At 44.6% G+C, this 273,618-nt stretch overlaps 4 protein-coding genes across 11 annotated transcripts in view; all 4 read left to right on the plus strand.

The window, feature by feature from the left end:
* The window catches only part of znf609b (zinc finger protein 609b), a 196,536-nt gene extending 151,391 nt beyond the window's left edge, over positions 1-45,145 (plus strand). For 4 of the 6 annotated variants that reach the window (XM_078430043.1, XM_078430045.1, XM_078430046.1 and 1 more), the window contains exons 4-11: positions 9,627-9,714; positions 12,546-15,000; positions 22,150-22,293; positions 27,405-27,786; positions 28,363-28,538; positions 32,806-32,965; positions 34,108-34,189; positions 40,405-45,145. In XM_078430043.1, the coding sequence (XP_078286169.1) occupies positions 9,627-9,714; positions 12,546-15,000; positions 22,150-22,293; positions 27,405-27,786; positions 28,363-28,538; positions 32,806-32,965; positions 34,108-34,189; positions 40,405-40,411 (3,494 nt within the window). In that variant the 3' untranslated portion in view covers positions 40,412-45,145. Of the gene's footprint in view, positions 1-9,626; positions 9,715-12,545; positions 15,001-22,149; positions 22,294-27,404; positions 27,787-28,362; positions 28,539-32,805; positions 32,966-34,107; positions 34,199-40,404 lie in introns of all 6 variants that reach the window. The other 2 variants (XM_078430048.1, XM_078430049.1) reach the window with 2 other exon arrangements.
* A 33,550-nt stretch (positions 45,146-78,695) lies between these two features.
* LOC144610932 (GRAM domain-containing protein 2A-like) lies at positions 78,696-151,842 on the plus strand. Of its 2 annotated transcripts, XM_078429946.1 has the most exons (12): positions 103,988-104,126; positions 112,246-112,362; positions 121,205-121,265; positions 124,160-124,250; positions 127,060-127,163; positions 129,549-129,647; positions 130,929-131,000; positions 142,296-142,358; positions 143,310-143,469; positions 143,588-143,681; positions 147,612-147,719; positions 150,710-151,842. In XM_078429946.1, the coding sequence occupies exons 2-12, from the start codon at positions 112,265-112,267 to the stop codon at positions 150,711-150,713; spliced, it is 954 nt and encodes a 317-aa protein (XP_078286072.1). In that variant the 5' UTR covers positions 103,988-104,126; positions 112,246-112,264; the 3' UTR covers positions 150,714-151,842. The 2 variants fall into 2 exon arrangements, with proteins under 2 accessions (XP_078286071.1, XP_078286072.1); XM_078429945.1 differs by lacking the exons at positions 103,988-104,126; positions 150,710-151,842 and adding an exon at positions 78,696-78,877 and having other exon boundaries at positions 124,160-124,232; positions 147,612-147,723.
* A 15,494-nt stretch (positions 151,843-167,336) lies between these two features.
* Positions 167,337-185,018, plus strand: ctxn2 (cortexin 2). The gene is made up of 2 exons (XM_078429948.1): positions 167,337-167,798; positions 183,685-185,018. Exons 1-2 carry the CDS (start codon positions 167,705-167,707, stop codon positions 183,978-183,980), a joined length of 390 nt encoding a protein of 129 aa, XP_078286074.1. The 5' UTR covers positions 167,337-167,704; the 3' UTR covers positions 183,981-185,018.
* A 25,997-nt stretch (positions 185,019-211,015) lies between these two features.
* On the plus strand, positions 211,016-267,725 carry slc12a1 (solute carrier family 12 member 1). 2 transcript variants are annotated; one of them, XM_078429924.1, is made up of 26 exons: positions 211,016-211,426; positions 214,917-215,042; positions 215,940-216,015; positions 217,060-217,155; positions 222,890-223,029; positions 223,157-223,267; positions 223,409-223,520; positions 223,622-223,749; positions 223,843-223,927; positions 225,321-225,472; positions 227,173-227,280; positions 227,891-228,014; positions 229,678-229,779; positions 230,001-230,156; positions 231,796-231,895; positions 233,463-233,574; positions 238,672-238,812; positions 242,503-242,609; positions 245,189-245,271; positions 249,794-249,949; positions 253,394-253,516; positions 254,705-254,816; positions 263,959-264,045; positions 266,788-266,923; positions 267,029-267,096; positions 267,411-267,725. In XM_078429924.1, exons 1-26 carry the CDS (start codon positions 211,016-211,018, stop codon positions 267,544-267,546), a joined length of 3,288 nt encoding a protein of 1,095 aa, XP_078286050.1. In that variant the 3' UTR covers positions 267,547-267,725. The 2 variants fall into 2 exon arrangements, with proteins under 2 accessions (XP_078286050.1, XP_078286051.1); XM_078429925.1 differs by lacking the exon at positions 217,060-217,155 and adding an exon at positions 217,640-217,735.
* The last annotated feature ends 5,893 nt before the right edge of the window (positions 267,726-273,618 follow it).

Below are 273,618 nucleotides of genomic sequence, written 5' to 3' on the forward strand. Positions count from 1 at the left end.
CCTGTTCGGTGGAAAGGAAAGAATAATAATTTGAAAGAGCCGTGGTTTTCCAGGGAAATTGGACACTTGGTTCGGAAAAAGAGGGAGATATACAATAAATATAAGCGGCAGGGAGTAAATAAGGTTCTTGAGGAATATAAAGAATGTAAAAGGAATCTTAAGAAGGAAATTAGAAAAGCAAAAAAAAGATATGAGGCTGCTTTGGCAAGTAATGTAAAAGTAAACTCCAAGGGGTTCTACAGATATGTCAATAGCAAAAGGATAGTGAGGGATAAAATTGGTCCATTAGAGAGTCAGAGTGGACAGCTATGTGCTGAGCCGGATGAAATGGGGGAGATATTAAACAATTTCTTTTCTTCGGTATTCACCGAGGAGAAGGATATTGAATTATGTGAGGTAAGCGAAACAAGTAGAGTAGTGATGGAAATTATGAGGATTAAAGAAGAGGAGGTACGGACACTTTTGAAAAATATAAAAGTGGATAAGTCTCCAGGTCCTGATAGGACATTCCCTAGGACATTGAGGGAAGTTAGTGCAGAAATAGCAGGGACTATGACGGAAATATTTCAAACGTCATTAGAAACGGGGATGGTGCCAGAAGATTGGCGCATTGCGCATGTTGTGCCTTTGTTTAAAAAAGGTTCTAAAAGTAAACCTAGCAATTATAGACCTATTAGTTTGACGTCTGTGGTGGGAAAATTTATGGAAAAGATACTTAGGGACAATATATATAATTATTTGGACAAACAAGGCCTGATTAGAAACAGTCAACATGGATTGTGCCTGGAAGGTCATGTTTGACTAATCTTCTTGAATTTTCTGAAGAGGTTACCAGGGAAATTGATAAGGGCAAGGCTGTGGATGTTGTCTATATGGACTTCAGTAAGGCATTTGACAAGGTTCCACATGGAAGGTTGATTAAGAAGGTTAAATCGTTGGGTATTAATAGTGAGGTTGCAAGATGGATTCAACAATGGCTGAATGGGAGATACCAGAGGGTAATGGTTGACAATTGTATGTCAGGTTGGAGGCCAGTGTCTAGTGGAGTGCCCCAGGGATCTGTGTTGGGTCCACTGTTGTTTGTCATTTACATTAATGATCTGGATGATGGTGTGGCAAATTGGATTAGTAAATATGCAGATGATACTAAGATAGGTGGTGTAGTTAGTAATGAAGTAGAGTTTCAAAGTCTACAGAGAGACTTGGGCCTTTTGGAAGGGTGGGCTGAAAGATGGCAGATGGAGTTTAATGCTGATAAGTGTGAGGTGCTGCATTTTGGTAGGACAAATCAAAATAGGACGTACAGGGTAAATGGTAGGGAATTGAGGAATGCAGTGGAACAGAAGGATCTGGGAATATCTGTGCATTGTTCCCTGAAGGTGGAATCTCATGTGGATAGGGTGGTGAAGAAGGCATTTGGTATGCTTGCCTTTATAAATCAGAGCATCGAGTATAAAAGTTGGGATGTAATGTTAAAATTGTACAGGGCATTGGTGAGGCCGAATCTGGAGTATGGTGTGCAGTTCTGGTCGCCAAATTATAGGAAAGATGTCGACAAAATGGAGAGGGTACAGAGGAGATTTACTAGAATGTTGCCTGGGTTTCAGCACTTAAGCTACAGAGAGAGGTTGAACAGGTTGGGTCTTTATTCTTTGGAGCGTAGAAGGTTGAGGGGGGACTTGATAGAGGTTTTTAACATTTTGAGAGGGACGGACAGAGTTGACGTGGGTAGGCTTTTCCCTTTGAGAGTGGGGAAGATTCCAACAAGGGGACATAGCTTCAGAATTGAGGGACAAAAGTTTAGGGGTAATATGAGGGGTAACTTCTTTACTCAGAGGGTGGTGGCTGTATGGAATGGGCTTCCGGTGGAAATGGTGGAGGCTGGCTCGATTTTATTATTTAAGAGTAAATTGGATAGGTATATGGATAAGAGGGGATTAGAGGGTTATGGTCTGAGTGCAGGTAGATGAGACTAGGTCAGGGAGAGTGGTCGGCGTGGATTGGAAGGGCCGAACGGGCCTGTTTCCGTGCTGTAGTTGTTATATGGTTATATGGTTATTAAGAAGAAAGAGTGCACTGGTGAGCTTACTAATCGCAGAGGGACTGGCAGGCCAAGGAAGACCTCCACAGCTGATGACAGAAGAATTCTCTCTATAATAAAGAAAAATCCCCAAACACCTGTCCGCCAGATCAGAAACACTCTTCAGGAGTCAGGTGTGGATTTGTCAATGACCACTGTCCGCAGAAGACTTCATGAACAAAAATACAGAGGCTACACTGCAAGATGCAAACCACTGGTTAGCTGCAAAAATAGGATGGCCAGGTTACAGTTTGCCAAGAAGTACTTAAAAAAGCAACCACAGTTCTGGGAAAAGGTCTTGTGGACTGATGAGACGAAGATTAATTTGTATCAGAGTGATGGCAAGAGCAAAGTATGGTGGAGAGAAGGAACTGCCCACGATCTAAAGCAAACCACCTCATCTGTGAAACACGGTGGTGGGGGTGTTACGGCCTGGGCATGTATGGCTGCTGAAGGTACTGGCTCACTTATCTTCATTGATGATACAACTGCTGATGGTAGTAACATAATGAATTCTGAAGTGCATAGACACATCCTATCTGCTCAAGTTCAAACAAATGCCTCAAAACTCATTGGCCGGCTCAATGATTCTACAGCAAGTCAATGATCCCAAACATAAAGCAACAAAGGAGTTTTTCAAAGCAAAAAATGGTCAATTCTTGAGTGGCCAAGTCAATCACCCAATCTGAACCCAATTGAGCATGCCTTTTATACGCTGAAGAGAAAACTGAGGGGACAAGCCCCCAAAACAAGCATAAGCTAAAGATGGCTGCAATACTGGCCTGTGAGAGCATCACCAGAGAAGACACCCAGCAACTGGTGATGTCCATGAATCACAGACTTCAAGCAGTCATTGCATGCAAAGGATATGCAACAAAATACTAAACATGACTACTTTCATTTACATGACATTGCTGTGTCCCAAACATTATGGTGCCCTGAAATGGGGGGACTATGTATAAACACTGCTGTAAATCCTACATGGTGAAACCAAAATATGTAAAAATACCCTTTATTAAAATCTGACAATGTGCACTTTAACTACATGTGATTTTGTTCTATCACAAATCTCAAATTGTGGAGTACAGAGGCAAATAAATACACGATGGGTCTTTGTCCCAAACATTATGGAGGGCACTGTATTGAAGCTTTGTTAACTAGATCATACCAGGCCTGGATCTAAAACTGTACCCTCTCCATGACTGGATGTGTCCAAAGTGAATAGTTAGTGAAGGCAAACTGCAGTCTGTGCCTTTGGAAGCTTTCAAACATTATACAGCTGTGTAAGATTTTGCTGCTATTTGTAATGATATTGTTGACTTTCATTTTCTGTATATTTTGCTTGTACTTTCTTTGACACCACCCATCCTCATCTTCCAACTCACCGCTTAGTTTGGAAAATTTATGCTTCAATTTGCTGTATGTTAAATGAGAGGATTCTATCCGAGCCATTGTGGCCTTAAGAGAAAATAATGTGCGTGGAATACTCCTCCAGGGAGGGAATGTTGACCAGTGTTCCTCTCGTTCCCACCCACCTTCCCTCCCCCTTTGTTGCTATTGTGTGCATGTACATGTGGGATGGAGGGTGAGGACAGGTTTGCGTTTGTACGAATAGTCGGATAACTGGCTGAATGAACATGAAGAACAGCTACTGCTGAAGTACCAGGGTGAGGGCCTTTCGAAGGAGTCCACACTTTTGCAAAATCTCGATGGGGTTGGCCAGAGCTGAGGAGAGCAGCTGGTAGAAAAATAAACAGTAGAAATATTATTGTTCTTTCAACGGAACTGAATCTTTTGCAAAACCATTAAAAGGGTAATTTGAAGCAGCATATTTCAAAATGTCAACAGTTTTATCCAGAGAATAAAAAATTGTCTGGGAATCCCTTGGATCGCACTGATGCTGAAATTGACACCATTTGCTCAAGTCAATCTTGATCACAGGAGAATATGATATAGAAGACTGTGACAGAATATAATTTCCTAACTTGGAGAATTGGTGTGCAAATGCAGAAGGAGGCATCTGGATCACATGCAGGCTGATGACATTAGTTAATCTTGGCATCATGTTCGGCACAGGCATTGTGGGCCAAAGGACTTATTCCTGTCCTGTACTTTTCTGTGTTCTATGTTCAATTATTTCTCCATTTTGGTACTAGGAATATGCCACATCTTCTTGGAAAATAATGATCAAATATATTTTTTGGTTACCCTGGAAATGAAAGTAGTTTCACAGCAACAAAACACATGCCTTTGGCCACGATTAATCTCCCCAACAACTTCCACTGCCAGCATAATCAAGGAAGTTAGATAATTATTTAAAAGAAGTATGTGGCTTCCTTATTCATCTTCATTCTGATTATTTTTTGCTAATTGTCTTAGTTTGATACGTCCACTACCGATTTTCCAGCACCATTGGTTCCAGAGCCTTGTCGTATTATTTATCCATTTTGTCAGACCAACAGAGGTCACGTAATAATGATATAATACAGCTCTGATCCACTAATTATACCCCTCCTGTCTCTAAAACACCATGGACTGCTAGAAACTTGCATAAACAAATATTGAATGTAAATTACTTTTGCAGTGAGACTTGCGTGTCTTGCTCGGGCAGCCCGGTACCAGTTAACCAGTTTCCCTCAGATGTCCTAATGAGGGTCAGATTGGCGACTTATGTCCGAGGCACCACTTTCCAGGCAGGACTACCGACCGGGCCGACACACGCCCACCTGAGATTTGCCAAATTCGCTGAAAATGTGGAAGGGCGGGCGTACCCACCGTCTGACGCAGGCCTTTGAGCAGAGTCCAACGGTTCCGGAACACAAAGGCCGCCAGGGGGCTGAGGTATCGCCCCGCACAGTCGGCTATGGGAATGGATCCGCCTGCTCCGGCTAGGCCGGAGTTCCAGAGCCCTGGCTGCAGGGGGCAAATTCGACCCGCTGATTGGCCGCGGAAGTCCCAATGAGGTCGAGATTGGCACCATTTCCAGGGGGATTTCTGGGGGGGGGATTCAAGTACGCTCTTGTAATTTTGTCCGGATTAAAGGAGGCACAGGACCATTTGCTGGTAAATCGGTGGTGGACCTGTACTACCATTGTAATAGGCTCATCACATTCTCAAGCTTGACTTTATTCTCATTTTTCATGCAAGTGTAGATGTGTCTTTTGTTGCCTGCCACAAAAGGTTGTTTTGCATTTTGCTGCACACTGGAGTGAAATAAAAGTGTGTCAGGTCCTCTGAGAAATGCGGTAACTGCTGGAGTAGATTTGTTGTCTGGGTGAGTGTTACTTTCCCAAGGTTTGTTCATCTGGATCCAGTCCAGATCAACAGCCAGTTTCAGTGATGTAATCTAGCATAAATGGCACCAATTAATTGTCTGTTCCGAAGGAGTGCAGATGTCATGTAGAAGATTCCCAAAGCAACAGCTTGAGGTGCCGGCTGTGCCTGACCATCACACTGGGCACATTGGTGCTCGGCCCTGCTTCCTGGAGTGCTGACAGTTTCGTAGGCGACTATTGAAGTCTGTCACACAGAGATGCAAAGGCTGGCAAGGTGGCGAGTCTTACAGCGCCAGAGACTCTGGTTCGATCCTGACTACAGGTGCATGTCTGTATGGAGTTTGTACGTTCTCACCGTGACCTGCGTGGGTTTTCTCCAAGATCTTCAGTTTCCTCCCATACTCCAAAGACGTACAGGCTTGTAGTTTAATTTGCTTGGTATCAATATAAAATTGTCCCTAGTGTGCTTAGGGTAGTGTTAATGTGTGGGATCACTGGTCGGTGTGGGCTCAAGGGGCTATTTTGGCACCTTATCTCTAAATAAAACATGGATTCAGACCCTTTGGCCCACTGGGTCAACCCTCCAGCAGCTAATTTGATACCAAGCCTCCCCAAAGCCATTTTTATTCTGCAAACATTTCCACCAAACTCACAGCCCGTTCCCAGACTTTACACTCATTTACACACTAGTGGGAACTCACAATTAACACACTTGACCACTGGTTTCTTCTAATTTGATAGAGAGATCTGTTCTGCTCTGTAAATGGCTGAAGTCCTCCAGGCACGCAGGCAGACATGGTGTATTTCGTGTCAGCCTTCTTTTCCTGACAAAACAATAACAAGGCCTTTGTGCTCTGAAGAAGAGCCCTGACCTGAAACGCCATCTGTCCATTCCTTCCACAGATGCTGCCTGACTCACTGAGTTCTTCCAGCATTTAGCATTTTGCTTAACTAGGTTATAATGAAAACCATGGCGCAGAGAGATACCACGCTGTCTAAAGATGTGGGAGTTTATGGTGGGATTTCAGCCTCTGCAAAAGTTCCAGTTTGGAACTTGTAGAGATATGGATCTTAAATCCACGCTGATTCAGCTGCCTTCATTGACAAAGTTAAGCATTTTTATTTTGTGTATTATAGTCAGGGGTTTGTCAAGGATTGTGCATGACAACCAGAGATTGAGACTGTGTATTGAGAGGGGAGATGGGAATTCCGAGTGACTTTGGCTGGGGGAAGGGGTCCTTGCACAAGGCTTTTAAACTGTCCATGTTGGCAGGGAGTAGGAAGAGACAAGATGTGTCCTATTTTGGCTTTTGTCACTGAGGAAAAGAGCAGGCTGGATTATTCATCTGATCGTGTTACTTTGACCAGACTTTGTATGCCCCCTGCAGCCTCGTTGAAGTACTGAGGATGCTAGCTGAGACATTGGCATTTCCTGTTGGCTTGGAATGGGTCTGCAGTACCTTTTTATGAGCCTTGCAAGATGTCTAACCTGGTTTGCTGATTATCATATAAACCAACTGTTTATAAGTTACAGTGAACTCTATAACCATTCACATAGACAACGTCCCTGCTGCTGATTCACCTCTGTGAACAGTCTCCAGAGCAATCAGAAACCTCTGCAATCATCAAGAATATGTTATATCTGAGTGGTGTGTACTACTCGCCAATGAATGGAAAACAATCACTTGGCATCTTAATTCATGTGTTTCTCAAGGGCGTGAGCAACAGGCGTGTCATTGTGTGCCACACAGATATAAAATATATTATATTGGTGTAGATTTACTTGTGGGGGCACTTGGTCTGAGGTTGACTAGGGCCTCATCGCTTAGTGATTGATGAAGGGAAAGGTTCATGCTTAGACCTATTTGGCCCTTCACTAGAAGATGAATGGATCTCAGACCTTTGGATTCAAAGACCATTTGTGATAACTTCCAACCCAGCAGTATGAATGTTGATTCCTCTCATTTCAAGTATCTCTGCATTCCCTCTCTCCTCCCCCCCCCCCCCCCCCTCAGCCTAGTCATCCTACTAGTTCTACCGTTCGCATCCTTGTATCTCTTTGTTATCACCTCTTCCCCAGCCAACAATGGGCCGTTATTGGCTCCACACTTCCTCAGTCATCTGTTCCCAGCCCTGCTTTGTTCTGGCCCTTTCTTACCTCCAGTTCCCTCCCCTCGACTTTCAGTCTGAAGGAGGGACCCGACCTGAAATGTCACCCATCTGCTTTCTCCAGAGAAGCTGCCTGACCCGTTGAATTACTCCAGCATTTTGTGTCTATCTTTGGAAGTGTACATAAACCTGAAATGGACAATTTTGCAGGGATATGGGACAAATTTGGTCACAGCATATTTATAAAGACACAGCATAGTCACCTCTACTATAGGATCTGCTGTGCTCCAGAGTAGAATGAGTTGAGCCTTCGGGTGACCTGACCAAATCCCAGCACAAGGTACAGTGTGTTTAATTACCGTATCTATATCCTGCTCTGCAAGAGTCAGGTGGAGATTATTGCAATAACAATGCAACTACTCAGAGATATTCTGCCCATTGCTTTATTAGTTGGACAGCTGCCACGTTTCAAGAGCTTGTGTGCAAGGGCTGGCACCTCTGCAGGTGAGGCTTGCACCTGTTCCATGTGAAGCTGCTGACACTGCATGGTTCAGTTACAGTGCAGCTCAACTTCCATGCGTTTCACATTTAGAAACAGAAATTTGACATGTCCTCTTGTTAAAAGGGTTTCACAAAGGAACTCGATATAACATTGTGCCACTGTTCAACAGTTGATGCCTCCTTTGTTTACCCACATTGGCAGTGAGTCCAGTCTGTCCATGGAGAGTTGCTACTCTTGATAACATGGGCATCTATGGCTTCAGACTTGTGTTCAGTAAGTGACCTCTTTAACCAGTTCCTCTGACTATGGCAATCTACAAGAGTCCGTGCGCTCTCCTTTTGTTTTGTATCAGCTGTTTCCCTGTTAAATATTTAACCTAGTGATCAAAGGTATTTATTCACAAAATGCTGGAGTAACTCAGCAGGTCAGGCAGCATCTCAGGAGAGAAGGAATGGGTGACGTTTCGGGTCAAGACCCTTCTTCTGACCTAGTGATCAGCTGCGCTGTTCTCTGGTTAACTGTACTTGCTGATAGTGAGGTACTCTCAAGATGCAAAACAATACGATATGATGGAACTTTATTTATCCCAGGAGGGAACTTGATCTGCCAACAGTCATAAAAACACAAAATACATGAAACATGGAATTAAAGTGACGAGTGGAAAGGCTTGGGGAATGTGCAAGATTGGGGGGGGGAGGGAGGGGAGTCAGTCTCAGTCTACCCCATGACAAAAGGGGGAAGAGTTGTAACGTTTGATAGCCACAGGGAAGAAGGATCTCCTGTGGCGTTCTGTGCTGCATCTTGGTGGAACCAGTCTGTTGCTGAAGGTGACCAGTGTATCATGGAGGGGGTGAGCTGTATTGTCCAGGATGCTCCGCAGTTTGAGGAGCATCCTCCCTTCCAAGTCCCCCTCCCATGAATCCAACTCTGCGGCACGGTGGCGCAGCGGTAGAGTTGCTGCCTTACAGCGAATGCAGCGCCGGAGACTCAGGTTCGATCCTGACTACGGGCGCCGTCTGTACGGAGTTTGTATGTTCTCCCCGTGACCTGCGTGGGTTTTCTCCGAGATCTTCGGTTTCCTCCCACACTCCAAAGACGCACAGGTATGTAGGTTAATTGACTGGGTAAAATGTAAAAATTGTCCCTAGTGTGTGTAGGATAGTGTTAATGTGCGGGGATCGCTGGGCGGCGCGGACTCGGTGGGCCGAAAGGGCCTGTTTCCGCGCTGTATCTCTAAATCTAAAAAAAAAATCTCCCGGGACGGAGCCAGCTTCCTGATGAGTTTGTTGATCCTATTGCATCCGCAGCCTTTGCCCTGCTGCCCCAGCAGCTTGGTGGGATGCATTTGCCAGGCGTTCAGGTCACTGGGTTCTTCAACACTGTAGCTTGCAGGATTTGGTGTTGGAGCATTTGCAATGAAATCATTCAACTGCTTGATTCACCTTTATTTTGGATCTTACAGGATTAATAATAATAATAATAATGCATTACATTTATATAGCGCTTTTCATACACTCAAAGACGGATGAAATGAAACTCGGATGAAATGCGGTGTGCCCACGTTATCACAGGATTTGCTTGGGGTAGCTTATGGATTAATGCAGAGGTTGTTCAATGGTTTAATATTTCAATGTCTACTTATTTCTCCCTCCTCTGCCAGGTGTCCTGGTGGTTAATGTGACCTGGCGGAACAAGACTTACGTGGGAACCCTTTTGGACTGCACAAGACATGACTGGGCACCACCAAGGTGAGCAAAGGAGATCTGTATTGCAGTGCTATCATTCAATGTACACAACAGGCACCAGTCACGTTTCCCTGTACCCATTTATACCTATTCAAATAGCAGGATAGATATGGATTAAAAAACCTGTTCTAGTTTAATGATCATGAAGTCTTCTCCCCATCACATCCAAATGTTCCTTGTCACTAGTTTGCCTTCATTATCCTGCCCACTGTAGGAATTGGTCACTTTGTGAAGGTGGCTGTTAAGCACTTGAACCTCTACTTTCATTCAACAAGATGAAGGCTGATCTAGGACATAACAATAAGCATTCACCTTTACAGACAGTCCCCAGGTTACCACAGGGTTCCGCTCCTGAGAACTGCTTAGTTCAAACCAACGCCCAATTGTTGAACATGTTGATGGGATCAGGGGTGGTGGAGAGAGAGAAGACACATGGAACTGCCCCAATCCCAGCCAGCAGAGGGTGCCAGAAGCCCCACAGCACTTGGCAAATGCACTCCACCAACTCCCAAACATTCATTCGTGTAAGTGGGGCATTCATAACCTGGACAGCACCTGTATTTTCTCTGGTAACTTCAGTTAGTAAGATTTTGTCATTTTAATGTTTTCAAATAACAATTGCCCTAACATCAATTTTGGTTTTGCAGAAGCAAAGAACAAAGTTCTACCACTCTTACAAATGTTTCCGAATAATCTGGCACTAATTGCTTGTTATATTCTCTGGTCCTAGATCCCCAATGAATGGCTAAATTGATCAGCTTCCATCCACCCAGCTGCCCCCCCCCCCCCCCCACTAGTTTAGTTTAGTGTAGAGATACAGTGCGGAAACAGGTCCTTCAATCCACTAAGTCTGTGCCGGCCAGCGATTCCCGTACACTAACACTATCCTACACACTAGGGAACACGTTACAATTTTTAACAGAAGCCAAATTAAGCCTACAAACCTGCACGTTTTTGGAATGTAGGAGGAAACTGGAGCACCCAGGGAACCCCACGCGATCACGTACAAACTCCATACAGGCAGCAGCCATAATCAGGATGGAAGCCGGGTCTCTGTCTGTAAGGCAGCAACTCTATCACTGCTGGGAACTCTCTGCCTAAATCTAGCATCTGGTGCCCTAGTTTCTCCCCTTCCTGGTAATGTCACCTCTGACATTGAATTATACTTCCCTTCATAATATGTGGTGCACAAAACTGAATCTAGTACTCCAGACTTTGGCTTCAGAGGATTTTGTTTTGCTGAAGCATAATTTAAACGTCATCCCACAGAAGTCTAGATATGACTATTGGACTATTAATTATTATGACATTGGACTATTCATTATTTTTGGTGCCTGCCCTATTCATGACTGCGTAACCAACTTGATCACTGCACAACACTGACCACAGCAACTATGAACTTCCGACTGAAGAAGGGTCCTGACCCGAAACATCACCTGTCCAGTTTTTCCAGAGATGCTGCCTGATCTGCTGAATTACTCCAGCACTTTGTCTCTTTTTTTTGTAAGCCAGCACCTGTAGTTCCTTGATTCTCAATGAACTCGCATGGACTGTCTTTGGGTGCATAAAGGACTTTCGGGGGGGGGGGGGGGTCTGCACTAGAATTATAGTTATTAATTGAATATTACAAAAAATATTATATATTGTCTGTATTTTGTATTTATAGGGCCTGCTGAAAATAAGAATGTTGTTCCTTTGTCAGTACATATAAACACTCTTGACTCTCTCTGTAATTTTGACATTCTGATGATCTGTATATACAGCCCACCAATCTCACTGCGTTTAGGACTGGCGTTTTACTGAGCTATCCACTAGTTTGAATTAAACAACACAAATCAGACCCCAAAAATCATGCCTGAAATAAGGCAAAATGGAGAAGCAAAGAACTGCAGATGCCGGTTTATACCAAAGATAGACACAAAGCGCTGGAGTAACTCAGCAGGTCGGGCAGCATCTCGGGAGAACATGGAGAGGTGACGTTTCAGATTGGGACCTGAAAGAGGTCACTTCTTCAGGTCCCGACCCAAAACGTCACCAGTTCCATGTTCTCCAGAGATGTTGCCTGACCCACTGAGTTACTCTAGAACTTTGTGTCTATCCTTGAAATAAGGCATTTTAATTTAATAGTAGACAGTGAATAAATAGTTTCCCCAAACATTATGTCATGGTGGGAAACCAGACTACTGCAATGAAGGGCAGGAGCGAAGAATGTTAATATGCTTGATCTTTTAAGAAGCTTATTTCAATCTTCAATTATTATAGTTCTCTTTTAAGCTTGTGTAGCAGTTAGTTTCAGCCATTGTGGGGGCAGTGAACTTTGAAACTATTTTGACATTGAAGAGTTTAAGTTAGCACAAAAACATGACACCAGTGCACAATAGCAGAGAGGGACAGGACATGAGGCAGCTTCAATGGCCTCAAGTTGACCTGCACAATTGGTGAATGGGTGGAAGTATCAGTTTATCAATGAGAGAATTCTTCAAGTACAACAAGTATGTGTTGTTCTATTCCTCAGTGTTACAACTTGGCAAGTGCTCAGTGGGTCATGCCTGACATCTGTAAGGTACATTGGGAATAGCAACTGCTTATCATGTCTATCCACTCCCCATAACTGTACAGTGCATACCAGTCCCCATGTCCTGAATATTCAGGGATCTCTTTTGGACGTGCAATATCTTCTTTGCTGTGTGCCTTGGATTTCATGGATGGTGTCCTATTCCAGGTACTCGATTATCTGTTAAATTTGGGTGGAAATATCCTCTCAATGGTAAACCGCGTGGAGTACTGCCTTGTTCAAGTCGGCGCAGTCGATGACTTTTGTTTGCGTTTTCCAGGTTTTGTGAATCGCCAACAAGTGACCTTGAGATGAGAGGGAACAATCGCGGGCGGGGGAAGCGAGTGCGGCCTAGTACAAGCGCTCCAGTGATTGAGGCTGTCGTGGTTCCAGACGCCAAGGTCATTAACAAGACTCGGGCGTGTTCCAGCAGCAAGGGGCGTCGGGGCAGCCAGAACTCTTCAGACAGTCGCACCCCCACAAACCCAGTGGAAGACGTCAAGGCAAGTCCTTCAGCGGGCAACAAGCGGAAGAACAAGCCTGCTCCCGATTTGGACTTAACCTCGAGTTCCGAGGACTCGAAGGGAGGGAAAAGGATGCGTTCAAACTCGCGCGGGGCAGCAACGCCGACCCCCATCATGGTAGTGAAGCCCGAGGCGTCCGTGCCTGAGCATAACTGCCCATCCCCCATCCTCATTGACTGTCCCCACCCCAACTGCAACAAGAAATACAAACACATCAATGGCCTGCGCTACCACCAGGCCCACGCACACACAGACAGTGACGGTAAGATTGAAGGTGACATTGACAGCGAGGAGAAGAACTCCGATGGTGAGGACTGCGCCCAGCATCCGTTACTGAGCCAGGATTCCAGCAGCTGCAATGGTTCCTCCAGCTCCCACACGTTCTGTCAGTCGAAGGGCTACATGTCCCCAGCACGATCTGTCACGCCAAAGGGCAGGAGGGAAGGCAGCATGGAGGCCCACAGCCCTTCCTCTGCCGTGAAGCTTGGGACTGGGAAGAACTCCAGTAAAAAGAAACCCACTTCAGAGGCCGATGTGGAGTCTGGTGGGTTGTATAATGTCGACTGTTCAGAGGAAGGGCTTCCGGTTGCCAGCCCGAGTGACGACACGGGAAACGATGGCGACGACTCCACGGAAAAGAAATCTGCCTTGGAAAAAGACAAAGCCAAGAAGTCGAGTGGTTCAAAAGCAGATAAGCTCCCACTCAAAACAAAGTCTGCCAGGCCCATTGTCCCTGCCATGACGCCAGCACAAATGTACAGTTACTCCCCTGCCGCGTTCACTGCCTCGGGCCCGGGCTCCGCCCCTGGTTTGGCTACCACCGTTGTTCAAGCAATGTCCAAGAGCCCGCCGCTCAAACCCATTCAGCCCAAGCCCACCATCATGGGCGAACCGTCGACGGTGAACCCAGCACTCACGCCCTTGAAGGAGAAGAAGAAAAAGGAGAGGAAGAAGAAGGATGCCAAAGAGGCTGCGAGCCCCAAACCTCTGGGCAAAGTGGGGGCAAAGCCGGAAGATGGCAAGAGCCCTTTCCGAGATCCCGCGGCAGACTCTATGGCTAAAGGCGAGGGGCTCCTAAACGGGTCATCCGAGTCGCACGAAAGTCGCCTGGCCAGTATCAAGGCCGAAGCGGACAAAATCTACAGCTTCACCGACAACGCACCCAGTCCGTCCATCGGTACGGCCAGCAGGCTGGAAGGCACGGGGCTGGTCACGCCTATTACACCCTTGCACGTGGTGACACAGAATGGAGCTGACAGCTCCTCGGTGAAGACCAACAGTCCAGCGTACTCTGACATCTCAGATGCAGGGGAGGACGGAGAGGGGAAGGGAGACGGCAGTAAGGTCAAAACCTCCTCCCCGGAGCAGATGGCCAAGGAAAGTGCCAAGAAAGCTTTATTTTCCTCATCATCCTCCTCCTCCTCCTCTTCCTCGTCCTCACGAACTCAACCACCTATAAATAAAGAAACCCACTCCCCGTACTACCAAGGTTACGACACGTACTATTCTCCGAACTACGCCCACTCGAGTCCCGGAGGTGCCAGCGGAGGCTCGGCGGCAGTGGGACACTCGGTGAAGATCAAGAAGGAGGTGGACGAGGAGGGTGTGGAGGTGAGGGTCAAAGTGGAAAGCACAGACGAGAAGAAAACAGAAATGAGCAGTGCGGGCCACCATCCTTCAGTGATACAGCAGCGCTCCCAGATGTACATGCAGCCTCTGTATTACGGTCAGTACGCCTACGTGCCCCAGTACGGCTACAGTGATCAGGGCTATCACAGTCACATGATGAGCACAAACCCAGGCTACAGGCAGCAGTACGAGAAAATGTGTGAGGAGCAGCACAAACAGAGGCACGAGCAGAACCGCGGGAAGCACAGCAGCAACGATCACGACAAGAAACAAGAGCACGCCATCAAGGAGCGGGAGGAGTGGAAGCAGAAGGCTCCTGCCTCTGCCACCCTCTCTAAAGCACCGAGCTTGACAGACCTTGCAAAACCTGTGCCTAACAAGCCCAAGGACTCGGCGGACTCCATAAAGTATGGCATAATGGCAAAAGCAGATGATGCGTCCAAGATGCAGTCACAGCAGGCAGAAGGATTAAAGATGAAATTAACTGAGGGGAGTCACCTTGGGAGGGAGTTGTGTGAAACAAAACCAGGTCTGGAGTCAAGCAAGCACTCTGGAATGGATCCAGGACTGTGGTACAGACAGGTAAGATCCAAAATTAATCCTTGGAGTCATTTCAGGTTTTCTGCATTACCTGGCTGCATCTTTTACCTAATAGCTTTGCATTGCCCTGTCTGATTGTAGTGTAGTGGACAATCACTCAGAGAACATCACTCCATACCTGCCTGAAGGGCAGTGCATCACAAAATGCTGGAAACAGTACAATATTAACACAGACTAAACTGACACGCATGTAAGAAACCAATCTGCCAGTATTTTTCACATTTCAAGATGGCCCATGGTATTTTGTAAGCAGAGAATAATTTTGTAAAATGCAGTCACTGTTAGGCAAACCTAACAATCAATTTGCACACAGGAAGATTTTGATGCTGCTGATGTAGACTGGGAATTCAATGTTGACCAAGACGTGGAGAACTTCTCTGCTTTATAAGGATGCATTTGTTTTTTATACATTTACCTGGGGTAGTTTACTCTCTCGTTTGGAAAAACACCATGTTTAACGATGTGGCATTCCTTTAATTGCGCACTACAGTGTTAAGCCCGAGGCCACAGCCAACAACTCAGGAAAAAGAGCTCTTCAATAACATAACAATTCACTTGTTCCATTTAACAGTTAAGGATTGCAAAGAGGGAGAAGAGCTATCTACTACGTAAGTAGTTGCGATCCAATAGTTCTTTATCATAACGATGAATAATCAGCCTCTAATCTGAAAACCCTTGCCCATGGACACTCATAGTTATTGGTCAGGATACAGACATGAGTGTGAATTGTAAAAATCACTCTCATTTTGTTTGGCTTGTTTGAAAAGTGAAGTCCCTACACATTTTTGGATGCTGAACACCATGTGTGTCATGTTTTGAAGAAAATGTTCTAAAATCAAAAATCCCATTAAAATAACTAATTTGTAAGCCTGGGCTGACATTGAGACTCGAGATCAACTTTATATGGAGTTTTGTCCTTTGTTGAAGAAGTTGATCAAGGTTCAAACAGCCAACCCTACTCTTCGAGTCAGAGTTGCACAGTTTTGAATGGCTCTCATTCCAACACTCCACCTGTGGAGTGCACTGGCATCATTGAAGCCACTGGATCAGAGGTTAGCAGTGAAAGATGCACTCTTTTTCACTGACATACATTTCCATTCAGTTAATGACATGCCAGGACTGATTTTACAACACTGAGCTGCTTCCAAGCAATTTATTTTTAATTAACTCTCTTAATGCTTCAGCTTAATGTCTTTAAGTTTTGAAAGAGCACACAGCTTCTGGTTGCCTAACCTTTCAATGGAGAGAGTATATGCCACCAGATGTTGCACACTCCCTCGTGCCAAAGTAACCATCCAGTTTTTTAGTTGTGATGTACTTTGGCCAACTCCTCCAAATGCCTTTGACAATTGTTTGAACAACACATAGGCGTCTATACCGACTCTGGAGTTTAAAAAAACGTGTGCAATATTTTAACTAGTTATCTGGTGACATTATTCATTATGCATTGCAAGTAAAGTTCACCTGTTGGCCTCATTCCAATTCTAATATTAAAATGTGACCAAAATGTGTTACAATTGGACATAATGTTCGTATCCTGGTGTTTTCATATCTGACTGAGCGCCTCAAGGGGCTTGACAAATCAGAAAACCTTATTTTTTAAAGGACATTTTGTGATTTGATACAGACTAATTGCTCATTTCACTGATATTGCATGTGGGAGGATGCAGCCCACTTTATTGGAAGGAGAGGGGAAAAAAATCAGTCCGTATTCACTTATCAGCCAGTGACGTCCGTCCCAAGTTAGTGAGTGTGGGGATCGGGTGAGACAGGGTTCACTGCTGCTTTGTGGTTCCGTTATATCACCCATGAGTGCCAGGTCCTCACCATAACTGGCGCTCAGGTAAATAAAATGATGCGGTGAGATGACACTGGGTAATCTTCCCATCACATCAAGGTGTGAAGCATCTTTGGATGCAGGACAACGACAAAGTTGCAAAAGCAAAAATAAATTTTCACCGCAATCTTAGACTACCAGAATTTTTATTTCACAGTTACTTATATATTACCTTATTTAAGCTTTTTTTGCTTGTTTTTTTTAACCTGTAACTTGTTTGAATTTGTGTTTGAGTGTTATTTTATGCTCTTTATACTTACATGGTAAAATTTATTTATACGATATCTTTATTGTTTAAGAAACATTTAGACAGGTACATGGATAGGATATGGTAGGTTTAGAGGGATATGGGCCAAATGCAGGCAGGTGGGAGTAGTGTAGATGGGGCATGTTGGCCGGTGTGGGCAAATTGGACCGAAGGGCCTGTTTCCACCCTGTAAGACTCTATGACGTTATGATGTTGCAATTCATGGGATTTCCAGTCTGTCCCAGGCTTCATTCACTTGTCGCCATAACTAACAACCGATAAAGAGAAACACAGATGCTAAACAGAAACTGCAGTGTCAAGGATGGCTTGTCAGCAAATTCTTCTGTCTGCCTCTTTCCCATTTTCATTAACATTGTCTAAAATGCATTGTTTTGTAGTAAAAATAATTACTTGAGGAGGGAAAGCACATAAGCCGTTCATGTGGCCATACAGTTATAATGGGACGACCAACCTTTTCAATGATTACGATTACTAATTGGCTAAAATGTTGATTTTTACATTGGATTAAATCAAAGAGACAAACAGTGAAATGCAGTCGGTTGCCATTAAAGGCAAATTGTTTTATTTTCTATGATAAATTGCTCTGTTCTGCCAAAGTGCTGAACTATTCCAAACCGATAAATAAAGTTTCCTGGCAAAAGTTCTCAGCCACTACAGATTTAAGCAAAAAATGGATATCTGTAATATATTGTCATGTTGAAGGCGTAACGGGAGTGATTGAAGTAGAGACCAGTGATTATAGAGTCATACAGTACAGAAACAAGCCCTTCATCCCAACTTGCCCATGCTGAGCAGGATGGCCCATCTATACTGGACCCATCTGCCCACATTTGGCCCATATCCCTCTAAACATTTCCTATCCATGTACCTGTTCAACTGTCTTTGAAATGTTCTTATAGAACCTGCCTCAATTATCTCCTCAGGCAGCTCTTTGCATATACCCACTATGCTCTGAAAACGTTGCCCCTCATGTTCCTATTAAATCTTTCCCCGCTGGCCTTAAACCCACGTCCTCCGGTTCTCGGTTCCCCTACTCTTTATAGCATGGTGACCAAAACTGGACACAATACTCCAAATGTGGTCTCACCAACATCTGTCACATAACATCACAACTTCTATACGTAAAACACTGAGTAATGAAGGTCAGTGTACACAAAGCCTTCTTGACCATCTTATATACCTGTAATGCCACTTTCAAAGAACTATGTACCAGCAGTCCTAGATCCTTTTGCTCTACAACACTCTCCAAGGCCCTGCCATTCACTGTGAAGTTCCTGTCCTGGTTTGACTTCCCAAAATGCAACACCTCTCACTTATCTACATTAAAATCCATGAACTGTTCCTCAGCCCACTTGTCAAACTGATCAAGATCCTGCTGTAATTTGTGTTAACCATCTTCGTCAGATACGATACAATAGGCTTTAGTGTCTGCAAACTTACTAATCATGCCATCTACATTCTCATCCATATCATTGAGGTAAACCACAAACAGCAATGGGCCCAGTACCGATCCCTGAGGCACACCTTTAGTCAAAGGTCTCCAGTATGAAAAATAATCTTCATTACACCACCACCCTCTGCTTCTCTATCCAGTTAGTTAGCTCTACCTCGATCCCTTGCGATCTAACCTTCCAGAGCAGCCTACCGTGCGGAAGCTTATCAAATGCCTTACTGAAGTCCATTCAGACGTCTAAGGCTTTGCCCTCATCAACTTTTTTGGTTACTTCTTCACAAAACTCAATCAGATTCATAAGACACAATGTCCCACATACAAAACCAGACTGACTATATCCCTATTTAGCCCCTCTATCCAAATGCAGACATATCTTATCCCTCAGAATCCTCTCCAGCAACTTGCCTGACTCACTGGTGTAGAGTTCAGAAGTCTTTTCCATGCAGCCCATCTTAAATAAAGGCACAACGTTAGCCACCCTCCAGTGTTCCGGCACCTCACCCATGTCTAATGATGTCTCGTATATCTCAGCCAGGGTGCCTGCAATTACTTTTCTGGCCTCCCCAGTATCCTCTGATCATCTGATCAGGCCCAGGAGATTATCTACCTTCATACACCTTAGGACATTCAGCACTTCCTCAACTGTAATACTGACTGTCCTCAAGACACTTCCATTAACTGTCTCAAGTTCCCCAGTCTTCATGTCTTTATCCATAATAAAAAGAGGAGAAATACTCAGAGTCCCATATCCTGCAGCTCCACACAGAGATGATCCACTTTGGTTTCTGAGGGGCCCTATTCTCTCTCTAATCACCGTCTTTCCCTTAATATACTTATACAATCTATTTGGATTTTCCATGCTATTACCTGCCAGTGCTATCTCCTGCCCCCTTGTTGCCTTCCTCATTTCCTTAAGTATGCTCCTCCATTCCTGAAACTCCTTCAGGATTAAATGCCAGCTGCTTGTACCTGTCCCTTACCTCCAGCTGTTTCCTGACCAGAGCCTCAATTTCTCTCATCATCCAAGCTTCCTCACTTCCACCTGCCTTGCCCTCCACTCTAACAGCATGCCCTGAACTATTGTCATCATGCTTTTAATAGCATCCCATCTTCCAAACGTTTATGTATTCTGAATGATTATATTTTCTGGGTGATACAATATAATATATCTTTATTGTCATTGTACAGGGGTACAACGAGATTGGGAATGCGACTTCCATACGATGCAATAGATTAATTAGCTAATCAGTATCATTTAGACAACCCAATTAAACAAAATTAGAAACGGTTTTAAAACAGAATAAAGTGCAAGTAGGTCTGTGCCGGTTCGCTGTGCGATGTGACCATCCGACTCAGCAGGATTGATTATGTATTTGAAAAGTTATAGAGGGCAGGGAATGATACCAGAACAGGTTGAACCTGCCCTGAGCAGAGAAATGGCTCATTCTACAGTATTAAAGTGATTCTATAATCTCAAATGAAGACCACCTATTTTGGACTAAATTATCCATTGCAACATATAACATATAACATATAACAACTACAGCATGGAAACAGGCCTGTCCGGCCCTACCAGTCCACGCCGACCATTCTCCCTGACCGAGTCTCATCTACCTGCACTCAGACCATAACCCTCCAATCCCCTCCTATCCATATACCTATCCAATTTACTCTTAAATAATAAAATCGAGCCAGCCTCCACCACTTCCACCGGAAGCCCATTCCATACAGCCACAACCCTCTGAGTAAAGAAGTTCCCCCTCATGTTACCCCTAAACCTTTGTCCCTCAATTCTGAAGCTATGTCCCCTTGTTGGAATCTTCCCCACTCTCAAAGGGAAAAACCTGAAGAACAATAACATAGGGAATACAGGGAAGTAATAGGACATTAGACTAGATAACAGAGAACAGTACAGCATAGGAACGGGCCCTTCAGCCAACAATATCCGTGCCGAACATGAAACCAAGATAAACTCTTCTCCTCTCCCTGCACGTGATCCATATCCCTCCATTCCCTGCATATCCATATGCCCATTGTGACTTTTTTAAACTCCATATCCTAATATGCTTGCCCAAGGTGGGTAAATAGAACTGAAATATTGATCAGCCATGATTTAGTTAGCAGATCAAACAAGATAGAAGAACTGAATGTTATTCTCATGCTCCTATGTTTCTACATTGTTTAAGGTGCTAAATTTAAAGACATTTTTTCTGGCAATCTACTGGTGCAAAGATTCAGTTCGGATTGTGAATTTCCTTTTTGCTCCCAGTTCACTCTTGCATCCTGTTCTGCCTTATGAGAGATATAAATAAAGATGTCTTGGATATCTAACTTCCTCTCTTTTAAAGCTGGGAAATATTGCATTGTGGTTTCTATCGCAGCCTCAAGGTACCTCAAGTCACTTTCCAGCCAATGATCTATGAGGTGTAGTCACTGTTGTAATATTGGAAATGGTCATTATTGGCCTGCACCAATTGTTCACAAAACAGTCCTATGATAAAAGTCTCTGAGAGACTTTGATTAAAGGTTAAATACCAGCAAGGATATTGAGGGAGAACTACTTTGTTCAAACTAGTGAATGTGGAAGTTGATGTACTTACCCAAGAGTATTATATAAAGCATCTGACCTGGATGATGACACTCCATTAGTCATAGCTTTCCTTCAGTTGTGAACTGGGGCATCAGCCTACACTAAAGATGCTGTAGTGTGGATCCCGAATGCACAGGCTTGTGATAGAGCTCACCGTGTTGCCACTGAACTGTGTTCAAATGCAGTTCATTATGTCAGGTCCTGAGACACAAACATAATTCTTTGAATCTCTAATTGAATTGTCGGTTTGTTCCTTAACTGATGGGAAGAGTTTAGTGGCGAGGAAGAAAATGGAATAATCCGTGTTCGAGCTGCAGATGGAACGATTTGACTGTGGTCACGGATAACTAATGCTTTGGCTGTTTTATCCCCCACAAGTTGGTCTTGGTGACTAACGTGTGTGTTTTAGCTGGCCATTGAGCTTGCTTGCTTTAAGCAGTTGTTGTGCCAAACGTACTTTTGGCACATCAAATGCATGCGTATATTACTGCAAGGTTGTTATACTTTCACCACGGTTGTTAAATTAAATGTTAAGTTGAAGTTACTTGTAGTATTTGATAAGCAATGTTCCTGTAAACATCATGTGATCATAATTAAGTTGCAGCTTGTTGTCCACAAATTGGATGGTCCGATTCCTATATTGCAGCCGTAATTGGATCCAAAAAAACAAAAGACTTAACTGTCTGTAAAACACTTTTACATTGGCCCATCATATAAGATGCTGCGTTAAAAAAAGGTTTTCCCCCTAGACCAACCTTTGAGGGAAAATATCCTTGATCATATCTGTAGAAAGTAAGAGTTTTGGTGTGTATGTAATGGAGAGGAAAATGTGGTGTTGGTGCACTCTGACATGGAAATGCCCTCAATGTCAAGACTTCAATGAAGATTAAGGATGGCCCATATTGTATACAGATGATCTTGGTTTGCACAGTCCTGCCTGCTGCACCTGTGGCGTGTAATCTTATCTTTTTTTGTATTTATAGCAAACTGCAGAGATAGAACCCGATCCTAGCTCACTTACTCAGTACTGCAATTCATTACACCTTGTGCCGAGGCATGGCACTGACTTTAATTCTTCATCACTAAGGGGATTATCAAGATGCCAGCTAATTCATTCCTGGAGAGAGGTGAGAGGCCGCTCTCTGCAGCCCATCCGAGAAATCCTATAGCATTTTGTGTTAGTTGCATATAATGCTCTGTGCGGTGAACAGCGCCCTTGTCAGCTCACCCGCAGAGCCATGTGTATCTTGGTGTTGGGTTTCCTGGTGCATTGGGAATTCTACATCATTGAACTTTCACTTTATTCTTGTCTTCATTGTGACATAGAAGTGTTTGTACAAAAGAAGCATTAATTTCAGGGCAGTCACTGACAAACTGCAGTAAAATCAAATATTTGCTTTCTGTGTATTAAAAACTGCACTGCAGGAGTCTGTGAAACAACTCCCAACAATACCACTGACACCTGGAAACACTCAAAGGCAGGGACCATACAGAAACCAAAAGCATTTTATACATATTTATGTAATGGGGTAATGGGATTTATTCCATCAGGAAGAATTTGGGAATTTAGTTCTGCATTTTCTGGCCCTGTCTTAAACTGAAGCAACATTGACAATTACCTTGCATAAAGAATGCAGAGATGATGGCACTCTTAATCATTACTGGAAATCCAGGTTCGTTTTGATGACACACTTCAGTCGATGACACACTTCAGTCGATGCAATCACTTCAGTCGATGACACACAATGAAACTGATCCTACATCTTCCAATTCCAATCCTGTTCTGCGTGGAATCCAGGTTTGATTTAACACACAGTTAATGATTCATGTAATCAATAGAGCAATATTATTCCCAGTAATTGACATATTTACCTGGAGTCATAATGAATAGAGCATGTTTAATTCCAATAATTGTGCACCGTTCCTGCTTCAAATTTAATTATTTGTCACACAACAAATGGATGGATAATTTCAAATAAATGGTTTCTGAGGCACGAGATAGGTACTGTATATTACTAAAAATGTGCTTTTAACTGTATTTCTTTTAAAAAATATAACTTTTGAGAATGATTTATCTTGCTTTAAAAAATAGTTTTGGAAAACATTCTTTTATTCAATTATGTGTTGCAGTGGGAGTTAAACTGATCCTTGTAGAACAGGTTGGTCACAGATTGAACTCCAGACTATGCTGTCTACAGCTGGGATATTGGGACGCATTGCTACTAAGTGCTACTAAGTACTAAGTGGTTTAGTGCTCCTAAGATCTCATTATAAATAATATCTCGGGCATGAAATCTGTTACATCGGGTGCCCAGTTGGTGTGAAGTCAGGTTCTTCAGACCATAAAACAGTGCAGAACAGGAACTGTTTACCATGTCCATGCCAAACATGATGCCTAATTTCAGCCTGCAAGTCATCCATAAATCTCCATCCCCTTCATATCCATGTGCCTATCTAAAAGCTTCTCAAATGCCATTATTCAATCTGTTTTCACGAGCAGCATGTTCCGGGTATCACCATTCTGTGTGTTTAAAAAAAAATAGTCCCGCACATTTCTGTTAAACTTTCCACCTCTCACCTTAAAGCTCGCAAGCGGAGGGGCAGTGTGGTGATGCAGCAGTAACTGTTGAGGGATTCTGGTGGCATGTAAACAAGAAAGTAGGTCGCAGGGTTACAGGAAAGTAAGGAGAGAGGGTATGAGACTGGGAATCAACATGCACTTGACAGGCCAACAGGTACGTGGGTGCTCAGAGAGAGGAAAGCAATATCCACTCATGTCACGCATCCTGAGCAAAGTGTAGTCAAAGTCGGGGAACTGGCTGTCATTCTGATTCCACAGTGGGAGTGGATAATTTAAAGCAGTATAGATTTTACAAGGCATTGGAGTATTTGTGTTCAATTTTGGCCACCCTGCTATAAAAAGGATGCCGTTAAGCTGGAAAGAGTGCAGAGAAGATTTACGATGATATTGCCAGGACTCTAGGGCCTGAGCTCTAGAGAGAGGTTGGGCAGGCTAGGACTTTATTCCTTGGAGCGCGGGAGACTGAGGGGGTGATCTTGTAGAGGTGTATAAGATCATGAGGGGAATAGATCGGGTGAATGGATAGTCTTCGACCCTGAGTAAGGGAATCAAGAAACAGAGGACATAGGTTTAACGTGAGAGAGGAAAGATTTAGTTGGAACCCGAGGGGCAAGGGGTGATAGGTATATGGAACGAGCTGCTAGAGGAGGTAGTTGAGGCAGGTACTATAACAACATTTAAAAGATATTTGAACTAGTACATGGGTAGAGTTAGGGTTGGAGGGATATGGAACAAATGCAGGCTTGTGGGACTAGTGTAGATGGGGCATCTTGGTTAGGATGGGCAAGTGGGGCCAAAAGGCCTGTTTACGTGCTGTATGACTCTGACAGATATATATATTGAGGAGAGGCAATAACCATTCGATGGAAACTTGAACGTTTGTTTGGAAATAGGCATAATCCTTTAATTCTGTGCCAGGATTAAGAATCAGATATCACTGACAACATAATGACTAGTATCAGGTTCATTACAATCTCCTGAATAGCCCTCAAGAGTAGAATTAACAGTTGAGCTGCATTCAGAAATAATATAATATGTATCGATCCCATAAAACAGTCAGTCAGCTCACTGGTTTGTGTATTACACGACAATTTCCTTTTCCTCTCATGTTACGGATAACTGGTGAGAGTGGTTTAGCTTCCTGCAAGGTTACAGTGCCCCAGCCTCACAGGCTGGGAATACCAGAGATATTCTGCAGTGAGCTGTCATTACATTCTCTCAAGAACATGTCTCCCCACCATCAGTGAGTCAGTCGCCCTCGGGATGCATCTCAGCCCCTGCCCGGGATGGCTGCCAGTCCTGTACAGGAAGCAGCTGTGGAGCCAGTGAACTCCAACAGTTTATTACAGTGCTGCCGTAATGCCCAGGCCTCACTTGCTGTGGATGGCAGAAGGGAACAGGTGAGGGCAGCTGTTCCCCGTCACGCTCAATGACAGCAGCCTCTGCACCCGCTCGCTCCCAGCATGGACCAAACTACCTTGTGGAGTGATTACACCACAGAACACCATCCCCTCAATCCTTTTCCAGTGAAATTGGACCTGTATATAGTTTCCTGAAATTTCCGAATGTTTCCGAATTTCAACCTGACTTTACATCCCTGGCAACTTACCTAACCTACCCACAGGGCCATCAGAATAGTTCATTCCTCCTCTCCCGCCCCACTCCCTCACCTCCCTGCTGCCTGCTGTACAGTTATCAGTGAGAAGGGATGCATGGCTTCCTGGAGGAAATAACTACAGGGAATCAATAAAGCTTTAATAACATTGAAGTAATTTAGTTAGAAAGTTCACCAAAAATTTTTTAAATGATTAAATAAATGTACTCAAGCACACAACTTACCCTAGGAATTCCAGCTACCTAGAAGGAGTAGTCCAAAATGATAGGAGACGAATATGGATATTTTACCAAGCGTGAACTTTCATTGAGACATACAGCACATAACCAGGCCATTCGGCCCACCACATCCATAGTGACCGCATTGCCCTCAATACTTATCCCTGGCTTTGTAGGATATGTAAGAAAAGTCAATACCTGATGCCTTGCTATTCAACTGCCTGTCTAAAAACCTCTTAAACATAGTGATTGTACCCAACTCCACCAACTCTTCTGGTAGCCGTCCCAATGTCATCAATTCTCTATAAAGGTTTGAAGCATCTCGTCAGATCCCCTTTAAAACTCCTTCCTTTCACTTTAAACCTGTGCCCTCATAGGTAAATGATACTGTCTATTCTACCTATGACTCTTATAAGTGTTATATGCCTCTCTCAGGTCACTGCTACTCTCCTTCACTCCATGGGAAACACATCCAGCCTGTCCACTCTCTCCCCATACTGTAGTTTCCAATCCAGGCAACATCATGGTGATCTCCTCTGCACACACTCCAGTGCATTCACATCCATCTCAATTGTGGCAATCAGTACTGCACACAATTCTCCAAGCATGTTTAACTATTGTGTTGTAAAGTTGTAACACAAGCTCCCAGCATTTGTATTCCATGCCCCAACTTGTGAAGCAAGCATATCAGGTGCCTTTGTCACCACCCACTTTGCCTGTGTTGGCACTTCCAGGGAATTCCGAAGGAACTACAAGATCCTTCCTTTCATCAACAGATCTTTGTCCTCTCCCATTTACTGCAAATATCCTATTCCTAATTGACTTACCAAAATGCATCTCCTCTCACTTGTGCATCCAGATAAGTTGGGAACCAATGCTCAGAGGAAGATATTCCCATGTTTCCTGCATTAAAACAGTAACTGCACTTCAAAGAATCAAAGTTCATTGACTACAACGCTCTTTGGATAAGTTGGTTTACCCAGCCTTTCTCCATACCATTTTGCCACTCAACAAGTCCGTCAGAGAAATTCTGGCATAAGAATTTCATGCCCACTGCTCACCACCCCTAACCCCACTTGTCACATGTCCCCTACAGCCTTCCTTTGTTCAGGGGGTTACTATGCAATGTTATTCAGGGCACTCACTTTGAAGAGGATTACTGAGGTGAGCTTGACATTGATGTACTGATGAAGCTCAGCAAAGTGAACTATTCCCTTTTCCAAACAGTCGAATCTTTATTAATTTTACAAGTTTCATCTGACTAGGCTGAACTAAACAAAATTGTCCAATTATAATGTCATCCTGAAAAGATCAATGGACGGGTTACAATAGACAATAGGTGCAGGAATAGGCCATTCGGCCCTTCAAGCCAGAACCGCCATTCACTGTGATCTTGGCTGATCATCCACAATCAGTACCCCGTTCCTGCCTTCTCCCTATATCCCTTGACTCTGCTATCTTTCAGACTCGATCTAACTCTCTCTGGAAAGCATCCAGAGAATTGGCCTCCACTGCCTTCTGAGGCAGAGAATCCCACAGATTGGCAATTCTCTGGGTGAAAATGTTTTTCCTCTGTTAACACTTCAGCAGTTCTGTTTAAACTGTCCTATATAATAGTGGATGTCATCAAGTTGCATTTTCTAAGAGGATGTTTTTATAGATTCCCCTAGTGCCAATATTTGCTACAAATGCCAATATACTTTAGAAATCCCAGGGTTGTTTGAGTTTCCTTCTCTTGTTATAATTTGGTTCTGGATAGTAAGCTCATTTCTGTTTGCAGTTTTTGGTTTACTGAAGTGAGTGACCCAGGATTGTATTTTACAGGAATCTGAAAGCAGGTTGTGGTCTTATGTGTATCCTAACAAATACTCTGAGCAGCAAAAGGCAGAAGAGGAGCGGTGGAAAGAAGCAGAGCGAGATCGGAAATTTAAAGACGAGGGGCCATCGCGAATGAGAAGCAAAGAGATAGCAGTTAAAGAGGAAAACAAGGACAACATGTGCTTGGAGTCCCGCTCAACGTCACTGGAAGAATGTCGATCAGTTGGAAAAGATCCCAGATCAGGACTTCACATCCCTGTGTCCTCCTCGATGGTCCAGCACCCATCTTTCATGCCGTACGTTCATGGCTACCCTTACGGAAAGCCTTACGAAGCCCCCCATCCAGGATTCCGAGGGGTGGCGCCAGTGATGATGCAGAATTATCCAGGTACGCACTTGGGCTCATTTATCACGTCGTGTATTGGGCAGAACCATCACATCGCAACAGATCATTAAAATCGAGAATAAGAGATCGCTCTATCATCACATCCAAATAGTAGCGCGGTTTGTAGTTTTATTTGACAATGTTCAAGTCAATGGGCGATGAAAGCTATTTCATGAGTAAATGATTTAATGAGATTGAATGAGAAAAGATTTAGAAAATAAGCCTCATGGTCGGCTGTGTCTGTGCATTGTTTCTTTGTCCATGCAGTTCCTCATCGCAGGATCAATGCAGGATACGCCATTGACATGACAATGCAGGATACGCCATTGACATGACAAGACTTAAATGCAGCCAGTTGTATTTCTAAAAGATGAATTAGGAAACTCAGTCAAAATATTTAAATGAAACTCCCTTCCTTGAAGGGAAAGTGCAATAGTTAGTGTGAGTAAATGGTACTGCTGGTCTACCGTGAACAGTGAATCTGCCCACATTGACCATTGTGAACTTTAAAGCTCTGCTCATTTACTTTCAAAACTGTGCTTTGTTTACGATTGATTTGGGCCAACATTTGTTCTTCAGGATCATACCTGTCATCAGGATTCTCTTTCTCACCTTATGCAAATAAGGTTCCGGGACATGATGACAATGAACGCGCGCATGGGAGTCCTGGTGTAGGCAGCAAGTCAAGCTCTGAATCCATGGCCCTAGATATCTTGCAACAACATGCCAGTCAGTACAAGAGCAGATCACCCACGGTAAGTGTGCCAGGTCTGTGGGGAATATAATACTCGTCACACATCCATCATTCAGTTCCATGCTCTACGCTGGATGAGGTGACACCCTACTAAGCTTTGACAGGAAATGGCGATGTGCACTTCTGCAGAAGTTAGCAGGATTACATACAAGTATAATTGATGGCTCATCACAGAATCCTTTTCGAAGGTAGGTACAAAATGCTGGAGTAACTCAGCGGGACAGGCAGCATCTCTGAAGTGAAGGAATGGGTGAAGTTTTGGGTCGAGACCCTTCAGTTTCAAGAAGAGTCTCGACCCGAAAAGTCACCCATTCCTTCTTTCCAGAGATGCTGCCTGTCCCGCTGAGTTACTCCAGCATTTTGTAACTACCTTCGATTTAAACCAGCATCTGTAGTTCTTTCCTACACAGAATCCTTTTCCGTTAACTCTGTTGCTTGAGTATAATCAATAACCTTAAGTCATGCGATCTGATCAACTCCACTGCTGTCGATTCCACTAACATTCATCAAGCACTTTCATTGCTTTCATCGTGGCTGGCTCACGGCATTATGTTCCCTCAGCTCCTCTCAGCTCTTGATGATGATTTCTTTATTTATCACTGTCTGTCTGTCTGTCTGTCATCTCTTACCCTTGAACACCCCAACATTAGTCTTTGTTCACCTTTCACAGCTCCTCCATTTTTAAAACTGCTTCCAAAAAAGATTAGCATCTTCTGATGCTGCCCACTTTACCATTCAGCAACCTTCATCCTCTCCGAAGCAGCACAAGATTGATTTAGACTTTACAGATACAGTGTGGAAACAGGGCCTCCTTCACCCACCGAGTCCACACGAACTAGCGATCAACCCATACATTAACACTATCCTACACACTAGGAACAATTTACAGAAGGCAATTAACCTACTAACCTGTTCGAGTGTGGGAAGAAACCGGAGCACCCGGAGAAAACACGAGAGGTCACAAGGAGAACGTGCAAACTCCGTACAGACACCGCCCATAGTCAGGATCGAACCCAGTGGTTTTGAAGGACAGAAGTTTAAAATGGGGAATAGTGGGGCGGCACAGTGGAGCAGCGGTAGAGTTGCTGCCTTACAGCACTTGCAGCGCTGGAGACCCGGGTTCCATCCTGACTATGGGCGCCGTCTGTACGGAGTTTGTACGTTCTCCCCGTGAACTGCGTGGGTTTTCTCCGAGACATTCGGTTTCCTCCCACACTCCAAAGATGTACAGGTTTGTAGGTTAATCGGCTTGGTATAAGTGTAAAATAGTCCCCGGTGCGTGTAGGATAGTGCTAATATGCGGGGATCGCTGGTCATCGCGGACTCGGTGGGCCGAAGGGCCTGTTTCCCCTCTGTATCTCTAAACTAAAAGCTAAATATCTTTCAGCACGATCTTTAGACAATACCGCACACTCCTCTGCCAGCTAAAATGATTCAAGGGGAATGTGTTTGGTTTGTGTCAGCCTGTTCTGTAAATGTTCATGAAACCACTTATTAGCTGCTTGGAAATAAGATCATATAGCTAAATGCTAAATACCGTTTGCTTTTATAATAAAAACAGAAATGTGCAGCAGGTCAGGTAATGTTTGAGGAGGAAGAAACAGTAATCATATCAGGTTGATGATTTTCCATCAAACTTTGCAAAGGTCGTCATCGTGAAACATAAACTCTGCTTTCCGCTCCCTAAGTGCTGTCGAACCTGCTGATTATTTGCAACACTTTATTTCAGGCTCCCAGTATCTGAGGTAATTTTGCCTTTGATAGTTAATCGTCGACTATTAAAATGGTTCTCAACTCCCCCAATAAATGGAGCCAATACATTTCTTGCTCTAATGAGGCTGAGGTGAAAGTAGCTTTTGTAGCATATCTGGTCATACTACAGCAAAGCTGGGAGGGTACTGATAAAATAATCTGTAAAATATACTTCTAAATACAAATTAGAAGAGCTATTTGATGCTCTGTAACTGTATGGTGTGTTGAACGCTCCAAGCTGCCCTTCCATATATAGAGCTGATGGCTGTGGACCTCACTTGGAGAGCAGTCTGTAGGCAGTTGGTAAGATCCACACACTTATTACCATGCAGAGTAGGAAATACGTGACTTCAGTGCCTGACCATGTCCTTCAATTAGCTTCCCAACTAATTAATTGTGAAGTGTGCTCAGTGTTCACATGTTGGCAAGTGCGGTTGCTTATTTGAAAACAGCAGGAATTTAAAGGCAGCAGCTGAGATGATTGACACGTCAGCCAGTTTATTCAGCAGGATGCACAGCGAACCTCCTGCTCTACTTCCAAACAGCTTCGAAAAATCTTTTGTGCCTTCGTTGACAGGTAGCTGGACCCCAGTGAATCTTCAGAATGGCAGGCAGTGACTAGTGGGGTGCCGCAAGGCTCGGTGCTGGGACCCCAGTTATGTACAATATATATTAACGATTTAGACGAGGGAATTAAATGACATCTCCAAGTTTGCGGATGACACAAAGCTGGGTGGCAGTGTGAGCTCAGATGAGGATGATATGAGGCTGCAGGGTGACTTGGATAGGTTGGCTGAGTGGGCAGATGCATGGCAGATGCCATGTAATGTGCATAAATGTGAGGTTATCCACTTTGGTGGCAAGAACAGGAAGGCAGATTATTATCTGAATGGTGTCAGATTTGGAGAAGGGGAGGTGCAACGAGACCTGGGTGTGCTTGTACATCAGTCACTGAAAGTAAGCATGCAGGTACAGCAGACAGTGAAGAAAGCTAATGGCATGTTGGCCTTCATAACAAGAGGAGTTGAGTATAGGAGCAAAGAGGTCCTTCTGCAGTTGTACAGGGCCCTAGTGAGACCGCACCTGGAGTACTGTGTGCAGTTTTGGTCTATAAATTTGAGGAAGGATATTCTTGCTATTGAGGGCGTGCAGCGTAGGTTTACTAGGTTAATTCCCGGAATGGCGGGACTATCATATGTTGGAAGACTGGAGCGACTAGGCTTGTATACACTGGAATTTAGAAGGATGAGAGGAGATCTTATCGAAACGTGTAAGATTATTAAGGGGTTGGACACGTTAGAGGCAGGAAACATGTTCCCAATGTTGGGGGAGTCCAGAACAAGGGGCCACAGTTTAAGAATAAGGGGTAGGCCATTTAGAACTGAGATGAGGAAAAACTTTTTCAGTCAGAGAGTTGTGAATCTGTGGAATTCTCTGCCTCAGAAGGCAGTGGAGGCCAATTCTCTGAATGCATTCAAGAGAGAGCTGGATAGAGCTCTTAAGGATAGCGGAGTCAGGGTGTATGGGGAGAAGGCAGGAACGGGGTACTGATTGAGAATGATCAGCCATGATCACATTAAATGGCGGTGCTGGCTCGAAGGGCCGAATGGCCTCCTCCTGCACCTATTGTCTATTGTCTATTGGATCTTATAGAATAGAAACATATAAAATTCTTAAAGCATTGGACAGGCAGGAAACATGTTCCCGATGTTGGGGGAGTCCAGAACCAGGGGTCACAGTTTAAGAATAAGGGGCAGGCCATTTAGGACTGAGATGAGGAAAAAATCTTTCACCCAGAGAGTTGCAAATCTATGGAATTCTCTGCCACAGAAGACAGTGGAGGCCAATTCACTGGATGTATTCAAGAGGGAGTTACATTTAGCTCTTAGGGCTAAAGGAATCAAGGGATATGGGGAAAAAGCAGGAAAGGGGCACTGATTTTAGATGATCATCCATGATCATATTGAATGGCGGTGCTGGCTCGAAGGGCCAAATGGCCTACTCCTGCACCTATTTTTCTATGTTTCGCTTCACCAGGGAGGAGGTGAAGTAGCAGGACGCGCCTCCTACAGTTGCAGGCGAAAGTGTCAGGAGACAGGGAGTGGGGCCAGGGTGGGGAGAGACAAGTAGACTCGGGAATCACGGAGGAAGTGGTCTGGGCGGAAGGCAAAGGGGTGGGGAGGGGACGGTGTGGCTACAGGTACAATCCCAATGCAGCCAGAAGAAATGATGATGGATCTGCATAGCAAAGGTTTAAGGGAATTGGGGCCTAATGAGGGCAAATGGGAAGAGCTTCGATGGGCATTTCGGTCTGCAAGGAAAGGTTGGGCCAAAGGACCTGTTTCCATATTGTATTCCTCTATGACTCTACAAAAGGCAATACCTGATGGTGCAGCATTGCACTGGATTGACGAATCTCCAGCTTAATGCCAGACGGGTCAATTTGAGGCATCGGTGCTGAACCTTGGCCAATTTGTGTGTGATAGTAAGGAGTACTGTTTCTCTTTCAATTACAGACGAGTGAGAAGCCGCCTCATGAAAGGGAGCGAAGGGATCGAGACATCGATAAGGAACGGCCCCGTTCTTCCCCATCCCAGCGACAGATCGCCTCGCATCATCATCTTGGAATGGGGTACCCAATGCATCCAGGCCAATATGACCTCCCTTATGCAACAGGTATGTCGAGGAGGAGACACATTTGCATTTACAATAACATTGTTCAATTTCAGTAGTTGTCGGGTGTGCGTACATGTGGGGCGCTGCATCTGAAGCAGGGCTGTGGAGTGAGCAACTTCCCACTTTGTGTACATGGTGTAAATCCTTGAGCTGCACTCCCTGAAGGAACGATGGTGTAATTATGCCAAATTACAGCACAATTGCATAACTACATATCTCATTATACTTTGCTGTAATGGTCTGTGGAATATTTTTCCCTTTGTGATTTTTTTACAATTTAAAAGATGTTGAATTATTAAAAATGTTCTTACATATGTCACTAGTTGTGCATTTACAATAATTTATTATCCCAGCCTTTTGCAAGTAGGTGAAACCCCTAAATAACGCAGTATTATAATCCATGGCAGATGAAGTGTAGTGTTATTTTAATCCATTATCCAGTCCATGTTCCAGTCTCCGGATGCCCAGGCAGAGTGTCTCGAGGGACAATCACTTCAGGAGGGAGGTGATGGCAGGGCCTATCTATACATCTGCTGCCTTCCAAGCTTCATCTGTGCAACAATGTCCTGACACATTGTCATTGAGTGCATTGTGTAACATATTTCACAAGATCCTTCCTAACACCTAGTGGCACAGCAGTGCAGTTGCTGCCTTACAGCACCGGAGACCCGGGTTCAATCCTGACTACGGGTGCTGTCTGATTGGAGTTTGTACATTCTGTGACCCAAGGGTTTTCTCTGGGTGCTCCGGTTTCTCCCCACACTCCAAAGATGTACTGGTTTGTAGGTTACTTGGCTTTGGCTGTCCCTAGTGTGTAGGATAGTGCTAGTGCATGGGATGATCGCTGGTCGGCGCGGACTTGGTGGGCCGAAGGGCCTGTTTCGCGCTACATCTCTAAAGTCTAAAGTAAAAGACTTGGTCCTTGCAATGCCCTGAACAAGATATTGCACGATCATCGGAGACAAATCCATCACAGTATTTTTCTTGTTTTGTTAGATCTATTTATTTTTCTCTTGCTGGCTGAGCGGTGGAAGTGGAGGGTTGGTTGCTAGATCGCACATGTGTAGGGAGTAAGGTGCCTGCCCACCGCACTGTGCATTATTCTCTCTCCTAATCCCAGGACTGTCTGCCTTCACTTACAGGCCTCTCCTCCCCAGCCATTGTTGCGAGCCAACAGGCTGCAGCACAAGCCTCCGTGTCCAACCTCTTCCCTCCAACCAGAAGGTGAGAATGGTAAGAGAAATCAAAGACTATTTTTCCTCTTTCATGTTGTATGTTTACTGAAGGCATGCAGGGAAACACACAGGGTGGTGAATGAGGTTGGTAAACTGCAGGGACAAATATCTCAGTACGATATGATGTAGGGGTGGGATTTGAGGCACATCTTAAGAGAAAAGCTCTGGGAGTGGGAACTCAGTGTCACACATCAGAGAGCCACTGCCTCACAGCTCCAGCAACAGCACCAGGTTCCATCTTCACCTCTAGTGCACTCTGTGTGGAGTGTACACGTTCTCCCTATGACTCCGTCTGTTCCCACATCCCAAATATGTATTGGTTGGAAGGTTAGTGGGCCGCTGGTGCAGGTGAGTGGTAAAATCTGGGAGAACTTGATGCGAATGTGGAGAGAATAAAAATAATCAGTGTAAAACGGTTGGTTGATAGTCGGTGCAGACTCGGTGGTAAAAGGGCCTGTTTCCATGCTGTATCTCTCTAACTTTGAATGTTAAGGTGTTCAGAAGTGGAAGACAAAATTCAGAATCATGATTGGACCTGATACACCACTAAAGAGGGTATTCTAAAGATCACGAGGTGGAATAATGATGGTAATTTCACTTCAGATAGGTTACTCTGAGATGTGAAAGAACTTGATTGTTGAGATTGGGGAGCTTTGTTTGTCTGTGGAAATTATGCTGTGATAGATTTTAGTGTTTAGGTAAAGATGGGGTGACATTTTTGAAATGTGTGCAGGCAGTTTTCCTTCATCAGTGCGGTTTGTGCTTGAGAGTAAAGAAGCATTGCTGTTTATGGTTCTGGGAATGAGGGTGCCAACTGGTCTTTTGAAGTGGGGCAAACTTCAATGGAATGCGAGCAGGTTATCTGAATAGAGAGGAATCAGCTAAAGATTAACTGGTGAAATTGCACCCACGATTTTGACTTGTATGCATGTTGTTGTTGTATGCATGTAGTATGCACGGGAAAGAGGCAAAGCTCAGCCACAATTCCACGCCTGACTGGGGATGGAGAATATGGTGAACGAGGAGGAAATGGTGCATATCATTCATTCATATGGTGTATTTTAAAGGAATAACCAGTGAAACATGCTGAGTACAGGGATCTAAGAGGAGGAAGTAAAGATAAGAAAGGCAAAGAGGATATGAAAATGGAGGAGAATCGTGAGGGGAATAGCGTTGGGGAAACAGGACTAGAGGACGTAGGTTTCAGGTAAGAGGGAAAGATTTAATAAGAACCCAAGAGGCAGCTTTTTCACACAGAAGATGGTGGGTATATGAAAGGACTGCCAGAGGAAGTAGTTGAGGCAGTTACAATAACAACATTTAAAAGGCATTTGGACAGTTACATAGATAGGAAAGGCAAACAAATGATAAATGGACAACTTGGGCCAAAAGGGCTGTTTCCATGCTGTGTCACTCTGAGGAAACCGGTCAGTATTATTTAGGGATGTAACTAGCTGGTGGTAAGAAAAGAGATGCGGCCAAGGATTTGTCTGGAGTATCGTGATTACTATTAAAGGCATTTACCAAGGAAGAGGATGCTACCAAAGTCTAAAGAAGGGGGAGGCGGTGGAGATGATGCGTGGGGGTGGATGCTATTGTGGAGCTATCAGAGAGCTGCACTTAAAACAAATGTTGGCTTAAAACAAAATAGAGGGGAAGGGCCTAGGCCTGACTGCTGGGGATGGTGCTAGAGGTTGTGGATGGACTTGCCACAACTACCACTCCTTTGTTATGAAGGAGAAGCCAGAAGTAATTGGCAAGTGTAACCCTCACAGCCACATGGGCTGATCAGATAAAGCTTGATCGCAGGGAAAATTAAAAAAAATTACAGTCAAGGAAAAGATTTATGGGCATGTGGAGGTGGAGTTAGTTGAGACAAGCCAGTGCAGATTTGTTGAAGTTAAGTTGTCTTTAAATTTCTCAATGAAGTAGCAGGAAGGTTGATGAAGACATGTTTGGCATATTCCCAAACAAAAGGTTGAATACAAAATTCCTGTGGAATATAAGTAATGGAGGCAAGGATATCAGCAAAGGCAGCAGTGACAGCTTGAACATAACATAGGGAAATGGGAACAGGAGTGGACTGATGTGGTAAGCCGAAGGGCATGTTTCAGTTCTGTACAGCTCCATGACTCTGAGTCGATCACTTGGCTGCTCAAGCCGGCTCTGCCATTCATTATTACCATCGACAGTTGTGGTTAACACTTCTGTCTCTGACAAGATGATGGTAGTCAGTGTAGTTACTCAGGGTTCATGCAGGGACTACTGATTCTAATATACTGTGGATATGGCCATGTAAACGTATGTCTCACTAGACCAAGTTGGGTCCAAACCTCTCCTGCATTGGTGCAGCACCCTCCCCCTCCCCCTCCCACTCCCCCCCTCCCCCTATGCCCTTCCCCATCCCCTTGATCTATCACCCTCTCCCCCTCCCCCCTCCCCTCACTCCCTCCCCCTCCCCTCTCCCCCTCCCCCCTCCCCTCTCCCCCTCCCCCCTCCCCCTCCCCTCACTCCCTCCCCCTCCCCCCTCCCCTCTCCCCCTCCCCCCTCCCCTCTCCCCTCTCCCCCCTCCCCTCACTCCCTCCCCCTCCCCTCTCCCCCTCCCCTCTCCCCTCTCCCCTCTCCCCCTCCCCTCTCCCCCTCCCCCCTCCCCCCTCCCCTCACTCCCTCCCCCTCCCCCCTCCCCTCTCCCCCTCCCCACTCCCCCCTCCCCTCACTCCCTCCCCCTCCCCTCTCCCCCTCCCCCCTCCCCTCACTCCCTCCCCCTCCCCTCTCCCCCCTCCCCTCTCCCCTCTCCCCCTCCCCTCTCCCCTCTCCCCCCTCCCCCTCTCCCCTCTCCCCTCTCCCCCTCCCCTCTCCACACTCCCCTCTCCCCCTCCCCTCTCCCCCTCCCTTCTCCCTCTCCCCCCTCCCCTCTCCCCCCTCTCCTCTCCCCACTCCCCTCTCCCCTGCCGGCCTGGCGTGGAGCCGAAGCCTTCCTGTGGGGAGCGGCAGGGACAGCCATCTTGTGGATCCTCTGGCGCAGCCTCTGTCTCGCGCTGCACCACGGGAGGAAGGTCAGGCGCGGGGCACGCCGGGACGGGCGGAGGTCCTCCTGCTGGTCCTCCGGTGGGGAGGGGAGGGCGCATTTATTAAAGTTTATAAGGTAAATTATGTTTTTAAAGTAACAAAAGTGGTTTTATTGAGACCACGGGGAATGGTGAGTAAGGTAGGCCGAAAATTGTGGTGCTATCGTGTACCATTTTGGCTGTGTCAAGCCCCAAACCATATAATGCACAAACAAACAGAGTTTTAGTAATGTGATATATATATATAAATAGATAGATGATTTGCAGCTGACGCCAAAAGTATCGTAAACAGTGAGGATAAAGAAGGGCTGAAGAAGACATAAATAGCTTTTCAGAAGGGCAGCAAACAACAGATGGGATTTCTGCTTTGGCAGGAGGAGGGGGCGAGGCAGTATTTACACAGTTGCACAGTTCTAGTGTGTGTGGGGGCCGAGAGAGCGAAATGTGTGTGTGCACAAGCCTGAAAGTGGCAGTCTGTTGATAGAGTGAAGTAAATGGGCTTGGGTACAAATATCAAGGTGTCGAGTACACAACCAGGAAGGTTGCATAGGACCAATATTTAAACAAAAACTGTCTGATTTACAACTGGGGAAGTGTGTCTAATTTTGGTGGCCGCTAAAGAAATGAAGTCAAGCTCCGAGAGAGGGTGCAGAAGAGTGGTCCAAGGGCAAGGGATTTCAGCTGTAATAGACTGGGGAAACCTTACCTTGGAGCAAAGTTGAGAGAGCATTTAATAGAGGTGTACAGGTTAATGTTTCTATGGGTTGCAGCCTTAGTGGTGTTGTAACAATGAACCCAAATGCAATGTCATCTGGAGATCAATGCCTATGGTAGGGTTACGTACACGGTGAAGTCAAAGGGAAGGTTATCAGACAGATTGTGTTACAACTTTTAATAACTCAGCAGTGATGGAGGCAGATGAAGAGTCCCCAGTTCTTCAGAGCTTCAGCAGAGGAGGCTGCTACGGACATACCCTTGTATAGCTTACGTTAGATTTGGATTCATCGTCCACCAGATCCCGAGGTTACTGGTGTGCAGTGACTGTGCTGAAAGAACTCGCATGCAGCTCCTTCCAAACTGCCATCCACTCCACCACAACAGAGATGGAGCAATGGGGTCGGGTGCTCTGTCTCTGATCATTGGGAGTCTTCAGTCACAAACGCACACATGCGGCCCTCATACAATGGTCACCTTGCACTGCGGAGTGAGGATGGATGTGAAATAGGACAGTGCAGGTGGGTCTGAGATTCCTCCTTGGGATGTCATCTGCTCAAAGAAACATGATAAAGTGTCCCGCTCATCCCAGCTGGATATCGGTCTGGATAAACCAGATTACTCCCAAAATACAACATCACCTTCACAGCGTGCAACCTTGGAGCTGTTATGAACAATGCAAGCAGTGAGGGAAGGCTGCCAGTAGGTGCATAAGAACTTGCTCGTCAGAGGAGCAGCATTGCAGCACCTAGAGACAGGGTGTGCTGGGAGAGATGACTGATAGGGCAGCAGCCACACCGACTGGATAGAATCTGCACATGAGAAGCACACAGACAGCGTTGAATTTGCCGTCAAGAACACTCTCCGCAGAGAGAGATTTATAAAGCCTTATGACTCTGAACCATCTGCAATGGACCCAGTGCACGTTGGTTGGTGCAACTTTTGATTCAGAGGAAGAACAAAAAGAACAGTTTTATGTCAGTCACGATGAAGAGCTAATTTCCATCCCTGAGGAAGAGAAGAATCATTTTACTTAGCGATGACTATGCAAGAGTCGGGAAGGGCAGACTCTGGACCAGCACTGCTGGCAAAGAGGGAGATGCCAATTCCAGTGCCTTTCTCCCTTCTCAGCAGAAGTGCTGAATATGATCTTGTGATTTACACAAAGTATTTAGTTCACATGACAAATAAACAACCGCATAAAGACTCGGGTGCAAACTGCTAGCAGTACATCATGTGGGGATGAAATCTGAAGAACCTTTACCTCACCAGAGGTACAAGGAATGTTGCCCACTTCCCCACTGACTGACCAATGGCTGATCCATCTTGCAGGTTCGAACAATGCATGAAATCAAAAATCAAGGGTAGTGAATCTGTGGAATTCTTTGCCACAGATGGCTGTGAAGACCAAGTCAATAGATTAAGGCAGAGATAGATAGATTCTTAATTAGTATGGGTGTCGGGTTATGGGGAGAAAGCAGGAGAATGGGGTTAGGAGGGAAAGATAGATCAGCCATGATTGAATGGCAGAGTAGACTTGATGGGCCGAATGGCCTAATTCTGCTTCTATCACTTATGACCTGATGCCTTTGGAGGAGTCTGCTGCTGCAGAGTCCCAGGAAATGCACAGAATCAGAAGAAAGCACAGCCAAAGAAAGCACCCTCCCCCTGACCAATAACGGACAAGACTAACACAGCAAGGCCCTGAAAACTGCCATCTGGAGTCCTGAACCTTTAACTCTAAACATCGTCAGGTTTGGGTTGACAGAAGAAAAATGCAGCTCAAGTACTTGCTCTGAACAAAAAAGGAAAGCCCACTGTGATTGCAAAGACAAGTATGATAATCGAGAAAAATACCAAGCCCTCCAACAAATCAAAGCACGAACATAATGGACTTGAGAAAATGCATGCAATTGGTGAGGGAAAGCTGCCAACTTGTGGACAGCCATAATATGCAGATACTCTTCATTGCATAGTTTCCTAACCACAGGAGGCTATTGAGCCCATCAAGTCTTTGCCAGCTCACCGAACCATTCCATTCCCATCAATTCCTGTCGGTCTCTACCAACACTAGGGGAAGCTTAAGTGATCAGTTAGTCGGCCGACCCATGCATATTTGGGTATGGGAGGAAACTGGAGCTCCCAGGGGAACCCACATGGCCACAGGGAGAATGCAAATGTTCCACATGGACAGCACCTGAGGTTAGAATCGAACCTGCTGGTGAGAGGCAGCGGCTCTGCTATTTGTGTCACTCTGCCACCCATCTATTGTAAGATACATTGCACATTATTTCTGTAAATTGCAGCTTCACACATGGGGATTGCTGAAAGCTTTGCTGGTTCGAAGGGCCAAATGGCCACCCCCTGCACCTATTTTCTATGTTTTTTCTAAGTTTCTAACGCTGTACATTTTCTGTTTCAGGGTGTGAGAGGGAGTGATTACTTTGTTCAAAGTCATGTGACTGGATCACATGAGGACGCTCAGCATTTTTTTAGACATCAGTTCAATGGTGTTCCTGGTTCCTGCTGTGAAGTCGGGCAGACTATTGTAATGTTTCTCCTGCGGACTCGGACGTTTGTGTTGGAGACCTGATGCCTATTATGTATGTGTCTCAGAGGCTATGAGCAAATGCAGCCTGCCTTTCTCGCAGTGTAAATATCTTGTAGAATATGCCCCCCCTTCCCCCCTCAATGAAAGAAGTTTCCAATATTGGCTGTACATTGCTATTTGTTAAGTTCACTGCATCATACGGATCGAGGGGCACTGTAAAACTGGTCCCTGCTGTAATTCTGACGTCCCTTGCATGCTGTCCCCTGGCCCAGCCACACCTGGATGAGACATGGTGAACTCCTGTGACTCTGTCATTGTTGACGTCCTGAACCAAGTGAGCACGTTGTTTATAAGTGACTGGATGAAGGTGTGTGGGCAATGTTGGTGCTTTTAACGTGTCTTCTCACCCCCAGTTTCTTTTCATCGCAAACCCTGTCCAAGAGCCACCATCATGTCAAAAGTTTTTATTGCCACTTGTATAAAGCAGCTGGCTCATCTTGGAGGGCGAGAGACCCATCATGTTAGTTTGGGCCAGTCCACTGTAGGTTTGACAGGGGTGGACAGGCCTTTTTGTTCCCAGTGGGCAATGTTAGTGTCTGCCCAGAATTGATTTAAATACATAGGTGGTGCAGACAAAGCTGGCTCCTCAGACTGAAGGATGTCAGTACTGGCCCCTTCAGTTACCTGCTGTTAGCACCAAGCACTTCTGGCTCATCTGTACCATGTCAAGGCCAATGGAGCAGAGTAGCTCCCTCTCCACCACAGCGATATCTTCTCCATAGCTCACACCGGCATTCCACAGCCCTTACCCTTCCCAGCAACGCATCAACCTCTGGGCCAGTCCGCTGACGCCACAGAGGGGATGTTGCCGGTCGTCAGTGTGGGCTGAGTTTGCATCCAGATCCTAGAAGGACCAGTGAAACACAGCACACCAGCCAGTTCCACTCTCAATATTTATTAGTCGAGTATAGGAGGAGCGCATAGCTCTGCCTCACCTCACACGTGAAGGACTTGTAGACGAGCGGGGTTGCAGGAGAGCAGTTGTATACACAAGTAGCCGTGCTATGAAGGAAGAAAAAATGGTTCCAATTATACCGTTCTCCAACCTCGCCCAATGTACGTGCACACACTCCACGCACATGCACACAATCGGAGCTGGGAAGAGCACGGATCATTCTGACACGAGCTCCAAGCACAATGGATGATCCGAGCACTCTGGTCGTTCTGATCACCTCTGGCTCCAAGTGAAGGCACTTAAAGATATAGTTTGTTACTTTGGAAACTTTTTCTGAGTTAGTGCAGTGGCACACAGATCTTGCCTCCCTATTAGTCAGCACCAGATCTATCATAACCATCGGAGCCATTGACTCCCTTGTAAACATGTTGCATATGAAGGACATGCCTGACTGGCTAAAGAGAGGCAGAATCAGTATCCCAAGGCCGTGAGAATTGTAAATAGGATATTTTATAAGTTGAGAGCAGGACCAGAAGATGACATCAAGACTTTTCTTCTGCATTTAGGAATAAGATCAATAGCTGTAAACCACTTCATTTCCCTCTGCTATTTCTACCAAACCTGTCAACTAGACAAATCAGGCAACACCCTGCTAATATGCAGGATACTGAACCATCCTTGTCACTGAATCTCTATACCATTCTTGGACAGTTAGAAATCCTGACATGTTTGGTCTTTTTGAACTGGTTGTCTTGTTAAGATCTCGTTTTGATGAGAATGTGAGGAGATTCTGAGCCCTGCTGGCTGGCCAGGAGCGAGGGAATGGTTTTCAGTACGATGTACGATTCCATCACAAATTGTCATACCTTTAGCAAGTGAACTGAGCTGCGTTCTGTGCAGAGCATGCTGGGGATGCCCAGGGTCAGCTGACCATTACTGCAGTATTTTCTCCACTTCAAACATCTTTTATCCAATTTGGAAATATTGGACACTGGTATCTAAATGGGACACTTTCCAAATTCTCAAGAGTAATTAACTGAGCTTTTAGAGTGGGTGACTTTAAAACTTGTTGACTCAAAATGCTGATCCCTTCACGAGAGCAACCGGGACAAATCATTCTTCCTCCTACACAATTCTAAGAGTAGGGCTGATGGATGGGCCTGGGTGTGACCCCAGCAATGAGTTACTCGTGTGGCTGCACGACATTGAATCACTCTGCCCCCTTCCAAACAGCAACCTCCAGTCAGTGCTGCATTTGCATGGCAGCCTGCACCCTCCACCTGCAACAGTCCACACTTCACCCAGGTTGTATCCAGCTTGGTGGGGACTAACTTTGGCCATAGATTTGCAACGGACGTTAAGTTTGGGGGAAGGGGAAAGTGGAGGTGAAGTTTGCTGAAACGCTGTTGGCATTTGAGGTTGGTCATCAAGCTTTTCCCCAGAGTGGTGAAATGTGAGCTTGAGATCCAGTTTAGGCATGGCCATGAGAATGAGTCAGGGCCTGGGTGTGTTACATTGCACGTACAAGGAACGTTGCAACTCAGTCTGTGTCATCAGGTTGTCAAAGAGTGAAGTGTTCAACAAAGGCTCACAAACGGCATCACAGTTCATTTTACAACCTGTTTTCACTGTTTACAGGGTGGGTTTTTGGTGTTTTGCCCCGCGACACCTCACTGTGATCGTCTGGGCAATTCTTGGGGTTTTTTTGCTGCCTTTATTTCCCAACACCAGCCCAGCTCTCTCTCGCTCTCTCCCTCTCCTTGCCCTTCCCCCTCCACCAATACGTATTGTCCCCACCTCATGTGCAGAGCCTGTTCACTGTTGCCAGGTGCTGTTTGCTGTAAATATTGTACAGAGAAACTATTGTAAAATGTTTAATTTTTTTTAAATGAAAATTGTCCAAGATTCTGGTTTCTAGAATTTTTTGTTTGTGGGTGAATTTGTTTCCAAAATCCTAATTATGTGATATTTACCTTTCTTGAACATTGCTGTTAGGTACTGGTGAATCCAACAGCATCCCTGGGTTCTCCTTCGGAATGACTAGATTCAGTGCGGAGGTAGGATTAAAAACCCGGTGATTCTGGAGTGCACGCCTCTTGTACAAAACACCCCACCTGTCATACTCCCTCAGTCCAGAGTTAAATTCCTGATCATTCCAAGGAGAACAGTCTATTGTATCAACTCACTTCCTGGGCTATTTCTGGAACTCTGAGCACCACAAACCTGTCTTGTTTTCTGACCCAGTCTCACACTCACTCCCATGGTCACACAGAGATGTGTGGTTACATCCCTCCACCGCGACCCTTAAATGAGTAAACAATGGGAGGAACACAGAGTGCTGCCTTAGGTTTGTTCCTCCTGATCAGTACATTTGTCTCCTTAAACCCGTACCATCTTAAAGCCCTCATTTAACTGAAGCAAGAACAGAGGCGGTTCCAGGAGTTGTGTCTCAGCACTGCGGATTGGCACGGACCTCTGCCCAGCTGATGGACGCTGCCAGAGTCTGTGCCATCCTCTGACTAATTGGCACTGGTGCTGCCCTTGCATATCGGCCGGGTGCTCAGACGTGTTGCATGGCATGCTTCACATTTGGAATGTGTGCTACATGGGTTGAAGAGGGACTATGACCTGAACACTGCTCTGGCGTACGACACACACACTCTGACCCAGCTTGGTCAGTCCAGGATAGTTTGGATGGTGCACTTCTTGGCACCATGTCAGCAGTCCAGGGTCAGAGAGTTCCTCTTTCCATCGGCTCTGCCGAAGCTCCAGTCCCTGTGAGTCACAGGTCAATATCCAGCCCAGCTGGGACCATCCGTTCCAGCGCAGAACATGGCAAACCCTCGGTTCTGCCGTTTACTGAGGGTTTCAATATAAAAGGGAACACTGAAGGGCAGAAACAAACTCTTGCTCCTTATGTCATCTGAGCATTTGGAAATAGCAACCACATTCTTTGAAAGCTCAGATACAAAATCCCAGTCACCACACCGCACAGGCTTGCAATCCCACCCATAAATAGTCCACCCCTGGCATCTGGTGTCCAACGTGGAACTGTGCCAGGCTGTCTCCTCTCCATCCCGTGGGCATTAGGAACTGATTCCGCAGGAGGTTATCAAACCTGACCTGTGGGTGACTTGTTGGTGTCAGTAACCAGACTGGTCTCTAGCTGACTTTAACAACACGACCGCTTGTGGGGATGATCCATGATAATGTTGAGAGTCCATTGGTAGTTCCACCAGTCTCTGCTGCCGGGACATTCTCTCTCTGGGGTGTACATCTCCCAGAGCTCCGGGTCTCGGCCATCACAGTAGCTCTGCCCCCATCCTTCGCAGATCACAAGGGTGCACTGACCCCTCCTCCCCAGCCAGAGGGGAAGGCTGGCCATTCTTTCTCTCACTTGTATAGTTTCCTGAACCCACTCCCCTCCCCACCCCGTGAATGTAGCTGTGCGTCAGACTGACGGAGCCTCACGGTACTTGAAGTGTAGACGTTTACAACCTATTATTTTTGTTGCTGCGTTGGATTTGGTTTCTTTAAGTGAAATGGAAGCTCTTACTGGTGTATCACATGTAAAGTGTATATTAAGGAGTTCTTTTTTTATACAGTACTGTACCTTGCCTTGTGCATTTAGGCAAAAAAAGTAATAAATCTTTTTATGAGACAATCACAATCCTTGTTTGGTCTCTTTCCTCGGGAGTTAGTTTGAGGATTAGTGAATGCTTACAGAGTATGTGTGGTGAGGGTGGATTTTAGAGGACAGGGAGCAATGCTGGAATCTAGAGCAAAAAATGGAGAGCTGAGGGAAGAACTCAGTGGGTCAGGCAGCATCTGTGGAGGGAAACTGTTGGTCTCAGCCCGAAATGTCAACTGTCTATTTCTCTCCACACATGCTGCCCAACCCGCTGAGTTCCTCCTGTGGCTCAGGATTTGGGCGGGATCTGCCTGCCTCGCACTGCCCAACAAAGGTGTGAGGGGCATTCACTGACCTTTTGGTGATGGTTATTGCACTACCTCACCCCTGCCACCTTGATTCAGTTATTGGGCTCCAAGACATTGAGCACTGCAAGGTTAAGTGGAGCACCCTCACCAAATGAAGCCTAAAGTGTGCCTGTGGAAACTCCCACACTTGGAAGTGAACAGGGATGTATTGACAGGGAATAAGCAATCACTGCAGGTCATTGAAATCGCATGAAAGCAAATATCTCATTATCCAGTACAGTAATTGATTACCTTTTCAATGTTAGAGTGCCAGGCTGTTTTCAAATAAATCGGGAAGATGGGATTAATACCACCAGTTAGCAAGGACTTGGGGTGGGGGGGGAGGCGGGGAAAATGGCTTGTTTCAATGGTGTATGGCTAATTCCTTATTAACAATCATTCCTTCATTGGAAAGATTTCTCTTTCTGAAATTCATTTGAAGGAATTCAAAGTCAAAACATAGGATAGGATTGCAATTTCTGAATAGTGAATGTTCCAAAATAAACGGTGACTAAATTACGGACTCGGCAGAGGGTTTGTCTGACTGCTGGTGGTGACGGACTCAATTCCCCTGACTGTTCAGCACTTGGCAACAACGAGCCTGACATCTGCAAATCTCAGGCCCGAATTAAATGGCATGAAAGGCCATCCACTCTCTGAGAGAATAACACAATCCATTGTACCCATGCAGAACTCACTGACTTCATACACTTCACTTCCAATTTCCATCCTGCCCTTAAATATACCTGGACTATCTCCGGCATCTCCCTCCCGTTTCTGGACCTCACCATCTCCATCACAGGAGACAGACTAGTGACTGATATCTACTATAAACCCACTGACTCGCACAGCTATCTGGACTACACTTCTTCCCACCCGGTCTCCTGCAAAAAGTCTATCCCCTATTCCCAATTCGTCCGTCTACGCCACATCTGCGCCCAGGATGAGGTGTTTCACACTAGGGCATCAGAGATGTCCTCATTCTTCAGGAAACGGGGCTTCCCCACTTCCATTATAGATGAGGCTCTCACTAGGGTCTCTTCTACGTCCCGCAGCTCCGCTCTTGCTCCCCCTCCACCCACTCGTAACAAGGACAGAATCCCCCTCGTTCTCACCTTCCACCCCACCAGCCAGCGGATCCAACAAATCAACCGCCAACATTTCCGTCACCTACAACGGGACCCCACCACAGGCCATATCTTCCCATCCCCTCCCCTTTCTGCGTTCCGCAGAGACCGTTCCCTCCGTAACTCCCTGGTCCACTCGTCGCTTCCTACCCAAACCACCCCATCCCCGGGCACTTTCCCCTGCAACCGCAGGAAATGCAACACCTGTCCCTTTACCTCCCCCCTCAACTCCATCCAAGGACCCAAACAGTCTTTCCAGGTGAGACAGAGGTTCACCTGCACCTCCTCCAACCTCATCTATTGCATTCGCTGCTCCATATGTCAACTTATTTACATCGGCAAAACCAAACGCAGGCTCGGAGATCGCTTGGCTCAACACCTGCGCTCGGTCCGCGTTAACCTTTCTGATCTCCCGGTGGCCGAGCACTTTAACTCCCCCTCCCATTCCCAGTCTGACCTTTCTGTCATGGGCCTCCTCCAGTGCCATAGTGAGGCCCACCGGAAATTGGAGGAGCAGCACCTCATATTTCGCCTGGGCAGCTTGCAGCCCAGTGGTATGAACATCGACTTCTCCAACTTTAGATTGTTCCTCTGTCCCTCTCTTTCCCTCCCCCTTCCCAGTTCTCCCTCTATCTTCCTGTCTCCACCTATATCCTTCCTTTGTCCCGCCCCCCTGACATCAGTCTGAAGAAGGGTCTCGACCCGAAACGTCACCCATTCCTTCTCTCCTGAGATGCTGCCTGACCCGCTGAGTTACTCCAGCATTTTGAGAATAAATACAATCCATTGCTCTTCCATGCTCTGGATAAGCTTTTATCTGGTTGTTTTTTGAATCTTGTTATTGGACCTGCATGTCTTCAGACAGTGCAGCCACAATCACAATGACTTGTGAACACGATTCTCATTTCCCTGATGAAAGCTTTTTCCAGTGAGTGGTTACTGCAGGTGAAAATCCGGAAAATTAAGACCTAATTCATTAATCTAAAATGCTTGGTTTCAAACCAAGACGGTGAACAAAAATCTATTGCAATTGTTTAGGAGGGAACTGCAGGCGCTGGTTTACACTGAAGATAGACACAAAAAGCTGGAGTAACTCAGTGGGACAGGCAATATCTCTGAATAGAAGGAATGGGTGCAGTTTCAGGTTCAATAACAAGTTACTTCAGAAAGCTGAAGTAACTCAACAGGACTTGCAACATCTCTGGATAGAAGGAATGGGTGACATTTCGGGTTGAGACCCTTCAGACTGATTTCAATTTTTATGTATTTTTGTTCATTATTTACATTGTTTCTAAGTCTTTAAATATCTGAATATCAGAGGCAATTAAAAAATTATAAAAAGGCTGTCAGGCTGTGAGAGCAGGCACAGAGTGGCCCAGCTCCTCACACCTCAGAGGCTGTGAGGGGCAAGGCTTGCAGCCCATCACTGAGACCACACCGTGGTGTCAGCAACATCACCCCTCCACACGTGGCCCTGGTTTGTGCAGGGGCTGGGCACCGTCGTGATGGACCGAGTTCACCCCGTAAGTCAAGTCAAGTCAAGTTTATTTGTCACATACATATACAAGATGTGCAGTGAAATGAAAGTGGCAACGCCTGCGGATTGTGCTAAACTGCAAAACAGAATAGAAAGAAGAAAAAAAAAAAAAAAAAATTTTAACACAAAAATAAACTAATACAATAAATTAAATTAGTCCCTGGTGATATGAGAGTTAACAGTCCTGATGGCCTGTGGGAAGAAACTCCATCTCATCCTCTCTGTTTTCACAGCGTGACAGCGGAGGCGTTTGCCTGACCGTAGCAGCTGGAACAGTCCGTTGCTGGGGTGGTAGGGGTCCCCCATAATGTTGCTGGCTCTGGATCTGCACCTCCTGATGTATAGGTCCTGCAGGGGGGCGAGTGTAGTTCCCATGGTGCGTTCAGCCGAACGCACTACTCTCCGCAGAGCCTTCCTGTCCTGGGCAGAGCTGTTCCCAAACCAGATTGTGATGTTCCTGGACAAGATGCTTTCTGCAGACCCAGAGTAGAAGCACTGAAGGATCCTCAGAGACACTCTGAATTTCCTCAACTGTCTGAGGTGGTAAAGGTGCTGCCTTGCCTTAATCTCCAGTACGGCAATGTGTGTTGTCCATGTCAGATCCTCTGTGATGTGGACTCCCAGGTATTTAAAGCTGCTCACCCTATCCACAGTAATCCCATTTAACTTCTCCACAGAAGCTGCCTGATCGGCTGAGTATTTCCAGCATGTCCTCCATTTGTTTCTGATTTCCATCATCTGCAGTACTTTGCTCTTGCTGCTTGAATGTGTCACCAGTTCACATTTACAGAGTCAGGGTGCTGACTGGAATAAGAGTAAAGTGAAGCAGATTTCATTGACTGTCACACTGAACAACGCCCTCGCCTTTCGAGGCGCGCTGGCCCCATCTGGTGGTGGGTGGCTGTTTCAGCGACACAGTTGGACATCGCCACATGAGGGTGACACAACTCTACACCATTTCATTGGATGGAAGTTTTGGATACATATTTATAACATTCTGGATATAAGAAATGGTCAAACTGGAAAGGGTAATGTTCAATGCTGAATTATGAATACTTTTTTCCTTTTAGAAATGAGGAGAAATGTTCATGACACTTACTAAACGCAGTATCCAAAATCTCATGTTCTATACCCATAGGTGTAATATAAAGTCACAGCATTAATAATAAATCTACAGTTATTATTGGCAGCCTGCAGCTGTAATGTAAATCAAAAAAACACAAATGCTGGATATCTGAAATAAAAAGGCGGGATGTTGGAAATAGATCTCAGACAGCATCTGTGGAGATGGTGGACAGATGGTGTTCCAGGTCAGGACCCATCTTCAGACATGTATAGGAGGGAGGAAGAGGCTCGAAAAGAGAAGACGGGCAAAGTCTGGTGATAGGCAGATACAGGTGATGGGGTGATTAGTAGATGGGTGGAGTAAGTGACAAAGGCTGATGGTAAAAAGCCAACAAAAAGGTGCAAGATAAGGAAAGAAGATGCAATGTGAAATCTAATGTTGGAGGGAGAGATATGGGTGGAATTAGTCAAGTGAGGGAAAGGGGATAAAAGGAAAATATGGGACTCGGGGATGGGAGATGAGCAAACTGAGGAGGGGTAAGATGCAAGGAGACAAAAGTGGTGGTAGATGGAGGGAGAAATCTGTGTGCACTGGAGTAGGAGCAGGGGAAGAGAAAGGGTGAGAGGGGGAGATGACGAGAATTCAATGTTCATATCATTGGGTTGTAAGCTACCCAAGTGGAAGATGAGGTGCTGTTCCTCCTGTTTGCTTGTGGCCTTACTCTGGTAATAGAGGAGGCCAAGGACTGAAAAGTTGGTATAGGAATGGGAAGAAGAGTTAACAACCAGGAGATCTGTCAGGCCTTGGTGAGCAGAGAGCAATGGTTTGGCGAAATGGTCATCTCGGTCCTGCCGATGTTAAAAAGGTCACTTCGGGAGCACTAGATGCAATAGACAGGTTGGAAGAAGTGCACATGAACTTGGAAGAACTGCTGGGGTCCCTGGAGAAGGTGTGGGGACAGATGTTACATCTGCGGTTTCAAGAAAATGTACCTGGGGAGGGGCGGGGTGGATAGGAAGATGAGCAAATGAAGTTGTGGAGTGAGCGGTGTCTACGTAAAGGGGTGAGGACGGAAGATGTGCCTGACAGTGGGTCACATTGAAGATGGCGCAAATTTCAGAGAAGGATGTGTTGGATGCGGAGGCTGATGGGGTTAAAGGAGAGGACCACAGGAATTCTATCCTAGTTCCATTTGGGGGGAGGGAGAGCAGAACTGTGGAACACAGAGGAGACGTGGGTAAAGGCTCCATCCACAGCAGCAGGGGGAAAGCCACGTTTTACTGAAGGAAGAACATCTTTCACGTATAGCCTTTCCACTGACTGGATAGGAAGCAACAAAAAAGCTTTTCATTGTACCTCTGCACACATGACAATAAACTAAACTAATCTAATCTCAGATGCCCTGGAGTGAAAACCTCATCTTGGAAGGTATGGGAGAAATTGAAAATAAGGGATGCTGTCCTTGCAAGAGGCATGGTGGGGGGAGGTGTAATCAATGTAGCTGTGGGAGTTGGTAGATTTGTAGTAGATGTCAGTTGATAGTCTGATCCTTTCACCCATATCTCTCCCACTGGCTTTATATTTCACACCGCTTCTCCTTACCTATTGCCTCCTTTTCACTTACATCCATCAGCCAATTACCTCCCTCCGCACTTTTGTATCCATCTATCACTTGTCCTGAACCCACCTCTCCTTTCCAGCTTTCTACCACTATTCAAGTCAGTCTCAAGAAGAGTCCTGACCCAAAACATCATCTGTCCATGTCCTCCACAGATACAGTCAGACCTGCTGAGTTCCTCCAGCAGTTTGTTTTTGCTCAAGACGCCAGCATCTGCAGTTTCTTATGACTCCATGTACCAGTCTAATTTATTGGAAAGATTGGCATTGGAATCACCTTTCCAGCTTCCTTCGACAGCTTGTTCCATGTACGCACCAGCCTCTGGGTGAAGAAATTGCTACTCGGGTCTCTTTTAAATCTTTCCTCTCTCACCTTAAACCCATGCCTTCTAGTTCTGGGCACTACCCTGGGAAAAATAACATCTATGCTTCTCATGATTTTGTACATACAAATAATTCTCTACATTGAATATTATTTATATTAAACATGCCATAACACAAAAGTTTTGTTCCGAAGAAACCCTGTGCCATAGAAAATTGAGTTATAAAAACAATTGAGGAAAAAGTGGTTTGAAGCTCAAGTTTTAGTTTCGCAATAACAGTTACTTTTTTCCCCCACAGGATTTTCAAAATTAAAGGTCTTTTGTGGTTTATCTTTGATACTGCAAACTGAAAATACTAAAAGCTGTATGTTACATTGTTTAATAATCATTGCACAAGTATCGATAGAAGCAGTTGCTAGTCAATTTCAATGATAATCCGTGGTGAAACGGACTAAAAACCTGTGTTCTTAAGAGACAATGGTGTCCGATTACTGCAGGAATGTTAGTGTTTTTCCTACACTTTTTTTCCACAAGCAGCTTTTTCCCTACTTGCCAATTTTCAAAGTAACTTTTTTTAAAGTAGTTCTCTAGTTTCCAATCAAAATTACATTATAACCAATTTGGCACACGTGTTGCCCTATTCACCAACTGTGTTGTATTCAATTCACAGTGTGCAAACGCCCTTTATAGCAGAACCACCTCTACCTCCAGAAGATCACCGCTCAGCCTCCTACGCTCCAGGGAAGAAAATCCCAGACTAAGCAGCCTCTCCTTATAATTCAAGTGCTGGCAAGTGCTGGTGAATCTTTTCTACATGCATTCCAGCTTGATGACATCCTTTCTCCAACAGGGCAACCAAAGGGTGTATGAATCTCAGGGTGCAAGGAATCTACCAGGGTTTAGGAATCTCTCAGGGTGCAGGGATCTTGGAATTCAAGGACATCGAGGTGCAAGTATCTCGGGGTGTGGTGATCTTTGGGTATGTGTACATGGGGTGCCAGTAATCTAGATCTCTCCCTTAAGCCAGTGTAGATAAGAGACCAGTTCACTCTCTAGAATCCCACTACTCTTCTGTCAGGAGCATGGAATCCTAATGATCACAGGTCGTGTCAGGGATACGTATGACTGTGTGCAGCACACATGTTTAATGTGCCCTTCCCAAAGTGGTCTGATTGAATTTCACTCCAGTAGGGGGAAGAGTTTCTCGGAGACACCCAAACCCTGTTCAGCACTCCAGTATTAAACTTTTAAGCTCAAATGCATTTCTCCATCTCTGGAAATCTTCAAATCCTGAGTAAATGATGCAGATTACAACTTGTTATTGAAGCTCAGCATTCCTGTCACACATCATTAACTGTGGCAGAATAAATCCACAGAGAAGTGTTTTTATATTTGGAACTGATAAACAATAGTTCTGTAGCAAGTGAGGCTCACGGTTCAAAGTCACAAACTGGCTGCTCTCTTCCCACCAGTGTGTCAAAGCCAAGTCTGTTGACAGTCCACACTACAGTTATCTATTGGCATTACAGTTTTGCAATGTATTTTTGATCAGATTTGAAGATCATGGGAACTGAACTTTCCTTGTGATGTGCTTGCGATTGGAATGAGGGAGCCAGTAGCTTCATGTGCGTCAGCATTGCTTTATTTTGGATCTTGGCCACGTTGTGTTTGAAGCGCTCACATGACCAAGAGCTCAGCCCTGTTGTTAACAGGCAAAGAGCAGACTGAGTCAGCGATGCAGAAACCAAGACTGGGCTTGTGATCAGGCAACATAAAGGCTTTGGTTTGGAAACAGATGAAATAGGTTGGGTTTCTGACCAAAACTGGGAGAGAAATCCAGCAGGAGCCATTTTCAGACCAACGATGAGGATGACAGTGTCAACACAAGTGGATAGGGTGGCAAAGAAGGTATATGGCATCGGTGCCTTACCTTGGTGGAAGCCTTGAGTTGGGAAGGCATGTTGCAGCTGTATGAAACACTGGATTATCATGTGCAGTTCTGATCACTGCACCACAGAGAGGATGTGGAGGCTTTGGAGAGGGTGCAGATAAATTGCCTGGATCAGCGAGTATCAGCTATAAGGAGAGACTGGGCAAACATAGATTGTCTTCTCTGGAGTCTCTGAGGTTGAGGGGTTATAGACAATAGACAATAGGTGCAGGAGTAGGCGATTCGGCCCTTCGAGCCAGCACCGCCATTCAATGTGATCATGGCTGATCATTCTCAATCAGTACCCCGTTCCTGTTTTCTCCCTATACCCCCTGACTCCGCTATCCTTAAGAGCTCTATCTAGCTCTCTCTTGAATGTATTCAGAGAATTGGCCTCCACTGCCCTCTGAGGCAGGGAATTCCACAGATTCACAACTCTCTGACTAAAGAAGTTTTTCCTCATCTCTGTTCTAAATGGCCTACCCCTTATTCTTAAACTGTGGCCCCTGGTTCTGGACTCCCCCAACATTGGGAACATGTTTCCTGCCTCTAACATGTCCAACCCCTTAATAATCTTATACGTTTCGATAAGATCCCCTCTCATCCTTCTAAATCCCAGTGTATACAAACCTAGTCGCTCCAGTCTTTCAACATATGACAGTCCCGCCATTCCGGGAATTAACCTAGTAAACCTAAGCTGCACGCCCTCAATAGCAAGATAGGGTTATCTGATAGAAGTTTATAAAATTATGGGAGGCATGGACAGAGTCAATAGGCAGATTTTTTCCCCAGATTTTTTGCTCTGGGAACTCACATTCTCAACCTCCTTATCTTGGGTGAACAGCTTATCAACACAACCCCCACCATTAGGCACTGCACTGAGGCAGACAGGGTGCAGAGCTGGAGTGGGTGGAATGAGGCCACACTGAAGAGCAGGAGATGAAGGATGGGGGGGGTGGAAAGAGGGGGGGGGTGAAGTGAAGAAACACGGCAGGTACAAACCTGTGAGCCATTGTGTTGGATGAGGGATGAGAAAGGTGGTGTAGGAGAATGTGTGAAAGTCTGAGGAGAGGTTGAAAGTTTTGAGGAGGGGTAACAGAAGTTGACCCTGAGAAATCCAACTCAGGAAAAGGTCATTTCCAGTTCTGTGCAAAGAATGGGTATCCAACCATGGAGAATCAACAGGGAGGAGTGGAAGATGCGATGAAGGACAGGCATGGCACACCCTGGCTCACTGGGTCAGTCCATGTCTCACCATCTACACCCCACCACGTTTTGTGCTCCTTAGTTTGCATTTCCACTCATTAACTGCCCTCAGTAACCAGATCATGACAACGTATCTCGAAAGCTCACCCTATCGTTCATTTATCAATCCTCTCCCACCCTTTCTGAGTTGTTTTCTACCTTTTCCCATTCAGAGGAAAAGCCTTAGCTCTGGTTCTCTCTGCAGCTACTGCCTGATTAGCGGAGTGATTCCAGCCTTGTCTGCTTTATTTAATTTGACCGGGGGCTTTGTTGATGCCAGGCTTCATGGAGAGCCAACTATCTCGACTACACTTCTTCCCACCCTGCTTCCTGCCAAGACTTTATCCCCTACTCCCAATTCCTCCGTCTACGCCGCATCTGCGCCCAAGATGAGGTGTTCCATACCAGAACATCCGCGATGTCCTCATTCTTTAGGGAACGGGGGTTCCCCTCTCCCATCATAGATGAGGCCCTCACTCGTGCCTCCTCGGTACCCCGCAGCTCCGCCCTTGCTCCATCTCCCCCTAGTCACAACAGAGACAGATTCCCCCTAGTCCTCACCTTCCACCCTATCAGCCGTCGCATAATCCTCCGAAATTTCCACCACCTCCAACGGGATCCCACCACGAGCCACATTTTCCCATCACCACCCCTTTCCACCTTCCGCAGAGACTATTCCCTCCGCAACTCCCTGGTTAACTCATCCCTTCCCACCCAAACCACCCCCTCACCAGGTACCTTCCCCTGCAACCACAGAAGATGCAACACCTATCGCTATAAACTCTGTCCCCGACAGACCTTTCAGGTTAGGCAGAGGTTCACTTGCACCTCCTCCAACCTCCAACCTCATCTACTGTATCCGTTCTTCAAGATGTGGACTCTTATACATCGGCGAGACCAGACACAGACTGGGCGATCGTTTCGCGGAACACTTTCATTCAGCCCGCCGGAACCAACCTGATCTCCCGGTTGCTGGACACTTTAATTCTCCTTCCCATTCCTACACGGATCTTTCTGTCCTCGGCCTCCTCCATTATCAGAGTGAGGCTAAATGCAAATTGGAGGAACAGCATCTCATATTTCGCTTGGGCAGCTTACAGCCCAGTGGTATGAATATTGATTTCTCTCACTTCAGGTAGCCCCTTCATTCCCTCTTTCTCTATCCCTCCCCCACCCAAGTCGCAGTAGCTTCTCATTTTCACCCTACAGACAGCTTACAATGGCCTGTTTCCTTTATCATTGTTACTTTTTTACATATCTTTCATTGTTCTTTATCTCTCCACATCGCCGTCTATATCTCTCGTTTCCCTTATCCCTAACCAGTCTGAAGAAGGGTGTTGACCCGAAACATCACCCATTTCTTCTCTCCAGAGATGCTACCTGTCCCGCTGAGTTCCTCCAGCATTTTGTGTCTATCTTCGGTTCAATGGGATCTGGCTTCAGAATCAGGTCTATGGGAATCCCTCCCTTTCTCCCTTTGCCTGGTCCCATTGACCAGAAGATGTGTTCCACAGAGATGGCACTGGGATAACAAGGCTGATGAGTGATAGGCTCCAGCTGGAACCCTGGAAACACCTCAGCAAACAACCTGTAAACAGACAATCGGAAATGTTGTTGCTCCATTCCTCTTCTCCTTTATTAGGACCCATGGGCAATTCTTTGTAGAACAATTGGGCGGCAGGAAATTATACAACAAAGAGCCAAGGGACAAATCAACCAACACCTCATCATCAACACTCAGTATTCATTTATCTCTTTCCATCAACGTCACAGAAACATAGCCATTATCCTTTCAAAACATATCTTTCCCTCTCAAGATGCAGCACTTACGGCTGCCTCCAATCATCCTCAAGAAAATGGTGCCAACTTTTATGAACAGCTTACATGACAGAAGTGTCACAAAGATTCCTACAGAGCCTAAAGCACATTGTCATAGAGTCACACAGCATGGAAACGGGTCCTTTGGCCCACCAAGTCCTATGCCTAAGATTGAGCACACTACAAACTACCTGTCTGAAGAAGGGTCTCGACCTGAAACGTCACCCATTCCTTCTCTCCTGAGTTGCTGCCTGACCTGCTGAGTTACTCCAGCATTTTGTGAATAAATACCTTCGATTTGTACCAGCATCTGCAGTTATTTTCTTACATTACTGTGCCTATTGATAGGTGATCTCACACCACAGCTAAGCCCCAGATGGTTTCATTGTTCCTAATACAGAGAATGGAGGCAGAGAGGAAAATGTTGTACATTCTCCCTCAAATAAAGCAGCTCGGTGGGTAATTTAAAACCTGATTATTGGATAATTGTTGTCAGAGAGGATAAAAAGAAATGGAATTAAAGCAGGTGAACATACTTGAGAAAGACATCGGCCCTGAACTTACCAAATTGTAAACAGGAATGAGGAACAAATTTCCCTGCTTCCTAATAGCTGATTTGTGTGGCATTTGAATTTACACTGTGTGTAAGTACTCTTTTGTGTATGAATGCAAATGCAAGGTGTAGTCAAATGTCTGTGCCAGTGGATTCACCCCTGTCATGTTTCAGAGTGGACCAGTATCAAGTGAGATTGCCCTATGCTTAATGTTAATCTTTCTCGATGCGATGGTGCTCTGCATCTCCAACAAACATCCTGATGGAGCGGAGCTAATCCACAGGGTAAGTAGGAAATTGTTCAACTGTAGCAGCTCCCCTCGAGAATCCCGATCAGCCCAACCTCACTGTATGGATGGAGAGTGGCTGAAGGACCAGCTCCGAGACATCGTGGGTCCTTCACTGAAGCACGTGAGAGAATGAGTTGCACTTTTAACATCCACAAAACAAAGATCCTCTGTGCAAAACTGCCCTCGAACAATAAAGGTTCCCGATGGGACCGTGGAAAACAAAGACCCTTCCCATATTTTGTAGCTACCTCTGGGCAAAAGTATTACTGGTCAGAGATTGGGTGGTTTGCAAGATCCAGGATCCCAGGTTGGGGCAGGGGTGCAGTTTGAGACAGAAGCTACTCCAGGAAAGTGCACTCAGACATGCAGAACTGTGGAACTCTGCAAAGCCAGGTTGGAAATGTTGCTGGTACGTGCTGTAAGGCAAGTGGCAGAATGGGCCACAGGCAATGAAGCCTGAATGTAATCCGTATTTGGATAGCAGTGTTAAGACTTGAGAAAGAAATGCCCCATGTTGGAAAGTTTGGTTTGATGTGAATTGAAAGATCTTACCTACAAACAGTGAAGGAGGTATCAAAAAGTCCACAGAGAGGCTGAGCTGAGCTGAGCTGAGCTGTGTGGGACAGTTAGCATAAGAAAATAACTGCAGATGCTCGACACATCGAAGGTATTTATTCACAAAATGCTGGAGTAACTCAGCAGGTCAGGCAGCATCTCAGGAGAGAAGGAATGGGTTTTGACCCCAAAACGTCACCCATTCCTTCTCTCCTGTGTGAGACAGTTAGCAGAACATGACTTGAAGACAATGTACCTGGTACCTGGTACCAATCAAGGTTGACTTTTAGAAAGGAACACGTACTAACTGTATTTTCCACAACTAGTGACATTCCAACCTGATCCAGGAGTAACTCGCTAGAAACCAGTGATCCATGTGTTATGAATACACTGAGAGAGGGTGGGAGATGGTCTGTAAAAGTGGAGAACATCAGGCTTCAAGGCGGGCAAGGGTATGGATTTCATTGCTGGGACCACCACACATCACACCCACATTTGTCAATTGACATCATGATCAGATCACCAAGGTTGCTTCAACCCAAGTAATGACCAACCCATCCAGCTCAAAGATGAATGTCCATATTGTTTATGGAACAAGAAGCAGGATTGCAGGAGAAGCTGGAATCAGCTGAAGGAAGACAGGCACGCCATTGTCCAAGGTTAGGCACTGTCAAATGTTGGAGACAATATGACATTGAAGCCCAATTCCAACCAGTGATGGCAGTGAGAAAAGGTGGCGGTAATGTGACACCAAAATGAGTCCAATCTGCTTCCTCGAGGGTAAATCTTGGAAAGCAGCTGGCCCAGTTGGAGTCCCTCTATAGGTTCTGAAATCATGCACCAATCAACTGGCCACAGTCTTCGCTGCATCTTCAACCTCTCATTTCAACAGTCTACTGCCCCAATCGAAGGTATTTATTCACAAAATGCTGGAGTAACTCAGCAGGTCAGGCAGCATCTCAGGAGAGAAGGAATGGGTGATGTTTCGGGTCGAGACCCTTCTTCAGACTACTGTCCCAATCCACTTAAAAGAAACCACCATCATTCCAGTCACCAAGAAAAGTAAAGTGATCTGTTTCAATGACTACCACCTAGTATCTCTAATATTGACCACGATGAAGTGCTTTGAAAAATCAGTACTGGCCCACATCTGCAAAAGCCTCCTGGATAATCTGGACAACTTGCAATTTGGGCACAGGAAAAATAGGTCAATGGAATACGTCATTTCCCTTGCACTACATTGAGCTCTGGATCGCCTTGTTAATGCAAAAACCTATGTCAGGATGCTCTTCATTGAATGTAGCTGAGCCTTCACAGCATAATACTGAATAAACACATGCCTAGACTTCTGGACCTTAGCCTTGGACATCCATCTGCATCTGGCTTCTTGACTTCCTGACTGACAAGATCTCAGTTTGTTAGAATTGGTCATAACATTTTCTCCACTCTGACCTTCACCACGTCTGCACCTCAGTGTCGTGTGCTCACTCCCCTGCTCACCCATGACTGCATGGCCAGGTACAGCACCACCACCATCTTTAAGTTTGCCAATGTTGTCAGCCAGATCAGCATCAATAATAAAACGGAGGACAGGAAAGAGATCGAAAACCTTGTATCATGGTGTCAGAACAATGACCTGATCACTAACGTCAGCAAGTTAAAAGATTAGGTTGTTGACCAAAGAGAGTGAGGAGGTGAACACAATCCTGTCATCATCAACAGAGCTGCTATAGGATTATCAACCGCTTCATGTTTCTAGGCATCTATATCACCAGCAACCCAATCCCATTCCCTCACACTAATGCAGTGATAAAGAAAATGCATCAGCACATTTACTTTCTTAGACATCTGAAAAGAATTGGCATATTCACGAGGATTCTCTCGAACTTCTACTGATGCGCAATAGAATCTGTTTTGATAGGATGCGTCTCAGCATGGTGTGGCAACTGCTCCACTCTTGAACCCCCTGAAACTACAGAAAGTGGTGAACACAGCCCAGTCCATCACAAGCTCAGCACTTCCTGCCTTCCAGACACTGCCTTCACATTGCATTGCAAGAGGAAGGCTGGATGTATCATCAAGGATATCTGCCACCCTGGCCATTCCCCTTTTGTCCATCTTCTACCTTCTGGGAGAAGATACAGGTAGTCCAGAACAAGGGGCCACAGTTTAAGAATAAGGGGTAGGCCATTTAGAACGGAGATGAGGAAAAACTTTTTCAGTCAGAGAGTTGTGAATCTGTGGAATTCTCTGCCTCAGAAGGCAGTGGAGGCCAATTCTCTGAATGCATTCAAGAGAGAGCTAGATAGAGCTCTTAAGGAAAGCGGAGTCAGGGGGTATGGGGAGAAGGCAGGAACGGGGTACTGATTGAGAATGATCAGCCATGATCACATTGAATGGCGGTGCTGGCTCGAAGGGCTGATTGGCCTCCTCCTGCACCTATTGTCTATTGTCTGGTTAGTTTAGTTTGGAGACGCAACATGGAAGCAGGCCCTTCGGCCCATTGAGTCCATGCTGGCCAATGATTGCCCATATACTAGTTTTACCCTACACACTAGGGACAATTTACAAAAGCCAATTAGAAGAATCTCGACCCGAAACGTCACCTATTCCTTTTCTCCAGCATTTTGTGTCTATCTTCAGTTTAAATCAGCATCTGCAGTTCCTCTCTACACATTTAACCTACAAACCTGCTCGTCTTTGGAATGTGGGAAGAAGCCAGAGCACCCGGAGAAAACCCACGCAGTCACTAGGAGAACATACAAATTCCGTACAGACAGCACCCGTAGTCCGGATTGAACCTGGGTCTCTGGTGCTGTGAGGAGGCAACTCTACTGCTGCGCTACTTTTAGTTTAGTTTAGGGATAGAAGGCGGAAACAGACTATTTGCCCCACTGAGTCCGCACCGACCAGTGATCCCCGGACATTAAAACTATCCTGCACACACTAGGGACAATTTACACGTACACCAAGCCAATTAACCTACATACCTGTTTCTTCCCACAGGCCAACAGGACTGTTAACTAGGGACACCAGGGACTAATTTAATTTACTGTATTAATTTATTTTTTGTGTTACATTTTTTTTCTTCTATTGTGTTTTGTAGTTTAGCACAATCCGCAGGCGTTGCCACTTTCATTTCACTGCACACCTTGTATATGTATGTGACAAATAAACTTGACTTGACTTGTACGTCTTTGGAGTGGGCGAGGAAACCTAAGATCTCAGAGAAAACCCATGCATGGTGAGAATGTACAAACACCGTACAGACAGCGCCCGTATTCGAGATCAAACCCGAGTCTCGGGCACTGCAGCACTGTAAGACAGCAATTCTACAGCTGTCCCACCTTTGGCGGCCCTTTTGCATTCATCCCATTTATTGTTGTATTTGTCGTTACTCTTGTATGCCATTTACTCTATGAGCTGTGTGCGAACAAGAAATTTCAATGCTTTCTGGTGTACATGATAATAAACTAATCTGAACCTGAATCATACAATGTCACAATGCAGGAATGTGATTCATACTGGAAGACCCCGTGAGGAATATTGGGATTAATGTAGGATTAAAGTCAAGACTTGGCACAACAGTCTTGGTGGGCTGAAGGGCATACTGCTGTACGGTGAGACTCCATGACCTTTATGACAATACAATTGTGCGAGTATCTGAATGAATCTGTGCCGAAATGAAGAATAGAGCTATAAATAGAAAAGGTCAGGAAAAACTTGGCAGGTCTGACAACAACTGTGCAAATAGCAACAAAGTTAAGGTTTCAGATCAATGAAAAGAAAAAAGAAAAGTCATCACTCAATCATCTTTTCAAGTGCAGGGAGGCGTGGAAGGAATGTGTGTGATAGGGTGGAGACCAAGAGACACTGAAAGATGGTGCGAGCTGAGATGGCAGATGTTAATCAGCTCTTTCTACTTACCTGGGCAGATCACCTGTGATTTATCTTTCCGATTATTAAAGGCGGAATTTGACATATAATATAATTGTACCACTTTAAGAATTACAGCAAGCAACCAACTGCTCTCAGTGCAAATATTGCAAGAATATTGAGGCAGAAGATTCTGGAAAGTCTGCCTGTAGAGAAAGTTCCTGTCTGCCTGGGTTTGGCACGCACCTACTAATAAATTACTGCTTGTCTTGGTAAGTTATTTTGTTTAATAGAGCACTTTGCTAGTTTAAATTTTTGGTGATCTTCTGAGGAAGGGTCTCGACCCGAAATATTACCCATTCCTTCTATCCAGAGATGCAGCCTGTCCCGCTGAGTTACTCCAGCAATTTGTGTCTATCTTCCCCTACTCGAGCTTGGCTTGATTGTATTTTAGTACATATTATTTGATTTGATTGGATAACATGGAAAACAAAGTGTTTCACTGTACCTCAGCACACGAGAATAATGTACCTAAACCTAAACGTTTTCACCTCGCATTCTGCTTTGATAGCTCACAACCCAAAGTTATGAACAGAGAATTCTCCAATTTCAGGTAATACCTTGTAGTGAGTCCACAACGAGCGTCTTTGTTCAAAGTCTTTATTCGAAGGTATTTGCAAACAGACTGCAGCTTTTGGACACACACTACTTAACTAGGTATTATATTCTAATCTCATCTTTCCAGCTGGTCGCCAGACACAACTATACCTCGCGCTCCCGCATCTCGTGACTCGTTAGCCCAACCGAGGGTTCGAGACCACCCCGCTAATCTGTATGTCCCTACATGACCCCCCCCAGAACCCTCGAGACCGTACCTCACGGGTGCCCGGACCTCCCTCCCGGAACGCGTACGGAGGGGGGAACCCGATACCGCCAATGTGACGGGAGGCGGGGAGGCCGCCACCGCCGGAGGCGATGGAGGGGCCATGGAAGTGGAGGGCGTAGGCGACGGAGAGCGCTTGATCGGGAACGGGGGCCCGGGCCCAACCATAGGCGGCGAGGGGCTGAGGGGTGGCAAACAAGGCGCCGCTGGCGGCACCAGGGAGACGGCCATAGGCCGGCTCCTGCGCGGCGGCTGGGCCACCGACACAGGGAGGTCCTGGTCCAAATGGGCCGGCTTGAGCCGGGATACGGAAACGAGTTCCTGGCGATTACCCACCTGTAAGGTAAAAGTGACAGCCCCTCTCTTAAGTACCTGAAACGGGCCCTGATAAACCGGCTGAAGAGGGGGGCGGTGGGAATCTTTCCGCAGGAACACGAAATCACAGTCCCGCAAGTCCGACGGGGCGTGGACTGCCGCGCTTCCGTGCCAGGAGGTCGGGACTGGAGCCAGAGAACCTACCCGTGCCCGGAGGGAACCCAACACCGACATAACGGGTGGTGGCAAAGCGGGGGCGGAAGGGAGGATGTCACCTGGTACCCGCAGGGGCGAACCGTAGACGAGTTCGGCCGAGGATGTGCCTAGCTCAGCCTTCGGGGCCGTACGAATGCCGAGGAGGACCCAAGGCAGCTGGTCAGCCCAATCGTGGCCGGTCAGTCGGGCACAGAGGGACGCCTTAAGCTGCCGATGGAAGCGCTCAACCATCCCGTTGGATTGGGGATGGTAGGCGGTGGTCTGCTGTAAGCGAGACCCATACAACTGTGCCAGCGCGGCCCAGAGGGAGGAGGTGAACTGGGCTCCCCGATCTGTGGTGATGATAGCCAGTACGCCGAAACGGGCCACCCAATGCAACGCCAGGGCCCGTGCACAGGAGGCCGCCGAGGTGTCCGACAATAGGAGCGCCTCCGGCCAACGTGTAAACCGATCCACCACCGTCAGGAGATGAGTATAACCCCGGGAATAAGGCAATGGACCCACCAAATCCACGTGGATGTGGAAAAAACGGACGGGGGGATCCTCGAAACTCTGGTATGGGGGCTGGACATGGCGATGAACTTTGGAGGTTTGGCACGGAATACAGGCCCGTGCCCAGGCTGCCACCTGCTTCCTCAGGCCATGTCAGACAAACCGGGCGGCCACCATGGCCGAAGTCGCCATGATGGACGGATGTGCAAGGCCGTGAATGGCCTCAAAAACATTACGCCGCAGGGCGGCAGGCACCACCGGGCGAGGGCGTGAAAGGGAAACGTCACACCACAACTTGGTACCTGTGGGGCCATACGCCACCTGCTCCAAACGCAGTCCCGAGGCTGTGGAGCCGTACACCTCGACCGTTTTTTCCAGGCGCTGAGCCTCCGCTAGCTCCTGGAAATCCACCTGTCCGCCTACCACGGCAACGGAGGGAATGGCCGGCCGGGACAGGGCATCAGCAACAGTATTAAGCCTACCCGCAATATGACGGACATCGGTGGTAAACTCCGAAATTAGGGTGAGGTGCCGCTGCTGGCGAGCTGACCACGGATCAGAAACCTTAGCAAAAGCGAATGTCAGAGGTTTGTGATCCGTGTAGGCCACAAAAGAACGGCCTTCCAAAAAATAGCGGAAGTGGCGGACTGTTAAATAGAGGGCCAGGAGCTCCCTATCAAACGCACTATATTTGAGCTCGGCTCGCGAGAGCTGCCGGCTGAAAAACGCCAGGGGCTGCCATTGACCTTCGACCTGCTGCTCCAAAACCCCACCCACCGCCACGTCTGAGGCGTCCACCGTCAGCGCCGTGGGGGGGGAGGAGCGCGGGTGCACCAGCATGGTGGCGTTGGCGAGGGCCTGTTTGACCACGACAAAAGCCGTCTCTGCAGATGCGGACCATACTACCTCTGCGGGGTTACCCGCGAGGCATAGAAAATGGGGGCGCATGACCCGAGCTGCTGCAGGCACGAACCGGTGATAAAAGTTCACCATGCCTACGAATTCCTGCAATCCCTTGATGGTAGTAGGACGTGGAAAAGAGCGGACTGCCTCCACCTTAGCTGGCAAAGGGGTGGTTCCGGCCGATGTAACCCGGTGACCCAAAAAATCTACCACCGACAGGCCGAATTGGCATTTGTCCGGGTGCAGAATCAGGCCGTGGTCCTGCAGCCTCTGGAATATAGTGCGGAGGTGGACTAAGTGCTCCTGGACCGAACGGCTGGCAATCAAAATGTCATCGAGATAAATAAACATGAACGGCAAACCTCGACCCACACGGTCCATGAGACGCTGAACTGCCTGAGCTGCGTTTTTAAGGCCGAAAGGCATGCGCAACCACTCAAACAATCCGAACGGAGTAATGGTAGCCGTCTTTGGGATGTCCGGCGGATGGACCGGGACCTGATGATACCCCCGCACCAGATCGATCTTTGAAAAAATTGTAGCCCCCTCCAGGCTGGCAGACTGCGAAATAGCGGCCGAGCCGTCGCTCTCCCGGCCGCTCCCCCGACTGCCGCTGGGCCTCGAGACACGATTGACCGAGTCGTCCCGGGTGTGCCGCTCCCTGACGAGCACGTCGGCTTTCTCGGCGAACGTCTCCGGGTCGTCGAACGAGACGTCGGCCAACACCAGCCTGACGTCCTGGGGCAGCTTCTCTCGAAATGCCGCCTCGAACATCATGCACGGCTGATGGTCGCCCACCAAGGTCAGCATTTCCGTCATCAACTCGGACGGCAGCCGCTGCCCCAGCGCTGGTAGATGGAGCAGCCTCAGAGCCCGCTGGTTCTGGCTCCAGCCGAATTTCTTCAGTAGGAGCCTCTTGAGCCCCATGTACTGCTCCGTTTGGGGTGGACTGGTCAGATACTGACTGACCCTCGCCGCCACCTCCGCCTGCAGACAGCTCACGAGGTGGTGGAACTTCTCCAGTTCGTTACCCACCTTTTTAATGTGGAACTGTGATTCCGCCTGTACAAACCACAGGTGCGGCTGATGGGCCCAGAACGGCGGTAGGTGCACCTCGCCCGCGCTCGCTCCCACCTGCGACATGCTGCGTGTTTTCTTCGCGTTCGGGTCACCAATGTAGTGAGTCCACAACGAGCGTCTTTGTTCAAAGTCTTTATTCAAAGGTATTTGCAAACAGACTGCAGCTTTTGGACACACACTACTTAACTAGGTATTATAATCTAATCTCATCTTTCCAGCTGGTCGCCAGACACAACTATATCCCGTGCTCCCGCATCTCGTGACTCGTTAGCCCAACCGAGGGTTCGAGACCCCCCCGCTAATCCGTATGTCCCTACAACCTCCCTATTCCATCTTTCTTTCCTTGCCCCCCTCACCCCAGTCAGCACCCATTTCTCCCACTGTCTCCAACCTCTGCAGGCACCCTGTTTCTTTCTCCTTCATTGTAGAATCATATCCCATCCCCAAGTCTCCCATTTCCCTTTTATCCCTTCACTCTCCTCTTCCCCCCCCCCCCCCCCCCCCCGTCCCCTTCCACCAATATCCCTTTCTCTGGCTTTAAATTTCCCTCCTCTCCTTATCTCACACCCTTTTGTCACCATCCATTCGTCAATCCAACCCCCTCCCCCCCCCTCACCTCTACCCACCTATCTCTTGCCGTACTTTGTCCAGCCCCCACCTCTCTTTTCCAGTTTCCTCCTCCCTACTACAGTCAGTCTGACGAAGGCCCCTGACCCAAAACATCACCTGTGCATTCCTTGCCTGATCTGCTTACTTCCTCTGGCACTTTGTGTTTTGCTCAAGATTCCAGCGGCTACAGTTTTTTGTGTTCCCCTTTCCTCCTGTTTCCACGTGAAAGAGTTGGCCTGAGCTAGATTCTCGGTGTTTTACTCAGTGAAACTCTAGATGAAAATTATGAGTTTCTGTTAGTACTCTTGGTTAAGGTGTGGTAGACCTTAACTAAGTTTTGCCCATGGAATGTCTGGCTGGTTTATTGCTATGAAAGCAATCCGCTTCCAAAGCTGAGACCAACAGAGAGCTTTGCCTGAAGTAACATTACTCAGCGAACTGTCTGAGAAGCAGTAATCTGTCCTCCTTGTAATTATTGTAATCTCACTTGGAGTGCAACAACATAAAAATGTATTAACAACCATCCTGTTGCCAAAATATAGAGAGGGCTGTCTCCCTGAGCACCTGATCTAGCACACTGATCGTGTTGAAGAGTGGTGAGACCGACGGAGCAGCAGGGCAAGTGGAAATGTTGTGATAGTCGATATACCAATACATTGGAGCCCGGAGGCACCCCGCTGGGTGCAGCCATTAACGACTCTGCCAGTGCCGGGGGCTATTGTTAGATGGCTCTAGAGTATCAGGACATGATTGGACGCAGGTGGCAGTTTGCTTTGTTATCCCTGCCTCCGAGAATAGAGGGAGGGATCCACAATGCTGTTGGAGGCTCATTGTCCTGAAGAGTTAATTTTGATCAGCTTCAAGGTCTACTCCCTCTATTTTATTTAATTACCACCCTCAGCAAATCAGGGTTTATCCCATCGGCAGAGGACGTGCCTGCTAAGAGGGGAGATGATGAATGGGACAAGGGAATTTCAAACCCTCACCTTAAGAACATAAGAAACAGGAGCAGGAGTTGGCCATCCAGTCTGTCGAGCCTGCTCACCCTCCTTCAGAATCATGGCTGATCTGCCAATACCCTGCACTGTTCCCATGTTCCTCGATTTTCTTCACATTCAGCCTCCACATCCCTCTGGTTTTACTGTTTTGTACATCTTAGTGGATGACCACACATCTTAGTAGATGACCACACATTAGTAGATGTTCCCACCCACTCAAGGATCAAGGACCAGAAGATATAGGTTTAAGGTGAAGGGGAAAAAAAGAATAGGAATCTTTTACACACAGGTTTGGTAGGTTAACTTGGCTTGATCATATTCCTCAAAAACCTCTCTACATCCTCCTATTTGTATCACCAGCAAATGTGCTAATATGACATTTTGACATATGACATTTTGTACCCTCTGCCAAATTGTTAATATAGATCGTGAAGTGGTCAGGCAGTGATTGCCTCCCTGCAATCCATATGGTCTCAGGGAAGATGTGTTCCTCTCGCTTCCAAAAGACGTTTGGGTTGGTAGGTTAATTGCTCCCAATGTGTAAATGAATGGTACAATCTGGGGGAGTTGATGGCAATGTGGGAATAGTAAAATGGATGAGGAAGGATCAGTATAAATGGGTACTTAGAGTCATAGAGTGATACAGCATGGAAACAGGCCCCTTGGCCCAAATGGCCCACACCGGCCAACATGTCCCAACTACACTAGTCCCACCTGCCTGTGTTTGGTCCATATCCCTCCAAACCTGTCCTATCCATGTCCCTGTCTAACTGTTTCTTAAACATTGGGATTGTCCCTGCCTCAACTACCTCCTCTGGCAGCTTATTCCATACATCAACCACTCTTTATGTGAAAAAGTTAGCCTTTGTGTGTAAAAGATTCCTATTCTTTTTTTCCCCTTCACCTTAAACCTATATCTTCTGGTCCTTGATTCACCTGGGCAAGAGACTCTGTGCATCTACCTGATCTATTCCTCTCATGATTTTATACACTTGATGGTTGGTAGCTGAAGTTGTAATCTGTGCTGTTGGTTGGTTTCTGTGTTGTAATCCTCGGTAGTTTTGGAAATTTGGTTGTTCCATAATTACTGTTAAGAAAGCTAACTTGTTAACGTGATTCCAATTTTTATTTAATTACTTTAATTCAAAATTCCCAGCTGCCATGGTGGGATCTGATCTGGATAAGTAGTCCAAATCTCTGGCTGCTGAACCTGTGAGTTAATCACCATGCTACCAAATCCTTTCAGGTACAGGGCATCTTACTCAATGCTCGAGTAGACTTGAGGACCAAGTGACATTCGCTGCCCCTTTTTTATATTTCTTTTTCCAAATAAACATTTGCAAATACACAATATGGTACATTTATATGTTGCCATTCATAAGATCTTGTGGAACTGTGACAAATTGGATGTGGAGAGCATGTTTTCTCTTGTGGGAGAATCTAGAACTAGGGAGTCAATGTTTAAAAGTAAGTGTTTACCAATTTAAGATGGTGATGAGGCAATTTTTTCCAACTCTCTTCCTCAAGTGGAAGCAGAGTGTGTGAATATTTTTAAATAGACTGATTCTTGATAGGCACGAGGCTAAAAATAAAAGAGAAGAAGTACAACATAGCAAAGAAGAGTGGGAAGCCAGAGGATTGGGACTCTTTTAAAGAGCAACAGAAGATAACTAAAAAGGCAATACGGGGAGAAAAGATGAGGTACGAGGGTAAGCTAGCCAATAATATAAAGGAGGATATTAGCCTTCATTAGCCGGGGCATCGAATATAAAAGTAGGGGGGTAATGATGGAATTGTACAGAACACTGGTGAGGCCACAGCTGGAGTATTGTGTACAGTTCTGGTCACCACATTATAGAAAGGATGTGATAGCTTTGGAGAGGGTGCAGAGGAGATTCACCAGGATGCTGCCAGGGATGAAGGGCCTCGGCTATGAGGAGAGACTGGGCAGACTGGGGTTGTTTTCCCTGGAGCAGAGAAGGCTGAGAGGGGACATGATCGAGGTGTACAAGATCATGAGGGGCATGGATAAGGTAGATGGCGGGGAATTTCTTCCATTGGTGGAAGGTTCAACAACGAGGGGACATAGATACAAGGTAAGGGGAGGGAGGTTTCGGGGGGATGTGAGAAAGAACTTTTTCACCCAGAGGGTGGTTGGAGTCTGGAACTCACTGCCTGGGGTGGTGGTGGAGGCGGGAACACTCACAACGTTTAAGAGGCATTTGGATGGGCACTTGAAATGCTACAACATTCAGGGCTACGGTCCAAATGCAGGAAAATGGGATTAAAATTAGACTGTGTTTGGTAACGGGCGGCGCGGACACGATGGGCCGAAGGGCCTCCTTCTGTGCTGTAGGACTCTATGACTCTATGACTCTATGATAGTAAAAGCTTTTTTAGGTATGTGAAGAGGAATAAAATAGTCAAGGCAAATGTGGGTCCCTTGAAGACAAAAGCAGGGGAATTTATTATGGGGAACAAGGAAATGGCAGATGAGTTGAACCGGTACTTTGGAACGGTCTTCACTAAGGAAGATACAAACAATCTCCCAGATGTTCTAGTGGCCAGAGATCCTAGTGTGACGGAGGAACTGAAGGAAATCCACATTAGGCAGGAAATGGTGTTGGGTAGACTGATGGGACTGAAGGCTGATAAATCCCCAGGGCCTGATGGTCTGCATCCTAGGGTACTTAAGGAGGTGGCTCTAGAAATTGTGGACGCATTGGTGATCATTTTCCAATGTTCTATAGATTCAGGATCAGTTCCTGTGGATTGGATGGTAGCTAATGTTATCCCACTTTTTAAGAAAGGAGGGAGAGAGAAAACGGGAAATTAAAGACCAGTTAGTCTGACATCAGTGGTGGGGACGATGCTGGAGTCAATTATAAAAGACGAAATTGCGGAGCATTTGGATAGCAGTAAAAGGATCGTTCCGAGTCAGCATGGATTTATGAAGGGGAAATCATGCTTGACTAATCTTCTGGAATTTTTTGAGGATGTAACTAGGAAAATTGACAGGGAAGAGCCGATGGATGTGGTGTACCTCGACTTTCAGAAAGCCTTCGACAAGGTCCCACATAGGAGATTAGTGGGCAAAATTAGAGCACATGGTATTGGGGGTAGGGTACTGACATGGATAGAAAATTGGTTGACAGACAGAAAGCAAAGAGTGGGGATAAATGGGTCCCTTTCAGAATGGCAGACTGTGACTAGTGGGGTACCGCAAGGCTTGGTGCTGGGACCACAGCTATTTACAATATACATTAATGACTTGACTGAAGGGATTAAAAGTACCATTAGCAAATTTGCAGATGATACAAAGCTGGGTGGTAGTGTGAACTGTGAGGAAGATGCTATGAGGTTGCAGGGTGACTTGGACAGGTTGTGTGAGTGGGCGGATGCATGGCAGATGCAGTTTAATGTGGATAAGTGTGAGGTTATCCACTTTGGTGGTAAGAATAGGAAGGCAGATTATTATCTGAATGGTGTCAAGTTACGAAAAGGGGACGTACAACGAGATCTGGGTGTCCTAGTGCATCAGTCACTGAAAGGAAGCATGCAGGTACAGCAGGCAGTGAAGAAAGCCAATGGAATGTTGGCCTTCATAACAAGAGGAGTTGAGTATAGGAGCAAAGAGGTCCTTCCTTCTGCAGTTGTACAGGGCCCTAGTGAAACCGCACCTGGAGTACTGTGTGCAGTTTTGGTCTCCAAATTTGAGGAAGGATATTCTTGCTATTGAGGGTGTGCAGCGTAGGTTTACTAGGTTAATTCCCGGAATGGCGGGACTGTCGTATGTTGAAAGACTGGAGCGACTAGGCTTGTATACACTGGAATTTAGAAGGATGAGAGGGGATCTTATCGAAACATATAAGATTATTAAGGGGTTGGACACGTTAGAGGCAAGAAACATGTTCCCAATGTTGGGGGAGTCCAAAACCAGGGGCCATAGTTTAAGAATAAGGGGTAGGCCATTTAGAACGGAGATGAGGAAAAACTTTTTCAGTCAGAGAGTTATGAATCTGTGGAATTCTCTGCTTCAGAAGGCAGTGGAGGCCAATTCTCTGAATGCATTCAAGAGAGAGCTAGATAGAGCTCTTAAGGATAGCGGAGTCAGGGGGTATGGGGAGAAGGCAGGAATGGGGTACTGATTGAGAATGATCAGCCATGATCACATTGAATGGCGGTGCGTACAGGCTCGAAGGGCCGAATGGCCTACTCCTGCACCTAATGTCTATTGTCTATCGAAGGGCCGAATGGCCTACTCCTGCACCTATTGTCTATTGTCTAAAAGGTTAGCATGGGTAGGTGAGGATGCGAAGTTGAAGTTACAGTTCAATCAGCCATGATCTTATCGAATGGCAGAAGAGGAGTGTGGGGCTGAATGGCCTATTTCTGCTTCTAATTCAGATAGTTGCAGGTTTAAAACCAAAAACATCCATCTGTTTACAACATTTACATCACATTAGGATGATTGCAATTTTTTTATCACAGCATTTAACCCTTGGAGAAACTATGACCTTTTTTACTTTTTCATATGTTTTAATATAATTTGAAATCCAAGGTGATCCAGTTTTAAAGTCAGCTGGCTTGCCCACCACCTCTCAGTCAGGGTGGAAAAAGTAGCCAGGAGCCCCCCTCTCCCACTCGTCAACTTTGTTATTCTTAAAGATCACTGTGTGAAGTGGAGCGTGTGTCCATTGACAAAAGGCACAGGATATCAGGCTGAGCTTGTGTTTGATGCTCCCTGCTCCTGGGACATTTGCTCCTGGGACATTTGCTCAGGTTTGTTGTTGAGGAAACCCGAAGCTTGACCACAAACAGGAAATCTATCAATGAAAGGCTCGCAGAAGGCACGGAGCATTGCCCTTGCAACGGGTCTGTGCCAGTGGACATGAGGAGGAGGAGGAGAAGCTGTAGAATCAGAGTTAAATGGTCAATGGTTATAAATATTGTCAGGTGAAACTGTTGGATCCCAGTGAAATATTAGTGCTGAAGGAGTTGGAGGTATTTGTATCATGTCTTGTATACATCCAGACACTCCAAAATCCTCTTGAGGTTATGGATTGATGTATTATAAATTGTAGGAGCAGTCTGAAAGTTCAGTAAATAGCAGCCAGTTTGCACAAAGCATCCTAAATGTACTCATAGTCAGAAAATTTGTTACAGAATTTACTTTAGAATTTTCTTGAGTTAAACCACTGGAACATTTCCATCCCATCTATGTGATTAGTTTAAGTCCCATTGGATGGCAGGACAGTGCAGCAGGCCCTCGGTGTATAGTTAATGCAGGAGTTAGGTTGTACCTCTGCCATTTGGTTCCTGGGGCAGTAGGCACTTGCACCTTCAAGCATTGAAGGATCAAGCATTGTTCACACTAGTAACAGCTATCAAGAGGATACTGGAAGCTGTGCCACAAACTTATTGGATGAATGGTGGGATAAACCTTCACTCAAAATTAATCAAAAGATTATGAACCGCAAAAGAGGATGGCAAATTTTCCAGTCCTTAATGGGCTGATAATTAGGTGAGTTCCAGAGCAGTGGGGAGTCATTGGTGGTGAGCAGCTGTTGGTAAAGCAAGAGAAGTAGTCACGAGGCACACATGACTGGTCAGGGCTGGAACTGCCACATATGTGTGATTGCTCAAAATTTGATGTGGAAATCGAAACAGCCAGTTGCAGAAGTAGGAAGAAATGGTCTGTGTGAAAGTTTAACAATAATAATAATAATAATAATCTTTTTATTCGTCCCACTACAGGGAAATTTGCAGGGTTACAGCAGCAAAGTGGATAGCAAAAATAAATAAGCATTCATTAAAAAATAAAATAACGGTAATTATCTTTATTTACTGGGCTGCTGGGAGCAGTGCTGATTGTGCAGTCTGACGGCAGCAGGAAGGAAGGACCTTCGATATCTCTCCTTCACACACTTGGGGTGAAGAAGTCTGTCACTGAAGGAGCTGCTCAGTGCAGTGACAGTGTCCTGCATGGGGTGGGATGAGTCGTCCAGCAGTGATGATAGCTTTGCCATCATCCTCCTCTCTCCCACCGTCTGCACTGAGTTGAGGGGGCAACCCAGGACAGACCTGGCCTTCTTGATCAGTTTATCAAGTCTCTTCCTGTCAGCAGTTGAGATGCTGCTGCTCCAGCAGACCACTCCATAGAAAATGGCTGATGCCACCACCGTGTCAAAGAAGGTCCTCAAGAGTGCCCGCTGCACTCCAAAGGACCCGAGTCTCCTCAGCAGGTACAGTCTGCTCTGGTCTTTCTTATACAGTGCATTAATATTATCAGTCCAGTCCAGTTTATTGTTCAGGTAAACACCCAGGTACTTATAAGAATCCACTCTCTCAATGTCCACTCCCTGGATGTTCACCGGTGTCGAGGGGGCATGGCTGCGCCTGCGGAAGTCCACCACCATCTCCCTAATTTAGTTATCGAAGACTCGATTTAGTTATCGAAGACTGAGACAGAATTAACTTTTTAACAATTACATCAGGGACATGGAAGCTTGTAAAGAGGTTGTGATTTCTGTTGAATAAGTGCCCATTGTTCTTGGCTAAGGAAAGCAAGCTCTTCTACCATTACATCTGACTCAAGAACAGCCCCACAGAGGTCAGCCTAAAGAGTTTTGATGGAAATCAAACAATTAAAAGCCTGTCACACATAAGCTTACCCACGAGTCTGGAGAAGGAAATAATGATGCCAGGACTCCAGCTCAAAGGAGGAAGACAAACAAGCAAGTGGGTGGAAAATGAAAATTATTTTATGTTTCATTAAAAAATGAACATTTTATCAAGGAAGTAATTAGGGGGAAACTGAACCAGTGTATAATTGAGAATGATGGAGCTGCGCTAAAATGAATGCTTCTCTTAAAAGTTTTAATTAATAATACCTTGTTTTATTAAACTTACAAAAACTGAAATCACACAGCAGATGTTAGTGAGACGGCACTTGGAGATTTGCGTGCTGTCCTGGTTTTACCATACTATAGGAAGAATGTGATAAAGCCAAAGAGGATGGAGAAAAGATTCCTGAGGATGTTGCCAGGACTGGAGAGCTTCAATTATATAAGGAGAGATTGGATACATTGGAATTGTTTTCCCTGGAGTGAAGGAGGCTGAGCAGTAACTTTATAGAGTTACTCCAGCATTTCAGCATTATAGAGTTACTCCAGCCTTATAAAATCATGAAGGGCATAGATAAGTCAAATGGTTACAGTCTCTATTCCACATTAGAGGAGTTTATAACCAGACAGCATAGGTGCAAGGTGAGAGGTTAAAGATTTAAAGAGGGTCTCGGAAGGATGTTTTTCACACAGAGGAAAAGCAGATATATGGAACAAGCAGCTAGAGGAAATGGCAGAGTACAATTATGACACCTAAGAGACATTTGGATAAGAAAGTTTTAGTGAGATATGAGCCAATTGCAGGCAAATGAAACTAGCTACGGAAGGCATCTTAGTCAGCATGTGAGTTGGGCCATAGGGCCTGTTTCCATGCTGTACATAGGAAGATCGGGAAACTCATCTTTGCTCTTGTTCCATCCATATGAATCAAAACTAGAAACTGAAAGACTAATCAAAGCTAGCATCCTTCCTTCACACGCTTATCCAGCCAATAGGCATTCTCAGCAGAGCAAAATGCAAGAGATGAGCCATGAGTTGGATTGACTGAAGCTGAAGCAGTCAAGAATCTCTGCACAAGAAAGCAGCAAGATGGGGGTCAGAAATTAAGGGGATGTGCAACTTGATCCCTTCAGACGAATTATGTCTCCAACAGTTATCAAACAAATGAACTGTTGACAGAAACTGAGATGCAGTTGACAGAAGGTAGACACAAAATGCTGGAGTAACTCAGGGGGTCAGGCAGCATCTCTGGAGAGAAGGAATGGCTGACGTTTCGGGTCGAGACCTTTCTTCAAACTGAAGGGCGAAAAGGTCAGCCATTCCTTCTCTCCAGAGATGCTGCCTGACCCGCTGAGTTACTCCAGCATTTTGTGTCTACCTTCGAATTAAACCAGCATCTGCAGTTTTGCTTTTCCTGCAGTTGACAGAAACTCTGTGCAGTATCACAAAGATGACTGAGCAGAAAGATTTCAGCAAATGTTCATGGACTGACTACAACAAACAAAGAATGGTTGCAGAAGGGAAAGAATGTGAAAGATATGATTTCAGACAGAGGTTGTCCTCCAAGTGGAGGCCTTGCTCTCTCTCTGAAGGACATTTCCACTGGTGAAATGGCATGTCTGTGTATCTTTGACAGGATGAAGTGGCTATGAATCGCAACGCCTCCGTAAACTGATAATACATATAAACATAGAACAGCAGCGCACTAGATCAGGCCCTGTGGCCCCATAATGATCATGACAAACATGATGTCAGAAAATAATCTCCTCTGCCTGCATGTCAAGTCAATTTTATTTGTATAGCACATTTAAAATAAACCCACGTTGACCAAAGTGCTGTACATCTGATTAGGTACTAAGGAAAAAAAAAAGAAACATACAGTAGCACGCAAACAGTTCACAGCGCCTCCTCAATGAGCCTCAAACGCTAGGGAGTAGAAATAGGTTTTGAGCCTGGTCATAAAGGAGTCGATGGAGGGGGCAGTTCTGATGGGGAGAGGGATGCTGTTCCACCGTCTAGGAGCTGCAACCGCAAAAGCGCGGTCACCCCTGAGCTTAAGCCTAGACCGCGGGATAGTGAGTAGCCCCAAGTCGGCCGACCTGAGGGACCTGGAGTTAGAGAGGTGGGTTAGAAGATTTTTGATGTAGGGGGGGGAATGTCCATTTAGGGCTTTATACGTGAATAGGAGGAGCTTGAAGTTGATTCTGTACCGTACAGGGAGCCAGTGGAGAGAGGCCAGAATCGGGGTGATGTGGTCCCTTTTACGGGTACCCGTCAGGAGTCTCGCTGCGGCGTTTTGGACCAGTTGCAGGCGGGACAGGGAAGATTGGCTGATTGCAGTGTGTAGGGAGTTGCAGTAGCCTAGGCGGGAGGAAATGAAAGCGTGAATGATTTTTTCTGTGTCGTCGAATTGGAGGAAAGGTTTGATTTTAGCTATGGTTCGAAGTTGGAAGAAGCTGGCTTTTACCACAGCGTTGACTTGCTTATCAAATTTTAATGCAGAGTCAAATATCATGCTGAGGTTTTTGACATGCGGTTTGACTAGGCAGGATAGACTTCCAAGACTGCCTGTTATTGATTTGATGGAGTCGGGGGGGCCGAATAGGATGACCTCAGACTTGCTCTCGTTTAATTGGAGGAAGTTCTGTGCCATCCAACATTTTATGTCCTCAAGGCAGTGTAAGAGGCTGTTTAAATTTGACTGGTTGTTGGGTTTCAGGGGGAGGTAAAGCTGAGTGTCATCGGCATAGCAGTGGAAAGAAATGCCGTGCCTTTGAATGATTTGGCCAAGAGAGAAGAGAATGGGGCCTAGGATGGAGCCTTGTGGAACTCCGCAGGAGAGGCTAGCTGGAGCAGAGGAATAACTGCCTATGTTGATGGCGAAACTCCTATCTTTGAGGTACGAAGCGAACCAGCTCAGGGCAGTGCCATCAATGCCAACCGCGTACCGGAGACGGTCAATAAGGATGGTGTGGTCCACTGTATCGAACGCTGCGCTGAGGGCGAGAAGGAGCAGGATTGCACAGTTGCCGGTGTCGATGGCGAGAAGCAGGTCGTTGTGTACCTTCAACAAGGCAGACTCTGTGCTGTGGTGGGCTCTGAAACCTGACTGGAAACTTTCCAGGATGGTGTTTTGGTGCAGGTAGGGCACTAATTGGTTTAGAATTGCCTTTTCAAGGACTTTTGACAGGAATGGCAGTTTGGAAATGGGTCTGTAGTTGCTAGGCAAATGTGATTTATATTTCTCCATTCCCTCCATATCCATGTGGATATTTAAAAGCCACTATCTTATCTGCCTCCACTATAGGCCCACCACCAATTTTCCGGCAATTGGTGGTCCAGCATCTTCTTTAATCGGACAAAATTACAAGAGCGCACTTGAAATCCCCCCCGAACATCCTCCTGGAAATGTGACGCCGAGGCTGGGTGTGGTGTCCGATCTCGACCTGATCATGGCTTCCGCGCCGATCAGCGGGTCGAATGTGCCCCCTGTGGCCAGGGCTCAGGAATTCCATCCAGCTGGAGCCAGCAGATCCATTCCCCTAGCCATCTTCCGCAGCCGATTGGCGGGTTGTATTTGCCGGCTGCAGCCGGGGCTCTGAAACTCCAGGCTGGCCGGAGCCGGTAGATCCGTTTCCAATTCTGACTTCTGCTAGAATGTCAACCTCCTAAGGCCGTGACCTCTGTTGGTCTGGCAAAATAGATAATACGGCGAAGCTCTACAATATCACCTACAATTTGTCTTGGCCCAATCTTCCTATGTACCTCATTGCAGCCCATGCACCTTTTTTTATCTGCACTTTCTTTGTATCTGCAACATTATATTCTGCACTCTACTTTCTCTTTTTACTACCTGATGTATTCACGTAAGATATGATTTGCCTGGATAACACATAAAACTTTTTTTTTCATTGTAAATCAGTACACGTGACAATAATAAACCAATACCATAACCTATGATCCTCCGCTCTCTAAGCAGTGTTGAAGTCTCTCATGCCAGGAATCTTTTTTGGTAAATTCCTTCTGCATCCTTTCCATACCTTTCACTTATTTTGTAAAATCTGGCATCGAGATGTTCCTGGACTAGTGTTTTATGAAGATTTATTGTGACTTCTTTGCTCTTGTACATTCTGCTTGCTAAAGGCCTTTCTCAACCTGCCTTGACATTTTCAAGGACCAGTAGACATTTACGAGCAGATGTCGGTTCTTGTACCTTTTTTCAGATTTCTGCTCTCTGATTTATATTATCTCATTCCATTATTTCTGCAAAAATATAACACTTAACAGTTCCCAGCATTAAACTTCATCTGCGATTTACCTGGCCCATTAGTAATAACTCCATGACGTCTATTACTGTACTCATATAGTGTAAGTGGTACTCAAAATGGGTGATGCAGAGCACACAAAGTATTCTTACAATTATGTATAACATATTTTTTGTTTGTGTGAGTTATTTGCTCACCAACCTTATCCATGTCTGTGTTTTCTAGTTTATCCTGTGGCTGTTTTGCAGGTAATAAACAGTGACATGCTTTGAGATCCTGAGTCATAACCTGTGGTATTCTTCACCTTCGATTCTCTCATTATCCCAGCACCAGTCAGCAGCCCAAACAGGAGCCTGAAAAAACTTGTAGTGATGGGGAAGGGTGAGCTGTGCTCTTGGCTGGATTGTTCATGTATAGAGCTAGTAGGGACTCGATGACCATCCCTCAATTCCGTGTCTCTTCATGAGTTTGTCTAAATACCTCTTAAAAATTGCTTTAATAAGAGGGAGACCTTTGTATTAGATGCTTCAGAATGGGGCTGTTAACTTCTGCAAGCTTGTCTCTCAATTGGGGCCGTTGAGAGTAAAGATAATCCCTGCATCCTGTTGACTCTCAAACTACCTCTGGGATTAGCCACAAGTAGCTAAATCCAGCAGCATAAACTCCCTGATCAATGCCGAGTGGCATGGTGCTCTTTCCACAGGTAATGGTCCTCGGGATACTCTCTTGAATCCCATTTACTTTGGGATTCCCACTTCATTCTGTCTTTTAAAGATAGTAATTTCTCGTCTGGTCGAGACCGTCAGATGTGGTGCGAAAGGTCACCCTCTGGTATGAGACGGATGTATATCGTGCTCTGGGGTTTATTTCCGCAGCTTTGTGGTTTGGTGTGGGAGGTGGTTTGAATATTTTCTCTTAACCACACCCTGCCAGGGTGCGCTGCTGAACTCGGATCGGATTTCCTTCCATCTTCCTCCAGCTGCCACACCGGCTGCGCTGCGCTGCGCTGCGTGCGGAGGGGAAGGCCGGCGTTCTCGGAGGATGGAATGACTGCTCTTAGAAGTCGAGGCAAGATGAGCAGCCACAGGTGAGTGGCGGCCGCCTGTCCTGTCGCCCTGGCTGCGGCCGGCCGTGCGCCGGGAACATTCGCCCGCTCTCTCCTCATCTTCCCCCCCCTCCCAGCGGAGTTTACCCACCGAGGCCGCCAACCCTCAGTAAAACCTCGTTTGTAGTTCATTAGTTTTCTTTGGAAAAATAAAAAGGCTTCAGCCGAAACTTTGTCGGCGGGACCCAGGTAGCCTGAGGTAAATGTGCGGGGATCGGCGGCAGCGTCCGTTGCTCTTTGAGTAGAGGCTGACAAGAGGGGGGGGGGGGACCACTTCATGTGGTTGCCATGGCAACGTGCCACCATTAACTCTTTTTAACTCTTCGAAAACGCTGCCATCCCGCCATTTGAACTTTAGAAATTAAAAAATAATAAACCCGCAGATGTTTGGGTGTCCCGAGTATGAGGAGCAAAAGCCGGCGCTGTTCAGCTGGCCGGGCAGCGTCTGTGGAGGGAGAGACTGAGGTGACCCCTGGAGGGGCGCCCGGGCGACCCCGTTGGCGTTGCCCCGGGACGGAGGACGGGCGCGCGGCCCTGCCCCTTTAAGGGACTTTTCTGTCGGCAGAACAAGAACAGCTGCAGAGCCTGTGACCAGATGTCGCCAGGGCGACGGCAGCTGATGGCACCCCTCCCTAGCAACGGGGCTGATGGCGGCCCCCTAACAACGGGGCTGATGGCAGCCCCCTAGCAACGGGGCTGATGGCGGCCCCCTAGCAACGGGGCTGATGGCGGCCCCCTAGCAACGGGATGGAGAGTGAAGGGAGAGGACATGCTGGCTGGCTGCTGGATTCAACTAGAGATGGAGGACAATGGGGGGTAGAGGCCTGTGTCAGCGGTCTGCCTTTAGCTGGCTGGGGGCTTCTGAATGGGCGGGGGTCTGCCTGCAGTCAATAGACAATAGGTGCAGGAGTAGGCCATTCGGCCCTTCGAGCCAGCACCGCCATTCAATGTGATCATGGCTGATCATTCTCAATCAGTACCCCGTTCCTGCCTTCTCCCCATACCCCCTGACTCCGCTATCCTTAAGAGCTCTATCTAGCTCTCTCTTGAATGCATTCAGAGAATTGGCCTCCACTGCCTTCTGAGGCAGAGAATTCCACAGATTTACAACTCTCTGACTGAAAAAGTTTTTTCTCATCTCCGTTCTAAATGGCCTACCCCTTATTCTTAAACTGTGGCCCCTGGTTCTGGACTCCCCCAACATTGGGAACATGTTTCCTGTCTCTAACGTGTCCAACCCCTTAATAATCTTATATGTTTCGGTAAGATCCCCTCTCATCCTTCTAAATTCCAGTGTATACAAGCCTAGTCGCTCCAGTCTTTCAACAGTCGGGGCTGTCTACCTGTAACCAGGGGCCTCTGGTTGCCTGCAGCCACCCAGGGGCTCCTGAATCGGCAGAGAATGTCTGCCTGTAACCAAGGGCCCATGGAAGGGCAGCTGGACACAAAATGCTGGAATAACTCAGCGGGTCAGGCAGCATCTCTGGAGAAAAGGAATTGGTGACGTTTCGGATCAGAACCCTTCTTCGCACTAAAAGATAGATTAGAGATTGGGGGGGGGGACGGGGGGGACTGGAGGTGAGAAAAACCTGAAGCTCGGGATCTCTCGGACTGCCTATAACCCTTAGGCCCCTGGAGAAGGATAGGAATCGCCAGTAGCCAGGGCCCCTTGGAGAGGCAGCTGTCTGATGGTAGCTAGGAATCTTTGGCTGCCTGTAGTTGGGCCCTCAAGAGGATCAGGATGTCTGACTAACTAATGCCAGGGGCCCATAACCGATTGCCTGTTATGGTGTGGCATTAAAGGTGCTGTATCATCGCCTCCAAGTGCAGAGTGAAGTTAGTTAAACAATCATTTGATGGTTACAGCAGAGGAGACCATTCATCCCTTCTTGCTTATGCCATTACTCTGCCACTTTGTAGTTCCACCCCTGGCCTTGTAAATATCTCTCCATTATGTTTTTCCAGTTCCCTCCGATAAGCCACAATGGATCCTGCCTTTGCAACATCTGCAGGCAGATGCCAATCACACCCTGTGTATACAGTGCCCTCCATAATGTTTGAGACAAAGACACATCGTTTATTTATTTGCCTCTGTACTCCACAATTTGAGATTTGTTATAGAAAAAAAGCACACGTGGTTAAAGTGCACATTGTCAGATTTTATTAAAGGGTATTTTTACACATTTTGGTTTCACCATGTAGAAATTACAGCAGTGTTTATATATAGTCCCCCCATTTCAGGGCACCATAATGTTTGGGACACATGGCTTCACAGGTGTTTGTAATTGCTCAGGTGTGTTTAAATGACCCCTTAATGCAGGTATAAGAGAGCTCCCAGCACCTCGTCTTTCCTCCAGTCTTTCCCTCACCTTTGGAAACTTTTATTGCTGTTTATCTACATGAGGACCAAAGTTGTGCCAATGAAAGTCAAAGAAGCCATTATGAGACTGAGAAATAAGAATAAAACTATTAGAGACAGCAGCCAAGCCTTAGGTTTACAAAAATCAACTGTTTGGAACATCATAAAGAAGAAAGAGAGCACTGGTGAGTTTACTAATCTCGCAAAGGGACTGGCAGGCCAAGGAAGACATCCACAGCTGATGACAGAAGAATTCTCTTTATGATAAAGAAAAATCCCCAAACACTTGTCCGACAGACCAGAAACATTCTTCAGGAGTCAGGTGTGGATTTGTCAATGACCACTGTCCGCAGAAGACTTCATGAACAGAAATACAGAGGCTACACTGCAAGATGCAAACCACTGGTTAGCTGCAAAAATAGGATTGCCTGGTTACAGTTTGCCAAGAAGTACTTAAAAGAGCAACCACAGTGCTGGAAAAAGGTCTTGTGGACTGATGAGACGAAGATTAACCAGAGTGATGGCAAGAGCAAAGTATGGAGGAGAGAAGGAACTGCCCAAGATCCAAAGCATACCACCTCATCTGTGAAACACGGTGGTGGGGGTGTTATGGCCTGGGCATGTATGGCTGCTGAAGGTACTGGCTCACTTATCTTCATTGATGATACAACTGCTAATGGTAGAAGCATAATGAATTCTGAAGTGCGTAGACATATCCTATCTTCTCCAGTTCAAACAAATGCCTCAAAACTCATTGGCCGGCGGTTCATTTTACAGCAAGTCAATGATCCCAAACATACTTCTAAAGCAACAAAGGAGTTTTTCAAAGCTAAAAAATGTTCAATTCTTGAGATTCCAAGTGAATCACCTGATCTGAACCCAATTGAGCATGCCTTTTATATGCTGAAAAGAAAACTGAAGGGGACTAGCCCCCAAAACAAGCATAAGCTAAAGATGTCTGCAATACTGGCCTGGCAGAGCAACACCAGAGAAGACACCCAGCAACTGGTGATGTCCATGAATTGCAGACTTCAAGCAGTCATTGCATTCAAAGGATTTATTCACAAAATGCTGGAGTAACTCAGCAGGTCAGGCAGCATCTCGGGAGAGAAGGAATGGGTGACGTTTCGGGTCAAGACCCTTCTTCAGACTGATGTCGGGGGTGGGACAAAGGAAGGATATAGGTGGAGACAGGAAGATAGAGGGAGATCTGGGAAGGAGGAGGGGAAGGGAGGGACAGAGGAGCTATCTGAAGTTGGAGAAGTCGACGTTCATACCACCGGGCTGCAAACTGCCCAGGCGAAATATGAGGTGCTGCTCCTCCAATTTCCGGCGGGCCTCATTATGGCACTGGAGGAGGCCCATGACAGAGAGGTCAGACTGGGAATGGGAGGGGGAGTTAAAGTGCTGGGCCACCGGGAGATCAGTTGCGTTAATGCGGACCGAGCGCAGGTGTTCAGCGAAGCGATCGCCGAGTCTGCGCTTGGTTTCGCCGATATAAATAAGTTGACATCTAGAGCAGCGGATGCAATAGATGAGGTTGGAGGAGGTGCAGGTGAACCTCTGTCTCACCTGGAAAGACTGTTTGGGTCCTTTGATGGAGTTGAGGGGGGAGGTAAAGGGACAGGTGTTGCATCTCGTGCGGTTGCAAGGGAAAGTGCCCGGGGTTGGGGTGGTTTGGGTAGGAAGGGACGAGTGGACCAGGGAGTTACGGAGGGAACGGTCTCTGCGGAACGCAGAGAGGAGAGGGGAGGGGATGGGAAGATATGGCCAGTGGTGGGGTCCCGTTGTAGGTGACGGAAATGTTGGTGGATGATATGTTGGATCCGCTGGCTGGTGGGGTGGAAGGTGAGAACGAGGGGGATCCTGTCCTTGTTGCGAGTGGGGGGAGGGGGAGGAAGAGCGGAGCTGCGGGATGTAGAAGAGACCTTAGTGAGAGCCTCATCTATAATGGAGGAGGGGAAGCCCCGTTTTCTGAAGAACGAGGACATCTCGGAAGCTCTAGTCTGAAACACCTCATCCCGGGCGCAGATGCGGCGTAGACGGAGGAATTGGGAGTAGGGGATAGACTTTTTGCAGGGGACCGGGTGGGAAGAAGTGTAGTCCAGATAGCTGTGCGAGTCGGTGGGCTTCTAGTAAATGTCCGTCACTAGTCTGTCACCTGTGATGGAGATGGTGAGGTCCAGAAACGGGAGGGAGATGTCAGAGATAGTCCAGGTATATTTAAGGGCAGGATGGAAATTGGAGGTGAAGTGTATGAAGTCAGTGAGTTCTGCATGGGTGCAAGAGGTAGCACCAATGCAGTCGTCGATGTAGCGGAGGTAGAGTTCGGGGATGGGGCCAGTGTACGTCTGGAACAGGGATTGTTCGACGTACCCGACAAAGAGGCAGGCGTAGCTAGGGCCCATGCGAGTGCCCATAGCTACGCCTCTGGTTTGGAGGAAGTGGGAGGAGTCAAAGGAGAAGTTGTTGAGGGTAAGAACCAGCTCTGCTAGGCGGAGGAGAGTGTTGGTCGATGGGGATTGGCTGGTTCTACGGTCGAGGAAGAAACGGAGGGCTTCGAGACCATCCTTGTGGGGGATGGAGGTGTAGAGTGACTGGACATCCATGGTGAAAATGAGGGAGTGGGGGCCTGGGAACCGGAAGTTATCCAGGAGATGGAGAGCGTGTGAGGTGTCTTGGACGTAGGTGGGGAGGGATTTAACCAGGGGGGATAGGATGGAGTCGAGGTAGGTAGAGATAAGTTCGGTAGGGCATGAGCAGGCAGAGACAATGGGTCTGCCGGGACAGTTGAGTTTGTGGATTTTGGGTAGGAGGTAGAATCGGGCCTGAAATTCTGAATTCTCCTTTCTATACCTGTAACATCTGGTCTCAGAAGGGTTTAATCTGCCAACTGATCATGTTCCGACTAAGGTTAACAGTCCAAAGGTGCGTCACAATGGAAGGTCGCGTGGGATCTTAGTGCATCATTCAGATGAGACAAAGACCAGGTGCTTTATGTTGGAACACTGTATACTAGATAGGATTACTGCTCACTGACAGCCACTTGGTTATATTCTGTTTCTCCCTCCCATCCCCCACAACTCTATCTCGCATTGCGGCAGCAGTTCAATGCATTCCACTCTCGCCTCGGGTTAAGTTGTAGTTTTATGTCTGCCCAGGAAGTTTACATCAAACCTCAAACTGGTATTCCAGTGCAGGAGCTGGAGGAACACCACAATGTTGGAATTGTTCCCTTCATGTTCTGTTGCCACACTGAAGGAAGTTATTCTCACAGCAATCATTTGAAAAGAGCAGGGCTGCTCTGGCTATTTCTGTACTCCTGTAGATACAAGGAACCACAGATGCTGGTTTGCAAAAAACACACAAAGTGCTGTTGTAACTCAGTGAGCCAGGCAGCATCTTTGGAGGATGTTTCGGATCAGGAACCATCTTCGTGGAAGGGTCCCAACCCGTAAAGTCTTCCAGAGATTCTGCCTGACCCTCTGAGTTACTCCAGTACTTTGTGTGTGTGTGTGTGTGTTTTATCATGCTGCTGTTTATGAGATCATTACTTGGTGGCTGTGTTGACAATTGGTCTATAGAATATTGGCCTTTTCTCCCTGCTAGTTGTTATGAGTAGATGTTTGCCAATCGTTTTGTTTTATACATTAATTGTGGGAGTATTAGGTTTGTGGGTTAATTGCCCCTCGTGTGTAGGGAGTGGATGCGAAAGTGGGCTTACATAGAACTAGTGTGAACAGAATAATGTGATCGACGGTCGGTGTGGATTTGATGGGATGAAGGGCTGTTTCCATGCTGTATCTTTCAATCAAACAATCAATTAGCATCACTGGTGAGTCGCTGGTGTATTGCCTTTCTGCAGTGCTCATCTTCAAATGTAGTTTTTATGGATATATTGCTCTTCTAGTTATTTTGTCCTCTTTCCCTCCCTGCTCCTCGAGGTACTCTCTTTACTTCTCATCTCTGCATGAAATTTAGTGTAAAATTTTATTTGCAAAATGTCCGGTTGAAACACCTTTGGTCTTGGGTTGTTAAAGGTGTCATAAAATTCAGATCTTCATTGTTATCCTCCTTTGGAATCTTCAGATTTTGTTTGGTACAATGTTATTGTGGTTAAAAATAGTATTTGACCCAAACATGCGTCATTGTGATATATAGCTCACTTATGTAGGGCCTGTGTAGGGCAGTGTGCGTCCAAAGAAAAACGCACATCTTTTGTAGGATTTTAATAATACATCAAGAAAACATCTAACCTCAGCACAGCCTGTGAGTGGAGTGCACTTTACCCGTCATTTAGCCACCATTACAACTATGGATATATAAGTTTATTACTAGAGAGATAAGAGAAACGGTGCTTTATAACCAGTAAATGCATGCAAATGTCAGATTTATAGAATGATTTATTGGTTTACATAGTGTATTGATGGTTTCATAGAAGCAGTTCAGTGGTTCCACAAAATATGGAGAATTACTACATCACACAGCATGGGAGATCATTGGGCCCATTGTAGCTGTGTTGGCTTTTTAGAGACCTGTCTAAATTAATTTCACTCTTCACTCTTGCCTCGTACCTTTGGAAATCTTTTGAGTATTTACCTCCTTCTTTTCGAAAAGGTTTATCGCTCTTGAAAGTTAAAAGTTTACGGGACTGCTGCAGATTGTGCATCTGCCTCGCAACCCCAGCGACTTTGGTTCAACCATGCCCTCGGGTGCTGTCTGTGTGGAGTTTGCATGCTCTCTCAGTGACTATGTGGGATTGTCCTTTCCTGCTGTCTTACACAGGACCTCAAGATTGTAACGTCTGCGCGCATATAAATAAAACTATTGGCTATTTCTTCCTCTGACATTGGACAACTTACTCTCCTTCCAAAGCAATTCATAATTTTCAACATCTGTCTTAAATCTTCCCTAACCGGCTGTTGAAGTGTGAACACTCGCCCAACAGAATCCCCATATATTTGCACCAGACTAGTAAATCTTTTCAGCATCTCTCCAAGGACCCTATCCTCCCTAAAGCGTGTACGTATTCTTTGTAGGTGCAAATCAGAAATTATGCCATCTGCGCATCGGTTCATGAGTTTCAGCACATTAATGGTTGGAGATGAGGAGCTTATAATGATAAATAAGGAAACGGTGAAGGAGGAAAGTGCAATAAAAGTCTGAAGCATTAGAAAACTGAGGGTCTAGCGATAATAAAGACTGCAGTACTGATTGAAACTCATAGGAGAAGAGATGGCAAGGTTGAAAGCTGATAAATCTTAAGGTCCTAAAGTTCCACCCAAAAGTTTTGAAAGAATTGACTTTGGAGGTAGTGAATGCCCTGGTGTCATCTTCCAAACTCTATAACTGCTGGAATTATCCCTATGAGTTGGAGGGTATTGTGAATGTTAAAGAAAGGAGAGACGAAGTGAAGATGGAGAACTGTTGGCTTAATGTCAGTAGTAAGAAAACTGCTGTAATTAATAATGAAGGATGTAATAACAGACCAACTTGGGAGAGCAGAGTCAGCTTGGGCAATTGTGCCTGACTTAATCCTTAGAAGTTCTTTTGAAGTTGTGATAGGTAGAATAGATAAGGGGGAACGGAACCAGTGGACAAGTAAATTTTCTGAAAGTTTTCGAAAAGGTCTTGCATGTTCAGCAAAGTTAGAGTACATGGAATCAGGGATCAATATATTAGCACTGATTGAGATTTAGTTATTGGAGAGGGATAAAAAATGAAAGAAAGAAAAAAGAAAAGATTGGGAATAAACATGTCTTTCTCAGATTGACAAGCAAGATTTGGCTCTTGGGGCCCTGGCTATTCGTGATCTGTTTCAACAATTAGGCAGAGGGGTTTCTCACATGAGATGGTGAGTTGACCTGGCCTGTCTTCTCTAGTTTAGAATGAGATGTGACTTGAAGGACTGAATGGATGCTGGGATGGTGGTTGAAAAGTCTAGAACCAGAAACACGGTTTGAGAACGAGGGGTAGATCAATTAGGACAGAGATGAGGGCAAATGTCCTCTCGGAGATGGTGAGTCTGTGGAATTTTCTTCCCTGAGAAGTTTTGATTTGTCATTGAATTCATTCAAAATGGAGATTCTTAGATCTCTGGATATTTAGGGAAACGAGGGATACAGGATAGTGCGGGTAAATGACACAGAGGTGGAATTCATTCACAAAATGCTGGAGTAACTCAGCAGGTCAGGCAGCATCTCAGGAGAGAAGGAATGGGTGATGTTTCGGGTCGAGACCCTTCTTCAGACTGATGTCAGGGGGGCGGGACAAAGGAAGGATATAGGTGGAGACAGGAAGACAGTGGGAGATCTGGGAAGGGGGAGGGGAAGAGAGGGACAGAGGAACTATCTAAAGTTGGAGAAGTCAATGCTCATACCACTGGGCTGCAAGCTGCCCAGGCAAAATATGAGGTGCAGTTCCTCCAATTTCCAGTGGGACTCACTATGGCACTGGAGGAGGCCCATGACAGAAAGGTCAGACTGGGAATGGGAGAGGGAGTTGAAGCGCTCAGCCACCGGGAGATCAGATTGGTTAATGCGGACTGAGCGCAGGTGTTGAGCGAAGCGATCGCCGAGCCTGCGTTTGGTTTCGCCGATGTAAATAAGTTGACATCTGGAGCAGCGGATGCAATAGATGAGGTTGGAGGAGGTGCAGGTGAACCTCTGTCTCACCTGGAAAGACTGTTTGGGTCCTTGGATGGAGTTGAGGGGGGAGGTTAAGGGACAGGTGTTGCATCTCGTGCGGTTGCAGGGGAAAGTGCCCGGGGATGGGTAGGAAGGGACGAGTGGACCAGGGAGTTACGGAGGAAACGGTCTCAGCGGAACGCAGAAAGGGGAGGGGTGGGAAGATATGACCAGTGGTGGGGTCCCGTTGTAGGTGACGGAAATGTTGGCGGATGATTTGTTGGATACGCTGGCTGGTGGGGTGGAAGGTGAGAACGAGGGGGATTCTGTCCTTGTTACGGATGGGGGGAGGGGGAGCAAGAGCGGAGCTGCAGGATGTTGAAGAGACCCTAGTGAGAGCCTCATCTATAATGGAAGAGGGGAAGCCCCGTTTCCTGAAGAATGAGGACATCTCTGATGCCCTAGTGTGAAACACCTCATCCCAGGCGCAGATGCGGCGTAGACGAAGGAAAATCAGTGACGATCTTTATGAAGGGTGAATGACCCAAATTATCTTTTAAAGCAGGCAATAATAAGAACTGTAAAAGCTCATATCTAACCAGAGAACTGCTCTATTTGCCATGAGCCTGTGCTAACAAAGTACCACACACAAACAACATGAATCAAATGACAGAGGAAGTTTATTGTCCGAACAGGCCCTGAAATCTTCACCGGGAAGGGTGGAGAATTGTACAGTGTGATTCAACTCAGGCGGTGCCATTAGCTCATACACTGTGCGAAAGAACAAGTTATGGGCTTGTTCAAACTGGCTGACAGAATCTGTGGCCAGATAAGCTTTGGTGAAGTGTTGCCGCACACAACCAACGTGTGGATTTCTAAAAGCTGTATTTTTTACGTTATATTTCAATTGTACTGAAAGGCATTTAACATGTCTATGTAGAATCAATGACTACTTCATTGATTTTGTCACAGGTTGTGAAAAACACAAGGTGCTTGAGATACTTAACGGATCAGGCAGCATCTGTGGAGGGAATGGACAGGTAAACATTAGGTTGGACCCTTCTGAAAAAAGCCCCCACTTGAAACGTCATCAATCCATTCTCTCCACAGATATCACCTGGTACACTGAGTTCCTCCAGCATTTTGTGTTTTGCTCATGATACCAGCACTAGCAGTTTCTTGTGTCTCTCTTAATTGTCTGTATTGTGTTGATGTGAAAGGTGATACACAAGTTCATTCTGAGCTCACAATGTGTGCTCCTCCACATTGGAGAAGCCAGACACAGATTCAGTCACTGCTTTGTGGAGCATCCACACTCAGTCCGCAGAGGTGCCCGTGAGGTTTCTGTGACCGGCCTCTTTAATTTTGCACCTAGCTCCCATGCTGAACTATTTGTGGTCTCTTGTACTGTAATAATACGCATAGTAAATGGGAGGAACAACATCACCTTTTTCAAATTGGAATTGGAGTCTTCCAGACTCAATATCAAACTGAACAACTTTAGGTTACTCAAGTTTTTCTGCCTCCATCAGAGTTCTATTCAGACTGGAAAAGGTGACATGTTTACCTGTCCATTCCCTCCACAGATGCTGCCTGATCCATTAAGTATCTCCAGCACTTTGTGTTTTACACAATCTGTGACAAAATCAATGAAGTAGTCACCTATCCATGTTCTCCAGAGATGCTGCCTGACCCGCTGAGTTACTCCAGTACTTTGTGTCTTTATTTGTAAACCAGCATCTGCATTTCCTTGTATCTCCAACTTTCTCTGTTGTATGGAAATGTAGGAAGGGTAATCTTTGTTATCCGAGGAGGTCTGAAGCATTAAAATATTGGCCTCGGGTGTCTTATAATGTGCAAAATAGGCTAAATCGGGACACAGACATAAAAGAACATCTACAAAAGCATGTGCCTGGTTCAGTCAGTGATCAGTCCACAGTACATGTGTTGTCCTGCGCACCGTTCAATTTAAATTATTAAGAAAAGGCTTAATTCTTTGCAAACTTTTCAGAAGCTTAATCCAAGCAAGTGTGAGGCATTACACGTGGATGTTTTGGGAGAGTTTACAGTTAATGACAAGGCCCCTCACAGCATTGATGTGCAGAGGGATCTTGGAGTCCCAAGTTCATAGCTCACTGAAGGTGGCAGCACCTGTAAATGGGGTGGTAAAGAAGGCATATGGTATGCTGGCCTTCATTACCAAGGGCATTGAGTATAAGGGTCAGGAAGTCATGATGCAGCTCTGTAAGACGTTGGTTAGATCACATTTGGAGTATTGCTACCTGAATGCTGCCTGGATTAGAGGATTTCAGCTACAAGGGGACAAAGTTGGATTAATTCTCTGAAATATTGCAGTTTGAGGGGGAACTTGATAAAGTGTTTAGAATTATGAGAAGCATAAATAGGGTTGACAATCACAACCTTTGTCTGAAGGTGGAAATGGCTAGCACTAGAGGGCATTGTTATAAGGTAAGAGGGGGAATGTTTAATGTAGATGTACGGGGCAAGTTTTTTTACAGAGGGCGTGGTGAGGGCCTGGAACATATTGCCAGGGGTAGTGGTGTAGGCAGATAAGACAATGACGTTTAAGAGGCTTTTAGATAGCTTGGAGATGTAAGGAATAGAAGGATATAGATCATGTACAAGCCTGAGATCAGTTTAACTTGACATCATATTCAGCACAAAATTGTGGGCCGAAGGGCCCATTCTTGTGCTGTACTGTTCTATTTTCTAGAGGCTTGTGTCATCTCAAAGCGGAAATACAGTTAGTGTTGAGTGATACAACATGAAACTAGATCTTGAGTCCACACCGACCATGGTATGTGGGAGGATACCAGTGCACCCAGAGGTGACCCATACAATCACAGGGAGAACATGCCATCTCCACACAGACAGCACCCGAGTTCCGGATCAAACCCGGGCCTCCGGCGCATTGAGGCAGCAGCACTATGCCACTCCTTTGCCTCTGCGATGCAGTGTTGTAGGAAACATAGACGTGCACAGCAAACACCCGGAAACAGCAATGAGGTAAAGGTCCCCAATCTAGAGTCATAGAGTGATACAGTGTGGAAACAGGCCCTTCAGCCCAACTTGCCCACATGTCCCACCTGCCTGCGCTTGGTCCATATCCCTCTAAACCTGTCCTATCCATGTACCTGTCCAACGACTTCTTAAACGTTGGGATAGTCCCAGCCCCAACTACCTCATCTGGCAGCTTGTGCCATACACCCACCACCTATTGTGTGAAAAAATTACCCCCTCAGATTCCTATTGAATCTTTTCCCCTTCACTTTGAACGTATGTCCTCTGGTCCTTGATTCCCCGACTCTGGGCAAGAGATTCTGTGCATCTAGCCGATCTATTCCTCTCATGATTTTGTACACCTCTATAGGATCACCCCACATCCTCCTGCACTCCAAGGAATAGAGACCCAGGCTACTCAACCTCTCCCTATAGCTCGTGTAGGAAAATAACAGCAGATGCTGGTACAAATCGAAGGTATTTATTCACAAAATGCTGGAGTAACTCAGCAGGTCAGTGTTATGTTCAGCACGGCATAAAGATAAAGTACACTCACACGTTCGTTGCCTGAATCGCGCCAGCCTTTATTTACCCAGCATTCTCGGCTAAAGGAACACCCACTCATTAACATGGCACATGAATATGCATGAATACATTACACTGCTCTCCCTTTTTTTAAGTATTAAATCCAAGTACTCAGTTACAATTTTGATGTTGTGATACTTGATTTAAACCAATACCTTTAACCATATTCACAAAATTTCAAATGCTAAACATAATACATTTATTTTACATATTCACACATTTTCATTTTAGTTGTAGAGTGAGTTGTCTAACTTACAAATTTAACCTAATTACTGGTTTGCGGTTCCTGCCTGATCGTCTAACAGTAACAGGTGCAACAGGCGTAACAGATGTACGTATAGACTCAACTGTTGGCTTGTTTGGCTCTATTTTAGTACGCTGACCTTGACTAGACAAGTCTGTTTCTTTATCTGTACTCACTGAATTTTGTGTATCAACCACAATAGTCTTTTCTAACTTACTTTCAGATGAATACTCAGGGATTAGGAATTCATGCTCAGTTTTTGGTTCATCTTTGGCTGGAATCATTTGATCCACATGAACACTTTTGATCTTGTCTCCAACATCCACTAAGTATCTTTTTGTCCCACACACTTCCACTATTTTCCCAACATCCCATTTGTCTCGACTGGACTTGTTGGGAGGAGTGAGCACACGAACTTGCTCATCTGGCTTGAAGTTCTTCTCCTTTTTGTGGAAGTCAAAGTGGTGTTTTTGACTTAACTGTTTTTGCTCAACTCTCGAGGCCAAATTGGGTTGAACTAGACTTAGGCGTATTCTTAGCCTTCTCTTCATCAACAGTTCTGCAGGTGAATAACCCGTAGTTGTGTGTGGTGTGGTTCTGTACTTCAGCAAGAAACTAGCCAAACGATGTTTCATGCTGAGCTTTGAACTACCCTGCAAAACCTGTTTCTTGAGAGCCCCTTTGACTACTCTAACAGACCTTTCCACCGCCCCATTGGAGGCTGGATGGTATGGAGGAACAAGTTTGTGTTTTACCCCGTTACACTGCATGAACTCTTTGAACTGTTCTGAACGAAACTGTGGTCCGTTATCAGAAACAAGTTCTTCTGGTAAACCATGACATGCAAAAAACGATCTCAACTCGTCTATGGTACACCCAGCAGTAGTGCTTGACCCCATATGCTTAGCCTCAATCCATTTGGAATGACTATCTACTAGTACCAGAAAATTATCATTACCCTTTTCACAAAAGTCTACATGAACTCTCTGAAACGGTCTACTTGGCCATAACCAGGGTTGCAGTGGTGTTTTTGGTGGTTTACTGCGGCAATTTTGACACACGCTACATTTGCTCACCAGTGACTCAATGTCACTGTCTATACCAGGCCAATATACAAAACTTCTAGCAATTGACTTCATGCTAACTATGCCAGGATGTTCGGCATGAAGTTCGTACATAATCTTGTTTCTTAAAGACTCTGGTACAACCACTCTGTAACCCCACTTTATGCATTCCTGCTCACATGATAATTCATGTCGTCGATTATAGAAAGGCTTCAGTTCCGAGTTTGATCCACTCTCGATTTCAGTCCAACCATTCAATGTCTGTTCATAAACACTCTTCAGCACAGTGTCCTTCTCTGTTTCAGCTGCAATTTCTGTTGCAGTCACTGGAAAATCTTCATCTACGACTTGCAGTGTGTAGATTGAGTTCTCGCTTCCCACGTCAGAGTTCTCATGGGGCAATCGGGACAACGCATCTGCCACTGCGTTGCATTTGGAGCTTCTGTACTCCACCTTGTAGTCATACTGGGACAACAGAATTGCCCAGCGCTGCATCCTTGATGCCGCCATGGAAGGTATAGCTGACTTGGGATCCAGTATCGTGAGTAGTGGTTTGTGATCAGTCACAAGGGTGAATGGTCTGCCAAGAAGAAACTGGTGGAATTTCTTGATTCCGAACACAATGCTGAGTGCTTCCTTCTCTATCTGTGCATAGTTGCGCTCACTTGGTGAGAGGGTGCGGGAGGCAAAAGCAATAGGCTTTTCCTGTCCGTCATCCATTACGTGGCAAATCACTGCACCTACACCATAACTTGAAGCATCACAAGCAAGTTTCATCTTGCGCGTCGTGTCGTAGTGAACAAGGAGTTTGTCATTTGTCAGGTTTTTCTTGCAGATGTCGTATGCATGTTGTTGTTCCTTTCCCCACATCCAATTCTCATCCTTTTGTAACAGATGATGTAGTGGCTTTAGCACGGTTGCTAAATCTGGAAGGAATCGTGCATAGAACTGCACCATCCCAAGGAATGATCGTAGCTCTGACACATTGTTGGGCTTTGGGGCATTCGCAATTGCTTCAACTTTCGCCTTCACAGGGCGCAGTCCGTTGGAATCTACTTTGAGTCCAAGGTAGATCACCTCTGATTGTGCAAATGCACATTTGCTCTTTCGTAGTTTGACGTTGTGGCAGTTCAGTCGTGTGAGAACTTGCTCGAGTATCTCCAGATGTTCTTCCATGCCCACTGTGAATATCAGTAGATCATCCTGGTTGCACACACAGTGCGGAATGCCTTGCAACATTTTGTCCATGACGGACTGAAAGATTTTCGGGGAAGATTTCACACCATAGGGCAGCTTTGTGTATGAATACAAGCCCTTATGTGTGTTGACGGTCAGGCACTGCTGACTTTCTTTGTCAACATTGAGTTGGGCATAAGCATGAGACAAATCCAGCTTAGTGAAGACTCTTGCACCGCTAAGTTCTGCATACAGATCCTGCGAGGTTGGCAAAGGATACTGTTCGTCGTCAACAGCTTGGTTGATTGTGACTTTGTAGTCACCGCATAGTCGAACAGTTTTATCAGCCTTGAGCACAGCCACAACTGGCGTTGCCCAGTTGCTCTGGTCTGTCTTCACGAGTACTCCATTCCGCTCCAACCTGTTGAGTTCTTCCTCCACTTGTTGCTTTAGCGCATATAGTACTGGTCTTGGTCGACAATACACAGGTCTCACATCTTGCTTCAGTCGAATGTGTGCAGAGTACCCTGTTATTCCCGTGTAACTATCAGCAAATATTTCAGCATGTTTGCTTACGACATTTTCAAGACGTGATTTGGACACATCAATGCTGAAAATGTTCTTCCAGTCTAATTTTATTTTACTCAGCCAATCCTTTCCAAGGAGGGTTGGTTTATTTCTGTAGCTGGCCACTATGATGGGCAGTGTTACTGATTGTCCATTACACTGAACTTTACAATTCATTTGTCCGCACGTCTCCAAGGCTTCACCCGAGTAGGTTCTCAGCCTGACCTTACTCTCGGACAATGGTGTCTGTGAGAACTTTGTTTCATACAGGTCTTTGCTCATGACCGAACAGTCTGCTGCCGTGTCAATGCACATATCAATTAACTGTTCATTAACCAATAGTTTAATTTGAAAGTCCTTGTCTTGGCTGGTTGTAGGCTTATTGACATCAGTTGCATGAATGATGTACAACCCAAGTTCATTATCATCCGGGTTCATCTCTAAGTTGTGAACTCTTTTCTGGTGTTGTCATGTGTTTCCCACTTGGCCCGACATGCTGAGGCGATATGGCCTTTCTTCTGGCAGTTATAGCACTTAGCTGTTTTGAACTGACAGGATTGGGATGGGTGATTACCGTTGCAACGATAACAACTGGCTGCACTCGGCTCCCCGCCATACTTCGGTTTCAGTTTTGCCCCTTTTGGATTGGCCATAGGCGCTGCTTTGTGTGTGTACACGGCCACTGCAATATGTGGTGAACGAAACTCGCGAGCATTCTTTGATGCCATCTCCATTGTAGTAGCAATCTTGCATGCCATCTCAAACGTAAGATCAGGAGTGCTCATGAGTCTGGACTGAATTAGTTCGTCCACTAGACCACAAACAAATCTGTCGCGTAGTGCGCGTTCAAGAAAGGTTCCAAAGTTACAGTGCAACGTTAAGTTTTTCAAGGCAACAATGTACTCACTGATTGTCTCGTTTTGCTTCTGGTTTCTCGTGCCGAATTTGTAGCATTCTGCAATTTCCAGAGGCTTTGGGTTGAAGTGCTCCTCCAACTTCTTTATAATGTCACTGAAAGGCACATCTTTTGCCTTTATGGGCGCAAGGATATTCACGAGTGTGCCGTACACTTCAGGTCCGATCTCCGTGAGCAGAATCGCATTCATGCGTTCACGAACGGCCTTGTTTGTTGCAGCCACTACCTCTCCTTCACCACTGGTCTCCGTGATGTTGTTTGCCATGAAGAACATGTTTGCTCTTTCTAAACATAGCACAAAAAGTAAGGAAATTTGTGTTTGGTAGATTATTTCTTTGTTGTAACAATGCTTCTTGGCAATAAATCTTATACCGTTGGAAAGCCTGTTTATTTCCCTATTAAATGGTGCCACATTTGTAAGGAACATGCATTTGTGGGATGAGCAGCAGAGCTGAGTATATGGGTTGCGCCCATGAAAAATTTGCCAAATCTTCTCTGCCAATGCCAAACAGCTTATTCTGCTGTTGCTATTGACTCTTGTTTTGAGCTTCTGGTACCCCCAGGTGCTGACAATCAGGTGCCTGATTGGCAGCATCTGTGAGCATGGACCCGGCTACAGTGGTCAGTAGGTGTCTGCTCCAAGAATCGGCATGCCACGTTTGACTGATCTGGATTGGGCCCGTGCGATAGGGCAACTTCAAGCTGGTGTTCCGCAAAACCAAGTTGCGGCATTATTTGGAGTGAGCCCTAGTACCATCTCCAAAGTGAAGGCCAAGTTCCATATAACGGGGGATGTCAGAGACAGGCCGTGAAGTGGGCGTCCCAAGAAGACGACACCCGAAGAAGACCGTTTCCTCACCCTGTCAGCACTTAGGAACCGTAGGCTGTCTTCTACAGATTTGCAGTCAAGGTTTGCAGGACGATATGGCCGACGGCTCTCTGCCCAGACAATTCGGAACAGACTGCACGCAGCCGATCTCCGGTCTCATAGCGCTGCCAGGAGGCCTGCCATGACTGCCCTTCACCGTCAGGCCCGTTTGCGCTGGTGTCGGCAACACGTGCACTGGAACCTGAACATGTGGAGGAACGTTATGTTCAGCGATGAGTCCAGATTCTGCCTACGGCAGTTGGATCATAGGGTCAAAGTGTGGAGAAGACGCGGAGAACGCTATGCTGATTGCTGCACCGATAGAGTAACATCTTTTGGTGGAGGCAGTGTGATGGTGTGGGGCGGCATCTCCCTCACTGGAAAAACGAGGCTTGTCATCATTGGAGGCAATTTCAATGCACAGAGATATGGAGATGAGATTCTGCAATCACATATCTCCACAGTCTGGGACCGAACTCTATCCTCCAAGATGACAATGCTCGCCCCCACAGAGCAGGGTTTCTCAGAGACTACCTCCAGAATTTGGGAGTGGAGAGGATGGAATGGCCTGCCAGCAGTCCTGACCTCAACCCCATTGAACACTTGTGGGATCAGCTTGGGCATGCTGTTCGTGCCAGAGTGACCAACACAACCACGTTGGCTGACTTGCAACAAATGCTGGTTGAAGAATGGGATGCCATCCCACAACAGTGTGTGACCAGGCTGGTGACCAGCATGAGGAGGAGGTGCCAGGCTGTTGTGGCTGTGTATGGTTCTTCCACACGCTACTGAGGCTCCTGTTTATTAAATGAATAAATTGTTAAATTGCCAATATGTCTTGTTTCTTCAGACTTCAATCATCCAATCCACCAAACAACACCGAACAAGAGTCAATGGCAGAATAAGCTGTTTGGCATTGGCAGAGAAGATTTGGCAGATTTTTCATGGGCGCAACCCACATACTCAGCTCTGCTGCTCATCCCACAAATGCATGTTCCTTACAAATGTGGCACCATTTAAAAGGGAAATAAACAGGCTTTCCAACGGAATAAGATTTATTGCCAAGAAGCATTGTTACAACAAAGAAATAATCTACCAAACACAAATTTCCTTACTTTTTGTGCTATGTTTATATAGGAGCTGAACGGCTCTCTACTTTTGTCAAAGATGCCCAGGCTTCCAATGTAGCCTGTGGACGCGGCCATTTTGTCCTTCTCTTTTTTTTTTTAAACAAAGGAACGAGGAGAGGTTTTTTTTTCCTTGCACAAGCTCAGATTTTCTGCCTGTTCTGGTGTAGCAAAGCACCTAAAACTTAGCAGTACAAAAGCTATGCTAGCTATGCAAAACAAACTGTCTCCTCCACAATCCCGTCCTCGTCGCCAAACTGTTATGTTCAACACGGCATAAAGATAAAGTACACTCACACGTTCGTTGCCTGAATCGCGCCAGCCTTTATTTACCCAGCGTTCTCGGCTAAAGGAACACCCACTCATTAACATGGCACATGAATATGCATGAATACATTACAGTCAGGCAGCATCTCAGGAGAGAAGGAATGGGTGATGTTTCGGGCCGAGACCCTTCTTCAGACCCTTCTCCCTATAGCTCACACCCTCTAGTCCTGGCAATATCCTCGTAAATCTTCTCTGAACCCTTTCAAGCTTGACAATACCTTTCCTTTTATATGTTGCCCAGAACTGAGCACAATATTCGAAATGCGGTCTCACCAACGTCTTATACAACTACAACATGACCTCCCAGCTTCTATACTCTATACTCTGATTAATGAAGGCCAATATGCCAAAAGCCTTTTTGACCACATTATCTACCTGCGTCTCGACCTTCAAGGAACCAAGTACATGCACTCCTAGATGCCTCTGCTCTACAACACTCCCCAGAAGCCTACCATTCACTGTGTAGGTCCTGCCCTTGTTAGACGTCCCAAAATGCCACACCTCACACTTCTCTGTATTAAATTCCATCAACCATTCCTCAGCCCAACTGGACAATCGATCACAACCATCTTCACTATCTGCATAACCACCCACTCTTGTATCATCAGCAAACTTGCTCATCTTGCCCTATATGTTCTCATCCAAATCATTAATGTAGATGACAAACAGTAACGGGCCCAGCACCGAACCCTGAGGCACATCACTAGTAGCAGCCCTCCAGTCCGAGAAGCAACCTTCCACCATCACACCCTCTGCTTCCTTCAATGGAGCCAATTTGCTATCCATTCAGCTATCTCTCCTTGGATCCCATTCGATCTAACCTTCCAGATCAGCCTACCATGCAGAACCTTGTCAAATGCCTTACTGAAAATCCATGTATACAACATCTACAGCTCTACCCTCATCGACCTTTTTGGTCATGTCTTCAAATACCTCAATCAGATTTGTGAGACACGACCTCCCATGTACAAAACCATGCTGATTATCGCTAATCAGCCCTTGCCCGTCCAAATGCCTGTATTTAAGGACGACTCGTAAATTTAGTGATGTTCGTGATGGGATATTGCCACAATTGGGGACCGGGGAAAAACTCCGCCTGGGAATGAAGCAGTCTGACTGGGAGGTGAGACCATTGCCAAGCAGTGGGCGAGCCTGTCATTATTGTGCCTAATTGAAGGATGCTTAGAAATACAAGCCAACCTCTCACCACTTTATCCAGACCACACGAACTGGGAAACATTGAAGACAAAGACCCACTCTGCTGGAGGAGGGGAGGAGGGGGGGGGGGGGGGGGTGGGGGAGATTCACAAAGCGCATCTTGATTTGGAATACCTTCCCATTGTCCGGGACTGAGCAGGTATGTAAACTCTGGATAAGATGTGTGAATGACCTGGGTTGGGGCGTGACTATTCGCTGTATTTATCAATGCTTTGGATGATCGAGAGGCACGTGCTCTCCACCATCTTGCAGAGGTGACGGTAACTAGAATTCCCGTCTGGCGTGCTGAAAATATCCATGTTGGTTGTCTTTGACCTCTGCCTCTTTCCCCTATGGATTGGAGCTGTCACCTAATCCATTTCCACATGAATAACCGTGCCAACTTCAGGCCCCACAAACTATCCCACCCTGACATCAGCTCAGTCACTGAAAGTAAGGAACTCTGGCATTGGTACGGAAATGTGTCACACTTGGTAGTTGGGAAACAGGGGCGAGGGTGTGTGAGGACATCATGGGGAGGGGCTGGAGCCTGACTAAGAGGTGGATGTTGCCCAAAGCTTGGAGAGAGAGTAAATCAGCAACTGACTCACAGAGTGGAACAGCATGGAAACGGGTTTTACTGCCCTTCAAGTCCGTACTGGCCACCAACAACCCATTTACATTATTCCTTTTTATTCCCACCTTCTCATCATCTCCCCACATTCTACCACAACCTTGCATACCAGGGGCAATTGGCATTGGCCGCTTAACCTACCAACCCACACATCCCTGGGGTGTGGGAGGAAATTTGAGCACTCCTGGGAAACCCCCTACAATCACAAGGAGAACGTGCAAACTTCAGACAGCAGCTGAGGTTGTGTCTCTGGCGCTGTGAGACGGCAGCTCTATCTAGTGTGAAACTGGAGCTGAATTCATTCATGCAAGTGGGGACTATCCACTCATGCTTCTGGCTTATAGATTGTGGAAAGGTTTTTTAAGTGTCAGAGGCTGGTTATTTACCACAGGATAGCCAGCACCTGACCTGCTCTTGTCGCCGTGATATTCATGTGACTGGTCCAGTTTTGTACGTGGCGTTCCTGCTGTCTTGTGGGAAGCAGAGCAACCAGTTTGCCGGCTGTGTAATCCCATCTAATTTTAGATGGAGACATGAGGAATTGCAGATGCTGGAACCTTGAGCAAAAAATAATGAACTAGAAGGACTCGGAGCATGTTGTACTTTTTTGACCCGAAACGTCACCCATTCCGTCTCTCCTGAGATGCTGCCTGACCTGCTGAGTTACTCCAGCATTTTGCGAAGAAGGACCCAGAGAGTCGGGTAGCATCTATGGAGGGAATGGTTCCTCAATAAAAGTCTGAAGAAATGTCCCGACCCAAAAGATCATCTGTCCATCTCTTTTAGATGTTGACTGAAGGACGTCCTTGGACAGAGCCTCCCTGTTCTCTGCAGAATAGTACCACTGGATCATTTATGTCCTTCTGAGAGAGCAGTTGGAGCCTCAAAATGCCTCCTCCAAAAGGCAGCACACCTACCTCACACTGCGGTGTACTCAGCCTCACACTGAGCCATAGCAGATGCTGACTGGTTGACAGTGGGACACTGAAGGCTGTAGGTTCACCCCTGTGGGACATTCAAGAACCAGCTGGGTTGGTATCCCAGGTTTAATTTGCTCTCGTCTTTACTTTTCATCTATAGTAAGTGATGCTGTTGGCAAGGCCAGCATTTGTTGCATGTTGCCATTTGCCTCGAGAAGGTGTTGGGAATTTGTCACCTCAAACCAATACAGTTTGTCTGCTGAAGATACTCTTTAAGTTGCCGTGAAGTAGAAAGTCCCAAGATTTAGTGTTATTGGAAGCTGTGCTCACCAAATCAAGCAGGGAATATTCCATCACAGTCCTTGTCAATTCCTTGTAAATGGTGGAAAGGCTGTGTTTCCCAGATGCTGGGTGGATTTGCATTCTGGACTTCATGGTTGTCTGCTTTATGCCATCCACTGCAAATTTGATTTGGATGAAGTACAGCGAGAAATTATTTTTCTATCTGAGTGAGCTGCATTGAATCGATCCCATTTATCATGATGGTAATACCGCGTCACTCAAGAATGCACGAGAGATGGATCAGGAATAGGCCATTCAGCCCATCAAGCCCACTCTGTCATGCAATGCAATCGTGGCCTGCCCTGGGAGCCAACCTCTCTGCCAATTTCCAGTAGTCCTCAATTGCCTGATCTTTCAAAAGTTTATTTACTTCCTCTTTAAATAATCCACTGATTCAACCTCCACAACCCGACAGAATAGAGAAGGCATTTCACCACCCTCTGTGAGAAGATGTTCCTCAACACCTCACTTCCAAATGATCGCCACCTTGTAACTGTGTCCCGTCACTTGAGACTTCCCTGAGAGGAAGCATCTTGGCATCTACCCAGTCAAGCCCTCTAAGGATCTTGACCATAATGTTTTGTGCAGAAAATGGTGGCTAACGTGAAATGCACCAAAAAAAGGCAAAGTGCTGGATTAACTCAGCGAGTCAGGCAGCATCTGTGGAGGAAATGGATAGGCAACGTTTTAGGTTCGGATCCTTCTTTCATCTGAAAATGGTTCCCAACCCGAAGTGCCGTTATCCATTTCTTCCAACAATGATGCCTAACCTACTGAATTATTTCAGCACTTTGCGTTTTGCTCACGATTCCAGCATCTGCAATTCCTTGTGTCTCCATTGCGATTATGTTTGCTTCACTAACATCACCACTTATTCTTCTGAACTTCAAAAACACACATCTAACATTTTTGTCCATTGCTGGTCAACACTTTTATCTCCGGACTTACCTCTGGAATATATCTCTTGTGGACTGCCTCCAATGCTAGTTTTTCCTTTTTTAAATATACTCACCAAAACAGTGCACAGTGCCCCAGATGTGGTCTCACCCACACCTTGTACAATTGTAACAATTTATTTTGAAATTATGAACTCTAGTATTAATAGCTAATACTAGACAAAGTGGACCCTTTGGGCCCAAACCTCTCCTGCATTGGTGCAGCACCCTGTCCTCCCCCCCTCCCCTCTCTCCTCAACCCCCCCTCCCCTCTCCCTTCTCCCCCACTCCCCCCTTCCCTCCTCCCCTCCCCTCCTTTTAATCTTTAAAATGTGAATAACTTAAAAAATATAAGACCGATTTCAATAAAACTTCTTGCATTATCACTAAAGTGACAATGGTGAGTAAGGTGGGCCTAAAATGGTCATGCTATCGTGTACCGTTTTGGCTGAGGTTCAATCACAAACAAGATAACAAACGAGAGTTTTAGTATATAGATGGCATTTGTCATCTTAGATACTTGCTGCATTTGTGTCCTAACTACATTGGATTGTGGTCCTAGTGTTCCTGTCTCGTAGGGACTTTGAGGAAAACACCTCCACTAATACTGCCATTGGAAAACGATAGGCTAAGGTTTATTATGGCCACGTGTATGGTGATGCAGTGGAAAGCTTTGTGCTGCATGGTATCCAATTAGATCAGATAGTACTACACATTAGTAAAATCAAGTGAAACTCAAGTACAATAAGAAGAGCAAAGAGCAGAATGCAGAATATTGTTGTCAGCATTGCAGCGCACCATTTCCACAGACAAAATCCAATGTCCGCAATGAGGTAGAAATAAAATGGATATTACCCTAGTTTATGGAAGGACCGTTCAGAAGCCTGATAACAGGTTATGTGCAGGAGATTGGGATGGGGGGGGGGAAGAGGGTAAAAAATCTCCTGTGTTTTTGCTTACCCCCTTCCACAGGCCTGAGTGTGTTGTGTCGTTGATGGTGCTATACCCTCCCACACCGCGAATGGATTCTATTTCCTTGCAACTCGTACTTCTCCATCCGAGAGTTCATCCTGGTGGGGTACTGATTTATTAGCTGGGGACAGTTGGTATAAGAAATGTAAATGCTGTAAACAGTAGGTCAGGCAGCATCTGTGGAGAGAGCAACTGAATAAGCATTTCAGGTTGAGGCAGAAGAAATGAGTTTAATTTACCTCCATATTTGGCACACACATCGTGGGCCAAAGGGCTTGTTCCTGTGCTGTACTGTTCTATACGGGTGACCTTTCTGTTGAAAGATTGCAAATGTGAAACACAAACTATGTTTCTTCCTCCGCAGATGCTGCCTGGGTACTGCTGCCATTCCTTTGCAAGGAAGGCTGGCAGATGTAATTTGCAGTGGGTTTTCTTGGCTGTGTTCAACCTGGTGCTGTGAAAATAATAGGGTTCAAATTCTGACCTGCGACCTACACCATTTTGTTGCTGTCTCCAGTGAGTCTATCTTGCTAGTGTGCCAGAGTATAACTATTCAGTGCAATGATCCAGATCCAAAACAGTATCTGTTTCCCCTTCCACAGATGCTGCCTGACTTTCTGGGGTTTTTCTGGCATTTTCTGATTTTATTACAGTAGTTTTCATGCTGGGACATTCATTATCAAGGTACCGAGTTGAGTATTATTGCTATTTTTGCAGAATTTGCATAGCTGGTTTTGGAGTTGGATTATGATCTGATCAGATGTTGACCGAGTTTTGCAAGTTCGTACGGGCATTGTTGTGTGACGCCTTGTCTCATCATTATAAGTCAATGCGATAATATCCAAATTAGAGAAAAGGGAATGAATGAAAGGGATAATCATTCTTTTCGCATGGATTATCACTTTGATATAATCTTGATAATGGATTTTCCAGGCGGCCTCTTCAACCATGAAAAGTCCAGCACATTCTTTTCTCATTCCCAGCTTAAGAGATATCTTTTCAGTTCAAAACAGAAACTATTATAAACAACTTTCTCCTCTCGTGCAGTGGAAATTTCCACTCCACCTCCCCTTGCAATGGAGTTGTAGACTGTTCCACAGTGCGCACGCTGATTGGAGCCTTGCTTGCAGGCGGGCCTGAGCTCCAGTGAGTACACTGATCCCTTTGTATGGTCGCTCTGTGTCAACAGTGGCCAATGTCTCCCACCGTTACTCGCGGAGAAGAAGAGACTTAAGCACTTCATTTGTGTTGATCTGCTCGCATTTGACTCTTTAATGAGGTTGTAGTTTAATTGGAATTGGAAATCTTTTGGTCGAGGTGCTATTTAAAGGAGACCAGCATTTACAGAGAGGTTTGTGTCAGACACTGTGGTATGGTGCTGTGGTTTACGTACAATCTATCTGAATGTGTTTCTTTCATAGAGTCTCAGTCACACAGCACGAGGCAGTGCTGCTGATCCTCCCAGTCTGTGCTGAACATGAAGCACTCATTTAACACTCATCCCATTTTGTTTTCTCTATGTTCCCATCAACTCCCCCCATATTATTCCACTTCGGGGCAGGTTACAGTGGCTAAGTAGTCTAACAACAAGCACCTCTCTGAGATGTGGGTTCTCCTTTTTACTGAGTTGCTATGTTAATGTGTGGCATAGAGACGCATTAGACTGCAGATGCAGGAATCTTGAGCAAAAAAAGTTGATGCAATAGCAAATAAGCCTCTCAACGCCTCTGTATCCTTATAAGATTGAGGAGATGTGATGAATGCTCGCTTGAACTTTGATAGGTGTATGGTAGAGAATATACAGACTGTTGCCTTAAGGCCTGGTTCGGCAACTCGAACACCCAAAATCGAAGAGTATAGAGAGTGGTAAACATGACCTGAATTTTTGTTTATCATATATTATCTATGTGTATTGCGTTTAGGGGCATGTGATCCTGTTGCAAGTAAGAATGTCATTATTCTGTTTTCAGTACATTTGACAGTTAAACACTCTTGACTCTTGACTTTTGAAAATCTAAGTACCAGGAGTAAGAGAGCAGTGTGCAGAAGGGCCCCAATCCAAACCTTGGCCTCCACAGTAAATCCTCTTCTGGGACAGCACGCAAAGACTCACCACATTCTGGTGCCATCGTGCAACTTTGAAGCCTCAAGTCTCTCAAATCAAGTCTGACCTTGGCCTAAGGAGGTATGCATTTCCTATTTATGGATGGGAGTGTTCTGAGATCCAGAACAGTCTCCATGGACTGAATGACCACCTTCCATGTCATTAGGAAATATGAAGTGGGAATAAAGTCCACCATCCCTGGGAGGTCCTGTACCCGTGATATTCCTGTGGCACTAAGCTTGATTTGCTGGAAAGCTCTGTTTGCTTTCTAGAAAGCTCTGTTTGCTTTCTATTTCCTATTATTCCCAGAGGAAATGAGGCTGGGGCCAGAGAGGGCTGCCACACTGGGAATAATGGAGCGATCCTGTGATTCAGTGTGTTTTATTTTGCATTTGAATTTGACGTTGTAGTTTCGATCCTCCCCAACATATAGGACAACAGTGCTGAGGACTGCACCCAGAGATTAAATTGCGACATATCTCTCATTAGGCAGATTATCTGCTCTTTCCCCAGTACTATTTGTTGGTCCTTGCTTTTTGCAAAGTGGATGCCAAACTTTCTACATTAAAGCAACAACTGCTCGTCAACTACAAACCTGTTTGGGGACATTCCAAGGTTATGAAGATGTGATGATAAACAGCCTTCCCTACCTTTCTACATCGTCGATCTTAAACAGACGCACCGCCTGGAAGACAGATATACAGATAGAGCAAAGCACAAGGTTCCTAAACAAAGGTCTGTTTTGTAAGATTTGCAACACTGTCCATTATAAGATTCAGCCCAATGTCCATATACCAGCCAATATTTTCTGGTAGACACAAAAAGCTGGAGTAACTCAGCGGGTCAGACAGCATCTCTGGAGAAAAGGAATAGGTGACGTCACCTATTACTTTTCTCCAGTGATGCTGCCTGACCCGCTGAGTTACTCCAGCTTTTTGTATCCATCTTCGGTTTAAACCAGCATCTGTAGTTCCTTCCTACACACTATGACTTCTGGTGTTTATGTTCCAAATGAACTTCCACATTCAGTTTGAAGAAGGGACTCGACCCGAAACGTCGCCCATTCCTTCTCTCCCGAGATGCTGCCTGACCTGCTGGACCTGCTGAGTTACTCCAGCATTTTGTGAATAAATTCCACATTCAGTTACGCTTTTGCAAACATGCTCTTTGGATGTCCTGAGGCTGGGAAAGATATTGAAATAATAGTAGCTGTTTGTCTATTTTTTAAATGGCAGAAGATTAGTACATTCAACGTGACTAACATTAAGGAAAATGTATATTTTAATTCGTTTGCTTCTTAGGATCTGGGCATCCCATCCCTATTTGCCATCGTGAAGGAAGTGGTTAGATGCAGTCCTTGAACCGCTGCAATCCTTTTGTGATTTTTGGGAGGGAGTTACCAGGATTTAGACCCAGCAGTGATGAAGAGCCATGATATATTTCCTCAGCGCGCTGCACAAGTGGAAGAGAAACGTAGTCGGTGGTGTTCGCTTGCATGCGTTGCCTTGGTCCAGTACATGGCTGACGCTCCACCCTGCCTGTCTCGTCTTTGTCTTCTTTTGTTACCGTGTTACTTGTATATTTTTAGTGTGTCTTTAGTTTTTGTATTATGTGAGGGTGGGGGGGAGGGGGGGAGTTGGGGGAAACCCTTTTTTTAATCTCTTTCCTCGACAGAGATGCGACTTTTTAACGTATCTCCGTCTGCACTGCGGCTTTAACAGCGTGAAGCTGGCGGTCCCTTTGTTAGGGATCGACTGCGGGAGCTCCAACCGCAGGAGCTTCGACCGCCCGCATCACGGGAGCTTCGATCGCCCCAATGCGGGAGCTTCGATCACCCCGACCACGGAAGCATTGATCGCCCTGATCACGGAAGCTTTGATCGCCCTGATCACGGGAGCTTCGATCGCCCCTAACCGGGAGCTTGGATCGCCCCGACTGTGTAGGTTTTGATTGCCCCGACTGCGGGAGAAAAGGAGGAAAGAAGGTATAAGTTATTTGACTTCCATCACAGTGGGGAATGTGAGATCACCGCAAAAACAAGATGGACGTGCTGCCTGTACTGGTGAGGACTCGGAGGGAGTGCAGTGATCTCGCGGGGACATGGCTCCATGTGGACATCCCGGAGTTTAGTGCGAGTGTGGACGGCTTTCTGACTGATCGGGCGGACAGGGACTGCAGAGAGACTGACAGCGGTCGGTACAACTCTGGTCACATCATGGTGAAGGAGCGTGTGTGTGGCCCGGACATTGAACTGATGGCTGTGAGTCTCTGCTTATGCTGTGTGCCTTGGGGATTCTCACAGGCCGCTGCGGTGGCTGTTTAAGTCTATGTTTAATTTTTATGTGGTTATTGTTATTTTCTTGATGCTTATCTTGTTGCTTTTTTTATGATTGTTGGCAAATCAAATTCCTTGTATGCTTACATACTTGGCTAATAAATTAATTACAATTAATAATACAATTACAATAAATTAATAAATTAAATACAACGAGATCTGGGTGTCCTAGTGCATCAGTCACTAAAAGGAAGCATGCAGGTACAGCAGGCAGTGAAGAAAGCCAATGGAATGTTGGCCTTCACAACAAGAGGAGTTGAGTATAGGAGCAAAGAGGTCCTTCTGCAGTTGTACAGGGCCCTAGTGAGACTGCACCTGGAGTACTGTGTGCAGTTTTGGTCTCCAAATTTGAGGAAGGATATTCTTGCTATTGAGGGTGTGCAGTGTGGGTTTACTAGGTTAATTCCCGGAATGGCGGGACTGTCATATGTTGAAAGACTGGAGCGACTAGGCTTGTATACACTGGAATTTAGAAAGATGAGAGGGGATCTTATTGAAACATATAAGATTATTAAGGGGTTGGACACGTTAGAGGCAGGAAACATGTTCCCAATGTTGGGAGAGTCCAGAACCAGGGGCCACAGTTTAAGAATATGGGGTAGGCCATTTAGAACAGAGATGAGGAAAAACTTTTTCAGTTGTAAATCTGTGGAATTCTCTGCCTCAGAAGGCATTGGAGGCCAATTCTCTGGATGCTTTCAAGAGAGAGCTAGATAGAGCTCGTAAGGATAGCGGAGTCTGGGGGTATGGGGAGAAGGCAGGAACAGGGTACTGATTGAGAATGATCAGCCATGATCACATTGAATGGTGGTGCTAGCTCGAAGGGCCGAATGACCTACTCCTGCACCTATTGTCTATTGTCTAATTAAAGTTACAATTTGTCCTTCCTAGTGGCAGAGTGGCATGTTAAGGGTATTCTGTCAGAATAGCCCTAATGTATTTTATACATGTACCCCATGGTAAAGAGAATGAATGTTTGGCGTGTTGGTTGGAGTGACAGTCTAGAGGTTGCTTTATCCTGGTTGGTGTCAAATTTGTTGAATGTTGTTGATGTTTTAATCATCCATTCAAGTTGAAAATATTTACTTGATTTGTGCATTTGAAATGGTAGGAATGTTTGGGGTTGTTGGAAGATGAGTCATTCACTCTGGGATACCCAGTCCCAGCCTCTGCCTCTGGGATACCCAGCCTTTGCCTCTGGGATACCCAGCCACAGATGCTGCCTGAACCACTGAGTTCTTCCAGAAGTTTGTATTTTACTCAATACTCCAGCATCTGCGGTCTTTGGCGTTTCCATACACAAACTTTGTCTGGGTGCTGTGCAAGAACATAAGAAATTGTTTTGGTGACTGCTTATTTTTGAACGTTGGCTAAAACTATAAGAGTCAAGTCAAGAGTGTTTAATTGTCATAGGTATCAAAAACGGAACAAGAAAACTATTACTTGCAGCAGCGTAATTGGTCTATAAACTCAGTATTCATAGGTAACAGAATAAGCAAAAAAACAAGTTCAATCATTTAAAAGAAAAAAACAATATTTTAGTGCAACAAAAATCCCAAAGTCCCCAGGGCAACAAAAACAGTTCATAGTTTGTAGTTAATTGCTGTTTGGAGTGTTCACGGTCCTGGTGGATTGTTGGGAAGAAGCTGTTCCTGATCCTGGAGGGCATAGTTTTCAGATTTCTTCATACCTTCTACCTGTTGGCAGGAGTGAAATGAGAGTGAGGCCAGGGTCGTGAGCGTCCTTGGTGATGACCTTTTTGAGGCAGCACCTCCTTTAAATCCCTTCGATGGTGAGGAGGTCAGTATCCATGACAGACTGGGCAGTGTCCACCACATTTTGTAATCTTCTGAGTTTCTGGGTGCGTGAGTTGCTGAACCAGGCCATGACAAGTCAATAGGTTCTTTTGATTTGAGAATTACAGCAGGATCTGGGTCAGCTGGACAGGGGGTGATTGATGTAGTTTAATGCAGATAAGTGCGATGTTGGGATTTTGGGAAGTCGAGCTAGGGCAGGACTTTCGCAGTGAAAGGCAGGACCCGGGATAGTATTGTAGAGCACATGGAAGTAGGAGTTCCCTGAAAATGGCGTCACAGGTAGATCGGATGGTCAAGAAGGCTTCTGGTACATTGGCCCTCATCAGTCAGCGTATTGAGTATAGAAGTTGGAATGTTATATTACAGTTGTACAAGGCATTGGTGAGAGTGAGTATTGTGTTCAGTTTTTGGCACCCTGCTAAAGGAAAGATGTCATTAAGCTGGAAAGAATGCAGAGAAGATTTACGAGGATGTTGCCAAGGTTTAAGTGCAGGAGGCTGAGGGGTGATCTTGTAAAGGTGTATAAAGTCATGAGGGGAATAGATGGGGTGAATGACAGTCTTGTACCCAGTGCAGGGGAATGAAAAAAACAGAGGACGTAGGTTTAAGGTGAGGGGGAAAGATTTAATGGTAGCATCAGGGCAACGTTTTCCACACAGAATGTGGTGGGCTTATGGAACGAGCTGCCAGAGGAGGTAGTTGAGGCAAGTACAATAACAACATTTAAAAGACATTTGGATAGGTACATGTGTAGGAAAAGTTTGGAGGGATATGGGACAAACGTGGGCAGGTGGTACTAAAGTAGATGGGGGATCTTGATTGGCATGGGCAAGTTGGCCGAAGGACCTTTTTCCATGTTGTATAACTCTAACTGGATAATAAATAACATATCAATAAAGAATGCAAATCAATGAACTAGTTTTTCATTTGTGCGGAAAATCTTTAAACCTTCCTCGCCTATTTTCCTTTGTAACTTTGTGGATTAAAACTGACTTTGATCAACTGCATTCATGAAGAAAGTTATTTTTGACTTTGCAAACCAATTTCACAAAATGGCCTGGACTGTAACCATCGCCCCCATGTGAGCGGCTGACTGATTAAATGAACTGGACAGAGTACAGTGTCTTAGCTGAAAGAGCAGAATGGAATCGGACATTCCCAGAAGGATTTAATCTCTTGTCAAATGATTACTGTGTGGTCAAAAATCAAATGAAGCAGTGTATGCCCAGGAGGTTAATTGTGTGTTGTGAAATATTTGCTTGTTATTCCATTAACGTTGCTTTGACAGCCAGAGAAAGGCTGATCCAGTGTGAAGCAGAGGGTCCTGTGGTCTTTGCCTCTATGCCCAATTTTGGCAGGGTGCTGGTCACGTCATCCTTTCTGAGAAATTTGACCAGAGGCTCGTTGTTCAGAGTTGTTAAAGACTTGCTGCTCAATTGGATTCTTCATTGTTTTAAAATAGTTTGTCTAGTTTATAATCATAGAGTCATGCAGCACAGAAACAGAGCTTTCAGCCCGACTCGTCTGTGTTGACCAAGATGCCCCATCTATGTTATTCCCATTTCCCTGCATTTAGCCCATATCCCTCTAAATCTTTCCTATCCATGTGCCTGTGCAAATGAATCTTAAACTTTGTTATTGTACGTGCTTCAGCTACTTCCTCGGGCACTTTGTTCTAGATACTCCTCGGCCTCTGTGTGGAAAATAATAGCCCCTTAGACTCCTATTAAATCTTTCTCCTCTCACATTAAACCTATGCCCTCAAGTTCATGATTTTCCTACCCTGAGAAAAAGACTGTGCATTCACCCTATCTATCCCCTCATGATTTGATACACCTCTGTAAGATCACACCTCAATCCCCTGTGCTCCAGGGAATAAAGCCCAAGCCTGCCCAACCTCTCCCTATATCTCAGGCCCTTGAGTCCTGGTGACATCCTCATAAATCTTCTCTGCACCCGCTACAGCTTCACAGCATCTTTCATACATCATTGAAGGTATTTATTCACAAAATGCTGGAGTAACTCAGCAGGTCAGGCAGCATCTCAGGAGAGAAGGAATGGGTGACGTTTCGGGTCGAGACCCTTCTTCAGACTCGACCCGAAACGTCACCCATTCCTTCTCTCCTGAGATGCTGCCTGACCTGCTGAGTTACTCCAGCATTTTGTGAATAAATACCTTCGATTTGTACCAGCATCTGCAGTTATTTTCTTATACTATCTTTCATACATCATGGTGACCAAACTGAACGCAATACTCCAAGTGCGGCCTCAACAATGTCTTGTACAACTGTAACATAGCGTCCCAACTTCTATACATAATTCCTTTAAATGTAATACTTTAGGTTCCTTTTTGTCTTTTAATTTATCTTGCTTGTAAAGACATTTTAACTGTAGGTTTTAATCTACTCATAACAATCAAGTGACTGCCATGTTACTGCATTTTTCCTATTAACACCCCCAAGTTCCTTGATCTCTTCCACTCTTGCATCTTGGGCTGGCTCCATTTCTCCGCAGCTGTCTTGTCTATTAGCTCTCTTTCCTCCTGCCTCCTCTCCGTCCCTCTCCTTCCTTCACCCATCTCCCACTCCCACTCTCTATTTCTTAAATTTTAAGAAGGTTCTGGTTTAGTCTGTTATTATTGTCATGTGTATTGGGATATAGTGAAAAGGTTTACATTAAATAAAAATCATAAAACGATGGAAACACTCAGCAAGTTGGGCAGAAACAGAATTAATGTTTCGGGTTGAAGACATTTAAAACTTGCCTTTTCGATTAAGCTTTCAGTCACCTTTCCTAGAATCCGAGTGCCATATATATTGGTATAGGAAGGAACTGAGCAGATTTGCAAGAATCTTTGCAAGAGCTGCAGATGCTGGTTTATACTGAGGATAGACACAAAATGCAGGAGTAGCTCAGCGGGTCAGGCAGCATCTCTGCAGAAAAAGGATGGGTGACATTTAGGGTCGGAACCCATCTTCCTGAGTCTGAAGAAGGGCCCCGACCCGAAACATCACCCATCCCTTTTCTCCAGAGATGCTGCCTGACCCACTGAGTTACTCCAGCATTTTGTGTCAACTATTTTTGTATGATTACTCTCTCCCGAAGGACCTTAAAGTTTCCTACATTGGAGGTGCTACATACACACAACTCTTTGTTGATGTACAAGTAACCCATTGCAAATGGACAATTTCAACGCGTTCTTCTGTTATTACAGGCTGAAACCGCCATTGGAAATGGACCCTCTACAGAATGATCGCAGCCCTTCCCCAAACCTGGATGCTATTGAGACCTCCCTGGAAGAAGATAGCTTTGAATCACGTCTGCGTGTAAGGTACAGCTCTTCCTTTGATCCTCGTTGCCACAGAACCTTCAGATTTCATTATGATATTGGGGTTTAGCGGGAAGGTATGTGGAATAGACTTGGCAATTGAGGTCTGGTTGATGGGTTTCAAATGACAGGATAGAGAATTGAACATATTTCCCGTGGATTTAGAATCCATGATTTAGTTTGGCGATGCAGCATGGAAACAGGTCCTTCGGCCCACCAGGTCAATGCCGATCATAGAACTAGTGCGAACAGATCAATGTTATCCCACTTTCTCACCAACTTCCTACACATTGAGGCCAGTTGACTTACAAATCTGCACGTCTTTGGAATGTGGGCCGAAACCAGAGTACCTGGAGGAAACCCACACGGTCACAGGGAGAACATGCAAACTCCACACAAACAGCATCCGAGATCAGGGTCGTACCCAGATCTCTGGCGCTGTGAGGCAGCAGCTGTGCAGCCTTCAATGAAGTCATTGAGTCACATAAGCGCAGAAGCAGACTCTCTGGTTTCCCAAATCCATCAAGCACATTTATTCTACTTTGCATTTTATGATACTCTTCCTACACTCCCATCAATTTCCTCAGATGCTTTCTCTCACCTACACATTTGAGGCAATTTACATTGATCTGTTGACGTATTAACCCGTGTGGGTTTAGAATGTGGGAGGAGAATGGAGCACCCAGATGAGACCCATGTGCTTCCGGCAGAAAGAAACAAATAACCACGTAGATAGCACCCGGGATCAGGATTGAACCCTCAAACTAGGCCTAAATGCTGCCCTAAATAATCAGGGTCTTTAAATTAGAACTGGACCATTTCTGGAGTGGAATCCATTTGTGTTTCCCCAGGTGGGAAGAGAAGATTTGGTTGAGGTCTACCAACTGGTTCACGTTAGGTCAATAGAGGGGGAGCTTCAGCAGGTATCAGGAGGTGCTGGTAACAGTGTGGATGTGGAAAGGATGTTTGGTCCTTTATGGGAGAATCTAGAACTAGGGGTCGCTGTCTAAATCTATATCCCATTCCCTTTTGATGGTTCTGAGTTTATTCTCTCAGATGGTTGAGAGTCTTTGGAACACTCTTCCTTGAAGGGGTGGTGGAAGCAGAATCTTTAAGTATTTTTAACGCAGAGATAGATAGATTTTTGATAGGCAGTGTGGCGAGAGGTTATCTGCAAATGTTGAATTGAAGTAACAGTTGAATCAGTTATAATCTTATTTAATGGTGGAGCAGACTGGAGGGCCAATTTCAGCTCCTAATTAGTTTGTTTGTATGATTTAAAGTTTTGGACAAAAGGGAGAATACATGTGAGGAAAGGCTTATTGAAGCTGTGATATCTAGAACCCATTACCTGTAGGACAATGCAATCAAAAAAGAGACTTCAAAATGGATGTTATTGGCCACAAAATATTAGGACTAATATTTCCATTGAGCCAGCATAGACTCAATGGACTGAATGGCCTCCTATCATGCTGTAACATTTGATAATTCTATAAAATGTTAGTGCAACCTTTGAATTTTCTCCCCAAAGATTGTTTAAGAATTGTTATCATCTCTCTCATAGTGAAAAAAGCTGTTCCCAGTTAGTTTCTCAAATTACTTGAGACCACTGTCTTGGTATCTTCCCTTAAGTATTTTGTTTGAACTTCTTCCATTGCTTCTATAGCCATGTGTAACACAGTGGCTGGAACAGTTATCATTGTTTATTCAAGCTTTCAACCTGAGTGTTACTGGTGAAATTAGTATTTGATGCCTCTCCTAACTTGACCTTCCCAGCCAGCTTCCTCCTTGAGCTGCTGTGATCTATCTGAAGGTTCTCCCACAGTACATAGGAATTTCAAGACTAAGACCCAGTAGGAACAATATATTTCCAAATCAGGATGGAGTGAAACTTGGAGGAGAACCAATGTGTTCTGGTGTTCTCAAGCAACTGATGTCCTTGTCCTTCTAAGTGGCAAAGTTTCAGGTTCAGGAGGTGGTGTCCAAGAAGACATGGTGAGATCACAGTTGACCTTGCGGACTGTACACTCTGTCATCTTGGTGTGAATGTGAGGGGAGAGGGCAAATATTTAGCGGGATAGATTGGATGATGTCAGTGCAGGCAAATGGAGTTGATTCTATCAGACTCTTGATTTGTGTCTTTTGAAGGTGTCCGTTCTTTGAGGAGCCAGGGTATGGGACAATTAAGAGTCGGGCAACTAAGGTTTGTACTGTAAAAGCTTAACAGGGTCATAGAGTCAAACAGCGCAGAAATAGGCCCTTTGGCCCAACTTGCCCATGCCTACCAAGATACTACACTAGTCCCACCTGCCTTTGTCTGACTCATAACCTCTAAACCTTTCCTATCCATTTACCTGTCCAAATGTCTTTTAAATGTTGTTCTAGTACCTGCTTCAACTACCTCCTCTGGTAACTCGGTGCGATCCACCCTCTGTGTGGAAAAAGTTCCCCTTCAGGTTCCTATTAAATTTTCCCCCTCTCAACCTTAACCAAAATTGTCCATAACTTTTAATATCTCTTTTTCTAAATTCGATTGCTTTCAAAATGAGAACAGTACTATTACTGGTTTTGTTACACTGCAACGGTTTTTTCATTTCTAACCATGGATCTATTTAGTTTAATTTATTGTCACATGTACAGTGAAAAACATTTGTTTGCGTGCTATCCAGTCAAAGAAAAGACTATACAAGTCGTACACATTGCACAGATAAAGGGTACAATTAGTTCATCCCTTCCCACCCAAGTCACACAAGCCACACAGTGTGAACTGTGAGGAAGATGCTATGAGGTTGCAGGGTGACTTGGACAGGTTGTGTGAGTGGGCGGATGCATGGCAGATGCAGTTTAATGTAGATAAGTGTGAGGTTATCCACTTTGGTGGAAGAATAGGAAGGCAGATTATTATCTGAATGGTGTCAAGTTAGGAAAAGGGGACGTACAACGTGATCTGGGTGTCTTAGTGCATCAGTCACTGAAAGGAAGCATGCAGGTACAGCAGGTAGTGAAGAAAGCCAATGGAATGTTGGCCTTCATAACAAGAGGAGTTGAGTATAGGAGCAAAGAGGTCCTTCTGCAGTTGTACAGGGCCCTAGTGAGACCGCACCTGGAGTACTGTGTGCAGTTTTGGTCTCCAAATTTGAGGAAGGATATTCTTGCTATTGAGAGCGTGCAGCGTAGGTTTACTAGGTTAATTCCCGGAATGGCGGGACTGTCATATCTTGAAAGACTGGAGCGACTAGGTTTGTATACACTGGAATTTAGAAGGATGAGAGGGGATCTTATCGAAACGTATAAAATTATTAAGGGGTTGGACACGTTAGAGGCAGGAAACATGTTCCCAATGTTGGGGGAGTCCAGAACCAGGGGCCACAGTTTAAGAATAAGGGGTAGGCCATTTAGAACAGAGATGAGGAAAAACATTTTTAGTCAGAGAGTTGTGAATCTGTGGAATTCTTTGCCTCAGAGGGCAGTGGAGGCCAATTCTCTGAATACATTCAAGAGAGAGCTAGATAGAGCTCTTAAGGATAGCGGAGTCAGGGGGTATGGGGAGAAGGCAGGAACGGGGTACTGATTGAGAATGATCAGCCATGATCACATTGAATGGCGGTGCTGGCTCGAAGGGCCGAATGGCCTTCTCCTGCACCTATTTTCTATTGTCTATTGTCTATTCTCATTTTCACCCTACAAACAGCTTCCAATGGCCTGTTTCCTTTGTCATCGTTACTTTTTTCTATATTTTTCGTTCATTGTTCTTTATCTCTCCACATTCCATTATCCCTAACCAATCTGAAGAATGGTCTTGACCCAAAACATCACCCAATCCTTCTCTCCAGACATGCTGACTGTCCCGCTGAGTTACTCCAGCTTTTTGTGTCTATCTAGTTCAAGATAAAGTCTGATTAAAGATTCCGGTTATTTGCCTGATAAGAGAGATAACACCTGATTCACTGTATCTTATTTACCTTTCACAGTGCTAACAAGCCATCCTTCAAAGAGCAAACAGTGCAAACCACAAGGCAAATAAAATTAATTGATTGGAGTTGCCATAGATTTGCAGCCTAGATTAACAACCAATTTCAGGGGAAACCAATGCACAATGAGGGCGTAGAGGATGAGCTAGGGAGAGGGGGAGATGCGGTGGGAAACTAATTAGAAAATGAGAAGTCCTGTGTACATCAGATGAGGGCTGAGTGGTCTGTATCAGAGATGTGGGACTTGTGTGTGTGGGACCACCAAAGGGGACAGACATCTTGGGTCAGAATAGCACAATAGCAATGAAACATTGGATGGGCTGCAGTTTGCAAATCTGGACCACTGACAATGATGGGACCTCTACTCTCATACAGTGTGTTAGCAAGTTCTTGCAGGACCTGTCGGAGAATCTCTTCTCAACTGCTCATTATAACTGAGGGTCTAGAACGTCCATTAAAAATTCCATTCATTTACAGAAATGTACCAGCAAAGAGCAGTGGGAAGATTCAGGGGCTGCCTTTTGTCAGCAGTAACTGGTGTGTTAAAACTGCCAATGTACATCTTGCCCCTCCTATTCACTGCTAATTTGTTGAAATGGAATTCTCTAAGGGTTCTCAAACACATCTCATGCAGCTACTGGATGGGAAAGATGAACCCATGGATTAATAATATTTCACACTTGGCGCTAAAGTTCTGTTGTACGATCCATGGAGCACAATTCGCAAACTGTCCGTGATATAGATATTTTCTCGTGACGTAGCTTGAGGCCGTTTGGTCCATTGAGTCAGTGCTGGCTCTAATTCATATCCTTTGCTCTCACTTGAGGAATAGCATGGATTTCCCGACCATTTGCCAGTGTGCCGCACGGTTCCAGTTAGTATAAGAAAAGAACTGCAGATGCTGGTACAAATCGAAGGTATTTAATCACAAAATGCTGGAGTAACTCAGCAGGTCAGGCAGCATCTCGGGAGAGAAGGAATGCGTTCCGCAGAGACCGTTCCCTCCGTAACTCCCTGGTCCACTCGTCCCTTCCTACCCAAACCACCCCATCCCCGGGCACTTTCCCCTGCAACCGCACGAGATGCAACACCTGTCCCTTTACCTCCCCCCTCAACTCCATCCAAGGACCCAAACAGTCTTTCCAGGTGAGACAGAGGTTCACCTGCACCTCCTCCAACCTCATCTATTGCATCCGCTGCTCCAGATGTCAACTTATTTACATAGGCGAAACCAAACGCAGGCTCGGCGATCGCTTTGCTCAACACCTGCGCTCGGTCCGCATTAACCAATCTGATCTCCCGGTGGCTGAGCGCTTCAACTCCCTCTCCCATTCCCAGTCTGACCTTTCTGTCATGGGCCTCCTCCAGTGCCATAGTGAGGCCCACCGGAAATTGGAGGAACAGCACCTCGTATTTCGCCTGGGCAGCTTGCAGCCCAGCGGTATGAACATCGACTTCTCCAACTTTAGATAGTTCCTCTGTCCCTTTCTTCCCCTCCCCCTTCCCAGATCTCCCACTGTCTTCCTGTCTCCACCTATATCCTTCCTTTATCCCGCCCCCCTGACATCAGTCTGAAGAAGGGTCTCGATCCGAAACGTCACCCATTCCTTTTCTCCCGAGATGCTGCCTGACCCGCTGAGTTACTCCAGCATTTTGTGAATAAATACGCACGGTTCCAGTGGGTCAGCACAGTGTCTCGTTGCCACCTTTGTGACAGCACTGTGGGTGGCCAGAAAATGTTGAGGCTGGCCGATGAACTTTTCAAGTAATTGAGTGATTACAAAGAGTGCAGCCAGCAAGCTTGGAGGGAGAAGGGTGTGGGGGGGTCATTTATTTCTGTTCCAATACATCTTAATAGAATCCTATATCGTGCCAGCCCCATGTAGTTACCGTACATTTTCAGCTGAAGGAAGACCACTCTGCAGACTTGTTACGCTGAAGAGCCAGCTTCTGTGCTGTATCACTCTATGACTCTATAATGGATCTTACTAGTAGGCAGTGGCAGACATCTCCTGTCATTAACCCTTGAGTAAGTCCTTGTCCTACGTGTGGGCGTGCCTTCCGGACCCGGATTGGCCTCACCAGTCACTTCCGGACCCACAGTCATCAATCCCCCAACTGAAAATGAAGTCATGGTCATCTTCGAACCCGAAGGACGAACAATAACAACAACAAGTCCTTGACCCTTGTCAACCATCATGATCCGAAAATCCTCTCCTCCGCTCTAAAGACTCCAATATCAGGGAGATGCTCAATTCCAAAGAAAGATCCAAAAGAATGAGAATACGGGAAGAATAAAATGGGATTAGTCTAAATTTGTGGATTATAGAGTCAGCATCCTAGAGTTATACAGTATGGAAACATCCTAGATTTATACAGTATGTTTCAGCCCAACTCATCCATGCCAACCAAGATGTCCCATCTAGGCTACTTCCATTAGTTTGCACTTGACACATATCCATCTAAACCTTTTCCATTCATGCACAGTGCATTCAGATAGTATTCAGACCCCTTCACTTTTTCCACATTTTGTTACGTTACAGCCTTATTTTAAAATGGATTAAATTCTTTTTTTTATCATCAATCTACACTCAATGCCCCAGAATGAAGAAGCGAAAACAGGTGTCTCGAAATTTTTGCAAAGTAATTAAAACAAGAAATAACTGAAATATCACATTTACATAAGTGTTCAGACCCTTTGCTATGACACTCAAAATTGAGCTTAGGTTTATCCTGTTTCTGTCGAGTTCGCGTTCGCGGTCAGTTGGTTGACAATAATCAGAGACGGCACAGACTTTACCTGTTAGTTTATTAGAGATCTCGTAGACAGGTTTCGAAAAGCACACACAGAGTTGCGGTCTCCGGGGCCAGTGGAAACGTGTCACACCAGCCCCTAGAATTAAGCCCCCTTTATACCCCAAAACCGCAGAATTCACAGTTATTTACAAGTATCACAACCAATCAATATTGGAATTAAGTCAGTTTTCCCTTGTAAGGCCGAGTGTTGGAACAAAGTAAATTTTCCCTTATAAACATGCAATTGTTCAAGGTTTAGTCGGCGTCTGTTTACTGTTTATGTTCTTTATACATTGTGTTTTTCTCCTCTGAAGACGAGCTGGAACATTCTGCGGTTTGGGCTACTAATTACTACTTGCTTTAACAAGTTCAGCATTTTTGTGATTACGTAGCCTCATGCAGGTGTGAGAGAAAGAGAGAGAGCCTCAAGCATGTGCTTAGACATGATTTGGAAAGGCACACACCTGTCTATATAAAGTCCCACAGTTGACAGTGCATGTCAGACCAAAAACCAAGCCATGAAGATGAAGGAATTGTCTGTAGACCTCCGAGACAGGATTGTGTCGAGACACAGATCTGGGGAAGGGTATAAAACAATTTCTGCAGCATTGCAGGTCCCGAAGAGCATAGTGGCCTCCATCATTCTTAAATGGAAGAACTTTGGAACCACCAGGACTCTTCATAGAGATGGCCGCCTGGCCAAACTGAGCAATTGGGGGAGAAGGGCCTTGGTCAGGGAGGTGACCAAGAACCCGATGGTCACTCTGACAGAGCTCCAGAGTTCCTCTGTGAAGATGGGAGAACCTTCCAGAAGGACAACTATATCTGCAGCACTCCACCAATCAGGCCTTTATGGTAGAGTAGCCAAACGGAAGCCACTCCTCAGTAGAAGGCACATGACAGCCCGCTTGGAGTTTGCCAAAAGGCACCTAAAGGGCTCTCAGACCATGAGAAACAAGATTTTCTGGTCTGATGAAACCAAGATTGAACTCTTTGGCCTGAATGCCAAGCATCATGTCTGGAGGAAGCCAGACACCACTCATCATCTGGTCAATACCATACCTACGGTGAAGCATGGTGGTGGCAGCATCATGCTGTGGGGATGTTTTTCAGCAGCAGGAACTGGGAGACTAGTCAGGATCAAGGGAAAGATGCCTCACAATGCCAGCGACCGTGTGGCGTCTGATCCTGACCTTGAGTGTTGACTGTGTGGAGTTTGCACGTTCTCCCCGTGAGTGAGTGGGTTTCCTCCAGGTGCTCCGGGCTCTTCCTACATCTCAAAGATGTGTCGATTTGTCAGTTAATTGGCCTCTAAAAATTGCCCTGAGTGTGTCGGGAGTGGAAGTGGGATAACACAAAACTAGTGTGAACGGAGATCGATGGTCGTCGTGGATTGGTGGGCTGCGTGCCTGTTTCTAAAACGCCTTCCTCACCATCTGTCCAGAACACCACCTTCCTGGACATCCGCACTGGGGATTCTATTCTCAAACCTTGCTGCAAGCCTTAAACCCACAAAGTGCGGACACTGACGGGCAGTATGCTAGCTAGTGGCCCCAGAAAGACAGGTTTTATCCCACTGAAGCCTGGCACTTGCTCGTCTGTACCAATTTACATAGAAATGAACACAGGTTACAAATTTACTTATGGAAATTCAACAATGCAAATTCTCCCATATATATATAGTTTTTGTCAAGTTAGTCATGAGATGTTTCATGGTATTCATTACCGACTGGATCCAGTGTATATACCATTTGTTTAATTATGGGTGATGTCCAGGTGAAACTATTGAATGAATAAAAAGAATTATAGCAAGTGTATGCACAGTGTAATGGCTTTCAATAGGAAACTGACATTTATAACTAATGGAGAAATGGAAAAATTGGCAGATGGATTGTTCTCGGGAACAAAACCCTTATGTAACCTGAGGACTGCCTGCATTGTAAATCAGTAATCTTGTGCAACGAGCCAGACTCTTTTCACACGTGAGCTGAGAATATTAACCACCTTGTGTGAGAACTTTCCATCCCGGGGCTGAAGTGATCCACGGTTTGTCAGCATTCTGCTCTGTTTTGTTTTAGAGATGTGAAGTCGACTGACTCGCTGAACTCCGACGACATCAAGAAGTTTCACCGCGGATCTGTGAGTATCTGACATCGAAGCAGAAAATGCTGTAAATTCTCAGTGGGCCAAGCAGGGAGAAAAGCAGGGTTAAAGTTTCAGGCAGTTGACCTGTTATCAGAGCTCAGAAAGTGGAAAAAGCAAGAGTGCCTTAAATTGTAGAGGGTGTAATGGCAGTTTCTATACCATCTCAAAGTCCTACTTCGATAGCCATTACTGCTCGGGGATGAAATGTAGCACACATCGCACCCTGATATGACAAAACAAATCTTCCAAACTTCTTTTCCTCATTAATTGGGTTTTATTAAAATAGCACAAATCAAAGAGTAATTCATCACTTTCCGTACTTTATCAACTGTTTCTTCTTCAAACAGTATCTCAGAATTCTTGTAGTTATTACCGTGTGGTTCTTACAAACATAGCTTTTACAAATGTATGGTACGAGCGCGTGGTAAAGAACTGTATGCTCACCATCCTCCGAGCCTAAACTGACCCACAACCTCTGTCCACACGCTAGCGTCCTCCCATCTAGACACTCCCCATTACGCATTAGGTCACACCCACAAGCAGGCAAAAAAGACATAAACTAGAAATATTAAAACATAGCCATAACACAATGACAGTAATTGAATTAAGCATAAATGGCTCCTACAGAAGGGGATGAGAGTGGAGAGCAGAGGAAGGGATGGTGATGGGCTGGAGACCAAAGGTTGTCCAGGTGACACCAGGTGGTTGTTGGGGCAGGTAACATTGCCACGTTTAAGAAACATTTAGTCAGGTGCATGGATAGGATAGGTTTAGAGCAGGGGCCTCCAAACATTTCAGCATGAGGGCCACATTATATATTTGGCACATTTTTGCGGGGCGTAGGAAAAAATAAAGAAGTTTTATAAATGTAATGAACTCTGGCAGTTCTGGCACAAACAGTGAAGGCAGATTATCTGAGATTGTTGAATATATTTCTGAGTCCTCAAGGTTGTAATGTGCCCTGCTGGAAGATGGGATGTTGTTCCTAGAGCTTATGTTTGACTAATGGGCTTGCCCCCCCCCCCCCCCCCCCCATATCAAAAATCTTCTAACCCACCACTCTATCTCCAGGTCCCTCAGGTCGGCCGACTTGGGGCTACTGACTATCCCGCGGTCTAGGCTTAAGCTCAGGGGTGACCGCGCTTTTGCGGTTGCAGCTCCTAGACTGTGGAACAGCATCCCTCTCCCCATCAGAACTGCCCCCTCCATCGACTCCTTTAAGTCCAGGCTCAAAACCTATTTCTACTCCCTAGCGTTTGAGGCCCTCTGAGGGGGCGCTGTGAACTGTTTATGTATGTGCTGTTATGTTTGTGTGCCATTGTATGTTTGTTTCTTAGTACCTGATAGGTATATGGATAGGAGGGGATTGGAGGGTTATGGTCTGAGTGCAGGTAGATGAGACTAGGTCAGGGAGAATGGTCGGCGTGGACTGGTAGGGCCGGACAGGCCTGTTTCCATGCTGTAGTTGTTATATGTTATATGTTATATGAACTGATGTACAGCACTTTGGTCAACGTGGGTTGTTTTTAAATGTGCTATACAAATAAAATTGACTTGACTTGACTTGACCAAGTGTTGGAGTAACTCAGCAGATCAGGCAAGATCTCTGCAGGACACTGATAGGCGACATTTTGGGTCGGGACACTTCTTCCGATTTAAGAAGTGTTGTGACCCAAAGCGTTACCTCTCCAGTCTGAAGAAAGGTCCCGATCTGAAACATCTCCTATCCATGACCTCCAGATTTGTTGCCTGATCCGCAGAGTTACTCCAGCACTGTGTGTTCCATGCATGATTCTAGCATTACAGTTCTTTGTGTCTCCTTATGTTTGACCTTGTTGGGACTGTGTAGAAGGGCCAAGTGGGAGTGGGACAAAATTTAAACTAGGAGTTCAAGGTTGTCCCTGTGACCTGAGCTTAGCTGCTCCGCAAAACAATTTCCTATCTGCATTTGATTTCTCTCGAGTCGTTGAGATCACACAATGAATGCAATAAATCAGATTTATTGTCATGCGCAGTGGTACGTGTACAATGGAGATCATTCTTGTAGTGGCATCACAGGCACATAGACTCAGACAACACACAAAAACATAAATTATACATAAATTGTTTATCCTCAATTGGAAGTGAAGCACTGTCTGAAAGGACTCTTTTGGGTCCCTGGATGGTGGGAGAGGAAGAGGTAAAAGGGCAGTTGTTGCATTTCCTGTGGTTGCTGAGAAAAGGACAAAGAGAAGGGTGATAGAAGAGGAAATTGGGGAGTCTCAAGGAGAAAGGTCATTTGGGATTGCTGAGAAGGGAGGGGAGGGGAGAGGAGGGGAAACTGTTTTATGGTGGAATCTTGTTGAAGGTTGTGGAAACTCTGGAGGAGGATCTGTTGAATGTGGAGGCTGGCTCGTGGTGTGGAAGGTGAGGACCAAGAAATGCTATTGTCGCTCTGGGAGAGAAAGGGAGGATCGGAGAAGTACAGGGAATAGATCAGAATCCCCGTGACCTGCGTGGGTTTTCTCCAGGATCTCCGGTTTCCTCCCACACTCCAAAGACAGACATGTTTGTCGGCTCGTTGGCTTGGTAAAAATTGTAAATTGTCCCCAGTGTGTGTAGGATAATGTTAGTCTGTGGGGATCAGTGGTCGGTACATACCTGATGGGCCAAAGGGCCTGTTTCCACTCTGTATCTCTAAACTAAAGTTTTAAAAAAATAGTGGTGGGTATAAATGCCGGCCTTATCACCCACATGCAGATCTGAATCATGAGTAACCTAAAGATATGCAATATGCTGTTAACTGTGCTCAAGTTGGCTAGGTGACAAGAAAAGCATGCAAATACCTGCAAGGCATCCTGCAAGGCATCTGCTGTGCTGTACAACTGAAAGTCTTTCTTTCTTTTCAGACAATTAAAAAGTACAACTCTCAGTATCACAAACTCTTCAAGGATATCCCTGAGCAGGAGACGTTGAGGAAAGGTGTGTCTCTCATGTTGTGTGAGTTATTCTTTGGGATGTGGCAAAATAGATACTGACATTCGATCACCTCATAATTAATGTGCACATGCGGTCCCAGAACTAGAACTTTGCTCATTGGTTGCACCTGGGGAATTCATGTCCCACTGGGCTAAACTGTCGCGAGCTTTCCACTTAATAACATCATGAAAAAAAGGCCAATGTCACATTAGTCTCGAGTCAAGAGTGTTTGATTGTCATAAATACCAACAATAGAACCATAAAATTCTTACTTGCAGCCGCATAACAGGACTGTAGCACTAGACACATAGGTAATATACAACAAAAATTCAATAAATTAATAACCCCAATTCTAGTGCAAAAGAATTTCCTAAGTCCTTAGTGCGACCCAAGATGGTTCATTGGTTAGTAGAAACATAGAAACATAGAAAATAGGCGCAGGAGGAGGCCATTCGGCCCTTCGAGCCATCACCGCCATTCATGGCTGATCATCCACAATCAGTAACCTGTGCCCAACTTCTTCCCATTTCCCTTGGTTACACTAGCCTCCAGAGCTCTATCTAACTCTCTCTTAAATTCATCCAGTGATTTGGCCTCCACTGCCCTCTGTGGCAGAGAATTCCACAAATTCACAACTCTCTGGGTGAAAAAGTTCCTTCTCACCTCAGTTTTAAATGGCCCCCCCTTTATCCTAAGACTGTGGCCCCTGATTCTGGACTCTCTCAACATTGGGAACATTTTTCCTGCATCTAGCTTGTCCAGTCCTTTTATAATTTTATATGTCTCTATAAGATCCCCTCTCATCCTTCTAAAGTGTTGTTTAAGTGTTCAGGAGCTGATGGACATTGGGAAGAAGCTGTTTTCCTGTACCTGGTGGTCACAGTTTTCAGATTCCTATCCCTTCTTCTCGATGGTAGAAGCAAAATGAGAGCATGGCAAGGATGATGTTACATATTGTCTTGAGTATCAGCAAGAGGGTTATTACTGAAGGGTACAATAACCAAGTGTGTCTCGCTTTTACCCATCCCTAGGTTATTGGTTAATACTGCTTTCTCTTACAAAGATCACTCTTCAAAAAGAGCTCCATAGCCCCACAAAAACAGGCACAAAGTGCTGGAGTAATTCAGCGGGTTGGGCAACAACTCTGGAGAATATGGATAGATGACGTTTCAGGTCGGGACCCTTCTTAATTCTGAAGAAGGCTCCCGACCCAAAAAGTCATCTATCCATGTTCTCCAGCCTGACCCGCTACCTTACTCCAGCACTTTGTGTCTTTTTTTTAAAACCAGCATCTGTGGTTCCTTATTTCTCCATTGCTGCACAATTTATACCCTGACCACTTTTTGCTCCTGTGGCAGAAGATAAGGTGGGAAAAAAGCTGCCCCATCACAAATTGAACTTCTCATTAATAGACAATAGGTGCAGGAGGAGGCCATTCGGCCCTGTCGAGCCAGCACCGCCACTCAATGTGATCATGGCTGATCATTCTCAATCAGTACCCCGTTCCTGCCTTCTCCCCATACCCCCTGACTCCACTATCCTTAAGAGCTCTATCTAGCGCTCTCTTGAATGCATTCAGAGAATTGGCCCCCACTGCCTTCTGAGGCAGAGAATTCCACAGATTCACAACTCTCTGACTGAAAAAGTTTTTCCTCATCTCAGTTCTAAATGGCCTACCCCTTATTCATAAACCGTGGCCCCTTGTTCTGGACTCCCCCAACATTGGGAACATATTTCCTGCCTCTAACGTGTCCAACCCCTTAATAATCTTATACGTTTCGATAAGATCTCCTCTCATCCTTCTAAATTCCAGTGTATACAAGCCTAGTCGCTCCAGTCTTTCAACATATGACAGTCCCGCCATTCCGGGAATTAACCTAGTAAACCTACGCTGCACGCCCTCAATAGCAAGAATATCCTTCCTTAATGTCCCGCTTTCAGTCTGCATGAAAGACAGATGTAATCTGTGGTTATATGCAGGTAGTCAAGTGTTGATGGAGAAACATTCGCAGGAACAAAGGGTAAGAATTGTTGCTGTGTAAATAACCTTAGTATGAGGAAGAGACTGAAGGGTCCAAACAAACCTGTTCCTGGATTGGATTCCAGTTAAATGCAAGCTTCATTTAAGATGTTTAGGTTTATTATTGCACATGTAACGAGGTACAGTGAAAAGCTTTGTTTTGCTTGCTATCCAAACAGATCATAAATACGATACATGGGTGCAATCAGTTCAAGCTCAAGTACAATAGGTGGAGCAAAGATACAGAGTGCAAAATATAATTCTCAGCATTGTAGCACTATTCAATAGACAAAGTCCAATGTCCTCAATCGTGTAGAGGTGAAACGAACAGTACCCTAGCTTCATAGAGTCATGGCGTTATGCTACAAATGATGAATTCGTACTCAATTTCTCCTACCCATTCTGCTGAGAAATTGGGTAAGAATTCATTGCATGATTATGTAACAACTAGCATTCCTTTCATTTAAAAAAACACCCAAGGAATTTTACAGGAGCGTTATCAGACACTAATGCCAGCATCAATAGGGAAGTGAGGGCAGGTGACTCAGTGGGTCGACGTACCTGTTTCAGCTCTGTATCTCGAGAGTCTAAAGACAAACAAGATATTAAGGAGCACTGTTCGAGATGTGTGGGTGAGTTAACAACTCCAGCAGATATCCGCTTCCAGGGTCTGGGGAAAAACTCCCAAAAGTGCTGGATTTTGCCACGTAGATTGTTCTCCCCGCAAGTCGAGAGCACAGGGCTGACCAAACAAGAATTGTTTCAAAGGATTATTCTGACCCTCCGTCTGTATCCCTTGTGTCTTGCCAGTCTACTCCTGTGCTCTCCAGAAAGACATCTTAATCCAGGGTCGTCTGTACATCTCCAGCAACTGGGTGTGCTTCCATGCTAACTTCTTCGGAAAAGACATTAAGGTGTGTGATCCATCTCGGTGATGTTCATCTCATTTTATGTTTATTACAACTTTACTAATGACCACAATATTAATGAAATCACACAAAATAATCTTAAAGGGTCCTTTAAGAAGCTCAACGATTAAGAGAAGTTACCATTCATTTTAGTAATGATTTGTTCCTTATTTAAGATCATGGATTTGAAATTAATCCACAATGACATTTTTAGCATTAAACCACACTGCAGGCCTCAAAGATAGGAGTTTCGCCATCAACATAGGCAGTTATTCCTCTGCTCCAGCTAGCCTCTCCTGCGGAGTTCCACAAGGCTCAATCCTAGGCCCCATTCTCTTTTCTCTATACATGCTCCCCCTTGGCCAAATCATTCAAAGGCACGGCATTTCTTTCCACTGCTATGCCGATGACACTCAGCTTTACCTCCCCCTGAAACCCAACAACCAGTCAAATTTAAACAGCCTCTCACACTGCCTTGAGGACATAAAATGTTGGATGGCACAGAACTTCCTCCAATTAAATGAGAGCAAGTCTGAGGTCATCCTATTCGGCCCCCCCGACTCCATCAAATTGATAACAGGCAGTCTTGGAAGCCTATCCTGCCTAGTCAAACTGCATGTCAAAAACCTCGGCATGATATTTGACTCTGCATTAAAATTTGATAAGCAAGTCAACGCTGTGGTAAAAGCCAGCTTCTTCCAACTTCGAACCATAGCTAAAATCAAACCTTTCCTCAAATTCGACGACACAGAAAAAATCATTCACGCTTTCATTTCCTCCCGCCTAGACTACTGCAACTCCCTATACACTGGGATCAGCCAATCTTCCCTGTCCCGCCTGCAACTGGTCCAAAACGCCGCAGCGAGACTCCTGACGGGTACCCGTAAAAGGGACCACATCACCCCGATTCTGGCCTCTCTCCACTGGCTCCCTGTACGGTACAGAATCAACTTCAAGCTCCTCCTATTCACGTATAAAGCCATAAATGGACACTCCCCCCCCTACATCAAAAATCTTCTAACCCCCCTCTCTAACTCCAGGTCCCTCAGATCGGCCGACTTGGGGCTATTCACTATCCCACGGTCTAGGCTTAAACTCAGGGGTGACCGCGCTTTTGCGGTTGCAGCTCCTAGACTGTGGAACAGCATCCCTCTCCCGATCAGAACTGCCCCCTCCATCGACTCCTTTAAGTCCAGGCTCAAAACATATTTCTACTCCCTAGCGTTTGAGGCTCATTGAGGAGGCGCTGTGAACTGTTTGCGTGCTACTGTATGTTTTCATTTTTTTTTTTTCTATTGGAACCTAATCAAATGTACAGCACTTTGGTCAACGTGGGTTGTTTTTAAATGTGCTATACAAATAAAATTGACTTGACTTGACTTGACTTGACTCTAAAGCTGTTTGTGTAAGTGACATAAGGGGCAATAACTTTGAGATTCACCAAGAAACGAATTGTCATATGCACTGGGAATAGAGCAATGAAATTCTTACTTTCTTGCAGCTTTATAGGCACAGTAACGTAACAACTCAACACATCAATATATACAATAACCCAATAAAGCAATAAATTATCAGTAATACTAGGTAACCAGACCATAATACAGTAGTACAAACGATATAAAATCTATAATAGATCATTGCTGAGGTAGTGCTTTGGGTAGAGTTGTGCAGTGTGTTTCAAGAGCCTGATGTTTAATGGGAAGAAGCAGCTTTTCATCATCATCATATCATCATCATCATCATCATATATATACAGCCGGAAACAGGCCTTTTCGGCCCACCAAGTCCGTGCCGCCCAGCGATCCCCGTACATTAACACTATCCTACACCCACTAGGGACAATTTTTACATTTACCCAGCCAATTAACCTACATACCTGTACGTCTTTTGAACCCGAAGTTCATGGTTCCAGTCTCCTGTACCTCCTTCCTAATGTTAACGGCAAAATGAGAGCATGATCAAAGTGGTGGGGAGATCATTACTCATGATGGAAAGGACAATGTCCAACATTTTCTGCCCCAACAGCATTGTTACATTTCCCTGTGTAATACTGTCCACCACTATGAAGTGCTTTGAGAGGCTGGTTATGGAATGCATTGAATCCAGTCAGCCAAGCAATTTTGACCCACTGCAGTTCGTCTACAGCCACAACAGGTCCATGCCTGATGCCATCTCCCTGGCCCTGCACTCATCATTGGAACACCTGGATATTAGAGAGACAGCTATGTCAGGCTTCTATTCATAGAGTACAGCTCTGCTTTCAATACCATTATCCCATGTCTAATATCGAGCTTGGTACATGACGCAGGGTGAAACCAACCTATCAGCCCCATCCTTCTCACCTTGCGGTGCTGCCCTGAAACAGACTAACTGTTGTCGTTTCCCTTTCAGGTCATGGCATCAATTACGTCAGTCGTGTTGGTCAAGAAGCATCGGACAGGCGGGCTGCTGCCGAATGGACTTGTGATCAGGACAAGCGCAAATGAGAAGGTGAGGCCAAGGGTTGGCTCCAGGCTAGGCCTGCACGTGGTGGAAGGGAAATGTGTGGCAGGGAATGTCATGGTGCAACTGTGGACATTGTTGGTGAGACCACACTTGGAGTATTATTTGCAGTTCTGGTTGTCCAGCGATAAGACACCGAAATGAGTACAGGAAAGATTCACGAGGATTTTACCAAGGAATGCTTGAGTTGTAAGGAGGGACTGGGATATGAGAGACTGGCCATGTAAAATTGAAGCAACTCTTAAACTTCAATCCTTTTCTAATAAGGACCATCCTCCTTCCTACATCCATTCAGTGATTTGTATACAAGGACACCCAGATCCATCTGAATACCAGGACTTTTCAATCCGCTGTCATTGAAAAACTCTTCTAGTGTTTCTGCCTCATGCTTTCCCACATTAACCCATATTCATCTGCACTCTCAAAACCCATTCGCTCTCTGTGTCTTTCTCATAGCCCATACTTCGCAAATCAAGTCCAGTCTGTCTGTAGAAAGGTCCTGACCCAAAACCTCTTCTGTACATTCCCTCCACGGATGCTGCCTGACCCACTAAGTTCCTCCCACACTTTGTTTTTTGCTCAAGTTTATTGTCTACACAAGTATCTTGCTTTGTATCATCAACCATATTACAGTGGTCATCTCCTAGTTCTGACCTTAGCTACCCCCTTGGTCTTTCAACCAGCCTCCTGATGTTTAAGGTTTCTCTGGTACATCTTTGGTAAAGTCACCAGGGACCAAGTGACCAACCTATATGATCCTTGCATGGGCTACAGAAGTTGCATCAGGGGCTAATTCAGTGTAATGGGGATATGGTAGGGACATTTCAGAATTTTAAAAAAAGTACAAAAGGAATGAAATTACTCGTATGTGAGCAAAGATGGAAGTATATTTAGTGAATGGGGATCTCTTTTGTAGGAGTTTAAATATATAACATTATAACAGGAGAAGGAATGCGAGGAAGAGCAAGAGGAAGATGGATGGAGAGGGGACAAGAGTTATGGAGAGAGAAAAGAAGCGGGAGAGGGGAAGATGGAGGGGGCAGAGACACAGAAAAGAAGTCAAGATAGCGAAAGATGAGGGAGGGTTTGGGAGGATGTGATAGTGAGAAGAGGAGAGGGTGAGGCAATGTGTTGTGGCCTCTTTCTGCACTAGAAGTTGAATATATGTATAAAGAGCGAGAGATTTATATCAATGCAGCGCGTCAGAGTGCGGGCTTTGTGCTGTGAATCTGTCCCGTCTTTAACAAGGCTCTCTGCTCTTCACTGCAGCACATCTTCGTCTCCTTCATCTCGAGGGACAGTGTCTACGATGTGTTGAAGCAGGTCTGCTCACATTTACAGGTAGGTTTTCAATCATAGCCGGAGATGATCAGGTCCTGGTCTCCACCACTGTATAATAGTTTGCCAGAAAGATCCCACTGTGATATTTTGAAGAATGGGGTATTCTCCCATGGAATCCAACTCATTATTTATTCCTCATTAAAACAGATCAGCTGGTGGATGGCATCTTATATGGTGGGAGCTTCCTGTGTGTAAAATGGCAGTCTTTTATATTATTGCAGCCAATAGCCGTTCAAAAGTAATTGTAATTGGGAACATTTCGAGATTGCAAATATGCTATTTAAAAACAAGTGTGCTTTCTCTTCATAACTTTAGAGATATAGTGTGGAAACGGGCCCTTCGACCCACAAAGTCCACTCCAACCAATGATCGCCCATACATTAGTTCTCAGGACAATTTACAGACGTTAATTAACCTACAAACCTGCACGTCTTTGGAATGAGGGAGCAAACCAGAGAACCTGGAGAAAACCCACACGGTCACGGGCAGAAGGTGCAAACTCTTTACAGACAGTACTCATAGTCAGGATCGAACCGGGGCCTCTGGCGATGTAAGGCAGCAACTCTACCGCTGTGCCACAGCGCTGCCCACAGTCCCTGACCTGCATTGTAGAAACTGAACAAGAATGCTTTAATTACAGATGAACTGTGCTTGCCGCATAACTGAAATTCTCTTGCACGTTAATGTTTTACAGAAAGTGTTCTTCTCTTTCCCTATTTATAATTGCCCCACCATTGGCAGCCCCAAATTCTGGCATTCTCCTCCTAAATGTCTCAGCCTTTCTCCCGGTTTTCCTCCTATAGGACACTCCCATGGCTGCCACGTTGCACCTGATCCCGTTGCTGTGAACTGCCCTGTGGCATTTCATGATTATATAAATATGCAATTCCTATATCATGCGCATGTTGACGGAATATTTGGAATGCCTCTGTGGTTTTAGATTATTTGCAAGAAAGGTTTCCTGTTACGATATGTTATCTTCCATTTTGGTGTTGGGATCAATACATTACAAATGCTAAAACATTGAGATATTTTTTAATGGTTACCTGGTTGCTGAGGTAGTACATCCTCAGGCATTGGTACTCCATGAAACCATGCATTCTGATTGCTCTACCTGTAGCTGTATGAATACTCAAAGATACTTTGTTGTAGAGGGCCCTTGGTCCGTACATCATTGCTAGTACATATCTCTGGTACACGTCCAACGTCTCAATGATATAACAGGTTTGGATAGTTCTGGTGATTCAGGCAAGTTTTTAAACATTAACCAGTGAATTGATCCACTCAGGATAACAAGAAGAGTCAGAATTGGCTGGCAAGATTCAACATTCTCCACGACTTACTTATAAATGACCTGATTGACCACAGTGGCCGACAAGTTGCAAATGACCACTCATTGCCAGATAGTTTGCGCTGCTCTGCTATTACTCAGCTGGTTCAGTCTCTGTGTGGTCTTCAAAATGTTGCCACATCTGGGTTTTTAAACTCCACACACAAAGTTAGGCCTAATACTTATATAATTATGATTAGATTATACTTGGAGCAAAAGCAGCCTTTAAATGTTCCTGCCATGGTGTTCAATAGTTCTGATCCAAATGGAACATCTAAAGTGTGATCTCACCCTACGAGTTTAGTTAAGTGTAGATGGGCTATTGCATGCTAGCCAATCGTAGTGCTTGTTAGTAGTAGTCCCGCCTAGTACGTGCTTTATAATATTAAGAACTCGCCTACGTCAGGCAGTAGACGTAGCAGCTCGGTGCTGTAATGTACTGCAGGTCCTATGCTTCAATAAAATGATGCGTTGTATCTTAGCGTGTACTTAAGCAACTTATTACATGGTGAGTTCTTAATATTATAAAGCACGTACTAGGCGGGACTACTACTAACAAGCACTACGATTGGCTAGCATGCAATAGCCCATCTACATTGAGTTTAGAGATACAGCGTGGAAACAGGCCCCTCGGCCCATTCATAGCAAGAGGATTTGAGTTTAGGAGCAGGGAGGTTCTGCTGCAGTTGGACAGGGCCTTGGTGAGACCGCACCTGGAGTATTGTGTACAGTTTTGGTCTCCTAATCTGAGGAAAGACATTCTAGCCTTAGAGGGAGTACAGAGAAGGTTCACCAGATTGATCCCTGGGATGGCAGGACTTTCATATGAAGAAAGACTGGATAGACTAGGCTTATGCAAGAGATCAAGATTCAAGATTCAAGATATCTTTATTTGTCATCCAATATTGGACGAAATTCAGTCACCCACAGTCCAACAATAAAAGCATTAAATAGGCATTAAAATTACACAACCCCAAAAACACACAAAAAAAGAAACATCCATCAAAGAAACATCCATCACAGTGAGTCTCCTCCAGTCCTCTCCTCACTGTGATGGAAGGCCACAATGTCTTTCCCTTCTCCTGCCGTCTTCTCCCGCGGTCAGGTTGTTGTGGTTGCAGGCCGCGCCGGACGGTCCGCAGCGGCCCGAGCCTAAGGCGAGTCGCAGCCGCTCCCGCAGCCTCCGAAGACGGCCGGCTCCGCCGATGATAAGTCCGATCCTCGCTGGAATTTAGAAGACTGAGGGGAGATCTTATAGAAACATATAAAATTCTTAAGGGGTTGGAGAGGCTAGATGCAGGAAGATTGTTCCCGATGTTGGGGAAATCCAGAACTAGGGGTCACAGCTTAAGGATAAGGGGGAAGTCTTTTAGGACCGAGATGAGAAAACATTTGTTCACACAGAGAGTGGTGAATCTGTGGAATTCTCTGCCACAGAAGGTAGTTGAGGCCAGTTCATTGGCTATATTTAAGAGGGAGTTAGATGTGGCCCTTGTGGCTAAAGGGATCAGGGGGTATGGAGAGAAGGCAGGTACAGGTTACTGAGCTGGATGAACAGCCATGATCATATTGAATGGCGGTGCAGGCTCGAAGGGCCGAATGGCCTACTCCTGCACCTATTTTCTATGTTTCTATGTTTCTATGCCGACCAGCGATCCCTGCACATTAACACTATCCTACACGCACTAGGGACACTTTACATTTATACCAAGCCAATGAACCTACAAACCTGTACGTCTTTGGAGTGTGGGAGGAAACTGAAGATCGCGGAGAAAACCCACGCAGAGAACATACAACCTCCCTATAGACAGCACCCGTGGTCAGGATCGAACCCGGGTCTCCAGCGCTGCAAGCGTTGTAAGGCAGCAACTCTACCGCTGCACCACCGTTTGTAAAAATGTAAATATGTAATATTTTTGTGTTGTCCCCCTCACTGTCCTCATACCCTCACTCAGCAAGGGCAATAAACATCCTGGTGAATCTTTTCTGCACCTTCTTGGGTGACCAGACTACACACAAAAATCCATAAAGTTGTGTCCTAACTGGCACAGACATTGTGGGCTGAAGGGCCTGTTCCCGTGTTGTACTTTTCTCTGTTCTTAACCATCCTGCTCTTATAATTTATGCCCCAGTTAATGAAAGCAAGTAGACAATAGACAATAGGTGCAGGAGTAGGCCATTCGGCCCTTCGAGCCAGCACCACCATTCAATGTGATCATGGCTGAATCAGTACCCCGTTCCTGCCTTCTCCCCATACCCCCTGACTCCGCTATCCTTAAGAGCTCTATCTAGCTCTCTCTTGAAAGCATCCAGAGAATTGGCCTCCACTTAAGGATAGCGGAGTGAGGGGGTATGGGGAGAAGGCAGGAACGGGGTACTGATTGAGAGTGATCAGCCATGATCGCATTGAATGGCGGTGCTGGCTCGAAGGGCTGAATGGCCTACTCCTGCACCTATTGTCTATTGTCTATTGCCTTCTGAGGCAGAGAATTCCACAGATTTACAACTCTCTGACTGAAAAAGTTTTTCCTCATCTCCGTTCTAAATGGCCTACCCCTTATTCTTAAACTGTGGCCCCTGGTTTTGGACTCCCCCAACATTGGGAACATGTTTCCTGCCTCTAACGTGTCCAATCCCTTAATAATCTTATATGTTTCAATAAGATCCCCTCTCATCCTTCTAAATTCCAGTGTATACAAGCCTAGTCTCTCAACATACGACAGTCCCGCCATTCCGGGAATTAACCTAGTGCACTTTAGGTGCACGCCCTCAATAGCAAAAATATCCTTCCTCAAATTTGGAGACCAAAACTGCACACAGTACTCCAGGTGCGGTCTCACTAGGGCCCGTGTACAACTGCAGAAGGACCTCTTTGCTCCTATACTCAACTCCTCTTGTTATGAAGGCCAACATTCCATTGGCTTTCTTCACTGCATGCTTCCTTTCAGTGACTGATGCACTAGGACACCCAGATCTCGTTGTACATCCCCTTTTCTTAACTTGACACCATTCAGATAATAATCTGCCTTCCTATTCTTACCACCAAAGTGGATAACCTCACACTTATCCACATTAAACTGCATCTGCCATGCATCTGCCCACTCACACAACCTGTCCAAGTCACCCTACAACCTCATAGCATCTTCCTCACAGTTCACACTGCCACCCAGCTTTGTGTCATCGGCAAATTTGCTAATGTTACTTTTAATCCCTTCATCCAATGTTTTTTTACCCCCGGTGCTGTCACCTTCAGGGATCTTTGGACTTGTATACCAAGGTTCCTCTATTCCTCAATAGTTCCTTGCATCCTATCGTTCATTGTGCATCTCCTAGCCTTATTAGTCTTCCAGAAATGCATCAACTCATATTTTTCAGGAATATGAGACAGACGGAAACTGTATTAAAGCATCATATAGGCACTGTGTTTTATACACAAAGGCACTGTGGTGCAGCTGTGAAAGCTGCTGTCTCATAAGTGTGAGGTTATTCACTTTGGAAGTAAGAATAGAAAGGCAGATTATTATCTGAATGGTGTCAAGTTAGGAGGAGGGGGAGTTCAACGAGATCTGGGTGTCCTAGTGCATCAGTCAATGAAAGGAAGCATGCAGGTACAGCAGGCAGTGAAGAAAGCCAATGGAATGTTGGCCTTCATAACAAGAGGAGTTGAGTATAGGAGCAAAGAGGTCCTTCTACAGTTGTACCGGGCCCTGGTGAGACCGCACCTGGAGTACTGTGTGCAGTTTTGGTCTCCAAATTTGAGGAAGGATATTCTTGCTATTGAGGGCGTGCAGCGTAGGTTCACTAGGTTAATTCCCGGAATGGCGGGACTGTCGTATGTTGAAAGGCTGGAGCAATTAGGCTTGTATACACTGGAATTTAGAAGGATGAGGGGGGATCTTATTGAAACATATAAGATAATTAGGGGATTGGACACATTAGAGGCAGGAAACATGTTCCCAATGTTGGGGGAGTCCAGAACAAGGGGCCACAGTTTAAGAATAAGGGGTAGGCCATTTAGAACGGAGATGAGGAAGAACTTTTTCAGTCAGAAAGTGGTGAAGGTGTGGAATTCTCTGCCTCAGAAGGCAGTGGAGGCCAGTTCGTTGGATGCTTTCAAGAGAGAGCTGGATAGAGCTCTTAAGGATAGCGGAATGAGGGGGTATGGGGAGAAGGCAGGAACGGGGTACTGATTGAGAGTGATCAGCCATGATCGCATTGAATGGCGGTGCTGGCTCGAAGGGCTGAATGGCCTACTCCTGCACCTATTGTCTATTGTTTATAACGCCAGAGGTGCAGGTGCAGTTTTACCTTGGGTGCTGTCTGTGTGGAGTTTACATGTTCCCCCTGTGAACACGTGGGTATCCTCCAGGTGCTTCAGTGTCCTCCCAGATCCCAAAGACATGCCGGTTTGTAAGTTGGTTGGCCTCTGTCAATTGCCCCGAGTGTGTAGGGAGTGGATGAGAAAGTGGTACATTGTGATAGCAACAGGGTTGGTACATTTATAATCCAGAGAACTGGATTAACAATCCGGAGATGAGGTAAAAACGAAGGGAAGATGGTTTGGGTAGTTCGATCTGGAATACAAAGTTAGCATCATGACACCACCAGATTGTCACTGAAAAACCTGGCTAGTTTTCGAATGACCTACAGAGAAAGGGATCTGATATTCTTCCCTGTTCTGGCCCCCACACATATGCAGATTTTAGGCAGGTATTACCCACCCATGTTCACCTGAAGTTGGAGAATTGAACGGTCATACCGTTGGGTAATAAGCTGGCAAAGTGGAATATGAGATGCTGTTCCTACAGTTTGTGTGTGACTACTCTCTGCCAGTGGAACGTACTCAGCAGGTCAGGCAGCATCTCAGGAGAGAAGGAATGGGTGACGTTTCGGGTCGAGACTCTACTTCAGACTGATGTCAGGGGGGGCGGGACAAAGGAAGGATATAGGTGGAGACAGGAAGATAGAGGGAGATCTGGGAAGGGGGGGGGGGAAGAGAGGGACAGAGGAACTATCTTAAGTTGGAGAAGTCGATGTTCATACCACTGGGCTGCAAGCTGCCCAGGCGAAATATGGGGTGCTGTTCCTCCAATTTCCGGTGGGCCTCACTATGGCACTGGAGGAGGCACATGACAGAAAGGTCAGACTGGGAATGGGAGGGGGAGTTGAAGTGCTCGGCCACCGGGAGATCAGATTGGTCAACCTGGACCGAGCGCAGGTGTTGAGCGAAGCGATCGCCGAGCCTGCGTTTGGTTTCGCCGATGTAAATAAGTTGACATCTGGAGCAGCGGATGCAATAGATGAGGTTGGAGGAGGTGCAGGTGAACCTCTGTCTCACCTGCTGAGTTACTCCAGCATTTTGTGAATAAATACCTTCGATTTGTACCAGCATCTGCAGTTATTTTCTTATACTCTCTGCCAGTGGATAGGTTGCCTCTTAATTGGCTTTATAAAATAGCTCAGGAAGCTACCCAGTTCAACGGCAGCTAAACACAAATGATGGATGCACCACATGCTGTGAAAGATTATTTTAAAACAAATGACACCATTTAGGAAGTGTCTATCCTATTGCATGGTAACCATGCACATCCTGTCAATATTCAGTGCAGTGACGATCATACTAAGAAAGAACAGCATGATTCTCTTACAGCTGTCCATCAACATATTACCTGTGTACATCTCGCGCTACAGTAAATCCACTGTGTGAAACTAATAGCAAAATACAAAGAGCTGGAGGAACTTAACAGGTCAGGCAACATCTGGGGAGAGCATTCAGGCTGATGAGAGTGGGGGGAGAAAGTTGAATAAGAGAGGTGGCGCCAGGATAAAGCCCGGCAAGTGATAAGTAGTGAGAGATGAGGGGAGTTTGATTGGTAGATGGGTAAAGAAAATATCAAAGGCTAGAGCTGGATAGAAGACTAAAGAGTGTCAGATGAGGAGGAGTAAAATGTAACGGCACAGATAGGGATGTGAGTGGAAGGGAACATGGCGTGAGGGGGAACAAAATGGAAATGGAGTACTGTGGAATTGCATTTATTCACAAAATGCTGGAGTAACTCAGCAGGTCAGGCAGCATCTCAGGAGCGAAGGAATGGGTGACGTTTCGAGTCGAGAATTGCAGATGGGTGAGGAAGGAGGAGGATGACCAAGGGTGGTTGGGAGATGGTGGAAGAAATGGGAGCGCTGGGGTGAAGGTGGGCACTGGAAAGACAGAGGTGTTAGATGGGTATTTCCTGAAGTTGGAGAATTGAACATTCATACAGTTGGGCTGTAAGTTGCCCAATTGGAATATGAGGTGCTGGTCCTCCAGTTTGTGTGTGGCAATGGAGGAGACCAGGGACAAAAAGGTCAGTATGGGATGGACACAAAGTGCTGGAGTAACTCAGCAGGTCAGGCAGATCTCTGGAGAAAAAGGATGGGTGATGTTTCGGGTCGGGACCTTTCCTCTGACCGAGGACTGGTGACAGTCTCGACCCGAAAGGTCAGCCATCCTTTTTTTTCCAGATGTACTGCCTGACCTGCCTCGTTACTTCAGCACTTTGTGTCTATACAATATATAACAATATAACAATATAACAACTACAGCATGGAAACAGGCCTGTCCGGCCCTACCAGTCCACGCCGACCATTCTCCCTGACCTAGTCTCATCTACCTGCACTCAGACCATAACCCTCCAATCCCCTCCTATCCATATACCTATCCAATTTACTCTTAAATAATAAAATCGAGCCAGCCTCCACCACTTCCACCGGAAGCCCATTCCATACAGCCACAACCCTCTGAGTAAAGAAGTTCCCCCTCATGTTACCCCTAAACCTTTGTCCCTCAATTCTGAAGCTATGTCCCCTTGTTGGAATCTTCCCCACTCTCAAAGGGAAAAGCCTACCCACGTCAACTCTGTCCGTCCCTCTCAAAATTTAAAAAACCTCTATCAAGTCCCCCCTCAACCTTCTACGCTCCAAAGAATAAAGACCCAACCTGTTCAATCTCTCTCTGTAGCCTAAGTGCTGAAACCCAGGCAACATTCTAGTAAATCTCCTCTGTACCCTCTCCATTTTGTCGACATCCTTCCTATAATTTGGCGACCAGAACTGCACACCATACTCCAGATTCGGCCTCACCAATGCCCTGTACAATTTCAACATTACATCCCAACTTCTATACTCGATGCTCTGATTTATAAAGGCAAGCATACCAAACGCCTTCTTCACCACCCTATCCACATGAGATTCCACCTTCAGGGAACAATGCACAGTTATTCCCAGATCCCTCTGTTCCACTGCATTCCTCAATTCCCTACCATTTACCCTGTACGTCCTATTTTGATTTGTCCTACCAAAATCTTTGGTATAAACCAGCATCTGCAAATTCTTTTTTTCCACAAGGTCAGTATGGGAATAGGAAGGGGAGTCAAACGGTTGGCAACTGGGAGGTCCAGCAGACCTTGGCGGATTGAGCACAAGTGTTTGGCGAAAGAGTCATCTATGTTAGGCCTTACCAATGTAAAGGAGACCACATTGGGAGCACTGACTGCAGTATCTGTTTCAGTAACTCAGAGACAGTTTCACCGAATACTCGTGCTCTGTCGGAGAGATAGCATAGAAACATAGAAAATAGGTGCAGGAGTAGGCCATTCGGCCCTTCGAGCCTGTACGCACCGCCATTCAATATGATCATGGCTGATCATCCAACTCAGTATCCCGTACCTGCCTTCTCTCCATACCCCCTGATCCCTTTAGCCACAAGGGCCACATCTAACTCCCTCTTAAATATAGCCAATGAACTGGCCTCAACAGATTCATCACTCTCTGTGTGAAAAAAAAGTTCTCATCTCGGTCCTAAAAGACCCTTATCCTTAAACTGTGACCCCTTGTTCTGGACTTCCCCCAACATCGGGAACAATCTTCCTGCATCTAGCCTGTCCAACCCCTTAGTTTCTATAAGATCCCCCCTCAATCTTCTGCATGGATAGAGCAGTAGAGAAACATGGCCTTATCGTCCTCCTTGTCCATGCCAACCCTGATGCTTGTCTACAATAATCCCACCTGCTTGCCTTAGGCCTGTATCCCTCTGTACCTTAAGATGCAAGTTCACATTGATCTTGATGAATGAAGGGGCAGTGGTGAGGGGTCAGTTGACCACCACCTGCTCCCATTGCTAGTGTTCTTGGGACCTGCAGGGGGTGCTGTTTCCTCGTGTCTGCTGCCCTCATCCTTGGTGCTGGAGGTGGAGGGTTTTGGAGGTGCTGTTACAGCAACTTGGGTGAGGAACCCCAGTGATCTTGGAGGTGGTGCACATTTGAGTCATTGCCTACTGGTGGTGGTGGGGGGTTCCGGATGGGGTGCCAGACCAGCGGGCAGCTTTGTCCAGGACGATGTGGAACTTCCTGAGAGTTGCTGAAGCTGCATTCATCCAGGCAAGCACAGGGAATTCCACCTCCGTCCTGACTTGCAGATGGTGGAAATGCTCCTGGTTTCAGGCATTGAGTTACTCATCTGACACATGTACATCTCACGCTACAATAAATCCACTGTTTAACTAATAGCAAAACACAAAGAGCTGGAGGAACTCAACAGATGGGGCAGCATCTGGGGCTGATAAAAGTGGGGGGAGAAAGCTAAAAAAGAGAGATGGCGCCAGGATAAAGCCTGGACAGTGATAAGTGGGTTGCAGGCAGGGTAGCACAAAGCACCATGCAGTATAATATCAAAGGTATTTATTCACAAAATGCTGGAGTAACTCAGCAGGTCAGGCAGCATCTCAGGAGAGAAGGAATGGGTGACGTTTCGGGTCGAGACCCTTCTTCAGACTGATGTCAGGGGGGGCGGGACAAAGGAAGGATATAGGTGGAGACAGGAAGATAGAGGGAGATCTGGGAAGGGGGAGGGGAAGAGAGGGACAGAGGAACTATCTAAAGTGGGAGAAGTCAATGTTCATACCACTGGGCTGCAAGCTGCCCAGGCGAAATATGAGGTGCTGTTCCTCCAATTTCCGGTGGGCCTCACTATGGCACTGGAGGAGCACTTCAACTCCCCCTCCCATTCCCAGTCTGACCTTTCTGTCATGGGCCTCCTCCAGTGCTATAGTGATGCTGCCTGACCTGCTGAGTTACTCCAGCATTTTGTGAATAAATACCTTTGATTTGTACCAGCATCTGCAGTTATTGTCTTATACATGCAGTATAATATAATCACTGCAAAATATAATTACTATAACAATGAAAAGTTCCGCAAGGTGCCACTTCAGCATAGGCATGTGAATATCTCTGTCCTGAAATAACCTTGTGTGAGATGCAAATGTGAGTGCTCACAATCACGATGCTCGAGATAATCTAGAGAAACAAGTATAGTTTATTTGCAAGTCTGCAGAGTTGGGTGCCTCCCCTGTCGAGACACACCGAGGTCGAGAAAATCCCTTTTTATTCACTTCATTTTACAATTGTTACACCTCTAATTCCTCCCCTTCGGGCTCCTTCCAATCGGAGCACTGAGGTGCACAATCAACCGTCACCGCACCCGTTGCCTTCCACATCATACAGTATGCTTGTAAGGGGAAAGCGAAGAATAAATCCTGAAAGAATCGCAGGAATCACAGGCTTGCCGATGCCTCGGAATAAATATTAAAGGAATATAGTAGAACTATAGAAGATAGAAATAGCGTAATAGGTAGCATAGTGACTATAGAGACGGAACGGAGTGAGAACAAGGACTGCATTTAAACTGACTGACCAAGTGCACTAACATAACACCTAGCCGAGCACGGTCTGGTCAGTTATTTCTCAGGGTTCCTTTTTTTAGTCGGGCATGGTCGAGTCAGCTATTTCTCAGGATCCTTAGTCTAAATCAATTATCCCTTTTTACCCCTCTCTCACAATTTGAAAGTAACATTGTCTCTCCCCTAGTGCTTTACAGGAAGGTACGTACTTTACTCTAGCAGCGCATTCAATGACCATTCTTTGTTTCAGGATAACAGTAAGAAAAGCCTGAGTGTGGGCCTGGGTGTAGACACATTGGATTCCCTTCCCTCGGTAAGTTGTTTTCCGGATGTTTACATTTTTCACATTACATAATATTTGGAGGGATTTCCCCCTTCATTCTCAGAAACCTGGAAGTTACTACGCAGGAATGTTGGGCAGGGAACCTCGTGATACCAGTCGTACTGGGATGTGCCAGAACCGTAGACAAATTATGCCAATGAAAGAAGCCCTTTGGCCCATTTTAGTTGTGCTGGTCAAATTAAATCTGCCCAATATAATGCCACTGTCCAGCAGTGAACCCACAGACCTGCAGGTCACAACTGATAACGTTCCCAACTCATCTATTGTATCCGCTGTTCCAGATGTTAACTTCTCTACATCGGCGAGACCAAACGCAGGCTCGGCGATCGTTTCGCTCAACACCTTCGCTCAGTCGGCCTTAACCAACCTGATCTCCCGGTGGCTCAGCACTTCAACTCCCCCTCCCTCTCCCATGCTGCTGCTCCAGCAGACCACTCCATAGAAAATGGCAGATGCAACCACCGTGTTGTAGAAGGTCCTTAGGAGTCCCCCCTGCACTCCAAAGGACCTGAGTCTCCTCAGCAGATAAAGTCTGCTCTGGCCCTTTTTGTATAGCGTGTTGGTGTTTTCGGTTCAGTCTAATTTATTGTTGAGGTAAACACCCAGGTAATTATAAAAGTCCACTCTCCCGATGTCCATTCCCTGGATGTTCACCGGTGTCAGGGGGGACTTGGCTGCTCCTGCGGAAATCTACCACCATCTCCCTGGTTTTCCCCGCGTTGATCCGGAGGCGGTTCCGATAGCATCAGTCCACAAACTCCTTGATCAGTTCTCTGTACGCCCTGTCATCGTCACCTGTGATGAGGCCGACGATGGCAGAGTCGTCAGAGAATGTCTGTAGATAGGAGTTATCCAATTATCCAATGCCTGCAGTCAGTGGCGCTGTTACTGGGTGAGATCACTTTCTGTGCTGTTTCTCAGGAAGGCTGTAGGTTACATTTGGACTGGAAAAGGAAACTATCTAACGGCTCCTCATCCTCACAGCCCGAAACAGAACAACAGTCCCTGTTGGGAAACTCCACCAGCAGCCTGAGTACCCCAGAGGTAGAGAGCTCCAGTTGCAGCAGCCAGACTTTCAGAGGTGAGTACGGACAGCATGGGCTACAGCTCATCAATACGCAGACAGTCCAGGTCTTATTAATTAAGTTATATAAGTTGGTTCCCTCTCATTCCTTTCTCTGTACGCTTCTACCATTCAGAAAGACTGGTGAAGAAAGAAAAAATACTTGAATTAGATTCAGTCGAAGGCATCAGCAAAGTGGAATACCGAATCCTCAGGATATTAATTATTATGTGAGTATTGATCAACAACTCAGTATGCAGTAACTTGTTGCACGGTGTGAAAGGAGCGGGTATGTGGTGTAGTAATTACATTACTGGACTAGTAATGCAGGGACTGCACTAACGATCCAGACACAAGTTCAAATCCCATCACAGCAGCAGAGAGACTTCAATTTAAGTTGCCACAGTTTAAGAATAAGGGGTAGGCCATTTAGAACTGAGATGAGAAAAAACTTTTTCAGTCAGAGAGTTGTAAATCTGTGGAATTCTCTGCCTCAGAAGGCAGTGGAGGCCAATTCTCTGAAAGCATTCAAAAGAGAGCTAGATAGAGCTCTTAAGGATAGCGGAGTCAGGGGGTATGGGGAGAAGGCAGGAGCAGGGTACTGATTGAGAATGATCAGCCATGATCACATTGAATGGCGGTGCTGGCTCGAAGGGCTGAACGGCCTCCTCCTGCACCTATTGTCTATTGTCTATAATTCAGTTGTATTGGATTGTTAAATCTGAAATTTGACAGAAAGTGAATGAATTAAATACTTAAAAACTCAAAATAAATAACACATCGGGCCAGGCAGCATCTGTGGAAAGAGAAAGAGAATTAACATTTCAGGTTATTGACACTATGTCAGAAGTCCTACCTAGTTCACTTACTGGAGTCTTACTTGCAGCAACAAAAAAGCCCAAAATGCCTGACTAGGTATCACAAAATGCTGAAGTAACTCAGCAGGTCAGGCAGCATCTCTGGAGAGAAGGAATGGGTGACGTTTCGGGTCGAGACCCTTCCTGACGAGAGTCACCTATCACTATCACATGCCTGGACTTACTCCTTCCCTGCTGTTCGACAGAGCCAGACGTGGTTCCGCTAGTTTGGCTGCAGCTGCGATCATCCATGCGAGCCTATCCCATCAACAGTAGTTTAGTCTAGAGATACAGTGCAGAAACGGGCATGTATGGTGGCACAGCGGTAGAGTTGCTGCCTTACAGCGAATGCAGCTCCGGTGACCCGGGTTCGATCCCGACTACGGGTGCTGTCTGTACGGAGTGTGTACGTTCTCCCCGTGACCTGCGTGGGTTTTCTCCGAGATCTTCGGTTTCCTCCGACACTCCAAAGACGTACAGGTTTGTAGGTTAATTGGCTTGGTAAATGTAAAAATTGTCCGTAGTGGGTATCGGATAGTGTTAATGTGCGGGGATCGCTGGTCGGCGCGGACCCGGTCGGTCGAAAGGGCCTGTTTCCGCGCTGTATCTCTAAACTAAGCAGGCCCTTCGGCCCACTGGGTACATGCCGACCAGCGATCACACTAACACAATCCTACATACCAGGGACAATTTACAATTTTTACTGACGCCAATTAACCTACAAACCTGAGGTATTTATTCACAAAATGCTGGAGTAACTCAGCAGGTCCGGCAGCATCTCAGGAGAGAAGGAACGGGTCTCGACCCGAGGCGTCACCTGTTCCTTCTCTCCTGAGATGCTGCCTGACCTGCTGAGTTACTCCAGCATTTTATGAATAAATACCTTTGATTTGTACCAGCATCTGCAGTTATTTTCCTACACAACCTACAAACCTATACGTCTTTGGAGTGTGGGAGGCAATCGGAGCACCCCGAGAAAGCCCCTACAGTCACGGGGAGGACGTGCAACCTTTGTACAGACAGCACTGGTATCCAGGATTGAACCCGGGTTTCTGGCGCTGTTAGACGGCAACTCTACAGCTGTGCCACCGTGTGGCGTTGACTCAAAATTGGTTTCTTCTTTGAGAGGGAGATAGCCCCAAGTTATTTCCACACTTCCTGCCTGCCTTTCTGTTTCAGTTTTGTTTATTGTCATGTGTACCGAGGTACAGTGAAAAGCTTTTATTGAGTGCTAACCAGTCAGCGGAAAGACAATACATGATTACAATCGAGCCATTTACTGTATAACGATACTTGATAAGGGAATAACGTTTGGTGCAAGGTAAAGCCAGTAAAGTCCAATCAGGATAGTCCGAGCAATTCCTCTTCTGCCACGCGTCCATCTGACTGAACCTGTGGCGTGACCACCTCCTGAAATTGTCTATAACCCTCTCTGCCTCCTGCATGCTCCCCAGAGTGTCGATCTGCCTCAGTGTATCCAATGCCCAGCAGAGGAGGTTTGGATGTGACTATACCCACTAATGGGCGATCAAGGGCAACTGGGGTTGAGAGGGAAACGCTGGCCTTGCCCATCATGTCTAGAACCTGCAAACTAAACTTTAGACTTTAGAGATACAGTGCGGAAACAGGCCCTTCGGCCCACTGAGTCCGTGCCGACCTCCGATCACCCATACACTGGCACTATCCTACACACTTTGGAACGTGGGAGGAAACTGGAGCACCCGGAAAAAAACCCCACGCGATCACAGGGAGGACATACAAACTCCATAAAGACAGCACCCGCAGTCGGGATTGATCCTGGGTCTTTAGCTCTGTAAGGCAGCAACTCTACCACTGCACACAGTGCCGCCCCGCCCAACTAAATAAATGTTAAAATGCTGAACGGGAAGTTTCACTTCTATCGGTAGATCAGGGAACCGGGGAAACATCTCTCTGCTCGCCAAGGCCTGGTGCTGATTCATTGTTGTTCTCAGGCTGCAGCCATTTTATGTAATATAAGAAGATAACTGCAGATGCTGGTACAAATCGAAGGTATTTATTCACAAAATGCTGGAGTAACTCAGCAGGTCAGGCAGCATCTCAGGAGAGAAGGAATGGGTGACATTTTGGGTCGAGACCCTTCTTCAGACTGATGTCAGGGGGACGGGACAAAGGAAGGATATAGGTGGAGACAGGAAGATAGAGGGAGATCTGGGAAGGAGGAGGGGAAGAGAGGGACAGAGGAACTATCTAAAGTTTGAGAAGTCGATGTTCATACCACTGGGCTGCAAACTGCCCAGGCGAAATATGAGGTGCTGTTCCTCCAATTGGATCTCCCTCTATCTTCCTGTCTCCACCTATATCCTTCCTTTGTCCCGCCCCCCTGACATCAGTCTGAAGAAGGGTCTCGACCCGAAACGTCACCCATTCCTTCTCTCCCGAGATGCTGCCTGACCTGCTGAGTTACTCCAGCATTTTGTGAATAAATACCTGCCATTTTATGTAAGTTAGGTTGATGCACCACATTCGAAGGTCGTTAGTTAAATTACTTAATCGGTTGATGTTATTGTTCCGGGCAATACATAACAGCTCCCTCCTCTGAAGCTTTCTCATCTTGTCAAGGCTGTGCCTGTTACATCCACCGTCATCTTCACTGGGCTGATGGGAGGGTACTGTTGCTTGGTGGTGTTTAAAGGAAAGTAGTCTGATAATTAAGCAGAGGGATGTGTTCCTCAATGAACTAATCCTGGCCGGTCTGCTGCAGAGCTGTTGAATGTCATTTCAGTGAAAAGAACCTCGACGATGGGCATTTTGTCCTTCAATCTTCGGGTTCCCCAGAGGCACAGTGTGGACAATCTGTTGGTCGTCCTCTCAGACCCTCTCATCTCTGACTTTGTAGTTCTCCAACAGGGAAATGGCTCCATTTTATTTGATATAACTCTGGCTGCAAACGCCAGAGGCTAATAAATCCCATTTGAGCCCAGGAGCAGAGTCTTGTGTGGTACAGACATGCCTGCCTTGGAGGACTGTGTGAGGTGCGGGATGGGCCAGTGCCTGAGATGAAATGTGGCTGGTGTGTTGTAGAGAGATGGGAAGCAAGGGCTGATGGACAAGGACAGACGCACCGTGTTTACATGACCTCCAACTGGAAGAACACTGCAAACTAGTTTCCCCAGACGTGAGAAGTCTGCAAAAACACTGCTTGGTACCTTGCAAATCTTGTTATTGTTGGAGAAAGAAGCTGTTTCAGATAGACTTGTATTTCAGGTTTCATTTGTTTAAAACCCTGCGGTCTGACGAATTGGCTGGTGTATGTTTTTCCAGAGTCATTATCCTTTTGGTATCCTCTATTTACATGACGTTCCGAGTTTTCTCCCTGGAGCAGCAACTGGGACTCCTGGACGCAGCCTCTCAGTCACACACCCACAAGAGGTAAGATGTCGGCCAAATATGACCATTCCCCTGCACCAGGACAGGCACCTTCTCACTCTGTGGCGTCTCACTGGCAGTGGTCAGCAATCTTGCTCCATGTTGTAGCTCATTGGGGTACATTGAAACCCATACAGATGAAACTTTTGGCCCCTTGAAGCTGCCTGGTCATCTTTAGACTTTAGAGACAGTGCGGAAACATGCCCTTTGGCCCACCGAGTCCGCGCCGACCGGCAATCACCCCGTATGCTAGCACTATCCGACACACTAAGGAAAATTTGTAATTTTACTGAAGTCAACTTACCTACAAACCTGCACGTCTTTGGAGTGTGGAAGGAAACCAGAGCACCCGGAGAAAACCCACACGGTCACAGAGAGAACGTACAATCTTCGTGCGGACAGCACCCGTAGTCGGGATCGAGCCCAGGGGTCTGGAGCTGTAAGGCAGCAACTCTACCGCTGTGCCACCATGTCACCCACCGGCTTCAGTTCTATTGAGTGGAGCCACATTCATAGAAATGAAGAAAGTGAAAATCACATTCAACCCCTCTATTTACAAAGTTGTCCTCCTGTACATTATTCATAGAAACATAGAAAAATTGGTGCAGGAGTAGGCCATTTGGCCCTTCGAGCCAGCATTGCCATTCAAAATGATCATGGCTGATCATCTAAAATCAGTTCCCCGTTCCTGCTTTTTCCCCCATATCCCTTGACTCCCTTAGCCCTCAGAGCTAAATCTAACTCTCTTGAAAATATGCAGTGAATTGGCCTCCACTGCCTTCTGTGGCAGAGAATTCCACAGATTCACAACTCTCTGAGTGAAGTAGTTTTTCCTCATCTCAGTCCTAAATGGCCTACCCCTTATTCTTAAACTGCGACTAGGCTTGTATACACTGGAATTTAGAAGGATGAGAGGAGATCTTATCTAAACATATAAGATTATTAAGGGGTTGGACACGTTAGAGGCAGGAAACATGTTCCCAATGTTGGGGGAGACCAGAACAAGGGGCCACAATTTAAGAATAAGGGGTAGGCCATTTAGAACTGAGATGAGGAAAAACTTTTTCAGTCAGAGAGTTGTGAATCTAGGGAATTCTCTGCCTCAGAAGGCAGTGGAGGCCAATTCTCTGAATGCATTCAAGAGAGAGCTGGATAGAGCTCTTAAGGATTGTGGAGTCAGGGGGTATGGGGAGAAGGCAGGAACGGGGTACCGATTGAGAATGATCAGCCATGATCACATTGAATGGCGTTGCTTGCCACCCATTCTTTCATCATGCACTTCAACACCTCATGCACTTGCCTTCTTCTCTTCATCGATTTGTGAATATCCACACACCTCAAAATAGTTAATCATACTACCTCTTCTTGCTGTTCCCCTTGTCTAACTTAAACTTCACTAGCCAACTACCTACCCAGTGCTGTTGAAGTTGCCACCATTCCCCTCCCCCCACCTCTCATTTACTACATTGATGTTTTCTATAACTCCTGTAGCCAAATCATCTATAGATTATTTTTAAAAAGTGGTCTTACTGTAGACTCACAGAGTCAGAGTGAACATTATTCCCTTTATTCTGTATCAGTACATGTTTGACGGCCTGATTGTGCTCGTGTTTACAGTAGTCTTTCCGCTGACTGGATAGCACTCAACAAAAAAGCTTTTCACTGTATCTTGGTAAAGTGAAAATAAAAATAATTTGAAAATGAAAATAAACTAATCTAATGTCCCACCACGTCCACGCCGACCAGTGGGCACCCATCCATATTGATCCCATCTCCCAGCACTTGGCCAGTAGCCTTCTGCGCCTTGAAGATTCAAGTGGTGGCCCAGACTGTCAGTGGCTCTGCTTCAATAGACAATAGGTGCAGGAGGAGGCCATTCGGCCCTTCGAGCCAGCACCGCCATTCAATGTGATCATGGCTGATCATTCTCAATCAGTACCCCGTTCCTGCCTTCTCCCCATACCCCCTGACTCCGCTATCCTTAAGAGCTCTATCTAGCTCTCTCTTGAATGCATTCAGAGAATTGGCCTCCACTGCCTTCTGAGGCAGAGAATTCCACAGATTTACAACTCTCTGACTGAAAAAGTTTTTCCTCATCTCCGTTCTAAATGGCCTACCCCTTATTCTTAAACTGTGGCCCCTTGTTCTGGACTCCCCCAACATTGGGAACATGTTTCCTGCCTTTAACATGTCCAACCCCTTAATAATCTTATACGTTTCGATAAGATCTCCTCTCATCCTTCTAAATTCCAGTGTATACAAGCCTAGTCGCTCCAGTCTTTCAATATACGACAGTCCCGACATTCCGGGAATTAACCTAGTAAATTACGCTGCACGCCCTCAATAGCAAGAATATCCTTCCTCAAATTTGGAGACCAAAACTGCACACAGTACTCCAGGTGCGGTCTCACTAGGGCCCTGTACACTAGGGCTTCCACCACTGTCTCCAGCAGTGGGCCATTCGGCCTGTAGTTACCAGGTTTATCCCCACCTCAGACCCACCTCTATTAACCAGGGTGCAGAAGGTGAAATCACCTTCTCCCCAATATGCAATAAGGCCTTGAGACCCCAGCATCAATCCCAGGACTTCTTCACTCATATGGTGGAAGTACCCGGTTCCACTAAATGAATGGACAGCTCCCACAGAGTGCCTGTTTTTTGACACCTCTTCCAATCAACACAATGCCATGGGGAATGGCATCATGGTAACCCCTCCACATGGGGAGCACTAGGGGTGGGGGGCGTGGTGGTGTCGGGGTCCATCAATTGCATCAGCACTCGCTGTGAGTGCAGGAGGAATCTGCCATCTTCCTAATGTTGCCTCTTGTAGCTTTGTGCAAAGATAACCAGTCACTGTGTGCAGTGAGATTGCAAGTGCTTCTTGGAGTCTGTTTTTGTGTTACAGTTAATCCTATGGTTTATCACCAACTAACCTCAGAACAATTGGCAGAGTTTCACTTTCAATCTGCTCAACCCCTTATTTTATGTTCCAGGTAAAGTAGGTTCCCGAGGCTTTGTTAAAGCTGTTGGCGCACAGTGGCTCAGCCATGGACCCGGCAACACGGAGACTCCAAAACCTCTTGAACTTACTGGATGGGACTGTAATTGGAAGAAGCCATCTACTGCCTGTAAAAGACTTAAGACCAGCTAACTTCTCCAGGCACTGTGATATTACCACAACACCAAGCTTTCGATAAGTTGGAGCACTTGCACAAAACCCAATAAGTAGCTGAATTTTTAATTTATTTGTTGAATAAAATTCCACGGGTCATTCAATCTTGGAAGCCGCAGTCCATCAAAAGGTTGAAGTATTTTGGAGCACGTTTCTGCTGTTCAGGTGCCAGATTATCCAGCAATGGCTAGCAATAGACTTGAGAATTTTACTTGCTTCTAATCAATTGTAAAATGGGTGTCGGTGCCGGGTGTTAACAGGGCGTCTGTGACTCCGTTCGTTCGCTGTGCGAAGGAAAATCCAGCCCGCTCACGCAACAAAAGGCACTCCACGGGACCAGAACTCTATCCCAGGACAAACATCTGCACTTCTTCTCTCAAATGGTGGAAGTACCCTGTTCCACTAAATGAATTGTTCCACCGACGTAGCCCAGACACTGCCTCAATTTGTTTCAGGTCTTTGCTTTACTAAATATTGATTGCCTGTTGTTGTGCGCTCAACGTGTTGAGCAAGAAGCATTTACGGCTGTTAACATTGTGAAAGGACCCTTCTTTCCATCTTATATGAACTGTGCTGAATGGTACAATCAAGCAACATCTGTTCCTGGTGTGGAGATAGGTCTAAGGTGGAATGAAGAAAGCACCATCTCAGTGGGTAACCATTAGGAGGGCAGTAGCCAGAGGGGGCGGGGGGGGGGAGGTCAGTGTGGGTGTTGGACGGAAGGCCATCAATGGGGAGAAGCAAGTGGGGTCATCATTGGAGGCCAGTGACCAGAGAGAGGGAAGTCAGTACGGGTAATGGATTGAGTGGGGAGTGGTCAACAGAGGGTGGGGAGGGGTGGCCCACAGGAGGCAAATGAATATAATGGTGGGAAGACCATCAGTGGAGAGATGCAAGCGAGGTCGTAATTGAAGGGCAATGACCAGTCAGTGCGGGTAGTAGATGGAGTGGGAAGCAGTCGACAGCCGGGGGGGGGGGGGGGGTGCAGTCAGGGTGGGTAGTCAACAGTTGAATATAATGGTGAGAAGACCATCAGTGGAGAGACGCAAGAATGGTCATCATTGGAGAGACCAACAATGGGGCACATGGAGCGCCCCCAGAGATGGCATTGGAGGGAGGATGGTTGATGGAGAAAAGGAACAAGAGCTGGAGAGAGTGGAGGGAGAACTATCAGTGAAGGGAGTGCCCTTCATTGTGGGCTGTGGAGGGAAGTTTGGGGAGTAGTCTGAGCAAAGACGAAACTTGCTTCAAGGTGCGGTGGGCGCGCACACATGGCTGTGATGGGGGGGGGGGGGGCTGTGGGCGGTGGGAGCATGTGATCATGGAGTGATTGAGCATTGAGATGTGAATGCTGAGCAGAAGAGAAGATGCAGCCCCATGCTGGTGGTTGTGAAAAGCCAATAGAATTTGTCAAGAAGCCCAGGGAGATAGTTGACAGTTTTGATGTACAGGATGCATCTGTGATGGTCAGATCCCCACAACCTGTAACCAGGGTCTGGGCCTGAAATGGAGCGATCCCACTCCATGAGTCCCACTCACAACGGCTGCACTCTTGCTTGCTCAGCAGAAATGCTTGTCTGTTTTTCTCATTATTCAGTTTAATAAATGTTTAACAATGACATTCCTGTGATTTTATTCAGTATTTCGCTCTATCTTCACAGGCCTCAAGCTAGCTCTTTCTGATGTGTGGTAGGTTCAAAAGTTCATAGGAGCAGAATTAGGCCATTCGGCCCATCAAGTCCACTCCATTCAATAATGGCCGATCTATCTTTCCCTCTCAACCCCATTCTCTTACCATCTCCCCATAACCCCTGGTACCCTTACTAATAAAGAATTTATCACAAGGTCATAAATGATAGGAGCAGAATTAGGCCATTTGGCCCAACAAGTCTACTCTGCCATTCAATCATGGCTGATCTATGTCTCCCTCCCAAATCCCATTCTCCTACCTTCTCCCTATTACCTGTACTAATCGAGAATCTATCTCTGCCTTAAAAATATCCACTGACTTGGCCTCCACAGCTTTCTGTGGCAAAGAATTCCACAGATTCACCACCCTCTGAATAAAGATATTTCACCTCATCTCCTTCCTAAAAGAACATCCTTTAATTCTAAGGCTATGACCTCTAGTCCTAGCTAGACTCGACTACTAGTGGAAACATCCTCTCCACATTCACTCTATCCAAGCCTTTCACTATTCTGTGTTTCAATGAGGTCCCCCCTCATTCTTCTCAACTCCAGCGAGTAGAAGACACAGACATAGAAAATAGGTGCAGGAGTAGGCCATTCGGCCCTTCGAGCCTGCACCGCCATTCAATATGATCATGGCTGATCATCCAGCTCAGTAACCTGTAGCTGCCTTCTCTCCATACCCCCTGATCCCTTTAGCCACAAGGGCCACATCTAACTCCCTCTTAAATATAGCCAATGAACTGGCCTCAACTACCTTCTGTGGCAGAGAATTCCACAGACTCACCACTCTGTGTGAAGAAATGTTTTCTCATCTCGGTCCTAAAAGACTTCCCCCTTATCCTTAAGCTGTGACCCCTGGTTCTGGACTTCCCCAACATCGGGAAGAATCTTCCCGCATCTAGCCTCTCCAACCCCTTAAGAATTTTATATGTTTCTATAAGATCCCCCCTCAGTCTTCTAAATTCCACCAAGTATAAGCCTAGTCTATCCAGTCTTTCTTCATATGAAAGTCCTGCCATCCCAGGGATCAATCTGGGAGTACAGGCCCAGTGCTGACAAATGCTCATCATAGGTTAACGTACTCATTTCTGGGATCATTCTTGTAACATCCTCTGGGGCCTCTCCAGAGCTAGCACATCCTTCCTCAGATATGATGCCCACAATTGCTCACAATATTCCAAATGTGCCTTTTAGAGCCTCAGCATTGCATCCCTGTTTTTGTATACAAGCCCTCTTGAAATTAACTTTTTGGGAATCCTGCACCAGCATTCCCAAGTCCTTTTGCATTTCTGGATTCTCGCCCCATTTAGAAAAGTCTACGCCTTTATTCCTATTCCTATTACCAAAATGCATGACTCCACACTTTGCTACACTGTATTCCATCTGCCACTTCTCTGCCCACTCTCCCAACCTGTCCAAGTCCTTCCACAGAGTCCCTGCTTTCTCTACACTTTATTGCCACTTTATCTCTACACTTTATCTCTACACTTTATTGCCACTCTTTGTCTTCTGCCATCCAGCCAACCTGCTAATTTGTCAATCTCCGCCTTAAAAATATCCATTGGCGACCTCCACAGCTGTCTGTGGCAATGAATTCCGCAGATTCACCACCGTTTGACTTAAGAAATTCCTCCTCATCTTCTTTCTAAAGGCACGTCCTTTTTTTTTTGCAGCTATCGCCTCTGGTCCTAGACTCTCCCACTAGTAGAAACATATTCTCCATGTCTTCCCTATCCAGGCCGATCACTATTCGGTAAGTTTCAATGAGTTTCCCTTCATTCTTCTAAACTCCAGCGAGTTGAGGCCCAGTGCCATCAAATGCTCATCGTGCGTTAACCCAATCGTTCCTGGCAATATTCTCGTAAACCTCATCTGGACCCTCTCCAATGCCAGCACATCCTTCCTCAGATGTGGGGCCCAAAGCTGCTCACAGTTAGCTGAGATTCAGGTAAGTGGATGGTCGCAGATGAGCAGGTGGACAAGGATGGAGGAGTGGCTGTGTTGGGAGTGACGGAGGTGTGGGGAACATTCCACCAGCAGTTAAGCTGATGCAGGAGTCAGTGTGGGCGAGGTTTGGTGCTTGGAAGCTCAGGGTATTTACACGGGTTAAAAAAAGAAACGAGTAAAGTGCTGGAGTAACTCAGCGGGTCAGGCAGCATCTGTGGCGAGATGGAACGGGTGAGTTGCTGCCTCCAACACCAGAGACCCGGGCTCGATCCTGACTACGGGCGGCGTCTGTACGGAGTTTGTACGTTCTCCCCGTGACCTGCGTGGGTTTTCACCAAGTGCCACACTCCAAAGACGTGCCGGTTTGTAGGTTGATTGACTTCTGTAAATTGTCCCTGGTGTGTAGGGTAGTGTTAGCGTAACACTGGTCGGCATGGATTTAGCCACAGTCCGTCCTGGTCAGCACGGACACGGTGGGCCGAAGGGCCTGTTTCCACGCTGTGACTAGTGGGGTACCGCAAGGCTCAGTGCTGGGACCCCAGTTATTTACAGTGTATATTAATGATTTGGACGAGGGAATTGAATGCAACATCTCTAAGTTTGTGGATGACACGAAGCTGGGTGGCAGTGTTAGCTGCGAGGAGGATGCTAGGAGGCTGCAGAGTGACTTGGATAGATTAGGCGAGTGGGCAAATGCATGGCAGATGCAATATAATGTGGATAAATGTGAGGTTATCCACTTTGGCGGCAAGAACAGGAAAGCAGAGTATTACCTGAATGGTGACCGATTAGGAGAAGGGGAGATGCAACATGACCTGGGTGTCATGGTGCACCAGTCATTGAAAGCAAGCGTGCAGGTGCAGCAGGCAGTGAAGAAAGCGAATGGTATGTTGGCATTCATAGCAAGAGGATTTGAGTTTAGGAGCAGGGAGGTTCTACTGCAGTTGTACAGGGCATTGGTGAGACCGCACCTGGAGTATTGTGTGCAGTTTTGGTCTCCTAATCTGAGGAAAGACGTTCTTGCCTTAGAGGGAGTACAGAGAAGGTTCACCAGATTGATCCCTGGGATGGCGGGACTTTCATATGAAGAAAGACTGGATAGACTAGGCTTGTACTCGCTGGAATTTAAAAGACTGAGGGGGGATCTTATAGAAACATATAAAATTCTTAAGGGGTTGGAGAGGCTAGATGCAGGAAGATTGTTCCCGATGTTGGAGTCCAGAACCAGGGGTCACAGCTTAAGGATAAGGGGGAAGTCTTTTAGGACCGAGATGAGAAAACATTTCTTCTCACAGAGTGGTGAGTCTGTGGAATTCTCTGCCACAGAAGGTAGTTGAGGCCAGTTCATTGGCTATATTTAAGAGGGAGTTAGATGTGGCCCTTGTGGCTAAAGGGATCAGGGGGTATGGAGAGAAGGCAGGTACAGGTTACTGAGCTGGATGATCAGCCATGATCATATTGAATGGCGGTGCAGGCTCGAAGGGCCGAATGGCCTACTCCTGCACCTATTTTCTATGTTTCTATGTCTCTAAAGTCTAAAGTGGCGAGGGGCTTGAATTGGCAGTGTGTTGGGTTGCTAATGGTCTGGTTCCAAGAAATTGGTTAATCTTGTCACCTCTTCCACCCCATCCGGCCCAGCTTTCCCTGCACTTACTACAACGCACTGCTTGGTCAGGAGTTCCACACTCTCGCCGCCCCTGGGGGAGGTGGAATATTGTACGAGACTAACCCGGCATGCATTTGGCCACAGTCCGTCCTGGCAGCTGAAGGCTCCGCCCCATCTGGCTCTGCCCCAGAGATGTTGTGTTTCAGGTCAACCCGACCTCAGCTGCCCACTCCCTCCACAGGTACTGGCCTGATGGAAGAATGCAGCTCCGAGCCCAATCTTCCCTCTCCACCTGAAGATCGCAGAGATTGTGTAATCTCACCATTAGTCACGTCAGACTGAGCCTTCAGCTGCTCATCCAGGGATGTTTTCAACATTTCTGCCTCTGCTTTCCCCCTTCAGAGGAGGCCCAAGACCCGATCGCACCTGAGTGACATGTTTTTTTAATTTGGTTCCTCTCTCGTCCCACCAACTAACTGCAATCCATGTCCTCTGCTTTGGTTGCAGCGGTACAAGAAGGCCATTCGACCTGTCACCTGCATGCTGGCTCCCTCCAGTCTATCGTTCTCCAGCCCTGACCCTGCAGCTTTTCAACTTTATTGTATGGTAGACCAAGTGAACCCATTGGGCCCAAACCTATCCTGCATTGGTGCAGCACCTTCTCCGCCACTCCCCTCTCCCCTTTCCCCCCTCACCTTTTCCCCCTCCCCTCTCCCCTTCCCCCATGCCCTACCCCCTCCCCTCTCCCCATCCCCCATTCCCTCTCCGCCTCCCCTCTCCCCCATCTCTCTCCCCCTCCCCTCCCCTCTCCCCCTCCCCTTCCCCCTCCACCTTCCCCCTCCCCCTCCACCTTCCCCCTCCACCTTCCCCCTCCCCTCCCCCTCTCCTTCCCCCTTCCCCCCTCCCCCCTCACCCCCTCCTCTCACCCCATCTCCCCTCCCCCCAAATCCCCCTCCCCCAATCCCCCTCCTCCCATTCCCTCTTCCCCTCCCCCCTTCTCCTCCCCCCCCACTCCACCCCCCGCAACCCATCTTATCCTCTGTCCTCCCCCCTCCCTCCACTCCCTCCCTCCTCCTCCCCAACCCCCTTCCTCCCATCCCCTCTTCCCATCCCCATCTCCTCGCCCCCACTCCATCCCTCTCAACTTCCCTTATCCTCTATCCTCCCCCCCCCCTCCCTCCACCCCCTCCCTCCCTCCCTAGGAGATAGATTTAAACTTTAAAATGTGATTAACTTTTAAAATATAACACCGATTTCAATGAAACTTCTTCTATTAGCACCAAAGAGATGACGGTGAGTAAGATAGGCCTAAAATTGTCGCGCTATCGTGTACCGTTTTGGCTGTAGTTCAGGAACAAACAAACAAACAAACGAGAGTTTTAGTATATAGATTAGATAGAGAGAGAGTCCCTTCGGCCCACCATGTCCATGCAGTCCCTGTGCCATACTAATCCCACTTACCAGCAATTGGTCCATAGACATATTTGCATTGGCAAATCAAGTACATTACTTTAGACTTTAGACATACAGCGCGGAAACAGTCCTATTGACCAGCGATCACCACCGATCATCACACTAGCACTATCCTACACACTAGTGACAATGTACAATTTTATCAAAGCCAATTAACCTGCAAAACCTGCATGTCTTTGGAGTGTGGGAGGAAACCGGAGCACCTGGAGAAAACCCACACGGTCACATGGAGAACATACAAAACCCCGTAGAGGCAGTACCCATAATCAGGATCAAACCCAGTTCTCCGGCACTGTGAGGCCACCCTGATACTATTTAAATGTGAGACTCTCTGCCTCAACCTTCCCCTCATGTAATGTGTTCCACAATCCAACAATTCTCTGGGTGAAAAGATTCTTCATCAGATCCCCTCTAAAATGCTCACCTGGTTTCAGACACCACTGATGTGGGGAAAAGCCACCTACTATCCCAACCATTTGTGTCCAATCTATGTATTTGAGTCAGATCCGATCTCTGTCTCCTCCACTCCAAAGAAAACAAACCCAAACTATCCAGTCCCTCCTTGTAACTGGACCCCTCCGGCCCAGGCAATATCCTTGTGAATCTCAACACCTTCTCCATTGCATTCACGTCCTTCCTACAGTGTGGCACACAGTGCTCCAGATGTGACCGAACCCATGTTTTACATGGATTTATCATCATCTCTCTGCTCTAACGTACATTCTATGTTCTGCCTAATGAAAGCAAGTGTTGTGTATGTATGCCTTCTTCACCACCTTGTCTATCTGCACTGCCACCTTCAGGGATCCTTGGACTTGTACACCAAGGTTGCTCGGTATTCTCTGTGACCTCACCATTCATCGTCCTCACAAATCCTCCCAAGGCCACTGCTTCACTTTCTCATGATTAAATTTCATTTTATCCTTCTACTCAGCCAGTGACTAAAGACTATGCACCATGCGATCAGCAGCATCGGCTATTTTCTTTGTCAGCTGCATATTTACGAACTATTTCCTGTCTTCCATTCCAAACCATTAATGTACGTAGCAAACAGTGAGGGTCCAAGCTAACGTGGGCGGTTAGGAGTAGTGTAGATGGGCCAAAAGGACAGCATGGACTTGGTGGGCTGAAGGGCCCTTTAGCTGTACAGCTTTCTCCCCCTCCAGCCCTACAGTCAGTCTGAAGAAAAGTCCCGACCTGAAACGTCACCTGTTTATGTTCTTCAGACATGCTGCCTGACCAGCTGGGCTGAATGGAAATGCCTCAACTGACTGAGAGCTGGTACTGGTTGTTGTAAAGCGACTCTCAAGAAGTGGGGTTATATAGACACTGCACATGTGGCACTGAACCACAAACTATGGAGCACCTATTGAGATGTCCTCTATTGGAGCACAAATGCAAAACTGAGGACCTTGCAGAGAACAATGATATTCCTGCCTTCAGTTTTGGCTGAAACACAATATCTAGCATGTTGTGGACACGATAAGAAGAAGAGCCAGCTGAGTTACTCACAAAATGCTGGTGTAACTCAGTGGGGCAGGCAACATCATCTCTAGATAGAAGGAAGGGAAGAGACTCGACAAGCTGGTCAGGAAGGCCAGCTCTGTCCTGGGTTGCCCCCTCGACTCAGTGCAGGCGGTGGGAGAGAGGAGGATGATGGCAAAGCTAACATCGCTGCTGGACAACGACTCCCACCCCATGCAGGACACTGTCACTGCACTGAGTAGCTTCCTCAGTGACAGACTCCTTCACCCCAAGTGCGTCCTTCCTTCCTTCCTTCCTTCCTTCCTTCCTTCCTTCCTTCCTTCCTTCCTTCCTTCCCGCTGCTGTGAGACTGCACAACCAGCACTGCTCCCAGCAGACGAGTCAACAATAACAGCTAAGAACACACAGAAAACTGATGACAAATTATGTATCTTTTATTTACAATGAATGATCTCTTGCTATCCACTTTGCCGCTGTAACACTGTAAATTTCCCCGGTGTGGGACGAATAAAGGAATATATTATTATTATTATTATTATTATTATTATTATTATTATTATTATTATTATTATTATTATTAAGGAATGGGTGACATTTCGGGTTAAGACCCTTCTCGACCTGAAACGTTACCCATTCCTTCTATCTAGAGATGCTGCCTGTCCTGCTGAGTTACTCTAGTATTTTGTGTCTATCTTCGGTGTAAACCAGCATCTGCAATTCCTTCCTACACAGCAGAGTTACTCCATCAATTTGCATTCTGTTGTCTAAACCGGTATCTGCAGTTCCTTATTTCTATAACTCCATGCCTCTGGCCACTGTTGCAGGCTTCCTGATGGTCTTCCCTGTGGCACCTTCTCAAAAGCCTTACTGAAATCCACATTGATAGTGGTGGGGAAGATGCTGGAGTCAATTATAAAAGAAGAAATTGCGGAACATTTGGATAGCAGTAACAGGATCGTTCCGAGTCAGCATGGATTTACGAAGGGGAAATCATGCCTGACTAATCTACTGGACTTTTTGAGGATGTAACTAGGAAAATGGACAAGGGAGAGCCAGTGGATGTGGTGTACCTCGACTTTCAGAAAGCCTTTGATAAGGTCCCACATAGGAGATTAATGGGCAAAATTAGAGCACATGGTATTGGGGGTAGGGTACTGACATGGATAGAAAATTAGTTGGCAGACAAGAAACAAAGAGATGGGATTAACAGGTCCCTTTCAGAATGACAGGCAGTGACTCGTGGGGTACTGCAAGGCTCGGTGCTGGGACCACAGCTATTTACAATATACATTAATGACTTAGATGAAGGGATTAAAAGTAACATTAGCAAATTTGCAGATGATACAAAGCTTGGTGGCAGTGTGAATTGTGAGGAGGATGCTATGAGGATGCAGGGTGACTTGGACAGGTTGTGTGAGTGGGCAGATGCATGGCAGATGCAGTTTAATGTGGATAAATGTGAGGTTATCCACTTTGGTGGTAAGAACAGGAAGGCAGATTATTATCTGAATGGTGTCAAGTTAGGAAATGGGGAAGTACAAAGAGATCTAGGTGTCCTTGTTCATCAGTCACTTAAAGTAAGCATGCAGATACAGCAGGCAGTGAAGAAAGCTAATGGCCTTTATGACGAGGAGTTGAGTATAGGAGCAAAGAGGTCCTTCTGCAGTTGTACAGAGTCCTAGTGAGACCGCACCTGGAGTACTGTGTGCAGTTTTGATCTCCAAATTTAAGGAAGGACATTCTTGCTATTGGGGGAGTGCAGCGTAGGTTCACTAGGTTAATTCCCGGAATGGCAGGACTGTCATAAGTTGAAAGACTGGAGCGACTAGGCTTGAATACACTGGAATTTGGAAGGATGAGAGGGGATCTTATTGAAACATATAAGATTATTAAAAGGATTGGACACGCCAGAGGCAGGAAACATGTTCCCAATGTTGGGGGGAGTCCAGAACCAGGGGCCACAGTTTAAGAATAAGGGGTAGGCCATTTAGAACGGAGATGAGGAAAAACTTTTTCACTCAGTTGTAAATCTGTGGAATTCTCTGCCTCAGAAGGCAGTGGAGGCCAATTATCTGGATGCTTTCAAGAGAGAGTTAGATACTCTTAATGATAGCGAAGTCAGGGGGTATGGGGAGAGGGCAGGAACGGGGTACTGATTGTGAATGATCAGCCATGATCACAATGAATGGCTGGTTCGAAGGGCCGAATGTCCTACTCCTGCACCTATTGTCTATTGACTACATCAGCTGCATTGCCCATCAAGATTTCAAGATCAATTTATTGTCACATGTACCAATTAAGGTACAATGAGATTTGAGTTAGCATTCAGCCATACTGTGAAAAGCAATAAGACACAGCCACATAAATTAAAATTTAACATAAACATCCACCACAGCGGATTCCATATTCCTCGCTGTGATGGGAGGTAATGAAATTCAATCATCTTCCCCTTTGTTCACCAGCGTTCGGAGCTGTTGAACCATCCGCAGTCTCCGCTGCCGACTGTCTGAAGATGATCGAAAACTCCCTGCGTCGGGGTGGTTGACAAACTCCCTGTGGCATGGAGCTCCCGAGACGGCCCCTTCTTCCAAGAGACTGCGGTATTCACAATGTTAAAGTCCACAGGCCCCGCGGTTGGAGCTCTCCACATGTCGATCCTCAGCAAAGGATTGCAAGCTCTGCAATGTTAAAGTCCGCACCACGCCCACGGCTTGAAGCGCCGGGTCGGTCTCCAGGAAAGGCTGCCAACTCCTCGATGTTAGGCCGCAGTGCGGACGGAGATACGATACGGAGAAAAAACGCAACTCCGTCGAGGTAAGAGATTGAAAAAAAGTTTCCCCCAATTTCCCCTCCCCCCCCCCTCATCCCACACATAAAACAAACCCAGGAACACTAAAACATACTTTTAACACACACTTAAAATAATAAAGACAGTAGAAAGGACAGACGGACTGTTGGCGAGGCAGCCGGTGCAGGTGGCGCCACCCGCTGGACACATTTTATTACTTCAACAGGCTGAGAAAGACAGGCCAGACTTTCAAAGTCATTTCAAAGACAGTCTTTGAGAAACACTGGCCAGGACAGCGAGAGAGATTGGAGCCGACCACTGCAGATGCTGGGCGTCCGCAACAAAGACAAGGGATGCTGGAAAAACTCAGGATGTCGGACAGTGTCCGTGGAGGGGGGAACTCAGTCAATGTTGCAGGTTAGTGACCTATTGTCAGAACAGGAAAAGTGGGAAGACAAACATGTTTGTAAGTTGTTACAGAAAGTGAGGGAATGTCTGTATTAGGGTACAAACACAAGGTTTGATTTGATTTTGAGATACAGCGAGGAAACAGGCCCTTCGGCCCACCGAGTCCGCGCCGCCCAGCGATCCCCGCACATTAACACTATCCTACACACACTAGGGACAATTTTTACATTTACCCAGTCAATTAACCTACAAACCTGTACGCCTTTGGAGTGTGGGAGGAAACCGAAGATCTCAGAGAAAACCCACGCAGGTCACGGGGAGAACGTACAAACTTCGTACAGACGGAGCCCGTAGTCAGGATCGAACCTGAGTCTCCGGCGCTGCATTCGCTGTAAGGCAGCAACTCTACCGCTGCGCCACCGTGCCGCCCTTGTGTTGTGGTTGTTGTGGTAACAATTAAATTCCAGCATTCTGTGACAGAAAACAAAATGTTTCTTCTTCAGGTTGTTTCTTGCTTTCTTTCTTGTCTCTGAACCGTTGTTACCGTGTCATCTTTGGTTGGCGCTCCCCCCCTCTCCCCCCCTCTCCCCCCTCTCCCCTCTCCCCCTCTCCCCCTCTCCCCCTCTCCCCCTCTCCTCCCCCCTCTCCCCCCCTCTCCTCCCCTCTCCCCCTCTCCCCTCTCCCCCCTCCCTCTCCTCTTTGCTCCTCCTCTCTCCCTCTCCCCCTTCTCCCCCCCTCTCCCCCCTCTCCCCCCCTCTCCCCCCCTCTCCCCCCCTCCACCCCTCCCCCTCTCCCCCCCTCCCCCCCTCCCCCTCTCCCCCCATCTCCCCCTCTCCCCCCCTCCCCCTCTCCCCCCCTCTCTCCCCCTCTCTCCCTCCTTTCTTTCCTAACTCTGGGAAAGAGTGTCGGCCATGAAACGGTGCTTCTGGTTCTCTCCCCACAGGTGCTGCCAAACCTGCAAAGAGACCTTTCCTCGTCTATCTGCACGGGCTTGTAGGTCTCTCTTGTCTGCCTGAGAGGGCAAACAGGGCTTCAGTTTATTGTTCCACCCAAGAGACAGTGGAGCAGTCCCTCAGGTGTGTTAGCCTGTGTGGGACACTCCACAATGGTGCCTGCATCTACACTCTCCTGGCACATAATCAAGAATCAGGGCAGCACAGTGGTGCAGCGGTAGAGTTGCTGCCTTACAGCGCCAGAGACCCAAGTTTGTATGGAGTTTATACGTTCACCCCATGACCTGCGTGGGTTTTCTCCGGGTGCTCCGGTTTCCTCCCACACTCCAAAGACGTACAGGTTAGCAGGCTAATTGGCTTTGTTAAAATTGTAAATTGTCCTAGTGTGTGTAGGATTATGCTGGCGTGCGGGGATCGCTTGTCAGCACGGACTCGGTGGGCCGAAGGGCCTGTTCCCGTACTGTATCTCTAAACTAAACTGATCACTTTTCACGCTGCAGTAAATTAGGAAGCAAAAATCGAGAAATTGAAAGCTAAAACAAAAGCTGACAATGCTAGAAGCACTCAGTGGGTCAGGCAGCATCTGTGGACAGAGAAGTAAAGTTTCCAGTAGGTCAGAATGGAAAAATCAGCTGTTTCATGTTCCACAGTAGCTGCCTGACCTGCTGAATGCTTGTGACTTTTCTGCTTTTATTGCAGTAAATTATTAATTAGCTTCCAGCGCAATCTGAGTTAATAAATATAAACTTGCTAACTCTTCTCAGCTAATGCGTGAGCATTAACAGCACATTATTAACTCGCACCTAATTCAACCATCATCAATTAGCAAATAAACCCCCTCGACTCCATTCTAATATATTGCCAACTAAAACCTCCTCATGTGGCTCGTTAGATGTGCAATGAATTATTAAATGCTCATAACTTACAACTAAGTCTTACTTAAAGATGTAACCTTGCACATTGCAGATCAAATAAAGTAAAGAGTACAATTTGCTCATTGTGGGAGAGGTTAAACTCCACTCTGAGAGGGAATACACCAACTCGGATGGTAGCAATCTCCATTATAGTTTCCATAGAATTCCATAGAGCAGTGTTAGGGAAAGGGCCCACAAAACCCACACCTACGTGTTACATAGAAAATAGGTGCAGAAGTAGGCCATTCAGTCCTTCAAGCCAGCATCGCCATTCAATATGATCATGGCTGATCATCCAGAATCAGTACCCCGTTCATGCTTTCTCCCCATAACCCTTGATTCCGTTAACCCTAAGAGCAATATCCAACTCTCTCTCTTGAATACATCCAGTGAATTGGCCCCCACTGCCTTCTGTGGCAGAGAATTCCACAGATTCACAACTCTCTGGGTGAAAAGGTCTTTCCTCATCTCGGTCCTAAATGAGCTACCCTTTATTCTTAAATATTCTTAGGGTATTGTGTATCATTCGCCTTTCGGATATGGGAGAATGGAATATAGTGAATTTGTTCCATTGTTGCTGGCGTGTACAGGGGAAACTCCACTCAGAGTCTCTCAGATCAACTGAGACTGAGTTGAAATTATTGCTGAATATTAATGACCACCCCACTGGCCCCAATAATGTTCTCAGCAGCCAGGATGAAAAGTGGTTGCAACACCAGACCCTTCCACCTGTGACGTTCAGTCCCATTCATCCCTTCACGGGTATTCATGGGTATTTTCATGTTCCTGATTAGTAAAAGCTTCAAAGATTATGGGAAGAAGGCAGGAGATTGGGTTTGAGAGATTTACATAGAAACATAGAAAATAGGTGCAGGAGGAGGCCATTCGGCGCTTCGAGCCAGCACCGCATTCATTGTGATCATGGCTGATCAACCACAATCAGTAACCTGTGCCCAACCTCTCCCCATAACCCTTGATTCCACTAGCCCCCAGAGCTCTATCTAACTCTCTCTTAAATTCATCCAGTGATTTGGCCTCCACTGCCCTCTGCGGCAGAGAATTCCACAAATTCACAACTCTCTGGGTGAAGAAGTTCCATCTCACCTCAGTTTTAAAACACCTCCCCTTTATTCTAAGACCCTGGTTCTGGACTCCCCCAACATTGAGAACATTTTTCCTGCATCTAGCTTGTCGAGTCCTTTTATAAATTTATATGTCTCTATAAGATCCCCTCTCATCCTTGTAAACTCCAGTGAATACAAGCCTAGTCTTTTCAATCTTTCCTCATATGACAGTCCCGCCATCCCAGGGATCAATCTCGTGAACCTACGCTGCACTGCCTCAATTACAAGGATGTCCTTCCTCATTTAATAGGAACCCGAGGGGAACCTTTTACACAAAGGATGGTAGGTATATGGAGCGAGCTGCTGAGGCAGGTACATCACAACATTTAAACAACACATTGGCAGGTACTTGGATAGGGTAGGTTTAAATGGATATGGGCCAAATACAGGCAGGTGGGACTAATGTAGATGGGGCATGTTGGTGGGCGTCAGCAAGTTGGGCCAAAGGGCCTGTTTCCATGCTCTATGAGTCTATATCTTATTGTCTAACTATGTCGCAAAACAATTAACATTCTTGTGCCCAATGTTCTTATCCAAATGTCCTTGGGCTGTCAAGTGCAGCTGGAACAACCAGCACTAGGCAAATATCTCCCCCTCCCTCACCTTCTAATGCTATCTCTGTGGTCAACTCTCCCAGAAACATTTCCAGGTTAGTGCACAATGTTTATGTTGAACAACAGCTCATGCAGTTGTACACACTCAAGTCATCCTACACATTAGCAAGGAATGGCAGATTGGAAGCCGGTGTGCGGTCAGTATGTATCTAGCACCTGTGGTATCTAACATCCACCAAAGAACTACACTTAAATGGAATGAAATATAACACGCTGGAAACACCAGGAAGAACAGGCAGCATTGGTAGAGGGAGAAACAGGGCCAAGTATCAGGTCGATGTGTCAGGCTTTTTTTTTCAGATCTGGGTCTGTGATAAAACAAGAGTGTTGCAGAGAGAGAGGGTGGGGGTGGGGGTGGGGGGGATGGAGGGTCCAGTGGAAGGGTGGAGACCAAGGTTGTTCCAAAACCTCACAACCTTCTGAGAGGAGACATTTTGCCTCAGTTCCATCCTTAAAGAGTCCTGACCTGATACATCACCCATCCATGATTCCTACACCAATTGGATGGGGAGACAGCATTCGGGCCACCATTTAACCCCATCCTCATTGTTGTAAACGTTGCCCAATGTTAACTAATGGAGGGGCTGCCCAGTAATGGTCCGTTGAACATCAGCCCTGCCATGGACCTTCTGGGATCCTCCCCTTAGGACATCCTTCAACCTTCCTTTGGTGGAGTGTTACCAGTGTGAACAAGAGCCTCTCTAATAACTTCGAGGGATGACGATGTGCCTTCAATGAAAATGAAGCTGGCGATGACTTCTTTTGAACAGACACAGTCCAGCATTTGGTTGTCATGGTGCGTTGCTAAGACACAATTCCTATGCAGAACATGCTATCCATAGATAGGAAGCCAGAGAACCAGCAGAGCTCCACACATTTCTATCAGTGCTGCAGAGACCGTTCCCTCCGTAACTCCCTGGTCCACTCGTCCCTTCCTACCCAAACCACCCCCTCCCCAGGCACTTCCCCTTGCAATCGCAGGAGATGCAACACCCCCTATCCCTTTACCTCCCCCCTCGACTCCAATGAAGGACCCAAACAGTCTTTCCAGGTGAGGCAGAGGTTCACCTGCAACTCCTCCAACCTCATCTATTGTTCCAGATGTCAATTTCTCTACATCGGCGAGACCAAACGCAGGCTCGGTGATCGTTTCGATCAACACCTTCGCTCAGTCCGCCTTAACCAACCTGATCTCCCAGTGGCTGAGCACTTCAACTCCCCCTCCCACTCCCAGTCTGACCTTTCTGTCAAGGGCCTCCTCCAGTGTCATAGTGAGGCCCAGCTCAAATTGGAGGAACAGCAGCTCATATTTCGCTTGGGCAGCTTACACCCCAGCGGTATGAACATTGACTTCTCTAACTTTAGATAGCTCCTCTGTCCCTCCCTTCCCCTCCCCCTTCCCAGTTCTCCCACTATCTTCCTGTCTCCACCTATATCCTTTCCTTGTCCCGCCCCCCTGACATCAGTCTGAAGAAGGGTCTCAACCTGAAACGTCACCTATTCCTTCTCACCAGAGATGCTGCCTGACCTGCTGAGTTACTCCAGCATTTTGTGAATAAATACCTTCGATTTGTACCAGCATCTGCAGTTATTTTCCTATACAGTGCTGTTTTTCCGGTAAGTCCAGGTGACCCTGGTCTTGTGTACAACTGACCTCCCCCTGTTCTTTCACTCACCTTTCCCCTGTCTCAGCCAAGACCCCACCACTTGTGTCAACCCTCATCTCCCATCCTGTTGCACCCCCACCCCCCCAACTTCCTCAGCAACTTTGATCTTGAACGGGTCATCACTGGGGAGTGAGGACTCCTTCCCATGGAAAAAGGCTCGGAGGCGGAGGCGACGGAAGAAGAGCTCCACATCATGGCGGACCCGGAACTCGTTGATGTGGGGGCGGAGGGGAACAAAGGTGAGGCCTCTGCTGAGGACAGACCGTTCGGTATCTGAAAGGGGGAGGTCAGGGGGAATGGTGAACACCCGGCAAGTGTGGGGGTTGGGGTTGGATTTAGGCAGGGGGGCAGGTGGAGGGGGAGGCGATGTATGGTGGGGGGGGGGGGGGGTGGTAGGTTAACAGAGCAGAGGGGGGGCATGAGGACCGATGTATGGGTGATGAGTAGCTCGGGTCGCCTGGCTGGAGGGGGAACAATAGACAATAGACAATAGGTGCAGGAGGAGGCCATTCGGCCCTTCGAGCCAGCACCGCCATTCAATGTGATCATGGCTGATCATTCTCAATCAGTACCCCGTTCCTGCCTTCTCCCCATACCCCCTGACTCCGCTATCATTAACAGCTCTATCTAGTTCTCTCTTGAATGCATTCAGAGACTTGGCCTCCACTGCCTTCTGAGGCAGAGAATTCCACAGATTTACAACTCTCTGACTGAAAAAGTTCTTCCTCATCTCCGTTCTAAATGGCCGACCCCTTATTCTTAAACTGTGGCCCCTTGTTCTGCACTCCCCCAACATTGGGAACATGTTTCCTGCCTCTAACGTGTCCAACCCCTTAATAATCTTATATGTTTGGGGGAGGGGGTGACCCAGTGGAACCCCTGCTGAGGTTCCCTGTAGGAGGGGGGGGGGGGCAGTAGGACACAGCGGAGAACATGTAAACTCCACACAAACAACACCTGAGGTCAGGATTGAACCCTAATTTCTGGGCCCATGAGGCAGTAGCTCTACAAAGTGCAGCACTGTGCATGGTGTGGACAGGAGGCATCTACATTGCATTTACTTTGGTGGGCCAATTGTGGAGAGAGATCCAGCTTCAGATTCTTTGGTGTAACATCTTGGAATGACCTGTCCTGGGCCCAGCACATAAATGTAAGAAGGTGCACCATAAGGATGTAAGGTCTTAAGTGATAGGAGCAGAATTAGGCCATTTGGTCCATCAACTCTACTCTACTGGCTGATCTATCTCTTCCTCCTATCCCCATTCTCCTGCCTTCTCCCCATAACCCTTCACACCTGTACGAATCTCTACTTTGTGAAAAAATTTAAAGAGATTTGGCATGCCACTGAATACCCCGACAAACTTCCACAGATGTCCTGTAGAAAGCAAAACTCAAAGTGCTGGAGGAACTCAGCAGGTCAGGGATCGCGTGGGGTGGCACAGTGGTAGTGTTACCCTCCTCCAGTGCTGGAAACCCCTGTTTGATCCGGACCTACAGGTGCTGTCTGTACGGAGTTTGCACGTTCTCCCCGTGACCGCGTTGGTTTTTTCCAGGTGCTCCCGTTTCCTCCCACGCTGCAAAGACGTGCAGGTTTGCAGGTTAATTGGCTTCTGTGAATTGCCCCCAGTGTGTAGGATAGAACTAGTGTACCATTGATCAATAGATCATTGGTCGGCGTGGACTCTGAGCCAACGGGCCCATATCCATGCTGTATCTCTAAACTAAGCTAAATAAAATGTGAGGAAGGAATGGACAGACGACGGTTCAGGTAGGGACCCTTCTTCAGACTGATTGTAGTGGGGGAGAAAGCTGGAAATGAGAGGTGGATACAGGTGAGGGGGGGTTTGCTTGGCAGATGGGTGGAGTAAGTGACAAAGGCTAGAGATGTGAAGGAGGCAAAAGAGTGTCAGATGAGGAGAAGAGAAGTGAAATGTAAAGCCTGGGGAAGGGATATTTGTGGAAGGGGAAAGTGGGAGGGGAATGGGAAGATGGGGAAAGGGAAATGGGGAAAGGGGAGAGGGGAAAGGGGGAGTGGAAAGGGGGGAGTGGGGAGGGGAAAGGGAAATGGGGGACTCGTGTATCTTCAATGTTACTGTGTTGTGTTGTTCAGCACCTTCTTAAAAACCTTCTAGAAGATCGCATACACCTGATCCACTGCATTACCCTCATCAGTTCTACTTGTTGCCTCATCAAAAACCTCTATCTAATGGGTTATACACAATCTGCCTTTTAGCAAATCCTGGTCTCAGGATATGGGTGGGGTGGGGGTGGAAATCCAATGTCAAGAGGCTGAGGGTGGGGGAATGGGTAAGTGTGTGCGTGGGAGTGTGTAGCTGTGGGAGTGTGTAGCTGTGGGAGTGTGTAAGTGTGGGTGTGAGGGGTGTGAGTGTGGGTGTGAGGGGTGTGAGGGGTGTGAGTGTGTGAGTGTGTGAGTGTGTGAGTGTGTGGGTGTGAGGAGTGAGTGTGTGGGTAAGCTTATGGGTCACCACACTCTCATGCACACGCATACCCTCTCCTCAGCCTCTGCCTCCGGTTTCATCAGCTGATATGGAGGACCCCCACTTCCAGTAGCTTCCCTCCCTCCCTCCCTCCCTCCTCAACCCCCTACCTACATCATCTTGTGCAAGCAGAAGTCTCCAGTCATCAATGTAAGTGTTAGCAGTTACATTCAAAAAGAAGATCTTAAATAAACAATGCTTATTTAAGATATCTAATGTTTTTCTTTATTAACTGTTTTTTCTTTATTAATGAGTAAGGTAAAAAGGTAATGGCAGCCATAACTATTTATTGTGTGATGTAGGCAGTTAGATGGCTTTTCCCCTAACCTGTACCATTTACATACATTCTTATGGTAAAAATATCTTTGATTTACACATTTTTTTGATGCCCACTACTTTTCAAGAATGTAATCCCTGTGTAAAATGAAAGGTGGCGGTATAGTATATTATATATTATCTGTGTGTTATTGCGTTTATGGGCCTGTTAAGATGCAGTAATAATTTCATTGCTCCATTGTTAATACGTATGACAACTAAATACTCTTGACATTGGATTTGCTTTCCTATATTCACCAACACCAGCGGGTGAATTGGTAAATGGATATATCTCTAGATATTGGGAAATATATTGCAATAATATTTTGTGTTGCAGCGGTAGAGTTGCTGTCTGTATGGAGTTTGACGTTCTCCCCGTGACCTGCGAGGGGCTTCTCCAGGTGCTCCAATTTTCTCCCACACTCCAAAGACATATAGGTTTGTAGGTTAATTGGCTTCAGTAAAATTGGAAATTGTCCCGAGTGTGTGTCGGATAGTGTTAGTGTGCGGGGATTGCTGGTCGGGCCAGACTCGGTGGGCCGAAGGGCCACGCTTTATCTCTAAGCGAAACACTCTTTGTGGTTTTCTCAAGAGCTCAGTTTGTAAACTCCAAAGCCAGACAGTGGACTTTCGTCTGCATCGGGCATTGAGCTGGGCAGAAAGACTTCAATAGAGCCCTTAGGTAGCATCTCACCATAAAGAGAATTGATTGCCTGTCCTTGGGAAAATCAGGCAATCAGCCGAAACAAAGACAATTTAATAAAACCAGCAGCTGCCACTTTATCTTCAGCAGCTTTTCAAATTTGTTAAAGCGTCAAAGAAATTGAAATGATCTGAAGTTTATAAAAGTATTATAATTGAGATAGAAGTGTCCAATAAATTATTGAAGATAGACACAAAATGCTGCAGCAACTCAGTGGGACAGGCAGCATTTCTGGAGAGAAGGAATGGGTGACGTTTCGGGTTGAGACCCTTCTTCCTCTTGCCATTCTTTCTCTCCAGAGAAGGGTTTCAACCTGAAACGTCACCCATTCTTTCTATCAAAGATGCTGCCTGTCCCGCCTGCATTTTGTGTCTCTCTTCGGTTTAAACCAGCATCTGCTGTTCCTTCCTACACGTTCTGTCCAATAAATTATCCTTGTCTCCTTATGATGGAAGTGGAATTATAGACAATAGGTGCAGGAGTAGGCCATTCGGCCCTTCGAGCCAGCACTACCATTCAAATGTGATCATGGCTGATCATTCTCAATCAGTACCCCGTTTCTGCCTTCTCCCCATACCCCCTGACTCCACTATCCTTAAGAGCTCTATCTAGCTCTCTCTTGAATGCATTCAGAGAATTGGCCTCCACTGCCTTCTGAGGCAGAGAATTCCACAGATTTACAACTCGATTATGCATTGTGTAGACATTGAACTCTTTCAATAAGTGAAATGAAAGTAATTGACAGAGGCTGAAATCCTTCAAGTTCTCATTTGGGACGTTCTGGCCAACCCACACCAGCTGGGAGAAATCATCTCAAGGCAAATGTTCAATGAATAGATACAGGCTCGAACTGCAAAACCCCAGGCGTGACGTCCTCATGTTTAAGACCAACTCTCGCTGTCTATGAATTCACTTCCATTCACTGGAATGGTTAAAATCTATTATGACTTTAGGTCAGATTACTGCATCATAGTGTGTTAGACCAAGTACCCTTCAGCCATGAATACTTTTCATAATTCCCAAATCCTCTGATCACAATCCCATGAGAATTTGAACCTGGACACTGGACACTATCAGAATTTTTTTCCAACCTCTGGACTTGCCCGGACTGACAGGGCAGGATACTGATGTGGAGTATTTCAGGCAGAATGTGAGAAAGTGGGCAACAACTGAGCAATGAGTTAAACATACAACCTCCTGATGGAGGATGTGAGAAGACATTTCCTCTTGTGGGACTAGTCTTTGTTCCATGGGACTCAATCAGACAATGACTTCTGCACATTGTAGGTATTAGATGTCACTGGACAAAGTGACATGATGTGGCAGAGGAGTTATTGACCCAAGGGTTGATGGGACATGAGGTAGGAGAGGTGCCAGCTGAAATCACTTTTGCCGCAATCACATTAAGAGCTGCAACTAAACTAGAGTCCAGACTTTGAAGATGTACAGTGTGGAAAAGCCCCTTGAGAGCAAAGAAAGGCAGTGGTACAGCGGTAGAGTTGTTGCCTGACTGAGTCTGAAGAAGGATCTCGACCTGAAACATCACCCATCCTTTTACTGCAGAAATGTTGCCTGACCTGCTGAGTGACTCCAGCACTTTGTGTCTATCTTCAATACACAACAACCAGATCAGAGGAAAATTTGCCAAATACTCCACTGTGTAGCAATAAAAACAAGAAAAAGCTGTATAAGAGTCTATTAGGAAAGTGGAAACAAGGAACAGCAGATGCTGGTCAGGGCTGTCTTTACAGCATTATGGGCCCCGGGCAAAGCAGTGTACTGGGGCCCCTACGACAACTCCTCACAGGAATAAAAATGTAAATGGTCGATAAAATTAAACATATCTTTATTTTATTGGCACTTCCAACAAAATCGGTGTTGAAACATTAAAAACATGCTGTACAGCAACAACTAATCAACATGATAAACATTTGAACAATACACGAGGCTTGAAAAACACAATAATACTCAGTAAGCCATACAGATCGCTGTGAGAAGCACTTAGGGATGGAAAAGCAAAGCACTTAGGGAGCTAATTGTTGCGAAACAGATCGCTGTGAGAAGTGAACTTAGGGATGGAAAATGTTCCGAAAAAAACACTTAGGGACCGAAAATGTTGTGAAAAAAGCACTTATTGAACCTACATTTTTAAAGTAGTATTTATTTATTGCAAGTCACTTAACATACACAGATCAGCATGGAGCCCCTATGCTCGTGGGGCACCAGGAAAGTGCCCATCAGGCCCATGCGTTAAGACGGCCCTGATGCTGGTTAATACACAAAAGGGTCTCGACCTGAAACGTTGCCTATCCATGATCTCCAGAAATGCTGCCTGACCTGCCAAGTTACTCCAGCACTTTGTGGCTGTAGATTTTAGACTTTAGAGATTCAGCACAGAAACAGGCCCTGCCCCTTTGTCCCGCCGACTCCGCATCGACCAACAATGACACCGTACACTAACACTATCCTACACATTAAGGTAAATTTACAATTTTACCAAAACCAATTAACATACAAACCTGTACGTCTTTGGTGTGGGAAGAAACTGGTGCACCCGGAGAAAACCCACGTGGTCACAGGGAGAACGTACAAACTCCACATAGACAAGCACCCATAGTCAGGACTGAACCCGGGTCTCTGGCGCTGCAAGGCAGCAACTTTACTGCTGCTCCACTGTGCCACCCTGCGCCCTTTTGTCTATTAGGAAGGGTTGGGATCCTGTAGAAAACAGTGAGTGTTAAGACATTTTTTAAATTCCAGGGTGAATTCAGGTGATTATATCACTAGTGAAAGATAGTGAAAAGGCCAGAACTGGAAGATCAGATGACAGAGAGGAGTGTCTGGAAGAGGTCACGGAGAATGGGAAGGGAGGGGGTTTATATTAAATGCCTCGGGGGGGGGGGCATTAAACCCATTAAAGTACACAAAGGGGTGGGAATAGATCGGGTACAATAGATGCACAGTCTCTTGCCCAGAGTAGGGGACAATAGACAATAGGTGCAGGAGTTGGCCATTCGGCCCTTCGAGCCAGCACCACCATTCAATGTGATCATTCTCAATCAGTACCCCGTTCCTGCCTTAGACGAAGGGATTAAAAGGGATTAAAAGTACCATTAGCAAATTTGCAGATGATACTAAGTTGGGGGGTAGTGTGAATTGTGAGGAAGATGCAATAAGGCTGCAGGGTGACCTGGACAGGTTGTGTGAGTGGGGCGGATACATGGCAGATGTAGTTTAATGTAGATAAGTGTGAGGTTATTCACTTTGGAAGTAAGAATAGAAAGGCAGATTATTATCTGAATGGTGTCAAGTTAGGAGGAGGGGGAGTTCAACGAGATCTGGGTGTCCTAGTGCATCAGTCAATGAAAGGAAGCATGCAGGTTCAGCAGGCAGTGAAGAAAGCCAATGGAATGTTGGCCTTCGTAACAAGAGGAGTTGAGTATAGGAGCAAAGAGGTCCTTCTACAGTTGTACCGGGCCCTGGTGAGACCGCACCTGGAGTACTGTGTGCAGTTTTGGTCTCCAAATTTGAGGAAGGATATTCTTGCTATGGAGGGCGTGCAGCGTAGGTTCACTAGATTAATTCCCGGAATGGCGGGACTGTCGTATGTTGAAAGGCTGGAGCGATTGGGCTTGTATACACTGGAATTTAGAAGGATGAGGGGGGATCTTATTGAAACATATAAGATAATTAGGGGATTGGACACATTAGAGGCAGATAACATGTTCCCAATGTTGGGGGAGTCCAGAACAAGGGGCCACAGTTTGAGAATAAGGGGTAGGCCATTTAGAACGGAGATGAGGAAGAACTTTTTCAGTCAGAGGGTGGTGAAGGTGTGGAATTCTCTGCCTCAGAAGGCAGTGGAGGCCAGTTCGTTGGATGCTTTCAAGAGAGAGCTGGATAGAGCTCTTAAGGATAGCGGAGTGAGGGGGTATGGGGAGAAGGCAGGAACGGGGTACTGATTGATGGTGATCAGCCATGATCGCATTGAATGGCGGTGCTGGCTCGAAGGGCTGAATGGCCTACTCCTGCACCTATTGTCTATTGTCTATTGCCTTCTCACCATACCCCCTGACTCCAATATCCTTAAGAGCTCTATCTAACTCTCTCTTGAATGCATTCAGAGAATTGGCCTCCACTGCCTTCTAAGGCAGTGAATTCGAACAGATTTACAACTCTGACTGAAAAAGTTTTTCCTCATCTCCGTTCTAAATGGCCTACCCCTTATTCTTAAACTGTGGCCCCTGGTTCTGGACTCCCCCAACATTGGGAACATGTTTCCTGCCTCTAACGTGTCCAACCCCTTAATAATCTTATATGTTCGATAAGATCCGCTCTCATCCTTCTAAATTCCAGTGTATACAAGTCTAGCCGCTCCAGTCCGCTCCAGGGAACCGAGGACCAGATGACATAGGTTCAAGGTGAAGGGGAAAAGATTTGATAGGAATCCGAGGGGTAACTTTTTCACACAAAGGGTGGTGGGTGTATGGAACAAGCTGCCAGAGGAGGTAGTTGAGGCTGGGACTATCCCATCGTTTAAGAAACAGTTAGACAGGTACATGGATAGGACAAGTTTGGAGGGATATGGACCAAGCGCAGGCAAGTGGGACACTTGTAGCTGGGACATTGTTGGCCGGTGTGGGCAAGTTGGGCCGAAGGGTCTTTTTTCCACACTGTATTGCTCTATGACTCTAATAGCCAAATATCACCATCAGACAATTTAGAGAAATGAGGCCAACAATTAGAACATTGGAGTATAAAGAAGATAACTGCAGATGCTGGTACAAATCGAAGGTTTTTATTCACAAAATGCTGGAGTAACTCAGCAGGTCAGGCAGCATCTCGGGAGAGAAGGAGTGGGTGACGTTTCGAGTTGAGACCCTTCTTCAGACTGATGTCAGGGGGGCGGGACAAAGGAAGGATATAGGTGGAGACAGGAAGATAGAGGGAGATCTGGGAAGGGGGAGGGGAAGAGAGGGACAGAGGAACTATCTGAAGTTGGAAAAGTCGATGTTCATACCACTGGGCTGCAAACTGCCCAGGCGAAATATGAGGTGCTGTTCCTCCAATTTCCGGTGGGCCTCACTATGGCACTGGAGGATGCCCATGACAAGAAAGGTCAGACTGGGAATGGGAGGGGGAGTTGAAGTGCTCGGCCACCGGGAGATCAGTTTGATTAATGCGGACCGAGCGCAGGGTGTTCAGCGAAGCGATCGCCGAGCCTGCGCTTGGTTTCGCCGATGGAACATTTGAGTAAGTAAATATTCAATTGACAAAAGACCAGAAAAGGGTTAAGGATTTTGGCCATTATTCTGAGCTGCTTCATTGCCCTAGTACCTGCTGTTCTTTATGGTTATTGCATGTCAAATTACTCAGCACATCTTGGCTCACTCTGTTTACAGCCGTTTTGGCAACACTTATAATAAAATTTCTATCTATTTATGTTACTATAATCCTCTAAAGAAGCTGTGTATTTTGCTAAAGGATTGCAATAAGTATTCAGTGTATGGCTTTTAAATGGTGTTGGACAAAGTGCCAAAAGGTTTGTTTTGATGCTAAAATGAAATGACTGGCATGTTGTATAAAAGGGATATGACCTGTGTGTATGCTTCTGCTCATTGCTATCTCTCCACTTCTCCCTCTTTCACTTCCACTACTGTATTTTTTTCTTCCTCTATCCATTTTCTATCCCTCTCTCCCACTCCACTCTCTCTATCCACCTGCTCTCTCACCCCTCTCTCTAAACTCCATTGGTTCTAGATAGGGCGGAGACAGGGGTTAGTATTGAGACCATTCCTCAATGTTCAGAAATATATTTCATAGGATAGCCAAAATATTATGACCACCTGCCTAAATATGCTGTTGGTCCTCCGTGTGCAGCCCCATACGCAGCAAGGGTGCGATGCACTGTGTATTGTGACACATTCCTCCCGTGACCACCATTAACATTTTCTGTGACTTGTACCACAGTCGACCTGTCGGTTCGGACCAGACGGGATAGCCTTCGTTGCCCTCGGCGCATCGATGAGCCTTGGGCGCCCAACACCCTGTCTGTCGCCGGTTTTGTTCCTCCTCGGACCACTGTCGGTCGATACTCACCACTGCTGACCGGGAGCACCCCACAAGCCTTGCCGTTTCAGAGATGCTCTGACCCTGTCGTCTGGCCATAACAATTTGGCCCTTGTCAAAGTCGTTCAAGTCTTTACTCCTGCCCATTTCTCATGCGTCTAACACATCCAATTCAAGAACTGACTGTTCACTTGCTGCCTAATATATCCCACCCCTTGACAGTGCCATAGTGCCATTGTAACAAGATAATCAATGTTATTCACCCTGTCAGTGGTCATAATGTTTTGGCTGATCGGTGTATATTTCATAAGGCAACTTGGAAATAGGAAGTGTAAAAAGGAACTGCAGATGCTGATATATACCAAAGATAGGCACAAAGTCCTGGAGTAACTCAGCAGGTCAGGAGGCACCTCTGGAGTAAGAGGATGGGTGATGTAACGGGTCGGAACCCTTCTGCAGAGTCTGAAAAAGGGTCCCGATCCAAAATGTCACCCATCTTTTTCTCCAGAGATGCTGCCTGACCCGCTGAGTTACTCCAGCACTTTGTGTCTACCTTCAAAAATAGGAAGCCTAGTTAACTGTGAAGAGGATCAAAGGGGCAACAGACTAATTAATAGGGCCACGGACAGTTGGATATAATTAAATCCAGGGATGTATGAAGTGATCGTGTTTTGTAGAGTTAAAAACCTCAGAAAAAACTTCAACAGGGGAACGGAGAAGTTGAGACAGAACTTTTTGAAAGAGGACATCCTTAAAATGAAGTTTAATGAAAATGTTCATGAAGTGTATGTAAGCAGAGACACAGAGCACAAGAGCAGAGGATGTGATGGAGACCCAGTGGGATCGAGCGCCTTAAGGAAAAGTCACTGTTACAGCAGTGTTGCAAGACCTTGTCTGTGAGAAGAGATAGCAGAAACCGATAACACACACACATTTTGATGAGATCTCATGGAGGATTCAAAATGAGGATTCAAAATGAGGATTCATTGCCACAGAGGGCAGTGGAAGTGAAAGAGGGAGGAGTGGAGAGACAGCGATGAGCAAGCGATGCAGCGATTGGCGGCACGGTGGCGCAGCGGTAGAGTTGCTGCCTTACAGCAAATGCAGCGCCGGAGACTCAGGTTTGATCCTGACTACGGGCGCCGTCTGTACGGAGTTTGTACGTTCTCCCCGTGACCTGCGTGGGTTTTCTCCGAGATCTTCGGTTTCCTCCCACACTCCAAAGACGTACAGGTATGTAGGTTAATTGGCTGGGTAAATGTAAAAAATTGTCCCTAGTGGGTGTAGGATAGTGTTAGTGTGCCGGGATCGCTGGGCGGCGCGGACCCGGTGGGCCGAAGGGCCTGTTTCTGCGCTGTATCTCTAAATCTAAAAAAAAAAACCTAGAGCATATATACAGGCATTGGGCCTGTGCTCGCTGAGGTTTAGAAGGACTTTATTGAAACTTACCAAATAGTGAAAGGACGGGACTGAGTGGATGTGGAGAGGATGTTGCTACTAATGGGAGAGTCCAAGATCAGAGGGCACAGCCTTAGAATAAAAGAACATACCTTTCGAAAGGAGATGAAGAGGAATTTCTTTAGTCAGAGGGAGGTGAATCTGTGGAGGCCAAGTCAATGGATATTTTTAAGGCGGAGATTGACAGATTCGTGATTAGTACGGGTTAGGGGTTATCGGGAGAAGGCAGGAGAAGAAAGCATTTGGCACATTGCCTTCATTGGTCAGGGCAATGAGTACAGGAGTTGGGACATTATGTCACAACATGGAGAACAAGGAACTGCAGATGCAATGTTCTCCAGAGATGCTGCCTGACCTGCTGAGTTAATCCAGCACTTTGTGTTTGGTTACAACACAATGTTGTTCGGGCCATATTTGGAGTACAGGACATTCTGCAGTCATTAAACTGGAAAAAGTGCACAAAATAATTTACCAGGATGTTAGTGGGTCTGAAGAGTTTCAGCTATAAAGAGAGGCTGGATAGGCAGGGCATTTTCCCCTGGAGCTCAGGAGGATGAGGGGAGACCTTATACTAGAGAGAGGTATAAAACCATGAGGGGCACAGAAACGGCGAAGGAAGAACAAAAAGAGGGAGAGAATCGGGGGAGAGTGGAGAGACAGAGGGCGAGGGAAGAAAGAGAGGAAGTGAGAGAGGGAGGGGGAGAGAGGGAGGGGGAGAGAGGGAGGGAGAGGGAGAGAGGGAGGGGGAGAGAGGGAGGGGGGAGAGAGGGAGGGGGAGAGAGGGAGGGAGAGAGGAAGGGAGGGGAGAGGGAGGGAGAGGGAAGGGAGGGGAGAGGGAGGGAGAGAGAGAGGGTTCCTGCCCACGTGTGTCGCGGGTGTAAACATTGACACAAGCTGCAGACTCGAGTAAAGTGCAACAAGGAGGCGGCGCCGCCCGGGCAACGACGGATTAGGTGCGAAGGCACCCCTCTCTCTCTCTCTCTCTCTCTCTCTCCCCACACTCTCCCACTCCCACACTCTCCCATTCAACCCCACTCCACCTCTCCCTCCCTCCCTCTCACCCCCTCTCTTCCCTTCTTTCCCCATCTCTCCTTCTCTCTCCCATTCAACCCCTCTCTCCCCACCTCTTTCCCCTTCTCCCACTCCCTCCCTCCCTCCCTCCCCTTCTCCCTCTCTCTCCCATTCAACCCCACTCCCCCCTCTCCCTCCCTCTCCACCTCACCCCCTCTCTCCCTCCCTCCCTCTCTCCCCCTCTCTCCCTCTCCCTCTCTCTCCCATTCAACTCCACTCTCCCATTCACCCCCTCTCTCTCCCCCTCTCCCACTCTCTCCCCTCTCTCCCTTGCCCTCTCCCTCTCCCACCCTCCCTCCCTCTCCCACCCTCCCACTGTCTTCCCCTCTCTCCCTCCATCCCTCCATCCCGCACGGTGCTGTAGGCGGACGCCTCATTGCCCAGTCCGGCTCGGCTCCGGAGACCGCGGGCGGCGGATAAAGTTTGGCCCGAGTCGCCGCCACGGAAGGTGGGTCCGCGGCCGGGATGGAGGGAGGGAGGGAGGGAGGGAGGGAGGGAGGGAGAGAGGGAGGGAGGGAGGGATGGAGGGAGGGAGAGAGAGATGGAGGGAGGGAGGGAGGGAGAGAGAGAGGGATGGATGGAGGGAGGGAGGGAGAGAGGGAGGGAGGGAGGGAGAGAGGGAGGGATGGAGAGAGGGAGGGAGAGAGGGAGGGAGAGAGGGAGGGATGGAGAGAGGGAGGGAGGGAGGGATGGATGGAGGGAGAGAGAGAGAGAGAGAGAGAGAGGAGGGAGGGATGGAGAGAGGGAGGGAGTGGTGGAGGGAGGGATGGAGGGAGAGAGGGAGGGAGGGAGGGAGGGAGGGAAGGAGGGATGGATGGAAGGGTGGTGGGAGGGAGAGAGGGGAGGGGAGCGGCTCTGGGCTGGAGATGCGCAACAGGTTAGCGGAGCTGAGGCTGTTTCACCGCCGGAGCAGCGGAGCTGAGGCTGTTTCACCGCCGGAGCCCCGGCAACAACACCTGAATCCGTGCTCGTCTCCTCAGCACCGGGCAACCCGATCACCCTCCTCCCCGATCACCCTCCTCCCCGATCACCCTCCTCCCCGATCTCACCCCCCGCCCATCCCCACCTCTCCCTCGCACCACATCCCCCCCCCCCATCCTCCCCTCCCCCCCATCTCCATCCTCCCCTCATCCTCCTCCCCCCCATCCTCTCCACTCCCCATCTCCATCCCTCCCCTCCCTCCATTCCTCCCCCATCTCCATCCCTCCCCCACTCCCCTCATCTCCATCCCCCCCATCCATCTCCATCCCCCCCATCCTCTCCCCCTCCCCCATCTCCATCCCTCCCCCTCTCAATCTCCATCCCCCCCCATCCTCTCCCCTCCCCCATCTCCATCCCTCCCCCTCCCTCAATCTCCATCCCTCCCCCCCACTCTCCATCCACCCCCTCCCCTCCATTCCTCCCCCATCTCCATCCTCCCCCACTCCCTCATCTCCATCCCCCCCATCCTCTCCCCCTCCCCATCTCCATCCCTCCCCCACCCAATCTCCATCCCTCCCCCCACCCATCTCCATCCCTCCCCCTCCCCTCCATTCCTCCCCCCATCTCCATCCCTCCCCATCTCCATCCCTCCCCACCCCATCTCCATCCCTCCCTCCCTCCCATCCTTTTTCTCACCCCTCTCCTTCTCCCTCCTTACCGTCACCCTCCCTCCCATCTCCCCCTATTAATCCTTCCACAACCTATCTCTCCACCTACCCATTTCCATCCGACCTATCTCATTATATCCCTCTTCACCGTATCTCCCTCACTTTCCCCTCTCTACCTCAGGCTCTGCCCACAACTTCCATTCCCTCAACCTTCTATCACTTCCCATCCCGTTTCTTCCTGATCTGATCCCATGCTCCTTATCTCCAACTGCCCTTTCCCGTACCATCCTATCTTTCCCCATCCCAACTCTCTCTCTTTCTACGTCCTAATCTTTCCCATTCCTTCCCTTGTCCCTTCCTCCACTCCTATCCCAAACCATCCTCTGCCATTTCATTGCTCCATAGTGCCCCTCCACCATTTCATTTCCTGTCTTATTTCTTTCCGATCCCAGCCATTTTCCAATCCCATCCCAATGTATCTCCTACCTCCTTATCCTATTTCCTTTTCCACACTATTATTCTCATTCTAGTTGTATAGGGCCCTAGTGAGACCGCACTTGGAGTACTATGTGCAATTTTGGTCTCCAAATTTGAGGAAGGATATTCTTGCTATTGAGGGCGTGCAGCGTAGGTTTACTAGGTTAATTCCCGGAATGGCGGGGCGGTCGTATGTTGAAAGATTGGAGCGACTAGGCTTGTATAAACTGGAATTTCGAAGGATGAGAGGGGATCTTATCGAAACATATAAGATTATTAAGGGGTTGGACACGTTAGAGGCAGGAAACATGTTCCCAATGTTGGGGGAGTCCAGAACCAGGGGCCACAGTTTAAGAATAAGGGGTAGGCCATTTAAAACGGAGATGAGGAAAAACTTTTTCAGTCAGAGAGTTGTAAGTCTGTGGAATTCACTGCCTCAGAAGGCAGTGGAGGCCAATTCTCTGAATGCATTCAAGAGAGAGCTAGATAGAGCTCTTAAGGATAGCGGAGTCAGGGGGTATGGGGAGAAGGCAGGAACGGGGTACTGATTGAGAATGATTAGCCATGATCACATTGAATGGTGGTGCTGGCTCGAAGAGCCGAATGGCGTCCTCCTGCACCTATTGTCTATTCTGTACCTCCCTATTCCAGCCATCCCAATATTTCTCCATCCTATCTCTTCCCATCCAGTCCCTCTCAATTCTTTCCTTTTCCATTCCTCTCTCGTATCCTAATTGTTCCTTTTCTCTGCCTTCAGATTATACCCTTCCATCCTTTCATTTCTGTACTTTCTTATATTCCCATCAATTTACAATCTATCCCTCTTCACCCCAAACATCTATCCCATCCTCATCCCACTTTCTTCGCACGATTCCCCTTTCATCTTGTCCCTTCTTTTTATGCCTTCCCCATCCCATGCCTCTTGATCCTCTCCCTTCTTCACCTCGAACCCTCGAACCCTCGTACTATCCCTGTCCATCCTGTCGCTGTCTTCTATCTCCATCCAGTCCCTCACTCTGCTGCCCATTCCCTGTCCTATCCTTATCCACCATGTTCCCCCTCACTATCCATTCCTGTTCCAATCCTACTTGCCATTTTCCATCCTATCCCTAATTTCCCAACCCTCTTCCAGTGGTCCCCCCATTCTATCCCATTGCAGACTAAACTCCCCTTCCCCATACTATCCCTCTCTGTGTCATCCCATCCATTGCACCCCTCTTCCCTCCCCCGCCCTCTCCCTTTCCTTCGCTGAATAGATAAACTACTGCTTAACTCGCCAGTTTAACAGCTGAGCCAGTTTAGCTGTTTAACAGGGAGTAACTAATGTTTACTAGCTGTTTTAACCTTAACCTGGTGGGGGTGACTGCACTATGTTTTGCCTTTTCCTGATGTTGGTGTGATGACAATTTAAAGTAACTGCTACCCAACAAGGGTGTAGTTTGTGACAAAGTCCATGTCTTGTACGTATTGAACGGGCAGTATCTTCTGCATAATGATGGTAACCAGAGATGCTGGAGAACTGTGCCGACCAGCTGGCACTGAGGAGAGGCAGGGTTGACGTTTCGGGTGGTAGTTCAACCTGCCAGTGTTCACTCTACATTTTTCTGTACACTTCCAGTTGAAGAAGGGTCCCGGCACGAAACGTCACCTATCCACGTTCTCCAGAGATGCTGCCTGACCCGCTGAGTTACTCCAGCACTCTGTGAAACGTCACCTATCCACGTTCTCCAGAGATGCTGCCTGACCCGCTGAGTTACTCCAGCACTCTGTGAAACGTCACCTATCCATGTTCTCCAGAGACCCTGCCTGACATGCCGAGTTACCCCAGCACTCTGTGTTTTTTTGTGTATTAACTAGCACCTGCAGTTCCCTGTTCCTACGTGTTGTGTCATTCCTTTTGCAGCTGAATTCTTTGTGCTAACTTAAATATTTTTAATTCTAATAGATTTCACCGTGAGATGCTGCCAGTTCCCACAAGGCTCTAACCCCGTGACAATGATCAACAATCACTACAACAGCTCCCTGGGTATCGGCACAGGCAGCTCCGTCCACACTCACCCTCTCCCCCTGGAGCAGAAAGCCGCCTTTGCCTTTGTCGGCATCTTGTTCCTTTTCCTGGGCCTGCTCATCGTGCGCTGTTTCCGAATCCTCTTGGACCCGTACAGCAGCATGCCTGCCTCCACCTGGGCCGATGGCATGGACGGGTTGGAGAAGGGCACCTTCGAGTATGTGTTGGCGTGAAGTGGACCGACGGAGAGACGGACGTGCCGCGGTGCTCACACCACCTCCCCGAGCGAGGACCGCTCCTCATGCGTCGAATAGCTTAACGGGGGCACGCTGGAGCAGTGGGTAGAGCTGCTGCCTCACAGCGCCAGAGACCTGGGTTCAATCCTGATCTCGAGTTTGTACGTTCTCCCTGTGACCACAAGGGTTTTCTTCGGTTTCCTCCCACATTCTAAAGACGTACAAGTTTGTCGGTGAATTGGCTTTGGTAAATTGTGGAACATTGTCCCTAGTGTGTGTGGGGTGGTGTATGGGGTGATCACTGGTTGCTACGGTCTTGGTGGGCCGAGGGGCCTGTTTCTGTACTACATCTCTAAAGCCTGACCCCGGGTGCTATCTGTGTTGAATTTGTATGTTCTTGTGACCACGTGGGTTTCCTCCAGGTGCTCCAGCTTCCTCCCACACCGTAAATACCTGTGGGTTTGTTGGTTAACTGGCCTCTGTAAATTGCCCCTAGTGTGTAAGATGTGAAATGGGATAACATCGAATTAGTGTGAATGGGTGATGGATGGTCAGCGTGGACTCAGTGGGCTGAAGGGCCTGTTTCCATGCTGTATGTCTATACTATCTCGATCTCTAAAATATCTCTAAACCAGGGATCTCCAAACTATGGCCCGCGGGCCACATCCGGCCCGCCACGAGATTTTATCCGGCCCGCACCAAGCTCTTAGGCGGCGGGGACTGGAGGCAGAAGCTGCCGGCGAAGGTTCACCGGAGAGCAGATTACCACCGACCCAGAGCCGGGACAAGGCGAGAGATCGCAGCCCCCCCTCGCAAACAACAAACCCAAGGAAACTTCCCTCCTCGCCGCTGCCACCGCCAATCAACCCGGGGAGAGAGAGAGGGTGGGGGGAGCGAGTCGGGGTAGAGGGTGAGAGCGGGAGAGCAGGGAGGGGGAGAGTGTCAGTGAGTCCGGTGAAGGAACGCCGCCACTTGCGGGGGCTGCTCCCTCCCTCCCTCCTCTCTCTCTCTCTCTCTCTCTCTCTCTCTCTCTCTCCCTCCCTCTCTCTCTCCCCTCTCCCTGCGCCGCTCCTCCACTCTCTTCCCCGGCCCCGTCTCCCTCTAACGCAGCGAAATAAGAACAAACACACGTGAAACTTCTCTCCTCGCCACCGCCACCGCCGCTCACCCCGGGGATGCGGGGCTTCCGAACAACAACTACACTTGTGTTTGTTCTTATTTCACAGCGTTAGAGGGAGACGGGGCCGGGGAAGAGAGTGGAGGAGCGGCACAGATCTCGCTGGCTCTGGGAGAGAGGGAGAGTGAGAGAGGGAGGGAGAGAGAGAGGGAGGGAGCAGCCTCCGCAAGTGGCAGTGCTCCTTCACCGTACCCTCTGACACCCTCCCCCTCCCCACGCTCCCGCTCTCACCCGCTACTCCCTCTACCCCGACTCTCTACTCCCCCCCCTCTCTCTCCTCTCTCTCTCTCTCTCTCTCTCTCTCTCTCTCTCTCTCTCTCTCTCTCTCTCCCAGTGGTGGTCACTATTTTTCCTGTTTTATAAATAATTGTATACCTACGGTATATATATATATATTTTCCAATATTTCAAGCTCTTTTTAAAAATTTAATATTATTTATTTGTTGCCTTACAAACCTAATGTGAACTAACCTAATCTATCCCAATCAAGTTTAACCTTTCCTAATCTAATCTAACGTAACCTAGTCTAAACGTTTTTGAGTTCATTAAATTTATAAAACTCACACTTCTTTATTTTTTCCTACGGCCCGCAAAAATGTGCCAAATATATAATGTGGCCCTCATGCTGAAAAGTTTGGAGCCTCCTGCTCTAAACTAAACTAATCTGCCTTACAGAGCAGCCAGATCTATGGTCTGACTGATCGTATCCCTATTTGTGCATAGACTATTATTCAGTAACGGGGTTAGAAACATTTCAGTGTATACTGTGTGGAGATAGGTTCAAAGTTATCAGTAACATATATGTAGTCTAGTATTACAAATGTTGTAATCTAATGTCCAAGAAATTAACATTATTGTGCATTTTCTGATATTCAATCTTTTGAAAGACTGAACTGATGATATTGTCCATCCATCTTTGCGTATATATTAATCATTTTGTGCAGAATTGTAAATTTAAATGTTAAGAGGGTAAGCAAAAGAGCAATATTAAAGTGGCTCGGCATTGCTAATGACAGAGTGTGCTTTTCCATTGTATGTTTCTGAATGAGAGAAGGATATTGGCAATTAACATCATACAAAGATCCAGCCAGATAAAACTGAGAATAAACCGAAGTCAGGGCAGTGTAAAATTGTGAAGGCTACTATATATTAAAAATCTTTAATGGGTTTTCCAGATTGTACACAAACCTTGCTGTGCAAAGGTTAGAGTTTTCTTCTTGCCTCTGGTGTAGTAAGATTTTTCAGAAGTTGGGCTTCTTTTCAGTGGTTTCAATGTGACCTTGGTAACAACAACACAGGCAGGAGCTTTTCATCTATCTCATTGTTACACATGGGATCCTGCTGTGTGCAAATTGGCTGTGGCTTTGGCCTAGAAAACAACAGGGATGCGTTTCCAAACTGCCTCCCCAGCTGTGAAATGCTCTGAGACGCTCTGACCGTGTGAAAGACAAGCTTTCTCTTCTGCATTTGTTGAGATTGTGTCCATTCTGAAACAAGGGACGTAGACGTACTCCAAAGACGTACAGGTATGTAGGTTAATTGGCTGGGTAAATGTAAAAATTGTCCCTAGTGGGTGTAGGATAGTGTTAATGTACGGGGATCACTGGGCGGCACGGACTTGGAGGGCCGAAAAGGCCTGTTTCCGGCTGTATATATATGATATGATATGATGATATGATGATAAGGGGAGGAGGTTGTTTTCACAACAGGTCCAGGAGCGAGCAGTAAATGATCAGAGTAAACACCCGAAGCATACATCGTCCACTGAATCAAGAGACTATTCTGCTTCTTGAGTGGAGAGTGTTTTATTGTGGGTAGACACAAAATGCTAGAGCGGGTCAGGCAGCATCTCAGGAGAGAAGGAATGGGTGACGTTTCGGGTCGAGACCCTTCTTCAGACTGATGTCAGGGGAGGGGGCAGGACCCGCCCACCCAACCCTGACATCAGTCTGAAGAAGTTTTATTCACAAAATGCTGGAGTAACTCAGCAGGTCAGGCAGCATCTCAGGAGAGAAGGAATGGGCGACGTTTCGGGTCGAGACCCTTCTTCAGACTGATGTCCTTCTCTCCTGAGATGCTGCCTGACCTGCTGAGTTACTCCAGCATTTTGTGAATAAATACCTTCGATTTGAACCAGCATCTGCAGTTATTTTCCTACACATACAGTGTTTTATTGTCATTTGTCTCGCAATGGAACCATGAAATTCTTACTTGCAGCAGCATAACAGGTATGTAAACATAATAGTCCCTACAGTCATTAGGCTATTAAACACTACAACCTCAAACAAGCTCTGAACTACATAGACCATTATTGTTATTATAGCACTATTATTGTCTGGTTTTTTTTAATGTGTACCCGTGTGTGCATGTATTTGTGTGTATATATATTATATCTATAAATATCTGTATATGAGTATGTGTATATATACACACACTGAACTTTGTTCTCGTTTATTATATTATTTACAGTATACTATGATTATATATTCTGTTGTGCTGCTGCAAGTTAGAATTTCATTGTTCTATCTCGAACATATGACAATAAAACACTCTCGACTCTACTCTGTAAACGCCATAATAAAAATATACATACCTAATGTATATCATACCATGATAAACACCATAATATCACACCATACCATAATATCACACCATAATAAACATATATGTAAATATATATACACACACGTGTATGTGTCTACATATATATATATATATATATATATATATATATACACACACACACACACACACACTAATAAAACCAAGACATAAACAATGCCTCCCAATTCTATGTAGTTTGGAGCTTATTTGGAGGTTGTAGTGTTTAATAGCCTGATGGTTGTTGGGAAGAAGCTGCCCCTAAACATGGACGTTACAGTTTTCAGGCTCTGTACCTTCTTCCCGATGGCAGGAGTGAAATGAGAGCGTGGTCAGGGTGGTGTGGGTCCCTGATGATGCTGGCTTCCTTCTTGAGGAGGTGCCTCCTGTAGATCCCTTCGATAGTGGGGAGGTCATTAACCATGAGAAATAAGATGTTGAGGCTGGAGCATTGAGAAACATGAGATGATGCGGCTGAACTCAATGCGGAGCACACAAGGAACTGCCAATGATGGACTCCTGAACAGTGTGAAGTAGGGTCTCGATCCGAAACTTTGCCTGTCCATTCCCTCCACAGATGATGCTAAGTTGAGTTGCCAAGCACTTTGTGTTTTGCTCAAAGAGGAGCCATTTGGGGCTAATTGGTTTTCTTCTCTTTTAGTTTGCCTCCTTTAGTTTTCTCCCCCAACCTACACCTCTGCTGCTGCTCTGTCAGCTTCTGGGAATCTTCGATAGTGCAAACTCTCCAATTTACTGCAGCTTTCAGTCCCCTGCCTCTGTCAGGCCTCAGGAGCGTCAGAGACCCGTGTTCGATTCTGACCATGGGTATTTTCTGTGTGGTGTTTGCAGGTTCACCCTGGGCTTCCTCCAGGTGCTCCGGTTTCCTCTCACATCCCAAAGATGTGTGGGTTTGTTAGTTAATTGGCCTCTGTAAATTGTCCCTAGTGTGCAGGGAATTCCTGCCTTCTCCCCATATCCCTTGACTCCTTGACTCTTTAAGAGCTCCATCTAACTCTTTCTTGAAAGCATCCAGAGAATCGGAGTCCACTGAGGCAGAGAATTCCACAGTCACAACTCTCTGGGTGAATTTTTCTTTTCCTCATCTTCATTCTAAATGGCCTATCCCTTATTGTGAAACTGGCCCTTGGTTCTGGATTCTCCCAACATCGGGAACATGTTTCCTGCCTCTAGCGTGTCCAATCCTTTAATAATCTTATATATTTCAATAAGATCCCCTCTCATCCTAAATTCCAGTGTATACAAGCCCAGTCGCTCCATTCTTTCAATATATGACAGTCCCGCCATCCCGGGAATTAACCTCGTGAACCTATGCTGCACTCCCTCAATGTCCTTCCTCAAATTTGGAGACCAAAACTGCACACAATATTCCAGGTGTGGTCTCACCAAGGCCATGTACAACTGCAGAAGGTCCTCTTTGCTCCTATACTCAATTCCTTGTTATGAAGGCCAACATGCCATTAGCTTTCTTCACTGCCAGCTGCACCTGCATGCTTACTTTCAGTGACTGATGAACAAGGACACCCAGATCTGGTTATACTTCCCTTTTTCCTAACTTGATACCATTCGGATAATAATCTGTCTTCCTGTTCTTGCCACCAAAGTGGATAAGCTTTCATTTATCCACATTAAACTGCATCTGCCATGCATCCGCCCACTCACCCAACCTGTCCAAGTCACCCCCATAGCATCCTCCTCACAGTTCACACTGCCACCCAGCTTTGTGTCATCTGCAAATTTGCTAATGTTACTTTTAATCCCTTCATCTAAGTCATTAATGTATATTGTAAATAGCTGCGGTCCCAGCATCGAGCCTAGCGGTACCCCATGAGTCACTGCCTGCCATTCGAAAAGGGACCCGTTAATCCCTACTCTTTGTTTCCTGTCTGCCAACCAATTTTCTATCCATGTCAGTACCCTACCCCCAATACCATGTGCTCTAATTTTGCCCATTATCAAAGGCTTTCTGAAAGTCCATGTACACTACATCCATTGGCACTCCCTTGTCCATTTTCCTAGTTACATCCAAAATGGGTGACAAACGCTTCGGGTCAAGACCCTTCAGACTGGTTAGGGATAAGGGAAATGGTGTGGAGAGATGAAGAACAATGGATGAAAGATATGCTAAAAAAAGTAACGAATTTAAAGGAAACAGCCCATTGTAAGATAAGTATAAGAAAATAACTGTAGATGCTGGTACAAATCGAAGGTATTTATTCACAAAATGCTGGAGTAACTCAGCGGGCCAGGCAGCATCTCGGGAGAGAAGGAATGTGTGAAACGTCACCCACGTCAGCCGGGGCTACCTGAAATGAGAGAAATCAATATTCATACCACTGGGCTGTAAGCTGCCCAAGTGGAATATGAGATGCTGTTCCTCCAATTTGCGTTTAGCCTCAATCTGACAATGGAGATGACCGAGGACAGAAAGGTCTGTGTAGGAATGGGAAGGAGAATTAAAGTGTCCTTTAGTTTTTGATTCCTTTACCCTCGGTAAAAGACTCTGACCTCCCAAATCATTATTTCATTACCTTAGGTTAATTTGAGACAATTATTAATATTTAACCTTTATTTCAGTGTTATGTTTAAAACTTGTGGCAAATTAATTATTTTTTAATGGCTCATCGGACGCCAGAGCCAGCAGAGGTTGACATAGTTTACAATGAAGGGTTTATAGTTTAAGTCAAACAGAATGGCCTACTGTTGTGGGAAAACACAACACATTCCTTATTTTCTACTAATACAAGTGACATTGATGGATTTGTCTATTAGGTTGCAACTGTTGCAATGTTATAATCTGTGCTTGAATTGGTGCTTTGAAAACTCAATATTTAAATGCGATTTTTTTTTATCCACCAAATAGTTTTGTGGTGAAATGGCTGAATATTGTCAAAGTGTGACTTGGGAACGGACTGAAGGCCAATCTGCACATCGCACGTTGCCAAAGTTCACTATCACAGATTGTACTTCCGAAGACCACAGACCAATGGAAGTCACAGCACAGCGAGAATGAAAACGAATTAATTAAAAGGACACAAAGTGCTGAAGTAACTCAGCAAATCAAGCAGCATCTTTGGAGAATGTGGATAGGTGATGTTTCGGGTCAGGACCCTCCTTCAGACTGATTATTTAAAGAATTAAAATTGACCCGCAACTTCAGCGCAAACATAGAGTGAGCGACACAGTGACGCAGCGGTAGAATTGCTGTCTTACTGAGCCAGAGATCTGGGTTCGATCCTCATTATGGGTCAAGCTGGAGTAACTCAGCGGGCCAGGCAGCATCTCGGGAGAGAAGGAAAGTGTGACATTTCGGGTCGAGACCCGTCTTCAGACATTATGGGTGCTGTCTGTACGGAGTTTGTACGTTCTTTTTGTGAACTACTTGGGTTTTCTCTGGGAACTCTTGTTTCCTCCCACACTCCAAAGATGTACAGGTTTGTAGGCTAATTGGCTTGGTAAAATTGTGAATTGTCCCCAGTGTGTAGGATAGTGCTAGAGTACAGAGAATCGCTGGTTGGCGCGGATTCATTGGGCCAAAGACCATGTTTATCCGCTGTATCTCTAAACTAAACTAAACATAGACACAAAAAGCTGGAGTAAATCAGCAGGTCAGGGAGCATCTCTGGAGAAAAGGAATAGGTGACGTTTCGGGTTGAGACCCTTCTTCAGATTGAGAGTCAGGGGAAAGGGAAACTGATATAGACAGTGATATAGAACAAACTAATGAAAGATGCAAAAAGCAATGATGATCGAGGAAAGGTGGACATTGTGGGTTGAAAGGCCTGTTCCTGTGCTGTACTGTTCTATGGTCTATACACCTGCAGTGAATGTGTTTAAGTTGAGGCACAATTCCGTGTGTATCGCCAAACCCAGCCAGACGTTCGTTGATGATCTACTATTGAACTTTGGAAACCCTAATGACTGGGCACTCGGCTCAGGACGTGATGTTTTCCACTTTTTTTCACCCCACTTACTCCCTGCGCTGTTCCACTCTCAGGTCCTGCTCCCAATGCTCCTATTCGATGCTTCCCTGGGCCACTGCTAAACCTGTATTTACATTAGCATAGTTCAGTTCCGTTTATTTATTGTCACGTGTACTGAGGTACAGTGAAAAGCTTTTTGTTGCATGCTAACCAGTCAGCAGAAAGACAATACATGATTACAATCAATAATTTACAGTATATGGATACATGATAAGGGAATAACGTTTAGTGCAAGGTTACCAACATCGGAAACGCGTTTCCTGCCTCTGGCGTGTCCAATCCCTTAATAATATTATATGTTTCAATAAGATCCCCTCTCATCCTTCTAAATTCCAGTGGATACAAGCCCAGTCGCTCCATTTTTTCAACATAGGACAGTCCCGCCATCCCGGGAATTAGCCTCATGAACCTACACTGCACTCCCTCAATAGCAAGAATATTTGGAGACCAGAACTGCACATAATACTCCAGGTGTGGAGTATGGGCCTGTTTCCACACTGTATCTCTAAACTAAACTAAAGGATCTGCTCCTTCCAGTCCTTGGTCTGCCTGCAGTTGTTACAGAGGAGTGCTTTGCCCTTCAGTGCCCTGTGTCCTGCAGGTTTGCCTCCATTCCATCACAGCCGGGCAGCTCTGTATTCACCAAGCCACCGTGATTTCATTCAACTGGAAAAACAGAGTAACCATCAGTGTGACTTTGAACAGGCGTTGGATTGTCCACAACCCAAAATACTCATGAACATTGACGCAGTTTCCTACCACATCGACCTATCCAGCAGGAGCGTTTAACAAGTGAAAGGAAACGAGCTAACTAGGCTGATTTTAAAGAGATTAACAGTCAAGGAACATCAGGAAGTGGCGGCTCACCTGCAGTCCGTTTGTCTTTTGTGTTTTTTGTTGTTTTTTTGTCTTAATTGTAGTGTTTAGATGTGATGTAGTGTTTTTTGTGGTTGTGTACTATGTGTGGGGGGGGGGGGGACTGTAAAAATTGTCTCTTCCGAACAGAGACCCGACCTTTATTCTGGGTGGTGTCTCCGTTCCCGCTGTGGCCTACATCGGCCAAACACCTGGAGCTGGTGGCCTCCAACTGGGACCACCTGGGCTCTGGTTCGCAGAGCCTGCGGACCGGACTTACCACCTGCGGAGCTGGCTGCCTTCGGAGGCTGTGGTGGCGCTGCGAGTGCGGCTGCGACTCGCCTTCGGAGGCTCCGGAGGCTTCGGCCTGAAACAGGCCGCTGGGATTTTCCCCGCCCGGCGGGGGCTTCAATGTTGGGAGCCACGACCGCCCCGACGTGGCAACTTCAAACAGCCTGACCGCGGGAGAAGATGGCAGGGGAAGAGAAAAGACATTCTGGCCTTCCATCACAGTGAGGAGGTGACTGGAGGAGACTCACTGTGATGGATGTTTCTTTTTTTTTGTTTTGTGTTGGTTTGTGATTGCGTGTGTTCTTGCTTATTTTTATTGCTCTTATTGTTGGACTGTGGGTAACGGAATTTCGTCCAAAAGACTTGTTTTTTTGGATGACAATAAAGGTTATTCTGATTCTGATTCTGAAGTGCAAGTTGTAAGATTAGATTTACGGAAAAGCCAGATCAAGAAAAGAGAGGAGACCATATTTGCATTCATATTGTGTCTTTCATCTCAACTTAAAGAAGCCCCAAAACAAATAGCACATAATTATTTAACTCCATCATGTTTGGGACAAAGACTCCTCTGGGTCCTGGATTTTCTCACTGCCAGGCCCCAAGTGGTCAGGATGGGGGAACACACATCTATCCCCCTCACCCTGAACACAGGATCCCCCAGGGTTGTGTCCTTAGCCCCCTACTGTACTCCCTGTACACACATGACTGTGTGGCCAGGTTCAGCTCAAACTCCATCATCAAGTTTGCTGATGACACTGTGGTGGTGGGCCGGATCTCCGACAACGATGAGAAGGCCTACCGGGAGGAGGTGGCTGATCTGGCACTCTGGTGTCAGGACAATAGCCCCCTCTTGAATGTCAAAAAATCTAAGGAGCTGATTGTGGACTTTAGAAGGACTCAACATCCAAGGACGTACACGCCACTGGAAATAAATGGGTCTACTGTGGATAGGGTGAGCAGTTTTAAATACCTGGGAGTCCACATCAAAGAGGATCTGGCATGGACAACACACGTTGCCGCACTGGTGGGTAAGACAAAGCAGCGCCTTTACCACCTCAGATAGCTGAGGAAATTTAGAGTGTCTCTGAGGATCCTTCAATGCTTCTACTCTGGGGCTGTAGAGAGCATCCTGTCCGGCAACATCACAGTCTGGTTTGGGAACAGCTCTGCCCAGGACAGGAAGGCCCACAGTAGTGCGTTCGGCAGAACGCACCATGGGAACTACACTCGCCCCCCTGCAGGACCTATACATCAGGAGGTAAAGATCAAGAGCAAGCAAGATTATGAAGGACCCCTACCACCCCAGCAACGGACTGTTCCAGCTGCTACGGTCAGGCAAACGCCTCCACTGTCACGCTGCGAAAACGGAGAGGATGAGATGGACGTTCTTCCCACAGGCCATCAGGACTGTTAACTATTATAACACCAGGGACTAAATTTTCGTTTCTGTATTAATTTTAATTTATATGCTGTAATTGTAATTTTTTTTTGCACAATCCGCAGGCATTGCCACTTTCATTTCACTGCACATCGTGTATGTGTATGTGACAAATAAACTTGACTTGACTTTATTTATTTATTTGTGTGCACATTGTCAGATTTTAGTAAAGGCCATTTTTATACATTTTGGTTTCACCATGTAGAAATTACAGCAATGTTTATACATTGTCCCCACAATTTCAGGGCACCATAATGTTTGGGACACAGCAATGTCATGTAAATGAAAGTAGTCATGTTTAGTATTTTGTTCCATATCCTCTACATGCAGTGACTTCTTGAAGTCTGCGATTCATGGACATCACCAGTTGCTGGGTGTCTTCTCTGGTGATGCTCTGCCAGGCCAGTATTGCAGCGATCTTTAGCTTATGCTTGTTTTGGGGGCTAGTCCACTTCAGTTTTGTTCTTCAGTATATAAACGGCATGCTCAATTGGGTTCAGATCGGGTGATTGACTTGGCCACTCAAGAATTGACCATTTTTTAGCTTTGAAAAATTCCTTTGTTGCTTTAGCAATACGTTTGGGATCATTGTCTTGCTGTAGAATGAGCTACCGGCCAATGAGTTTTGAGGCATTTGTTTGAACCTGAGCAGATAGGATGACACTTCAGAATTCATTATGCTACTACCATCAGCAGTTGTATTATCAATGAAGGTAAGTGAGCCAGTACCTTCAACAGCCATACATTCCCAAGCCATAACACCCCCACCACCGTGTTTCACAGATGAGGTGGTATGCTTTGGATCTTGGGCAGTTCCTTCTCTCCTCCATACTTTGCTCTTGCCATCACTCTGATATAAGTTAATCTTGATATTAGGAAATAGATGAATCCCTCTGAACCTAATTCTCCTGCCTTCTCCCCATAACCCTTGATACCCTTACTCATCAAGTATCTGTCAATCTCCACCTTAAAAATACCCAGTGACCTGTCCTCCACAGTCATATGTGGCAATAAATTCCACAGATTCACTGCCCTCTTGACTAAAGAAATTCCTCATCTCATTTCTAAAGGTACATCCTTCAAACGTTTGCATTTATGAAATTTGGTTTAAAACATTTTGCTGTTTTGTCAAATGTTACTGAAGCTCTTGACTTCCATCACTCTGCCATCTGCCTTGTGTAGTCACCACCTAATCAGCACAAGGTTGTTTGTACTGAGCTGTTCTTTGAGGCTGGTCCAAGCAGCAGCTCTTAGATGTGTTTGTGCTACCACTGCTGATCTAATCTTTTGTTTATTCCCAGTTCCCAGCAGCAACCTGCTGCACACTTGGCTTCGTTATCCTTGCTCCTGTGAAGCAACCTGTTCAAACAAGGCACAGAATTGGGCTCCCAGCTGTTCACTCCCCTCTGTGTCTCTGCCCCACTGCTAACCCATAAGCTGAGCAAAATTAAAAAGGCAGGTTCAGTTACAACAAACCATCAGCATGTTCAAGGAATAATCCGCACCAATAACTATGTGAACAGGCCACAAATTTAGGAGATGTAAACCTGAATCCATTCTATCCACAATGAAATAAAAATGCCAAAAATGTCCAGTTTGAGGGGACTTCTTCTCCCAGCTGAGCCACCTGTCATTAAACCCCCCTCTCCTGAGTCCATCGATCACTTGCCAGATTTTGCCCCACTCTCCACCCCCCCCCCCACCAATTTTTACTGATTACCTCACCTCTGCTCAGCTCCTCAGTCCAAACGAAGGGTCCCAACCCAAAATGTTGATGTCTATTTACCTCCACAGATGCTGCCTGACCAGATTGTTTGTGGCTCCAGATTCTAACATCCCTTGTGTCTCCAGTTTGGGAATGGTGGGTGGGTGGTGGGTGGGGAGAAGGAGTTGTCTGACATGAACATTTTAAGTACAAGGAGGAAGATTCTCAGCACCTCAGCTGCTTGGGTTAGATCCAATGCCATACCTTTGGTCAGGCCTAATACCTGCCTAATACAACATCTCCACATTTTACAACCCTTTGGAGAGTTTTCTTAACACTTGTGCAAGACATTGGTGAGGCCACATTTTGGAGTATTTGGTTCAGTTTTGGTCATATGTTATAGGAAAGATGTGAAGCTGGAAATGGTGCAGAGAAGATTTACAAGGATGTTGCCAGGACCTGAGCTATAGGGAGAGGTTGAGCAGGCTTGGACTTTATTCCCTGGAGCAGAGGAGAATGTGGGGTAACCATATGGTGATGTATAAGATCATGGGAGGAATAGAAAGGACTAGACCAAGTAGACTTGTTAGGCCCAAACCTCTCCTGCATTGGTGCAGCACCCTCTCCTCCCCCCCTCCCCTCCCCTCTCTCCCCCTCCCCCCTCCCCTACCCCTCCCCCATTTCCTTCCCCTCCACCCCTTCCCCTCCCCCCTACTCCATCCCCCTCAACCCCCCCTTATCCTCCCTCCACCCCTCCTTCCCCCCTCCCTCGGAGATAGATTTAAATTTTAAAATGTGAATAACTTTAAAAATATAACACCGATTTCAATGAAACGTCTTCCATTAGCACCAAAAGGACGACGGTGAGTAAGGTGGGCCTAAAATTGTCGCACTATCATGTACCGTTTTGGCTGTAGTTCAGCAACAAACAAACAAACAAACAAGAGTTTTAGTATATAGATAAGTGCACAGTCTTTCACTCAGAGTAGAGGAATCAAAGACCAGAGGACATAGGTTTAAGGTGAGAGGGAAAAGATTTAATAGGAACCTGATGGACAACTTTTTTACACAAAGGGTGGTGGGTATATGGAACAATCTGCCAGAGGAGGTAATTGAGACAGGAATATCCCAACGTTTAAGAGACAGTTAGACAGGTGCATGGATAGGACAGGTTTAGAAGGACATGGGCCAAAATGCAGGCAGGTGGGGCTAGTGTAGAAGGGGCTTGTTGGTCGGCGTGGGCAAGTTGGGCCAAAGGGCATTTGTTCCACGCTGTTCCACACTGTGACTCTATGTACACTTCCACACAATGTAAGAATTTTTTTGCAAGTAAATGATTGCCATTAATGTTAAATTAGTCGTAGAATTACCCTCTCATTTAACATTAATTCTCACCTTCAAGCTAAACCCTGGACCCGTGAAGGACACCGAGCAGTTAAAGGTTATTCTGTGGAAGAGTAGCAAACAAGTCCCAAATATTAACTTGGTAACTAAGTTGGTTTTGTATTTCAAGGACAATGTTAAGGGTCTGTCCCACTTAGGCGATTTTAAGGCGACTGCCGGCGACTAATCTGTCACCGAACGTTCGCCGGGGTGTCGCGGGCATGATCGTGAGGAGTCTTCAATGAATCGTAGCGGATCTCGGCACGTCGCGGAAAAATTAACCAGATAGAAATTTCTCGGCGACAGCTGGCTTGTCGCCAGGTATCGTAGCTTATTGCGGGCGCTGTCTGTCGCACGCTGTCCCCAGGTTTGCTAGGTTGTCGCAGATGCATTTAGAAGCACGTAATATTAAAGTAAGAAAAGGCATTTGAAGATACCAGAAGATAGTTTTGTTTAACCAATTTATTTACCGTCAGGACATTTGACAGGTAGATTGGAGGCGACAGTTTGACGGTCAGGTGAGCGTGGGAATTTTGCGATGTTTCCGAAGACGGTGTAATCTCTTAGCCAGGTGCTAGTTTCACAAAAAAAAGTAACTTGTATCGACCTGACTCGGCATTGTCGTGGTCATTGTCGTAGGGTAAAATAAAATGTTGCCGATCTGCTACGACTTTGACAGTCGCCGGCAGTTGCCTTAAAAATCCCATAACTAAGACAGGCCCTCCCTTTACTGCACTAATTCATGATGCTCTTTGTGTACCTGCTTCCTCGTTTTTATTTGGAAAATCAGATATTGGCCTTCACTGATTTTAAGAGAAAATAAATATTTTAATCAAACAACCTATGAATTCTAATTATGAAAATGTCTTTGACTTCAAGATTGATGTATTTAAACAGCTGAGTATTGCAAGCATTAATCGGTAATATTGAGGTTTTAATTTTTAACCCAGTAGATTGAATATAATGCCACTGCTGGTGGAGGTGTCTATTGACCTGTGTCATTGGCAGAAAGATTCAGCCCACTGTGCTGGGCATGTAGGAATGGTGAATCTCCAACACCAGTTGAAGAATTGAACAGATAATTCACTAAGAGATATTTTCTTTCTTCTAAGAAACTTAAACTGAGAATTGAGTGACACCCTGAGAATAAATGTGTAAAGAAAATGTGCCTGGGTGGCACCATGGCGCAGTGGTAGAGTTGCTGCCTTACAGCGCCAGAGACCTGGGTCCGATCCTGACAACAGACTACATCCTGCCTGTATGGAGTTTGTACATTCTTCCTGTGACCGCGTGGGTTTTCTCCCTGTGCTCCGGTTTCCTCCCACACTCCAAAGACATACAGGTTTGGCTGCGGTTAAAGTTGCCCCTAGTGTGTAGGATAGTGTTAGTGTACAAGAATCGCTGGTCGCGCGAAGGGCCTGTTTCCAAGCTGTATCTCTAAAACTAAAAAACTAAAAATGCAAAAGTATGCAAACTGAACTGAAAAATGATGATTAGCAAGCAGAGCACTTACTAATGGAAGTATAAGAAAATAACTGCAGATGCTGGTACAAATCGAAGGCATTTATTCACAAAATGCTGGAGTAACTCAGCAGGTCAGGCAGCATCTCAGGAGAGAAGGAATGGATGACGTTTCGGGTCGAGACCCTTCTTCAGACTAATGGAAGATGAGTGGAGAAAATTTAAATGTAAATGTTGTACCACAGACCATGAAATACAGAAACTGCAGATGCTGGTTTCTTTTTAAAAAAAGACACAAAGCACTGGAGTAACTCAGAGTGGTCCCAACCTGAAACATCACCTATCCAATTCTCCATAGATGCTGCCTGACCTGTTGAATTACTCCAGCACTTTGTATCTTTTTTCCCCCTCGAAATACAAGCTGTGCTGGTGCTTACCATCAGTCATTTTTATTATTTTTGGATAACATACTGTAGCAATATTTCTTATTGGATTAATAATCCAGAGAAAATGATCAAATTATGTGCTGTTTATTTGGAAAAAAAAAAAATCTGGAATAAGAAGCTCAGTAAAATGATCTTGCAAGTTCTAAATTGTTATTTTAAATACATCGTCTTAAGAAAGGGAATGCTCACTCTACATAACATCACATCAATGTTGTTATTCTGAAGAAGGGTCTCGACCCGAAACATCACCCATCCCTTCTCTCCCGAGATGCTGCCCGACCTGCTGATTTACTCCAGCATTTTGTGAATAAATACCTTCGATTTGTACCAGCATCTGCAGTTATTTTCTTATACTATATGTTGTTATTGAGCCTTAACTAACACCACCCCCACTCCAATACTTTAGCGAGTCACTTGGCTAAGATAACCAGCGACAAAAAGGGCGGCACGGTGGTGCAGCGGTAGAGTTGCTGCCTTGCAGCGCCAGAAACCTGGATTTAATCTTGACTACGGGTGCTTTCTGTACGGAGTTGTATGTTCTCCCCATGACCTGCATGGGTTTTCTTTAGGATTTCAGGTTTCCTCCCACACTTCAAAGATGTACAGGTTTCTAGTCTAATTGACTTGGTATAATTGTAAATTGTCCCTAGCGGGTGTATGATAGTGCTAGTCTGCGGGGATCGCTAGTCGGCGTGGACTCGGTGGGCTGAAGGGCCTGTTTCCGCATTGTATCTCTAAACTAAACTAAAAGAGTAAGAAAATGGCATAATAGGAACAGAAGTCAGCTTTCTGGCCCTTTAAACCAGTTTCACCATTCATCAAGACCAAAACTGATTTTCTGCATCAAAGCTACTTTCCAGCACACTCCCTGCATCCCTTGATTGTCTTAGTGTCCCCATGTCTGCTTTGAATGAACACAATGACTGAGTTGCTACAGCTCTCTGGGCTTGAGAATACAAAAGGTTCATCAACTAATTAGAACATAGAACATAGAACAGCACCACACAGGAACTTAAGCCCATAATGCTTATGCCAAACATGATGCCAAGTTTAACTGATCTCACCTGCCTGGACATGAACCATATCCCTCTATTCCCTGCATTTCCATGTGCCTATCTAAAAGCCTTTTAAACATCACAATCATATTCACCTCCACCAATGTATTTCAGGCTCCCACCACTCTCTGTATAAAAAACTTGCCCTGTACATCTCCATTAAATGTTTTGCCCTCTCACCTTATAGCTAAGCCTTCTAGTATTGGACATTTACACTCTGAGAAAATTGTTCTGGCTGTGTACCCTCTCTATGCCTCTCATAATTTTATATACCATTATCAAGTGTTCCCTCAACCTCTGACGTTCCAATTGACCAGACTTTTGCCTGTGCCATGTACAATGAAAAATTGTTTTATTAAAAGCATACAATATTTGAATAAAAGCAGAAAAAAAAGAGAATTGTTCAGCAAGTCAGGCAGTGCCTGTGGAGAGAGAAACACAGAACACACCAAGTTCTGATGAAAAGCATTGAGCTGTAAAGTTGGTGCGAAATGGGTTGTAAGAAATGAATGGGAGGGGCAGATAAACAAACTGGGAGTGGTGGGATGGGGAAGGAGTAACACGAGGTGAGGGGAAACAGTTTGAAGAAGGGTCCCGACCAAAAACGTCACCTATCCATTTTTTCCAGAGATGCTGCCTGATCCTCTGGGTTACTCCAGCATTTTGTGTTTATCTAAGGGGAAACAGATTGACTTGGAAGAGGTCTACATGCAAAACAATTGGAAGTGACTGGAGGAATATGGAGCGAGAGCTGTAAATCTGCAACATAACCAGAATTCCAGCATTTATAGAATTCGAAATTGACTGATTTTATTTCATTTCATTTCATTTCAATTCAATTCCAATTCCAATTCCAATTCCAATTCCAATTCCAATTCCAATTTGAATTCCAATTCGAATTCCAATTCGATTTGCATTCAATTCAATTCAATTCAATTCAATTCAATTCAATTCAATTCAATTCAATTCAATTCAATTCAATTCAATTCGCATTCAATTCAATTCAATTCAATTCAATTCAATTCAATTCAATTCGCATTCAATTCAATTTGCATTCAAATCAATTCAATTCGCATTCAATTCAATTCGCATTCATCTTGGTCTTGCAAGTATTCCTTGCATCCCCTCATTATCACCTCTTCCCCAGCCAACAATGGGCCATTACGGGCTCTATCCTTCCTTGGTCATCTGTTCCTCCAGACTGGAGGTAGAAAACTTTGTTTATCTGCCCCACCCATTTTACTTTCAGTCTGAAGAAGGGTTCTGACTCGAAGCATCACCTGTTCCTTTGCTCCAGAGATGCTGCCTGACCTACTGAGTTGCTCCAGAATTTTGTGTCCTTTTTGATTTTGCAGTTCGGGCATTTATCCCCAGTTAATCTGCATGGATGACCCTGATGCCCCAGTTGTCTGATTTCCCCCCCCACCCCAACCCCCTAGTTTGGCCATTCCCTCCTGTTGATGGGCTTGTGGCAAAGAGTCTCAATGTGAGCTTGGAACAGCTCCATGTCTTCTTACTGGGTGGTAGATTCAACAAGGTGCTTCATTTCTAACTACAATCTGCAATTACCCACTTATTTATCACAATTGCTTCATTTAATGAGGAACAGGATAAAACCAACCAAAGTGACTGCATCAAGCCTGGCACCTAACCTGGGCAAGGTAGAACCATTCCCAACCCAGCTCTCCTTGTAACATTGTCCTCTCAAACATCTGGTATCTAAATTGGGAAATCTGTTGGTCTGCAAGGTAGACTTCTGGGATTAGGTGTAAGTGACATACTCTTTCCCAAACCCTGGGTATGTTCTATTCCACAGGCAGATTGGAACTGCCGGAGGTGATGGGACAGCAATACACAGGCAGGAGGGAATAGCCCTGGTGTCCTCAACATTGCTCCTGATCCTATAAACTAACGTGGCCATGGTTAAAACGTAGCCAAGGAATTCTTCCCCTGATCACCACCCTCCCTCATCTAATGAAAGAAGCACTGAGAGTAGGAAAGGCATGGAAGGAGGGGGGGGGGGGGTTGGGACGGGACGTCAGTGCCCGTGACCAGTGGTGACTTGGTAGCGCTACCACACATCAAGCCTGGTTCAATAGACAATAGACAATAGGTGAGGAGGAGGAGGCCATTCGACCCTTCGAGCCAGCACCGCCATTCAATGTGATCATGGCTGATCATTCTCAATCAGTACCCGTTGCTGCCTTCTCCCCATACCCCCTGACCGCTATCCTTAAGAGCTCCATCCAGCTCTCTCTTGAATGCATTCAGAGAATTGGCCTGCACTGCCTTCTGAGGCAGAGAATTCCACAGATTCACAACTCTCTGACTGAAAAAGTTTTTCCTCATCTCAGTTCTAAATGGCCTACCCCTTATTCTTAAAATGTGGCCCCTTGTTCTGGACTCCCCCAACATTGGGAACATGTTTCCTGCCTCTAACGTGTCCAACCCCTTAATAATCTTAGACGTTTCGATAAGATCTCTTCTCATCCTTTCAGTAAGAAATGCAGTACAGTATGCTTGGAGCAGCACTAGGCCTGTCTAGACATGTGGTGCCTGTCCGGTGAAGTTGCAATGCAAGACTACATCGGTGCTGCCATCAATAGAATGGATTGAATGGATCAGACAAAAGCTCTGAACTCCTCCCACGTCGCATTATTACTGACCCTGGACAATAGTCAGCAGATGGAAGGATGCTCCAAAAATGTGGCAACATGGTGCTACTAATATGTCAACCTGCTACACTTTACTGTAACCCATTATACTTCACAAACCTGGTATTCAAAAATACAGTAACGCAGTCTAGTTTTCCCACTATTTGTCTCCCTGCAGTTTTCAATTAAGCAATTTTCACAGACAGATTAAGTGCGGTGGTAGTGCATCCTTGCCACTTTATTGTGGAAACTTTTAGTATGCCAGTGTTTGCTTTATCCTAACCATGAGTAAGAACGTGGTAGCAACTAATCTTGAAAATGAGATGCAATATATCCCCTGTGACTAATAAAATGCACATTGAGGATTTAATGAACAGGAACCAAACTGTGCGTAGAATTAATGGCACTTTCAAAAATGAGATTATCAAGGAACTAAAATCTAAAATAAGTATTGAAAATGTGCAACAGTTTCATTAAGTCTATGAAGAGAAAAGATGGATTCATATTTTGATGGATACTTACAATTAGATTTTTAATGTATAATCATGTAAAATGGGTTATACTGACTTTACAATCCATATTATTTTACATCTCTCCCCAATATTATTTCTGTTGAATGACTACTGTCTGAATCACCTGTTACAGAATCAAGGTATTTATTTCACAAAATGCTGGAGTAACTCAGCAGGTCAGGCAGCATCTCAGGAGAGAAGGAATGGGTGACGTTTTGGGTCGAGACCCTTCTTCAGACTGATCCACAAAATGCTGGAGTAACTCAGCATGTCAGGCAGCATCTCAGGAGAGAAGGAATGGGTGACGTTTCGGGTCAAGATCCTTCTTCAGACTCTTGTTACAGAATCAAAATCTATTCAACATTAACACACAAAATATTAACTGCAATGAGTTGAAATGTCTTTTGACCCTTTTCCAGGACTGAATTTGTGGTTTCTCTTATTCCTGTTTTAAGAGAATAATATCACTTTAGACATCTCCTCGGGCAATTTATGGAAATCCTGTTTAATATCAGCTGAATTGACCTGGATGTCCCAACAGACCTCAGGAAACCTCGTGAAAATCCTGAGATTGCTAGAGAATCAACTGATGAAGGTCTCCACTACAGGGGCTAGGGTTTGCACAGGCATCTTTAGACTTTAGAGACACAGTGTGGAAACTGGCCCTTCAGCCCACTGAGTCCGCACTGACCAGTGATCACCCTGTACACTAACCAACACACACCAGGGACAATTCTTACAATTTACCAAAGCCAATTAACCTACAAACCTGTATGCCTTTGGAGTGTGGGAGGAAACTGGAGCACCCAGAGAAAACGCACACAGTCACAGTAGAACGTACAAACTCCACACAGACAGCTCCTGTAGCCAGGATTGAACCCTGGTCACTGGCGCCGTAAGGCTGCAACTCTATGTTGCGCCACTATGCTGCTCGCACAATGACCTATTTATTAAGTGCAGGATCCAGCACTTAATTCTTCAGAAACAATGTGATGAATCCACTTGCTTATGTCTTGGGAGTTTAGAAACCTTTATAAAATTATTGTTTCAGTCACGTCTGTGGCACTATGTTTTGGAAAAGATGTGAAGGGGTACAGATGAAATTTTACTAACATGATTCAAGGGAAGAGGAACATTAATTACTTGGCGTGGAGAAACCTGGGTTGTATCCTTGGAACAGGGGAGCTAGCAATGCTGTCTGACAAAGGAACCAAATATCATTGAGGGTCTAGATTAGTGAAACAGTTTCCACTAGTGTAAGGAGCAAGAACAGATGAGGGTGGCACAGCAGGGCAGTGATAGACGTTCTGCCTTAAAGCGCCAGATACCTGGGGTTGATCCTGACTACAGGTGCTGTCTGTGTGGAGTTTGCATGTTCTCCCTCTGACTCTGGGGTTTTCTTTGGGTGATCCAGTTTCCTTCCACATTCCAAAGACGTGCAGGTTTGTAGGTCAATTGGTTTTGGTAAATTGGCCCTAGTGTGTAGGATAGAACAAGTGTGTTGGTCGGAGTGGATACGGTGGGCCAAAGGACCTGTTTCCATGCTGTAGCTCTCTAAACTCTCAACTCTAAACAAATGACATACAATGAAAGTGACTGGTCAGAGAAACTAAGAGTCTGAGACAAAAGCATGCCATCATAAAAAGACTGAAATGATGGATACAAACATATATTTATGTTGATATCCATCTGTCCTATCCATGTTCTCCAGAGATGCTGCCTGACCTGCTGAGTTACTCCAGCACCTTGTGTCTTTTTTTGTAAACCAACATCTGCAGTTCCTTGTGTCTATATATTTATGCATCTTATGTGGAAGTACAATTCGGTGGTACTGTAATTAGATGGTACCGATTATTGCTGGTAGAATATTTGATGAAACACCAATCTCTAAAGTATCTAAAACTAAATGGCTAAAATGTGTTTGCTAATAAATCCGAAAGCACTATAGCATTCATTAGCCAGGTATGTCTTCCAATTTTCTCACGTGGTCAAGAAATTTCCCAATATTTCCACATGAGCTTCAACACTAATACCAATCCATGTGTAAGTTAACATTGTCCATAAAATCATTCTGAATGTTTTATGTGCTTGTTTAATATTTCACACCCACAGCAGGGAATCCAAATAGAAACCCGTACCACACTCCCCATGTCTTAATTCTATCCATTACCTCTACTGACTACTTGCCTTGCAATATATAACCTTTATATTATAGACAGACACAAAAAGCTGGAGTAACTCAACGGGTCAGGCAGTATTTCTGAAGAAAATAAAAAGGTGACGTTTCGCTTCAAGACACTTCTTCAGACCTAAGAGGGGTCTTGATCCCATGGTAGGGAAGTCAAAAACTAGTGGGCAAACGTATAAAGGGAGAGGGGAAATATTTAAAGCCTAGGTTTTTTTGTATAGATGGTGGTGGGAATAAGGAACAAGCTGCCAGAAAAGATGGTAGAGGCAGGTATAATGACAACGTTTAAAAACATTTGTACATGGATGAGAAAGGGTAGTAGGGATATGAGACAAACATAGGCGAATGGGATTAGTGTAGTTAGGCTTCTTGGTCGGCATGGATCAGTTAGGTTTCCATGCTGTATAATTGATGTATGAATCCTCCATTAGTATGTGATATCGCTGAATACTTCCCCGCAATCGCTGGTCCAATACCTACAGCCCACTTGTACAGACATTGATATGGAGAAGTCATACTCACATACTCACATACTCACTTTTGTATATATTGTTTATTTTTTCCTCTATTTAATTTCAAACTTAACCTCTCTAAACTGGATTTATTGGGATTTAATGTAAACATAATTGATCTGGAATTCTTAAAACCCACAGAGGCGATGCTTGGTCCGAACACATTTGTGAAATGTAATTCATGGGCAAGGTTAATATACTACTAATTGTCGGGGTGAAATCGCCGGAGGAGCTTTGAGCCCGTGACTGCAGTCGTGTTTTACTCAGTCCCGCGTCAAAGTACTGCAGAAGAATTCTAAGAATTCAATTACAATTGGAAAGAAGCGTGTTCATCCTCTCAAATTCACTTCCTGGTGGGCAGGTAAACGGTTATTGCAAAGTTAAATCTTTCCAGGGAACTAAAATAACAGCAGTTGAGAGACGTTGCACATTTCAAAATAATCTAATTGTCGACCTTCTATTTAAAAATTAAAAAAACAACGTTTGTCTTTCTCTCAGTGAATAATTTGAGACAGAAACAGAAAATAAAACTTTAGTAATGGAAAATGTTCCTTGCACACCGCGGTCTTCAACTTTAATTTTAAAATCTTTCACGAGAGTGGAATGAACAACATTATAAGAAAATGTGCTATATCTGGAGGGTAGTCGAGGATCACTAGGTTAATTCCCGGAATGGTGGGACTGTCGTATGTTGAAAGGCTGGAGCAATTAGGCTTGTCTACACTGGAATTTAGAAGGATGAGGGGGGATCTTATTGAAACATATAAGATAATTAGGGGATTGGACACATTAGAGGCAGGAAACATGTTCCCAATGTTGGGGGAGTCCAGAACAAGGGGCCACAGTTTAAGAATAAGGGGTAGGCCATTTAGAACGGAGATGAGGAAGAGCTTTTTCAGTCAGAGAGTGGTGAAGGTGTGGAATTCTCTGCCTCAGAAGGCAGTGGAGGCCAGTTCGTTGGATGCTTTCAAGAGAGAGCTGGATAGAGCTCTTAAGGATAGCGGAGTGAGGGGGTATGGGGAGAAGGCAGGAACGGGGTACTGATTGAGAGTGATCAGCCATGATCGCATTGAATGGCGGTGCTGGCTCGAATCTATTGTCTATTGATATGATACGAGTGAAGGACAGACGACGTTTCAGGTCGGGACCCTTCCTCAGACTGAACAGTTCCAACCCCAAACGTCGCCTGATCCATTCCCTCCACAGATGCTGCCTGATCCACTGAGTTCCTCCAGCACTTTGTGTTTTTTGCTCAGGATTCCAGCATCTGGAGTTCCTTGCGCCTCGAGTATATTAGTATCTCACAGCAGTTATTCATTTCATAATTCTGCCCTTGGCATATTTTAAGGATTTTAACGTCCAATAGTCATAATATCTTCTGTAGTTTACATTTTGTAATTTTTTGACGCAGGTGGAAAACAACTCGTTCTCCAAATAATGGTCAGCTGAATGTTGAGGCTATAAACTGAATGAATTTAAATAATAAAAAATAACTAAACTAATAGGAAATAGCATCCTTCTGTACCGGCGTCATTCCGTGATTCCGACTGCCCGGTTTATAATTTTTAAATATTCAGATCCTGTGCGAGTTAAATGTCTTCTAAATTGCATTTATTCTCGAAGAAATAATCACTTATTTGGCGGTAAATTAATAATAAACTGAGTGTTTACCTCGCTATGTTTAAATACGGGTTAGTATCTTTGCTATTGTCCAGTATTCAGGAAGGGACATTATTGTAAATAATTGTTCACCACTAAAAAAAGTGCGAATAATTGTGCCCCTGGGATTGTTGCAATTTTGATGCACTTGCATCAAATTTGAGTTTAACCCGATGCAGCCTTGCATTATTAAGTTTGCTTGATAATTAGGCATTCGAAAATAAACCCCATTTAAGACTTATGTTGTGAATCAAATAGTATTTGTACGTCCACTTGTACGTCCTAGAAAATACTGCAAATTTAAAACAAAAACAGACCATCCTGGAAACACTCAGTATATCAAGTAGCATCTCTGGAAATCAAAACCAAATTAAGGCAGGATCTCTGTTTGTTTGTCCATGGATGCTTCCTGACCTGCTTAATGTTTCCAGAATGTTTTTTTATAATTACCAGCTTTGCAGCTTTCTAATTTTCATTACAGATAAATATGCTGATTCAGATGTTTGTTTTATACCCATTGTCCTTTGCCGAACTATGAGCTGTCATTGGCTGCATTAAGGACTTCGAGTTTTGTTTTGCATTAATATTGGGTTATTAATGTATTGTTGTTTTTTTGTTTATTATATATTACCTGTGTGTAACAGGCCTGTTGTGCTGCTGCAAGGAAGAAATTCATTTTTCCATTTTCGGTACATCTGACAATTAAAGACTCATGACCTGAATCGAAGATAGTGTAGTGGCCTGGACATGGCCAGAAATAGGCTGGATGCCAGGCAGGTTTTGAAAGTTCTTTAATGCAGGTTGTGAGCATCCACTCACAATGAGTTCCACCGAAGGGATGAACACTCCCCAAAATGCCCTGGGTAGAAACCCCGTAGCCTGTGGGCAGTCCCTCGTCCTTGTCTGTCAAGTGCCGAGGAGACTGACCCTAGGAGTGGCCTAATATCCAGGGACCGCCACAATAGACACAAAAAGCCGCAAAACGGTCTCGACCCGAAACGTCACCGATTCGCTTGCTCGTAACCTGCTGAATTACTCCAGCTTTTTGCGTCCATCTTCGGCCATGATCGCATTGAATGGCGGTGCTGGCTCGAAGGGCTGAATGGCCTACTCCTGCACCTATTGTCTATTGTCTATTGTCTAAACCAGCATATGCAGTTCCTTCCTACACTCTTGACTTGAATCATTTAGTCGATTTTTAAAAAACAGTTCAAGACCTCCGGGATATTCAACGCACAGAAGTCAGACTTCGTCTCCAGAAAATGATAACAAATGTAACTTACTCTCCTGTTCGATACGCTCAATCCAGGCAGTCCAAGGAGTTATAACATGGAGACGGTCTGTCTAATTTAATAAACGTATGCCCAGAGTCCCTAAATAACACCGGGATCACTCGGATTGTTTTCACTGGGTGAATAGTCATAATACACTTTAAATAGAAATAAAGCGTTCATACAAAAAATACGCATTGAACTATATAGAAATTATCAAAATAATATTTACTTAATTAACTAGGTAATAGAAATTGCATTGCAACTTAAGAGCATTAATTCATGCTTGTCAATCGATTTTACGCGAAAGTAAAATCAACAACATAATATATGCCATGTATTCAAGGACAGGAGACAGCTACTGTGACTTTTTTTCTTTGATACCTTTCCGTGATGTTGGGATTTATTGTTATTTTTTTATTCGAAAAACATAAATACAGCGCTGCGAATGTTGAAAATATGAACGGAAAGCATAAAATCCTGCAAATGCTCAGTGGGCCAAGCAGCGCTTGTGGAGAGATAAGCAATTAACATTTGGTGACCCTTCCAATTATTTTTTCCCCCGTTTCCAAGTTAAGCTATGAAACGTCTGAGTTGGTGCATTACAACACAACACCAAACACCATTTTTTTGGTTGTGCTTAGTGTTTCGGAAATAACAATATTACATAATTACATATTTGTGTTATTTATTAGAATCTTTGGAGGAAAATGTACAATTAGTTCTCTGCACGCTTCTTCTTAAGGGAGTTGGAAATACACAATGGTTTAAAAAAACCCGATAGTTTTCATTCAACTGTAAATATACTTGAAAAGATAAAAAGCAGAACTGAGGAAGGGGAGCTGGTCCCTTGAATCGGGAAGGAGACGGATTTAGACAATAGACAATAGGTGCAGGAGTAGGCCATTCGGCCCTTCGTGCCAGCACCACCATTTATGGTGATCATGGCTGATCATTCTCAATCAGTACCCTGTTCCTGCCTTCTCCCCATACCCCCTGACTCCGTTATCCTTAAGAGGATAGCTCTCTCTTGAATGCATTTAGAGAATTGGCCTCCACTGCCTTCTGAGGCAGAGAATTCCACAGATTTACAACTCTCTGAAAAGGTTTTTCCTCATCTCAGTTCTAAATGGCCTACCCCTTATTCTTAAACTGTACCCCCTGGTTCTGGACTCCCCCAACATTGGGAACATTTATTTTGATTGCTATGCATTTTGTAAAATAATGGCATTTAAAGTTTTATTGTACAAGCGGGTAATTTTATTACTTTGGCAGAGCTTGTTGCTTTGTGGCAATTGATGCAAATGCATATTCATCGAGTTTTTGTTTTGCAGACAGAATGCACGCGCGCGGCCCCAGGGGCGCGCCCACCGCGACGCGCACGCGCAAGCAGCGGCGCCGACGCTATAAAAGAAGCGGGAAAGCTCGGAGCGAGTTTGTTGGCGGAGCGGGAGTCGAGGGAGAGGGAGACGGAGACGGGGGCTGAGGGAGTCAAGGCTGAGGGAGTCAAGGCTGAGGGAGTCAAGGCTGAGGGAGACGGGCTGAGGGAAAGGGAGACGGGCTGAGGGAGTGGGAGTCAAGGGCTGAGGGGGACAGGGGAGAGGGAACCAGGGAATCGAGGGAGACGGGAGAGAGAGACGAGGGAGAGAGGGGCTGAGGGAGACGGGAGAGGGAGAGAAGGGCTGAGGGTGTCAAGGGGAGAGGGGCGGGAGTCAGGTTGTGCACCGTGGGGTGGAGAGCATCGGCGGTGTGAGCGGCGGCCTGAGGCGGTCGAAGCCTGAGTCCGGCGCCATTTTGCCTTCCCGCGGCGAGGTGAGGCGACGATGCAGCGCGACTCCAACCCCAGCTTCGCCGGCGTCGAGGACGCGGCCGGGCTGCCCTGTAGTCGTTTCCAAGTGAAGCTGGTGGACGAGCGGCCGGTGCCCGGGGTGTCGCAGGACGACGACCCGCCCGAGTACGTCGCGCCTTCCTTCGGCGGCGAGGAAGGGCTGAGCCGCCTCCGGGGGCCGTTCGAGTATCGGGGGCCGGGGGGCGGCTTCCCCACCTGCGACCCCCTCCGCCCCGACACCCTCCTGCACACGTACGACACCATCACCAACTCCAACCTGAAGACCTTCGGCCACAACACCGTGGACAGGGTTCCTCGCATCGATTTCTACCGCAACACTGTGAGCTTCTACGGCGTCAAAATCAACAGACCGTCGCTGGCCGACCTTCATGAAGACCTGAAGACGGTGAGGGCGAGTGTACCCGTTGCGTGGTAACAACTTTGATGTTTGCACCGAGACCACCTTTGAGATTGAGTAAATCTCAACACATTGAATGGTGGTGCTGTCTCGAAGGGCCGAATGACCTACTCCTGTACCTATTGCCTATTGGCGGGACTGTCATATGTTGAAAGATTGGAGCGGCTAGGCTTGTATACACTGGAATTTAGAAGGATGAGAGGGGATCTTATCGAAACATATAAGATTATTAAGGGGTTGGACACGTTAGAGACAGGAAACGTGTTCCCAATGTTGGGGGAGTCCAGAACCAGGGGCCACAGTTTAAGAATAAGGGATAGGCCATTTAGAACGGAGATGAGGAAACACTTTTTCAGTCAGAGAGTTGTAAATCTGTGGAATTCTCTGCCTCAGAAGGCAGTGGAGGCCAATTCTCTGAATGCTTTCAAGAGAGAGCTAGATAGAGCTCTTAAGGATAGCGGAGTCAGGGGGTATGGGGAGAAGGCAGGAACGGGGTACTGATTGAGAATGATCAGCCATGATCACATTGAATGGCGGAACTGGCTCGAAGGGCCGAATGGCTTCCTCCTGCACCTATTATCTATTGAGGTGTTCGGGTTCTAAATGCAGACTGATATTCTTGCAGTGAAAGTATTATTTTGTTTGAAGTTGCCGTCTTTTGGACGAGTCGTCAAACTGACAGTCCTCGAGTTGATGCAACAGAAACTATGCCTAGTTTTTGTTTTAAAAGGGGGAATCTGCGCTGGTTATCTCTCCAACATTTTCCCTGCAATAGAATTACTGAAAGAGAAACTGACCATTGCCGCATTTTAATTTGTGGGCAAATTTCTATGTTAGTAACTGGAAATAATTATAAATTTGTGTAAAAGAGAAGGGGTGCCTGGGCAATATCTTCTGTTCTTTGCTCCCTGGCTTTGTTTGGAACATACTGTATAGCCCTTGTACAACCCTCACAGCAAGGCAGCAGGTCTATTTGGTGTATTGACTAGGTTGGGTGTATTATAAGAAAATAACTGCAGATGCTGGTACAAATCAAAGGTATTCACAAAATGCTGGAGTAACTCAGCAGGTCAGGCAGCATCTCAGGAGAGAAGGAATGGGTGACGTTTCGGGTCGAGACCCTTCTTCAGATTGGGTGTATTTGAATCTGTTGTTGCGACTCGGAGGGATATTACATAGAAACAGGCCTCACTGACCAACCTATGAACACTTACAGTAATCCAACATTTATCCTGTATTATTCTCCCCACATTCTTGTCAACTCCTCATAGTTTCTACCCCTTACCTACACTTGGGGTAATTTACAGAAATTAGCCTACCAAACAAAGTCATTAAAAGTTGCAATCTACAATTGCTCTTGCATCATCTGTTATAATTACATGAACTGATACCTACATGAGATGGTTTTTTTTTATTTGCTGGGAATACAACTCACTTCCTCTTTTCCATCTTGAGTCCCAGCAACTATTTGTTGCCTCTCTCCAAATTTGGGTATCCAGCCTGGAGGATCGTGTACCAGCCAAGTGCTCAATCTAACTCAGCACATTGAGGATGGCTTTGAGAGGAATGAACCAACTGGCGTTGTCTTTGTTGATCTGACAGCTGCTTACGACACTGTGAACTACCGGCTGCTCCTCAAGAAGCTCCATGACATGACAGAGGACTCCACTTAACCAAAATGATTCAACTGTTACTGGAAAGCAGACGCTTCTGTGTTGAGCTAAATGGTAAACGCAGCAGATGGAGGAAACAAAAGAATGCCTTCCTTCAGGGCAGCATCCTTGCCCAATGTATCAATGTATACATATAATGATCAGCCAGTGTTCCCAGTGACGAGAAGCTTCATTTACACCAACGACCTTGGAATAGCAGCCCAGAGAACTCTCATAGATGAGATAGAAGCTACCCTCTCATCATCCTTAGACAACTGGACAAACTACTACATGGACAACCAACTGAAGGCAAACGCTGCTAAGACCCAAGTTAGCCTGTTCCACCTTCGTAATCGCGAAGCTGGGAGGAAGCTGTCCTTAACATGAAATGGTGTCCCTTTGAGACACTGTGGCCACCCTGTTTATCTTGGGGTCGCTCTGGACCGAACCCTTCAAGCAACACATCGAAAAGGTGAAGGGCAAAGTGAGGAAGAGGAACAGCCTACGCAAGCTGGCAAACACGTTGTGCGGTACCAATGCATCCACACTGCGGTCATCTGCTCTTGCGTTGTGCTACTCTGTTGCAGAGTATGCTTGTCCTGTTTTGGAGAGATCATCTCGTGCGAAGAAAGTTGATGCTGCCCTTAATTACAGCTGCAGATGTATCACTGGCTACCTAAAACCAACGGATGTGGATAGCTTGCATGTCTTGGCCGGTATTGCTCCACCAGTTGCTGGTAGAACTGAACGTAGTAGACAAGTTGGGGAGACCCACCATCTGTCACTCCCTAGCCCCAAACTGCTTGAAGTCAAGGAAGAGTTTCCTTGACACAGTCCAGCCACTGTCACAGCCTCCTCAAGCAACCAGACTAGCCTTGTGGGAAAAGAAACGCAGTGAATACCATCACCACGAAAAGCTGCCAATCCCAACCAAGGAACAGCTGCCACTTGGTCACAGGTGTGACTGGATACATAAAGAACAAGTCTGAACTGCAGATGCACCAAAAATAGACACAAAAGGCCGGAGTAACTCGGCAGGTCAGGTAGGATTTCTGGAGGATAGACATGAAAAGCTGGAGTAACTCAGCGGGTCAAACTGCATCTCTGGAGAAAAGGAATAGGTGACATTTTGGGTCAAGACCCTTCTTGAGACCCAGGTCTTGATCCGAAACATTACCTATTTTTCTCCAGCGATGCTGTCTGACCCGCTGAGTTACTCCAGCTTTTTGTGTCTATCTTTGGTTTAAACCAGCATCTGCAGTTCAGACTGATTGTTGTGTGGGGGGAGAGAAGAGAGAGCCGGAAATTTGAGAGACAAATAGGGGTGGAGGAGGTGTTCATTAAAATAGAAGAATTCAATGTTTATGCTGTTGGGTTGGAAGCTACGGAAGCACAATGAGATGCTGTTTCTTCACTTTACTTGTGGCCTCATGCTAGAAATGGATGGATTACCTTCCGCACTCTAAAGACGTACAGGTTTGTAGGTTAATGGCTTGGTATGAGTATAAATTGTCCGTGTAGGATAGTGTTAATGTGCTGGGATAGCTGATCGGTGCAAACTCAGTGGGCCGAAGGGCCTGTCTCCACGTTGTATCTCTAAACGAAACTACATTTGAAAGATTTGCCAATAATTGGATCATCTGAATGAATTGGATGATATGCAGAATTCTGTGCCACAATATTGTAATTACAGATTTATTGAAAGGATGTTTTTGAAATTGACAATATTGGACCTGCTCCTTGAGTAAATGCTCTTTTAAGAGTTGATCATTACCTTTTTCAATATCCTGTTTAATAAATAAACTATTCTATTAATCTGCTTGTAGGATGTTGTATCAGTTCCTGGTACAGTGGAAGGTGTTGCCAATGGTGATGGTACAATAAGTGATGAAGCAGGAAGAAAGCCTCCAGAAAATGAGTTGGTGAGATTTGGATGGATCAAAGGTGTGCTGGTAAGGAAATTCTGATATTGAAACAAGTATTTTTATTGAAATATAACAATGTAAACTGACTTCGCGTTTAAAAAAATTGGGTATCGTTATGTAGAATTTGTAACTAAGCTTTGCGCATTCTTTTAAATGGAAATAAATGATGTCCTTTTCTGGAAAATGATGCAGGCTCAAGGATGCATTTGTTCCATGTTGTGTTCCAATGTGCTTAAATAAAATAGTCTATCATAATTTTCCGTAAAGTGAAGCTGTGTTATCTGCATGCGCAAGTGCTAAGAAATGTGAGATGTGAAAAATAAAATCTGCATTTTTCACAAATTATGTAGGATCAATTTTTTTTTGTATTACAAATTTTTGTGAAGTGATTTCTGAAGTCTGTAAGGGTGTATTTCCATAAGTTAAACTGTTGCAGCATAGGGGTTGCCTGTACTGAAAGGTGGAATAGTTTCATGAGATTTGCTTTTCAGGTAGAATTTATCAAATTTTGGGCTATTCTCTCTGATATCACTCTTTTTCTGGATACGATCTGGATTGTTTTGTTTATTAATTTGAATTTGCAGATATAACATTATTTTTCATCTGTTTTATCAGATGTTAAATTTGGAGGTAACACAGCATTCCAGGGGGGTGGGGTGAATAACCTTCTCCTTATGTGTCTTTAAATATGATACATTGCTTTAGTTCTAAATGCAAGCAGAGGTGAAAAATGGCAAACACTTGGAGGGGGGGGGGGGGGGGGGGTGGATGATTTGTAAAGATTTTTTAATATTTAAAAATAGCAGGCAAGTTAATGTAGATTCCATGATTTGAAAATGCAGCTATTTCAACTTCCTTTTTAGATGCATATGTATGGATATCACATTTGATCATTGCAGCTAATTAGTATGTCTTGTATTGTAGGTACGATGTATGTTGAATATATGGGGTGTGATGCTTTTTATTCGATTATCATGGATAGTTGGTCAGGCTGGAATAGGTATGTTTGCATATTTTGTTGCTACAGTGTTTTCAGAAGAGTGATAACTGCCATTAATTTATATTTCATATGATTGGAAAACAAAGTATAAATTAATTCTCTTTGTACAGATTTTCTTTCCCAAGAGTGACTATAATGATTCTTTGGTCTCAATTAGTGTATTGAAGTTTGGAGCAATAGTCATATAGCATGGAAATGGGCTCTTCAGCCCACTGTCTGCCAGCCACGAAGAATCTATCTATACTGATCCCATTTACCAATGCATTGTCCATAGAACAGTACAGCTCTAGAACATGCTCACTGCCCAATGTTTGTGCCAAACATGATGCCAAGTTACACTGATCTCGTCTATCCGTACATGATCCAGGCGGCACAGCGGTAGAGTTGCTGGCTTACAGCGCCAGAGACCCAGGTTCAATCCTGACTAGGAGTGCTGTCTGTATGGAGTTTGCACATTTTTCCTGTGACTGCATTGGTTTTCTCCAGGTGCTCCGGGTTTCCTCCCACATTCCAAAGACATACAGGTTTGTAGTTTAATTGGCCCTCTAAGATGTTCCGGGTGTGTAGGATAGAACTAGTGTGTGGGTAATTGTTGATTGGTGCGAATTAGATGGGCCAAAGGGCTGTTTCCATGCTGTAAACTAAACTATATGATTTTATTCTCTGCACTTCCATGTGCCTATCTAAAATCCTCTTAAACGCCACTAACATATATGCTGCCACGCCACTCTTGGGAATGCGTTCCAGGACCCCATTATTATTGAAATTAATATATGTAACTAATAACAAGAGCCCCAATTGCAAAAGTGATCATCAACCATCAAGCCATGTTCTATTACCAAGATAATTTTGTATCCAGTCTACAAAATTGCTCTGGATCTCATGGGTTCTGATCATGAGATTCAACAGTCTTGTATGTCCAGCAAATAAATAACATTTTCAATTTGCACTAATTGTTTGTAATTAAGATTAAGTTCAACAACACAAAAGACGTAAATTGCTTTCTGAGTAAAGTGTAACTGTTTTAAAATTCGTTGCCGACAGGTCTTGCAGTTGTTATTATCTTGCTGGCAACTGTAGTTACATCAATTACTGGGTTATCAACTTCCGCTATATCAACAAATGGATGTGTTCGTGGAGGTAATAATTTTGGCTATACTTGGGTCCCCAGAATACGGCACTGATTATGGTAGGTATATTGTCTCTTGGCAGCATGTCACCAAATCTAAATAATTAAAATGAAGGTCTAAAAACAAAATTATGATGGGTGTGAGCAATGTTGCCAAGATGTCAATTGTTTTAAAAGTCGTACCTCTAGTCCGAGAAGGGAATTTTCCAAGGATGCAACCAGTGGCCATGTTACCCTTATTGCTACATTCCAGGTACTCCATTCAAGGATTTCTAAAAGTTTTTAGTACATTTCAGGCATTCATAAATGAGAAGAATATGGATTCCCTTTCTTCTTTGGTACATTTCAGGTATCCAAGGATGAGAATAACATGAATAATTTTTCTAATTTTTAGTACATTTCTGGTTCAGCCACCAACAACAACTAAAGGAATGAATTGCTGCATAGATCACTAGGTATGAGAGAAGCTTAATATCTATCTGGGATTCTTTACAGGTCTTGGTGTGATCGTTATTTGTCTAAGTACAGTGGTAACTGTCTTAACAGGTATTTCTATGTCTGCCATTTGTACCAATGGAATTGTTCGAGGAGGTAATTAAAAACTTTTTTTGCACCATTTTGACAAATGTATGTCAAACAAAATGGATGTAAAGGGAAAATTGGATGATCTTATTTTACCTCTATTTCTATTCTGTGAATAATGGTTTCCTTCATAGCTAATGTCTATGAAAATCATCCATTGATGGAAATTAAAATTTACTTGTATTTTCAAAATTCATGATGTAATTTTGAATTTGATATTTGTCATTGTTTCATATAAAGAAGCGAAGCCATGGTTACTTTTCCCTTTACATTAATTGACAAACATTGACCAGCTGAATATAAATGTTAGTTTAATGTAAATGTATGGAACTTTCTCAGTGTTAAATTTTAACCATTCCATCTATGTTAATATGTTCCATCTAATTAGTATAGAAAACCTTTGTGTAAATGGATTACTGGATTCTATCTAGAAACTTGATTGCAGTGTTTTGTAAAAAATAGAAGTTGTGGTCATCTTATATTTAAGTTCAGTATTTTAAGGGGAAGTTGGAAGTAATTTGAACATTAAACCTTTGCCCACAGCAAAAAATCAGGAAAGGCATTAAGATATCTTTATTTTTTAAAGATAACCAATTATATTTGGTGTTCTGCTTTGTGTCCTGTCTACAGTAAAAAATGTATTTAATGCAGGGAAATTTCCCTAGACACCAGAGGTGGAAATCTGTAACATTGGGAATGGTTCAAAATTCACTAAATCATCAATGGCACTGTGGCATCCAGTTTGAATTGATATTTGACAGTTGCTGGAGAATTTGATGGAACTAGTGGTTAGGGAATGGAGTTTATGACAAGGACCCAAGTAGATGCCCTCATCTACTTCTAATGCTTTCACCATTGTCTAAAGCAGTCATGCCTCTTCCACGTGTTGGCAAGGCATCTAGTGGTTGAATGCTCAAATTGCACTTATTTTTGCCCACAAATCTGGATGTAAACATATACCTTTAAGACAGCAAGGTATAGAAGCAGAATTAGGGTATATATCTTTTCTTCCTCCTGTACTATTCAATAAGATTATTTCTCTACTGTGCCTTCATTTTGGTAATTTTCCTTGATTCCATGACTCCAAAAAAAAGTCTTGTTTAATGCACTCAACATCATGCCTGGGTTAGCTAAAGTATTGTGTAAGCAACTCTCCAAGATACTCAGGATCACAGTGGTGCAGCGGGTGGGGCCGCTGCCTCGCAGCGCCGGAGACCCGGGTTTGATCCTGATCTCGGGTGCTGTCTGTGTGTGTGGAGTGTGCGCTTTATCCCTGCGTCCGTGTGGGTTTCCTCCGGGTGCTCCAGTTTGCTCCGACATCCCAAAGACATGCGAGTTTGTAGGTTAATTGGCCTTCTGTAAATGGCCTTGTGTATAAAATCATGAGGGGGATTGATTAGCTGAATGCGCAGTCTTTTTCCCAGGATACGGGAATCAAGAACCAGAGGTCAGAGGTTGAAGGTGAGAGAAGAAAGATTTGATAGGAATCCGAAGGACAACCTTTCCACTTAGAAGGTAGTGTGGGTATGGAATAAGCCACCAGAGGAGGTAGCTGAGGCAAGCATTATATCAACATTTAGATGACACTTAGACAGGTACATGGATTGGAAGGGTTTAGAGGGATATGGAAAAACTGCAAGCAAATATGACTAGTTTGGATGGGGCGTGTTGGTCGGCGTGGACGGGTTGGGCCAAAGGGCCTGTTTCTGCGCTTTATGGCTCGATGACTCTAGTGTGTAGAGAGTGGATGAGATTGTGAAAGAAGTGAACTAATGTGAACAGGTGCACAAGTACTTTGTGTTTTAATTGTGATTTAAATGCCCTTCCTCATGGCATTTGAAGTTCTACTTAAGAGAATGTTAACTAACTAGAGAGACTGTGTTTTCACATGGGGGTTTGGGGCATTTATTTATTTCATAATCTTGGACACCTTTACCACGCTACGGCGGCACGGTAGCGCAGCGGTAGAGTTGCTGCTTTACAGCGAATGCAGCGCCGGAGACTCAGGTTCGATCCTGACTACGGGTGCTGCACTGTAAGGAGTTTGTACGTTCTCCCCGTGACCTGCGTGGGTTTTCTCCGAGATCTTCGGTTTCCTCCCACACTCCAAAGACGTACAGGTATGTAGGTTAATTGGCTGGGTAAAATGTAAAAATTGTCCCTAGTGGGTGTAGGATAGTGTTAATGTGCGGGGATCGCTGGGCGGCACGGACTTGGTGGGCCGAAAAGGCCTGTTTCCGGCTGTATATATATGATATGATATGATCAGGGCACTTGCAGCCATTGGGAAAGAGAATGCCCAAGATTTTGTGTACTGATTGAAAATATTTTATCTCATTCTTGATATGACTTTCCCCTCCCCGACCCCATACACCATCCAGAGACTGCGATTTCTTGTTATGGACTTGCAAATATGAGTGACTGGTCAATTGCTGGGTTAATCTGCTCTTTCTAACTTGGTCCATTCCACCTAACTTGGAGTTATCTCCTTATCCAAGAAAATTTTCTTATTATGATGCATCATTGATTCCAGGAGAGTATCATAAAACAATATGTGGATTATCACCTAGGGAAGTGGCATATTAGATCCATAGAAGGGAATAAGCCTGTCCTGACCATCAAAGTTTTAGTGGGGAAACGCTTTGGGAACAGGATCATCATTCTAAGTTGTAAGATAGTTATGGGTAAGACTGGTCCTTGGGTAAAAGTGCTTAAATTGTAGGAAGGCTGATTACCACAGTCTTTAGCAGGAACTGAGGAAAATAAGATGGAGCAATTGTTTGGGGGTAATCCCCCACTGACATTAGGAAATCCTTTATAGCCTATCTGGCTGGAGTATTCTGAACTAATTTTAGATGGATTAGTCTGAAGAAGGATCCAAAACTTCATCTGTCCATTTCCCTCTATAGACGCCGCCTGACCTGCTGAAATTGTATTTTGTTCAAGATACTAGCATCTGCAGTCTGTTGTCTCATTTTCACTTTAAAATCCCTTATGGTGGTTCTTGCCTTCAAGCTTCCCTAAGCCTTCATCCCTCTCCCCCTCAAAAATACAGCTTTGTGCTCTTAATGCTATAGTGGTGGAGCACACAGTGGAAAGGCCTTTGGGGCATTAAACACGAATGGTTGATTCGGTGCACTGTTGATTTTTTTTAATGGCAGACTTCAAATAAGATTTGGTGGTCCAATGGATGCTAATGGCTTAAAATGAGTTTCCATCTCAAATTGCAACAGAAATGGTAATGGTTGATTTTTCTCCTCTCTCTTCCTCCTACAGCCCTGAATGTATTTCATTCAGGTCTGGCAATTTTAGTGCAAGATCTGAAAGCTTTTTACATTTCACTGTTCCTCTCATCAATATTTCACCCTCTTTCTTCGTGATCTCCTTTCTTGTGAAGGTAGAAAGCATTAACAATCATACCTGTAATCTTTTTAGTAGGAGGCTCCATAATGAAACATTTTTGGCTTTTCCAGAATAAGTATCTACTGAATAGCTGTTGAAGTTGTTGCCACACTGCAATTTGCTTTAAGTGATGGGAGCAGAATTAGGCCATTCGACCTTTCAATCATGGCTGATCTGTCTCTTCCTCCTAACCTCATTCACCGGCCTTCTCCCCTTAACCCTATTATGTCTTTCTTATCCTTTTGAATTTAACATGATCATATTCTCATTATCTCTCTGGTTCCCTAATTTCTTGTTTAAAATTCCATCATTCAGAGAGAAAGTGGCTGATATGAATCCTAGCTCCATCTACTTGTCTTTGCCTCACATTCTTAGCTAGCAAAAATCTATCAATTTTAATTATTGATTATTGAGTTATTAATTGAGATAGCTTTAGGTTTTTTTGTTTGGGGGAGGCGTGGTTGGTGAAGATGTGATCCAGACTTCAGCATGCAATATTGCCCAACACACTTGAATAGCCTAGTTCTGATAATAACTACCTTCCATTCTATATCTAGGATAACATTTATCTATATCTTGAATAAATTGAATGGATCGATAAATCTTATCAATCCAATCAATTCCTTTCAAGAATCTGAGAGCCCCAATCAACCCATGCTAATCACTTGTATTGGAAAAATTATAAAACTAGTCAAGTCAAGTCCATTTTATTTGTATAGCACATTTAAAAACAACCCACGTTGACCAAAGTGCTGTACATCAGTTCAGGTACTAAGAAACGAACATACAATGGCACACAAACATAACAGCACATACATAAACAGTTCACAGCGCCCCCTCAGAGGGCCTCAAATGCTAAAGCTAGAGCAGCACAATAGTAGAGCTGCCTGTTCTGCTGAGTTGCTCCAGCATTAGTATAGTAGTTTTATTGCTGCCGCCACACAGCTCCAACAACCTAGGTTCAATCCTGACTTCTGGGCTGTCAGTATGGAGTTTGCATAGATTTCCTTGTAATCGTATCTGTCTGCTGTTTTCTCGTACATCACAAACCAGATGAACAGGTTACTTAGTTACTGTAAATTTCCCATTGGAGTTTTGGGGGCAAGATAGTTAATGGAAGAGTGGGTTTGGGGCAATGAGACTGAACTGGCAAAGAAATATGAGAGGTATGTCATCTCATAATTGAACAGCAGAGCCCTCGGGTTCTCGTGAACCTGCTGCAGTCCTCTTGAGGCCACTTTCTAAGTTTTTTGTTTGTTTTCATTTGTAGTTTCCTCCTGCAATTTCTGATAGACTTAACTTTTGTTTAGCCAAAAGTGCTCTGATTATGAGTGAAGTATGATCCCTTTTCTAAATTGTAGACAAAGTAGACCACCTTTGCAAAATTGTCTTGTGAATAATATTCACACTACCTTATCAGAGATCAAAATCACCTCCAAGTACACCTGGAGCTTTGCTCTAGAATAATGCTGTAATTGGTTTGTGGTAAAAACATCTATTGCTACAATTTTTTCCAGATTCTTTATGATCATTGAATCACATGAAAAATTAAGTTTTGATATTATCCAAGCAGAAAGTTATGCAAAGCAATTTTAAACGTCCTGTCGCCTAGAAAAGTTTAAAAAGCCGCCTTTTGCCCAAGGGAAACACTGCTGTTGCTTTAAACATGGGTATACTGAAACTGGAATTGTTTGTTATTAGAATTTGAACACAATTTTCTATTGGTGTTTTTCTAGTCTAACTGTATTCTAATCTAAATAGGTGGTGCCTACTATCTCATTTCCAGAAGTTTGGGACCAGAATTCGGTGGATCTATAGGCTTAATCTTTTCTTTTGCTAACGCTGTTGCTGTGGCCATGTATGTTGTTGGATTTGCAGAGACTGTGGTGGATATTCTGAAGGTAATGTCACTGAATGGGGGGACCTTCATTTTTAGCTGCTAATTTCTTTTTTTTAAATTGGTGCTATATTTGCTACGTATTGGGAGATTCTGTCCAACCATTTGCCAACCATGAGTTTTTTTTGTAGGAAAATAATGCACTCATGGTAGATCCAATCAGTGATACCCGAATAGTAGGTTGCATTACGGTCGTAGTACTACTTGGTATTACTGTAGCTGGGATGGAATGGGAGACCAAGGTATGTGTTAATTGCAATTTTCACATATTTCAGATTAATAGAGAATTTAATTTTTATATTGTGTCTTAATATTTATGTGATGTTTAGTCATTTTGCCATGATAGAAAGTGTGGCATTAATCAGCTTTTTTTTGTCTTTAAGGCTCAAGTTATACTTCTGATAATTCTTCTGATTGGAATTTGTAACTTCTTTATTGGAACAGTTATCCCAAGTAGTCATGGGAAAAGAGGCAAAGGTTTCTTTAACTATCAAGGCAAGCCTTTGTTCTATTATGAGGAATGCATTTTGGCGGGAAGGATGAAAATTTTGAGCACTGGATTTATCCTTTTCCTAATTTTTCTTAAACCTATACAGCTAACATATTTACAGAGAATTTCGGACCATCTTTTAGGGATGGAGAAGGCTTCTTTTCTGTATTTTCCATCTTTTTCCCAGCTGCTACCGGTATTCTTGCAGGTGCCAACATCTCGGGGGATCTAAAGGTGTGTTCCGAATAAGTAACAAAATATAAATAACTTAAATTAAAGATTACTTAATTTATTAAGCAAGCTTTATGACTCAATATTGCACTTTAGGATCCTCAGAGAGCCATCCCTAAAGGAACAATGCTGGCTATCTTCATAACAACGATAATTTATATTATTGTTGCCATCTGTGTAGGTGAGATCAATTACTTTTGAATCATATTTATTTTAAAACGTGAGCACGTGATTGCATACAAAATGCATTATGACTATATTTGTTAAAATTTGTTGTCAACTTGAAATTTTCAGGTTGTTGGAAATGTGGAAATTGCAGGCTGCGAAGAACAGAAGTTGATCTTTGTGTGTGGAATTTATGACAATGAGTTATAAGAGGCTTTAAAAAAAAAAAAGTACAATACTTCTGTCATAAATGTAATCAGATGAATAACTGAACCTTGAGATAACTGACCAATGCTTTCCCAAATTTGCAGAGATGGAAAGGGTTGTATGTGACGTTGGGCGGAGGCAAATGCATAATCAGATTAGATGGATAACTATTGTTTTCTTAATTGAATTCTTGGGTCTTGGCAGAAGTGGCTGGGGACATAAATGCATTGATTAATCTCCCAAAATTCCCCACATTCTGAAAAAGAACTAAATTGAAATCTGAGGCCAGATCTACAATGCTGCACATAATGTTAGTCTCATTTTAAGGAAGGATCTACTTGTATTTGAGTGAGCTTGGAGAAGTTTCAAAGTTAATTCCTGGAATGTGAAGAAATATTAGGCCTGGATAGAGTGAATGTGGAGAAGATGTATCCACTGGTGGGAGAGTCTAGGAGCAGAAGGCGCAGCCTCAGAAAAATAGGATGTACCTTTAGAAAGGAGATGAGGATGAACTACTTTGGCCAGAGGGTGGTGAATCTGTGTAATAGGGCGGCACGGTAGCGCAGCGGTAGAGTTGCTGCTTTACAGCGAATGCAGCGCCGGAGACTCAGGTTCGATCCTGACTACGGGTGCTTCACTGTAAGGAGTTTGTACATTCTCCCCGTGACCTGCGTGGGTTTTCTCCGAGATCTTCGGTTTCCTCCCACACTCCAAAGACGTACAGGTATGTAGGTTAATTGGCTGGGTAAATGTAAAAATTGTCCCTAGTGGGTGTAGGATAGTGTTAATGTGCGGGGATCGCTGGGCGGCACGGACTTGGAGGGCCGAAAAGGCCTGTTTCCGGCTGTATATATATGATATGATATGATAATTCATTGCCACAGGTGGCTGTGGAGGCCAAGTTGGGTACTTTTAAAGCGGACATTGAGTTCTTGATTGGTAAGTGTGCCAAAGGTTACGGGGAGAAGGCGGGAGAATGATCAGTTTGGGGGCATATTGTGCATAATAATTTGGCCTTGTGTAAAGTAGGTTAAATGATACGTTCTCAAACTAAACATTCACCTACCATGCACACCACATTTAAAGAGTCTTCCTTTGCACCAAAGAATTTGCATGTCTGTAGTTATTTGAAAATTAATTTGTATAATTAATTTGTATAATTTGTATAATTTTTTTTTCTCTTTCCCCACTTACCCCTTCAGGTGCCACAGTTGTGCGTGATGCCACTGGAAGTATGAATGATACCATAAGTCTTTCCATAAGCTGCAATGGTTCAGCAGCCTGTAAACTGGGATACGATTTTTCCACCTGTGACAAACAGGCGTGCAATTTTGGTTTAATGAATAACTTCCAGGTATTTTTTTCATTTGCAGAATGTGGGTATTGCTGGTGAATTAGCATTTGTTCCCCATCCTTATCATTTGAAGGTGTTAATGAACCGCCTTACATGAGCCTGATGAAGAATCAGCCATGTTGTTGTTAAGCAAGGAATTCCAGGATTTTGTTGACAAGAATTTGACATCGAATGCAAGGTATTCCAGCTCTAGAATGTTGTGTGACTTGCAGTGTAATATGGATAATGATCCAATGCACCTGCATGCTCTGACATTTGGAGTACAATACGATTGGCTAAATGATCTCCATCTTTGCTACATATTTCTGAAATTGAATCCACTTAAATACACTTCCATATCTTGACAAAATTGTGATGCTCTTTCATTTCCAAAAATAAAAAATTACTTTTAATTTCTAACTGACGTACAACTTTAGTTCATTCAATTCCTCTGGGATGAGAGGCTTGTTACGGAAGTGATGAACAAGTTTGAAATTGCTAGTTAGCATGCTGCTACTTTAACCACATTTCCATATTTCAATTGAAGGAATCAAATGTCAGTAAAAGGCTGCAAGAAAAAATTCAGAAATTTGATTGTCTAATGAATATTATTGAGATTTGAGTTGGAAATTTAATACAGACATAAGGTGTAATAAGCAGCTTTCATAAGACATTCTGTGAATAGAGTACGAAAAGAGCATGGATAGTGTTTAATCCACATAAGAAATTCTCAATTGCAGGCTTCAATGAGAAATTGATATCAATTGGTGTGTGTGATGTTTTGGGGGACGACAGTGTGGGTAAAAGACTGTCGTCCCCCAAAACATACATTTTCTTTCACGTATATACTTAAACATTCACCGCTCCCTACTAGGAAAGTAAAATGCAGTTTCAGATGCACGGCCAGTGTTGTGCTGCTTTCAATTTGTTGTAAAATTTCACGATCAAAATGGGTCCCAGAAAGGATCACTCTCTGGTGCCAAAATAAAACAGCAGTAGAATGAATTCAGAGAGATTAATGACCAGAGTGATATGTTATTTAGAAACATAGAACCATAGAAAATAGGTGCAGGAGGAGGCCATTCGGCCCTTCGAGCCAGCACCGCCGTTCAATAGACAATAGATAATAGACAATAGGTGCAGGAGTAGGCCATTCGGCCCTTCGAGCCAGCACCGCCATTCAATGTGATCATGGCTGATCATTCTCAATCAGTACCCCGTTCCTGCCTTTTCCCCATACCCCTTGACTCCACTGTCCTTAAGAGCTCTATCTAGCTCTCTCTTGAATGCATTCAGAGAATTGGCCTCCACTGCCTTCTGAGGCAGGGAATTCCACAGATTCACAACTCATTGTGATCATGGCTGATCATCCACAATCAGTACCCCGTGCCTGCCTTCTCCCCATATCCCTTGATTCCACTAGTCCCTAGATCTCTATCTAACTCTCTTAAATCCATCCAGTGATTTGGCCTCCACTGCCCTCTGGCAGAGAATTCCACAAATTCACAACTCTCTGGGTGAAAAAGTTCCTTCTCACCTCAGTTTTACTGGTACCAGTGCTGTAAGATGTCTAATGACCTCTGTCATCAAATCTCCCTGTTCCGGGTGTACACGCTCTACACCCTCGCTCTGTCATCAAATGTTTCCATGAAAGGGCAGGCATGGAAACAATTAAGATACCAGAAAACACCATTGAAGATAATATTTACTTGTTTTATTAGGTTATGAGCATGGTGTCTGGTTTTGGACCCCTCATCACAGCAGGAATCTTTTCAGCTACTCTTTCTTCTGCCCTGGCCTCTTTAGTCAGTGCACCAAAGATTTTTCAGGTAAGATAAATTAGTTTTTATGAAGTTTTACAAGCAAAACCATTTAAAACCATTTAAAACTTTTTTGAACTTGTGAATTTGTAATAAATTATCATCCAGAAAAGGAATTTATAGCAAGCAGTGATTTGAGCAAATGTGATTTTCGTCAAGAGGAGAATATATATTGAGTTATTGGATACTAGTGAACTCGTTTCAAAATATAAATTGAGAGATTTGTTATTTCACATTTGTAAAATGTAAGATACTTGCTGCTGAAATTTGGGCTGAAAAGCATGTTTTCTTCCTATATAATCTTTTGATTCTGTCGTTGGCCGCCTTAAACTGGCTGATACAAAATACCAACACATTTGCGTAGCAGAAGAAATAAAAGGCAAAAGGAAAAGGCAAAAATTTTGGAGAACATTTTTAATTAAAATGTTCCCTTGCCTTAAACATTGACAGTTTTTTCATGTTCTTTTAGAAAATATTTGCTTTGTAATAAGATGAAATTTTGTGGCTTGTATGGGATATGCTAGCCAATTATTCATTAAAATGTATTAAATAGCAAGGTATAGATTTTTTTAATGAAACTTGTTCATCAATATATATATCGCTGACTTTTTTTCTACAGGCTCTCTGCAAGGATAATATTTACAAAGGGCTGTATTTCTTTGGGAAGGGTTATGGGAAGAATGGCGAACCAATTAGAAGCTACATTTTAACATTCTTTATTGCTGTTGCATTCATTCTGATTGGTAAGTGAGGTTCAAATGTTAAATTATTTAAATTGTATTTAAAAGTAGGTTGGCAATTGTATATCTGTACATCGTTTTAAGCTTTAAACAATTCATGGGTTACAGGAAACATGCAACTTCATGGTTTAAACATAAAATGTTGTGAATGCTCAGCATGTATGGAATGAGAGTTAACTTTCTTTTACTATGCCTTGAATGTGAAGATTTTATTTACCAAGTTAAATTTTTGTTACTGCAGTATTGGCTTTAATATAAAATGTTGCAAATACAATTGTAGTTGTCACTAATGTTTGAGCTTTTATCCCTTGGAAATATTAGTCTCTAAAGAATTTAAAAATCAACTGAATGCTAGACAATTTTCCCAACAGTGCACTAATTATAATGTTTTATTATTCATTTTCACACAAATTTTTAGGTGGGTTAATGCCAATTCATGTGTATGGAATTTGGAGTATGATTTCCGAATACCCAAGTACTGTTTTTTATGGCATCCAATTTGTCCAATGTTTTTGTGTAGTGTGGTACCTAAAGTTTGATTCTGGCAAGATTTTGCACTGTTGGCCTAAATAATGACTGGAGTACCTTTATCCTAATAGAACTGGATTTTAATAATGCTGAATGCACATATTTAAATGTCTGCACATTTTTCTTGCATCCATAGCCACAATGCTGCAAGACTGTCCACAAAACAGATTTTACTACCCTCGTGTGATTTTGGCAAATTGCCTCTTGGATTTAAATGACCAGAAATGCACAAGAAATCTTGCAAAAATCAAACTGGTTCCACATTCATCAGATGAAAAATGAGTGGGGAAAAAAATATCAGGAATAAATTTACCAATTGGTGAAAGGCCTGCATAGATAGTGTGGATGTGGAGAGGATGTTTCCACTTGTGGGAGAGTCTAGGACCAGAGGCCATAGCATCAGAATAAATGGACATACCTTTAGAAAGGAGATGAGGAGGGTTTTCTTTAGTCAGAGGATGGTGAATCTGTGGAATTCATTGCCACAGAAGACTATAGAGGCCAAGTCTGGATATTTTTAAAGTGAAGATTCTTGATTAGTACTTGTGTCAGGAGTTTTGGGGAGAAGATGGGAGAATGGGATTGAGAGGGAAAGGGAGATCAGCCATGGTTGAATGGCCTATTTCTGCTCCTAGAACTTGTGAACTTAAAACATCTGATGAGGGATGCCATCAAAAACCTCAATGCTGATTTCAATTAAAGGCACTCTGCAATCAACATTTTCTGCTTGATCAAGGTTTATACAGGTTGCCTTTCTACCAGCGAATCCGCGCTCTCGTTTTGATTCCTGAAAATCTCAAGTACACGATTATGCTCACAAATTAGGGACCATCCTTATTGTTGGAAAACGTGTCTCAAGATCCTCATCTGTCCTTCCCAATAAAATCCACAATTCCTTTGACTTGATTAACAAAGAAAATCTCAACCATCAAGTGGAGAATTTGATTTTGTTTTATGTGTGTTTTGCGTTTGCATATGGAAGGACAGAAAATGCAGAGATTTTGTAGAGGCAACGACCTGCCAGTAAAAGCTTCAAATCACATTGAAAAAATAAGCGTGTTGTTAAAAAAATGCTTGAATTTTAAGGTGTATTTTGATGAAGTCGAAAATATTAATATTGTCAACTTTCATCTTTTAGCTGAACTGAATACTATTGCGCCCGTTATCTCAAACTTTTTCTTGGCCTCGTATGCACTTATCAACTTTTCATGTTTTCATGCTTCATATTCAAAAACTCCAGGTCAGTATTTTAAATGTAGACTGCAACTGTATATAAATTACAGGAACTCAAACCCTCATGTTATTTAATGTTCAGCATAATTTTAGCATTCAGCACTGTATCCTGACATGAACTACAATTTTTTTAATTCAGCATAAGTTGAAACACATTTGCATTGTTAAGTTTTAAGATGTTTTACAACTTTATTGCAAGTGTGACTTTATTATTGATTGTTTTAACAGGGTGGCGTCCTTCATTTAGATTTTACAACATGTGGCTATCGTTGCTTGGAACTATTTTGTGCTGTGCGGTTATGTTTGTCATTAATTGGTGGGCAGCTGTAATCACAGTTGCAATTGTGTTATTCCTCAATATTTATGTTATATACAACAAACCAGGTGAGAAATTTTGGTCTGCTTCTGATGAATATGAAAGGCATGTTTACTTGAGTACTTTTACAAAAGTGTTCAAAATATAACTGAAGTTTTCTGATCCCACTGGTGATTTTCCAGCAAAATTTGAACTGGTCAGCAATGCCAGTTGCATGCTGAGAACATATTTAAGGCAAGCATATTACATGCAAAAGGAAGAGCTGATTGGAGTTTATTCATATTGTAGCTATTGTCATGTTCCAAAGGACAAAGTTGCAATCAGTCATAGCAAAATAAATATTTTGCAGTATTCAGTAGCACAGCGGGCATTGTCAAATGTCTAGAGTGGAATACAATAAATGTGGATAGAGCAGCTGGTAGAGATGTCAAAAGCGAGCTGGTCCATTTGTCAGACTGAGTAGGGGTTGTGGGGTGTAAAACACTTTATACCTGAAGCAGTTTCACAATCCTGGACTGAGTAAGTTTTATTGAAGCAGGCTCCAATCCATTATACTTCCTTCCCCATGATTGTCTGTCCATGGGCAACATCCATTTTGCTCACTAGGCCTTTGGGAGGAAAAAGGTAGGCGCACAAAAGAAGTTTGCAAGACTTGTTCCAGTGAGGTTTTCTAATATCACTGATGTAACTTTACCTCTTGGAATATGACTACAGTACCTCCTTTAGTGACTTAGCAAAATGTTGGAAACACAGAGTGGTGAGTCTGTGGAATTCTCTGCCACCGAAGGTAGTTGAGGCTAGTTCATTGGCTATATTTAAGAGGGAGTTAGATGTGGCCCTTGTGTCTAAAGGGATCAGGGGGTATGGAGAGAAGGCAGGTACAGGTTATTGGGCTGGATGATCAGCCATTATCGTATTGAATGGCGGTGCAGGCTCGAAGGGCCGAATGGCCTACTCCTGCACCTATTTTCTATGTTTCTATTGACTATCAGCACATGTGGGGTTAGATTTAAAGGAACTGAAGGAAATTGCAGACTTCAGGCGCATAACACATAGTTTTGTGTGCTTCCTCTAATTGATGTTATGTGACATTTATTAGCCCTTATTTCTAAAAGGGAGTGATGACTATTCTCAATGTATATTTTGTATGGGTAATCTGCAGAGAATCCCACATTTAGAGCAAGCTGGAAGGTATCAATTCATGTGTCCATAGAAATTTGGTACTCTAATACCACTTTCAAGGGAGAAAATAAGATTGACAGAAGTTTTTTTTGTTGAAGGTCAAAGTAGGATAATGACCCTGTTCAGTGATGTCAATATTAGTGAGAAGTTACTACAACTAGAAACTGCTTAGTTCCACACTGGAGTGACATTCTGTCAAGCTCTTGACTGAACCAAGTACTTTTGGTCCATACCTACATAGCTCCAGATGTATCACATTAGCGTAAAACTGAACTTAAGACTGTGTTGAATCGTGTTTTTTTTTGCCTGGGATTTAAGATAAAGGCACAATGACAATGAGTTCATGCAAATAAATTTGATTTGAGCAGCTTGATAACCTCACCCAGTACAACCAGTCTTGATTTGTCTAGATGTGAATTTCTTTCTTTGGAGATTCATGGTCAGTAAAATGTAATCAGTGATGGTTTCAAATTATGATTTTGTATGTTTGTTATGCTGATTAAACAAAAGTATTATTCTTAACAGAGGTGAATTGGGGTTCTTCAGCACAAGCCATGTCTTATGTTACTGCACTACAAGATGCCCTTTCACTGACTGGGGTGAATGATCATATTAAGAATTTCAGGTATGGTAGGAACAAAATAAAGATAAATATCTAGATGTTAGATCATTGAATTTTGTAGAGATTTACTTGGGTTCCTTTTCTGAATCTTGTTGAAGTCTAGTTGAGTTCTTATGAAGATAACTGAGTTAGTGGAAGGAAATTGGGGAAAATGTTGAGGTTAAAATCTGCCAATTGTTGCCCCCTTGGTTTCTCAATGCTTTTGGTGAATGTGTTTTTTACTGAAATTTGACCACAACCTGGATGTGATAGTATTGATGAATTTTCAAAGCAATTAAAAAAAATTAGTGAGGGATAATTTGATCAGGTTATGTGCTGGTTAAATCTATAGTGAATTTATAGATTTATAGAGGACCCGGCAGTATTAGTGGAGAGGTTGGTGTGGCGGTCGATGATGGTGCCAACTGATGGATGAGGATGGATGTACGGAAGTGAGGACGTCGCTGCCGAGGAAAGGAACAAAGGACGACCAGACATGGGGGGACTGCCGTGAGGGAGGAGACAGGGGTTGAAGAACAAAGGGGGAGGGGGGGAGAGAGAATTTGTAACTTTAAGCACCCTTTATGGGTGACTATTTGCATACCTTGGGTATGGAAGCAAAGAATTACACTGTGACTTGTCACATGTGACAGTGTTCAATTCAATAAATCTCTTAATCCGCATTGCTTGGGTCCTTGGTACCAGTGTAGAAGATGCTCTGGATTATAAATTGGTATTTTATTAATACGTCAACACACTTTAATTTTTCCATAGTAGCATTAGAGTGAGCCTGGTGAATTTCAGGGGGAGAGCAGGAACTAGAGCCCTGGAGAATGGAAGGGTGAGTAGGAATCAAGTCCTGCACTGGAGGCCCCAGCAAGCAGTCAGAGAATGTCAGAACCTGAGCCCCACTGAGTTGTTAGAGACTGGAGAATCATCTTAAAACAAAGATGAGACCAAGAAAATAGTGTTATATACTTAATTAATGTTGGTGAGCCAATTTGTTTTAAGCCACTATCGTAAAGGTGAGCAGGCATAGTGCATCTGCAATGCAAGCTTGCTTGATTGCCAGATTTATTGGGAGCTCAGATTTATTGGGTTGCTCAGTAGTAGAGTGGCTGCCTTACCGTGCCAGAGACCTGGGTTCGATCCTGGCAACAGGTACTGTCTGAATGGAGTTATGCGTTTTCTCCAAGTGTTCAGGTTTCTTCCCACATTCCAAAGATGTGCAGGTTTGTAGTTTAATTAGCTTCCGTAAATTGTCCCTAGTATGTAGCATGGGACTAGTGTACGGGTGATCGTTGATCGGCTAGGACTTGGTGGGACGAAGGGCTTGTCTCCAAGCTGTATCTCAACTCTAATTCCTTTGATTTGTATACACTCCAATTTGTTACTATAAATGATCACAAAACGATTATGGATAAAGATATTCCTGTTGGTTAATATATCCAAGATCTTAAAAATCAACCTGCTATTCTTAAATCTATTATGTTCTGTCGATGATTTGTTATATAACAAATAATCTTTAAAATTCAGAGGATATTTTTTATTGAACTTTTCCAAAAAAATGATTAGCTCTCTTTTACTCCAGGCCACAGTGCATTGTATTGACAGGATCGCCGATGTCCAGGCCAGCTCTGTTGGATTTAACGCTATCGTTCACAAAGAATTTCAGCCTGTGCATTTGCAGTCAAATATTTATGGTAATGACTCTTACTGATTTCTCTTGCCATAGATTTGATCTTTAAAATGTTGAAATTTGATAAATGTCAACATATGACAGCAGTTTTCTTTTCCCCTTGTGAATTCAGTTTTGTTCAAGTGCTGAGTCATGATACAAAGCTCTTGGGAGTGAGACTAGACAATCTTCTATCTATCTATCTATATACTACTAAAACTCAGATCTTGTAACGTTTTTGTATATATATTCCACTGATGTCGGCTGAAGGCAATTCCGGCAAAACGGTAAACCGCAGCGCCACGATTTTTGTACCGCCTTAATCAGCATGCGGTTCGCTGCTGGAAAATGATATTTTTATTTAATTCGGACGCATATTTTGTAAGTTACAGAGGTCTAAAGGCGCTGCCCCCCCTCATTTATCGAAGTTTTGACAGAAGGGGGGCGCTGCGGTCCGGCAGTGCTCAGTACGCATGCGCGGAATCTCCACACTCAGTACTCAACACGCATGCGCGGAATATCCTCGCACGCACAAAAACAATGGACGCCGTTAGCGGAGCAAGCCCGCGATCACCGGCACACCTCTCCTCTCTCCCCTTGCTTCTCTCCTCTCTCCAAAAACCGGGAGAACATCTCCCCGCAAACCACCCCCCCTCCCAACTCACTCTCTCCCCCCTCAACAAATACCGCAACATCTGTCATCACAAAACGGGTAAGAGTAGGGCTGGGGGAGGAGAGAATGGGGGGAGTGGGGACGGGCCCAAAGGGCCCGCTTCCAACGGGCACACTTGTTCTAGTATAATACTAAAACTGTGGTTTGGCCTGATATATTCGTAACAGCGATTGCAGCAAAACGGCGGACCGTAGCGCGACGGTTTTCGCACCGCCTCAATCGCCAATCTTGCGCTCGCTCGGCCGTGATATTTTCATTTAATTTGGTCGCGTGTTTTTTAAGTTACAGAGGTTTTAAAGCGCTGCCCCCCCCTTTTTCAGGGGGGCGCTGCGGTGCAGATTTAGTTTTCAGCTTGTGGCTTGTGACGGCTACATTGTTTCGAAAAGTTTCCAGAAAAGGATTTAGTTTTCAGCTTGTGACGGCTACATTGTTTCGAAAAGTTTCCAGAAAAGCACTGATTGTTTTGTTATTGCAAGTCAAGTCAATTATATTTGTATAGCACATTTAAAAACAACCCATGTTGACCAAAGTGCTGCACATCTGATTAGGAAAAAAAAAAAAAAAGAAGGTTATAGTGGTCACTTGACATACACAGATCAGGAGGACGGGCCCAACGGGCACACTTGGAGAGTAAGAGTGGGGCTGGGGGAGGAGAGAATGGGGGGTGTGGGGACGGGCCCAACGGGCCCGCTTTGAACGGGCACACTTGTTCTAGTAACTTCTAAAGCTCTCATCCAAAATATGCATTAGTACTTTAGATTGTGCTAGAGATTATAGTGTAAGTTAACTTCTCATTACGGCACCAAACAAGAATATAGAATGAGGTGATGTCTGATTTTTTTGTGGTCAGTCTCAAAAGATCCACCACCAGGATTCATCCAGTAATGCTCCAAAGATGTGGCTCCTGAGAGTATAACCCAGGCCAACTTTCAAACTGACTCCACTGGAATCATGTCTATTAGAACTCTATTAGAAGTGATGAAGACTTCTGTATTTTTTTTTAAACTGCTCATCGGTCCCGGAGTTCAAGAGGAGGACACGACAAAGATGAATACAAATAGAATTTATCCTTAAGTACCAAGTTCTTAGATTTAAAGCCTTGCTACAGTGAATACTGCTGATGAAGCACTGGAAGAACAGTGAACAATTGTCTCATTAATATTTCTTTTATGTGTGAAAGATGATTCCTTTTGAAATCTGTGTGCAGATGCTTGTAGAACCTGCCTCAAATTTCTATGGTCATTGACCATCATTCTCTTGAATAGAATATAGAAAGCACAGCAATGGAACAGGCCCCTTGGCACCATAATGTCTGTACTGACCATGACATTGACCCCATCTGCCTGCTCACAATCCTTTCCCAGAATGTTCTGTGCCTGTGTAAATGCCTCTTAAATATTGCCATTATGTTTGCTTCTACCATTTCTCATGGCAGTACATGCCATGCGCCTACCACTCTTTTTTTTATAATTGCCTCAGACATCCCCTTTTAACTTTCCCTCTCTCACCTTAAAGGTAAGCTGTCTAGTATTTGATACTTCCCCTGAGAATAACATTCTTGACTACCCTATCTATTCCTATTTTAGAAATTTCTATAAGGTCTCTCCTTATTCTCTGAAGCTCCATAGAAAACAATCTAAGTTGTTCCAGCATCTCGTTACAACTGAAGATAGACACAAAATGCTGGAGTAACTCAGCGGGACAGGCAGCGTCTCTGGATAGAAGGAATGGGTGACATTTTTGGTCAGGACCTTTCTTCAGACTGAGGACTCACTGAGTTCAGTCTGAAGGGTCTCGACCTGAAACATTACCCATTCCTTCTATCCAGAGATGCTGCCTGTCCTGCTGAGTTGCTCTAGCATTTTGTCTATCTTCAAAGTATACCAGCATCCTTTCTACACATCTCCTTACAACTTATAAGGTGAAAGCTGATAATCATAGAAACATTGTCTCCTGGTATTGTAAGTCAAATCCAAGGAAGAGGCATATAAATTGCCAGAGGAAGCAGCAAACAGGAGGACTGGGAGAAATTTAGAATTCAACAGAGAACAAAGGGGTTCATTAAGAGGGGGAAAATAGAACATGAGAGAAAGCTTGTGGGAAATATAAAAACTGACTAAAAGCAGAAACAGGCCCTTTCGGCCCACCGGGTCTGCATCGACCAGTGAGCGATCCCTGCACATTAACACTATCCTGTACCCACTAGGGACAATTTTTACATTTACCAAGCCAATTAACCTACAAACCTGTATGTCTTTGGAGTGTGGGAGGAAACCGAATATCTCGGTGAAAACCTACGCAGGTCACGGGGAGAATGTACAAACACTGTACAGGCAGCACCCGTGGCCGGGATGGAACCCAGGTCTCCGGCGCTGCATTAGCTGTAAGGCAGCAACTCTATCACTGCGCCACCGTGCCGCCCTTGGTGCATTGGAACATTTTCCAATGTTCTATAGACTCTGGATCAGTTCCTGTGGACTGGAGGGCAGCTAATGTAACCCCACTTTTTAAGAAAAGAGGGAGAAAGAAAACTGAATTATAGACCAGCTAGTCTGACATCAGTAGAGGGGAAGATGCTTGCGTTGATTATTAAAGATGTAATAGCAGTGCATTTGAAAAGTAGTGACAGGATCGATCAAAATCAGCATGGATTTATGAAGGGGAAATCATGCTTGACTAATCTTCTGGAATTGTTTGAGGATGTAACAAGTAGAGTGGATAAGGGAGAACCAGTGGATGTGTTGTATCTGGACTTTCAAAAAGTCTTTGATTAGTGTGCAAAATTAGAGCACATGATATTGGGGATATGGTATTGACTTGGATAGAGAACTGTTTGGCAGACAGGAAGCAAAGTGTAGGAATTAGCAGGTCTTTTTCAGAATGGAGGCAGTGACCAGTGGGGCGGCGCAAGGCTCACTGTTGAGACCCCAGTTATTTACAATATATATTAACGATTTAGACGAAGGAGTTCCAGCTTGCTTGTCTCTTCTCTGAATCTCTTACCAAATAAATTTGAATCTTTTTTTATCCCTCTGCTTTACTATATCAAGGGCATTTAATTTAATGCATCCCCAAATCTCCTTGGATGTCTCTGATCCAAAGAAAACAAAGCATAGTCACAATTTTCAGTTCCTAGCAACTTCCTCATAAATCTCCACCGCACTCTAGTACAGTCACATATTTGCTCTACTGTGGTGACCAGCACACAAATTTAATGAATGAAGCATCTCAGATGTGTGCCACCAAATGAATGTTTAGTCTGAATGTGAGGATTGAGAACTGACTAAAAGTTTGTTCTTAGAAGTTTTGTTGACATTGGTAGAGATGAAGTTATTTATGAATTTCTTAAAATAGATTATGTGGCTGAAGATTTTGCGTATGAGTTTGAATGAAATAAGATGATTTAATCACGTTGACATTTTGCATTTATTAAAATTCTACTTCTATATGACCTAGTTTAAAAATAATTTCCCTTCACCTGTAACTACTCGGATTGTTCATTTAAATGAATTTGGTCATGCAATGTTAACTCGTTTCTCTTTGCATGGAAGTGTAGATGTAGCATAGATGTATTGAGCAATTCCTATTTTCTGTTCGTCACATTCTGTGTTGTGATTACCCTTTCCATCTTTCTACAATTTTTATTTGATTAATATACAAAGATTAAACAATGTTCAAGATTTAATTTTTGGCCAAATTTAGTGCAAGTGATAATTGTTTTTATGATTATGAATTATGCTGTAAATCTGAAATTGTCCAGTAAAAAAAATATTGATATTTCCTTTGGGTAAGGTAATGTCAGGGGTCCAGCTTCTGCATTTCCAACAAGATTGCCAAATATTGAAATATCTATACAAGAGAAGGATATGTTAATGGTTACAGCTGACATACGTAAGATAAGTGTATGATGTAGCACAATTTTTCTCTTGTGTCATTGGGCTATAAAGCTTTTATTAACGTTTCTGCATTGATAGAGTAAAAAATGGTTAAAATACTATTTCAGAAGCATATCAACAGTGAGACTGATGTTTTTGAAATTCATGTGGTGAACTAATTATCTTGAATTCTGATGCTTGGGACTTAATTTGTTTCTCCACTAGATGGAGCGACAGCAGAAACTGTTGGGAGCATTCAACAAGTCGTGCAGCACGAGTTTTGGCACGAGAGGAGTTGATGTTTTTAGGTCAAGAGCATTTCATTAAAACGCTAGATGGAGCATTTCACTTTTTATGCAGTGGTGGGTGGGTAGTGGAAAGATGAAATGAAGGAAAATTGTAATTTTCTGCTTTCCTGAAATTTGTTTGTACAAGCACAATAGTTGTCGGAAATCTTCAGCATACTTTATGAAATAAAAGTTATTAGATGTTTGAAATGAATAAGAAATGCACTCCAAATAATACCACTGAGTTTATCCATGTTAACATGTTAACATTGTAATACTGTGCTTAGGGTCCACGGAAGCAAACAGTCAGTGAAATTAATATGAATATCGATAAATATCAGCAGTGGCTAACAAAGAACAAGAAAAAAGCCTTCTATGCAGCAGTGGCTGGAGACAATTTGCGAGAAGGAGTAAAGTGCTTACTTCAGGTGATTAAATCTATATTAACAAATCCAGTAGAAAAATAATGCAGAGTTACAAAATAAACTGACCAAATCTTGTAACAGCATATTTGCTTCAAAAAATGTGCCCCTTTTAAATTGAGTAGATTTCTACCATTTAATCAGGAGCAATATTTTTAAGAATCTGTATTTGAATGAACCAGTATAATTTGCAATAATCACTTCATGCAATAGCATGTTCCATGTTCCACAACCTTTCAATTTGTATGATTGTTTTACTTTTTGTCAATCCGCAACGTTTTACCTTTGTTTCTTTTTGTTAGTAACAGCAAGAGTAACTAAATTGGGATAATTTAGTTGTCCTTTTGGCTGCTCCTCCATTCAGTAATGCCAAGACTGGTCTTCTACCTCAAAACAGATTTTTTTCATTCATAATTTCCTGTGTTTGAAAACCTATTGATTTTGGTCTTAATGTTGAACTGCGGGTAATGTTTCATTTCACTACACATTTATGTGTATGTGACAAATAAACGACTATTGACAGTTCTGAATTCTCAAAGCCTGAGCACCCACTAGACTTTAAATCACAAATTTAACATGCACATTTTCTGTCTTAATTGGCTTCAGTCCATAATAAATAGACTCTCCACATAGACTTGAAAGGCAGCTTAAATTTTGTTTCAATGAGACTGCTGTTACTTAATTCCAGAGGATATAGCCGCATCCTACTTAATCTTTCATTGGAGGACAACACTCATTTCAGGAATGAATCTACTGGACTTTTATTGCATCATTCTCGGGCAAATATATTTATCCTTGGTTAAGAAATGCATAATTTATTGAGAACCCCAATCTCACAAATTGTAATTACAATCAGATATCGTACTGGTATGCCAAATTCCTGGTTAATTGTGACTGCCTCTAATTTGTCTTGGCATTGTCATTTAACATTCTGTTTGCTTCTGCTCTAAGATTCCAAAGTCTGTCACTATTCATATTAGAACCATTTATGAAAAGCATGAATTATTATGTGGCCAGAGATTCTGATCTTTAAACCTCAAATTTGAGGAAGGATATTCTTGCTATTGAGGGCGTGCAGTGTAGGTTTACTAGGTTAATTCCCGGAATGGCGGGACTGTCATATGTTGAAAGACTGGAGCGAATAGGCTTGTATACACTGGAATTTAGAAGGATGAGAGGAGATCTTATCGAAACGTATAAGATTATTAAGGGGTTGGGCACATTAGAGGCAGGAAACATGTTCCCAATGTTGGGGGGGTCCAGAACAAGGGGCCACAGTTTAAGAATAAGGAGTAGGCCATTTGGAACTGAGATGAGGAAAAACGTTTTCAGTCAGAGTTGTGAATCTGTGGAATTCTCTGCCTCAGAAGGCAGTGGAGGCCAATTCTCTGAATGCATTCAAGAGAGAGCTAGATAGAGCTCTTAAGGATAGCGGAGTCAGGGGGTATGGGGAGAAGGCAGGAACTGATTGAGAATGATCAGCCATGATCACATTGAATGGCGGTGCTGGCTCGAAGGGCCGAATGGCCTACTCCTGCACCTATTGTCTATTGTCTATAAATCATTATTATTGGATCACTTCATTGCTTCCCAGAATTCCCCAGATTTACAGAATATCTTAAAAGGATCAATTGAGTGGGTGATGATTTGTCTCCTTTCCATAAAACTAGATGTTTCTAATGATTCCATGAATTATAAATACAAAAGACTGATTCCAATATCAGTTATATGTTAACTATAAACATGGGATTTCTATGATGGAACTTGTCAGCGGAGGCTGCTTTGTCCATTTCAACATGGGGTTGTTGAGAGGCGATATTCTTATCTACATGACCCTTCAGTTCCTCTTAATACATGATCCTTCACAATTATGGAAATACAGTAAACCCTCTATCAGACCCCTTTATAACAGATATTAGTTAAAGATTGATCTGCCAACGCCGCCCCCAGCACGCACTCCCTGCCCAGCTGCCTACAACCCTGGCTTCTGAAGCCAACCACGACTTGCAAGGTGCACCAGTGAGCCCTTCACCCACCACACAGTCCTTTTGACGCGCTGTTGTTGTGGGTCATGTTGTAGCCCCTTCAGGCCGCTACCAACGACAGGATGCACTCAGTCACCTTAGGCTCCCTCCCTTCTCCCAGGCTGCCACGTTTTCCACTCCCTAGTCCACTGCTGCCACCTCCTCCTCCCGTTGCCCTGTCCACTTGGCCTCTACTGACGTCTCCTGCGACTGGAGTCGCCGACATACTCCACCTTGGAAGATGTTGGCCACTGCAGGGGAGAAGGAGGAGGGAGCATCAAAGCGACAGTTGTCAGGAAGAAGCAGCAGCTAGTGAGAGGGGAGGGAGCCCCACAGCGACCGTGCGTGTCTTGTCAATGGCAGTGGCCTGAAGAAAGAGCTGATGGCCAAGGGCGACAATATAAGCAGTAACAACAGCTCCGTGCGGCAGCTGGTGAAGAAGAGCTCGCTTGTGCAGACCAGCGTCATTGACGTCTAGTTTTAACGTGAAATGATATGAAGTGCTGGAGTAACTCAGCGGACTGGATCAGTCTGAAGAAGGGTCCTGAAGTCACATATCCACACTCCAGAGATGCTGCCTAACCCGTTGAGTTACTCTAACATTTTGTGTCCTTTTGTGTATTAGCCATCTCCTGCAGTTCTTTGTTACCACTACATACAATAATAATGTCGTACTTGGTTATAGCAGACAAACGGCAATAACGGACACCATTCCTTCCTCTATGGTTTAGTTAGAGATACAGTGCAGAAACGGGCCCTTCGGCCCACCGGGTCTGCGTTGACCAGCAATCCCTGCACATTAACACTATTCTACACTATTCTACTAAGAACAATTTTTACATTTACCAAGCCAATTAACCTACAAACCTGTCCATCTTTGGAGTGCGGGAGGGAACCGAAGATCTCGGAAAACTCAAGCAAGTTACAGGGAGAATGTACAAACTCCGTACAGACAGTACCCGTAGTCGGGATCGAAGCCGGGTCTCCGGCGCCTCATTTGCCGTAAGGCAGCAACTCTACTGCTGCGCCACTGTTATAGTGAGGGTTTACTGTAATTATGAATGTCTTCTGTGCTGCATCAACAAGAATACATATTTTCAAATGATCCGAAGTAAGTGAATAAATCAAATTTGTGCTGGGAATATTGTTGCTCAATATTCCCCTTGTATTTTGAATCTTCCGACTTGATCAGTTTGCAGTGCCTCATTTAAGTAGTTAAATGATTGTTTATGTGGTCAGCCCTATTCCAATTATTGTTAGTACATTTGGTTACCATGTGGTAGAATAAGATGAGCTAAAGATAATGTAACTTTCAAAAAGAATACATGATAATGTACAAGTTTAAACGCAAATAACTAAGTATGTCTTTAACATTGTCAGTGTACCAAGGAAGAAACTTTATCTGCAAATAATTATTTAAATGTTAAGTATTAATCATGAATTAAAATGAAGGCACAAGGAATACATTTTGAAGAAACTTGTCATGATGCATAATATAATTTATCATCTGTTTGTATTTTATCTAACATTTTTAATGAGATATTAGTTTTCTTGTGAAAAGTAATAGAGATATATGTTCAGAGAAACTGAAGGAAATAAGACCAATTGGATGAAGTGGGAAAGTTTACACTGCCAATAATGTTTAAGAGATAGTTTAATGTGTATTCACCAGGCCTCTGGACTGGGTCGAATGAAGCCAAATACGCTTGTGATTGGATACAAGACGGACTGGCATTGTATAAATTTTCGGGATGTTGACAATTATGTTGGCATTTTGCAGTAAGTAATTTTTGATATTTTGATTAAAGCCGGCACACTGTAATTTCAAATGACTTTATGCATTGTCAGTAATTATTCAGTATAATGTGGGCCAAGAAAAAATATCGTGTGCCAAGATATTTTTTGATAAATTCAGTTTTCTTCGATTTCCTCTTTGTTCTGGTGGTTACACTAATGAAAATTGATATTGTTGCAACTTTCTTCCTCAAAATATTTTTTCATGTTGCAGAATACATTTTGTGCACTGTATTACTGCTGACCTTGTGCATATCTGCACCAGATTTTCAGATGGGAATGAAATAAATAAGTGCTAGGGTTGGCTTGTTATAAAATAGTCTTGATTATCCTTGGATATGAAAATGCAGTGAATGTCATGGGTTTTGTTTCTTGTTAGATATACCCATATGTCTATTCTAAAGTCTTTTAAATGCCACTATTGTATCTGCACCAACCACTAGCCCGGGCAGTGTATCCCAGACAATCGCCAACTTGTGTATTTACAAAAAAAGTAAAACTTCCCCAAACATCTCCTTTAAACTTTGCCCCTCTCACCTTTAAAGCTATGTTCTTTAGTGTTTGATTTTTTTCATTCTTCTGACTAACCTATCTATGCACCTCATAATTGTATATACTTCTGATGGAAGTCTCCCTGCAACCTCTGGCATTTCAGAGAAAATGATCCTCGTCTGTCCAATCTCCCTGTAGCTAATGCCCCCTAATTCAGGCATTATTCAGGGAAGCCTCCTCAGCACTCTTTTCAAAGCCTCCACGTTTTTGCCATAATCGGGCGACCAGAACTGCACACAATACTCCACATACATAAAAAGTTTGATTTCAGGCATTGTCTGCTGTGCTTGAGTTCCTTCATTTAATATTTCTAACACAGTGCTCATACTGATGCTCTCTGAAGAACCTTAAGTCAATGCTAACAGTTCATATAATTTATATACATCTGTTGAACTGGGTGGAACAGATTTAGAAGTTCCAGGAACAGAAGTGATTTGAGGAACTAAAGCAACATTAGTATTATGAACTCTCTATGTCTAGTTTCCCTGGCTTGAATTTGATCTAAATAAAATACCCTGGCTGTATTCAATGTTATAACTGCATGAATCTTTGTGCCAGATTACTTAAATATAGCACCTTTTCAATATGACTGACAAGAATTAGTTCTGGCAGGGAGGAACTACTACTCTCCCAGACATTATATTTTTTCAATGTTGCAGTATGTACAAGGTATATATTTCTAAATTCCAGTGTATACAAACCTAATTGCTCCAGCCTTTCAACATACGACAGTCCTGCCATTCCGGGAATCAACCTAGTGAACCTACGCTGCACGCCCTCAATAGCAAGAATATCCTTCCTCAAATTTGGAGACCAAAACTGCACACAGTACTCCAGGTGCGGTCTCACCAGGGCCCGGTACAACTGTAGAAGGACTTCTTTGCTCCTATACTCAACTCCTCTTGTTACGAAGGCCAACATTCCATTGGCTTTCTTCACTGCCTGCTGTACCTGCATGCTTCCTTTCAGTGACTGATGCACTAGGACACCCAGATCTCGTTGAACATCCCCTCTTCCTAACTTGACACCATCTGATTAATAAATAAATGGCACTTTGTGATGAGGTTGAACACAACAGTGATTAAAATCTAGGCATTTGCACTTTTCTCACCATGTAAGAATTTATAATGTGCTCTCAGAATGAGGGTGGAGCTGCTACCTCAGTGCCAGAGATCCAAGTTTGATCCTGACCTCGGGTGGAGTCTGTGGAGTTTACATGTTCTCTCTGTGACTGTGGGTTCCCTCTGGGTACTCCAGTTTCCTCCCCCATCCAAGATGGCTAGGTTTATAGGTTAATTGACCTCTCAACAAAAAGAATTGCCCCTAATGTGGAGGGAGTGGATGAGAAAGTGGGATAACAGAACTAGTGCGTGGGTGATCGATGGTCGGCATGGACTCGGTGGGCTGAACAGCCTGTTTCCATGCTGTATCTCTTAAGAAAAATGAAGATCAATTGATCTTCATTACCTTAATGACCAATACAACAAATATGTTACTGGTTTCTCTAATTTTCTTTTGTTCAAGAGTAAGTTTGACTACAAAGTGACTATCAGTTTTAATACTTTGAATAGAGAATTCTGTTAGCACTTCGCATTTTTTTGATAGTTTCTTTCAGGTTTTATCGTGGATGGTAGAAATATTTATGTGACCGAATAGTGTTGATGTGTTTATTTTATAATGCCAAACCATGTTTAACATGTTTATTCTAACTGTTCTTGTTATTTTAATCGAGAAACTTAAATACACTATTTTATTTAGCCAGTTTGCATTCACAGCATGAAGCTTTGCAAAATCCTGACACTGAGGCCAGTCAAGTCCTGCAGAATTTTCTATCCATTCATTTTAATAAATGGGTAAATGGAAAATCTTAACAACATTCACATCATTGGCATGAACACCTAACATGAAACTGTTTGACAAGTTTATAAATATTTTTAACTTGCTTATTTTCAGCAAAGGAGCTAAATATGAGAATACGTTTACCATTTTGAAATATATTACTTTTGTTGCAGTGATGCCTTTGATTTTGAGTATGGTTTGATAATTCTGCGGATTAGCCAAGGACTTGATATCTCTCGTATACTTCAGATTCAAGGTAGGGCAATGTAGCCACAATAAAACAAAAGTAATAAACTGCAAATTTTGGGAATGTGAAATGCGAGTAAAAACTCCCTGGTCGAAACATACATTGGATTGGTTGCCATCTAAAAGGGGGTTGCGGTTTCAGTTATAATCCTTTATCAGAACCAACATTTTCTTTTCCAAGAAATCCTTTGAAAAGGAGTAGTTTGATTTTGTGTGGTAGTATAAAACTGGTAATCAGTGAAATATTTTTTATCCACCAGATTTTGGAAGTTGTACAATCGTGCATATTATCATTAAAATATTACATACTATATATAAGAGTTGGGGTCTGGGTTGACATCACTCTATTAAAAGGTAGTTGTGAAAGCACATTATGGCATGTCATAGGCACGGATGGAAAAGTGAAAGAAATTGAAAGGATAGTTGAGTAACTGGTTACGAATTGAGATGGAACTATTTGAGGAAAGATAGACAATTATTGGAGGCAATTCCAGGCAAGTAAATTTTCTGCAGATTTCCACATTTTTTAAATCCATTTTCCCCGCTTTTTGGATGGTTTCCGTGTTTTTCACTTTGCCAAATAAACGGAGAAATCGGATTAAAAGAAAGAGGAAATAAACTTGTAATGAACACTAGATTCCACTAGAGGTCGCTAGGGGTTCTGCGAGAAATCCCCCTCCGTGCGCCCTGGAAGTCTCTCCAAAAATGTGGCACCTAGACTGGGCAAGGCAGCCAATCTCGACCTCATCAGGACTTCGATGGCCAATTTGTCAATTCGATCGCTAGAGATTCCGCAAGAAATCCCCCGCGTCCTGGAAGTCTCTCCGAAAATGTGGCACCTAGGCACCTCATCAGGACTTCCACGGCCGATCGGTGGGTTGAATTTGCAACTTGCGGCCGGGGCTCTGGAACTCCAGCCCAGCTGGAGCCAGCAAATCTATCCCCATAGCTGCCTTCCTTGGCCTGCTGGATAAACCAGCAAAGCTCTGGAACCAAGAGTGCCTGAAAATCAGTGGTGGAACTGTAATGAGTAAATATTAAATTTTAAATATCAGTCTGAAAAAGGGTCTTGACCCGAAACGTCACCTATTCCTTCTCTACTGAGATGCTGCCTGACCTGCAGAGTTACTCCAGCATTTTGTGAAATAAATATTAAATTTAAGTGCAAGGTTATATAACTAAATTAATTAAGACGGGGTTAAAATATAAAACACAGGGAGAACGTACAAATTCCATATAGACAGCACCTGTAGTTGGGATCGAGCCAGTGTTTCTGGCGCTGTAAGTCAGCAGCTCTACTGCTGCGGCACTGTGCTGCCCAAGATTCACCAGGATGTTGCCTGGGATGCAGCGTTTTGATTATGAGGAGAGGATGGATGGGCTGGGTTTGTTTTCCTTGGAGGGAAGGAGGTTGTGGCGTGACCTGAGAAGTATCCAAATTTGAGGGGTCTGGATGAGGTATATAGTAGGAATCTTTTCCCCATAAGCATTTGATATCTAGAATTAGTGGGTGTGGGTTTACAGTGAGGAGCCAGTCTTTAAAGGGGATAATAACAGCTGTACAGCACAGAAAAGGACCCTTTAGCTCAGCGCTTCCATGCTAACTGCATGCTAACTGTAATAGGCCCGTATCCTGTCCAAATGCTCTTTCAATTATGTCGTTGTATCCATCTTTACATACTCCTCTGGCACTTCTGTGTGGAAAACTTTGCACCTCATGTTTCCTTTAAATTTCATCATTGCGCCTTAAACTTTAAGCACCTGAAACATTAACAACCCATTTCTCACTATAAAAGAACAACATGCTGTTTTGAAAACAGTTATGATAAAATATGTTAGAGCTATTCAGCATGAATATGTTTGGTTCTGATGAAGGCTTTTGAGCTGAAACGTTAATTCTGTTTGTCTTACTATAAAAGCAGCCTGACCGGCTGAATGTTTCCAACATCTTCTGTTCTTTTATTTTATTTAAGATCCATTTATAGTTACAATAGAAAGTTTAAATTTATTTATTGGAATAAAAATGTGATTTAATAGAAGCCATCAATGTTTTGTTTGAAAGCCTATAATGATGAATGCATATATTAAGCTTTCATTATTCATAAGGGTTGGGAACAACTTCCCATCGATAATAAAACATGACAGATACTATTAATGTCCTCTCCTTTGCACCCAGTATGTTCAACTATATAGAAATATTGCTTGTAATGTTTTAACTTAATAAATTAATATGTATCAAACATATTAAAGTACTTAAATACCTCAAAGGAAAATATTTACTACTTTAATTCAATGTATTAAAACAAGCAGTGGATGGTTTTGAAATCACTGTGAACCAATGCAAACAAAGTCTACTCTCAATGAGAATGGTGTATAGCAGGAAGCGCCTTTTCACAAATTGTGTGGCAACCGATCACTGTATTTGTACAGACAATGATTGATTCCATAGTGTGTACATATGTGGATACGATAAAAACCTCCAGAAGGGCATGAGTACATAGACCTGAGGATTGCAAATGCAGGGGATAGTGAGAATCAAGTAAAATTGGTGGAATTTCATGGAGGTGATTCAATAGGAAAAGCATTAATAGGTAAATTAGCTGAATTCAATATATTACAAATTTATATAAAAACATATTATTGAATATGAAAGTTACTCATTTGGGAAGATGAATTTTACTGTTTCATCATGCATTTGGGCAAGATTACCTCCCAGTCTAACTGATAATTTTGACCTAACGTTGGATTGCTTTTCATGCCTTCTGCATGCATATATATTCTAGAAAGTCTGTGGCACCCTGCACTACTTTAGTGCCCCACCACATTACTGTCAGATTGCCTGTGAAAAATGGGACTAGACCAAGATAATAGGAGCGATAACCCCAATTGTAAATGGAGGGAAGAGATCAGGTAATGCCCCTCTCTGTCTCTCCCTCCCCACACCATTGAAATTTTTATTTCATCTGGCAAAAATATACTTCAAGGCAAACCACAACATTTTAATGTCAATCCTTGACATAAATTGATATTCGTTATCTGTGGAGCTAAATAACATTTGCTTTCTTAAATCCATCTGCTTGCGTCTTCAGAAGATTATTTCATAATGCTGCAGCTTGTCAGTCTCTAGTGGTGTATGGAGAATACTAATGAAGGTAGATTACCTGGGTCAACAGCTTCCACATTCCTACCTATCCAGTCCCTCAAGCCTCATTGATTATATCAGTTTGAGAATAAACTGATGTCTCGGAAATTATTTAAACAGTGTGATAACTGAAAGATTGACAATAGAAGTACCTTCAGCAACAGACTGGTTCCACCAAGATGCAGGACAGATGCAGGAGATCCTTCTTCCCTGTACCACTGTACAACTCCTCCCCTTCTGTCGTGGGGTAGACTGAGACCTCCTCCCCTCTCCCCTCCCCAATCTTTGCACATCCCCAATCTTTTCCACTCGTCACTTTAATTTCATGTTTCATGCATTTTGTCTTTCCATGACTGTTGGCAGATCAATTTCCCTCCTGGGATACGTAAAGTTGTATCATATTTGATGTGCTTTAACTGGAAGCCAAAACAATACCCACAGGTTGGCCAGTGAAGTTCAGAAATCAATTTCAGGCTAGTGTCTAGGTTCCCTTTGCTTAAAGTAAGCATGCCCTCTTTCTTTGAATTACTAACATTTAGTACATTGAAATCCCGTGTTTTATGTAAGGAGGAAATATAAAGAGCAGGTAATTTATCATGAGGAGGAAGTGACAGAAATAAAAATCTAAAATCTTGTGCAAATTTAATTGCTATTCCCAGCAGTAAGGATTCTCTGTCCTCCACCTTAAGAAAAAAGTACGCCCATCAGCCAATAAAAATTTAACCTTTCTGCCAAATACAGGCAGACGCACTGGTTCCAACATGTTACACGGCTTCAAATGTTGCCATTCCTTTCCTGTACGAGACTTCCCCTGTGAGTCGATGAATACAACCTTATTATATCATAAGTATATTGGCAAATATTTAGCTGCACATTTACAAAGTTACAAGAAGGTGCAGTGCATAATCGGGAAAGGAGAATTATAGTACAATGCTTCAGTGTGCTGGGGCTCTAGTATGATGACTATAGGAAGTGGAGCTGAATTTCTGAGTCCGTGAGGCAAAGTTCCATATCATCATTAAGCAACATCCATATGGTAGCCAGCTGTGATGAGGGACAAAGCACTGAATTTGTTCAGAACTGCTCTTGTGAACTTCCTGGCAAAAACAGAAAAACAGCTAGAGTGGCAGAACTTGGTTACCAGACCATTAGCAAAATAGCTGACAGAGATTTTGTCATTCTAGTCTGTTGTCTGAACACCTTCCTGTCTCGGGGGAAAAAAATTACAGGTTATTGTGAAAAACAATTACTTTTTTCCTTAAATATTTAATGTAGAGAAAATACATGCAACAGTTATAATGTTTGGTTATATTCCAAAGGTTAATTGCTTCTGATTTTAAATAGTTTTTGTGGACGGCCAGTATCAATAATTGTTTCCATTTGTTTTTAGAAGAAATGCAAAGGCAAGAACAAGAAAGACTAGCATTGGAATCTGCTAAGAAAGATGAACAAGAGGATGGAAAGCGTGGTATCCGTTCACTGAAATTCTTGAACAAAGCGGCGAAATATAGTACAAATACTTCACCAGCAGTGAATGCTCAGCAAGGTAAAGCATGTCCACCAGCACTAAAAATGTTAATATGTGGAAATAGCTAGGGAGTGAATTAAGTGCGATTGGCCGATTTTGGAGTACAATTCCAGCAGGTGGCAAGTGAAGAATAGAATTTCCTGGCAAAAAGGTTGAATCTGGGTATCTGTAATTCTGAGGATTTCATTAGTTACTTGCTAGAATTACTGCAAGAGGCTCTGAGAAATAAAATGGTAAATGAGAATATGTATGGCAGATAAAAGCATTGTTTTTCAGAAGCAGGAATCCAGAAGGAGAATGCAATAAAGTCAGGAAGCAATTCTCCTCCACATGTTTCCAAATACACAGGACAAGATGTTAGATATCCAAAGTGCCAAATGTCAACTTGCTCCCGGTGGTGATGGGAGGCTTATGCGCTCACCTATGCTCCTCCGATGTTGAGAAAGGCTAGGCAGACACGTCATTGGGGTTATCAAGTGGTCACCTACTTTCATCGATGTTTCGCTGATTGGACCCATGACGTCTCCAGTAGGCTCAGCAGTGCATTCTGGCGTCCCAGAACCACCCCCCTCTGCATCTGCCTAGCCGGCTTATTTGGGAGACCAGATGGGGTCTTTCCTCTTCAGCCAGAGCCACTGGCTACTCCGCTCTGCCACCCATGATGTTTCCTTGATAGCCTGGTGTAGGGCTTGTCCGATGATCCCCAGGTCCTTCATCAGTCTTACGGTAGATGTTGCCACAAATCCTCGACATCCAACTTCTACCGGGCAGATCTTTGCTCTCCAGCCCCGCTGTTCACCTCCGCTGCAAGCTCTGTATATCGCAGATTCTTTCTTTCGAAGGCTTCCTGCACAGCATCCTCCCAAGGGACTGTGAGCTCCACAAAATACATTGTGCGCTGAGAGTTCGACCAGAGGACAAGATCAGGCCTCAAGTTGGTGATGGCTATCTCCGATGGAACTGTAAGCCGTTGGTCCACATCCACCAGCATCTGCCAGTCCCGGGCTGCCTCCAGCTGTCCAAACCTTGTCCTTGGTGGAATTTTCCGTTGCTTTTGTTCCTCCTCCCGAACAAAGGCAATTGGCATAACAATAGACCAGGAAAATTATCTTCACAGCTTTTGACAGTCCCACAATTGAGATTTGTGTTTTGAAAATGTAAGAGTATCGAGCATAGTATGAAATATGGTGTCCAGGATCAATTAGGTGTACAGTCCCAAGTAAGATCTGTGGTATGGTTATGAATCTAACAAAAACTTTAAAACTAGCACGGTATTATGCCATACGGTTGAAGAAATATTATTTGACATTCAAGATAAGAATTGTTGCAATAAAAGTAATTTGAAGCCAGCAATGGGCAAGTAAAGATCAAAAGTAAAACATCTGGAAGTTGGAAATAATATTGTAACAGTCAATCAGAGAATGCATAATTGCCAGGGTATGTGACAGTAACTGGTGATACTTAATCATTGAGACATGAAGCAATTTGTGACATGACTTGTGATTTGGCAAGCTTGCTGGACCATGCATGAAGGAGCCTCAAGCCTACCAAATGAATAAGTGACACACTCCAGATAAGGGAATATAGGGTAAACATTCAGACCCCCATGTTGTCAAAAGTATCCTTGCAATACCAAGTTGAGAGTTTGGGCTTTTGTTTGGTTTATGAGCAGTTTCTTCTCTTTGGGTAGTCCTGACAAACAGACCAAGAAAATTGCTTGAACCTTAATTTGACAACCTTGGATGAGCATCGTTTGCACTTTCCAGTTTTTTAGCACCTCACCTGCAATTTCTTCACTTTGACTCCCTTTCCTTATGGACACAATAACATTTTCCTCTACTCTTATTTTCTTTGTGTGCAATTGAGACCCTATCCACTTGTAAACATTTTTTTCCTCATCAGTTTTTTGTTCCTTTTGCCAATAATTCCCTTTCTATTCCCTTGTGGTTCCTCTCTAGTTCTTTCAGTTGCCCTCTGTGGGTGAACCATGTCTTGGAAGCACGCAGGGATGATAGGTGCGTAATGGACCATGAGTTTATGCTATGTTTGAGGTCTTGATTTTAAAACCCTTTCCCCCAGATAATTAAGTGCTGTTCTGGCATAATGAAAGCAATTAAGAATTTCTTCATCGATGTGCCTCTTCATTGGGAGATGGCTCCTGAAATGTGGAAAGTGGTCCTCGGTTTCCAGGGTTTTATCATGGATCTTCATTGTTTGCGGGGAGGGGGCATGGTGATGTGCAGTGGTAGAAGATGCTTTTTTGCACATTTTAAACATTAGGCCAATTATCTTGTACACTTCAATGAGCTCAGTTTAACCTCAAACTGTCTACATACTCCAACTTGCACGTAGTAAATTAAATTGCAGTACCTTGGTTCTGGAATGGAAGCAACAGAGATTGATCAGCTTCTCATTTATCCTGCTGATTAGCTCCATGGTGGCAGGGGGCTTTGTTTAGTTTAGAGATAAAGCGCGGAAACGGGCCATTCGGCCCACCGGGTTCGCGCCGACCAGCGATCCCCACATATTAACACTATCCTACATCCACAAGGGACATTTTTTACATTTACCAAGTCAATTAACCTGCATACCTGTACGTCTTTGGAGTGGGAGGAAACTGAAGATCTCGAAGAAAACCCACCCCGGTCACGGGGAGAATGTACAAATTCCGTACAGACAGCACCCATAGTTGGGATGGAACCCGGGTCTCCAACGCTGCATTCACTGTAAGGCAGCAACTCTACCGTTGTTCCGCCCTCAAAGCAGCATTACAGTGAGGATTAGTTTATTAACCCCCCAGCATTTTACACAGCCTTGCTTGACCCCAATCTTGGAGTTTTAAGATTAAATGAAGATTGAGAATATGCAATCCTCAATTTTAAGGGAATGGTCACCTTGGGCTAGTAATAAATGCAAGTGGAATAATTTCATGACACTTCCTGGCTTACCTTGAAATATGTATTTATTAAAGATTCTGTGCTATAATTTTATAGTGTTTAAGATCATGAAAGTGAATGCTGTGTAAGATGTCACATCCATTCTGGTAGTGGGAATCTTATTCATCACAAAGAACTCTTTGTCTTCTTTTTAAGGATATTTGCCATTAAAATGATGTAATTTTATACTTTAAGCTATTCCCTTTTGCAAGAGTCTTGTCACTTTTCCCAGCAGTGGACTTTTAAGCCAAAAGTTGCAGTCCAGGACATTTCTGCCTCTTCAGAGATATTTAGCCTGGAGGATTCATGTAACTGTCAAACGTCAGAGCCCTGTTCACTTAATTTTGGTTCAAACCACTCTGAAACCAATATTAACAAACCATATTTGAGTTGGGCTCAAATCCCAAATTAACAAGCTAGATTTATTTATTGAAATTGAATAAATAGGACGTGGTGAATTTGTACACTGTTCCTTGGCAGTTATTATTAATTACACAAAGTACAATAATTTATTTTTCAATTTCAGGTTTAAAAATGCCTACTGGCTATGCTGCTAATTTTAATCAACGCCGATTGGAAGCTAGTGCTCAATTCCAAATGAATCAAGGGAAAGGAACAATAGATGTTTGGTGGCTGTTTGATGATGGAGGTATGAAGCATATTATTGTCCAAAACATCCAATTTTAATGCAGTCTGGAGAAGGGTCTCAACCCAAAACGTCACCCATTCCTTCTCTCCAGATATGCTGCCTGTCCCGCTGAGTTACTCCAGCATTTTGTGTCGATGATTTAAACCAGCATCTGCAATTCCTCCTTACACATCTAATTGGATCAAAATTATCATATTTTGTGGCCATGTTCATTTGAACTAAAAAGATCTTTGGTTAAGAAAGTAGGACAGGCTTGCATTAAGATGTCTTTCATGACATTAAGATCATGAAAGCAATTTATAATCATTGAAATAATTCCAAACAACATTTAATGGTCCAGATGATCTTGGGCAGAGGAGGCAATGGATCAGCTGCTGGGATTGGAATTAATATGGAAGGGTGTCCACTGGATGGCGTTGTTGAGTTGGGCTGATTGGCCTGTTTCCGTTACACCATAGTCACTTTTATATTTTAAAACATGGCATCTAATTTACACATAGCAACCTCCTACAGTCAGGGGTAAAATGGTCATTTTGAATAAGGGAGAAATATTCTTCCTGGAAGGATTCAACTTGTACTATTCAGATCGTGCTGTTGGATCATTTACATCCATCTTAATAAAGGACAGACAGGATAATGGTTTTTATACATTAATACATCTGAAAGAGCAGTATAACACAAACCTAGTCCTGCACTGAAATGCTACCTTAGATTATGCACCTTTTTCTGGGGGGGGGTTTGAACGAATGTATTAACATGGCTAAGTATGCTAATATTGAAAACACTTATGAAACCTGTAGAGTATCTTAATTTTTCCCCAGCTGAAAAATCTATGTTTGAGGAACAATAATAGAGTAAAAAATATTTTGATTGAAAATGTTGAAAATATATCTGATGTATTGATGGTGTGAAAGTTAGCTCTCATCTGTTACCTAGAATAACTGATCTTCTATTGTATATTTAGTTGTGTTGTTGCATTTAATGTACCTATAAAGCTGCAGCAAGTAAGAATTTCATTGTTCTGATCCTGATGCATGTGACAATTAAAAAATCTTGACTATTGGATACCACATGTTACACTTATACAAATGTAAGATTTTGATCTTTATGTAAAAAAATATTTGAATGTTAAATTAATATATAGCCAATCTCAATTAATTTTCAATCCCAATATCTTTGCTTTAATAGGTTTGACAATTCTCATTCCTTATCTGTTAACGACACGGAAAAAGTGGTCTGGTTGCAAATTGCGTATCTTTATTGGTGGGAAGTTGGATAGCATTAATGAGGAGAAACGGGCGTAAGTTTAGTTTGAAATTATGAACTCTATGTTTAAATTATTTGAATATTTACCATCACAGTGAGACATTTCCACTGAAAATCAAATTTGTGTCATGAAATTTGTGATTGTGATTCTGGATGCTTTGCATGTGACATTCTAAGTGAGGATGCCAAATACGTGCTTTCATCATTCCTCTGAAGCTGACACCTGGGCAGGTGACACGGCAGCACTGTAAAAACCTGCCCCCTTAAGTTATTTACTTGCAACCCACCCATCCCAATGCACTATTGTACATCCCAACTGTGAACTAATATCAAATTTCATTCTTTAACTATTGATTCTAGTGGCCCCTGTACTTAACAAGTCAACCTCCCTGACCTCACAAACTGCTCTGGCATTCTGTGTGAAGGTAAGGCCTGACCAAGCCTTGTACACACCCGTATTTCCTAGTGGTGCGTGCACACAAGCAAAACATTATTTGATTGCTGAAGAATGACTGTGTAATGCAGTTTTGTGGGCATTGACCATAATTGCTAAAGTGTTTTATGAGTATCTTTTGATTACCATACTGCTAATCTGACATCAGTAGTTTACAGTTTACTAAGTGCTCCTAACTTCCTATATCACAGTGAACGTTCCAGATCTCTGTACACCTTTGGTTACGGCCTGTTGGATTAGTGCTCTAAATTTTGAAATTTACACCCTAAACTTTCTGGGTAATGTGTTTATCATCCAAAATGTCCCAAAAGTCTAATTCTGTCCATGTTTTACTGTGTTAAAGGCACTACATAAATGAAAGTTTTTTGCTATTTCCCTGTATTCCTGGACATATTTGAGAAAATCTCCACCTTAGCACCCTATCCTAAGAATTGTTATCCTTGTTAAATACAGTGTTTATAATTAAACATTGTACTTAACTGATTTATAACTCATTGATTTATAAATGCTTGGTATAATTTGTCATCTTTTGCACCAGGTGTCTTGCATTAGGATCATTTTAACCTGGCAGCAAACACGGCATTGGTTCAGTTGCATTGACTTAAAATGGGTGGGGATTGCGATCTCATGGGTATTCACGGGCTGGTTGTGTTCATTCCTTTTACGTCAATTGCTGCTTTTTGACATGGTTGAAAAGAGTTTCCTGTGAGTTGCATAAAATTGAGATTTTGATCAGTAAGAAAGTAGATTATTTTTCAGTCCCAGTAATTTGCTGGTAAAGTTATTAATTTGAAGTCACAAGCATTGAGAAAATACCATAGTTCTATTTCAGTTAACTTTTCAACTTTACAGATATTGTGAGTCTGAATTGCAGCTTCCGCCATTTGTTTTTTGTCCACATGCTTGAAACTGATAACAGAGCCCAGTACTCTACAATGCTCATTTTTAGCAAAATGAGTCTGGGCAATAGTCATGAAATGACAGTTGGATATGGATGTTTCAAGCAGAAAGCATTTTTTTAACTGCTTTCCTGGAAGTGGAAGCAAGAGTTGCATATGTACCTTTTGGGTGCCTTTTATAGTAACTTTCTCTCATGCATTTGCTTAATGTTGGTTAGCTGGAAAATGCAGCAAGCCAAAATCAGGAGGGTTTGGAGCTTTACTGTTAAACCTTACTTTGTTTGGATGAAGTACAGACCTTCTATGTTGTATGTGAAAGAGAGCCCTGTTATTTTTGTGTTGACTGTAAAAGGTCAAGTGCCAAATTAGCTGCAACCTTCATGGATAGGTTAGGCCTCTATGTACTGACCTTCAAATATAACTAATATCTAATACTAGGTTGTCAAGGTATGTGGCATTTATCAACAAACATTGGGGTGTAAAGAAACCTATTTATTTTTAATTCAAATCATATCCAATAGTAAAATAAAATTGCAACAGTTTACCACCTGGATACTAGTGTTTTATTTAAAAACAAGCATTTTTATTTGAAGGTTGAAGAGACTGTGCCAATACATGATACATAGCTGAGAGTCCCTGTTTCATCACACAATTTTCAATTCCTTAAAGGACCTTTCAACAGATTACACTAAATTTGAATGACTTTAATGGGGTGAAGGGATCTTTATGGATTGTTGACTAAATAATTGAACAGTTAGTCTTCTAATCTCGTACTCTTAAGATCTTAGTGTCAAACTGACAGATTTTTCCAGACTTGAGCAAAAGATAAACTGCTGAAAGAAATCAGTGGGTTAGGCAGCATCTGTGGAGACAAACGGTTCTTCTTAGGCCCCCTCGGTCATGGCTGACCATGGGTGATGCATCCGAGTTGGCTGCTTGCTCCACACCTCGGCTAGACCAGCGTCACTTGTGGCTGAAGAGACCAATGCGGGAGTGACAGTCTCTGTCGCAAAGGTCACATTTGGAGGCAAACGGTTGGTCAGCATTTTCAGGTCAAGAACCAGCAGCAGGACATAGTGTAGAAGGAAGATGGCCAGTATGTAGAAGTGAGAGGGAGGAAAACAATTGGATTTTGTTTCTTAATACACTTTTTCCAAGATGCTACACAATAATATAACAAATTTTCCAGTGAGAATGGTGAGTTTTAAGTGTATGGAAGAACGGAGGTGCTGAAGGAAGTGTGGGAACTAGGGTCCAATGAGGTGCAATGGAGCACCTCTAGTAAGCTAGATGTGGAACCATTGTGATTTACAGATTATCAAAGTTTTAATGTACCGATTTTTGAGAAGGCTTCTGAATGAAGTGAGGGGGGGGGGGTAGAGTGATACAAATGTTTTGGGAAGGAGTTCTCGGGGGAAGGCTGCTGCATTAAATGCCCCTTCTACTAGTTAAGGGAATGATGCATGAGGGGAGAATGTGCGAGCGTGTGGAGTCAGGACAACAGGGAATTTAAGGCAGGGAATTTTTGAATGTAAGATGGGACAAAGCCTCATAGGAATTTGTATTCGCCTGACTAGAATAGGATGACAGTAGAAGATTTTTATTTGAGGTATAATTGGGAAGTTGGAGAAAATGGGAGCACCATTGGAAAATTTAAAGTTCAGAAATGATAGACGAGTAAACCTTAATGTTAAGGTTTTGGCATTAACAGGGTTAAAAGAGCACTTTATTCTAATTGTGCAACACTGTCCACATTGGATACAATTTGAGTTTGAAGTAGGATGTGGATTAAGCACTGTTAGTGGCAGAGCCTTGGTGGACAATCCATAAATTGTCCCGGTTTTGAAAAAATCAATGGAGTTGTAGGAAATTATGTCAGACAAGGAAAGTCAGTGGATGTTGTTTACTTGGATTTTCAGAAGGCCTTTGATAAGGTGCTAAGATAGGAGTCTATGATATTAGAGGCAAGATACTAGCATGGGTAGAAGACTGGCTGACTCGCAGAAGGCAAAAGTGCAAATATAGGGGGCCTTTTCTGGTTGGCTGCCGCTGATTAGTGGTCCATGGCGATCAGTGTTGGGTCTGAGTATAGGAGCAAAGAGGTCCTTCTACAGTTGTACCGGGCCCTGGTGAGACCGCACCTGGAGTACTGTGTGCAGTTTTGGTCTCCAAATTTGAGGAAGGATATTCTTGCTATGGAGGGCGTGCAGCGTAGGTTCACTAGATTAATTCCCGGAATGGCGGGACTGTCGTATGTTGAAAGGCTGGAGCGATTGGGCTTGTATACACTGGAATTTAGAAGGATGAGGGGGGATCTTATTGAAACATATAAGATAATTAGGGGATTGGACACATTAGAGGCAGATAACATGTTCCCAATGTTGGGGGAGTCCAGAACAAGGGGCCACAGTTTGAGAATAAGGGGTAGGCCATTTAGAACGGAGATGAGGAAGAACTTTTTCAGTCAGAGGGTGGTGAAGGTGTGGAATTCTCTGCCTCAGAAGGCAGTGGAGGCCAGTTCGTTGGATGCTTTCAAGAGAGAGCTGGATAGAGCTCTTAAGGATAGCGGAGTGAGGGGGTATGGGGAGAAGGCAGGAACGGGGTACTGATTGATAGTGATCAGCCATGATCGCATTGAATGGCGGTGCTGGCTCGAAGGGCTGAATGGCCTACTCCTGCACCTATTGTCTATTGTCTATTGTCTATTGCTACTTTACACGTTATATATTAATGATCTGGATGATTAAATTGATGGATTTACGACCAAGTATGCAGATGATTCAAAGATAGGAGGAGGGGCAGGTAGTGTTGAGGAAGGAGGGAGACTGTAAAAGGACTTGGACAGATTGGGAGAGTGGGCAAGGAAGTGGTAAAGTACGGTCGTGCAATATGGTAGAGGAATAAGGGATAGATTATTTTCTAAATGTGGGGTGGATTGAGAAATTGATTGAGCAAAGGGACTTGGGAGTGCTGGTGCAGGATTCCCAAAAGGTTAATTTGCCAGTTGAGTCAGTAGTAACAAAGACAAATCCAAGGTGCTAGTCTGGCCACATTTGGAATTTAGTGAGTAGTTTGGGGTCCCATATCTGAGGAAGGCCGTGCTGGCATTGGAGAAGGTTTCAGAGGAAGTTTATGAGAATGATCCCGGGGATGAATGGGTTAATGTATGAGCTGCATTTGATGGCTCTAAGCCTGTACTCACTGGTGTTTAGAAGGATGAAGGGATCTCATTGAGACTTACCAAATAATGAAAGGCCAAGATGGAGTGGATTTGGAGAGGATTTTCAGTAGTGGGAAAGTCTAGGACCAGAGGGCACAGCCTCAGAAAAAAAGGATGTATCTTTAGAATGGAGATGAGGAATTTCTTTAGGCTGAGGGCGGCGAATCTGTGGAATTCAAAGCTACAGGTGGCTGTGGAGGTCAAGTCATTGAATATTTGTAAAGTGGAGATTGATAAGTTGATTAGTAAGGGTGTCAATGATTATGGGGGAAGGCAGGAGAATAGGGTTGCGAGGGGAAAAATAGATCAGCCATGATCGAATGGTGGAGCTGACTGGATCGGCCAAATGAGCGAATTATGCACCTAATTTGTATGGTCTCCTGTCCTCCACTATCACCCTGAGTACCGCACACTGCAGGGCTGTGTTCTGAGCCCCATGCTCTACTCCCTATTCACAAACGACTGTGTTCCTGCATTCGACACCAACTCCATTGTCAAGTTTGCAGACGACACAACGGTGATCGAGCTGATCACCAACGGTGATGAAACAAACTACAGAGCGGAAGTGCAGAACCTGGCAGACTGGTGCTCTGATAACAATCTGTCCCTAAATACCACCAAGACCAAGGAGCTGATCATCAACTTCCGCAGGTCACACAAAGGGGAATACGCCCCGATCTTTATCAACGGGGACAGTGTGGAGAGAGTGTCCAGCTTCAAGTTTCTGGGCACTCACATTTCGGAGGACCTAACATGGTCCAATAACACTGCTGCGTTGGTCAAGAAGGCACAGCAACGACTGTTCTACCTAAGAACACTGAAAAAGTCTGGTCTACCCCAACAGCTGCTGACGACATTCTACTGCTGCACCATAGAGAGCATCCTAACACTTGGCATCCCTGTGTGGTACCTCAGTTGCACGGAGGCAGAAAGGAAAGCTCTTCAGCGGGTAGTCCATAGAGCTCAGAGGACCGTCGGAACACAGCTACCAGCCTTGGAGGGCATCTACAACACACGATGCCTCAGAAAAGCCACCAGCATCCCCAAAGACTCTTCACACCCCTGCAACAGTCTGTTCGAACTTCTACCATCGGGCAGACGATACAAGGCCTTCTACGCCCGCACCTCCAGACTCAGGAACAGCTTCATCCCCAGGGCCATAGCTGCCATGAACCGGTCCTGCTGAGCTGGATGGTCACATCGCACAGTGAACCGGCACAGATCTACTTGCACTTTATTCTGTTTTAAAACTGTTCTAATTTGTTTCATTGGGTTGTTTAAATTAATACTGACTAGCTAATTCATTTATTGCATCGTATGGGAGGCGCATTCCCAATCTCGTTGTACCCCTGTACAATGACAATAAAGATATATTGTATAAGAGTCTAAAGGGCCCAACTGAAATGTCACGTAATCCATGTCCTGCAAGGATGGTGCCTGATCCATTGAGTTACTCCAGCACTTTGTTTTATTGAAGATTCCAGCATCTACAGTTCCTTGTGTTTCTGAAAAGCAGTTTTATTGCTGGAATGCTGCATACTACACTGTAAAATGTCTTCTCTGAAATTGAACTTTCGTGATGGCAAATGATTTTATGTCATCTTCAGGCTCTGGGCAGAAAAAGTGTTCTGTACAGAGTTGATCAGTGAACATGCATCTGGGAGACTGTTCCATCAGCCAAGAAATGTTATAAATTAGTCAGCAGCAGTGTGAGCAAATGGGTTAAAGGCTTTTTTTTTTAGATTCAATAAAGGGAGTGATCAAGTTTCAACATTTGGAGCAAGAAAGGTAATGAACAGTGGATGGAACTAAAGAAAAATAGATGAATTTGTAAAAAGTCAGAGAGGAAAGCTGCATCGGGATTGAAACCCAAACATTTCTTCCACGTCATATAAAGTATAACTCGTACATAATTTTTCGACCCAATCCCATTTTCCACTTTACAATCAATTTTGCCATCTTACCAGAAACTCCTTTTCACTCCCTTTGGTCCTTGGGATTAGGATAAATGAAAGATTGGGAAATGGTTGGCACTCAAGCTGCCTGGAAGTTAGAAATAGTTGTGGACATCAATGGTCAATATTTGAGACGATATTTTTAAGAACTGGGATGTTGCTTATTGAGAGTGGGGTGTGGGGGAATGGGGTGGAAGAGGCAGTTTGCTACTGATTGAAATGGATTTAAGTGCTGTTGCATGCTTAGAATGTGCCTGTATGAAATAGAGCTAGAGAAAAAAAATGTGTGCATGACACTTACTGGTTTTTACTGAGGGGTCAAGGCATATTAAATCATTATTAAATAACCAAACTATTTTCAGCACAAGCAAGTCTGGTAAAAGTTTCATTGTTTAATTTTCCATTAATAAGCAGCCCCTATATAAGTTTAAAAACTGCAAATTTGACATTAATGTTTATGGATAACATTCGTATCTCTGCAAGTAGATACCATTACACAATTTCTTTGCAATCCCCACTAATAATTTTATTTAAAATGTGCAGTGAATGGTTTCAATAACCTTTTCATGGATCAGTGGTGTGTAAATAGTTTGTGACCTTTGCTGTACTCCTCGGATATTTTAAAGTAAAGGTTTTCTGTCATGCCAGCAGTTCAGAATCTCAATGATTGTAACATGGGGACATTTAGTCCTTTGAGTCTGTACTATCTCTATGCAAGAGCTCTCCAGCGTTTCCTCCTCTCCTGCCTTCTATCTTCAAATTTGTTCTTTCTAGATATTAATCAGCTCCCTTTTGAATGCAAAAAATGAATATGCCACCGCTTCTACCCCTATTGGACATTCCAGACCCCAACCAATGGCTGTGTAAAAATATTAGTTTTTATGAACTGTAACCACACTACTTTCATACACTTGATTCACTTTATATCACTGTTTAGACAATTTAAATAAATGAAGGTTTGGACATGGGGAATTTTCATGTATTCATGTATGGTTACATGGAGGAAGGGTTTGGAAGGAAATAACAGAAGACTGGAGTAATTATATTTCATAGCTGTGTTGAATGTTCAGGGTAGAATGAAGAAGACACCAAGCAAGATTATAAAATTGGTTTGAAGAAGAGAAATAAAAGTCAAGGAAAGTTTCTCAAATGCAGTGGACACTGGTAATTGTAATCGTACCCCATAGGTTTCATTCCTGTGTACATAATTTGAATACACAGTTAAATGGAGTAAAGCATTTTTGAAAATAATGCTTAGATATATATAGACTTAGAAAATGTATCTCCTATTTTTACAACATCTATTTCATATACAATATCAATAATGTGAAAATCAGTAAAAGAGGGGAAAAATGAATAATGACGTCCACACACTCCTCACCTTCATGGACCTTCATGCATCAGAACTGTAAATGCAAAAAAATATCTGAACATGCACAGTGATATCCTTGACACTTGTGGCCCATTGGTGGTATGCAAGGCAGGTCTCTGAGTTTTTGTGAGGTCAGTTTAGTCAATATTGAAAGGGAAACTGTTTAAAATGCAGAGCTGACCACTGGGAATCAGTCTTGCGTGACTAAAATTAAATTATTACAGAAGGGTTCTCCCTGAAGCCTAGATTTGAGATTTATTGACTTCTTTTCTGCATTCTGCAAAACCATCCAAAGCAGAAAATGTGCAAAGCCTAATCTAAGCACTAAATCCGTGAGCATTAAGTGCCATAGAACTTTGTCATGGTGGCATTCAAACAAAACATTTGATAGTTTCCACCCACGGCTGAATTAATTTGTTCTTCGAGATACTCTAAAGTTTCTAAGCTGAATATACACATACTGAGGACCAAAGGGTACCAAAAGGAGATTTTAGTAAGATGACAGAATTGGTTGCTATGTGGAAGATAGAATCTGGTTAAGCAAAAGTATTAATTATACTTCATATGAAGTGGAAGAATTGTTTGGGTTTCACAAGGTACAAAGTACCACAAGAATATTTTTTTTGCATTGAAATGCTAATGAATGCAAAAAGATAGGCCTACAGATTTGATCTTGCATAGCAGTGTTTGTTGCAGGAGCCAAGTCCAATTTTACAAAACCCTGCAGCTCCAAGCACTACAAAATCCTCCCCTGTACCACACCCAGTCTCTCATCCAGCTGTCGTCTCAGAAATCACATTTTCCTTGTCTTCACTAGTTGAGTCTCTACAGTTTTTGTGGGCAGATTTAAAACTAAAATATCATTTGCACACCAGTCAACATCGTTATGATGCACTTAATCAGGCACTGCAATTCCAAGGCTATAGGATTTCTAAAAAACAATTTTTTTTAATGGCAAATAACTATGCTGTTCTGAACCCAAATTATAGAAAGTGTAGATTCAATAAAAAAGCTTATAACAGGATGGTAGTAGTGATCAAAAAAGGACCAACCGCAGCATTTGAATGATTGAATTGAATAGCAAAATAAATATGACAATGTTTACGATCGGTAGCATTCACATCGGGTTGGGCAGCATCCACCTATGCTCCTTACCACTGAACTTTACCTTCCTAGGTTTTTATAATGCTTTGTTTCTGCTTCAGATTTACAGGGCCTGGTGTAATTTTCCTTTTAAATGCTCTTTTCACATTTCATTCCTCCGACTTTTTTACAGAATGGCTGCACTTCTGGGAAAATTTAGGATTCAGTGCGCTGACATCAAGGTCATTGGAGATATTAACGTGAAACCAAGCAAGGAGAGGTATGAATGGTTGCTTCAGGGACCTCTAATTAAAGTAGACCTTTACCTTGCTGACAGATGAAATCATTCCTGCACACTACTGGCTGGACATCCCTACTTCTACCTCCATAAACTGTCCTCTAAAACTGCACTGCTGCTATTTTAAGTTGCACTGGCTGCTTCACCTCCATTCACGACTCCCCCACCCCTCTCCTCACGTAATTCCCAGTTAAACAGCACTTACATTTTCAAACTTCCTTGATGGCTAACCACTCTATCTCTATAATCACTTTGGAAACCCTCGTGTGTTTGTGCATGTATTCTGATCTTTTTCTTATTCCCAAATGTAATCACTCCATTAGGACTGCCTGTAAATATCTTTGTTTTCTTACTCCTTTATGGCACTTTTAAAATTCTACCTCTTTAGCCAACATTTTGGTCTTAATTCAATGGACTAGAACTTCCTGCCAGCAGCATGTCAGTGACTTCCCAATGGTCAACATGATAACATGATATTGTGCTTTCTGCCCAATGCCACCTTCATCCTAAATATCAAGGCTCTGCTCAACACAGGGCATTGTGTGTGTGATAATATCAGCTCGTGAAACAGCTGAGAAACAAATCTGAGACCAGCTAAACTCTCAACAAATTTACTCATCCATGGCTGATTGCCTCTGAATATTTAATATTCAGAAATATTCTAAAACTATTGCTTAAACATTCCACTTCTACTTTCCAAAGTACATGCATGGTGGTCTAGGACTTGTTCAAGTTTCAATGGGTGAATACCAGTAGGTCTAATCATGCTACTCCCAAGAGTCAGCAATATCTGGTCCATAAATTTCTCAATATTGTGTCTGAAAAAGTATAATAAAGAACAATTGTTTCCTATGATCAGGATCTAGAGATAATAGACAAATAAATCAAACAATCAAGAAGGATAGACATTAGAAAAAAAATTCTAAGTATTATTAACACCTGGAATGTTTTTGTCTTAAAAAGTGACAAAACCAGATGCGATAAGAACTTTCAACTAATGTATTGGACATGCACCTGGAGGATGAATTTTCATGGGTATTTCTGAATTTCATGTGATTGGCACATTTATAATTACAATATTTCTACTGACATCCCAATGGTTGGCACATCAAAAAGGAGCAGTGGTTTCAGCATAACTTGAGTGATGCTAATCGCCTAATTGTCTTGACAATGAGGCAACTTTTTACTGCTCCTTCATCGTGTTCCTTGAAGATTTTTGTATCTGTGCACACCAGAGTGCCATCTGGTCCATCTTGTTAAACTCCCTTTGAAAATCCATCTTCACTATTCCAACCACACTGCTCTTCATGAAACTAAGTTTATTGAATAATATTTGCACTTCGCAAATGCAGGCTAAATTTCAGACATTTGAAGATCTTCTGAAGAATATCTGAAGATATTCAGATAAGTGCCTTCTCCACTTGTCCTAATACCTTACCTATTAGGCTGATCATCTTATAGCTAGTCTCCTATTAATATTTATTTTTGATGGTTCTTTGGACCCAATACTGCAGATGTCCCAGATATGAGGCAGTAGGCCCAGAAAATCAAGCTTGCTGCTCCCCCAAACTAATATGTTTCAGAGCAGCCATGACTGACAATTTTGTGAAGTGTTACTTAGAAAAGTAAAATAACTAACATGGCCATAGGAGCTTCTCAATCAAGCTTATCTCATTCATTGATGGAATAATACATAAAAATGTTGGAACTATTCAGCAAGTCAGGCAGCTTCTGTGGAGGGAGAAGTAGGGTGATGTTCTTTCAGCAAATATTTACTCCTGCAAACACAGTCTGGATCTACTGATACCCTTCAGCATTGTACACCAGTTTCCTTGAATCAACAATGACAGTAGGAAGTTGCAGAAGTGCACAGATGAACTGCTTGGCATTAATTTCAAGCTGTTGATCCCTTCGGAAATATCATCATATCATATATATATACAGGGCGGAAACAGGCCTTTTCGGCCCACCCAGTCCGCGCCGCCCAGCGATCCCCGTACATTAACACTATCCTACACCCACTAGGGACAATTTTTTACATTTACCCAGCCAATTAACCTACAAACCTGTACGTCTTTGGAGTATGTGGGGTATGGGGAGAAAGCAGGAACGGGGTACTGATTGAGAATGATCAGCCATGATCACATTGAATGGCGGTGCTGGCTCGAATGGCCTATTCCTGCACCTATTGTCTTGTCCCAATGAATGGGTAATGAGGACCACACAGGAGTAATCTGGCCACTACTCAGGCTGACTGACAAATCCACAGCATTATTTAAAATAATTTAAGCTCCAACATTGGCTTAATGAGGAGCAGTTCATTCAGTGAAATTAAATGAAATGCATCATCACTGATTGCTACATTTAGTGACTCAACTTGATGCAGGATGATGTTGTACTAAGCCGTAGTGTTCTTAATCCACAATCTCTGGACCTTGACTATACTGGTGTTACCGGTCGTACATGGGGCTTGGAAGAAATCAGGTCGCTCTCACTCTTGATCATGACACATCTTGTGGAGGGAGACCATAGGAGTACTGGTGTAAAGTGCAGGATCAAGGAGATAGGAGATCCAGAACATCTGGAGTGGAAGTGCAAAATAATGCACTTAGTAAATTGTGAGACTTTGGTATGACATTAAGTGTATAATACATTAGTTTCTAAATAATTATTATCAAAGATCCATTAATTGTGCTTTGATTTGGTCACTGTGACTAATTTCAGCTGGAAAGCATTTGAAGAATTGATTGAACCATATCAACTGCATGAAGGTTCCAAGGATCCTGCAACCGCTGAGCTATTGCAGAAGGAGTATCCATGGAAAATTACTGATGCTGAGTTAGAGAGATTTAAAGACAAGGTAGACAGAAAACTCCCTGTAAACTATTGTGTTCATATTTATTACATGTATGAATTATTTTGTTCTCATAAATAGTAATGTACTCTGTGACTTTGTTTAAATTAGACATACCGGCAAGTCAGACTCAACGAACTTCTTCAGGAGAACTCCCGAGCTGCCAATATTATTGTTGTGTACGTAAACTCCATGAATACTATTCACAATTATGAAGTAGTGGGACTATTGACGATTTAGATAATGTAACATAACAGATCCAAGAGTACATTTATCTGTATTTTTGGTGGAGAAAGTGGCTGTCATAACACATTACCTGAAGTGTGGATTTGAGAACAAAATAGTGAAATTAGGAAAATAATATATATTGGCCCAATCTTAAGATTTTTAGTTCAATCAATGTATGGGAATTTGATTATAAATCCTAATCCTAATGTTAGTAAATATTCAGATTTCAAAAGATGTTAACTTTTGGTTTTCTTTCACACTCTAGGAGTTTGCCAATTGCAAGAAAAGAAGCTGTATCAAGCTACCTGTATTTGGCTTGGTTGGAGATTCTTTCTAGAAATCTACCTCCTGTCATAATGATTAGAGGAAATCAAAAGAATGTGCTGACTTTTTACTCCTAACAGAAAATTGAATGTTATGGCTGCAGCAAATGCCACGCTTATTCATCCAGTATATTTGAATTGCTTAAAGGGCATCTCTTGATTTAAGTAGCAAACAGGCTTAATTCTAAAACTGATACCTTTCACAAATAATGTCGATGGTTATTCATCTTCTGAAATTGGGTTTTAATGTTTGGTCGCCAAACGTAATTATAAGGTTAATTGTAAGGTGCAATTTTAATGTTTTTGTTTTAATCTTGCAAAGATTATTCCAACTTGTACAGTCATTGTACCAAAGAGATATAGTCATCATGTAGCACTTATGTAGCTCCAAAATTATTCAGCAGCTAAGATCTTCAGAGTTTGTTGTCCATTGTTAAGTTCCCATATTCCTTCATCTCAGATTAAAACAAAACTTTATCAGGCCTTTTTGACTTGATTATGATTATGTTCAATGCATTATTCAACAGTGAGCTTAAACATAAGAAAAGTCTGCTGAGTTGAGAAGTTATCTGACAAAATGACTTCCAGAAACAGGATAAGCTAAAGGGAAGACGAGAACTTGTCAAATCAAACAAAATGAAAATGTTTCTGACCAAAGTGGACAGAAAATTGGGAAATGGTAGGATGAGAAAAATGGTCAATTTCATGGAAAGCAAAACGCCTTTTATCATGTTGCCAGTTATATTTTGGAGGGATTTCTTGCGATGGGATACAAATATTTTGTTGATATTCAGAATGTATTGTTCCATGAGTTCAATTTAAATAACTATGTAATCTGTAAAACAATGGGAAACTTGTACCAAACAATTGTTGAAATAAATTGCACTAGAATTTAATGTTATTGTTTTCCTTATTCTAAAACGTAGCATCTTCTACTATTTTCACAAAATGCTGCTCTAATTTATTTCTTGTTTGAATTCATCATATGGCTTAGGTTTTAAAAATGACTTGGGATTCAAAAAAGGTATGTTGACATTAAATTAATATTTTAGCATCCAAACTTGGGTAACATTTCACCCATTACAAAAATATAGGTTTTGGGTCTTTCTAGAAGACATGACATTTCAATTCCATTTTTAATTTAAGTTTAACAAGTTACTCTAGAAGAATAATATTGGGATGAGCAGATAATGCGCACTTTGTATTGCCACTCTATTATTGCATTTTTAATGCTGAAATGCTGAGGTTTTGAGGCTTTGGAGACAGAACACAAATTGAAATGAACATTCTGGTACATAGAAAAATAGGTGCAGGAGTAGGCCATTCGGCCCTTTGAGCCAGCACCAGCATTCAATTTGATCATGGTTGATCATCCAAAATCAGTACCCCTGTATGTACTTTTTCCCCATATCCCTTGATTCCGTTAGCTCCAAGAGCTAAATTCTAACTCTTGAAACCATCCAGTGAATTAGCCTCCACTGCCTTTTGTGGCAGAGAATTCCACAGGCTCACAACTCTCTAGGTGAAAAGGTTTTTCCTCATCTCAGTTTGTGGATGACACAAAGCTGGGTGGCAGTGTGAGCTGCGATGAGGATGCTATGAAGCTGCAGGGTGACTTGAATAGGTTGGGTGAGTGAGCAAATACAGTATAATGGGGATAAATGTGAGGCTATCCTCTTTGGTGGCAAGAACAGGAAGGAAGATTATTATCTGAGTGGTGTCAGATTAGGAAAAGGAGGTGCAACGAGACCTGGGTGTCTTTGTACATCAGTTACTTAAAAGTATGCCGGTACAGCAGGCAGTGAAGAAAGCAAATGGCATATTGGCCTTCAGAGCGAGAGGATTTGAGTATAGGAGCAAGAAGGTCCTACTGCAGTTGTACACGGCCCTGGTGAGACCACACCTGGAGTATTGTATGCAGTTTTAGTCTTGTAATTTGAGGAAGGACATTCTTGCTTTTGTGGGAGTGTAACGTAGGTTCACCAGGTTAATTCCTGGGATGGCGGGACTGACATATGATGAAAGAATAGGTCAACTGGGCTTGTATTCACTGGATTTTGAAAGGATGAGAGGGGATCTTAGAGAAACTTATAAAATTCCTAAGGGATTGGACAGGCCAGATGCAGGAAAAATGTTCCTGTTGTTGGTGGAAGTCGAGAACCAGGGGTCACAGTTTAAGAATAAGAGGTAGGCCATTTAGGACTGAAATGAGGAAACATTTTTTTCACCCAGAGAGTTGTAAATCTGGAATTCTATGCCACAAAAGGCAGTGGAGGCCAATTCACTGGATGTTTTCAGGAGAGAGTTAAATATAGCTCTTTGGGCTAACAGAATCAAGGGATATGGGGAAAAAGCAGGAACGGGGTACTGATTTTGGATGATCAGCCATGATCATATTACATGGTGGTGCTTCGAGCACCATCATACAATAGAAAGGTGTTCGGCCCTTCTCCACTCGGCCCTTCGCCTGGTGGAGAAGGGCCGAATGGCTAACTCCTGCACCTATTTTCTATGTTTCTATCCAATCCCTCTTCATAATTGATACGCTCCACCCCAGGCAACATCCTGGTGAAACACTGCTGCACCCTCCAGAGCTATCAGGTCCCCGCTGCATTGTGGAGAACAGAAACATAGAAAATAGGTGCAGAAGTAGGCCATTCGGCCCTTTGATCCTGCACCACCATTCAATATGATCATGGCTGATCATCCAACTCAGTATCCTGTACCTGCCTTCTCTCCATACCCCTTGATCCCTTTAGCCACAAGGGCCACATCTAACTCCCTCTTAAATATAGCCAATGAACTGGCCTCGACTACCCTTTGTGGCAGAGAATTCCACAGAATCACCACACTCTGTGTGAAAAAAACGTTCTCATCTCGGTCCTAAAAGACTTCCCCCTTATCCTTAAACTGTGACCCCTTGTTCTGGACTTCCCCAACATCGGGAACAATCTTCCTGCATTTAGACTGTCCAACCCCTTAAGAATTTTGTACATTTCTATAAGATCCCCCCTCAATCTTCTAAATTCCAGCGAGTACAAGTCGACCTATTACAATGGTCTAGATGTGATCTCACCTGCGTTTCATAAAATTGTACCTCTTACATTCCATGTCCCAACTAATAAAGACTAGCATTCCATTTATCTTCTTGGGGTTATTTGGACATTGTAGACTCTATTCCTCAATATCTCTGAGGGCTCTATCATGCATTGCGTATCCTCCCCTTACTTGACCTCCAAAAATGTACTAATTTGCACTTATGAGGATTAAATTCCATCTGTATCGTTCTGCTGAATTTACCATCTGATCTGTAGCCTAAGATTATCGACATTATCCACACCATCATCTGCAAACTAACCTCTTATGTTAAAATCTATGTTAATGCATATAACAAACAGCAGGGAACCAATACATCCCCTTGGTACTGTTTACAGACTTCCAATCACAAAAGCAATCCTACACCATAACCCTCTGTCTCCTATTACCAAGTCAATTTAAGATCCAATTTGCCTTGGATTTCATGCGCAATTACTTTTGGACGGGCCTTCCATGTGGGACCTTGCCAAAGACCTGACTAAAGTCCATGTAGACAATATTAACTACTCTTCCTTTCCTCACTATATTTAGTTTCACATTTGAAAAACAAACAAAATTAGTTGGGCAGGATCTCACATTAACAATGTCAACCTGTTTATGATCAATCACTGCCTTTGTGAGTGTGGACTGACCCTGTCCATCCGTTATGTTTCCATTGTTTCATATTACTGATGTAAAACTCACTAGCCTGTAATTACTTGGCTTATCCCTGCAACACTTCTCAACAAGAACCATATTTGCCGCCTTCCAATATTCTGGCAATGCATCAGTGGCAAATTAAGTGTTAAAAGTCTAGATCAGGACCACTGTAATCCCCTCCTTGCCTCCTACAACAGCCTGGGAAACATCTCATCAGGCTGCGGAGATGTATCCTTTCTATTGCCTAAGGCATCAAATGCATCCTTTTTAATAATAAAATGCGAGAGAATATCACCACCTTCCTCTCCAGAATCTCCAGCTGCAACCTCTCAGTGAACACAGAAGACCTTACCCATTTCCTATTGTTCCACAAATAAGTAGCCTTTTTTTTCCCCCTAATGACTGCCACTTTTTCCTTGGCAACCTTCTTTCTTTTAATATGCCAATGAAATGCCTTTTTCTTATGTGCCGGTAATATTTCATGGCTCCTCTATTGGTTTCTTTCTCAAGCACTCATCTTCACCTCTGAAGAGCCTCCCCCATTGTCAGTGTTCTATATCTACCATGCATTTCCCTTTTCTCCTTAATCAAACCCTTGAGATCAAGGCTCTGTGGACAAGCTGGCATTTGTTTTTACCCACAATTGCACATATTAGTCATGAATTCCTTACAGACTGAGACAGGAGAAAATATTTTAGGGAAAAAGGAAATGGTAGTGGCACTAAATACAAATGTTGTATCTGTTCTCACAGAGCAGAACGTTTGAAGGAACTCGTGGAGAAATAAAGTCAAGAGTCATGAGTGTTTTATTGTTATATTTCCCGAAATGGAACAATGAATTTCTTACTTGCAGCAGCAACATACCAGATTGTAACACACAGTACTCAATAGATAATATAAACACATAAAGTTTAATAACTTAAAAGAAGCAACATAGTGAAAAATGAAAATCCCTAGTGCATCCCAAGCAGTTTGTAGATTAGTTGGAGTTCATAGTGTTAATAGCCTGATGGTTGTTGGGAAAAAGCTGTTCCTGAACCTGGACATTTTTAGAGTTTTCAGACTCCTATGCCTTCTTCCCAAGGGCAGGTGTGAAATGAGAGCATTGCCAGGGTGCTGCGGACCCTTAATGATGCTGTCTACCTTTTTGAGATAGCACCTCTTATAGATCCCTTCAATTGTGGGGAGCTCAGTATCTGTGATGGCAGTGCTCACCACTTTTTGCAATCATCTTTGTCCTGGGCGTTCGAGTTGCCGAACCAGTCAATATACACCGTATACCTGTAGAACTCTAGAATAATTGAGGAGCTCAAAGAAATTAGTGTGTAAAAAATCTAGTATTGGAGAAGGTAATGGGACTGAAAGCTGATAAGTAGGCCAGATCCTGATGACATATATTCTAGGGTTTGAAGAAGGTGCCTATTTGCAGTGGATATATTGGTTGTCATCTTGTAAAACTCCACTGATTGCAGAACAGTGCCTGCAGATTGACAGGTAGAAGTTATAGGAGCAGATTTAGGCCATTTGGCCCATTAAGTGTACTGTACCATTCAATCATAGCTGATCTATCTCTCCCCCCTAACCCCATTCTCCTGCCTTCTTCCCCAAACCTCTGACACCCGTACTAATGAACCCATATACTGTAACTCTCTTGGTTAAGGAAGTAAGGAGAGAGGAAAGAAGGAATTATAAACCAGAAAGCTTCACTACAAAAATCAAAGTTGAAAGAAGGCAACTGGAAAATAATATTCAGTGGATTTATAGAAATTGTGTTTAACTAAAAGTTAAGCCAGCATTTGCAGTTCTTTGTGTCCTCATGTTTAACTAATCCATCAATTTATTGAGTTTTGGCTAGCAGAATACGGGTGAATTAGTAGATGTGATGTGTTTAATATGGTGCCACACAAGATTATCAAACAAAACTAGAGTGTGATATTGGGAGTAATATTGCCATTGGTTAAATGGCATAAAAACAGGTCAGGTATAAACAGATCATCTACAGGCCAAGGAGTTGTGGCCCATGGGCCTATAGTTGTCTACAATTTATATCAGTGATTTAAATGAGGGGATCAAGTATAATGTCTCAACGTTTGCTGATGATCTAAAGCTAGGATGTTGTAGGAATGGCATGACAGATGGAACATAATGGAAAAGTTATTTTCTTTGCTAGAAAAAAATAGTTTGCTGTAATGAGAAATGGAATAGTGTTGGAGTTCAGTGCACGAGTCATTCATTGTACGTTAACATGCAGTTTGATGAGAGGGGGGAATAGGTCCCAGCCAGGTGTATGGGAAATGCAAGCATCACCTGGAGGCACAATGGTGCAGCTGGTAGTGCCGCTACCTCACAGCGCCAGAGACCCGGGTTCAATCCTGACCTCGGGTGCTATTTGTGTGGAGCTTGCACATTCTCCCT

Source organism: Rhinoraja longicauda, chromosome 38 (assembly GCF_053455715.1).
Source record: "Rhinoraja longicauda isolate Sanriku21f chromosome 38, sRhiLon1.1, whole genome shotgun sequence".
Classification (NCBI taxonomy): Eukaryota; Metazoa; Chordata; class Chondrichthyes; order Rajiformes; family Arhynchobatidae; genus Rhinoraja; species Rhinoraja longicauda.

Coding starts and splice junctions, on each gene's coding strand:
- LOC144610932 (XM_078429945.1), top strand. CDS start 78,837: ATGACTGCTCTTAGAAGTCGAGGCAAGATGAGCAGCCACAG. Junction 112,363..121,204: donor GAATCACGTCTGCGTGTAAG/GTACAGCTCTTC, acceptor GTTTTGTTTTAG/AGATGTGAAGTCGACTGACT. Junction 121,266..124,159: donor AGAAGTTTCACCGCGGATCT/GTGAGTATCTGA, acceptor CTTTCTTTTCAG/ACAATTAAAAAGTACAACTC.
- ctxn2 (XM_078429948.1), top strand. CDS start 167,705: ATGGAAAAAGGCTCGGAGGCGGAGGCGACGGAAGAAGAGCTCCACATC. Junction 167,799..183,684: donor GGGGGCGGAGGGGAACAAAG/GTGAGGCCTCTG, acceptor TAATTCTAATAG/ATTTCACCGTGAGATGCTGC.
- slc12a1 (XM_078429924.1), top strand. CDS start 211,016: ATGCAGCGCGACTCCAACCCCAGCTTCGCCGGCGTCGAGGACGCGGCC. Junction 225,473..227,172: donor GTTTAATGAATAACTTCCAG/GTATTTTTTTCA, acceptor TTGTTTTATTAG/GTTATGAGCATGGTGTCTGG. Junction 228,015..229,677: donor TGTTGCATTCATTCTGATTG/GTAAGTGAGGTT, acceptor TTCATCTTTTAG/CTGAACTGAATACTATTGCG.